We start from the raw sequence: 288,358 nt of genomic DNA on the forward strand, positions 1-288,358 counted from the left end.
AAACTCAGACACATAAAATAAGTATCTCCAAAATTCTTTAGAAGTGGTGTGCTTGAGGAACAAAAAACGAACTCGACATAACTGGGGAAAATACCACTGAGATACAAATTCTGGATGTACAGTGAAGTTATAGTTCCTGACTAATGGTGCCAAAAATACAGTGGGGGACATATATAAGTAACCAGAATACAAGTAGGGAAATAAAAAATGCCCAAAAGAAGAAAAAAATACATGTGGATGTGAGAAATCACAGCTCTACGGTGTTAGTTACCTTTAATTACCTTCTGTTATCATTAAGTTTGTTAATTATAATTAATAATTATTTACAGTAATGACATATTTGTTTAAAGTCATAATACATAAATTCTATAAATATTATAAATTAACTTACTTAATTTCAATTAATAATTTTGTCATGCATGCTCAGAATAATGAGTATCCTTGCTAAGCCTATCGTATAAAAGGAGAAATAAGAACAAATAGCTTTAATCTCATTGTAGATGGCACACAAATGCAGAATATTCCCACTTGCAAAAGGGCTGGGCACTCTTTCTTATAACTAACTGCCAGAAAAGCCTCGATGGCTTTGGCAAACAGGACCTGCGAAACTGCCAACCATTTAGAAGAAATCGGAATTCATAACCCCGGTAAAGCTGCCACGTCTTTAACACGGTACCAAATCAGGGCTCCACCAAGGTATGGTGCTGCCCGAGAAACTGTCATCACTTAGTACACTTCTGCGTAAACCTCTCCCGATGAAGGGACTGGATTTGCTCTTCTAGTCTTTATGCTGACATCTGTTTGTAGGGAGTATCGGAGTCCATTCAAATGGTCCCAAAGCTGGGGCTTTCTGTGAGGCCACCTGTCCGTGGCTTGCTCCTTGTTCTGCCAGCAGCTTCCAAGGCAGAAGCTATAAGCTAATCCAGGACATCTGCCACTCTCTAGCTCCGGAGAGGCTATCTGGTGACAGGGCGGGCAGGGACCCGACAGCACAGACTCCACGTCCAAATTCTGATTCTCCCGCTTATTTGAGCGAGTTGCTTAATTTCTCGAGGCCTCAATGTCTTCAACTGCAAATTGAGTGAACGGATCTTATTAGGAGATTTTGAAAATTAAGTGAAATAAAGCAAGAGGGTATTCGGTGAGGCCGGGCACATGATAAGTGAAACGTCAGTTATCATTAGCCACTATTAGCCTGTGTTAGAAGTACAGTGTTCTCTCCTCTGGGCATTCCAGAGCCCTTGGGAAACACGAGCCTTTTCATCGGACGCTCTTGTGTCGGTCCTTAGGGTAGCGCTTCAGGCCCGCTTCCCCCATGCAACTTTTGGCTGTTTCCTCAGCCCCTCCGAGTTCTCCCCCCCTCTCTCTCTCCCCCTGTACCTCCCCGGCCAGAAGAGCGACTCTGGAGGCCCTACCTCCCTCAGTGACTCAAATCCCTCTCCTTCTGCTACACCACCAAAGAGAAAGCCTGCATTAAAATTCAAACAGGGACTTTGGTTTCTCCAGAGAGGTGACTTTCACCATAACCTCCGCAGAATCTAGTCTGGAACATTCTTCTCATTTGCCACTCGCTTTAGTTGGCTAAGAGTTCACATCGAATACAGTGCTTGTGCTAATCTTTTTATAGCCACTGGACGGCAGCTCCCTGGAAACTTCTACCTTTTGCTTCTGACAAACAGTATGTCAGACATTTGCCCAAACAAAACACAAAGAAAGTGCCTGAACTCCGCCTGTGCTATCTTTGCATGCCTTTCACTTTATAGCCAAGTGCTCCGATAAAGACGTCGTGTACATTTAGTGAGATAGAGTGTGTAAGACCCTTAGACTCCTTCGCCTGTGTCTAGAACAAAATGTTTGCTTCTTCAGAATATCTATCTGGAGGAAGAATCATTCCCGAATGGTCTATTTCCAGGAGTGTTTGCCGAGTGGGCAGTGGGCCCCCGCTGCTGGGTTCTCAAGCCCTGCCAGGCTGGCTTAGCCGTTTGGCTTTCTGAGAGCCAACTGGAACGAAGACACCACAGAACTCTTACTCAGTCCTTGCTTTTACTCATCCTGAGGCTTGAGTGTTCACATCTCCTCGGATTCTCAACGTACCGGAGTACCCTTATTATAAATTACCTCTTTGGGCTTAGGCGAGCACAAGTGGATATCTGCCATGTATAATAAGAATTCAAATTTAAAACTGAAATTAAAAAAATTTTAAGGACATTAAGCTTCTCAGCAATCTATTGGGCTTTTATTTTTCTTTCACTGTAAAAGCTCATCGACTTGTTTCAACAGCCAACAGGTAGGGTTAACTGCCTCTAAAAATATCAGGAAAGAAAAACACTCTTATTCAGTGAATTTCTCAAAGTAATGAGGAATATAAAACACACACGTACATAGCATTTCAGATTTCATTTTACCCTCGCCAAAATTATCTTCTTGCTAAAATGACCTAAATCTTTTGAATTAAAACAAGAGGAGTTTCTTATGATACTCAATATTCAATATTCTTGTGATATTAGTAATATGTGCCAACTCTAGAATTTTAAGTAGTGATATGATATACTTTTGCAAATGCGTATCATTTATTGTAGCAACAGATTTTAAGCAATTTGTGGGACTGGGAAGTCACAGTAGCTGCTTTACTTCTTTTTGTAACGTATATGTTAGGAAATTTAGTCCCACCATCCTTCCTCAGGCTCTTCTTTGACTATTTACACATACCCTTCCAACATACTACGCACTTTCTTGTCTCTGCATCTCCCCCTTAACTAAGTTTGCAAGGAAAACTTCTAATCATCCTGCAGGGCGTGATTTAAACATCACCGTCGGGGCAAGTATTCTCTGCACTTTCTGTCTATAGCTCTCTGAGCAGAAGCAATTTTTTACTTCCCTTTTATTTTTCGTCATATCACTTTGTAAAAACATCTAGCATTTTTATATCTGCTCTATTAGTAATTTCAGGCCTGTCACCCCAAGTTATCTGTAAATCCCTTTATGGCAAAAACTAGATCACGTTCATAATCGTGTCTTTCTAGCACATTAGACAATTTCTCATTGATGACTGACATTTAGTACATGTTTGTTGTTGTCAACAAGGAATTTCAGTTCAGAAAAATGTGAGGAAAGTGTCAGGTGGTCCTCTAGTGATGGTTTTGAGAATTACTAAAATGTTATTAAATATAGTACTAGGGCCTTTTCTGGTTTAGACCTATTTTTTCGATTTATGATTTTATTAAAGCTTGCCAAAAGTTTTTCAAAGTAGTTTTATCAATTTCTATTCCAAGCAACAGTGTGTGAGAGTTCCAGTTGTTCCCTACCTTACCAACGCTTAGCATTTTCACATTATATTTATATACTTATATACATACACACCTATTACTCGATTTGGTTTGATGTCTTATTCAGCACTTTTGTTTCTAATGTTTATAAGTGGAGTTGGACTACATTAACTAAACTTTTCCTAATTTAATCATTTCCTTCATTCCACTTTGGGTACATGCTTCCTTTTTTCTAGTTTCTTAGAGTGAAAACTTAGGTTCACACAGATTCAATAGTCTTTCTGGATTTGTATATGTATGTGTGTATACACATATGCATGTATGTATACATATATTTATATATTAGATATCATTAGATATATATCTTAATATATTAATAGTATTTATAGTATATAATATCAATCTTATGTCTTACATATTCTTATTAATATCTACTTTTTTACTGTATTAATTAATATGTAATATTATTAGTATATTAATATTAGCTATAGTAATATCAGGAAAAATATATCTTAAGGTAGAACTATTTTCTGAAGAAGTTTAAGTTCTAATGATAAATATTTAATATATGCAATATATATGTAATATACGATACATATAATATATAATCTAATATATAATAAGATATATATTAATGACATAAGTTTATCATATATCTTTATTTATACATAATTAATATGCATATATTAAATATATATTACATATTTTATATTTGTATTTGTATGTATATTGTATATTTATATTGTATTTTAAATGTATATTATATATTTTATATATATTACATATAATATATAAATTATACATTAGACTATATAAGTAAATCATATATAAGAAGTTTAAGATCTAATGATATATATCTAATATATACATAAATATATATTAGATTTATGTATGTGAAAGATATATTCAATTATATATTAGACTATAATTTCATACTTATATGTAACTTAATATATAATGTACACATATAATGTGTGATTGATATATATTATGTCTATACATTATATATTATATAATTTATACCTTTTGTGCAATCTGCCAAGATAGGTGGGATTCTTTCTCACCAGATTAGCTTTCTGTGCTTATGCTACTGTGTTTTCTCCCAATTACTTAAAACAAATAAAACCCAGAAGTTCCTTACTTCTGAGACAGCTAGGATTGCTTACAGTTACCCTAATTTCTGCTTATGTTCATTTATAAATATTGTGCCGTCATTTCAATTACCAAGAAACCAAGCTACAACCATTCATTGTTCTCAGGTACTTATGCATCCATGTTAGAAATCAAGTGACCAACCTCCTCTGCTAATGCTTTTGACTCTTCTCAAAGCCAGCCACAGAATTCAGGAAAATCAAAGGTGAATGAATAAGCAAATTCAAGATGCCTTTTTAAACTATTTTGTTTTCTTTTTTTCTTACCCTACAAAGGAAACACTACTAGAAATAAACTTTATTTAATATTCCATCTTTCACAATTAGCTCAATAGTATCATAAAAGCTACAAGGGAAGAACTGTGAAATCAGACAAGTTTCACCCTCATTGGTTGTTACATTCTGGTAAAAGTGTTATTAATTTAATGTATGTCAGAGATTATATACTTTATAGAAAAGCACTCATATATCATACATAATATGTTACTATCCTAAAGGGAAACTGATGTAATCCTTATGTAACCTTTGCATATTCTACCCAAAAAGAGGATTTTACTTTCCTCCATTCTGATGTTGTTGGTTACTGATATAATCAACCACAGTCATTCATCCTTATCCTCCACAGGTAAAAATTTCCTTTCCTGCTTGCCCCAAAGCTCTGACATTAGGCAGAGAGGCCAAACACTGTCTTCTGTAAGGAAGGACAGTTTCAGAGCCTCGTGAAAAGGATTGTACCAGGCACTCTAATGACGCTTCAAGGAATGGACTCAAAATACAGCCCAGAAGCAGCAGTTTGAAAGACACCTGGAAGGAGACTGATTTCCTGATCTTGCAACTTGTGCTCGGGGTATAGGGATCTTTAGGAGATTTCTCCAAGAACAAAAGAGCTGGTGGGTGCAATTTCCCTCCCCCGCGCCCCGCCCCCCAGTCTAAATATCTAGACAACTGCAGGATCCAGCATGAATACTCTTCACTTAGCTTGCTAACACCGTATGCCTCACCCCTGCATTCTCCTGCGGACCTGCCCACTTCAACACACCCTCAGCCAGAGTCCATCCAAAGCCGCATCACAAGCCTGGCAGTGTGCAAGCAGCCCTAACAGGGGCCAGCACCACTCCACAGTGACTCCTGCCCTGGGGAGAGGGCAAGAAAACCACATACACCAGTTTGTCTGCAGCCCCAGCAGTGGGCTGGGGGCAGACATATGGTCTGACTGCAGGCCCCACCCCCCAACAAAAGCTCCTCGGGGGACAACACAGGGAAAGTACCCTACAGTTCAGTGAGACTGAAGCTCTGGCAAACTGCTGATCTGAGTAAACTCAAGCCCAGGAGGGCCTCAGACTGGCCTATTAACAGCACAGAGACCAAACCCTGCCCACAACAGACAAAGAGAGCCATTGCAGATGACTGGACTAAAGACAAACACAGGTCAGCCACAACAGTAAGGCACATACAACACACATAGGAGACGCCTCTGAAGCATCAGGTTCTGGGCAACAGGGGACATTGCACTGCAGGGCACAACAGGAACTCTTCTTCATAAGGCCACTACCTTCAAGAGCAGGATATGTAGCTGACTTTCCTAACTCAAAGAAACAGAGAATTAGACAAAATAAAGAGATAGAGGAGTATGTCCCAAATAAAAGAACAGCACAAAATCACAACAAGAGAGCTAAATGAAATGGAGGTAAGTAAAATGCCTGATAGAGAATTTAAAGTAGTAGTCATAGAGATACTCACTAAATTTGAGAAAAGAGTGGAGAACCTCAATGAGACTCTCAACAAAGAGATAGAGAACATAAAAAAGAACCAATCAGAGATGAAAAACTCAATAACTGAAATTAAAAATACACTGGATGGAAAAGAGGCAGCACGCTGGAGGAAGCAGAAGAATGGGTCAGTGACCTGGAGGGGAGAGTAACAGAAAGCGATCAAGCTGAACAAAGAGGGAGAAAGAAGAATAACAAAAAATGAAACTAGACTTAGGGAACTCAACACCACCATCAAGCATAATAACATTGCATAATAAGGATCCCAGAAGAAAGAGAAGAGGGGGCAGAAAATGTAGTTAAAGATATAATAGCTGAAAACTTCCCAAATCTGGGGAAGGAAACAGAGATCCAGATTTAAGAGGAACAGAGGGCCCCCAACAAAACCAACCCAAGGAGGTCCACACCAAGACACAGAGCAATTTAAATGGCACAAAGTAGTGGGAAAGAGAATTCTTGAAGCAGCAAGAGAAAAGAAACTAGTTGCGTACGAGGGAAACCCCATAAGGCTATCAGGTGATTTTCAGCAAAAACTTTGCAGGCCGGAAGGGAGTGACATGATATATTCAAAGTGCTGAAAGAAAAAAACCTGCAACTAAATACTCTATTCAGCAAGGCTCTCATTGAGAATAAATGGAAAGATAAATAGTTTCCCAGACAAAAAAAGTTAAAGAAATTCAGTACAGCCAAACCAGCCTTACAAGGAATGTTAAAGGAGATTCTTTGAGTGAAAAGAAAAGACCATAAGCAGGAATAAGAAGCACAAAAGCAGTAAAATCAAGTATATCTACAAAAACTAGTCAAAGGAGTCACAAAATAAAAAGATGTAAAGTATGTCACCATACACCTAAAATGTGGGGAGAGAGGAGTAAAAATTTAGTGCTTTTAGAATGAGTTCAAACTTAAGGGGAACCATCAACTTAATAAAGACTGCAATATGTGTATAGATGTTACATGTAAACCTAATGGTAACCACAAATCAAAATCTGGTAATATATATGCAAAAAATAAAGAGAAAGAAATCCAAGTAATCCACTAAAGAAATCCTCAAACTGTGAGAGAAGAGGGGTATGTTCCCTCTAGACCTACTTTGTTGAGGGTTTTTATCATGAACGGATGTTGTACTCTGTCACAACTTTGTCTGCATCAGTTGAAATTATTGCATGGGTTTTATCCTTCCTTTGTGGTTGTGATGTATGATGTTGATTGATTTGTGAATACTTTAGTATTTACCCTTGCATCCCAGGAATAAATCCTATTTGATCGTGGTGAATGATTTTTTTAATGTATTGTTAGATTCTGTTTGCTAATATTTTGTTGAGGATCTTTGCATCTATGTTCATCAGAGATACTGGCTTGTAGCTCTCTTTGCATTTTTGGTAGTGTCTTTATCTGGTTTTGGTATCAGGGTAATACTGGCTTCATCGAGTGAATTTGGAAGCTTTTCTTCCTCTATTTTTTGGAACAGTTTGAGAAGCATAGGTATTAACTCTTTAAATGTTTGGTAGGATTTGCCTGTGAAGCCATCTGGCCCTGAACGTTTGTTTGTTGGGAGTTTTTTTTGGTTACTGATTCAATTTCATTGCTGGTAATCAGTCTATTCAAATTTTCCATTTCTTCCTGATTCAGTTTGGGAGATTATATGTTTCTAGAAATTTATCCATTTCTTCTAGGTTGTCTAATATATTGGTATGTCATTTCTCATAATATTCTTATAATCCTTTGCATTTCTGTGGTGTTGGTTGTTATTTCTCCACTTTCATTCTGATCTTGTTTATTTGAGTCCTCTCTCTCTTTTGATGAATTTGGTTAAAAGTTTATCGACAAAATTGATAACTTTGTTGATCTTTAAAAAAAAACAAAAACAGCTTCTGGTTTCATTAAGAAAGACTTTTTGAGGTGGCAACCTTTGAATACAGACTTAAAGAATGAGAGATGACAATCTATGTGAAGACCTGGGCAAAGTATATTCCAAGCAGAAGGAATAGCAAATCTGAATCTCTGAAGCAGCAACAAGTTAAGGGAAGAGCAAGAAATCTGGTATGGCTGAAGCAGAGTAACAAAAAAGGAGGAAGTAGCAGGTAAGTTCATTAAGGAGGTAAGGACAAGATCATATAGGGCCTTGTTTACCATGGTAAGAAATTAGAATACAATTCCAACCAAGATTTAAGCAGAGTAGTAACATGAGGCAATGTAATTTTTAATAAGATCACCCTGGTTGATATGTGGAGGACAGACTGCAGAAAAACCAAGAGTAGAAACAGGGAGATAAGTTAGGTAGTCCAGATGAAAAATGATTATGAACTGAGCCAGAGTGGCAGCTGAATAGACGGTGAGAAATAATTATATTCAAAATATACTTTGAATATAGAATTAGAATGGTCCATTTTAGAGCCCAATCCTAATGAAGAAGAAGCTCAAACTCAGAGAATTGAGTTCTCTCCTGCTGGCTCACAGGACAACCTTAAGTTTTCATGATAGGTTAAGGACCTTGCCATAGCTTAATGGGAGCTGAATTTCTAAAATATCTGGGCTGGCCATAGTGTGTCCTCAAAGCTGGGACAAGAGTTCCCATAGCTGCATATTTGACTGAGTGACTGACAATACTGTTCTCTGTGAGTGCCAAAATAAGCAGTTCTTTTTCCTCTCATTTGCCCATGAGGATCCATTATTAATACTTCATCTTTTTCATATACCTTGTTAATTGGTGGAGTAAATGATTTTGTAAAAAAATAATTTTCCTTTCCTTGGTAATGGAAAAGTCTTCGTGTTATCCAAGCATAATAACCATCATTTATTAAGTGTTTATATAAGTCAGACCACACCAAATTTCTTACATATTTTATCTCATTTATTCATCTCAATATGCCTATGAAGTAGGTATTGTTATGACCCTATTTTTTTTTGCACATGAGGTAACTGAAGCCCAGAAAATATAACTGACCTGCCCAGAACCACATGGCCCATAAGAGTAAGAGCCAATGTTCAAACCCAGAACTTTTTCCAAAGTCGTTACTCTTAACCTGTATCATATGCATACACAAAAATAGGCTGTGGATAGCAAGAGGAAACCGATATAAATATTGTGAGACGGAAGATTATTCTAGCTTTCCCTTCTCATTCACATGTTCATCCAAGTCCATTATACTTAAACAAAAAATTCCCCATTTCAGATCTTTGGGGGTCTTCTAGGGATTCTTTTACCTATCAGGAAAATTTTCCTACAATGGTGGAGATTTTTTTTAATAAAAAGGAAGAGAACAAAAGTTAGAAGTTAAAAATGGAAATGGTAGAGAATAGTTTCCCCTCTACGTCTAGGTAAATTCATTTCACTTAAGAGCTCTCTTTAATCTTGGTGAAGATAGAGACCCTGAGCGAGTAAAACCAGTATTCTTCCCAACACCTGCTCTCACACAACGAGGACTAAGGATAATCAGGGAAGAAGAACCTACTCAATCTGCATCACATGCTTCACTAGACTGGCATTGTTCCAGACAAATAAATTACTTGACTACAGAAGGAGCAGTTATATTGGAATTTCAACTAAACAACTACAATAAGAGCAAAAAATAACAATATTAACAACTATGGATTTGTGCACTTATTAATTGTTCAGAAATGTGAGATCCACAACTCTGATGTGTCTGTTGTCCAATGCTTGGTCTGTGGTATACAACAAAAACTTTTCCCTGAAAATTCGTGTGAAATTTACATCCAGTGAGATTCACAGAACCCAATTTTTTATTGTCCATTTTGTCCGGGACTCACTGCCTTATTAAAATCACCCTCTGTCAGCTATTTTTTTCTAATGTGTATTGGTTTCTTATTTAGTCAAACTTACACATTTTATTTCCACTGAATATGGAATTCTAATTCCTTATTATTTAACCTTAACTCAAATCTTACCCTTTTTTTGATAAATTAGGACACACTGGTCTTATAAAATATTATTTGTAATTATCTGCTAGTACATTCCTCTCTCTTCTCTCATTTGACAAGTGAGACATACAATAACTCAATCTTTATGTAAAGATATTTGATGAAATAATATAGATTTTACAGAATACTGTGTATGTTATTTCTATTGAATAATTCATTTTAGTGTTTCCATCCATCAAAATATAGCATTCATATAGAGTTTCTCGAATAAATTTTTTGCCCCTTATGAACAGACATATATAAATGAAGTAACTGCCTTATAACATGAACTTGAGTTGACTTATTTATTTGTATGTGGGGGTTTATACACTGATTTGTCTCCAAAGATCAGTTGAATTAATTTTTAAAAATGGAAAACATAAAAATTTTAATGTGAAGACTACAGGGAAGGTTTTAATTAAGGAGAAGGCTGACAGATTTTCCTGGTGATGACAACACAGACCTTGTTAAATTTCTTTGTGAGGACAATGAGAGAAAAGATAGGAAGGGTGCTTTTATAAAGTTATTGTTATTATTACTCAAGTCAATGAGCTGGTAAGTACAAGCTTAATTATGACCTCTGTTCGTCATCTTGATACTTAATAATGCACCAGATGTGCTTTTCCTGCTTTGTCAATTGCCTGATCTATCAGTTGACTGAGTATTCCCTGCCAAATGTGTAACTATCTTCCATCTCCAGAGGAGATAGATGGTTTATCCACATCTAGCCTCCAGGCAAGTGCCAACTCATTTTCTTCTCAAAAGATCTTGCTCCCTGGGACAGGTTCCATCAGAAATTAAGCTGGACATTTGTTGCTTACTCACCACATCTTAGGTCAGAAGAAACATAGGAAACAGTATCTCAACTTGATAAGTGATTGAGCTATGTCAGATGGCAAAATAACTTTAAGTTAAACAGTTATTTTTGACATGGAGTCTTTCCAGAAGATTCACTAGCTCCAGAAGTTAATGAAATGAGTGTCCTACACAGATACAGCAAAGGAGCACTACTAATTCAAGTGCTGCTCTGCAGCTAACAATTCCGTGGAAGTCTTTCATTTATTTCTCAGAAAAGTTGAGCTCAAATTGAATAAAGAATTGTATTTTTTAAAAGATAGAGAATGAAAGATTATAAAAAGGAGTATTTTAGATTCTTATAAATGGAAAGATATAAATTATCATTTTTTCATTTTAAACTATCCTTTTACTAATGAAGAACATAATTCTCCAATTTTCAAAGAGTAAAAACTGATATTAAATTCCAAATTTACTTACCAATTGAATTACCCTTCAGCTATTTCAGGTGCTCACTATTTTTTATTTTTGGTCTTCATAGGAAAATTTAGATCATAGTTTAGGTCAAACAACAGCCTTACAATTTTTTGTTTTGTTTTGCTTTGGTTAGGTAAAGTATTCTTTACTCAAAACTCAAGAGTTAGTCGTCAGTATTGTACTGACAAATACAGCCTAGGTAACATACACAATTATTTTTGCCTTTCAGAGTAAAAGACCTTTGTTCTTTAGCAGATACACACTCATACACACACACACACCTACAACTTGAAAACCGAGCTTCCGTTAGGCCCTTTCGCCATCTGTCTGTAGAAGAAATCAGTCATTTGATAGGCTTTGTCATATAGACTGACCATCTGCAATCCTGGTAACAGTATTTAAGCTATGAGATCCCAGTAGGAAATCTGTTTAAATGTGCTTTCTCAGGTCATCCAATGTTTCATGTTTTCAACTATTTTAAAAGTAAATAAAAGGGGGGCGCCTGGGTGGCTCAGTTGGTTAAGCGACTGCCTTCGGCTCAGGTCATGATCCTGGAGTCCCGGGATCGAGTCCCGCATCGGGCTCCCTGCTCGGCAGGGAGTCTGCTTCTCCCTCTGACCCTCCTCCCTCTCATGCTCTCTGTCTCTCATTCTCTCTGTCTCAAATAAATAAATAAAATCTTAAAAAAAAAAAAGTAAATAAAAGGGAAAACTTGGTTATATTGGGAGAAGTTTCCTTTTCAAGCAGAATGATCTAAGTAAACACTTCTGAAGATGATATCTGGATGCATACAATTTGACATTGTGCATTTCTGCAAAAATACGAGATTAGTTGAAGGTATCAATTAATAAATAGGGATTATGAAAAGTCATTTTAACAAATATAGAAGATTTTGATATATTCACAGAAATAATATAATTTTGGATATAATATTAGATAATTTTAGTTCTTTAAAATTAACATAAATTAACACAGTTACTTTCAGGAAATTTAATCCCAGAGCTGAAATAAGGCTGTCTGTGCCATACTATCAAATATATAGCTAGCACAAGCCGAATGTACTAGAGAACAAAATTAGAAGATGACTTCACGAAGAGTTCCATGGCAAAAGTCATTTCTACAAATTATAGAAAGAACTATTAGTTTCCTCTCATAAATATACAGTAAGAATATTTAGTTTAAGTTGTGAAAGGCTATCCACTCATGAAGGCTATTCATTAGATACTTAATTAAATATAAGGCATATTTTACAAAGGTACATTTTATGTGTAGCATATAATTCAATATTATCAAGATGCCTTAGTGTCCCTCAATCTTATAAAACTTAATATTCAAGAATGGGTCTGATTTCACTGTTTGTTCTTCATAAAACCAGGAAAGAGATAGTTGCAAATAATCCAAATTGTTCCTTCTATTATTAGGCATTACAGAGTCACTGAAGCATCTGTGGCCCCAACAGTCCTGCTTTCTAACTATAGACAGTCACCATGGGCTAGTGGGTACCTATATCCTCTAGATAACATAGAATGGAGCAGAGAATAAACACCTGTTCTTCAGGATCAGCACTCACTACCAGCCCTGGAGTCCTTCCTAGCAATTCCCCTATCCCTTCTACTCTACAGCTGGCCTTTTTTACTCATCCCTAACCTCAGCCAAGTTCCCTGAAGGTTATTCTTTGTCTCCTTAAATCTTTTACATACAGGTCTCTCCTCTCAGCCAGACTTCCTATTGAACTCTCTTGGCCATCTTGCCCAAATGCCACTTAACAGCTCAGGATGATCATCTGTGTCTTGTCTCTCCTTCTAGATTTAAAGTTCCTTGAGGGTATATACCATATTTTATGCCTCACTGTGATCTCATGTAAACCTACAAAGTACACTCAGTAAGTTTACATTAAGTTGATCCTAGGGCCATACAATTTCAGCATAAAATTCATTGGACTGGATCAGAAAGAGTCAGACTTGACTTTACATGTTTTATTGGAGTTGGCTGCCTGAAGAGCTGTGTGGATAAAGACTGAGCAGTGGTTATCTGCTGTTTCTGTAGGACATGAGAAAGATGACACCCATGCAAATAGTTGTGATCTTAGCATGAATTCGAGGCAAAGAGTTGCAGCTTCTCATCTAAATGTTTTCGAAAGATTCTGTAGAAGTGGTCTTGCGTGAACTTTTATAGGATAATATGTACTCTTGGTCACGCTCTGCTTCTGTATTGGTCAAATGAATATTTATTTATTTCCTTTAGACCAATGGGACCAGTCTCTGGCCAGGAATCTGGGAAATGGGCTAGGTAGCGCCCAAAATGAATGCTGGCTTTTGGAGTGTAGGCTTTTAGGATTGCATAATACTATCCTTTATAATTACTGCACTCCTAATCTGTAATGATAGGCCATGTACAAGGATATTCAGCGTCCACAAAAGACTGACTCTTCATAGTTCCTGGCTTAGTAGTAACAACCACAATGAGAATTTCTTGATTCAGAAAAGCAGAATAAAATTCTCTAAATTTCAAAGAGTAAAAATTATTATTAAATTCCATATTTTCTTACCAAGTGAATCACCCTTCAGCTACTTCAGGTGCTCACCGTTGTTTTATTGATTCCTTGCTTCAAGTTTCGTTTTATCATATTTAATAGCAATTATTGACATTTTTTATGACTTCTCATAAAACTGGAGGCCAAAGCAAGTGGACTCACTTGCAAAAATTCTGAAAGTAAGATTAGTACTTCCATCTTCCAGAACTTCCTAATCCTACATACACTAAAGGAACCTGAGTGTCACTAAATGTGTGCCTTGGGTTCTCACCTCTCCATCTCACATCCTCCAGCTGCACCAACAGTTAAAGCCAATCTTGATAAAAGTTCTTTATTAGTGTGTTCTCATCAAAAAACACCATACTCTACACTAAAAAGCTAAGGAGTCAGCCAAGTTACCATTTGCCTTTCATCACTGTCTTAAATCTTGGAAGTTTAGATTTCAGAAGACCAAACAGTATTCCATTTAGAATTATAAAGCATTATGAAACCAACAAGGTGCTTTAATTTCACTCAATTTACATTTAGGACCTCTCAGCTGCTATTTCTCAAGAGTTGCTGAGAAACAGTTTTTACTAAATCTACAGAGCATTTTAAAAAGGGTGTAATTTTCCTCCTACAACATGGAATGTAGAGAAGCTAGCTAATCAAAAGCAGGCTCTTTACTAATGTAACAGTGATACAAACAATATTAAATATTAAAAGTTTTATTCTTGGAGAAATATTTATGAGTTATGGGAAAAAGTAACACATAAAAAGTATAAAAAGTAACCACAGAAACTTAAAATATTAACAGCACATACAAACAAATGGGTTAGCCTGTACTGTGAAATGGTAAATGGACTGAACAAAGTATTATGTTCCATTTTCTCTTATCTACACTCATCAGAGTTAATATTGTGCAAAATGCTGGGCTATGCTATCTGTTCCCATTTGTAAAGAAGACTTCTGCACACTTTTCAATGCTCTCTTTTTCTTTTTGATAGGCAGAAAGTTTCATATATACAATTTGCGTATTTTTCTGTCAACGGTTTCTGCAGGTCAGTGTAAAAATAGAATGATTTGATCTTTTTAAAAGTGTGCTGCTTTTTGAAAGAACTTTTAAAGAAAATTTTTAGAACTGGGTGTTATACGCAACTAATGAATCATTGAACATGACATCAAAAACTAATGATGTATTATATGTTGGCTAATTGAATTTAAATAAAGAAAAAAATTTTTTATTTCATTTGTTTTTGAGGGAGCAGGCACAAGAAGTTTAGAAAGATTAGGCATACTTTATTCAATGTATTGAAATGATTTTATTTCTCTTCTGGTACACTGAGGTATGAGCCACTTAAACACTCAAATGGGGTGATCCTGTGGATGGTACAATGACAAATACCTTTTTAAACAAACATCTCATTGGTACTTAGCTGTGAGGGCAGAGTACCAAACTGAAGGCAGAACCTAAATTCCTTTTTCAGCATATGCATTAAGAAGTAATTGTACATCTAAAACCTTTAGAGTCTTTTCAGTTTCGTTGCCCTGTCATTATAAATATGCACTGTATGGTTTCTCTTCTTTAAGAGCTTAAATATAAGGCAGGCATATACAATTCTGTCAGCACCATCCCAGTCACATCATCTCTCTCCCACATATAAATACTTACATAAGGTTAATTTATACCTGCATTTAAGAATGTTTGTATTTTGTATCCATGTGATTTTAATTTTGTAGAATATTAGGTTACTTTACATTCTCTATATCATAAATCCATCTGTATCGCATCCCTCTGTCAGGAAGGCGTGTCTAGTATCTGTCCAAAATCCCTCCTGTTTTCGTGGACGTCCGTTTCCTCTGTGTGTGACCTTCGCTGATACAAAAAACAGCTGTTCACCATTTTCTATGTAATGTCTTTTTACATGGATCAGACTTTGTATGTCAAACTGAATTCCGGGGTGCCACAAGAGACTTGGGTAGAAAACCCTACGTTTGATTTGGGAAAGAAAATTCTCTGTACTGATGGGAATAATTGCACCATTATACAGCTTTATTATTCATAAGCTGGCTTAGTCTTTGAAATGGAAAATTATGATCTAATTTAAATTCACACATTTAAGATATTAAGCGGATCCCTGCTGTGCAACAGCTTGAAGCGTGTATTCCAACACTGTCCTCAGAAAACTATTTCACGTGAGGCCAGGGCTGCTAAGAGTAAAAGGTGATTTTATTAAGTGTGATAAGACTTCCAAAGACCATGAAAAGAAATAACCCTTCCTCAAAGATCAATTGCTAACATATTTACATACAATACACAAAAGAACTGCCGAAGTAATTTAAGAAAACTTTTTTTTTCAAATTGCCCCCACAAATATCTACTGGACACATGCTACATCGCACTCACTATGCTTTATGACAGTGTTATTCTAGAAGGATTCCTGAGGTGGCCTCCACGGATCCTTCTCCTGGTGTTCACACCCTGTTGTGATTCCCCTCCCCTTGTGTGAAGGCAGAAGCTTGACTTGTTCCCAACAAACAGAATATGGCAAAGGTGATGGGATGTATGTAATTATGTGTATGTGATTGCATGGTTATGTACATAAGATTATAGTCCCGTCTCGCTGGGGTCTCTCTCCCTTGCTAGATCCAAGGAAGCAGGCAGTCATGGTGGGATAATGAAGGCGGCTTCTTGAGGCAAAGGGGGGCTCCCAGCCAACAGCCTGTTAGGGTCTCCAGCCAGAACTCAGCAAGAAAAAGAATCCCTCGGTTCTACCACCACAAAGAATTGGATTCTGCCAACAGCCTGAGTGCACTTGGAAGCAGGTCCTTCTCCCACTGACCCTCAGATGAGGCAGCTCTGGCTTCCCGCCCGGTTGCCTTGTGAGACCTCCCCTGAGCAGAAGACACTGTTTAGCGGAGCCTAGACCCCTTATTCACAAAAACTGGGAGATGACAAATGTGTGTTGCTTCAAGCCACTAACATTGTGGTAATATTGTTACAAAGTAGTAAATAACTAGGTCCTCACTCTTTCTTTGTCTTTCTTGACCTTGAAGTCTTGGAAGCATACAGGCCAGCTATTTTGTACAAAGTGCCTCAAACTGGGTGTGTTTGTTTGGAAATCCCGCAATCCGATCCTCAGGATTAGATTTAGATTCAGGAATAACATAGAAGTGATGTTGTGTCCCTCTCAGAATATCCTATTTAGAGGTTTATATGCTTGGTTTGTCCCACTATAAGTGATATTAAATTGATCACTTGGTTAGAAAGGTATCCATAAGTTCTCTCCATTGTAAAGATACTATTTCCCCATGATGACTAATAAAAAACTTATGAGGAGATACTCCATTCATCATCAAACTCTCACTGATTAGTTTTAGTAACCATTCATGATCCTCTTACTACATAATTCCTTTTGTATTCATTAGTTAGCATTCTACTGTAAGGAACATTCTCTTCTTTCCTATTTACTTACTTATCTAGTGATTGATTTATACCAGAGTGAAATTACAGTTTCTTATTTTAGTCAGCTGTTAAAATTTGTTACTATTACTGTATCCCAATTTTGATATTTAAGTTGCTCTAGATTTGTCCATTGGAAGCTCCCTGCAGATATATCCTCTGTCCTTCTGACATATTGCCATCTTTTCAAGCCTTTCTAATTTTCTAGCAAAACAAGATTTTCCAGGCTTATCTAATACTTTCTGTGTCCTAGACCTGGAATTTTTTCTCCACAGACTTCTGATTCCTTTTAAAGTGAAGAATGGTTTTTAGACACCAAAATCTGGGTACTAACTGTACTCATTGCTACTGGAATGTCATAGCTTCTAGTACTTCTCAGTGACAGGGCTGAAGTAGATACAGAGATATATCCAACAAAATATGTGTAAGACAAATATACTAAAAACTACATTACTGGGAGAAATTTTAAAAGACTAGAATAGATGGATAAATCCACTATGTTCATGGATTATAAGACTCATCATTATTAAGTTGTCAATTATGAAAATGTCTTAGCATCTTACAAAGCTGCAAGTCTATATATTGGCTGGGATTGTGGTCACATCTGGGGCTCGAATGGGGAAATATCGACTTCTGCACTCACACAGGTTGTTAGCAGAATTTGGTTCCTTGTATTTGTAAGACTGAGGGATCCATTCTCTTGCTGACAGGAACTCCTTGTAGGCTGTCAGCTGGAGGGTACCCACAGCACTTAGAAACTGCCTGCATTTCTTCATCATGTGGGATTTCTCCCCGTGATACAACTCACACCCACACACAAACCCACATATTTAATTTTTAACCTCCAATTCCATTTCAACACCACAATGTACCTTCTAGTCTTCCCCCTTCAATAGTGAGGAAACTGGATCCCATTATAAGTGCAAATATATTAATTTTCTCAAGCCTGGAATACACTGGAAGGTTGCAAAGGGGACAGAATATACTGTATGGGATTTGAATGAAAAAAAAAGCAGGCCAGTCACTGATATGAGGAATTCTTAATCGCAGGACACAAACTGAGGGTTGCTGGAGTGGGGGGTGGGGTGGGAGGGATGGGGTGACTGGGTAATAGACACTGGGGAGGGTATGTGCTCTGGTAAGCGCTGTGAATTGTGCAAGACTGTTGAATCTCAGATCTGTACCTCTGAAACAAATAATGCAATATATGTTAAGAAAAAAAAAAAAGGAAGAAGAAGAAGGTAGCAGGAGGGGAAGAATGAAGGGGGGGAAATCGGAGGGGTAGACGAACCATGAGAGACGATGGACTCTGAAAAACAAACTGAGGGTTCTAGAGGGGAGAGGGGTGGGAGGATGGGTTAGCCTGGTGATGGGTATTGAGGAGGGCACATTCTGCATGGAGCACTGGGTGTTATGCACAAACGATGAATCATGGAACACTACATCTAAAACTAATGATGTAATGTATGGGGATTAACATAAGAATAAAAAAATTAAAAAAAAAAAAGCAGGTCAGGAAAGATTTCATGACTCCTGTAACTCACATTCCTTTTTTTGAGAATTTGATCATCATTGATTTATTTTTTTCTAGTTGTATGATCAAAACCTCAACAGTAGAGGTAGGTAGAAGTCAAATCATGCAGAACTTTGTAAGCCACATTAGAGAGTTTGGGTTTTATTCTACTACGATGGGAATTGGAGGCCTTTCTGTTAGGCCTCCATTGTGCATTTGTTTGTTGTAAATAGCATTAACAGCATTTTTAAAGTTATTTCCTGATAATGTTTATTATTTACTCAATCTTCAACTCATTCTAAAACAGGATTGGGGATGCTTAGGGCAATCCATACCAGTAAGTTAAAACATTAAAAAATCTATCAGATAGGGATAAAAAATAAAATGGAGCTGGGAAACAAGAGGTCAGGGTGAGGTCACCTTTAAGAACTTTAAAGTTACAGAGATTTGTTACAAATTTTATCTGAGATCTCTGGAGACTAGAACAGTTTGAAATAACTCATCCCCCAAACCACTGTGATATGCTCACTTCAAGTAACCAGCCTTCACAAGAACCCCCAATCTGCCATGTATACCACACAGAATTCAGACTCGCTAATGGCAGAATCCACGGATTGTTTTTCTTGCAGTAACTTTTCAGAAAACTCTCTGGTTTCTGATAATTTAACCCTTTCAGGTTAAGAGAAAAATGGACAGTTAGATAGTGCTTGTTTATTTAATCAAGGCAGCCAGCTGAAGCAAACAATTCAAGCCAAAAATTCACTTCATTTTTTGTAGGAAAGTATAGTTTTAAATTATAACTGACCCTCTGTTAGGAGAAAGGCATGGATTTCCACAGGGAAAAACTGAGCACTGAGGACAAAGTCTCGAGTTCACGAGCACTGTAATCACACATCAGGATCACAGAACTCGCATTTTAAAATCTGATATAATTTATTGCACATTATTTCACATTCTACTGCTTTGCTTACTTTTTGTTGGTTTGTGGTTACTTGCATACATCAGTAAAGTTTCAGAAAAACTATAATTATAGAAGGACAATTATTTAATGCAGGAAGGATAAACCATTGCATTGGCGGATTGGAAGACATTTTTTAAAGTTCTTATATTATCAATTTAATTATGCATTTCTATGTAGTAATACTCATTCTATGAGTAATGTCTAACATTCTTGCCAAGAATAGTTTGAAAGGACTTTGTTAAAAGTATGTCAGCTAAATCACTATGGCTATATCACTGCTAATGGTGTCGTTCACACGTTGTGAAACATACAACTCCATATTTCATTCTGCCCCCAAATTAGGTCATTGCAAAATACCGTTATTAAAACTGCAAATTGCGGGACAAGGAGATGGAGATGAGAACAAAGCAAAAGGAAGACACCCATTCCTTTTTGGAAAGCATGATTGGGATAGGACAAAATAGAGTAGGAAAGCTGAGCCCTTTGAAACGGATACTTTTTTGTGGGGTGTGTGTTAATTCCATTTAAATATAAATGACTAATAAAACTTGGGCTAACCAGTCTGCTCTGTACTATCCCCGGGTAGCGTCTATGCTCTCTAACCTAATTGTACAGAGGTTCCCTTGTCTTCTGACTTCATACACAAACCATGATGATTATTTCAGTTTTACCTTTTCCTTTTCCCAGAAAATCTTGTTGCAGTCATAAAAAGGGAATGTTTGATGCAAAGACGCCTAATTTATAATTATTTGTGGTTATTAACAACATAGTAATTACGGAAATGCCTTTGTTGGAAGTTACCCACCAGGAGCCGCAAATCCGTGGCACACACCCCCGGGCTGCCTGGGCTCGGAGGAAGGTCGATCCCTGCACCTTCCAGACCCCAGCCCTGGGGAGGAAAGCGAGGCCGGTCGGTCACTGTTCACTCAGACCTGAGAAAAGTCGCCAGGGTAGCCGCACCTCTTACTTTTGGTGGAAGGTTCCCCTAACTCCAGCTTTCAGGACTTGGGATGGGCGCACACATCGCGACTCTCCCTTTCCTACTGCGGGGCACTCTGCGAACACACCCCCAGTCACCTCTGCGCGCTCCCCGGAACCCGCTCAGCCCACAGCGCACCCCAGCGGCCGAGCGGCCTCCTTCCAGCGGCGGCCACGTAGCTGCCGGCGAGCTCGCCAGTTGCCTCCGCCGCCGCCTTGGAATCTGGGGCCCCGACGGCCGGCGAGACCCCGCCTCCGCCCGACCCCGGGGAGGCCGCGCGGCTGCTGCGCCTGCCCCAGCCGCCGCACCTGGGAGCGGTGATCACCAGGAGAGGTGGGGCGTGGCAAGAGGCTGGCCGGGCGCCGGAGCAGCTTCGCCAAAAGCCAGCCGGACCGGCGCAAGGCGGAGGGGGAGGGTCTCGGGGCAGAGGCCGGCTCCTCCGAGGGAGAGACCCCAGCTGGGGTGGAAAAGGGCACAAAGCAGCTGCACAGACGCTGGGCGCGGATCATGGAGCGGGCCAGCCCCGGCTCCGGGGAGTCGAAGCTGCAGCGGGACCAGGATTCCGTGGAAGCGTGGCTGGATGATCACTGGGACTTTACCTTCTCTTACTTTGTTAGGAAAGCCACCAGGTAAGAAGAGGGCCCCTGGAAGACCCACCCGGGGCGCTGAGAGTGACCTGGGGGCTCATCTCTCTCCCTTACTGAATTTTCCTCTTCCTTTACCATTAAACGACCTCGGTTCCCAGGCCCTTTGCTTTTGAAGTAGGTCTTTGGTCCTGCTAGGGTGTAGACACCTCGACTTTATGGCTAGTACAGTCGAAAAGCCCAAGCGTGGGATTCGATCCAACTTGCTCAAAAAGTTCAATGCAAAAATGTACATGCGGACCCCCCCCCCCCCCCACACACACACAGCCCGGCTGCCCCGGTATTCCCTGAGAGCAAGATTATTTACATACATCCGCGCTCACGGGCCTTCCCCCAGCCCTTCTTTAGCCTCCTAGTCCCCCTAAATCTCCTCAGCGAAACCAAAACAGTTTTGAGCCCCTTCCCTGCGGCTCCGGAAGCACCATTTCCAACTCGGTCCCAGCAGCTCCGCTCCTCCCCCGTCCCCCCTCGCCCTGGCCCTTGGCGGGGCGGGGAAGTCGGGGTAGGGGCGAGACCACGAGGAGCCCAAAGGCAGCAACATGCCGGAATCTTCCCGGAGTAAGCGCTGTCGCCTTTTGCCCCTTTCCAGTCCCTTGCTTGGCCCGGCGCTTCCTTTCACTCTCTCTTGCTCCCAAGGCGGCGCCGCTGGAAGGGCTCCGCAGAGGGGTTCGCGGCGCGCACACAAAGGGCGCTGGGGAGGCGCGGCGGGAGCCGACAGCGGGGCGCTGACGGGTCCCGCGCAGCCCCAGCCGACCCCAGAGGCCAGCTCTTCCCGGTCCAGAGCCAAGCGCCGGGGCGGCCGCTGCCGAGGGCGGGGCGGAGGGTGCCTGTCCTTTGGGAGGTGGCTGCCCGGGGGGCAGTTGGGGCGCGCGTGGGAAACGCTCCCGGAGAGTTGGGGAGGAATTGAGGTGGAAGCCGAGGAAGGAGGGGCCGGAGCGGAGAGTGGAGGCGGGCGGATGCCCTGAAGCCTGAGGAGTTGGTGGGAAGCCGCTGGCGCGGGCAAAGGCTTCTGCACGCGGACTCCGACTGCCTCCAGGACGCGCCTCTTTGGAGAAGAGTCCCGAACCCGCCGCCGCCGCCGCCGCCGCCTCCAGGCAGCGGCCGTCGGGCAGCTGGCGCGGGCTGCCTTGGCCGCCAGGAAAGCGCTCTCAAGGCGGTGATGGTGGAGCGGCCGGCCGAGGCCCGGCGCTGGGCTCCCCCCCGCCGGCGTTCGGCCTCCGCTCTGCCGGGCGCTCCCCGCCAGGGGGCGGCGCAGCGCGGAGCGAGCGGGCTGCGGCGGGCGGCGGCCCGGTGGCGGGGTCGGTAAGGGAGCAGGCGTCGAGTCACCGCCTCCCCTGGGCACGTCGTCGCCCCCCGGCGCCTCCCGGAGTCCAGAGTCTGCGGAGGCCGCGTGGTCTGCACGTGGACCTTCCTATGTTTGCTGTGTTGCCCTTTGGAGACAAAACAAGGTAGTCCCTTCAGCCTCCCCCCACTTGCCACTTTACCTTGGGGGCGCCCAGCGGGGGGCGGGGGGGCAGAGGGATGCTTCATTGAAAATGGACTGTCTGATATTTTTGTCTTCCTTTATGCTCTTACGGTGTATTCCTTTGGGATTTTAGAAGGGGCTCTTTTTAAGGCAGTTTCTCCTAAACGAGTTTGTGTCGATTTCATCCCTTTCGGGGGTTTTGGACCGAGGCGATAGCTTAGGGCAAATCTTATCTCTTCTGTTTAATTACTCCGCCCTCCTTTTAAAGTCCTCTTTCCCCGCTTTGGCTGTCTTCCTTCAAAATCTGAATCTGGAGCAACCAGAGGATAAACCCTGAAAAGAAAAGTGGTTTCTTTTCAAAGGACAGTTTCCTGCGAGTTCGGGGTGAGGCACGAAGGCCATCTAGATCTGGAACTATTGATTGTTGTGGGCCCCCAGTTTTCAAAGGTCACCTGCTACTCCGAGGCCATCTGTCCCTAGTTTCCTTTCACCCTTGCACACTTGCACTTTTCTGCCCCCATTGAATGGGGAGCGGGCAGGAGAGCTGGGCTGATTTTTTTCAGTGTGTCAGGCTGTTCTTTGGAGATGTTCTGTAGGCAGATTATTAGTAGTTGAAAGAAAAAAGTGATTTGTCTTACAAGTCAACATCAGTGTCCTCTTCTTTTTTTCCTTCTCTCCCTTTAAAGACAGAAACTTAGGATAGTTTGGTGATCTTTTTAAGTAGTCATACATAAGAACACTTCACTCAGAGCCTGCCAAATCTTTGAAAGTAACATTTTATTGGAAGTTAAATGGAAGGGGTTACATTTAATTTTCTTTTCACATTACTTTTTCTCCCAAGTAGCACAGGATTACAGTCCTCATTTCTCAAAGTTACACTTTTCTGTGTAAAATTCAGATCATCTGAAACTCTGTATAAAGACTTTTTTAGTTACGGTTTTTATATTATAGTTGATGTTGACAATAGGCTGACCACTTTCTATGACATGTATGTGTATATATATTCTTATATATTTCTAAGAGTTTATGTTGAGTAAAACGTGGAAAACGAAAGTGTAAAATATTTAAGAGTAGTACAGGCCCTCCTTAAGTATAAAGTGCTGAAAGTTGTCAGTTTAAAGAATACGACCTAAGAGCTTGTGTGTAGTCAGAGGTTCCTGTTTGGGCTTATATTTGGTGGCATTAACTAGAGATTTAAGATTGAGAGATTAGACAGTAGTTGATTATAAAAATTCCAAACTTCTAAACCCAGTGTGATTCATATGGTTGTGGTAAAAACTTATTGCAGACATTTTAACTTTATAGCTAGGATTTTTTTTTTTCTTTTAACTAGAAGCTGTTACTCTGCTTTTATCCTTTTTGTTACACTCTGTAAGTGTAAAATGAGTACTGTGTGTGATTCAGGACCCCATGAGACAGTTCTGTAGAAACATTTAACATGTTTTTAAATTTAAAATAAATTTGGATTCACTTAGATTGGCCATCTGTGCCGGTAAACAGGCATGTTGATGGAACTACTTCCATGCATGACATTCATGCATGCTTTTTTATCCTATTCCCAAACTGAATGATCTGTACTCAGTAGTAGTCACTGAACAGAATGAAGGTTTCTGGCATCCCTAAATTCTCATTTAAATACCCGTGAATTTTGGTTGACCTTGAAAGCAGTTCGGCTGCTATATTACATTGTTTCCTATAACTATCTTCAAATACAGAGCTAAGCACCTAGTTCAAAGCTACAAGCTTGGAGCATAGATGCTTTTTAGTAATCACAGCCTGTTGATGTGAATTTGAGTGTCAGTTGAACAATTCATAACATAATCTATTGGCATAAAAATTAACTGGAGACTAGTAAACTACAACATACGGAAACTCCCACCCTCACCATTCTAGACAACTTTGCAGTTCTACCCGCCTGAGATACTACTGTGTTAATTAAGGGCTCCAATCTTCATGCTTTTGCAAATGAAGGCTTCCGGGTGCTAATGCCACTTTAACAGCTGTTGTTATTCTTGACAGCATATTAAAATAATGTTACCTTTCATTAGTTACTAATCATTTCTGCCATTGTGGGTTATGTTTCAGATCATTTAGTATTGTAGGGGTAACGTGATTGACTTCTTATTGCTTTGTTTTGTACTAGGCAAAAGCTTGAGAATATTTGACATATAATGGAAATAGGAGTTACTAACGAGGACCAGTTTTTATGACCGCTTGGATCAAAGTCCAGAAACCGAAGTTTTACACTTCCATGTAACTTTCTATGAGAGACTTTTTACTTGACACTGCAAAACTGTGCTGAATTAGTTGACATTCTGGGTCCTGTGTTTGAGACTTTTTTCTTTTCTCTTTTCTTTCTTTCATATTTTTTTCTTATCTCTAAAAGCTGTAACATTTTTATTGGCAAGATATTTGTATTAAAATCAGATGATGGATATAAAATAAATATTGCCATCCACTTTTTAAAAACACTGTTTCTGTAATTACATAGGAATATAGTTTTCAATTTTCAAACAAATGATTTGTTAAGCATATTTTATTAAGCTGTCAGTAGTGTTGAAGATAATAAAACCCTGTGGTTATTGACTCAGTGTGACTTTAATATTATTTATAATATTTTTTATGATGGTAATTCTGATGCAGGAATGACCTTTTCTTTTTGTATTGTTTATAAACAGGGTTCATATGGTCAGCTTTAAGCTGCTTTTTTAGTGCCCTGAAAGTACTCATGTGTATCAGATTCTTTCCTCCTAAAAGAAGCTGTAGGAGCCCTTATAATGATGTTTCCCATTGCCCTTCTATCGCTAGTGTTCTCAGGGTTTCAAATTCAGATCCATTTTAGAGTCTGCAATGCAAGGTCATGATTCCTAACAATGTGGTAGAATTAATGCAGTGGCAATTATTCATAGTTGCAGATCTCAAAATAAATCTATTTGCTTAGCTAACAAAAACTTAAGTAGGCATATAGTACAATTCAGTAGCTTTTTTCCAGATCTGTGAAAATGGCTGATATTTTCATAAGATCATGTTTTCAACACCTCAAGGTGTACAATTTTTAGCATTTTGAATATGGTGTGCAACAAAATTTTCTTTTAAAGTAATTCCACCTAAATATTTAAATATTTAAAATATCTGAAACTGACCCTCCCCCCTCTCATGTGCTCTCTCTCATTCTCTCTCTCTCAAATAAATAAATTCTTTTTTTTTTTTTTTTTAAGATTTTTATCCATTTATTTGACAGAGAGAGACAATGAGAGAGGAAACACAAGCAGGGGGAGTGGGACAGGGAGAAGCAGGCCCCCCGCGGAGCAGGGAGCCCGATGCGGGGCTCGATCCCAAGACCCTGGGACCACGACCTGAGCCGAAGGCAGACGCCCAACGACTGAGCCACCCAGGCGCCCCAATAAATAAAATCTTTAAAAAAACAAAAAAACACACCAGGTTTTGGCGTCTTCTTCCCTCAGGCCGGTCTAGTAGACCACAACTACACACGCCCAGCCGGGACCCTGCGGAGCTTGACCACCCAGAACTGGGCGACCACGCCTACCCCCTGCGCCTGCGGACAGGCCAGCTCCGAAAAGCGCCCAGAGGACCTGCAGGCCCCGCCCCACGGGGCGGGGCCTAGGGGCTCATCGCGCCTGCGCCGAGGCCCGAGGGCGTGCTGCGCCGTTACTTTTGAAACGAGTGGCGGGGAACTGCTGTGGGCGTCTCTGCTGTCGCTCTCTGCCGGGGGGAAGCGCACTCCTTCGTCTGTAGGACTGGCCATGGCGCTGCAGCTCTCCCGGGAGCAAGGCATCACCCTGCGCGGGAGCGCCGAAATCATGGCCGAGTTCTTCTGTAAGTCGTCCTCGCGCAGGCCGGAGGGCGGGGTGAACTGAGGCCAGGCCGCCCGGTAGGCCCGGGGCTCAGCCGCGGAGGCGGGGGAAGCGGGAGGGGGTGGAGGGGAGGCCGCGAGGCCGCGAGGCCGCGAATTAAGCTCTCTCTGCCCCAGCCTCCTGCCCGGCGGGAGAATCTAGGAAGAAGCGGATGCAGACGCCGCCTCCGGGCTCCTTGCTAATGGTGGAGCTTGAGGCCTAGGTGCTGCTGAGGCCTGCGGCGCGATGTAGCCCCTCCACCTGCAGCGTTGCTTTCAACTACAGAGCCAGGCACTTTCCGCCCGCCCCCAGCCTCCGCGACTTCAGACGGAGTAGGACCGGGGTGGGGGCCACGTATATTTTTAACAACCCCTCGGCCCCTCTTTGATTCTGGTATTGGCGGTGATGGACTAGAGTTAGGAAACGCCATTCCGGACCAGGACAGTTGGGCCTTCTGATAGGATCTGGCAGGACTTGTGAGGAGAAAAGGAGGAAAAAGAGGGAAAGGTTTGCTGAGAGCATTGCAGAGAACAGTTAATCAGTTGCTAACTGAGATGCAAAAGCCTATTTTGACAGCCTCTAACCACATAATCTGAATTGGGACTTGGATTACAGTGAGTTGTAGTACTACTTTGACAGTAGATTAATGCAGTTTGGCGTTTTTCTCTTTTTTTGCCACAGAAATGCAGGTATCGTGTTCTCTCTTAATTAGAAGCAAGGTTTTAAGAATGTTTAATGCCACTTTTTACCTACTCTGCTTTCAGCAAAACACCCACAAACACGTTAAGGCATTTATGGTTTTATGCCATTAATGAAACGTAGCCACATCTAAATATGTTTTATTTTCCAGAGTTACAAAGTGATAATGACTTTTCTTTAACATTCCTTTTGTTTCCAGCATTTGGCATCAACAGCATTTTATATCAGCGCGGCATATATCCATCTGAAACCTTTACTAGAGTGCAGAAATATGGACTCACCTTGCTTGTAACAACTGATCCTGAGCTCATAAAATACCTAAATGATGTGGTGGAACAGCTGAAAGGTATTTAATTGTTGCAAACCATTTTGAGTTTTGCAGGCCTTGTAGAACCCATATTTTCTGGCATCTTGGTGGTCATTTTTCAGCTCTGTACAAAAAGGTATAAAACACTACAACCTCAAATATAGTGATTCTTAATTGGAAGGAAGCAAATAATATATAAATTGAAAGAAAGTCCACCCTTCCCATACTGCAGTTTGAGTGGGTTGAATATTTTGATATTAGGAATCTGATATGGCTTCACAAAACTGTCTCCATCAACTTCCTTAGAAATGATTTTTGCAGTTCATGTAGCCAGATGGAACAAGTTGGAATTTTCTGTCCTTATGATGGTGTTCACTATTGGAGAAAAATCCACTGTATATTTTTAACATACATTTTCTGTAACTGCCTAGAGTTTAAAGCCATCATTACTTAAAGGAAAATAAAATTGGATCCAACCTGGAAACTAAACTTAAAGAAAAGAACTACTAAGTAGTAGAGCACCCAGTAGAGTTTTATTTTTTATATATTTCCATTTGTCTTTTTTAAAATCCTGCCTTTAATCAGTAAGCCTTTTCTATCTGAGCACTCACTGTTTTTCTTTAGCTCAAGAAATTACTATATTGAATCAATACTTGTTCTCCATCTATTCCTTTTTCCCCTCATATTTTTCTCTACTTAGGATTCCCACTTCTAATTTTTCTGTTGTAGGATGTTTCTCCCTAGCTCCCCATTTGATCTTCCAAAACTAGTTCCAAAAAACACTAGTCATCTTTTTTTCTTAATTCATGAGTCATATATATTTCTTTGTATCAAGTAGCTTTATTTTTAAAATTAGATTAATTGTTTTTTTTTTTTTTATTCAGGGCTAAAAAGTAAGATTATTAGTAAGCAACTAATAATCTATGTCATCTTAATTTGATGGAGAAGCAAGCCCCACCTAAGCTACTGGTTTTTGGGTTGTCTCCTTTAAGACTACACTGAGGATATTTCTTCACCTCGGATGTATGCAGACCTTCCTATTTAATTTCTCCCTTTTATTTTAGTTAAAATGGAGGAATTGCTCTTCTTAGAGGCAAATTGTTCAATCTGAATCCCCATTCCTCTAGCCTTAAGGATTTTATCCTAGTTCTTCTCTGGTATTTTTGATTTCTTTGTTTTGATCTCTCTTCAGTTTTAAAAGAAAAAAATTTCCACCCACCCCAAATCCTTAAGTTACTACCCAATTTCTTCCTTTTCAGAGCTAAATTGAGAAAAATCGATATATGTCAAGAAAAAGTTGATACATACGACAGCCCGTGTCTAGCAAGTGGCTATTTTTGTACTGCCTGCAAACTAAGAATGTTTTCAGATTTTTTTTTTTCTTTTAAGATTTTATTTATTTGAGAGAGAGAATGAGATAGAGCATGAGAGGGGGGAGGGTCAGAGGGAGAAGCAGACTCCCTGCTGAGCAGGGAGCCCGATGCGGGACTCGATCCCGGGACTCCAGGATCATGACCTGAGCCGAAGGCAGTCGCTTAACCAACTGAGCCACCCAGGTGCCCTGTTTTCAGATTTTTAAAGGGCTGTTTTTTAAAGACTATGCAACAGAGACCTAGGTGGCCCACAAGCCCTAAATATTACAAAATTGTTTTGTCTCTTAAAAAAAGAAAAAAAACCACTACAGATTCCTGAGTATACTATCCCAATTTCCAAGATTAATTCAGGGCTTGTCCTGAGGCCCTCTTCTCACTATAATCTCTCTCTAGGATGATCTCTGACATGTACATAGCTTCACTAACAACCTTGGTGTAGTTGACTCACAACTGTACATCCAACCCAATTCTCCTAATTGTGCTCATATATTTCGTGGCTCCGTTGATATCTTCATCTGGCTATCGCAGTGATACCTGAAAACTAAACTTAAGGCGCTCCTGGCTGGCTCAGTCAATGGAGCATGCAACTCTTGATCTCGAGATATGAAGTTGCAGCCCCATGTTGGGTGTGGAGATTACTTAAAAATAAAATCTTAAAACTTAAGCATCATCTCCCATTTGCATTCTTTTTCTCAGTGAATGGATCAGCCATCCAACTAGTGATATAAACTAGGAAGTTGGGAGCTATCTCAGTCTTTCTTCTTGCTTACTCATAAGTAGTCAATAAATCCTAACAGTTTGAACCATGAAATCTCTTGAATCTATCTACTGATCCATCTCTACCAGCTTATCCTTCTCTAAGCCTTCATTACCTCTTGCTTGAATTGCTAATTAATTGGTGTCTCTAGATCCCCTCTTTACCTCTACTCTACTTTCCACATCACAGCCAGAAGGATAGTTCTGAAATACAAATTTAATTACATCATACCATACTTCAAATACAGTAATGACTTCCCTGGTTCTTGAAGTGTAACTTCTTTAATTTGGCCCATATGGCCTTGCATGGTCTGACCCCTGTGTATCGTACACAAACTGACCTTGTTCATTCTCCCCTTTCTTTACTGCAGTTGTATTACCCTTCTTTCAATCCTCTGGTCAGATGCTCTTCCCTTTTCAATATTTAAGACCTGTACCCTTTTCTGTATCATTTTGCATATTTAATGATAATTTATTTGTAGAACTGAAGTCAAGTGAGAACTCCCTGAGTGAGTCCAGTTTTCCTCTATTATGCTCTCATTGCGTCACATACTGCACCTTCATAGCGTTTATCACAATTATAATCTTATATTTATCGGTGCAGTGATTAGATTAATGGCCATCTCCTGCATCTTACTTGGATTAGGGTGTACTTCATGTTTTCTACTCTGTCTTCAGCACTCAGTACTATATCTGGTACAAATACTGAGAATTTGAAAACAGGAGCTAGGTTATTGTGGGGCAGGTTTTCTGTACAGGTTGGCAGAGTTCCGAAATACTAGCGGTAGGAATTTGCTGAGGATAGAAAGTGAGACCTGGGAAGAGAGTTGTTTTGTAATGCAGTGAAACAAAAAAGATTCCTTGTTATGTATTGCAGATTGGTTATACAAGTGTTCAGTTCAGAAACTGGTGGTTGTCATCTCAAATATTGAAAGTGGTGAGGTCCTTGAAAGGTGGCAATTTGATATCGAGTGTGACAAGACTGCAAAAGATGACAGGTAAGTATGAAGTAAATTGCTTCCATTTTTACAGATCTTTTTCCAAAACTGTTTTCTTTTACTAGATGAGTTCTACTTATATTGAACTAGTTTCACATAAAGTAGTTTGTTTCTAAGTATGTTAGATGTGATCTTTAATCTCCTGTGGAGAAGGATTGGGCTCACAAATTGTGCTCACGAAAGAATTTTGCCTATCACGGACTTTTAACATAATTGCGCTTAGGCTAAATCCATAAATTTCAAACTTTAGTGTTTATGATGCTATATGTAAAGCTACCATGGTGTCCGTCCTAGGTGGGCCATTTCATGAATTGTAGAAAGGTACTTTTAACCATGAAGTATTATCCTAGACTTTCTCCCAGCTTACTGTGCAGCTCTACTGTATTTCATTTAATGCTACAGACTTCTTAGACATTCCCTTTTTTTTTTTTTTTTAGGATTTTATTTATTTATTTAATAGAGCATGCGAGAGAGGGAACATAAACGGGGAGTGGGAGAGGGAGAAGCAGGCTTCCCGCCAAGCAGGGAGCCCGATGTGGGGCTCAATCCCAGGACCCGGGAATCATGACCTGAGCCAAAGGCAGTCGCTTAACTAACTGAGCCACCCAGGCGCCCCTCCTTAGACATTAAACTGAAGTTTTTAGATTATCCGGATGGGAGATGCCCATCATTATATGCTAATTTCTAGCATTGTCCTAGGCATGCTTACCTGTAAACTCTGAACTATCTCTCATAATGAAATGATGGAGTTTGCTCCTGAAGCCTTTGGTCTGTTTTAGAAAATGTTTAATTATTAACGCCATACACGAGTAACATCTTATTTGAGGCAATAGGAAATTAGACATTTAGGCATTACTAAAAATGCCAAAATGATTATACCGATTCAATATTTTAGATACTGCTTGTTATCTTTATTTTAAGACATGCTGAAGCTTTCCTGACTTGAAGTACTTGGCAGGTTTTCTAGTCATCTGTTATTTAATGACCTGATACTAAGAACAACCCTAAAAAATGATTGGAAGGATAAATGAAATAATAGAGATACATATTGTGCCTACTAAGTTTCTTAAGGACATATATTTATTTTCATTTAAAAAAAAACTCCTTTTGAATGCATTACTTATTTGATTTTGGAAGCATTTAATCAGATAAATAATCTTACCTGTGTTTCAAATAACTTGTTAAAACTTAAAATGAATTAATTGGTTTCTTTGATAGTGCACCCAGAGAAAAGTCTCAGAAAGCTATCCAAGATGAAATCCGTTCAGTGATCAGACAGATCACAGCTACGGTGACATTTCTGCCACTATTGGAAGTTTCTTGTAAGTATTATACAACTTCACACTGGCTTAAATTTGTTGTGGAAAAGACTAAGCTACTACTTTAAGAATTAATGCGCTCATTAAGTTTTTTCTTAATTATAAATGTCATGTTATATGAATGAGAAAACTGTGATAAAGCTAAAGTAATGCTATTTGCATTTTATTTACAAGTGCTGAAAAGGAAAGGAATGAAAGTATTCTACAGTACTCACTCTTGAATATTTTGATGTAATTTCTGTCATTATTTTTATTTTCTACACATTTCTATGTATATAATTAAGATTTATAGCTATAATTGTGTCTTTGTTTTCTTAGTTACTCCTTCATTCATCAGATATATCCTAAATACCTACTACATGCCAGATGCTGTTCTGGGCACTGGGATACAGCTGTCACAGAACCAAGGTATTATCTTTTCTATGGCTTAGATTCATGCTGTCTCATGATTAATTGTATACTTTCTACAAATATTTTTAGTGGTTTTCTCTTTAAAAAAAAAACTTGAGTTTTTCATAAAGTAAAAGGAGTACAGTATTTTCTGTACTAAAATTTCCATTGAGGAAAAGCAATTAGTTAATATAATTGATTAGAGATCAAGGTAAACTAGCTTTTCTGACACTATAGATGGTTCAAATGTGAAAGACACAGGAAGGGTGGTTGTACTTTAGAAAAAAATAATTGTACTTTAATGATCTTATCCCCAATTTAGGTTCATTTGATCTACTGATACATACAGACAAAGATTTGGTTGTACCTGAAAAATGGGAAGAGTCGGGACCACAGTTTATTACCAATTCTAAGGAAGTCCGTCCCTTCGTTCATTTACTACTACAATCCACAAAGTAAATAGCATGGTGGCCTACAAAATTCCTGTCAATGACTGAGGATAAGATAAGGACAGTGATGTACTTATAACTCTCAGATGTGGTTTTCCTGAAACCAAGTCAACTATAGTTGATACATTTTGTTTCACTGGTTAATTTTTAGATGGGGAAAACTTAACATTATACTTCTATTGAACTGTGCATAATTGTTCCATTTTTTGGTACCCGTATGACTTTATACAGGGTTGGTATAAATTATTGCACATTGTTCAGAAGGGAACTAGCAGATTACATCAGCATTGTTAATGTCAATTCCTTTAAAGGTGGTAACTGTAGATGGAAAGCTTTTGCCATAAAGCTAAATGCCTTCTTAAACCTTTTGGTCAAGTACCTTGATTCGGAATATAGGTAGGGAGATATTTAAATATAAAATACAGCAAAAGAAGTCCGAAAATTCAGAGTCTTTGTTTAGATCCTGAAATTATCTAATGATAATCTGTAAGTAATGAAATACTGCTCCTGTTAGGTCCTTTTGCCATTTATTTTATTTGTATATTTTCCGTATTAAAAGCATTTCCAATTATTTGATTTTAATTTATATAACTTGAACTTACAAAGCTATGTATATTGCCACTGTTTAAATTCCTGTGATACAGAACACTTAAACATTTTTTTTATGTTTTATAAAATCAAGCTTTAAATGATGTAATAAAGTTAAGTATGTATATTTTAATTTGTCTTAACATATTTTTATATTGGTGTGGTATTAACACAGTTAAATAGCAGGATGGATTCAGTATAGCAAATAATATCTTGTACCTACCAGGGCCTAAGAATACAAACTTGAGTCAGTCTGGAGGTGCTTTCAATTTAATGGACAAGCTTTGATTATACCCCTTTAATCTTATAACTGTGGACTTAAAATAAGCATCATTCTTTGTATAAAATAATACATGTCATTTGGAATTAATTCATTTTAGCATATGTTGGGCTGTAGAACTTTTCTATACTCCTAGCCTTATTGCTAGCCTAGTCTTCCTTATTTTGCCAAGGTCAGTTGAAGGCAGACTTCTAAAAAGTCTCTTCTAATCTCTGTTCTAAATCTTATCTCATTTTGTAATAATTAAGTGCTTAGTATCAGACACTGTTCTAAGCTCTTTATATGTATTAACTCGTTAATCTTCACTATAAAGTAAAAACACATAGCCTGTATCCATTCCTTCAAAAATTACAAAGTGAACACCTGTTAACGTGCCAAGTATTGGGATGAATGAAACAGGGTCCTGGCCTTTCTGAAGTTTGAGATATGAAGGAGAGGAAAATACATGGCAAGCTTCCAAGAAGTAACTACACGGATTTATCACATATGTATTTGTCTTTGTTATTTCACCTGAATGATCTGTTTGATCCTGTTGCCTGCTTGTTAAGAATAAAGGGCAATTCTCTCACTACAAGACAAGTGTAGGTCCCCGTATTTGATGATGGGTGTAGTGAATGCTGTTGCGAAAGCCCATTCCCTTGAGAGTTGAAGCTATCTAATTTTAGAGGTCCACCCACAACTCTTGCCTGAATAAGAAAAGTAGTTATGCAGAAATGGAAATGATTTTGAATTAGGTATGGTCAAGAGTCTGGTTTTCCAACATGAGATATAGTACAAAGTGGTCACTAGTAAGATTAAAACATTTGAATTCTTGGCTGTACATAACCTTCATAACATGACACATTAGGTTGAGAAAGAAAGCAGAAATGGAAGCTCAGTAAAAATATGGAGAGAGTTGAAAATTCTGGAACTACTTTTGGGACAAAAGTTTGAAATTCTTTTCAGAAAGCAGTAACTGCTTTAGGAAACACAATGCCTCTGCTAAGTGGCCGGAAATAATGTGGTTCTTCCCCCACAAAAGCTCACTGGTAGCAACTTTCTTAATATATCATTGGTAATACTTAAATTTCTGTCATTTGTGTTTTTATTTACCAAATTAAATGACCCTAATATTATCACTTTTAATTTGTGATTTCTAACATTGCTAATTTCCCCCCCTTATAGATTATGTATCATTTAAGAAATACAAATACAAAGCTATGAGCTTTGTTGGTAAAGCTCAATTGGAAAAGCTTTGGCCTATGGCTCCAACTAAACTTGTCCTGCCTTCTTTCCTATACCCGAAGCTCACCTTAGGAGGGAGCTATTTAAACCAACAGGTTCAAGAATTGTGAATGACCGATGAGTACTGGGTGTTACGTGTAAGTGATGAATCACTAAATTCTCCTGAAACTAATATTACAGTACATGTTAATGAAGTAGAATTTAAATAAAGATTTGGAAGGAAAAAAAAAAACAAAAACAAAACGTGCGTGACTTCCATACCATGTTAAACAGAGAAGCCAAGATTCCAAGAGAGTCTGATAGGCCTCTGATAGGCCTGGCCTGGACTCTGACTCGGTTTTGCTTACCGTAGGTACAGGAATGAAAACAACATGTTCCGATTGGGCCTGTCGAGGTCTGAAACAGAGCCCCAGATGGGACTGAACCACACCCGGTCTTCAGGACTCTTCTCCCAGTGTCATCAATTGGACAGAGAAGTCAAGCCTTGATGGGAATTTTACACAGAGGTATAACGATCTCATGTTTTAGTTGGCTTTTGCTTCATAGCAAACAACCATAGAATAACCGTAAGCATTTTTTTTTTTTTCCTGTAAGTCTGTGGATTATCTGGGGTGCTTGTTTTATTCTCATGCAAATCTGCAGGTCACATGTTTCATTCTACCATTGAAGGGGCAATAGCTAGCCAGGACTTTTAAAGCTTAGTTTCCAACTTTGACACTGACATTTTTGCCCACATTCCACTGATTTTGGCCAAGTCTTGGGGCTGAGCCAAACTTCAGTGGGGCAGGGAAGTATACTCCTCCCATGGAGTTGGGGAAAGGGGTATGTGAAAATGTGATGAAAGTGATAATATTATTATTAGACAGGAAAGATCAGAATAGCTATAATGCCGCATTGTAACTCATTTTCCACCAGATGTCACTAATGCTGCAATATTCAAATTAAGGTGAACTTTTGACTTTAAAGGCTGTAATATTCAGCTTTTCTTATTGGAAATTAACAGTGGGATTTCTGGCTACAAAAATATAGACATCCAAGGAAGGAAATACAGCATCTGTAATTGGCTAAGCACTTCACATGAATTATTTAATTTAATTCTCATGCTTTAGTGCACAAGTAGAATTGCGGAATCAGCGGGCATGCAAACTGCACTACATTTTTTAGAGTTTAGATGGTCTCTTCTGTCCATGACCAAGGAAGCTCATCTGGCTCCTCAGCAAGCACATCAAAAGGAGTGTTTCTTCACCCGTTTCCTAATGGCTCTTACCTTTGACATCCTCTTAGCAATTGAGTGTCCAGAGCAAACTGGTTTTCATTTACTCCGCTTTACAAAACTCTACGTTTCTTTGGGTGCATTTGTATTTACACTTTCCTCAGATGACTTCCTGTAACTTATCCATATTGTGCAAAGAATAAATCAAGTGTGCATTTGTGAGCAGTTGTGAGACACTTGACCCACTAGTCAAAAGAATTGTTCGTTAAATAACCTCAGTTACTCTTTAGGGAATTAATTTTTGGCTAAAGTTGTAAATAATAATTTCTTATTCTTTTTTTAATTAAATATGTGAAATTAGATTTTAAGTTATTTTGTTCAGTGTAACCGTGATAAAAATTTGTGTTGGAATAACTATGGAATAGAAATGCTGCTAAATTCCAAATTTTATGAGCTACATTTTCTAAGAACAGATCTTTAAAGATCTTTCCATTCATCACGAACATGGCTTTGAAAGCCAGCAGTATTAACTGATGCTTATTAAAAAAAATCTAGTTGGGAAAGCTACTTAAGCTTCATTAGAGTGGACAATGCTGTTCCAATCTGGCAAAAACACTGTAGCCTTAGCAACAAAACTATTAGAAAAGGCCTAGGGAGAAAAATGTCAAGAGTTGACCCTCTGATTACACAAGTCAGTTTATGTTACCATTTCACCTATTTTTGTGCTCTTACCATTTGATCTATTTTTATACTAGAGAAACATAATTTCATTTATTTGTATAAAGTCCATTGTCATCTGCGTTTATCTGCACCATTTTGTTATGTAAGCTTGTTTGCACAAAGGTACACATCCTATCAAAATCTTAATTGTTTTGGCATTTTATCTGTGCTGAAAAAGGCCTCTGAATATAAGCACGACCGCTCAGGCTCCACTTCCATGCAGGGGAAAGATGTCAAACCTCTTTAAAAGCTATCTAGATATGGACATGCCCAGTGGATACCTAGACATGGATGTGAATTTCTTTCTGAATGGCAGTCTCACTGACTCACACTCATTTCCTTTAATCCTCACAACAACCCTAGGAGGGTTATTGTTGCCATTTTACACACGTAAAGCCTGAGATTCAGGGAGCCTAGGTAATTTGCCCAACTTCAAACATCCAGAATCTGTCCCCAGGCCCGACCCCAAGGCCAATATTCTTTCTAGTATATCTCATTGCTTCTCAGAGACTAGGGAACAAAGGAGGGTGCCCCTGCTCCAGTGTGCACAGACTCAGCCAAAAAGACTAGACTGCTACATGACTCTAACCCCAAGTTGGGGAAGGAGAACTCAACAGTATTTGAGTATCAAGTTTCATTAATTTTTTAAAAAACACTTTTTCATAACAAGCGATCATTAGATGTTTATATACACACAGTATTTTGCTGTACGATAGCTGCATGCATCTTCTTCCATCAACAGTTTCTTCTCTCATTCTTTCACTTGTTTTTGTAACTACATGCTGTGTTGGAATTTGAACGAGTGAGAAAGAGGAGACAGAAGGCGATTGAGATGTATGTTATCATCCAAATCATGGGGTTCCCTAGCAAAGCTGGGTAGAGTGAGGCTTAGATCTCAAGCAGAAACAGGGTTTGCTACTACACCTCCAGAAATGAGCCGGGAATGGCCAGGCAACTGCAGGCATCCTCGCGCAAGCCCACTCCAACGTGGGAGCAAGAAGCCCTGCGTCCTGAACGCCAAGGGCACAATAAGAAAGCACTTGACTCGAACTCCTATAAGTCTTAGAAAGGTCTTTTCTCTGTTGCTTGGGATGGTGTGAGAGAGAACGTGGAGAGAGGGGCCCCAAATCTCTGCCCAACACCACCTTCTGTCATCAGGATTGGAGTGGAGACCCGGAGAGTGGAGTAGCATGCATCCCTCTCGTTGAATATTTGCCAGCTTTTTAAGCTTTTTAGTGTATTACACTGTGCGTTCCACAGGCGTCCTGTGAGTTGCTTTAGGTAGCATGCTCACGGGCATTTTTTTTTTAATTTTAGTAGCTATGTATTTTAGTCTGTATTCAGAAAAACGTATAACATGTTCTAACACGTTACCATGAGCGAAGATTCTACAGTCCACTCTGAATATTTAAAGAAAAACCGATCAGTGTTTTGTATGGATGATGCAAATGTAGACAAGGGAAGAAGGCCGCGCACTCATGATGGAAGGCTGCGAAGCAGTGTCGTAGCCCATGGTGCTCCAGCCTCCGAAGGGAGCCAGGGCAGCAGTCCCCTTAGCGGAGCCGCGCCTGCTCCCGCTACTGCTGCGCTCACACACGCCTGAACTCGCCTCCTCCCCACAGAGTCCTTCGGGAACTGCTGAAGGGCATCTTGCTTTCTGCCCACAAAAGACTCCGGCCCCATGAGTCCGGTAGAACGCCATGCAGCGCCCTAAGCTGAAAGTTAACTCGCCGTTCCATTTCGTATCACTAATTAGGTCCAGTCATGTTGTCCAAAGGGGCTCACCAGCCTTTGATGAAATGAGCACAGAGACTGTATCCACATGAAAATGTCCCAGATTTGAACACTAGGACACTCTTTGTTTATGACTCCACTTCCCCCCAAACTAAATCCCCTCACAAAAGCCCATAGAAATTAAAGTCCAAGTGCCTTCATTCTCAATCGTATACAGTTGGCTCAGTGTCAGCCAGAGGCTTTTACGCAGAGCCTGGGTTCCGGTAGCTGTAGCGGTGTCCGGGGATTTCACAGGAATGGGCGTAGCTTCTTCAGCCTCTTCAAAGTTGGTTCGAACCTCGAATTAGTTCTAGTCTCCAAGGGGTCAGCAGTCACCAAAGAAACTGCATCTCCCCTATAGAAGTTGTCACAAACAAAACTGTGGTCCCCCAATTAAGTGAATAGGTAATGGCGTGGCAGGTAACTTAGTGCTCCCTCTATTGGAGACAGCGAGGACCTGGGAACTGTTGGGTTTCAGTCCCACGGCAAGCCAGCCAGAGGCACCCGCCTTGAGTCCACAGCCTGTGAGTCCGTATTCACTGAGCACACAGCGCCCAGCAACTGTTGTGCTTCCACAACGGTTTATGTTTAATATGTGTGTGTATTTCTTTGTGTTTGTTGTTGTTACTGTTTTGTTTTGGTGACTCGTGTGTAGTTATCTCCCATATATATTGCCTACTTTCAGGGAGTGACCTTTTCTTTTTTTTTTTTTCTTTCTATTAACATATAACGTATTGTTTGTTTCAGGGGTACAGGTCTGTGATTCATCAGTCTTCCACAATTCACAGCGCTCACCGTAGCACATACCCGCCCCAATGTCTATCACCCAGCCACGTCATCCCTCCCACCCCCCCACCACTCCAGCAACCCTCAGTTTATTTCCTGAGATTGAGAGTCTCTTATGGTTTGTCTCCCTCTGGTTTCATCTTGTTTCATTTTTCTCTCCCTTCCCCTATGATTCTCTGCCTTGTTTCTCAAATTTAGAGAGTGACCCTGAGACATTATTGCCTTCTTCGAAAATTTAGATATTCTGGTTTCATTTCCTTGTGTCTCGTGTCCCATGCTTTTGGCACTTTGGTGCAAGATTGTGGTCTAGAGAAAACGTCTACTCCCAAATTCCTCCGAGTGTGTTCTCTCCAGAACAGTGGAGTGAAACACATTCTCCTCTGTCAGTGCATGAGGAATGGGGTAATGAACGTCACCCTGCTCCCTTAGCACTATGTTTAACTTACTAATATGCCACGTCTTACTTGTTCTGATAGTAGTAATTGTCATCACTCTTCCATAGACTTTTCATTCCTACCTAGGCAGGCTGAGTTGGACCTGGCTAGGAAGTAGTTGACCAGAACCAAGATTCTAAGAAAATAAAATACCACGGTCGCAGTAAGAGCCAATGAGTCAGGATTACTCTTTGTCAAGAAGGAACAGAAGGATACCAAAGTTTAGCAAGACTTTAAGAAGATTCTAGACATCACAGATGAAAGTAGTCAAAAGTTAGTATTCCAAAGAGTGGCGCCATTTGAAAAGACAGAACACAAGCACAAACAAATAAAAAAGATTCCAAGACACTTAAATTAAGGGCAGAAACTTTTCTTTTCTCTCTTACTCCTTCCTGTCTCAGTAGGATCTGACCACTGGTGTAAGGAAAGAGACTGCAGCTGGGAAGGAAATGATGCCAAGAGCTGCAGCTGCAAAGAGGGTTTGTTTTTTTTTTTTTAACTTTTATAGTGTAAAATTAATACATACACACATTTTAAAAAACAAGCAGTACAGAGTGGTACCAAATGAAAAGTAAATTCCCTGCCTGAACCTGTTCCCCAACTCCTCATTTCCAGCTCCCTATTTTTAAATATTTTCTGTTCTGCTGGTGGTTATCACAATACCTCTGAAACCTATGTTAATACTTTCATTTCTTGTTTTATGAACTTGAAATAGCATCTATTGAAAGATGAGAAACTTATTTCTTTTATCCATCTGCTTCTACATTTTCCAGTTACATTGTTTTGGTTTTTCTGGTTATTACCATTTTAAAGAGTATGCTTACGTCTGTATTTTGTTACATCAATTTTAGACAGTGTATCTTGATTTTTTGCTATATAAATAAATAGGTGAAAAAGATCTGTGACATTATCTCTTCCACGTCTCTGCTGCCTTAATATTCAGACTTCCATTTTTTTTATATTATCAATGTTAGTATTAGTCAGATTCTTTTACAGTTGTTGTCTTCCAAGTTTTGTTTATACGTTGATTCTACAAATTAAAATAGCATTTCCATTATTCCAATGATTAAATTACTCCTTACCGAAGGACCAAATAGCTCTACTTACTGAGAAAGAAAGGGTAATCTTATGTCATTAAAACTGAAAGATGAATATTCCAAGTGTCAAAGTCAAGTGGGATTCCTTAAACTCAATCTTCAAGACTTTCTAGTACATTTAATTTGGTCGATGATATCTTTAATTTCCAAAAAATCTTTTTCTTTGTTCTTATTTTATAGCCACCCATTCTTTGGCTTCTTGACTCTGAAGATGTTAGTTGGTTTTGTTTTCTTAATCAGTTTTTTTTTTTTTCCCCCTGTTCTCTTACTTGTTTTCTTTAGGATTCGACTGTTAACAGTATCTGTTCCACTTAGACCTTCTCATTTTTGTTTTTCACTTACTCTAAATTTTCTGGGTTTTTTTCCCCCATATATGTGAGTGATGAAAAAGGTTGACCAGTATTGATAGCATGATTTGCCACTGCAGTATTAGACCTCTTTCTTGAATGAAAAGATGGATGGCAGGTTCTGTGTACATATAAGCTAGTAGTACTGTTTTAGGGTACATTTAGATATTTTGTTCACCATGTATTTTTTGCAAATTGACTTTTTAAAATACTATATTAAAATTAAAATATCATATCTTATTTACTTAGTTTTTTGGTGCACCTCAAATTTTGTGTGCCTGGTTTCACTCACTGTAGTATCTATTTGGGCCAAGGGCCTGAAAGGTTAAATGTACTTTCCAGGTATGGTCAGTAGAGGGCAGCAAAGGGTAGTGGAGTGAGCACTCGCAGCCAAGGCCTGGGCATCCCTTTTTTCCCCTCTATAGAGATAAAAATCCATCAGTGGTAGTAGAAAGTCCAGAGTGCCAGAATCAGGAGAGAAATTACTCATAGGGATACTGATCCAGAATGGGGATCAGCTGAGGAGGCACAATTCACAGCCTGGTATCTATCTTAGCGATGTGAACCACTAGACATCAGGAGGGGAATCATTCGACTTTCCCAGTCCTGACTCCTCCTACTCCCTGCCTGTCTAAAACCTCAGATCTGGCTCCGTAAAATAACAGGAGTCTCCTGTCCATCTTGGGAGCTGATGCAAACTTCCTGACTGAGAGTTAGGACATGGTACCAGCAGTGGCTAAGTGTTCCTCAACCAGCCATTTCAGGGAGGAGAGACTGAGTGGGATAGGGGCACCATAGGCAAACACTGACAGCTGATGAAAACACTCACATATGTGTCAGTTAAATAATTTGGGAGCCAACCTAAATGGGATGTGGCTTAAAATATATTTTCTTTCCTCCTCCAGAAGGAAAACATTGTTTAGGTGAGGAAAAAGTATATGACTTTGAAATTAGACAAACTTGACTCTGCAGATTATTTGGTATGTGGTTCTCAGTTACTTCACTTTATTGAGCTTCAGTTTCTCCATCTATAAAATGGAAATAATGATTCTTACCTCACAAATCTGCTGCAAGCAAATGAGATGATGTCCATAAACTGCCTGGCAAAGAACTTGGCAATTTGTAGTTACTCAATTGGCATTACTACCTGTTCTCTCTCCCTGTCTTTATTCATGGGGGGAATACCCATTATATTGTTGCTATTTTTGAATAAAAAGTCTCATTGTCTCCTGTAAGCATAACTAAATTATTTGAAGGATTAATCTTTTAGGTACCATACTAACATTTCTGCAGTATGATCTCATTTAATTCTCACAACAACCCTATGAAGCAGATGCTTTTATCATCATTTTGATTTTGCAGATAAGGACATTGAGGCTTTAGAAGTATAACTGGTTTACCCAGTGTCATGTAGGTAGTAAATCATAAGGAAGGATTAAAACTAGGTAATTGGATTCCAGAGCTCATGCTCTCGACACTACATAATGTTTTCCAATATACACATTTAATCAAAGATTTAAAATTGTAAGGGAATAAATCAGAGAAGAAATTAAAAAATACATGGAGACAAATGAAAATGAAAACACCATGGTCCAAAAACTTTGGAATCCAGCAAAAGCTGTTCTATGAGGCAAGTTTATAGCAATCAAGGCCTACCTCAAGAAGCAAGAAAAACATTGAAGAAACAACCTAAACTTACACCTACAGAAGCTAGAAAAAGAACAAACAAAACCCAAAACCTAAAGAAGGAAGAAAATAATAAAGATTAGAGCAGAAATAAATGAAATAGAAACTAAAAAAAACCCAATAGAGCAGATCAATGAAACCAGGAGCTGGTTCTTTGAAAAGATCAACCAAATTGATAAACCTTTAGCCAGACTCATAAAGGAGAGAGAGAGAGAGGGAGAGGACTCAAATAAACAAAATCAGAAGGGAAAGAAGAGAAAGGACAACCAACACCACAGAAATATGAAGGATTATAAGAATATTATGAAAAATTGTATGCAAACAAATTGAACAACCTAGAAGAAATGATAAATCCCTAGAAACATATAACCTCCCAAAACTGAATCAGGAAGAAATAGAAAACTTGAACAGACTGATTACCAGGAATGAAATTGAATCAGTAATCAGAAAACTCCCAACAAACAAAAGTCCAGGAGCAGATGGCTTCACAGGTGGATTTTACCGAACATTTAAAGAAGAGTTAGAAGGAAAGCTTCCAAAATCACAAATTCATTCTGTGAGGCCAGCATTACCCTGATACCAAAACCAGGTAAAGACACTTAAAAAAAAAAAAAAAAAAAGAGGACGGCTGGGTGGCTCAGTCAGTTAAGCGTCTGCCTTCAGCTCTGGTCATGATCCCAGAGTCCTGGGATCGAGTCCCCCATCGGGCTCCTGGCTCAGCGGGGAGCCTGCTTCTCCCTCTCCCACTCCCCCTGCTTGTGCGCTCTCGCTCTCTCACTCTTGCTCTATCGCAAATAAATAAAATCTTTTTTAAAAAAGAGAGAACTACAGGCCAATATCTCTGATGAACACAGATGCAAAAATCCTCAACAAAATAATAGCCAACCCAATCCAACAATACATTAAAAAATCATTCACCGTGATCAAGTGGGATTTATTCCTAGGATGCAAACGTGATTCAATATTCACAAATCAATTAACATCATACATCACGTCAACAAGAGAAAGGATAAAAAGCACATGATTATTTTAATAGATGCAGAAAAGCATTTGACAAAGTACAATATCCATTCATGATAAAAACTCTCAACGAAGTAGATTTAGAGGGAACATATTTCAATATAATAAAGACCATATAAAAACCTACAGCTAAAATCATACTCAATGGTGAAAAACTAAAAGCTTTTCCCCAAGATCAAGAGCAAGACAGGGGTGTTCATTCTCACTACTTGTATTCAGCATAGTACTGGAAGTCCTAGCCCCGGGAATAAGACAAGAAAAAGAAATAAGTGGCATCCAAATGGGTAAGGAAGAAGTAAAACTTTGACTATTTGCAAGTGACATGATACTATATATACAGAAAACCCTCCAGACTCCACCAAAAATAGACTAGAACTGGTAAATGCGTTCAGGAAAATCACAGGATACAAAATCAATATACAGAAATCTGCATTTTTATACACTAATAATGAAGAAGCAGAAAGAGAAATTAAGAAACAGTCCCATTCACAATTATACCAAAAATAATAAACTACCTAGGAATAAACTTAAACAAGGAAGTGAAAGACCTATATTCTGAAAACTATAAAACACTGATGAAAAAAAATTGAAGACAACATGAATGGAAAAATATTCTATGCTTATTGATGGAAGAACAAATATTTTAAAATGTCCCATACCCAAAATGATCTACAGATTTAATGCAATCCCTATCAAAACACCAATAGCATTTTTCACAGAACTAGAACAAATAATTCTAAAATATGTATGGTACCACAAAAGGCCCCAAATAGCCAAAGCAATCTTGAGAAAGAACAAAATTGGAGGTATCACAATCCCAGATTTCAGGGTATATCACAAAGCTGTAATAATCCAAACAGTATGGTACTGACGGAAAAGTAGACAATAGATCAACGGAACAGAATAGAGAATCCAGAAATAAACCCATGATTTTATGTACAAGCAGGGAGGCAAGAATATACAATGGGGAAAAGATAGTCTCTTCAAAAACTGGTGTTGGGAAAACTGGACAGGTACATCCAAAAGAATGAGACTGGACCACTCTCTTACACTATACACAAAAATAAAATTCAAAATGGATTAAAGACCTAAATGTAAGACTTGAAACCAAAAAAGTCCTAGCAGAGAGCACATATAGTAATTTCTCAGACACTGGTTGTAACAACATCTTCCTAGATATGTCCCCTGAGGCAAGGGAGACAAAAGCAAAAATAAATTATTGGGACTACATCAAAATAAAAGGCTTCTGCACAGCAAAGAAAACCACCAATAAAACGAGAGGACAAGTTACTGAATGGGAGAAGATATTTGCAAATGATATAAAAGGTTAGTATCCAAAATATATAAAGAGCTTATACAACTCAACACCAAAAAACCAAATGATCCAATTTAAAAATAGGCGGAAGACATCAACAGACATTTCTCCAAAGAAGACACAGATGGCCAACAGACACGAAAAGATGCTCAAATCACTCATCATCAGGGAAATGCAAATGAAAACCACAATGAGCTATCACCTCATACCTGTCCAAATGGCTAAAATCAACAACACAAGAAACAACAGGTTTTGGCAAGATTGTGGAGAAAAAGGAACTCTTGTGCACTGTTGGTGGGAATGCCAACTGGTGCAGCCCCCTGTGGAAAACAATATGGAGGTTCCTCAAAAAATTAAAGATAGAATTGCTATATGATCCATAACTGAGTATTTACCCCCCAAATAGAAAAACACTAATTTGTGGGGTGTCTGGGTGGCTCAGTCGGTTAAGCATCTAGCACATGGTTTCAGCTCAGGTCATAATCTCGGGATCATGGGATCGAACCCCACATTGGGTTCTGCGCTCAGCACAGAGTCTGCTTGAGATTCCCTCTCCCTCTTCCTCTGCCCCTGCCCCCACCTGTCTGCTCACCCTCTCTCATTCTCAAATAAATAAATAAATAAATAAATAAATAAATAAATAAATAAAATCTTTAAAAAGAGAAAAACACTAATTTAAAAAGATATATGCACCCCTATGTTTGTTGCAACATTATTTACAGTAGCCAAATTATGGAGCAAGCCCAAGTGTCCACTGATAGATGAATGGATGAAGAAGATGTGATATACACACACACACACACACACACACACACACAATGGAATATTATTCAGCAATAAAAAAGATGAAATCTTGCCATTTGCAACAACATGGATGGATTTAGAGGGTATAATGCTAAGTGAAATAAGTCAGAGAAAGACAAATACCATATGATTTCACTTATATGTGGAATTTAAGAAACAAAACAAATAAAAAAGAGATAAACCAAAAGACAGACTCTTAGCTATAGAAAACAAACTGATAGTTATCAGAAGGAAGGTGGGTGGGGGGATGGATGGTAGGTGATGGGGATTAAGAGTACACTTATCATGATGAGCACTGAGTAATGTATAGAATTATCGAATCACTATATTGTACACCTGAAACTAATAATAACACTTAATTATACTGGAATTGAAATAAAATAAATATAAAAAAATTAAAAGAAAGAAATTGAATTAAGAAAATAGTCTAGGGGCACCTGCATGGCTCATTCAGTTAAGCATCTGCCTTCGGCTCAGGTCGTGATCTCAGGGTCCTGGGATCAAGCCCCACATCGGGCTCCCTGCTCATAGGGGAGTCTGCTTCTCCCCCTCCCCCCGACCCCCCTCCCTGCTCATGCTCTCTCTCTCTCTCACTTCTCTCTCAAATAAATAAAATCTTCAAAAAAAATTTTTAAATAGTCTTGTCTTTGCAACATGCTTAAAAATATTGGTATTATGGGCATAGGATTACCTTATACTATCTCTTCTATTTGATATTTAGGGTGAAAAGTTAAGTGTTCAATGAAATAGATGAAAACAAACCCTATCACTGTGATTCTATTTAGAGCTCATTCATCAAATTAAAATAAGTAGCAATGGTATTTTAGAAGAAATTAAGCTTTAGCTATTACTGTAAATGTAACTATTACATGACTAAGGAAAGCTCCCTTTATCTTTCTAAGAAAACTTTTCTCTCCTTGGCTTTACTACAAGGGGAAGATAGAATCAGAACACTACATCTTTCTCAATTAATTCCTGAAGATTAGTAACTCACAATCCTGGTTACATACAAGAATCACTCAAAAAATTTTTCAAAATACAGGTTTTCTGGATCTGATGAATCAGAACCTCTGGGGGTTAGAGAGGGAGTGCCTGAAAACTCCCCCAAGTGAGACTGATGCATATCAGTATTGATAAGCAGATACTAGATTCTAGAAGGAGAGTTTTCCTGGTCTCTAAATCTCTAACCTCTCTGAAGGGAGAGGCAGAGAAATGGGACATAATCTGGGAATTGGGGAAGGTGCAGAGATAAGTTTGCCTACATTTTTACATTAAATAACTGTTGACAGATGCTTGAGGGGAGGCCAGAAAGTGTTGCCCCATGAGCCTCCATGGTTCTAATACAATCAAACATGTCCAGACTAGCACTTGTCCCTTTAAAAGTGGTGAGAAGGGGCATCTGGGTGGCTCAGTCGGTTAAGCTTCTGACTCTTGATCTCGGCTCAGGTCGTGATCTTGGTTCAGGTCATGATCTCAGGGCTGTGAGATCGAGCCCCAGGTCAGGCTCCACTCTCAGCACTGTTTGTGCTTGTCCCTCTCCCTCTGCTACCCCCCACCCAAATAAATAAATAAAATCTTAAAAAAAATAAAAGTGGTGAAAAGTCTGAAGGCCACTATCTACATGTCACTTCTGTGCTAGTTTGGTTTTAAGATGAGAGGCCTCAGTAAAGTCTAAAAGGTCTACCAGGACTTGTGCTCTTGCCTCTACCTACTTTTTCAGGCATATTTCATGCTCCTGTACCTTCTGCCTGTATCTCCAAACTAGCAAACTCTTCCATGTCTCTGAAACGTCACATATTCGCATTCTGTCCCTTCAGCTGAAAAATGTATCTTCCCTTCCAATACACTTCTCTTCTTGTCCCTTCCCTCTGCCTTCCTCTTTTCTCTCCTCTCTCTAATCAATCCCTAATTATTCTTTAAAGCTCATTTTAAAGGAGCTCTTCAAAGGAGACTTCTTCACAACTGAAATCAGGTGTCAGGTCCCTCTTTTAATTTCTCATCTCACTCTTTAATTTTTCTCTGCAGTACTTTCCAGAGTCTGGTGTTACACAGTTATTGATGACACTCTTTGTTTAATTTCTGCCCCCCACCCCCCCATTTAAATCCTGGTTTTGTGAGAGTTGGGCCTGGCTCTCTGTTGCCCAGACCTAGCAAGTGTCTTTCTCCTAGTACAGGTTCAAACACTATCTGTTGAATGAATGAAGTAAATGAGAGAGAGACTAGTTTAGGTCATGCCTTTTCCCCATCCATCCATGCCAGAAAACTATTTCATTCACCCATTCAAGAGAATTTTTGAATTCCTCCAATGTGCCAATGTTTGTGAGAATTAAAATGATAAATCAGACATAGACTCTTTCCTTGAGGCCCATAGAGTCGAGTGGGGAATAAAAGAGAGGGATTCACATACCTGTTCGAGGTGCCTATAAGGGAAACCATGAACTTTGTTAGTAGGATCAAATTTCAGTCCTCCACTGTTGTCAAAGGAAAGACACTGTCCGTGTGAGAAGAGTGGGGGGCCCTCACAGGAAGCTGAGTGACCTCCTGAGTCAGCTGGATTTGAATCCTTCATGTTATGTCGCAGCTGCTTGAATTGAAAGCGTCTAACCTGTCCGTGAAGCACCTCCTCATCTGTAAAATGGTCAGTTTTCTAGTGGACAGGGAACACCGTCTCCACGGAAAATGTTTTTAACAGACTACTGTAGGTTCCGTCACACTGAAGAAGATGTCCGCACGGCAAATAGATGTTTAGCATCACTAACCATTGGGGAAATGCACGTTAAATCCACAGTGAGATATCATGACACAGCTATCAGAACAGCTAAAATAAAAAATGACAACACTAGTTGCCAGTGTGGATGCTAGTGTGGATGTGGGGAAACTGAATCACTCCCACAGTACTGGTGAGAATGTGAAATGGCAGAGCCATTCTGGAAAACAGTTAGTGTCTTAAAAAACAAAACAGAGCAGCTACCCTAGGACCTGGCAATTGGACTCCTGGGCATTTAGCCCAGAGGAGAGAAGACCGACGCTGACACAAAAACCTGTACACAGATGTTTACAGCAGCTTTATTAGTGAACGCCCAAGCCTGCAGACAATCCAGAATTCCTTCAGCAGGTGGTGAAGCAAACTGTGATACAGCCATATCCTGGCATACTACTAAGAGACACAGAGAAATGAACTGTGAGCACCTGTGGCAATCCGGATGACTCTCCCGTTATGTTGAGTGGAAAAAAGCAAATCACAAAAATGTTACATACTATATGATCCCCTCTGTATACCATTCTTGAAATGTCAAAATTATACACATGGAGAACAGATTCGTGATTGCCAGGGATTAAAGAGGTGGGGGAGGTGGAAGGAAGTTTGTGTGGTTGTAAAAGGGTAATAGGAAGGATCCTTGTGGTGATGGAAGTGTCTGGAAGTCTCTATCTGTAGAAAATTGATGTAATCTCTCTGTATTATTTCTTACAGATACATATGAATCTATAGTTATCTCAAAATAAAAAAGATTACTTTTAAAAAATCAAAACGTGCAGGCCAAATCAGGGAAACAAGTATGTCAGTTTGGCAGTTACGGCATGAGCCTTAGATCCGTGACATCATAATGGTAGTGATCTCAGGTTACTATGGAATCCTCAGGCTTCAAGCATTTTACAGTACTCTGCCTAGTGCTGTAGACTCACTTGATTTTCAGTCCTGAGAACTGAAGACAAAAGGATGTTCACATCATTCAGAAAGTATGCAGAACTTATAGGTGGTCATTCAAGGCTTCACTGCAGAAGGTAGTCTTTTGATATACTATTTTTGAGCCTCAAAACAGACTGACAATAACAGGAAGTGTTGTTCTCTTTTGTTTCTTCTAATACGTGTACACTAATGAGTAACTTCAGCACCAGCTTCGTGAAAGGCTACTCAGGTTCGTAAGATTCAGTGCTGCTGAGCTGAAGAGAGCAGGGTTTACATTCTCGGAGGAGACACTTTCTTGGCTCCACGAGAGAGAATTTTCCCAGGTCTATGAAAATATCTGTCCTATTTATGAAAGAACTTTTGCATTCTGTTCAATTTAGCTGTTTTACCTATGATGACCAGAAAGTCCTATCAGAGCTCAGTCAGAGCTCAGCCAAGTAATAGCTAAACTCTTGTGTTTAGAAACTTTTTGATGTTTCCAGTATTTTTGCCGATCTTTGAGAATTTTTCCCCCAAGTTTGAATATTGATTTAGATAAGATTTAGATAGATTTAGATAAGTAAATTTCCAGAATCTTCAGTTGTCTTCATTTTTATCTTAACATGAAAGCAAATTGTAATTAATTCTTCACACACACACCGTATCATTTTGTTTTATATTAGGCCACCAATTGTCCTGTTTGTTGTTGTTGTTTGTTTGCCTTCTTGTAATACACTCTACCTCTTGATCCTCCCCTTCCTAAAAGCTCATGATTAGCTTTGCTGCTTTCTCCACCCCACGTCTAAGTGTTGGCATGCCCAAGGGCTTTGTCCTTGAAACTGTTCTCCATCTGCATCAATTCACCAAGTGACCTCATCTCTCTCTCCTTTTTTAAAATATTTTGTTTATTTATTTGAGAAAGAGAGCATGTGAGAGAGAGAGAGAGAGAGCTCAAACAGGGTGGAGGGGTAGAGGCAGAGGGAGAAGCAGGCTCCCCGCTGAGCAGGGAGCCCGACGTGGGACTCGATCCCAGGACCCTGGGATCATGACCTGAGCTGAAGGCAGACGCTTAACCGACTGAGCCACCCAGACGTCCGACCTCATCTCTTTCAATAGCTTTCTATAACTCAGCGATCCCTGAATGTGAGCTCTGGAGCTCTGCTTTCGGGGTTGAGACTAAATTTTAGTGTTATGCGAACCTTGACATTTAGCATAAAACTCTATTGTATATTTGACTAGTAACTAGCTGCTCCGTGGTGTTTGGTGGGTTGCAGGAAGAGCTCTTCTGTTGAGGTGGATGCCTGCAGCAAAAGCACTACATCATCTGAGGGTGCCGCCCATACCCTGCTTATCCACGGCCCCGTCGAGCTCAAGAGAGGCTGGAGGAGGCAGAAGCGGCACCTCTTCTTATTCAGCGATTTCTTGCTGGTGTCCGATACCAAGTATGTATACTAAGCAACGTGCTCTTGTGATGATCACGAAGTTACATTTCCATTAACCCTTACCATAAGAAGACATGACATTTTTTTTCTTTTGTTTTTGCCCATGTTTGGATCCTTCATTCATTCAACAAGTACTTATGGAGGTCTTGTTTTGTGCCATACCCCCCTCCCCCCCCCCCGCCTGCAGAGAATACAATAGAGAATGTGACAAGCAGTGTGTCTCTTGCCTGGAACTTACAAATGACAAAAATAAGAGGGGCAATTATAGATTGTGATTAGTGCTTCTGATAGAAAGTAGACAGGGGGCCGTGTGGAGATGATGGGAACGTATGAGAGAGGGGTAGTCCAGGAGGGTCTCTCCTAGGTGGCAGCACTGAAACTCGATCTATGGGATGAGAAGCAGCCACAGTCCTAGACAAGGTGCCTGAACCTTCTAGGCTGAGGGACCGGCAGGCTACGTGGGTGCAACCTGACCCCTGGGGGGAGGGGCTCAGGAAGGCTGATTTGATGGGAGCCGAAAGCATGGGGCATGCGATCAGATGTGAAACTGCGCTCGGGGTCCAGTCACACACGGTCTTCACAGGCCATGGTGAAAAGTGGAAATATTTTGCCAAAGCATTTTTAACTAGGACTGACTGAATCTGATTTATAGCTCTCGCAAATTTTTCTGACTGTTGGTAGGTAATGGATGGATGGTTGAGCAAGAGTGGGAGCAGGGAGACTGGTGAGGGGAGGCAGTAGTCCTGATGCCTGCTCTCAAGGGCTCCAGGATAGGAGTGCAGTAAAAAGGAAGGAGGCAGCAGACAGATTGGGAATATATGCTGGAGACAGAACTAACTGCGTGCACTTTCCTCTCAACCCTGAACACAAAGGTAACTGATAGCCAGCCTGGAACCTGATGATTGCTCAATAAATGTCCAAAAGCAGGTGGATGGGAGGTCAGCTGTTTACTTGCTCTGTCTCTGTTTTCATTATTCACAAAACATCATGAAAGACAAAGACTATTCCAACCAACCAAATATCAAGAAGCTTTTTAGTCACCAGAAAAAAACTACGCCCCCTTTATTTTGCTGCCCTCACCAGCTCCCAGTTATGCCATGCCATTAGTAAGCCATGCAAGTACTAATTTGGCAAAATGCTGTACTCAATCTGAGTGACATTAATGATAATTTATCAGGGGCTTACTACATGACAGGTGTTATGCTAAGAACTTCATGTATGCAATCTTCTCCAACCTTACAACTACCCTGTGAGATGGGATTATTTTTATTTTAGAGAAGACCTCTGAAAATCAGAGGTCTGAAGGTTTTGCCCAGGTCACCATATTAGTGATGAGTAGAGTCTACATTTGAAATTAGGTCCGTTTCTTTCAAAGTACAGGCTTTTACTCTACGTGTGGTGCTGCTGTTTCTATTATTTCTATTTTTCTGAATTTCATACAACATTCCATGAACACCTAGATTCTCTCTCATTATTGAAATCAACCTTTCCTTTATGTTGAGTAAACAACTCCAATCTGCTTGGTATCTGGTAAGAAATAGGTCAGAATGCTTAGTGAACTGAGAAATGAAGGTAGTGTAGCTGTCCAAAAAAAAAAAAAAAAAAAAAAATCAGAGGCAAAGACAGAAATAGTAAAATATATTTGAGATGAGTGATATTGCCTACAGATGTAGCCTTGGAGGTGGTGATGTCATGAGGAGGACAGAGAGAAAAAGACTGTCCAGGTCCTGGCATGAGGTCCGTATGACGCACTCTGCTCCTCCTGATAGAGGGCCACATCATTATTTTTAAAAAAGCAGACTAGTTACCATTCCCTTTATTTAACCAAGGTGAGTACAGGAGACTAAAATGTGTGGGATGCATGCTGGGGACCACACGAGGAGCATTACAGATTCCTCGTGTAATTTCCCCACAGCCCTCCAAGGCCAGTATTGTTACCATCCACCGACTGCAGAAATGAAAGTGGGGATGGAGGAAGTCTCAGGAATGGACCTGTCATCCACAGGGAAATGGTGGGAGAGACTCCAAGCCAGGCCTGCCTTCATCCCAAGGCCACACTCTTCCTGCCACACCATGCCACACCTACTCTTGCATGCTCAGCCCGAGACACGCTAACAAACAGCAAACTCCTTTCCTGCTCCTTGGGACCTTGCAGACCACTCACATTCGATTTATAAGGGGAACAGGTTGTCCTTCACTTTGTTTTCATCTTTGTAATTATTATAGCACTTAGGGAGAGGAGAAGACCTTTCTTTTCTTACTAGAGCCATTTATTGTCCTGGATACTGCTTACCTCTCAGCGGGTTTTACAGAACCTACGGTGTTCTGCTGAAAAGATTTTATATAAAGGCAGTGTTCTTTCCCCATGAGAGAACTGCATCCTTTTAAGAGCTGAATTTTTTATTTTGATTGGTTCACTATTACAAAAGAAGTGCAACATTTTTCCTCTTCACATATTGCTTTTGAGATAGGTCTTTGTGTCTACGCAAGGGTTTTTATGATGTGACAAAATCTACATCAATGTATTTAATAATGTTCTCTTTAAGAGACTCAGCTCCTGAAAGATTATCTTATATACTTTTTACATCCATTTGGAATATTAGAAAATGTAAGTGATCTCAGGCACTTGAATTTGGCTTCTAAAACCAAGGCCCTTGACAGAGAGAGAACACAGATTTTTGGAAGTCCAAGTTCGGGACACCATCAGGGTCAGGTTCCCGCGAGAGCTGTCTTTCTGCGTGCAGATGGCTGCCCTCTCGCCTATGCCCTGTGGGGTTTCCTCAGCGCCTGCATGTACACACACACACACAGAGCTCTCTCTCCCTCTTCTTACAAGGGCACCAATCCTACTGGATTAAGCCCTTACCCTGATGGCCCCATTTACACTTAGTTACCGCTTAAAAGCTCTCTCTTCAAACATGGTCATATTGGCAGAGAGGGCTTCACGGTAAGACTGTGGGGAGCAGTGGGGGAGGGGACACAATTCTGTCCCTAGCAGTCACGAGCAGCACTTCATGCTGTGGCCGCGTACAAGTTTTTGCCACAGTTTTTAGAAAACGACCATGAGAACATTCCCATAGTAAACATTTGGGTATATTTATGATCACTGTGAATATTGGACAAGTTTACATTTTTTTTTTCTAGAAGGAAACAACTAAAAAGAAATAGCTCCTGCATTAACAACCTTGTTTCATCCCTGTCATCCTTGTTCTTGGAGGATTGTGTTATGCCCTGAATCAATCTGTTCAAATTAATCATCTGAATTTAGGGCCTACGTTTTCCAATTAGCCATAAGAAGGGGTTGGGGTGACCCAGGTTCTGTTTTACCTCAGCTCACCTGCAGGCTTCAGCTGGAAACTCTCATCTTTAGGTTGACGCTATAGAAATTAACACAAATTGGGTAAGTAGTTGACTAATTGCTACCTCTGTATTCTGTCAAAATTAGTGAATTTTAGTTTGTGTGTAATAATAAAAGGAATTTAAATGTTTGTTTCTTCACAAAGAAATTATATTTCTCTAGTCGTACAAGATGTTAATAATAGTGAAAATTGTTTGGGGATTCTTTTCATACGCCTTCAGAAATTTCTCAAGAATTGAGGTCAGATGGAACCTTCCTTATTACTTTTGATATTCATTAGAATACTAAATAAGTTATTTTTCAAAGAAAATTATTACTTTATTTTTAAGAACAGTATCTGCTTGATAAATATTAAGATATTAATACTAGTAGAGGCCCATGAAGAATTTACAAAAAGGAAGGGACTGAACTTAGTTCTTTAGACATCACATCCCTCATATGTAGTTATTAAAGAATATAAAATGAAACAAAAAATGAATTTAAATTAGGTCAAAAGATGAAGATGACTATTAACTCATTATCCGTGAAATTACAAAGAATTACTTACAGAATATAACAGGACCCCCACTCCCAACATCTGTAAAAGGATACCCCTATCTTAGAACAGGGGAAATCCCCCTAGAATCCTGTAAATTTCCACAGTGCACTGGGGCTTCCCTTCTGGTATAAAGGTTGAGGTAGCAGAAAGCAAGAGTGATATCCATCATGTTAATACAAATATAATAAAGGACTATTTTTAGAAATAAAAACCACAGTTCTTTCTCCTCCTCTTTCTTCTCCTCAAGTCAGTTTACATTAGATTAATACTTTCTAATTTCTACTGAGATAATCCAGTTGGGTCAGTGATTGAGAGTGAAGAAATGCAGTAAGACCCTAGAAGAATCCACTGAAGTATGAAGCTTTGTTGTAATAAACTTTAAATATTTCCAAGCTAGTAACCAGCTTTGTTAATATAATGTCTTGAGATTTATCCTCTCACTCCCCAGATAATCCAATGAGAAAGCCTGATGGCTCTGGGGATCGAAGTGAGGCTGAGTGAGGGTAGGAAACATGAGAAGGGTAGTTCATGGAACGATAGGTCAGCAGCCACAGAGGCCAAGTGGTTACAAACATGGGCTCATGAGTTAGGCTGTCTGGGTTCAAACTCTCTTGCCTTTGGCAATTTAGTTGACCTTTCTGTGAGTTTCCTTATTTGTAAAATGGAGCTAATAAAGACCACCTAGTGTAGTTGTTTGAGGATTACATTTTTTATATTTGTATTTATAAAATATTTAGAACAGTGCTTGGCATATGATAAGTGCTCCAAATGTGATAGGACAGTCGAAACCATGCTCTGGGCTTTGGGATAACTCCTTGGTTTGGAGTAGATAATCTTGGTGCTTTCTTGAACTAAGGAGAGAATTACTGAAATGCCTTTTTCCAGGTCAATGTATTTGGAAGTCCCCACACAGTACCTTGGGTGTCTGTATACACACAGATACCTACATTAGAAAAAAAAAAAAAAAAATCTTAAAAACCAACAGATATATGTCTATCTTTCCCATTAGCCATCTATTTCTACCCTGACAATGCCTTTGGAGTTACTATCTAGAAAAATGATTTTATCTGATAATCAGACATCTGATATCTGATAATGATTTTATCCGATGACTTTATTCATTGTGTCATAAACTTTGAATCTAGATTATCCTTCAAGTGTGCGTCCAGCAAAATTATTTTTATTTCATAAAACCCATTGGAGAGTCTTAGCTTTAATTGTTCCATGAATCACTGGAGTCACAGGGATTTTTGCACATGAGGTGTCTTTGATCTCATTTTAGTTTAGTGTTTCCACATGTGTTTCTGAATAGTAAGGAGTTCCAGAGTGGTGTGTCCAAGTTCCCTAAGCATCCCTCAGAGGGCTTATAACTATTTAAATCCCAAGCCCACCTGAGAGTTAAAGTTGTGAATTAACCAAATCAATCAATATGGTGGTTTTCATGTTAGAGATCAAAGAAGATTAGGCAGAAATTGTCAAAAAGCAATTTCACCACTGACAAAGTTGATCACCTTCTGACTCCTCAGAGAAATGGGAAGTATCCATCACTCACATATAAGACCTCCTGACCGCTGATCTGGGATTGATTGATGGATGGATTGATGATTTTTAAATTGGGCTCAATCTGTAGGCTAACAGTTTTTCAGTTTTAGCCAGAATCTAAGGGAAAATGATATGGATAAAATTTTAAGAAGGGAAATTGAAAATAACCTATGCTTTAAAGGCTAGAAAGTATTTTTTTTTAAATTAAGGTTGAAAATAACTTTTAAATCTTTCTGATCCCCCCCCCCCCAAAAAAATCTTTCTGATCCAAGTTTATTTTTTGTTCTTGGTTTGTCTCTCTCTCTCTCTTTTTTTTGAAGATTTATTTATGTATTTATTTATTTTAGAGAGAATGAGCGTGAGCGGGGGGAGGGGCAAAGGGAGAGGGGAAGCAGACTCCCCACTGAGAGGGGAGCCTTACATGGGGACTCGATCTCAAGACCCTGAGATCACCACCTGAGCCGAAACCAAGAGTTGGATGCTTAACCGACTGAGCCACTCAGGCACGCCCCCTGGTTTGTGTCTCTTAAGCAAAAAATTGTATGACTATTTTTATAAATCGTGTATCAGGTAGCTTTGTTCAGCCCCTCAAATACTTTTTGAAGTAAGCAAGTCATAAATGAATAATTAACTATAATAATAACCATAAAACTATATATAATAAGAAACAAATTCTAACAATAATAAATGAATTGGTTTTCTTAAAAAGCTCTGGAATATATAGTCTTTACTCAACACTCAACATTCAGAAAAATGGCCACTTGCTGCCATTTGAGGAAGTGTTTTCAGGGCCTTCCTAGGGCCAGACTTCGCTCAACACACACTTTGTAAAGGTCATGTCACCATTTGCTGTGCTGGGCACAGAGGGTAATAGAGACAAGGGAGGCATGCTGTGCCCTGGAGCAGTGAGAACTGGTCTCTGATGAGCACAGCTGTTCCCATAACATTTATGAAACAAACTAACAGAGGTCTTGTTTGGGTATCTTTCTAGGTATAAGAAAAAACTTAAGATAAAAAAGAAAATACCACTGAACACCATGTGGACTGCCAACTGTATGGACAGAGTGGAGGATGCCAACATCTGTGCTGGGAGGTCCTTTATCCTGGGCTGGCCCACGGTGACCTTTGTGGCCACCTTCGGGTAAGACCGACCGTTTGGTCTTGTATTTACATGGGATAAAAAGAAAAACATTTTAATCTGATTATATGTCAAGCCAGTGACTCCCTTTTTGACTTCCCATAATGACACTCATTTGCCTTGTACTTTCCCCCAAAAGGTATGTACAAATGGGAGCAAGTAGATAACATAGAGTGGGAACTATTGGAGTAATTTCTTTTGGTTTTGATCAGTGGTTTTTCCCATGGGCTCTAGGAGCCACTTGAGGAATTGGGTGTTTTAGGCATATGGAAGGAGAATCAAGAGAGTGAGGTTCTAGAACCCCTCTCCAATATCCTGCCCCCTAATTCCCAGGGGGTATGTGTGTTTCTAAATCACTGGCATATTTTTCTTGAGCAAGTACTATTAAAGAGTCCAATTAAATTTGAAAAATTGCTCTTATACTCCCAAGGTCATTCCTTTAAAAATAGTATGGAATTATACAAATAAATTAATCATGTCATTGAATATGAGGTTGCCTGAATTGCTGTGTACTGATTATCTTAGTTGGTGTCTCTAGAGAGGTGACCATCTAAAACAAAAGTATGATTGCATTGAGTAGAGGTTAGTTGTGCAAGACACATTCTTAGGCTGACACGAGGATGGGGAATGTGACTCTCTACCCCGGACATCCTGAGCAGACACTCCTGAGTTTACAGGGGTGGTGCAACACTTACATCTGCTGTTTGAAACAACCACACCCCAAGTCTCATTCTTGTGTTGCACAATGAGTGTTCATCACATGCACTTAACACCCTTCTTTCTTCTCCTCACCCCACTCCACCAAAATGTCACACGTCATCACAAAGGGAAGACAACGAAAATGTTTACAAGTTGTTAATTTATTAAGCCCTATAATGCAGCGTTGACTTAAGGAGAAATTTTCAAAGCTTATTGGGAAGAAATATGTATTTATATGCTCTCCGCATGTCTTCTTTTCCACGACGTATTTCTGTAAAGATTCTCAGTTCCTCTTGCTTCCTGTCTTCTCCATGTTGCAAATGGAAGGAAACAGTTTCAATTGGGAATGTATAAAGTCTTTGACAGGGGAGTTTCCAAGAGACTTTTTTTCCCTAACAAGGAGGAAAATGTGGAAGCCAGGCTTATACATGTTATATTAGTTAAAAAGCTGTGTAAACATATAGAAGGCATTTATAACAATTCCTGGCACCTAGTGCTTTTGCTATTTGTGATTATTACTGTTCTGCAGATCAGCATGGCTAACTAGAAGCTGTGTCCATGCGCATAGGCAGGCTGGGACGCTAAGTGGGCGTTCCATTTTCCAGATGGGACAAATCCTGAAACAGCGATGGAGGGGTTGGGGAGCAGTGTTGCTGGGAGGAGTATAAAATGTGGCAGCCACTGTGGACAGTTTGATGGTTCCTCAGTAAGTCAAACAGAATTACTATACGACCCAGCAATGCCACCCCCAGATAGATACCCAAGAGAAACATAGGTCCACACAAAAATTGATACACAAACGTTCATAGCAGCATTGTCGACAATAGCCAAAAAACAAACAAACAAACAAACAAAAGTAGAAACAACCCAAGTGTTTATCAACAAATACACAAAATATGGTACAGGAGCTAGAAACAGGAAGGAAGGAAGAGTGACTGCTTCGTGGACACAGGTTTGCTTTTGGGTGAAAAAATGTTCCAGAACTAAACAGTCACGGTAGTTGCACAAAACTGTGAATGTACTAAAGGTCACTAATGGTCAATTTTATTTTGTGTAGTTTACCACGGTAAAAAAACGCTAGTAAGTGGTAAGGCCATGTATGCATGAGGCTTAAAACATTCGCAACTTTGGGTATTAAATGCTGTGAAAACTTTAGTTGAGAAAAGACTAACCTTTAGTAGTTTAGCACTAGCTGGATCGATCTTGCTCAGAGGATCACAGTAACGAAGAATGTTTTCTAGAAACTAATTTAACACATTCCAATCTGCTATGTGTATAAAGAAATAAAAATATTACAGGTGTTTCTTCCTAAAAAGCTATTCTTGTTTCTGGGCCAAGATAGTTCCATCCAAATGCCAAATTCCTTAAGTATGATTTAATTTGAATAATAATGTTCTTTATATCTGAATAGCACTTGCAGCTGCAGGAACACTCGGGGTATAATTAACCCTTTTCCAGTTCTGGAAACTGAAGATCAGCGCAGTGAAGCAAAGTGCCCATGATCACATAGCTTGCATCACATAGTTACAATTAAGTGTTCAGATTCAAAACCAACTTTTCTCCCGCTTTAGGATCTACTTCCCATTGCTTTAATACGCTCATAAAAGAGTGGGGTCCCTCCAAAGCGCAACTATGAGGACAGTATGATATTAACACATGCATCCACATCCTTAACAACTGGCTGCTGCTATTTTTTTCTGGAATGGTGATCTTATTTTGCTAGTATAAGTATTGTATGTATCTTAATTTTTTCTTCCCATTTTTTTTAAATTGCAGTTCTTCGGAACAAAAGGAAAAATGGCATTCTTTCCTTCAAAGGTATCTTGTCACTATACATATTATACATCTTTAACCCATGAGAAAAGAATAAATCTCTTCAAAGCAGTGCCCCCACACACTATGCTTCCCCTACTTAGTAGAAATTGTTAGACTATCCTCAAATAATTTCTTATTTAGATGTACCCTGGCTGCTACTGCAAATAATCTGCTCTTATTTACATGCACATATTGCTTGTTTTTGATGAAATTCTGGTTATCACTCTCATCTTCCCCTTCTCTCAGACCTAATGATTGGAGCTAACATTATTCTCAAAAGATACATATTAAATTTTCTTAAGTGCAATTTACTCTCCTGAGTGATGCTCAAAGCACCTTCTCATTCCTACCCTTGAAGGTGCTGGGCCCTCCAGTCTAGGCAGGAAAGCTTTGATGACTGGATCCGCTACTCACATCTTACATGACAAGAGCAACCTGTTGTTTTCTGAGTCATGTCTTATTTTCCTGAAATAGTTTTGCATGTTTTCTTCCAACCCATAATTTGATGTTGCTGAGTTTATTTACATGCATTTAAAAATAACAGAGTATGTTGAAAATTTTAGCCACATAGATCAATTTGAAAGTAAGCTAATAGCTAATTCATCCTACTCTATTTGGGGTTATTATTGAATTTGATTAGGTACATCAATCTGGCCAAAGAGAAGGACCAGCCCAAGAGCATTCCTCTCAGAATCTTCACTGAGGACATCAAGAACTGTGCCTGTGTAAGTGTTTTTAAGACCAAAAATTAAATTCCATGTTCCTGATTCAGATAGAATGAAAGAGATGGAGATGGAGATGGAGATGGAGATAGAGAGAGGGAGGGAGGGAGAGATGGGGAGGTAGGAAGGAGAGAGCAAGAGATAAGAAGAGAGAGAGTATTTGGAAAAGTACCATGTGGGAAAATGTATTTTCCTGTCTACACGTGTCTTTGTATACATAAAGAGTGAATCCTAGGTAATATGAAGCGAGAGGAATCCATGCCACAGTACTTAAGCATGGAAAGAATATTGCATGTTAAATATCCATAATATTTCCCTGGTTCTTTCTAATAGCAACAACACTGGCTTGTAATAAGGTGATTTTCACATGCAGGTATTTCCTACTAGAAGTAAACATTTTTTCCCAATGGTTACTACTTATGTACAGAATGGTTTGGATTGTTTCCACAGTTCTCCACCCTCCCCCCATTGACGCTTTATTTGGTATAACTGTAAACTCACAGAAAAGTTGTAGGTATAAAAATAAAACAAAAAACACCCCATGCACCCTTTACCTAGATTCAGCTATTAGTAACATTTTACTCCACTTGCTTTATCATTTATTTTCTTTCTCTGTCCCTATTATGTGTATGTTATACTTATTTTTGAGGGTCATACAAATGCCATGGCCCTTTATCCTTAAACCTAGGTATTTCCCAAGAATAAAGATATCCTCTTATATCACCATCACACAGTTATCACCTTTAGTAAATTTAACATCGGTGTAATACTTTACTCTGCCTTCCATGTTCCCATTTTGTCAGTTGACCTCAATAATGTCTCCTTTCCAGTACAGGATCTACTCAAGGGTCAGGTATTTCACTTAGTAGTTATATCAACTGCAGAGGGGTTTTGAAAGGTCTTTTGATCCAAGGAATATCAGGGTTGAATTGAGCTCAGAGGGATGACACTTTTAAGGGATCAGCATATTTCTATCTCATTTTCTTTTGGCTGTTGGGGGAAAAAAAATCAAACCAGTTGCCCATTCTTGGTATAAAATTTGATTTCTGAAATTGTAGTGCAGTAGCCAAGACATTTGCAATGATGAACAAGATACTTTGGGTATCTTTAAGTGACATTTTTTTTTTCCTGTTATACTTTACAGTAGCTCTAGGTCACACAAAATAGTATTTGAAGGTGGAAAAAGGGGTAGTTATTCCTGGCCAAAGCAAAAGCCATGCAAATATTTTGATTGGTTTCTAAGCACCAGGTAGATGCATTGCATGAAGGAGATAAGGCCAGAGGGTTCTCTAGCAGCAGAGCACACTCTTGTCTCTGCCTGCTTTGATTTCAGCTGTGGCAGTGGGTTACACTCAGAATTTTCCATGGAAAATTACCTTGAAATCTTTAAAAATCAACTTTATTTATGTATAATTTACACAAAATAAGCATTTCTAATGTTCTTCACTTGTTCCTGAACATCCAAGTTTCCCTCTAACACTGTTTTCATTTCATCCTAGAGAGATGATCCTTAGCATTTCTTGTGCAGACCTGGTGCAAACAGATTTTCTTAATTTCTCTTATCTGAATATGGCTTTATTTCACACTCACTCTTGAAGGATATTTTGAGGGATGTAGAATTTTGTTCGCAAACTTTTTCCTTTCAGCTCTTTAAAGATGTTCCACTGTCTTTTTGTCTTTGTGCTTTCTGATGAGTAGTCTGTGATCAATCAAACGTTAATCCCCTGTAGGTGATTTGTCATTTTTCTCTAGCTGCTTTCAAGAGTTTCTCTTTATTTTTGGTTTTTAGCAGTGTGGCTATGAAGTATCAAAGCATGGTTTTCTTTGAATCTGTCCTATTTGGCATATTCTGAACTTCTTGAATTTATAAATTTAATTTCACCAAATTTGGGAAATTTTGATCATGATTACCTCAAATATTTTCTTCCCCATTTTCTCTCTCCTCTCCTCCTGAGAGTCCAGTTATATGTATATTAGACCCTTTCATATTGTTCATAGATCCCTCAGACTCTTAATTTTTTCAATCTTTTTTTCCCCTTTTCTTCTTCAGACAGGATAATTTCTATTATCTATTTTCAAATCACTGACTTCTTTTTGTCATCTCCATTATGCAATGTAGCCTAGTCAGTAAATTTTTTCTTTAAGATATTTTTCAGATAAAAAATTTCTGTTTTTAAATATTTTTAGTTTCTATGCTAAGATGCCTCTTTCGTTTATTGTGAGCATATTTTCATTTGTATCATTGAGCATTATTGTAATAGCTGTTTTTGGCTAACAGTCTGAACATCTAGATCATCTCAGGGTTGGCTTCAGCTCTTGAGAATTGATCACATATTCCTTGTTCTTCATATATTAAGTAACACTTTGACTCATATAAAAAAAAGTAACATTTCTTTTTCTTTTAAATTATTTCAAAAAGCAGCTTATTTTTCTGAAGTCATTTGTTTACAGAGAGCTCTATCTACTGGAATTTATCTGTTTTGGAGAACCTACAACATGCAGGAAAATATACATACATCTCTGGAATTACTATTTTGAACATAGTATGTTCCTTATACCATGAAAACCATTATCTTGCAGACCAGATAAATTAAAAAGTGATTATTAGTATTTCAAAAGAGATTTTTTTTTCTTTAAAAAGATTTCATGGGAGGGATGCCTGGGTGGCTCAGTCAGTTATGCATCTGCCTTCGACTCAGGTTATGATCCCAGGGTCCTGGGATGGTGTCTTGCATCAGGCTCCCTGCTCAGAGGGGAGCCTGCTTCTCCCTCTGTCTTCTCTGCCTGTGGCTCCCCCTGCTTGTGCTCTCTCTCTGACAAATAAATAAACAAAAATCTTAAAAAAAAAAAAAATTTGTGGGAAACTTTTTAAGTTGTACTGAAAGGCTTTCAGACATCTTAAAAAAAATAGCAGAGCCATTACTTCTAACTAAATTTCAAGCTAAGACCCAGTCTTGAATCCTCTAGACAATTTAACATAGGAAGCCCCTCCTAGACAATTTAACATAGGATATCCTTGAGTTTGGGTGCTCTGAGTCCTACTGCTAGGTTCTGAACACTTTTTTTTATAATCCTTAAAGCTCAAGTAGTTTGAAATCAATGAACACTTTTGTTTATACAAGTTCGATTATCAAGCAACTTTTGGGCCATCTGTCATATCAAGCAATTGCATTTCAATTCATAAGAAGAAAAATACAATGAAAGAACAAGTTTCTTTTAACTTTGTTTTTAATATTTTTAAGGACTGTGAGTGTCCACTTCTGTTGCTTGTCTTCTTCATGCACTGTTTCTCAAAGAACACAGGCCTCATTGCCTAATAATGTTATAAAAAGTGTATGCGTGGTTGGTTACATATTGTCCTCTTTTAAAATGTCTTTTGGAATTCGGGTACTTTTATCGATATCATCTCAGATTCCTATCCATCCCTTTCAGATAATTTTCAATAACTGTTTTCCTTGTTGTATGGAGCAGTTTCTCAATATAAGGTGTGATAGAGAGATATTATAAGTAACTACTCACTGTCAGAGTTGCGAATGGAATATAAACTTCTAAAATTTTCAGTCTCATTTCCTAGACTCATTGGTTTTATTTGTCTCAACAGATTTCAACAATGGAAATCTTAGTAACCATGATGACACAAAGAAAGTATTGACTAAATAGTAGTTTGTTTTTTTTTTAAAAAAATGTCTGTCACAGACGGTTCTTATTCTGATTTTGCTGAAACTGAGTATGTAATTGCGAAGAGAGAAAAGTATCTAGCTCCTCCTTTTTAAACTATCTCCCCTCTCTATTTTGGGAATAGCCTTATGGAGCTGAGGGTCAATTCATGTCCCCTCGTGGAATTCTGTTTTTCTCTTTCTTGCTTAAGCTGCTATATTTTGTAAGCCACAAATCCTTGAAGGGAAATATATGTTTCACTGAAATGTTTCCTACTAGCCTCATGTTATGTAAAGAAATGAAAATATTGTAATCAAGGGTGTGTGCTCTACATATGCTTTACTTTGTCATTAACTGAAAACAAGCTTTGCCTTTAGAGTATGGATAATAATTTGACAATAATTATTTGGTCACCTGCTTTAAATTTTTAAAAATTTATAGCAATTTTTCTCATTTCTTTTTTACAGTCTGTAACTGTAACAGTAACAAATTCAGACACAGTGAATGACATTATCAACATGTCACTACCAATGCTAGGAATAACTGTAAGTTCCCTTGCAAACTATTTTTAATTTAAAAACCATCTTTGACTTTTGAGATTTGTGTGTGTGTGTGTGTGTGTGTGTTGTGTACCTCCCGTTATAAGACAGCTGATTATTATACATATCATAGTCATATTTTGTCCCCCAGATTTAGAAATTGAAGGCAGCAAAGCTATATTATTAGCCTATACATGGGTGCTCTTCTTGTCTTCCCATTTTAAATTTTCTGCGAATTCAAAATCATAGCATAAAATTGGGCTATAATTTTAGAGTGCTAATAACAACATGCAGTTTATTGTATATATTTTATACACAGACAATAAAATATTTCTAAGTTTCTAAATATTTCCTCCTCTATTGGACTCTTCTGTCTGTGTCTTCATTCCTGATTCCTCCCCATCCCTGTTTACCCTGGTCATCACCCAAGGACTCAATCCCAGTTAGATGAATCCTAAATTATATGTTTTGTTGTACATTTTGACATAAAGACCACATGGCTAGAAGCTACCTCCTCTTGATGCAGTTCCTTGGGATGAGGCGGCTCACACCCCTTATGAACTGGTAAAGAGGACAAGTTCTGAATAAGACCATGATCTGGGGGCAGTTGCGTACATATCACTTTCATCTTGTTTTGGTTTTAACGGCCTGTTCCTTTATGTTTTGATGGCGCTGGTGTGAGTTGCTGGATTTTTTTTTTTTTTTTTTTTTGATGAAAGACATGGACATATTTGAGGATGAGGTTTTCTAAGGGAAAAGAGAGGGAGAGTGATAGTCAGATGGACAGAACTGAAGGGAGCACTTGTAAAGCACAGCTTCTTATATAAAATCCTCTATAAATGCAAAAATGTCTTGCTATTATGACATGACATAATTACAAGGTTCTTACTTAAATTCTGTCTGACCCAATGGTATAATAAAGCCCCTTAAAAATTCAGGGCAACTGGAATTTAGCATAAGAAATCAATGATTTCTGTACAAACAAAATTTAATAATATATCTGAAATAAAATTGAATTTATATGTACTGAGTAAAGCACATATCTACATTGATTTCTAACCTGTATGATATATATACCCTAAATAGGAATTAAGTCTTAGAAAGAGAGTGAGTGGTTTTAGGGATGAAGTTGAGGAGATTGATTAATGATGAAGCTCATTTTATTTCATGTTTGTGATTTTCCTTTGCATAAAGTGATCAATCTCACCACACAAAGAATTTCTGTTTTAATGAAGAATTGGGGTTATTTGGCTTTATGTATGCCTGATTTAAGGGATTCCAGCATAGCATTTCCAAACCCTACCCTACCTTACTAGCTCTCACGAGTTATTTGCAATACAATTTTGAGCAGATTTAGCTATGTGTGTGTGTCTGTGTGTCTGCGTGTGTCTGTGTGTGTGTCTGTGTCCATACCTATGACCTTTCTTCATAAGGGCAAGACCATGATTTTTAATCAGGAGTCCAGGTCAAGCATAGTACCTATCACCAACAACTCCATGTCAAACATTTTTTGCTTTAGTCTCCTGGAAGACTCTCTAAAATAGTTCAGCGGTCTTTATAATTTAGATGTGTTTGTTTCAAGTAGGACTTCCAGGTTTACTGGGCGGTAATTCTGCTGGGAGTAATTGTTTTCTGCATCTGATATGTTGTCTAGGTTACAGTCCTTGTTCTTTCTCTCCCTGAAGTGGGGCTTGCCTGCACCAAAGCCAGTGGCTGACTTCAGTCCACTATCTCCTCAAGGCCTCTTGGGCGTTTGTCTCCTTTTGCCCAGGGCTGCGGAACTATTGATGCCTTTCAAGTTACTTTGCTCAGGAATAGTCATAGCAGGGTATATGGCTCTCTGGACAATATGCATGTCAGGGCAGGGACATTTGGCGGCAAAAGCCAGCATTATCCAAGGAATCTAGAGACAGCGGAAGGCAGGACTCTGAGATTAGAAGTTTCCTCCTAAGCGAAGGGGCACAACTGTGATTTCTTAGGCCATGGGCCACCCACACCGTGAGGGGCTGATTGTACTGTGGTTTCCTGGCCTTTATCAAAAATGACAAGAACCTGGGACGGTCCACTGGAGGCTATGAGGGAACAAGTTAACAAGTACTGTAGCTACCTCCATGGACCAAATGGCATTTATACTGGCCCCAATTCTTTCTTTCTGGAAACAGAGAAATGCAAAGGAAATGTGTTCTTCAAGTACTGTGAAAGATTTGTTATGATGCATAGTTCTTTTTGTTTCCAAGGGCTCTGAGAAAGACTACCAGCTGTGGGTGAGTGCTGGCAAGGAAGCGTCCCCACACCCACTCACTGGTAAGTGTCAGGGAAAATCTAAGATGGGATTGATTAGGTTCAAAATTGTAACTCTACATCTCAAAGTAATGGTTGTTCTGTCTTCAGCTTAAATACCCTTAAAAGTGAAAATCACATGCAATATTCACTCTCACGTTTATTAAAGAATTACCAGGTGCTTACTTGTTCCCAGGCACTGAGGACATCTCTTCATTCATCAGCTTAAGGTCTAGTTAGGGAGAGAAATGTAAATTTTTCGTTTCTACTTCATTTTACCTGACAAACGGAGCTGTCTTAAAAATTTTTTTGTTTATTGTTTACTTACTTATTTACTCACTTAGGTATGAAAGCATAGAATTGGAATTTCTTTTTCCCATACATTTATTTTTCATATTCCAGTCTTGAATTCCAGTTCCTAACAAATAAATAGCCTCTATTTTGTGAGAATCCGCTAAAATCCAATCATGTCTCTGAATCCAGGTATAGGTATGTATTTAACACCTGCTCTGTGCCCAGAAGTTTTCTCAGCATCATAAAGAGAATGAGATAATCACATTTAAACTCCTCAAGTCTTCACTGACTAAACTACCTGCACTTTGTTGTTTCTCAGGCTTTTTCCATCACTGTTCTTAAGGTTATTGATAAACAGATTACACCTCTCCTAAAATAGTTATTAGCACAAGTCCTCTAAAAAAAAATCTTTGGATTAGCAAAATTGTTCAGTGCTTACCAAAAATAGAAGGATTAAAAAACAAGAGAAAAAAGAGAGGATCTGTAGCAGACCTTGAAGTATAGTAATGTATGGTAATGGTGACAATGATTTCTGCTAGAAATCTTAGAGCATTCCTTCTTACATGCGTTTTTCAAAATCTTTTTAATAATCCTGTGAGGCGGGATGCCTGGGTGGCTCAGTTAAGTGTCTGCCTTTGGCTCAGGTCATGATCCCAGGGTCCTGGGCTCCTTGCTCAGTGGGGAGCTGCTTCTCCCTTGGCCTGCCGCTCCCCCTGCTTGTGCTCTCTCTCTCTCTCTGACAAATAAATAAATAAAATCTTAAAAAGAAAATAATCCCGTGAGGCTATTACTCTTTTTCAAGTTATCTAAAGAATATTTTCAAGTGATCTGGAAATCTAAATAACCAATTTCTTTCTACGAAATGTATATTCCCAGTCTTAGAATACAGAGAGTCACCAAGGGCATAGCTGAGGAAAAAAATCCCCCCCACCATTTCATGTTTCATATTAATATTGACATCTCTGTAAAAGTCGGCCAACCACAAAAAGGAAAAAAGTCAAATACTTAAATATATTTATTTTAATAAAGTGCATTAATTTAGGTAAAACAATATAGATGATAACTTTTTAGACTTTGAGCAGCTTCACACACCAAGGCAGCTCTAAGGAATCCGGAGAGCCTGTCATTCATGATGATCCATTGGCAGCATTCAAAATGCATTTTTTACCAATGCTCTCAATTCTCAATTGCGGATTATCTCCTGGTTATCTTTGTGATTTGGTTGTATTGCTGTCGTAGAAGCTTCTTTTTCCTTAAAAGAGGGAAGTCACTGTGATTCTTGTGAACACATCACTGACACTGCATCTATGACAGATGAGAAGGAACAGCAAAAGCTCCCCAAGTTACATTCAATAATAAATCAGAAATGACAGAAAGAGAACTTCCATTCTGTTCTTAAAAAATGAGATCCATATCCTATAGCACAGGGTCTTTGAGAATTCTATAGAGAGGAAACAATTTAAAGCATACAAGAACAAAACAAATCACTTGGCAGGCAACTCTCACTGACTCTGGGTGCAGTTTTCCACTCTGTAAACATCGTTTTGCACTTTGCTTCTGGGTTCCCAACACTGTTCAGCCTTCCCTCTGATCATCACCTGGCAGGACTCCCCTTGGAGGAAGGGCAGCAGTGGGAGGGAAGTATAAAGCATAAAGGCAACCCATCCCACTGCCCTTGAGTAGCTCTGCCTCTAGAAATTGACAAAAGGAAATGAAAAAAAAATCTGCTCAACTGACATTATGTGAGAGAGAATAGCAATTCTTAATATATATGTTCAATTATTTAAAAAATATTACCCACCAATGCATATTAATATATTTACTCTGATCCTTATAAGTTTGTGTGAGGGCAAGCATTTCAAAGGATGAATGTAAGGCTCAGAGGGGTCAAGTAATTTGCCTAAGATGTGCAGATCTCGTTAGTGTCAAGGCAGAAACTAGAAGGCCTTAAATATTCTCAGATGGAAACACAGCAAAAGTCAGCATTGTGCAATGCACTGATGAATCTTTGTATTCCAAGTAAAGTAACATGCTTTACATTTTTTTTCTCTTTTTAAAATCTTTTCCTTGGGCACCTGCTTTCTGCAGGGTGTCTCCAACAAGAGCGAATATGATGCTCACTCAGGAGGCACAGAGTGAGTGCCAGAAGCCCCAGGAGAATAGCAGCATATACCAGTGTGATGCATACACTCATGGGAAGGGGGATTTGATCAGAGCCATCACCATCAGCCTGAATCTATATTTTTTCCATATAGGACATAAACATCCCTATGGAATTAAAATGAGCCATCTTCCATCTACCACACTGCTGCCGCAGACACCAGAGGACTCCATCTCTCCTTCCACCCTCCAGGAGTCCCTCCTTCTGGAGCAGGGGTTCGCAGAGATGCAAGGCCGGTTCATCCTGAAGCCCAGGCACCCGGCGCAGAATGAGCAAGGGAGAGGTGAGCCCCTTCCCTTTCTTCAGGTGTCTTCTCTTGGCTCATGTCTCCACTCTTGCCCACAAATTGAGGACACAGAGCTCACTCTCTCTGTGGGGGGTGGGGAGGAACAGTAGAGGCAAGAACCCCAAAACTGCACAGAATCGAGCTTAGAGAAACCCAAAGGTCTTAGGACCCAACTCACTTCGAGGAAGGTTGTGTGCTTGTTTTAATTCTCCTAGGTAGACTGTTAGCTCCTTTCTCTGTATCCCCAGAACACTTTCTACATATAATTACGTGAGTACACATCTGTGTGTCTTCTTAGAGCACAAGCTGTTTGTGGCCTGGAAACAGGTCTTCCCTATTCCAGGGTTTTATCTAGTATCTCAGGCCATCACAGGATGGAATCAAATGACTGCATGGCTTAGACGCACCTGGAATGGAAGAACTCCAGTGGAGTAAAGAGTTATGGAACTGAATTGGATTTATTCTGGGCTTAGGCTGAAGTGGCCTTGGGCTTACAGTTAGAATTCAAGTCTCAATTCTGCCCCCACTTTCCATGTCTGCTTCAGACACAGGTCAAGGCTGGAGCGAGACTGAATGTTTATGGTCAGGGCTTTTTCATCTTCCTTCTTGCTATTTTTTTCCCTACCATTCCAGTATTCTCCCATTGATATTTTTTTCTCTGATGAAAATGTGTTATTCATCTGAGAAGTATTGGGCCAAAATAGAAAGTATTTTATTGTTATGATTGTGATTCTATAAGCACAAAGTTTCAAAAATTTTATTTTTTAATATTCATACCCTAATTCAAGCATTAGGAAACATTAACCCAAATCTTGCCAGGACTGTTTAAGAAAGAATAGGTTTCCATAAAGTTAGCTTGTTTAATCATTCCTATATTTTTCATGGCTATAGCATATATTTTTATTAGTAATAGAGGCAACATGACCTCTAACAGCAAATAATGTACATTATGAAACATCCAGCTAAGCCTGAAAATACCTTGGAGAAAGTATAGGACTCAATGTGTACTTATTTTCTGTATACTCATAGAGTAGCTAGATATATAGCTTTGTACCAAGGGATACAACATTCTTCTTAAGAGCATTCTTCTTATTAAAGCTGAAGAATGGAATATATTTGGGTAGTTTTAGAAATAATAAAACTAGGGGAAGAGTAGGGAACCCAGGTTGCATACAACAACTCAACTTACATATTAACACGTATCTTCAGCAAATGCATACATTTTGATGTACAGGAATCTCCTCCTGGATTTAAGAATGTGTTTGCTTTCTTTCTTCTCTCCTTTTAAAATGGTAGCGGTATCAATTTCAGAACAGGAAGAAAGAGCCTTAGTTAAGTAAAGTGGTAGCCATCCTTCATGATTGCCTACCTTCTAGAGGTTGCAAAATCAAATAGAGAATGGGAGTGATGTCTGCTTTGGAGGGGGAAGAGACTGATGTCTAGACTGCCTGAGGCCTTCTGAGCAAGGAAATTACTTTTATCAAGGCTGCCACGAGCCATGCCTTGTGCTGAGTAGTACATTACATTTAGTTCAACGAGTTGTAGGCAGCAGCATTTATGTTAAAGTTAAGCAAACCAAAGCTTAAGAATTTTTGAGTAATCTAACTAGGTGGCAGAACCAGGATGCTTCTGGTTCTTAGATCCTGGTCTCTCTGGTCAAGTGCCATGAGTGTTGCCACCCACGTGAGTGGATACGGTGAGGCACTCACTACATCCCAGAAAAGCCCAGTGGACAGGTGTTTATGGGTGTTTGGTGAAATGTTGCTCATTTGTTTATCCTTCTACAGCTTGGCTCCTCTGTGGACTTTTAAAGAATTCAGTTATTTAAGCAGATTTTATAAGCAAATGTTAAGGTATCTTATAAGGAAAACATTCATAGCTGAGCAGTAGAAACTTTCAACTCAGCTTTTCACTGCAGATCACCTTTTCTTTGTAAAGCTCTTCTTCTGCATTCCTTTGATAGGGAATGTTGGGTAATTCAAAATCATCTCTGGAAATTGGGGATAAATCAGGCATTCATAATCTCTCATTGTTTTTCTTTTTGTATGTTTTCTTTCAAGCCTTGTACTGGTATGGTGTATATACATGTATGTTTGAGTATGTGTGAGGAATTGGGTGCAATTCATTGTGGATTAGACTCTTTTCCGTAAATATCAAACATAATTTACAAAAAAAAAAAGTCATCTCTGGGTAGCTTGGTGGGGTATCACAAGAAAACACAGTCACCTGGAATCTTACCACATAGCCAGCATGTAATGACTATTTCCCAAGAACCCTGAATGCAGGGAGTCATCCTTGGGGATGGCCCAGAGCAGAGACACCAGAGGCCGCCTGAGAAGTGGGGTCAGGCGGATCATGTCATGAGAGGCAGATCCTTTTGATCATAGAAAGATGAGCACTCAGGGGCACCTGGGTGGCTCAGTCGTTAAGCGTCTGCCTTCAGCTCAGGTCATGATCCCAGGGTCCTGGGATCTAGCCCTGCATCGGGCTCCCTGCTCAGTGGGAGTCTGCTTCTCCCTCTCCCAATCCCCCCCTGCTTGTGTTCCCTCTCTCGTTGTCTCTCTCTGCCAAATAAATAAATAAAATTAAAAAAAAAAAAAAAGTTGAGCACTCAGAAAGCCAAAGAGGAAACTTAAGACTGGAAGGAGACTCACTGTGAAAGCAGATGATTAACAAACTCAGCTTGATTTGAATACCAGATCTTTTGAGCTTTTAAAATCAGATCTGACACTGGATGAATCCACTAATCATACTTACCAATAGGAAACAAACAACAAGTTAAGTGCCTCATGATAAAGCACAACGGGCAGTAGATGGGATTGAAAGCATTGACACTAAGTCTGATCAAGTCTCTAGGTTTAACCATCAGTTTGCAGGATCTGGGGAACAACTGTTAACACCATAAGAATGCTATTGGCCAATTTCAAAACATGGAAAATTCTACACAAAAAATGCCTCAGTTTCCCTCTTCTAGCCATTGCAGTGAATGTACCGTAGAATGGGAATGGTGAAAATAAGGTTAAGCGGGATGGCTGGGTGGCTCAGTTGTTAAGCGTCTCCCTTGGGCTCAGGTCATGATCCCTGTGTCCTGGGATTGAGCCCTGCATTAGGCTCCATGCTGGGTGGGAAGCCTACTTTTCCCTCTCCCGTTCCCCCTGCTTGTGTTCCATCTCTCACTGGCTCTCTATCAAAAAATAAATAAAATCTTTAGAAAAAAAAAGAAAAGAAGGTTAAGCGAATAAAACAACAACTACTACTACTAATCTCACTTCTTCCTTAGATTACAGGCAGAAGACAGTTAAAAGCGGTTTTTTCAGAGACTGGGCCTGTTGTCTGGGCTCCAGCACTAGCCAGGACAGCCAGTGCACAACCCCACCTTCTTCAAAGCCAGGACAGCTCTTTGGAGTTTCCCTCATGGATGTGTGTAATAAAGACAACTTGCCCTTCCCAATCCTGGTAGGTCATCTCCTTTTGGTCTTCTATAGCCCTTCTGAGGAGGGGACACTCTGAGAGGCCACGTGTCCTCATCCAAATCTATTCCCAAATGGAGAAGTCATTAGACAGCCCCTGGCTTTGGCTGAGAAGCTCTGTTACTGTTATTTCAAAGAATAGAATCTGATTTAGGTCCTGCAGAGTCATGAGGCAAATACAACAGGAAAAGACATTCTCCATTCCACTTGGGTCTTGTTTCCACAAAGACATGCGGAGGCTTGTTCAGATCAGTCAAAATGGACTCTGTGTATGTGAGTCTCTGAGAGTCCACCTCATCTTCACACTCTCCCCTCATTGCCTTCCTGAACTCACATGAGTCTCAAGTCTCCTTCAGCAGAGTCTACTCAGTCTAACAACTGTAAACATCTGACACGAGCATAGACTCATCCTCTGGCAAATAGGAAACTATTAATCCTAACAGAATATGTCAAATTAAAGCCACAGAGTTTGGTCTGTGTTATCTCAAACTGCTCTAGTGAATTGTCAGTGTGGACATTCACTGAGTATTCGGTGTCTCTGCAAGCACTGTACGGGATGTAGGGAACGTTCTGCTAGCTATGAAGAAATGAATCATCTTAGCTAGCATGTTACCTGCTAGCTACTACCCCAGGTCCTTGCATCACAGCAAATTTAGAGGGTAGCTAGGATTATCATCCTCCACACTTCTTAAACGAATCGGAAAAGCCTCAGTACAGTATGTATGTGCCCCAGCTCACACAATAGATAAGTAGCATAATAGACTTCAGATCCATTTTATTCCCTGAGTCCAGCCCTTATTAAGATTCTACACAGCAGGGAGAGGACATAAAGATACAGCAAAAGACAATGAAAGACTCATGAGAAGGGAGGGTAATCAGAGAAAGAGAAGAGAGTTTCTGAGCCTGACTTTAAAAGAGGGAAAGAAATAGAACAAGTAGGAATGGAGTATACACTCACTTAAAGAGAAATAAACAAATGGGAAATGTGTATTTCCTAAATAGACTTCCATACTTGGGGGAGAGCATCTATGTAAGGCAATAATGAGAAAAGAATGGTAAAGTAGGAAACAGACGGTGATTGTGCAAAGGCCTTGAAGCAGAGAATTTTGATTTAAGAGTGGAAACTCAATGGAAAGGAAAATCTGCTTAAAGGAAGTGTTTAAAATGTTTCAGTGTATGACTGTAAAATGGATATATGGGTAGAAAGTATATAGAGAGACACTGAAAAAAAAAACAATCTAAATTGACTTTAGTCCTTTCAGCTCAAAAACAGTGTACCATTGCATTCCCCTCCTCTTTCAAAACGGAGGCAAGCTTGAGCTCTGCGTTTGGGGTATGAGATGCGATATAATTTTCTTTTCTTCCTACAGGATATGCTTTCCTTTATTAATCAAAAAGGGTCACTCACCGAATGCATCTTCAGCAAATCACCCAATATAAAATCAACCAGGGTCCTAAAGGAGAAAGTAAATTCTGGGGTCAAAGTGGACCTGTACAGCGAATCTGTTCATGTGGTCGCATCCATCTTAAAGGTAGGGAAGGTTCTAGCATTATCCACACACGAGTAACTGAAGCTATGATTGGTGTCTTTCATCATGACTGCTCAAGAACCATAATGGGCATAATAGATTAAGAACCTGACAAGCTGAAAAACGCTTGACAAAATCAAAATATAAGGAAGCTACTTTAGGAGTTAAAAGCCCCATATGTTAGAAATTCTTTCTGTTTTCACCACACACCGCCTACCCTGCCTTCACTCCTGAAGTCACCATGCAAAATACTAATACTGAAATGACTACTAGTCATGATAATAAATTTCAAAATACGCACTGACACATACACACTGTTTACCCATGCAAACATTCTCACCACCCTCCTAGTGAAGGCAAAGTTTCCAAAAGAAATAGAACAGGGAAAGAATTTAATCCATCCACCTTGGCACTTATGAACAGCTCTGAACAACCCTATGTTAACGTAGTAATGACTACAGTCTTAGAATCTCAGTCACATTTGGTCTTCCCTTGTCCCCAGTTAATGTTCGAAGACGTGATCAATAGCAAAGTCCAGAAATGACTTAGGTAACCACTCCTACACTGCGGTCATAGTGATATCCAGTAGTAATATACATATAGGCATCAGGAGACAGGAGAAGAATGCTGATACATTACGTAGCAAGATGAGTGTTGCCCTCTGTAAGGTGAGCACATGGAATCGATTTTCTAGCAAGAGTTAGGAGGTTCCGGGTGTCTGGGTGGCTCAGTTGGTTAAGCGACTGCCTTCGGCTCAGGTCATGATCCCGGAGTCCTGGGATCGAGTCCCACATTGGGCTCCCGGCTCAGCAGGGAGCCTGATTCTCCCTCTGACCCTATCCCCTCTCATGCTGTTTCTCTCTCTCTCTCTTTTAAATAAATAAATAAATAAAATCTTTAAAAAAAAAATCATTAAAAAAAAAAAAAGAGTTAGGAGGTTCCTTCCTGATTCGGTGTTATAAGCACCGACTAGGAAGAGGGTATGCACACGTGGGCATAGTGCTTAGACATTTCTAAAGTTTTCTCTTCCTGAAGTTGATGGATCTTGGTGGAGAAACAGACTCTGCAACTTTGGCCTTGATAATATCATGTCAAAAAACTGGGAATGGACCTAATCTAGAAATGAATCTATCCTCAGGACCTCAGTGAGTCTACTATTAGACTCTCGACTTTTAGACAGTTAAGAAAAGGAAGAGTGAAGCAATTGTGCGAGTAGCTTTCTTCCAGGGAGCACACATACCCCGAGTGAGAACACCTAGTTCTTTCCTAATATGTGTGCAAGAGCCCACCTGTTTCTGTTTCGATTGTTTCAGGCCTTTTCTTGCTAGAGTTAAGAGCTAGCACCTTGTCTAAAACAAGCAACATGGGTAAGCGTATTTCTGTCCAAGAAGCTAATAGGATTTAGGATGGTCTATAGCCAGACTCTGTCAGTTTGTGGTACTTTGCAAAAAAAGCACACAAAGAAAATAAGTTCCAGATGATAGAAGGGAGCTTGATCTTCATTTCTACCACAGCCTAAGCTCTGCTTTAATGCCTCTAAGATTTAGGGGGAGAATACCCAAGCACCTGATGCTGCGTGTGCAAGTCAATGGAGAGTCAGAGCCAAGCTCCGTGTGGGTCCCAGTTTGGGTCTCTGTGAAGGAAGTGGGGGCTGAACTGAATTTTTTAACTACATATTTTCTCTGTAATATTTCCAATACATATTTTCTGTAATATATATACATATTTATTTTTATCTCCACAAGGATTTCCTAAGAAATATCCCAGGATGTATATTTTTGTCTGATCTCTATGACAAATGGCTCGGTGTTATTGATCAAGGGAATGAAGAGGAGAAGATGACTGCAGCGCGGAGGTAATGATGCAATAATTACTCTACTCTGGTCACATCTCCAAAATACACCCAACATACTATTAGGAAAACATTGGCTTACGTTTTGCAGCTTTGCCCACTATAATCATGACCAATGTCAAAGAGTTTCAATTCTTCAAAGCCATGGGGGTCAGCTTCAGAATAGAGGCACGCTTTAGGGCTATTATTGTTCTTCTCCTGATCTTATTAATGTGGACTCCTTGGCCGTTTGACACCTTCTGGATCCATGAAACTTGTAGACGAAATTCCCTGGTTCAAGACACATGCAAGAGCATCAACTGCCAGGGCTATGACCTTAAAAGTCTGTCAAACATTTAACTAACCAGAGAAGTGTTTATCTGGCTCAGGAACTAAATTCAGTGCAACAATTTTGTCTACATTCATGCCTGGAACTCTGCTAGAGAGGGGATGTGTGCTAGATATACAAGGATGTATCCTTTTCCCTGTCTCTGTTTTTCCAACCTCTTAAGTGGAATCATTTACCTAATTTAAAGTGTGTTTTTCTGACCTTAGGCTTTTAGCCCAGCTGCCAAGAGCAAATATTGTTCTCTTGCGATACCTTTTTGGAGTGCTATACAACATTGAGCAACATTCCTCATCCAATCAGATGACAGCTTATAATTTATCCGTTTGTATAGCCCCAAGCGTTCTTTACCCACCTGATTCCGGCACCTTGGAATTGGAAGACAACTTGATAAAAAAGGTAATGAGAGCTCTCATTTTTGTCCCCCAAGGGGTAGAATCCCTACTTTGAACCGGACATGTGCAGTAGTAACTCTGACGGATGGAACTTTGTGAAGTGCACATTTTCGTTAGGCCCCTGTGGAGTGGCAGAGTTCTTTATCCTACTCTGGCGGGGTCTGGGAAGGGGTGTCGTTAAACGGGAAACTCGGAGCAGTCGAGTCACTTCTTCACCCTCCAGGAGACTAAACACTAGACTGACTAAATGAGAGAGAGAAGAGTCGTGTGATACGATAGGAAAGAACCTGGGCTTTGGAGCTTCACCAGTCAAGGTTCAACTCTCAGCCTAATCCCTGAGGGACTCGTAACCTTGGGCAAAGCCATGGTTTCCTCACTACACAATGGCGACAACAGCCAGCTCCTCCGGTCATCACTGGCACATCCTGGGTGGCTTGGGCAATATGAGCCCCCATGGCTCCAAACACATTGGCCTTCCTCTGCCAATTGTGGCTCATCTAGAAAAGTACTCAGCTACTATTTCACCTCTGCTACGTCATATGGAAACTAGCAAGAGATTCCAGAATATCCTAATAAGATGACAGGTCTTCCCCAAGCTCACACAGAGAGAGCGAGCATGAGGCAAAGCAATGCGTGAGAAGGGACTGAAGTTAGACAGACAGATACATTTTCTCTCCAGCTCTGTGGGTTTTCCCTCACAACCCCACCAAAATCTCTGCTTCCCAACTTTAAGATACTTCTTCATTTAAGAAATGGTTTTCTTAAGTTTTTGTTCATACTTTATATAAAGTTTCATAAGATGTTATACATCAGTTACAGCTCAATAAAACTGGAAACAAAATTTAAAAACAAAAAATAAGTAAACTTTAATAAGGTAGGCTACTTTGAAAATTATCCTTGTTTTATTTATATTTTGATATGTATTTATTTGAGAGAGGGAAAGAGAGAGCGTGAGCGGGTCAGGGGCAGAAGAAGAGGGAGAGGGAGAGGGAGAAGCCCAAGCCGATTCCCCGCTGAGCACGGAGCCCAAAGTTGGCTCCATGTTGGGCTGGATCTCACCATCATGAGATAGTGATCTGAGCCAGAATCAAGAGTCAGATGCTCAACTGAGGGGCCCCCAAAATTATCCTAGGCTTAATGATGTAACCACTGATACCAAAATGTTGGCTATTAAACTAGGCCACATATTAAAACTTTAGCCTACTGATGAGCAGTATTTTAAAATGTGTACCCAAAGTACACGGAAAAGTATCACTCTTCCTAAGTTATTTCTTAGAGAATTCTGGTCTCTGTTTTTTATTTTATTATTTTTTTTAAGATTATATTTATTTTCTTGACAGAGGCAGACACAGCGAGAGAGGGAACACAAGCGGGGGGAGTGGGAGAGGGAGAATCAGGCTTCCCGCTGAGCAGGGAGCCCGATGTAGGGCTGATCGCATCACCCTGGGATCATGAGCTGAGCTGAAGGCAGACGCTTGACCGATTGAGCCACCCAGGCGCTCCTGGTCTCTATGTATTTTTATCAGTTCTGAATTTTTCTGGGAAATCTTTCACATTCTTTCTTAGATCCAAGGTCTATATACATAATGTGATTTATAACTATGCCCTATGGAAAGAGCACCCCATTCTTGTCTTTTTGTGTTACAGATTTCTCTTGTACAATTTCTCATTGAAAATTGCCTTAAAATATTTGGAGAAGACATCACTTCCCTCTTGGGAGAGAACTCAATGAGTCGTGGTAACAGCGAGCAGGCTGCAGGTACCGGGAATAATTTTATTGGCTTTAGTGAGAAGCAGACAGCAAGGCTGCCAGGGGTCATGGGAGATGCTTAGACAGAGCTGTTCTGGAGCCCAGAGCATCGCCAGGGCAAGGATTTCCATGGGCTCCTTCGTCCGAAGGCTGGCTCACAGGTCAAGGGAGGTTCCACACTGTTGTGAGACCAAAGAAAGGATAAGATGAGGTCTCTGACTTCAAGAAGTTTCTAGTGTAGATCATAACAGAATTAGGACTCATCATGGTATGCCACAGTGTTTGGGAACTTTTTCTCACAAAATTTAAATGGGTGCTATATATATATCTATGTAGTTATATATATTACATAATTATATACTGATACTATATAAATATATAAACATAATGTATATATTTATGTATATTACATGTGCGCTGGTTGAAGCCAGAGAAAGGGGCCTTTCTTCCCCTCCCTCCTCTTTTGGCTCAGGGGCTCTTGAGGCACCACAGGATTCCAGTGCCCTTTGAAATGGGTTGAAAAGAATTGGCATCTTTGAGAAAAAAGAACTTGACTTGATGTCAAACAACCTCTCCAGAGTGTAAATTCCTGTACCCCCATTTACCAGCTATATTATCTTTGGCCCATTATAGCAGCTAAGCATCAGTTTATTCATCTCTAAAATGTGGATAAAAATAATGTCTAAATCTTAGAATTGTTGTGTAGAATAAATAAGATGATGGATGTAATTCAAAAAAAGCCATTAATAGCACTAGGAGAAGTGCCCCTGACACTAGAGGTAGTATGATTTGAGCCTAGCTAATCAGACCTAACTGGCAGCAGTCCACCTTAGAAGGTAGACTTTCGATTCAGAACCTGGAGACACGTATCATCAATCCCTCCATATTTTTGACATTTCTTGTTTTCATGACACGTACCACATACTTTGAGGAAAGTTTTAGGAAAATACAAGTCATCAGGAATTAAGATGAGTCTGAGGCACCTGGGTGGCTCAGTCGTTAAACATCTGCCTTCAGCTCAGGTCATGATCCTGGGGTCCTGGTACCGAGCCCCGAGTCGGGCTCCCTGCTCCAAGGGAAGCCTGCTTCTCCCTCTCCCCCGCCCCCTACTTGTGTTCCCTCTCTTGCTGTCTCTCTCTCTCTGTCAAAAAATAAATAAAATCTGTAAAAAAAAAAAAAAAAAAAGGAAAAAGAAGGTTCAACATATTAAACAACAACTACTACTACGAGTACTCTCACTTCTTCCTTAGACTCCAGCCTGAAGACTGTGAAAACCCGTTCTTTCAGAGATAGGGCGTTTTGTCGGGGTTCCAGCACTTCCCAGCACAACCAGTGCACAGCCCCACCTTCTGCAAAGCCAGGACAGCTCTTTGGAGTTCCCCTCATGGATGTGTGTGATAAAGACAACTTCTCCTTCCCAATTCTGGTAGGTCATCTCATTTTGGTCTTCAATAGCCCTCCTGAGAAGGGGAAACTCTGAGAGGCCAAGCGTCCTCATCCAAATCTATCCCCAAATGAAGATGTCATTAGACAGCCCCTGGCTTTGGTTGAGAAGCTCTGTTACTGTTATTTCAAAGAATAGAATCTGATTTCGGTCCTGCAGAGTCATGAGGCAAATACAACAGGAAAAGTCATTCTTCTCCATTCCACTTGGGTCTTGTTTCCACAAAGACATGCGGAGGCTTGTTCAGATCAGTCAAAATGGACTCTGTGTATGTGAGTCTCTGAGAGTCCACCTCATCTTCACACTCTCCCTTCATTGCCTTCCTGAACTCACATGAGTCTCAAGTCTCCTTCAGCGGAGTCTACTCAGTCTAACAATTGTAAACATCTGACACAAGCATAGACTCATCCTCTGGCAAATAGGAATCTGTTAATCCTAACAGAATATGTCAAATGAAAGCCACAGAGTTTGGTCTGTGTTATCTCAAACTGCTGTAGTGAATTGTCAGTGTGGACCTTCACTGAGTATTCGGTGTCTCTGCAAGTACTGTACGGGATGTAGGGAACGTTCCGCTAGCTATGAAGAAATGTATCATCTTAGCTAGCATGTTACCTGCTAGCTACTACCCCAGGTCCTTGCTTCACAGCAAATTTAGGGGCTAGCTAGGATTATCATCCTCTGCACTGCCTAAACGAATCAGAAAAGCCTCAGTACAGGATGTGTGTGACCCAGCTCACACAATAGATAAGTAGCATAATAGACTTCAGATCCGTTGGATTCCCTGAGTCCAGCCCTTATTAAGTTTCTACACAGCAGGGAGAGGACATGAAGATAGAGCAAAAGACAATGAAAGACTCATGAGAAGGGAGGGTAATCAGAGAAGGGGAAGAGAGTTTCTGAGCCTGACTTTACAAGAGGGAAGGAAATAGAACAAGTAGGAATGGAGTATACAGTCACTTAAAGAGAAATAAACAAATTGGAAATGAGTATTTCCTAAATAGACTTCCATACTTGCGGAAAAGCATGTATGTAAGGGAAAAATGTGAAAAGAATGGGAAAGTAGGAAACAGACGGTGATTCCGCAAAGGCCTTGAGATAGAGAAGTTTGATTTAAAAGTGTAAACTTAGTGGAAAATCTGATTAAAAGAAGTGTTGAAAATGTTTCAGTGTATGACTGTAAAATGGATATATGGGTAGAAAGTATATAGAGAGACACTGAAAAAACAGCAATCTAAATTGACTTTAGTCCTTCCCGCTCTAAAACATTGTACCATTACATTCCCCTTTTCTTTCAAAACGGAGGCAGGCATGGTATATGAGATGCCATATACTTTTCTTTTCTTCCTACACGGTATGCTTTCCTTTATTAATCAAAAACGGCCACTCGCAGAAGGCATATTCAGAAACTCAGCCAATATAAAATCCCGCAGAGTCCTAACGGAGAAACTAAATTCTGGGATCAAAGTGAACCCGTACAGGGAATCTATTCATGTGTTCGCATCCGTCTTAAAGGTAGGGAAGGTTCTAGCATTATCCACATGTGAGTAACTGAAGCGATGATGGGTGTCCTTCATCATGACTGCTCAAGAACCATAACGGGCATAGTAGATTAAGAACCTGACAAGCTAAAAAACGCTTGACAAAATCAAAATTTAAGGAAGCTACTTTAGGAGTTAAAAGCCCCATGTGTTAGAAATACTTTCTGTTTTCACCACACACGGCCCTCCGCACCTTCACTCCTGAAGACTCCATGCAAAATACTAATACTGAAATGACTACAGTCATGATACTAAATTTCAAAATACGCACTGACACAAACACACTGTTTACCGAAGCAGACATCCTCACCACCCTCCTAATGAAGGCAAACTTTCCAAAAGAAATAGAACAGGGAGGGGCGCCTGGGTGGCTCAGATGGTTAAGCGTCTGCCTTCGGCTCAGGTCATGATCCCAGTGTCCTGGGATCGAGCCCCGTATCGGGCTTCCTGCTCAGCGGGGAGCCTGCTTCTCCCTCTCCCTCTGCCTCTCTCCCTCCTCATGCTCTCTCCCTCTCTATCTCTGTGTCTCAAATGAATAAGAAAAAAAACAAAAAAGAAGAAATAGAACAGGGAAAGAATTTAATCCATGCAGCTTGGCACTTATGAACAGCTCTGAACAACCCTATGTTAATGTAGTACTGACTACAGTCTTAGAATCTCAGTCACATTTGGTCTTCCCTTGTCCCCCATTAATGTTCGAAGATGTGATCCATAGCAAAGTCCAGAAATGACTTAGGTAACCACTCCTACACTGGGGCCATAGTGATATCCAGTAGTAATATACATATAGGCATCAGGAGACAGGAGAAGAATGATGATACACCAGGTAGCAAGATGAGTGTTGCCCTCTGTAAGGTGCACACATGGAATCCATTTTCTAGCAAGAGTTAGGAGGTTCTTTCCTGATTCCGTGTTATAAGCACCGACTAGGAAGAGGGTGAGCACTTGTGGGGAGAGTGCTTAGACATTTCTAAACTTTTCTCTTCTTGAAGTTGACGGATCTTGGTGGAGAATGAGATTCTGCAACCTTGGCCTTGATAATATCATGGCAAACTAACTGGACAATTGTCCTAAACTAGAAATGAATCTATCCTCAGGACCACAGTGAGTCTGCCATTAGACTCTCGACTTTTAGACAGTTAAGAAAAGGAAGAATGAAGCAATTGTGAGAGTAGCTTTCTTCCAGGGAGCACACATACCCCGAGTGAGAAGACCTAGTTCTTTCCTAATATGTGTGCAAGAGCCCACCTGTTTGTGTTTTGATTGTTTCAGGCCTTTTCTTGCTAGAGTTAAGAGCTGGCGCTGTGTCTAAAACAAGCAACATGAGTATGTGTATTTCTGTCCAGGAAGCTAATAGGATTTAGGATGGTCTATAGCCAGACCCTGTCAGTTTGTGGTACTTTGCAAAAAAAGTACACACACAAAATAAGTTCCAGATGATAGAAGGGAGCATTATCTTCATTTCCACCACAGACTAAGCTCTGCTTTATGCCTCTAAGTTTTAGTGGGAGAAAATCCAAGCACCTGCTCCTGCGTGTGCAAGTCAATGGAGAGTCAGAGCCGAGCACCGTGTGGGTCACAGTTTGGGTATCTGTGAAGGAAGTGGGGGCTGAACTGAATTTTTTAACTACATATTTTCTCTGGAATATTTCCATTACATATTTTCTATAACATATATACATAGTTTTTTTTTTTTTTATCTCCCTAAGGATTTTCTTAGAAATATACACGGAAGTATATTTTTATCTGATCACTATGACAAATGGCTCGGTGTTATTGATCAAGGCAACGAAGAGGAGAAGATAACTGCAGCCCAGAGGTAATGATGCAAGAATTACTCTGGTCACATCTCCAAAATACAGCCAACATACTATTAGGAAAACATTGGCTTACGTTTTGCAGCTTTGCTCACTATAATCATGACCAATGCCAAAGAGTTTCAATTCTTCACACCCATGGGGGCCAGGTTCATAATGGAGACACACTTTAGGGCCATTATCGTTCTTTTCCTGATCTTATTAATGTGGAATCCTTGGCCGTTTTACATCTTTTGAATACATGAAACTGTTAGGGGAAATCCCCTGGTCCAAGACAGATGCAAGAACATCAATTGCCAGGGCTATGACCTTAAAGGTCTGTCAAACATTTAACTAACCAGAGAAGATTTTATCTGGCGCAGGAACTGAAGTCAGGGCAACAATTTTGTATACATTCATGCCTGGAACTCTGCTACAGCGGGTTGTGTGCTAGATATACAAGGATGTATCCTGTTCCCTGTCTTTTTTTTCAACCACCTAAGTGGAATCACTTGCCTAATTTAAATGTGTATTTTTCTGACCTTAGGCTTTTACCCCAGCTGCCAAGAGGAAATGTTGTTCTCTTGCGATACCTTTTTGGAGTGCTGTACAACATTGAGCAACATTCCTCATCCAATCAGATGACAGCTTATAATTTATCCGTTTGTATAGCCCCAAGCGTTCTTTACCCACCTGATTCCGGCACCTTGGAATTGGAAGACAACTTGATAAAAAAGGTAATGAGAGCTCTCATTTTTGCCCCCATGGGGTAGAATCCCTACTTTGAACCGGACATGTGCAGTAGTAACTCTGACGGATGGAACTTTGTGAAGTGCACATTTTCATTAGGCCCCTGTGGAGTGGCAGAGTTCTTTAGGCTACTCTGGCGGGGTCTGGGAAGGGGTGTCGTTAAACGGGAAACTCGGAGCAGTCGAGTCACTTCTTCCCCCTCCAGGAGACTAAACACTAGACTGACTAAACGAGAGAGAGAAGAGTCATGTGATACGATAGGAAAGAACCTGGGCTTTGGAGCTTCACCAGTCAAGGTTCAACTCTCAGCCTAATCCCTGAGGGACTCGTAACCTTGGGCAAAGCCAAGGTTTCCTCACTACACAATGGCGACAACAGCCAGCTCCTCTGGTCATCACTGGCACATCCTGGGTGGCTTGGGCAATATGAGCCCCCATGGCTCCAACCACATTGGCCTTCCTCGGTGAATTGTGGCTCATCTAGAAAAGTACTCAACTACTATTTCACCTCTGCTACATCTTATGGAAACTAGCAAAAGATTCCAGACCATCCTAGCAAGATGACAGGTCTTCCCCAAGCTCACACAGAGAGAGCCAGCATGAGGCAAACCAATGCGTGAGAAGGTACTGAATTTAGACAGACAGATACATTTTCTCTCCAGCTGTGTGGGTTTTCCCTCACAACTCCACCAAAATCTCTGCTTCTCAACTTTAAGATTCTTCTTCATTTAAGAAATGGTTTTCTTATGTTTTCGTTCATACTTTATAAAGTTTCATAAGATGTTATACATCAGTTACAGCTCAATAAAACTGGAAACAAAATTTAAAAACAAAAAACAGGTAAACTTTAATAAGGTAGGCTACTTTGAAAATTATCCTAGTTTTATTTATTTTTTGATATTTATTTTTTGGAGAGAGGGAAAGAGAGCGTGAGCGGGGCAGGGGCAGAAGAAGAGGGAGAGGGAGAAGACCAAGCCAATTCCCTGCTGAGCCCAGAGCCGAAAGTTGGCTCCATGTGGGGCTGGATCTCACCACTATGAGATTGTGATCTGAGCCGAAATCAAGAGTCAGACGCTCAACTGAGGGGCCCCGAAATTTATCCTAGGCTTAAAGATGTAACCACTGATCCCAAAATGTTAGCTATGAAACTAGGCCACCCATTAAAACTTTAGCCCACTGATGAGCAGTATTTCAAAATGTGTACCCAAAGTACACGGGAAAGCATCAGTCATTCTAAGTTATTTCCTAGAGAACTCTGGTCTCTATTTTTTTTTTTGGTTTTTTTTTTTAAGATTTTATTTATTTACTTGACAGAGAGGGAACTCAAGCAGGGAGAGTGGGAGAGGAAGAAGCAGGCTTCCCGCTGAGCAGGGAGCCAGATATAGGGCTGATCCCAGCACCCTGGGATCATAAGCTGAGCCGAAGGGAGATGCGTAACTGACTGAGCTACCCAGGTGCCCCTGGTTTCTACGTATTTTTATCAACTCTGAATTTTTCTGATAAGTCCTTCACGTTTTTTCTTAGATCCAAGGTCTATATACAAAATGTGTTTCCTAACTATGGCCTATGGAAAAGAACACCCCATTTTTGTCTTTTTGTGTTACAGATTTCTCTTGTACAATTTCTCCTTGAAAATTGCCTCAGGATATTTGGAGAAGACATCACTTCCTTCTTGGGAGAGAAGTCAATGAGTCGTGGTAAGAGCGAGAAGACTGCAGCTACCGGGAATAATTTAATTGGCTTTAGTGAGAAGCAGACAGCAAGGCTGCCAAGGGTCATGGGAGATGCATAGACAGTGCTGTTCTGGAGCCCAGAGCATCACCAGGGCAATGATTTCCATGTGCTCCTTCTTCCAAAGGCTGGCTCACAGGTCAAGGGAGGTTCCACACTGTTGTGAGACCAAAGAAAGGATAAGATGAAGTCTCTGACTTCAAGAAGTTCCTAGGGTAGATCATAAAGACATTAGGACTCATCATGGTATGCCATAGTGTTTGGGAATTTTTTCTAACAAAATTCTAAAAGGGTGCTATACATATATATACATATATATTTGTATATATATGTATATATGTAATAACGAATCAGAAAAGCCTCAGTACAGGATGTATGTATATGTATGTATATATTTGTATATACATATATATATGTAAAACACATCATACATATGTATGTAGTTATATATAATATATAATTAGATACTTATACTATATAAATATATTATCATAATATATATATTTATGTATATTAGAAGTGCTCTGGTTGAAGCCAGAGAAGGGGCCTTTCTTCCCCTCTGTCCTCTTTTGGCTCAGGGGCTCTTGAGGCACCACAGGATTCCAGTGGCTTTAAAATGGGTTGAAAAGAACTGGCATCATTGAGAAAAAAGGACTTGACTTGATGTCAAACTACCTCTCCAGAGTGTAAATTCCTGTGCCCGCATTTACCAGCTATATTATCTTTGCCCAGTTATACCAGCTCAGCATCAGTTAATTCATCTCTAAATATGGATAAAAATAATGTCTAAATCTTAGAATTGTTGTGTAGAATAAATAAGATGATGGATGTAATCCAAAAAAAGCCATTAATAGGACTAGGAGAAGTGCCCCTGAGACTAAAGCTAGTATGTTTTGAGCCTAGCTAATAACAGCTGTCAGCAGTCCACCTTGGAAGGTAGACTTTCGATTCAGAACCTGTAGACACGTATCATCAATCCCTCCATATTTCTGACATTTCTTGGTTTTATGATGCTTACGACATTGATTTGAGGAAATCTTTAGGAAAATACAAGTCATCAGGAATTAAGATGAGTCTGGGGCACCTGGGTGGCTCAGTCGTTAAGTAACTGCCTTCAGCTCAGGTCATGATCTCGGGGTCCTGGGATCGAGCCCCGCATCGGGCTCCCTGCTCCGAGGGAAGCCTGCTTCTCCCTCTCCCCGTCCCCCTGCTTGTGTTCCCTCTCTCGCTGTCTCTCTCCCTCTATCAAAATATAAATAAAATCTGTAAAAAAAAAAAAAAAAAAAAGGAAGAAGAAGTTTCAGCGGATTAAAGAACAACTACTACTACTAGTACTCTCTCTTCTTCCTTAGACTCCGGCCAGAAAACTGTGAAAAGCTGTTCTTTCAGAGACAGGGCCTTTTGGTGGGGCTCCAGCACTTGCCAGCAAAACCAGTGCACAACCCCACATTCTGCAAAGCCAGGAGAGCTCTTTGGAGTTTGCCTCATGGTTGTGTGTTATAAAGACAACCTGGCATTCCCAATTCTGGTAGGTCATCTCATTTTGGTCTTCTATAGCTCTTCTGAGGTGGGGAAACACTGAGAGGCCACGTGTCCTCATCCAAATCTATCCCCAAATAGAGAAGTCCTTAGACAGCCCTGGTTTTGGCTCAGAAGCTCTGTTACTGTTATTTCAAGGAACAGAATCTGACTTAGGTCCAGCAGAGTCATGAGGCAAATACAACAGGAAAAGACATTCTTGTCCATTCTACTTGGGTCTTCTTTCCACAAAAACCCACCGAGGCCTGTTCAGATGAGTCAAAATGACTCTGTGTATGTGAGTCTCTGAGAGTCCACCTCATCTTCACACTCTCCCTTCATTGCCTTCCTGCACTCACATGAGTCTCAAGTCTCCTTCAGCGGAGTCTACTCAGTCTAACAACTGCAAACATCTGACACGAGCATAGACTCATCCTCTGGCAAATAGGAAACTATTAATCCTAACAGAATATGTCAAATTAAAGCCACAGAGTTTGGCCTGTGTTATCTCAAACTGCTCTAGTGAATTGTCAGTGTGGACATTCACTGAGTATTTGGTGTCTCTGCAAGCACTGTACGGGATGTAGGGAACGTTCTGCTAGCTATGAAGAAATGTATCGTATTAGCTAGCATGTTACCTGCTACCTACTACCCCAGGTCCTTGCATCACAGCAAATTTAGCGGCTAGCTAGGATTATCATCCTCCGCACTGCCTAAACAAATCAGAAAAGCCTCAGTACAGGATGTATGTGCCCCAGCTAACACAATAGATAAGTAGCATAATAGACTTCAGATCCGTTGGATTCCCTGAGTCCAGCCCTTATTAAGATTCTACACAGCAGAGAGAGGACATGAAGATAGAGCAAAAGACAATGAAAGACTCATGAGAAGGGAGGGTAATCAGAGAAGGGGAAGAGAGTTTCTGAGCCTGACTTTAAATGAAGGGAAGGAAATAGAACAAGTAGGAATGGAGTATACAGTCACTTAAAGAGAAATAAACAAATGGGAAATGAGTATTTCCTAAATAGAATTCCATATTTGGGGAAGAGCATCTACGTAAGGGAATAATGAGAAAAGCATGGTAAAGTAGGAAACACATGGTGATTGCACAAAGGCCTTGAAGCAGAGAAGTTTGACTTAAGAGTGGAAACTCAATGGAAAGGAAAATCTGATTAAAAGAAGTGTTTAAAATGTTTCAGTGTATGACTGTAAAATGGATATTTGGGTAGAAAGTATATAGAGAGACACTGAAAAAAAAAAAAAAAACTAAGTAAATTGCCTTTGGTCCTTCCCGCTCTAAAACAGTGTACCATTACATTCCCCTCCTCTTTTAAAACAGAGGCTAGCTTGTGCTCTGTGTTTGTGTATATGAGATGCCATATACTTTTCTTTTCTTCCTACAGGGTATGCTTTCCTTTATTCATAAAAAAGGGCCTCTCACAAAAGGCATCTTCAGAAAATCAGCCAATATAAAATCCTGCCATGTCCTAAAGGAGAAACTAAATTCTGGCTTCAAAGTGAACCCGTACAGTGAATCTGTTCATGTGGTCGCATCCGTCTTAAAGGTAGGGAAGGCTCTAGCATTATCCACACGTGAGTAACTGAAGCTATGATTGGTGTCCTTCATCATGACTGCTCAAGAACCATAACGGGCATAATAGATTAAGAACCTGACAAGCTGAAAAACGCTTGACAAAATCAAAATTTAAGGAAGCTACTTTTGGAGTTAAAAGCCCCATATGTTAAAAATACTCTGTTTTCACTACACACGGCCCTCCCCACCTTCACTCCTGAAGACTCCATGCAAAATACTAATACTGAAATGACTACTAGTCATGATAATAAATTTCAAAATACGCACCGATACATACACACTGTTTACCCATGCAAACATCCTCACCACCCTCCTAATGAAGGCAAACTTTCCAAAAGAAATAGAACAGGGAAAGAATTTAATCCATCCACCTTGGCACTTATGAACAGCTCTGAACAACCCTATGTTAACGTAGTAATGACTAGTCATAGAATCTCAGTCACATTTGGTCTTCCCTTGTCCCCCATTAATGTTCGAAGATGTGATTAATAGCAAGGTCCAAAAATGATTTAGGTAACCACTCCTACACTGGAGCCATAGTGATATCCAGTAGTAATATACATATAGGCATCAGGAGACAGGAGAAGAATGATGATACACTAGGTAGCAAGATGAGTGTTGCCCTCTGTAAGGTGCACACATGGAATCCATTTTCTAGCAAGAGTTAGGAGGTTCTTTCCTGATTCCGTGTTATAAGCACCGACTAGGGAGAGGGTGAGCACTTGCGGGGAGATTGCTTAGACATTTCTAAAGTTTTCTCTTCCTGAAGTTGATGGATCTTGGTGGAGAATCAGACTCTGCAACCTTGGCCTTGATAATATCATGGCAAACTAACTGGACAATTGGCCTAAACTAGAAATGAATCTATCCTCAGGACCACAGTGTGTCTGCCATTAGACTCTCGACTTTTAGACAGTTAAGAAAAGGAAGAATGAAGCAATTGTGAGAGTAGCTTTCTTCCAGGGAGCACACATACCCCGAGTGAGAAGACCTAGTTCTTTCCTAATATGTGTGCCAGAGCCCACCTGTTTGTGTTTTGATTGTTTCAGGCCTTTTCTTGCTAGAATTAAGAGCTAGCACTTTGTCTAAAACAAGCAACATGGGTATGTGTATTTCTGTCCAGGAAGCTAATAGGATTTAAGATGGTCTATACCCAGACCCAGTCAGTGTGTGGTTCTTTGAAAAAAAAACCACACACAAAATAATTTCCCGATGATAGAAGGGAGCTTTATCTTCATTTCCACCACAGGCTAAGCTCTGCTTTTATGCCTCTAACTTTTAGCGGGAGAAAATCCAAGCACCTGCTCCTGCGTGAGCAAGTCAATGGAAAGTCGGAGCCGAACTCCGTGTGGGTCCCAGTTTGGGTATCTGTGAAGGAAGTGGGAGCTGAACTGAATTTTTTAACTACATGTTTTCTCTGAAATATTTCCAATACATAGTTTCTATAGTATAAATATATATATTTTTTTATCTCCCTAAGGATTTTCTTAGAAACATCCAAGGAAGTATATTTTTATCTGACCTCTATGACAAATGGCTCGGTGTTATTGATCAAGGCAACAAAGAGGAGATGATAACTGCAGCTCGGAGGTAACGATGCAATAATTACTCTACTCTGGTCACATCTCCAAAATACACCCAACATACTATTAGGAAAACATTGGCTTACGTTTTCCAGCTTTGCCCACTATAATCATGACCAACGCCAAGGAGTTTCGAGTCTTCACACCCATGGGGCCCAGCTTCAGAATAGAGGCACACTTTAGGGCTATTATTGTTCTTCTCCTGATCTTATTAATCTGGACTCCTTGGCCGTTTTACACCTTCTGGATCCTTGAAACTGGTAGACAAAATTCCCTGGTCCAAGACAGATCAAGAGCAACAACTGCCAGGGCTATGACCTTAAATGTCTGTCAGACATTTAACTAACCAGAGAAGTGTTTATCTGGCTCAGTAACTGAATTCAGTGCAACAATTTTGTCTACATTCATGCATGGAACTCTGCTACAGCGGTTGGTGTGCTAGATATACAAGGATGTATCCTGTTCCCTGTCTCTGTTTTTCCAACCTCCTAAGTGGAATCACTTGCCTAATTTAAAAGTGTGTTTTTTTGACTTTAGGCTTTTAGCCCAGCTGCCAAGAGCAAATGTTGTTCTCTTGCGATACCTTTTTGGAGTGCTATACAACATTGAGAAACATTCCTCATCCAATCAGATGAAACCTTATAATTTATCCGTTTGTATAGCCCCAAGCGTTCTTTACCCACCTGATTCCGGCAGCTTGGAATTGGAAGACAACTTGATAAGAAAGGTAATGAGAGCTCTCATTTTTGTCCCCCAGGGGGTAGAATCCCTACTTTGAACCGGACATGTGCAGTAGTAACTCTGACAGAAGGAACTTTGTGAAGTGCACATTTTCATTAGGCCCCTGTGGAGTGGCAGAGTTCTTTATGCTACTCTGGCGGGGTCTGAGAAGGGCTGTCGTTAAACGGGAAACTCGGAGCAGTCGAGTCACTTCTTCCCCCTCCAGGAGACTAAACACTAGACTGACTAAACGAGAGAGAGAAGAGTCGTGTGATACGATAGGAAAGAACCTGGGTTTTGGAGCTTCACCGGTCAAGGTTCAACTCTCAGCCTAATCCCTAAGGGACTCGTAACCTTGGGCAAAGCCATGGTTTCCTCACTACACAATGGCGACAACAGCCAGCTCCTCCGGTCATCACTGGCACATCCTGGGTGGCTTGGGCAATATGAGCCCCCATGCCTCCAAACACATTGGCCTTCCTCTGCCAATTGTGGCTCATCTAGAAAAGTACTCGGCTACTATTTCACCTCTGCTACATCATATGGAAACTAGCAAAAGATTCCAGAATATCCTAATAAGATGACAGGTCTTCCCCAAGCTCTCCCAGAGAGAGCCAGCATGAGGCAAAGCAATGCGTGAGAAGGGACTGAAGTTAGACAGATACGTTTTCTCTCCAGCTGTGTGGGTTTTCCCTCACAACCACACCAAAATCCCTGCTTCCCAACTTTATGATACTTCTTCATTTAAGAAATGGTTTTCTTAAGTTGTTGTTCATACTTTATAAAGTTTCATAAGATGGTATACATCAGTTACAGCTCAGTAAAACTGGAAACAAAATTTAAAAGCAAAAAATAAGTATACGTTAATAAGGTAGGCTACTTTGAAAATTATCCTTGTTTTATTTAGATTTTGATATGTATTTATTTGAGAGAGGGAAAGAGAGAGCGTGAGCGGGGCAGGGGCAGAAGAAGAGGGAGAGGGAGAGGGAGAAGCCCAAGCCCATTCCCCGCTGAGCACGGAGCCCAAAGTTGGCTCCATGTGGGGCTGGATCTCACCACCATGAGATCGTGATCTGCGCCGAAATCAAGAGTCAGACGCCCAGCAGAGGGGCCCCGAAATTTATCCTAGGCTTAAAGACGTAACCACTGATCCCAAAATGTTAGCTCTTTAACTAGGCCACGCATTATAACTTTAGCCCACCGATGGGCAGTATTTTAAAATGTGTACCCAAAGTACACGGGAAAGTATCACTCTTTCTAAGTTATTTCTGAGAGAACTCTGGTTTCTATTTGTTTCTGTTTTTTTGTGTTTTTTTTTAAACTTTTATTTATTTACTTGACTGAAAGAGACACAGCGAGAGAGGGAACACAAGCAGGGGGAGTGGGAGAGGGAGAAGCAGGCTTCCCGCTGAGCAGGGAGCCCGATGTAGGGCTGATCCCAGCACCCTGGGATTATGACCTGAGCCGAACGCAGACGCTTAACCGACTGAGCCACCCAGGCGCCCCTGGTTTCTACATATTTTTATCAACTCTGAATTTTTCTGAGAAGTCCTTCCCATTTTTTCTTAGATCCAAGGTCTGTATACAAAATGTGATTTATAACTATGCCCTATGGAAAAGAGCACCTCATTCTTGTCTTTTTGTGTTACAGATTTGTCTTGTACAATTTCTCATTGAAAATTGCCTCAGGATATTTGGAGAAGACATCACTTCCCTCTTGGGCGAGAACTCAATGAGTCGTGGTAACAGCGAGAAGGCTGCAGGTACCGGGAGTAATTTAATTGGCTTTAGTGAGAAGCAGACAGCAAGGTTGCCAGGGGTCATGGGAGATGCTTAGACAGAGCTGTTCTGGAGCCCAGAGCATCGCCAGGGCAAGGATTTCCATGGGCTCCTTCTTCCGAAGTCTGGCTCACAGGTCAAGGGAGGTCCCACACTGTTGTGAGACCAAAGAAAGGATAAGATGAGGTGTCTGACTTCAAGAAGTTTCTAGTGTAGATCATAAGGGCATTAGGACTCATCATGGTATGCTACAGTGTTTGGGAATTTTTTCTAACAAAATTCTAAGTGGGTGCTATATATCTATATATATATACAACATCATACATATATATGTAGTTATATAGATATATAATATATAATTAGATTCTTATACCATATAAATATAACCATAGTATATATATTTATGTATATTAGATGTGCTCTGGTTGAAGCCAGAGCAAGGGGCCTTTCTTCCACTCCCTCCTCTTTTGGCTCAGGGGCTCTTGAGGCACCACAGGATTCCAGTGTCCTTTGAAACAGGTTGAAAAGAACTGGCATCATTGAGAAAAAAGGACTTGACTTGATATCAAAAAACTTCTCCAGAGTGTAAAGTCCTGTGCCCCCATTTACCAGCTATATTACCTTTGATCAGTTTTTCTAGCTCAGCATCAGTTTATTCATCTATAAATGTGGATAAAAATAATGTCTAAATCTTAGAATTGTGGTAAACACTAAATAAGATGATGGATGGAATCCACAAAAAGCCATTAATAGGACTAGGAGAAGTGCCCCTGAGACTAGAGCTAGTACGATTTGAGCCTAGCTAATCACAGCTACCTGGCAGCAGTCCACCTTAGAAGGTAGACTTTTGATTCAGAACCTGGAGACACGTATCATCAATCCCACCATATTTCTGACATTTCTTGGTTTTATGATGCTTACCACATTGCTTTGAGGAAATCTTTAGGAAAATACAAGTCATCAGGAATTAAGATGTGTCTGGGATGCCTGGGTGGCTCAGTCATTAAGCGTCTGCCTTCAGCTCAGGTCATGATGCCGGGGTCCTGGGATCGAGCCCCGCATCGGGCTCCCTGCTCCGAGGGAAGCCTGCTTCTCCCTCTAACCCTCCCCCTGCTTGTGTTCCCTCTTTCGCTGTCTCTCTCCCTCTTTAAAAATATAAATAAAATCTGTAAAAAAAAAAAAAAAAAAAAGGAAAATGAAGGTTCCGCGTATTAAACAACAACTACTACTACTAGTACTCTCTCTTTTACCTTAGACTCCGGCCGTAAGACTGTGACAAGCCGTTCTCTCAGTGACAGGGCCTTTTGTCAGGGTTCCAGCACTTGTCAGCACAACCAGTGCACAGCCCCACCTTCCGCAGAGCAAGGACAGCTCTTTGGAGTTCCCCTCATGGATGTGTGTGATAAAGACAACTTGCCCTTCCCAATTCTGGTAGGTCATCTCCTCTTGGTCCTCTACAGCCCTCCTGAGGAGGGGAAACTCTGAGAGGCCACGTGTCCTCATCCAAATCTATCCCCAAATGGAGAAGTCATTAGACGGCCCCTGGCTTTGGCTGAGAAGCTCTGTTACTGTTATTTCAAGGAACAGAATCTGACTTAGGTCCAGCAGAGTCATGAGGCAAATACAACAGGAAAAGACATTCTTGTCCATTCCACTTGGGTTTTGATTCCGCAAAGACTCACCGAGGCCTGTTCAGATCAGTCAAAATGACTGTGTGTATGTGAGTCTCTGAGAGTCCACCTCATCTTCACATTCTCCCTTCATTGCCTTCCTGCACTCACATGAGTCTCAAGTCTCCTTCAACGGAGTCTACTCAGTCTAACAACTGCAAACATCTGACACGAGCATAGACTCATCCTCTGGCAAATAGGAATCTGTTAATCCTAACAGAATATGTCAAATGAAAGCCACAGAGTTTGGCCTGTGTTATCTCAAACTGCTGTAGTGAATTGTCAGTGTGGACCTTCACTGAGTATTCGGTGTCTCTGCAAGCACTGTACGGGATGTAGGGAACGTTCTCCTAGCTATGAAGAAATGTATCATATTAGCTACTTTGTTACCTGCTAGCTACTACCCCAGGTCCTTGCATCAAAGCTAGCTAGGATTATCATCCTCCACACTTCCTAACCGAATCAGAGAAGCCTCAGTACAGGATGTAAGTGACCCAGCTCACACAATAGATAAGTAGCATAATAGACTTCAGATCCGTTGGATTCCCTGAGTCCAGCCCTTATAAAGATTCTACACAGCAGAGAGAGGACATGAAGATAGAGCAAAAGACAATTTAAGACTCATGAGAAGGGAGGGTAATCAGAGAAGGAGAAGAGAGTTTCTGAGCCTGACTTTAAAAGAGGGAAGGAAATAGAACAAGTAGGAAAGGAGTATACAGTCACTTAAAGAGAAATAAACAAATGGGAAATGAGTATTCCCTAAATAGACTTCCATACTTGGGGAAGACCATCTACGTAGGGGAATAATGAGAAAAAAATGGTAAAGTAGGAAACAGACGGTGATTCCGCAAAGGCCTTGAAGCAGAGAAGTTTGATTTAAGACTGGAAACTCAATGGAAAGGAAAATCTGATTAAAAGAAGTGTTTAAAATGTTTCAGTGTATGACTGTAAAATGGATATTTCGGTAGAAAGTATATAGAGAGACACTGAAAAAAAAAAAAATTCTAAATTGACTTTGGTCCTTCCCGCTCTAAAACAGTGTACCATTACATTCCCCTCCTCTTTCAAAACGGAGGCAAGCTTATGCTCTGCGTTTGTGGATATGAGATGCCATATACTTTTCTTTTCTTCCTACAGGCTATGCTTTCCTTTATTAATCAAAAAGGGCCCCTCACAGAAGGCATATTCAGAAACTCAGCCAATATAAAATCCTGCCATGTCCTAAAGGAGAAACTAAATTCTGGGGTCAAAGTGAACCCGTACAGCGAATCTGTTCATGTGGTCGCATCCGTCTTAAAGGTAGGGAAGGTTCTAGCATTATCCACACACGAGTAACTGAAGCTATGATTGGTGTCCTTCATCATGACTGCTCAAGAACCATAACAGGCATAATAGATTAAGAACCTGACAAGCTGAAAAACGCTTGACAAAATCAAAATGTAAGGAAGCTACTTTAGGAGTTAAAAGCCCCATGTGTTAGAAATACTTTCCGTTTTCACTACACACCGCCCTCCCCACCTTCACTCCTGAAGACTCCATGCAAAATACTAATACTGAAATGACTACTAGTCATGATAATAAATTTCAAAATACGCACCGATACATACACACTGTTTACCCATGCAAACATCCTCACCACCCTCCTAATGAAGGCAAACTTTCGAAAAGAAATAGAACAGGGAAAGGATTTAATCCATCCACCTTGGCACTTATGAACAGCTCTGAACAACCCTATGTTAACGTGGTAAATGACTACAGTCATAGAATCTCAGTCACATTTGGTCTTCCCTTGTCCCCCGTTAATGTTCGAAGATGGGATCAATAGCAAGGTCCAGAAATGACTTAGGTAACCACTCCTACACTGGGGCCGTAGTGATATCCAGTAGTAATATACATACAGGCATCAGGAGACAGGAGAAGAATGATGATACACTAGGTAGCAAGATGAGTGTTGCCCTCTGTAAGGTGCACACATGGAATCGATTTTCTAGCAAGAGTTAGGAAGTTCTTTCCCGATTCCGTGTTATAAGCACCGAGTACGAAGAGGGTGAGCACTTGTGGGGAGAGTGCTTAGACATTTCTAAAGTTTTCTCTTCCTGAAGTTGACGGATCTTGGTGGAGAATCAGACTCTGCAACCTTGGCCTTATTAATATCATGGCAAACTAACTGGACAATTGTCCTAAACTAGAAATAAATCTATCCTCAGGACCACAGTGAGTCTGCCATTAGACTCTCGACTTTTAGACAGTTAAGAAAAGGAAGAATGAAGCAATTGTGAGAGTAGCTTTCTTCCAGGGAGCACGCATACCCCGAGTGAGAAGACCTACTTCTTTCCTAATATGTGTGGAAGAGCCCACCTGTTTGTGTTTTGATTGTTTCAGGCCTTTTCTTGCTAGAGTTAAGAGCTAGCACCTTGTCTAAAACAAGCAACATGGGTATGTGTATTTCTGTCCAGGAAGCTAATAGGATTTAGGATGGTCTATAGCCAGACCCTGTCAGTTTGTGGTACTTTGCAAAAAAAAAGCACACGCACAAAATAAGTTCCAGATGATAGAAGGGAGCTTTATCTTCATTTCCACTACAGGCTAAGCTCTGCTTTTTGCCTCTAAGTTTTAGCGGGAGAAAATCCAAGCACCTGCTCCTGCGTGTGCAAGTCAATGGAGAGTCAGAGCCGAGCTCCGTGTGGGTCCCAGTTTGGGTATCTGTGAAGGAAGTGGGGGCTGAACTGAATTTTTTAACTACATATTTTCTCTGGAATATTTGCAATACATAGTTTCTATAGTATATACAGATATATATATATATTTTTTTATCTCCCTAAGGACTTTCTAAGAAATATCCAAGGAAGTATATTTTTATCTGACCTCTATGACAAATGGCTCGGTGTTATTGATCAAGGCAACAAAGAGGAAAAGATAACTGCAGCCCAGAGGTAATGGTGCCATAATTACTCTACTCTGGTTACATCTCCAAAATACAGCCAACATACTATTAGGAAAACATTGGCTTACGTTTTGCAGCTTTGCCCACTATAATCATGACCAACGCCAAAGAGTTTCAATTCTTCACACCCATGGGGCCCAACTTCAGAATAGAGGCACGCTTTAGGGCTATTATTGTTCTTCTCCTGATCTTATTAATGTGGACTCCTTGGCCGTTTGACACCTTCTGGATCCATGAAACTTGTAGACGAAATTCCCTGGTTCAAGACACATGCAAGAGCATCAACTGCCAGGGGTATGACCTTAAAAGTCTGTCAAACATTTAACTAACCAGAGAAGTGTTTATCTGGCTCAGGAACTGAATTCAGTGCAACAATTTTGTCTACATTCATGCATGGAACTCTGCTACAGCGGGTTGTGTGCTAGATATACAAGGATGTATCCTGTTCCCTGTCTCTGTTTTTCCAACCTCCTAAGTGGAATCACTTGCCTAATTTAAAAGTGTGTTTTTCTGACCTTAGGCTTTTAGCCCAGCTGCCAAGAGCAAATGTTGTTCTCTTGCGATACCTTTTTGGAGTGCTATACAACATTGAGCAACATTCCTCATCCAATCAGATGACAGCTTATAATTTATCCGTTTGTATGGCCCCAAACGTTCTTTACCCACCTGATTCCGGCAGCTTGGAATTGGAAGACAACTTGATAAGAAAGGTAATGAGAGCTCTCATTTTTGTCCCCCAGGGGGTAGAATCCCTACTTTGAACCGGACATGTGCAGTAGTAACTCTGACGGATGGAACTTTGTGAAGTGCACATTTTCATTAGGCCCCTGTGGAGTGGCAGAGTTCTTTATCCTACTCTGGCGGGGTCTGGGAAGGGGTGTCGTTAAACGGGAAACTCGGAGCAGTCGAGTCACTTCTTCCCCCTCCAGGAGACTAAACACTAGACTGACTAAACGAGAGAGAGAAGAGTCATGTGATACGATAGGAAAGAACCTGGGCTTTGGAGCTTCACCAGTCAAGGTTCAACTCTCAGCCTAATCCCTGAGGGACTCGTAACCTTGGGCAAAGCCATGGTTTCCTCACTACACAATGGCGACAACAGCCAGCTCCTCCGGTCATCACTGGCACATCCTGGGTGGCTTGGGCAATATGAGCCCCCATGCCTCCAAACACATTGGCCTTCCTCTGCCAATTGTGGCTCATCTAGAAAAGTACTCGGCTACTATTTCACCTCTGCTACGTCATATAGAAACTAGCAAGAGATTCCAGAATATCCTAATAAGATGACAGGTCTTCCCCAAGCTCACCCAGAGAGAGCCAGCATGAGGCAAAGCAATGCGTGAGAAGGGACTGAAGTTAGACAGACAGATACGTTTTCTCTCCAGCTGTGTGGGTTTTCCCTCACAACCCCACCAAAATCCCTGCTTCCCAACTTTACGATACTTCTTCATTTAAGAAATGGTTTTCTTAAGTTTTTGTTCATACTTTATAAAGTTTCATAAGATGGTATACATCAGTTACAGCTCAGTAAAACTGGAAACAAAATTTAAAAGCAAAAAATAAGTAAACTTTAATAAGTAGGCTACTTTGAAAATTATCCTTGTTTTATTTATATTTTGATATGTATTTATTTGAAAGAGGGAAAGAGAGAGCGTGAGCGGGGCAGGGGCAGAAGAAGAGGGAGAGGGAGAGGGAGAAGCCCAAGCCCATTCCCCGCTGATCACGGAGCCCAAAGTTGGCTCCATGTAGGGCTGGATCTCACCACCATGAGATCGTGATCTCCGCCGACATCAAGAGTCAGAGGCCCAACAGAGGGGCCCCGAAATTTATCCTAGGCTTAAAGACGTAACCACTGATCCCAAAATGTTAGCTCTTAAACTAGGCCACGTATTATAACTTTAGCCCACGGATGGGCAGTAGTTTAAAATGTGTACCCAAAGTACACGGGAAAGTATCACTCTTTCTAAGTTATTTCTGAGAGAACTCTGGTTTCTATGTGTTTCTGTTTTTTTGTGTTTTTTTTAAACTTTTATTTATTTACTTGACTGAGAGAGACACAGCGAGAGAGGGAACACAAGCAGGGGGAGTGGGAGAGGGAGAAGCAGGCTTCCCGCTGAGCAGGGAGCCCGATATAGGGCTGATCCCAGCACCCTGGGATTATGACCTGAGCCGAACGCAGACGCTTAACCGACTGAGCCACCCAGGCGCCCCTGGTTTCTACATATTTTTATCAACTCTGAATTTTTCTGAGAAGTCCTTCCCATTTTTTCTTAGATCCAATGTCTGTATACAAAATGTGATTTATAATTATGCCCTATGGAAAAGAGCACCCCATTCTTGTCTTTTTGTGTTACAGATTTGTCTTGTACAATTTCTCATTGAAAATTGCCTCAGGATATTTGGAGAAGACATCACTTCCCTCTTGGGCGAGAACTCAATGAGTCGTGGTAACAGCGAGAAGGCTGCAGGTACCGGGAGAAATTTAATTGGCTTTAGTGAGAAGCAGACAGCAAGGTTACCAGGGGTCATGGGAGATGCTTACACAGAGCTGTTCTGGAGCCCAGAGCATCGCCAGGGCAAGGATTTCCATGGGCTCCTTCTTCCGAAGGCTGGCTCACAGGTCAAGGGAGGTTCCACACTGTTGTGAGACCAAAGAAAGGATAAGATGAGGTGTCTGACTTCAAGAAGTTTCTAGTGTAGATCATAAGGGCATTAGGACTCATCATGGTATGCTACAGTGTTTGGGAATTTTTTCTAACAAAATTCTAAATGCGTATAACATCATACATATATATATAGTTATATATATATAATTAGATACTTATACTATATAAATATGTAATCAATATATATATATATTTATGTATATAAGATGTGCTCTGGTTGAAGCCAGAGCAAGGGGCCTTTCTTCCACTCCTTCCTCCTTTGGCTCAGGGGCTCTTGAGGCACCACAGGATTCCAGTGCCCTTTGAAGCGGGTTGAAAAGAACTGGCATCATTGAGAAAAAAGGACTTGACTTGATGTCAAAAAACCTCTCCAGAGTGTAAAGTCCTGTGCCCCATTTACCAGCTATATTATCTTTTGCCAGTTATTCCAGCTCAGCATCAGTTTATACATCTGTAAAATGTGGATAAAAATAATGTCTAAATCTTAGAATTGTGGTAAACACTAAATAAGATGATGGATGGAATCCACAAAAAGCCATTAATAGGACTAGGAGAAGTGCCCCTGAGAGTAGAGCTAGTACGATTTGAGCCCAGCTAATCACAGCTACCTGGCAGCAGTCCACCTTAGAAGGTAGACTTTCGATTCAGAACCTGGAGACACGTATCATCAATCCCTCCATATTTCTGACATTTCTTGGTTTTATGATGCTTACCACATTGCTTTGAGGAAATCTTTAGGACAATACAAGTCATCAGGAATTAAGATGAGTCTGGGGCGCCTGGGTGGCTCAGTCATTAAGCGTCTGCCTTCAGCTCAGGTCATGATCCCGGGGTCCTGGGATCGAGCCCCGCAACGGGCTCCCAGCTCCGAGGGAAGCCTGCTTCTCCCTCTGCCCCTCCCCCTGCTTGTGTTCCCTCTCTCGCTGTCTCTCTCCCTCTGTCAAAATATAAATAAAATCTGTAAAAAAAAAAAAAAAAGGGAAATGAAGGCTCAGCGTATTAAACAACAACTACTACTAATACTCTCTCTTCTTCCTTAGACTCCGGCCCTATGACTGTGACAAGCCGTTCTTTCAGAGCCAGGGCCTTTTGTCGGGGTTGCAGCACTTGTAGGCACACCCAGTGCACAGCCCCACCTTCCGCAAAGCCAGTACAGCTCTTTGGAGTTTCGCTCATGGATATGTGTTATAAAGACAACCTTCCCTACCCAATTCTGGTAGGTCATCTCCTTTGGTCTTCTGTAGCCCTCCTGAGGAGGGGACACTCTGAGAGGCCACGTGTCCTCATCCAAATCTATCCTCAAATGGAGTAGTCATTAGACAGCCCCTGGTTTTGGCTGAGAAGCTCTGTTACTGTTATTTCAAGGAACAGAATCTGACTTAGTTCCAGCAGAGTCATGAGGCAAATACAACAGGAAAAGACATTCTTGTCCATTCCACCTGGGTCTTGTTTTTACAAAGACCCACCGAGGCTTATTCAGATCAGTCAAAATGGACTCTGTGTATGTGAGTCTCTGAGAGTCCACCTCATCTTCACACTCTCCCTTCATTGCCTTCCTGCACTCACATGAGTCTCAAGTCTCCTTCAGCGGAGTCTACTCAGTCTAACAACTGCAAACATCTGACACAAGCATAGACTCATCCTCTGGCAAATAGGAATCTGTTAATCCTAACAGAGTATGTCAAATGGAAGCCACAGAGTTTGGCCTGTGTTATCTCAAACTGCTGTAGTGAATTGTCAGTGTGGACATTCACTGAGTATTCGGTGTCTCTGCAAGCACTGTGCGGGATGTAGGGAACGTTCTGCTAGCTATGAAGAAATGTATCATTTTAGCTAGCATGTTACCTGCTACCTACTACCCCAGGTCCTTGCATCACAGGAAATTTAGGGGCTAGCTAGGATTATCATCCTCCGCACTGCCTAAAGGAATCAGAAAAGCCTCAGTACAGGATGCATGTGCCCCAGCTCACACAATAGATAAGTAGCATAATAGACTTCAGATCCATTGGATTCCCTGAGTCCAGCCCTTATTAAGTTTCTACACAGCAGGGAAAGGATATGAAGTTACAGCAAAAGACAATGAAAGACTCATGAGAAGGGAGGGTAATCAGAGAAGGAGAAGAGAGTTTCTGAGCCTGACTTTAAAACAGGGAAGGAAATAGAACAAGTAGGAATGGAGTATACAGTCACTTAAAGAGAAATAAACAAATGGGAAATGAGTATTCCCTAAATAGACTTCCATACTTGGGGAAGAGCATCTATGTAGGGAATAATGAGAAAGAAATGCTAAATTAGGAAACAGACGGTGATTCCCCAAAGGCCTTGAAGCGGAGAAGTTTGATTTAAAAGTGGAAACTCAGTGGACAGGAAAATCTGATTAAAAGAAGTTTTTAAACTGTTTCACTGTATGATTGTAAAATGGATATTTGGGTCAAAACTATATAGAAAGACACTGAAAAAAAGAAACCAATCTAAATTGACTTTACTCCTTCCCACTCTAAAACAGTGTACCATTATATTCCCGTGCTCTTTCAAAATGCAGGCAAGCTTGTGCTCTGCGTTTGTGGATATGAGATGCCATATACTTTTCTTTTCTTCCTACAGGATATGCTTTCCTTTATTAATCAAAAAGGGCCCCTCACAGAAGGCATATTCAGCAAATCAGCCAATATAAAATCCTGCATGGTCCTAAAGGAGAAACTAAATTCTGGGGTCAAAGTGAACCCGTACAGCGAATCTGTTCATGTGGTCGCATCCGTCTTAAAGGTAGGGAAGGTTCTACCATTATCCACACACGAGTAACTGAAGCTATGAGGCACACTTTAGTCCTTCAACAAGACTCCTCAAGAACTATAAAGGGCATAATAGATTAAGAACCTGACAAGCTAAAAAACCCTTGAGAAAATCAAAATTTAAGGAAGCTACTTTAGGAGTTAAAAGCCCCATGTATTAGAAATCCTTTGTTTTCACTACACACCGCCCTCCCCACTTTCACTCCTAAAGACTCCATGCAAAATACTAATACTGAAATGACTACTAGTCATGATAATAAATTTCAAAATACGCACCGATACATACACAAAGTTTACCCATGCAAACATCCTCACCGCCCTCCTAATGAAGGCAAACTTTCCAAAAGAAATAGAACAGGGAAAGAATTTAATCCATCCACCTTGGCACTTATGTACAGCTCTGAACAACCCTATGTTAACGTAGTAATGACTACAGTCGTAGAATCTCAGTCACATTTGGTCTTCCCTTGTCCCCCGTTAATGTTCGAAGATGGGATCAATAGCAAAGTCCAGAAATGACTTAGGTAACCACTCCTACACTGCGGTCATAGTGATATCCAGTAGTAATATACATATAGGCATCAGGAGACAGGAGAGGAATGATGATACACTAGGTAGCAAGATGAGTGTTGCCCTCTGTGAGGTGTACACATGGAATCCATTTTCTAGCAAGAGTTAGGAGGTTCTTTCCTGATTCCGTGTTATAAGCACCGACTAGGAAGAGGGTGAGCACTTGTGGGGAGACTGCTTAGACATTTCTAAACTTTTCTCTTCTTGAAGTTGACGGATCTTGGTGGAGAATCAGACTCTGCAACCTTGGCCTTGATACTATCATGGCAAACTAACTGGACAATTGTCCTAAACTAGAAATGAATCTATCCTCAGGACCACAGTGAGTCTGCCATTGGACTCTCGACTTTTAGACAGTTAAGAAAAGGAAGAATGAAGCAATTGTGAGAATAGCTCTCTTCCAGGGAGCACGTATACCCCGAGTGAGAAGACCTAGTTCTTTCCTAATATGTGTGCCAGAGCCCACCTGTTTGTGTTTTGATTGTTTCAGGCCTTTTCTTGCTAGAATTAAGAGCTAGCACTGTGCCTAAAACAAGCAACATGGGTATGTGTATTTCTGTCCAAGAAGCTAATAGGATTTAGGATGGTCTATAGCCAGACGCTGTCAGTTTGTGGTACTTTGCAAAAAAAGCACACATACAAAATAAGTTCCAGATGATACAAGGGAGCTTTATCTTCATTTCCACCACAGGCTAAGCTCTGCTTTTATGCCTCTAAGTTTTAGCGGGAGAAAATCCAAGCACCTGCTCCTGCGTGTGCAAGTCAATGGAGAGTCAGAGCCGAGCTCCGTGTGGGTCCCACTTTGGGTATCTGTGAAGGAGGTGGGGGCTGGACTGAATTTTTTAACTACATATTTTCTCTAGAATATTTCCAATACATATTTTCTATAATATATACACATATTTTTTTTTATCTCCCTAAGGACTTTCTGAGAAATATCCAAGGAAGTATATTTTTATCTGATCTCTATGACAAATGGCTCGGTGTTATTGATCAAGGCAACAAAGAGGAGATGATAACGGCAGCCCGGAGGTAACGATGCATAATTACTCTACTCTGTTCACATCTCCAAATAATACCCAACATACTATGAGGAAAACATTGGCTTACATTTTGCAGCTTTGCCCTCTATAATCATGACCAACGCCAAAGAGTTTCAATTCTTCACGCCCATGGGGGCCAGCTCAGAATAGAGGCACACTTTAGGGCTATTATTGTTCTTCTCCTGATCTTATTAATGTGGACTCCTTGGCCGTTTTACACCTTCTGGATCCATGAAACTGGTAGACAAAATTCCCTGGTCCAAGACAGATCAAGAGCAACAACTGCCAGGGCTATGACCTTAAAAGTCTGTCAGACATTTAACCAACCAGGCAAGTGTGTATCTGGCTCAGGAACTGAATTCAGTGCAACAATTTTGTATACATCCATGCCTGGAACGCTGCTAGAGCGGGTTGTGTGCTAGATATACAAGGATGTATCCTGTTCCCTGTCTCTGTTTTTCCAACCTCCTAAGTGGAATCACTTGCCTAATTTAAAAGTGTGTTTTTCTGACCTTAGGCTTTTAGCCCAGCTGCCAAGAGCAAATGTTGTTCTCTTGCGATACCTTTTTGGAGTGCTATACAACATTGAGCAACATTCGTCATCCAATCAGATGAAAGCTTATAATTTATCCGTTTGTATAGCCCCATGCGTTCTTTACCCACCTGATTCCGAAAGCTTGGAATTGGAAGACAACATGATAAAAAAGGTAATGAGAGGTCTCATTCTTGTCCCCCAGGGGGTAGAATCCCTTCTTTGAACCGGACATGTGCAGTAGTAACTCTGACGGATGGAACTTTGTGAACTGCACATTTTCATTAGGCCCCTGTGGAATGGCAGAGTTCTTTATGCTACTCTGGCGGGGTCTGGAAAGGGGTGTCGTTAAACGGGAAACTCAGAGTGGTCGAGTCACTTCTTCCCTCTCCAGGAGACTAAACCTAGACTGACTAAAAAAGAGATAGAAGAGTCGTGTGATACGATAGAAAAGAACCTGGGCTTTGGAGCTTCACCAGTCAAGGTTCAACTCTCAGCCTAATCCCTGAGGGACTCGTAACCTTGGGCAAAGCCATGGTTTCCTCACTGCACAATGGCGACAACAGCCAGCTCCTCCGGTCATCACTGGCACATCCTGGGTGGTTTGGGCAATATGAGCCCCCATGCCTCCAAACACATTGGCCTTCCTCTGCCAATTGTGGCTCATCTAGAAAAGTACTCGGCTACTATTTCACCTCTGCTACATCATACGTAAACTAGGAAGAGATTCCAGAATATCCTAATAAGATGACAGGTCTTCCCCAAGCTCACCAAGAGAGACAGTATGAGGCAAAGCAATGCGTGAGAATGGACTGAAGTTAGACAGACAGATACATTTTCTCTCCAGCTGTGTGGGTTTTCCCTCACAACCGCACCAAAATCCCTGCTTCCCAACTTTAAGATACTTCTTCATTTAAGAAATGGTTTTAAGTTTTTGTTCATACTTCATTAAGTTTCATAAGATGTTATACATCAGTTACAGCTCAATAAAACTGGAAACAAAATTTAAAAACAAAAAATAAGTAAACTTTAATAAGGTAGGCTACTTTGAAAATTATCCTAGTTTTATTTATTTTTTGATATGTATTTATTTAAGAGATGGAAAGAGAGACCATGAGTGGGGCAGGGGCAGAGGAAGAGGGAGTGGGAGAAGCCCAAGCCGATTCCCCGCTGAACACGGAGCCCAAAGTTAGCTCCATGTGCGGCTGGATCTCACCACCATGACATCGTGATCTGCGCCGAAATCAAGAGTCAGACGCCCAACTGAGGGGCCCAGAAATTTATCCTAGGCTTAAAGATGTAACCACTGATCCCAAAATGTTAGCTCTTAAACTAGGCCACGCATTATAACTTTAGCCCACTGATGAGCAGTATTTTAAAATGTGTATCCAAAGTACACGGGAAAGTATCACTCTTTCTAAGTTATTTCAGAAAGAACTCTGGTTTCTATGTGTTTTTGGGTTTTTTTGTTTTTTCTTTAAACTTTTATTTATTTACTTGACTGAGAGAGACACAGTGAGAGACGGAACACAAGCAGGGGGAGTGGGAGACGGAGAAGCAGGCTTCACGCTGAGCAGGGAGCCTGATGTAGGGCTGATCCCAGCACCCTGGGATTATGACCTGAGCCGAACGCAGACGCTTAACCAACTGAGCCACCCAGGCGCCCCTGGTTTCTACATATTTTTATCAACTCTGAATTTTTCTGAGAAGTCCTTCCCATTTTTTCTTAGATCCAAGGTCTGTATAGAAAATGTGATTTATAACTATGCCCTATGGAAAAGAGCACCCCATTCTTGTCTTTTTGTGTTACAGATATGTCTTGTACAATTTCTCATTGAAAATTGCCTCAGGATATTTGGAGAAGACATCACTTCCCTCTTGGGCGAGAACTCAATGAGTCGTGGTAACAGCGAGAAGGCTGCAGGTACCGGGAGTAATTTAATTGGCTTTAGTGAGAAGCAGATAGCAAGGTTACCAGGGGTCATGGGAGATGCTTAGACAGAGCTGTTCTGGAGCCCAGAGCATCGCCAGGGCAAGGATTTCCATGGGCTCCTTCTTCCGAAGGCTGACTTGATGTCAAAAAACCTCTCCAGAGTGTAAAGTCCTGTGCCCCCATTTACCAGCTATGTTACCTTTGATCAGTTTTTCTAGCTCAGCATCAGTTTATTGATCTCTAAAATGTAGATAAAATAATGTCTAAATCTTAGAATTGTGGTAAACACTAAATAAGATGATGGATGGAATCCACAAAAAGCCATTAATAGGACTAGGAGAAGTGCCCCTGAGAGTAGAGCTAGTACGATTTGAGCCTAGCTAATCACAGCTACCTGGCAGCAGTCCACCTTAGAAGGTAGACTTTCGATTCAGAACCTGGAGACACGTATCATCAATCCCTCCATATTTCTGACATTTCTTGGTTTTATGATGCTTACCACATTGCTTTGAGGAAATCTTTAGGAAAATACAAGTCATCAGGAATTAAGATGAGTCTGGGGCGCCTGGGTGGCTCAGTCATTAAGCGTCTGCCTTCAGCTCAGGTCATGATCCCGGGGTCCTGGGATCGAGCCCCGCATCGGCCTCCCTGCTCCGAGGGAAGCCTGCTTCTCCCTCTGCCCCTCCCCCTGTTTGTGTTCCCTCTCTCGTTGTCTCTCTCCCTCTGTCAAAATATAAATAAAATGTGTAAAAAAAAAAAAAAAGGAAAAAGAAGGTTCAGCGTATTAAACAACAACTACTACTACTAGTACTCTCTCTTCTTCCTTAGACTCCGGTCGGAAGACTGTGAAAAGCCATTTTTTCAGAGACAGGGCCTTTTGGTGGGGCTCCGGCACTTCCCAGCACACCCAGTGCACAGCCCCACCTTCCGCAAAGCCAGGACAGCTCTTTGGAGTTTCCCTCATGGATGTGTGTGATAAAGACAACTTGCCCTTCCCAATTCTGGTAGGTCATCTCCTTTTGGTCTTCTACAGCCCTCCTGAGGAGGGGAAACTCTGAGAGGCCACGTGTCCTCATCCAAATCTATCCCCAAATGGAGAAGTCATTAGACAGCCCTTGGCTTTGGCTGAGAAGCTCTGTTACTGTTATTTCAAGGAACAGAATCTGACTTAGGTCCAGCAGAGTCGTGAGGCTAATACAACAGGAAAAGACTTTCTTATCCATTCCACATGGGTCTTGTTTCCACAAAGACCCACCGAAGCCTGTTCAGATCAGTCAAAAAGGACTCTGTGTATGTGAGTCTCTGAGAGTCCACCTCATCTTCACACTCTCCCTTCATTGCCTTCCTGCACTCACATGAGTCTCAAGTCTCCTTCAGTGGAGTCTACTCAGTCTAACAACTGCAAACATCTGACATGAGCATGGACTCATCCTCTGGCAAATAGGAATCTGTTAATCCTAACAGAATATATCAAATGAAAGCCACAGAGTTTGGCCTGTTTTATCTCAAACTGCTGTAGTGAATTGTCAGTGTGGACCTTCACTGAGTATTCGGTGTCTCTGCAAGCACTGTACGGGATGTAGGGAACGTTCTCCTAGCTATGAAGAAATGTATCATATTAGGTACTTTGTTACCTGCTAGCTACTACCCCAGGTCCATGCATCACAGCAAATTTAGGAGCTAGCTAGGATTATCATCCTCCACACTTCCTAACCGATTCAGAAAAGCCTCAGTACAGGATGTATGTGCCCGAGCTCACACAATAGATAAGTAGCATAATAGACTTCAGATCCATTTTATTCCCTGAGTCCAGCCCTTATTAAGATTCTACACAGCAGAGAGAGGACGTGAAGATAGAGCAAAAGAGAATTTAAGACTCATGAGAAGGGAGGGTAATCAGAGAAAGAGAAGAGACTTTCTGGGCCTGACTTTAAAAGAGGGAAGGAAATAGAACAAGTAGGAAAGGAGTATAGAGTCACTTAAAGAAAAATAAACAAATGGGAAATGAGTATTCGCTAAATAGACTTCCATATTTGGGGAAGAGCATCTACATAAGGGAATAATGAGAAAAGAATGGTAAAGTAGGAAACAGATGGTGATTCCGCAAAGGCCTTGAAGCATAGAAGTTTGATTTAAGAGTGGAAACTCAATGGAAAGGAAAATCTGATTAAAAGAACTGTTTAAATTGTTTCAGTGTATGACTGTAAAATGGATATTTGGGTAGAAAGTATATAGAGAGACACTGAAAAAAAAACAATCTAAATCGACTTTGGTCCTTCCCGCTCTAAAACAGTGTACCAGTACATTCCCCTCCTCTTTCAAAACGGAGGCAAGCTTGTGCTCTGCGTTTGTGGATATGAGATGCCATATACTTTGCTTTTCTTCCTACAGGGTATGCTTTCCTTTATTAATGAAAAAGGGCCCCTCACAGAAGGCATATTCAGAAACTCAGCCAATATAAAATCCTGCCATGTCCTAAAGGAAAAACTGAATTCTGGGGTCAAAGTGAACCCATACAGCGAATCTGTTCATGTGGTCGCATCCGTCTTAAAGGTAGGGAAGGTTCTAGCAGTATCTACACACGAGTAACTGAAGCTATGACTGGTGTCCTTCATCAAGACTGCTCAAGAACAATAATGGGCATAATAGATTAAGAACCTGACAAGCTGAAAAACGCTTAACAAAAGCAAAATTTAAGGAAGCGACTTTAGGAGTTAAAAGCCCCATGTGTTAGAAATACTTTCTCTTTTCACTACACACCGCCCTCCCCACCTTCACTCCTAAAGACTCCATGCAAAATACTAATACTGAAATGACTACTAGTCATGATAATAAATTTCGAAATACGCACCGATACATACACACAGTTTACCCATGAAAACATCCTCACCCCCCTCCTAATGAAGGCAAACTTTCCCAAAGAAATAGAACAGGGAAAGAATTTAATCCATCCACCTTGGCACTTATGAACAGCTCTGAACAACCCTATGTTAACGTAGTAATGACTACAGTCGTAGAATCTCAGTCACATTTGGTCTTCCCTTGTCCCCCGTTAATGTTCGAAGATGGGATCAATAGCAAGGTCCAGAAATGTCTTAGGTAACCACTCCTACACTGGGGTCATAGTGATATCCAGTAGTAATATACATACAGGCATCAGGAGACAGGAGAAGAATGATGATACACTAGGTAGCAAGATGAGTGTTGCCCTCTGTAAGGTGCACACATGGAATCGATTTTCTAGCAAGAGTTAGGAGGTTCTTTCCTGATTCCGTGTTATAAGCACCGACTAGGAAGAGGGTGAGCACTTGTGGGGAGAGTGCTTAGACATTTCTAAAGTTTTCTCTTCCTGAAGTTGACGGATCTTGGTGGAGAATCAGACTCTGCGACCTTGGCCTTGATAATATCATGGCAAACTAACTGGACAATTGGCCTAAACTAGAAATGAATCTATCCTCAGGACCACAGTGAGTCTGCCATTAGACTCTCGACTTTTAGACAGTTAAGAAAAGGAAGAATGAAGCAATTGTGCGAGTAGCTTTCTTCCAGGGAGCACACATACCCCGAGTGAGAAGACCTAGTTCTTTCCTAATATGTGTGCAAGAGCCCACCTGTTTGTGTTTTGATTGTTTCAGGCCTTTTCTTGCTAGAGTTAAGAGCTAGCACCTTGTCTAAAACAAGCAACATGGGTATGTGTATTTCTGTCCAGGAAGCTAATAGGATTTAGGATGGTCTATAGCCAGACCCTGTCAGTTTGTGGTACTTTACAAAAAAAAAACCACTCACACAAAATAAGTTCCAGATGATAGAAGGGAGCTTTATCTTCATTTCCACCACAGGCTAAGCTCTGCTTTTATGCCTCTAAGTTTTAGCGGGAGAAAATCCAAGCACCTGCTCCTGCGTGTGCAAGTCAATGGAAAGTCAGAGCCGAGCTCCGTGTGGGTCCCAGTTTGGGTATCTGTGAAGGAAGTGGGGGCTGAACTGAATTTTTTAACTACATATTTTCTCTGGAATATTTCCAATACATAGTTTCTATAGTTTATATTTATGTATATATATATATATATATATTTTTTTTTTATCTCCCTAAGGATTTTCTTAGAAATATCCACGGAAGTATATTTTTATCTGACCTCTATGACAAATGGCTCGGTGTTATTGATCAAGGCAACAAAGAGGAGAAGATAACTGCAGCCCAGAGGTAATGATGCCATAATTACTCTACTCTGGTCACATCTCCAAAATACAGCCAACATACTATTAGGAAAACATTGGCTTACGTTTTGCAGCTTTGCCCACTATAATCATGACCAACGCCAAAGAGTTTCAATTCTTCACACCCATGGGGCCCAACTTCAGAATAGAGGCACACTTTAGGGCTATTATTGTTCTTCTCCTGATCTTATTAATCTGGACTCCTTGGCCATTTGACACCTTCTGGATCCTTGAAACTGATAGACAAAATTCCCTGGTTCAAGACACATGCAAGAGCATCAACTGCCAGGGCTATGACCTTAAAAGTCTGTCAAACATTTAACTAACCAGAGAAGTGTTTATCTGGCTCAGGGACTGAATTCAGTGCAACAATTTTGTCTACATTCATGCCTGGAACTCTGCTAGAGCGGGTTGTGTGCTAGATATACAAGGATGTATTCTGTTCCCTGTCTCTGTTTTTCCAACCTCCTAAGTGGAATCACTTGCCTAATTTAAAAGTGTGTTTTTCTGACCTTAGGCTTTTAGCCCAGCTGCCAAGAGCAAATGTTGTTCTCTTGCGATACCTTTTTGGAGTGCTATACAACATTGAGCAACATTCGTCATCCAATCAGATGACAGCTTATAATTTATCCGTTTGTATAGCCCCAAGCGTTCTTTACCCACCTGATTTCGGCACCTTGGAACTGGAAGACAACTTGATAAAAAAGGTAATGAGAGCTCTCATTTTTGTCCCCCAGGGGGTAGAATCCCTACTTTGAACCGGACATGTGCAGTAGTAACTCTGACGGATGGAACTTTGTCAAGTGCACATTTTCATTAGGCCCCTGTGGAGTGGCAGAGTTCTTTAAGCTACTCTGGCGGGGTCTGGGAAGGGGTGTCGTTAAATGGGAAACTCGGAGCAGTCGAGTCACTTCTTCCCCCTCCAGGAGACTAAACACTAGACTGACTAAAGGAGAGAGAGAAGAGTCATGTGATACGATAGAAAAGAACCTGGGCTTTGGAGCTTCACCAGTCAAGGTTCAACTCTCAGCCTAATCCCTGAGGGACTCGTAACCTTGGGCAAAGCCATGGTTTCCTCACTACACAATGGCGACAACAGCCAGCTCCTCTAGTCATCACTGGCACATCCTGGGTGGCTTGGGCAATATGAGCCCCCATGCCTCCAAACACATTGGCCTTCCTCTGCCAATTGTGGCTCATCTAGAAAAGTACTCGGCTACTATTTCACCTCTGCTACGTCATATGGAAACTAGCAAGAGATTCCAGAATATCCTAATAAGATGACAGGTCTTCCCCAAGCTCACCCAGAGAGAGCGAGCATGAGGCAAAGCAATGCGTGAGAAGGGACTGAAGTTAGACAGACAGATACGTTTTCTCTCCTGCTGTGTGGGTTTTCCCTCACAACCCCACCAAAATCCCTGCTTCCCAACTTTATGATACTTCTTCATTTAAGAAATGGTTTTCTTAAGTTGTCATTCATACTTTATAAAGTTTCATAAGATGGTATACATCAGTTACAGCTCAGTAAAACTGAAAACAAAATTTAAAAGCAAAAAATAAGTAAACTTTAATAAGGTAGGCTACTTTGAAAATTATCCTTGTTTTATTTATTTTTTGATATGTATTTATTTGAGAGAGGGAAAGAGAGAGCGTGAGCGGGGCAGGGGCAGAAGAAGAGGGAGAGGGAGAGGGAGAAGCCCAAGCCCATTCCCCGCTGAGCACGGAGCCCAAAGTTGGCTCCATGTGGGGCTGCATCGCACCACCGTGAGATCGTGATCTGCGCCACAATCAAGAGTCAGACGCCCAACTGAGGGGCCCCGAAATTTATCCTAGGCTTAAAGACATAACCACTGATCCCAAAATGTTAGCTCTTAAACTAGGTCACGCATTATAACTTTAGCCCACCGATGGGCAGTATTTTAAAATGTGTACCCAAAGTACACGGGAAAGTATCACTCTAAGTTATTTCTGAGAGAACTCTGGTTTCTATGTGTTTCTGTTTTTTTGTGTTTTTTTTTAAACTTTTATTTATTTACTTGACTGAAAGAGACACAGCGAGAGAGGGAACACAAGCAGGGGGAGTGGGAGAGGGAGAAGCAGGCTTCCCGCTGAGCAGGGAGCCCGATGTAGGGCTGATCCCAGCACCCTGGGATTATGACCTGAGCCGAACGCAGACGCTTAACCGACTGAGCCACCCAGGCGCCCCTGGTTTCTACGTATTTTTATCAACTCTGAATTTTTCTGAGAAGTCCTTCCCATTTTTTCTTAGATCCAAGGTCTGTATACAAAATGTGATTTATAACTATGCCCTATGGAAAAGAGCACCCCATTCTTGTCTTTTTGTGTTACAGATTTGTCTTGTACAATTTCTCATTGAAAATTGCCTCAGGATATTTGGAGAAGACATCACTTCCCTCTTGGGCGAGAACTCAATGAGTCGTGGTAACAGCGAGAAGGCTGCAGGTACCGGGAGTATTTTAATTGGCTTTAGTGAGAAGCAGACAGCAAGGTTGCCAGGGGTCATGGGAGATGCTTAGACAGAGCTGTTCTGGAGCCCAGAGCATCGCCAGGGCAAGGATTTCCATGGGCTCCTTCTTCCGAAGGCTGGCTCACTGGTCGGGGGAGGTTCCACACTGTTGTGAGACCAAAGAAAGGACAAGATGAGATGTCTGACTTAAAGAAGTTTCTAGTGTAGATCATAAGGGCATTAGGACACTTCATGGTATGCTACAGTGTTTGGGAATTTTTTCTAACAAAATTCTAAATGGGTTCTCTCTCTCTCTCTCTATATATACACATATATATATAACATCATACATATATATGTAGTTATATATATATAATATATAATTAGATACTTATTCTATATAAATATATAATCATAACATATATATTTATGTATATTAGATGTGCTCTGGTTGAATCCAGAGCAAGGGCCTTTCTTCCCCTCCCTCCTCTTTTGGCTCAGGGGCTCTTGAGGCACCACAGGAATCCAGTGCCCTTTGAATCGGGTTGAAAAGAACTGGGCATCATTGAGAAAAAAGGACTTGACTTGATGTCAAACAACCTCTCCAGAGTGTAAATTCCTATGCCCCCATTTCCCAGCTATATTATATTTGGCCAGTTATTCCAGCTCAGCATCAGTTTATTCATCTCTAAAATGTAGGTAAAAATAATGTCTAAATCTTAGAATTGTGGTAAACACTCTATAAGATGATGGATGTAATCCAAGAAAAACCCATTAATAGGAGTAGCAGAAGTGCTCCTGACACCAGAGGTAGTATGATTTGAGCCTAGCTAATCACAGCTACCTGGCAGCAGTCCACCTTAGAAGGTAGACTTTCGATTCAGAACCTGGAGACACGTATCATCAATCCCTCCATATTTCTGACATTTCTTGGTTTTATGATGCTTACCACATTGCTTTGAGGAAATCTATAGGAAAATACAAGTCATTAGGAATTAAGATGAGCCTGGAGCACATGGGTGGCTCAGTTGTTAAGTGTCTGCCTTCAGCTCAGGTCATGATCCGGGGGTCCTGGAATCGACCCCCGCGTTGGGCTCCCTGCTCTGAGGGAAGCCTGCTTCTCCCTCTCCCCCTCCCCCTGCTTGTGTTCCCTCTCTCGTTGTCTCTCTCCCTCTGTCAAAATATGAATAAAATCTGTAAAAAAAAAAAAAAAAAAGGAAAAAGAAGGTTCAGCGTATTAAACAACAACTACTACTACTAGTACTCTCTCTTCTTCTTAGACTCCGGCCGGAAGACTGTGAAAAGCCATTTTTTCAGAGACAGGGCCTTTTGGTGGGGCTCCCGCACTTGCCAGCTCACCCAGTGCACAGCCCCACCTTCCGCAAAGCCAGGACAGCTCTTTGGAGTTTCCCTCATGGATATCTGTGATAAAGACAACCTGCCCTTTCCAATTCTGGTAGGTCATCTCCTTTTGGTCTTCTATAGCCCTCCTGAGGAGCGGAAACTGAAAGGCCAAGCGTCCTCATCCAAATCTATCCCCAAATGGAGAAGTCATTACATAGTCCCTGGCTTTGGCAGAGAAGCTCTGTTACTGTTATTTCAAAGAACAGAATCTGATTTAGGTCCAGCAGACTCATGAGGCAAATACAAAAGGAAAAGACATTCTTGTCCATTCCACTTCTGTCTTGTTTCCACAAAGACCCATGGAGGCCTGTTCAGATCAGTCAAAATGGACTCTGTGTATGTGAGTCTCTGAGAGTCCACCTCATCTTCACACTCTCCCTTCATTGCCTTCCTGCTCACATGAGTCTCAAGTCTCCTTCAGCAGAGTCTACTCAGTCTAACAACTGTAAACATCTGACACGAGCATAGACTCATCCTCTGGCAAATAGGAATCTGTTAATCCTAACAGAGTATGTCAAATGAAAGCCACAGAGTTTGGCCCGTGTTATCTCAAACTGCTGTAGTGAATTGTCAGTGTGTACATTCACTGAGTATTCGGTATCTCTGCAAGCACTGTACGGTATGTAGGGAACGTTCTGCTAGCTATGAAGAAATATATCACCTTAGCTAGCATGTTACCTGCTAGCTACTACCCCAGGTCCATGCATCACAGCATATTTAGGGGCTAGCTAGGATTATCATCCTCCGCACTGCCTAAACGAATCAGAAAAGCCTCAGTACAGGATGTGTGTGCCCCAGCTCACACAATAGATAAGTAGCATAATAGACTTCAGATCCGTTGGATTCCCTGAGTCCAGCCCTTATTAAGTTTCTACACAGCAGGGAGAGGACATGAAGATAGAGCAAAAGACAATGAAAGACTCATGAGAAGGGAGGGTAATCAGAGAAGGAGAAGAGAGTTTCTGAGCCTGACTTTAAAAGAGGGAAGGAAATAGAACAAGTAGGAAAGGAGTATAGAGTCACTTAAAGAGAAATAAACAAATGGGAAATGAGTATTTCCTAAATAGACTTCCATACTTGGGGAAGAGCATCTATGTAGGGAATAATTAGAAAAAAATGCTAAAGTAGGAAACAGATGGTGATTCCCCAAAGGCTTTGAAGCAGAAAAGTTTGATTTAAAAGTGGAAACTCAGTGGAAAGGAAAATCTGATTAAAAGAAGTGTTTAAAATGTTTGAGTGTATGACTGTAAAATAGATATTTCGGTAGAAAGTATATAGAGAGACACTTAAAAAAAAAAAATCTAAATTGACTTTAGTCCTTCCAGCTCAAAAACAGTGTACCATTACATTCCCCTCCTCTTTCAAAACGGAGGCAAGCTTGTGCTCTGCGTTTGTGGATATGAGATGCCATATACTTTTCTTTTCTTCCTACAGGATATGCTTTCCTTTATTAATCAAAAAGGGCCACTCACAGAAGGCGTCTTCCGCAAATCAGCCAATATAAAATCCTGCAGAGTCCTAAAGAAAAAACTAAATTCTGGGGTCAAAGTGAACCCGTACAGTGAATCTGTTCATGTGGTCGCATCCGTCTTAAAGGTAGGGAAGGTTCTAGCATTATCCACACGTGAGTAACTGAAGCTATGATTGGTTTCCTTCATCATGACTGCTCAAGAACTGTAATGGGCATAATAGATTAAGAACCTGACAAGCTGAAAATGCTTGACAAAATCAAAATTTAAGGAAGCTACTTTAGGAGTTAAAAGCCCCATGTGTTAGAAATACTTTCTGTTTTCACTACACACCGCCCTCCCCACCTCCACTCCTGAAGTCTCCATGCAAAATACTAATACTGAAATGACTACTAGTCATGATAATAAATTTCAAAATACGCACTGACACAAACACACTGTTTACCGAAGCAGACATCCTCACCACCCTGCTAATGATGGCAAAGTTTCCAAAAGAAATGGAGCAGGGAAAAAATTTAATCCATCCACCTTGGCACTAATTAACAGCTCTGAACAACCCTATGTTAATGTAGTAATGAGTACAGTCTTTGAATCTCAGTCACATTTGGTCTTCCCTTGTCCCCCGTTAATGTTCGAAGATGGGATAAATAGCAAATGACTTAGGTAACCACTCCTACTCTGGGGCCATAGTGATATCCAGTAGTAATATACATGTAGGCATTGGGAGACAGGAGAAGAATGATGATACACTAGGTAGCAAGGTGAGCGTTGCCCTCTGTAAGGTGCACACATGGAATCGATTTTTTAGCAAGAGTTAGGAGGTTCCTTCCTGATTCTGTGTTATCAGCACCGACTAGGAAGAGGGTGTGCACTTGTGGGTATGGTGCTTAGACATTTCTAAAGTTTCCTCTTCCTGAAGTTGACGGATCTTGGTGGAGAATCAGACTCTGCAACCTTGGCCTTGATAATATCATGGCAAACTAACTGGACAATTGTCCTAAACTAGAAATGAATCTATCCTCAGGACCACAGTGAGTCTGCCATTAGACTCTCGACTTTTAGACAGTTAAGAAAAGGAAGAATGAAGCAATTGTGAGAGTAGCTTTCTTCCAGGGAGCACGCATACCCCGAGTGAGAAGACCTAGTTCTTTCCTAATATGTGTGCAAGAGCCCACCTGTTTGTGTTTTGATTGTTTCAGGCCTTTTCTTGCTAGAGTTAAGAGTTAGCACCTTGTCTAAAACAAGCAACATGGGTATGTGTATTTCTGTCCAGGAAGCTAATAGGATTTAGGATAGTCTATAGCCAGACCCTGTCAGTTTGTGGTACTTTGCAAAAAAAAAAGCACTCACACAAAATAAGTTCCAGATGATAGAAGGGAGCTTTATCTTCATTTCCACCACAGGCTAAGCTCTGCTTTTATGCCTCTAAGTTTTAGCGGGAGAAAATCCAAGCACCTGCTCCCGCGTGAGCAAGTCAATGGAAAGTCGGAGCCGAGCTCCGTGTGGGTCCCAGTTTGGGTATCTGTGAAGGAAGTGGGGACTGAACTGAATTTTTTAACTACATATTTTCTCTGGAATATTTCCAATAAATATTTTCTACAATATATATACATATTTTTTTATCTCCATAAGGACTTTCTTAGAAATATCCAAGGAAGTATATTTTTATCCGATCTCTATGACAAATGGCTCAGTGTTATTGATCAAGGCAACAAAGAGGAGAAGATAACTGCAGCCCAGAGGTAATGATGCCATAATTACTCTACTCTGGTCACATCTCCAAAATACACCCAACATACTATCAGGAAAACATTGGCTTACGTTTTGCAGCTTTGCCTACTAAAATCATGACCAACGCCAAAGAGTTTCAATTCTTCACACCCATGGGGTCCAGCTTCAGAATAGAGGCATGCTTTAGGGCTATTATTGTTCTTCTCCTGATCTTATTAATGTGGACTCCTTGGCCATTTTACCCCTTCTGGATCCATGAAAGTGGTAGACGAAATTCCCTGGTCCAAGACAGATGCTAGAGCATTGACTTCCAGGGCTATGACCTTAAAAGTCTGTGAAACATTTAACTAAGCAGAGAAGTTGTTATCTGGCTCAGGAACTGAATTCAGTGCAACAATTTTGTATACCTTCACCTGGAACTCTGCTAGAGCGGGTTGTGTGCTAGATATACAAGGATGTACCCTGTACCCTGTCTCTTTTTCCAACCTCTTAAGTGGGATCACTTACCTAATTTAAAAGTGTGTTTTTCTGACTTTAGGCTTTTAGCCCAGCTGCCAAGAGCAAATGTTGTTCTCTTGCGATACCTTTTTGGAGTGCTATACAACATTGAGCAACATTCCTCATCCAATCAGATGACAGCTTATAATTTATCCGTTTGTATAGCCCCAAGTGTTCTTTACCCACGTGATTCCAGCAGCTTGGAATTGGAAGACAACTTGATAAGAAAGGTAATGAGAGCTCTCATTTTTGTCCCCCAGGGGGTAGAATCCCTACTTTGAACCAGACAAGTGCAGTAGTAACTCTGACGGATGGAACTTTGTGAAGTGCACATTTTCATTAGGCCCCTGTGGAGTGGGAGAGTTCTTTATCCTACTCTGGCGGGGTCTGGGAAGGGGTGTCGTTAAACGGGAAACTCGGAGCAGTCGAGTCACTTCTTCCCCCTCCAGGAGACTAAACACTAGACTGACTAAATGAGAGAGAGAAGAGTCGTGTGATACGATAGGAAAGAACCTGGGCTTTGGAACTTCACCAGTCAAGGTTCAACTCTCAGCCTAATCCCTGAGGGACTCGTAACCTTGGGCAAAGCCATGGTTTCCTCACTACACAATGGCGACAACAGCCAGCTCCTCCGGTCATCACTGGCACATCCTGGGTGGCCTGGGCAATATGAGCCCCCATGCCTCCAAACACATTGGCCTTCCTCTGCCAATTGTGGCTCATCTAGAAAAGTACTCAGCTACTATTTCACCTCTGCTACGTCATATGGAAACTAGCAAGAGATTCCAGAATATCCTAATAAGATGACAGGTCTTCCCCAAGCTCACACAGAGAGAGCCAGCATGAGGCAAAGCAATGCGTGAGAAGGAACTGAAGTTAGACAGACAGATACGTTTTCTCTCCAGCTGTGTGGGTTTTCCCTCACAACCCCACCAAAATCCCTGCTTCCCAACTTTATGATACTTCTTCATTTAAGAAATGGTTTTCTTAAGTTGTCGTTCATACTTTATAAAGTTTCATAAGATGGTATACATCAGTTACAGCTCAGTAAAACTGGAAACAAAATTTAAAAGCAAAAAAATAAGTAAACTTTAATAAGGTAGGCTACTTTGAAAATTATCCTAGTTTTATTTATTTTTTTGATATGTATTTATTTGAGAGAGGGAAAGAGAGAGTGTGAGAGGGGCAGGGGCAGAAGAAGAGGGAGAGGGAGAGGGAGAAGTCCAAGCCGATTCCCTGCTGAGCACGGAGCCCAAAGTTGGCTCCATGTGGAGCTGGATCTCACCACCATGAGATTGTGATCTGCGCCGAAATCAAGAGTCAGACTCCCAACAGAGGGGCCCCGAAATTTATCCTAGGCTTAAAGACGTAACCACTGATCCCAAAATGTTAGCTCTTAACCTAGGCCACGCATTATAACTTTAGCCCACGGATGAGCAGTATTTTAAAATGTGTACCCAAAGTACACGGGAAAGTATCACTCTTTCTAAGTTATTTCTGAGAGAACTCTGGTTTCTATGTGTTTTTGTTTTTTGGTTTTTTCTTAAGCTTTTATTTATTTACTTGACTGAGAGAGACACAGCGAGAGAGGGAACACAAGCAGGGGGAGTGTGAGAGGGAGAAGCATGGTTCCCGCTGAGCAGGGAGTGTGATGTAGGGCTGATCCCAGCACCCTGCTTTCATGACCTGAGCCGAAGGCAGACGCTTTACCGAGTGAGCCACCCAGGTGCCCCTGGTTTCTACGTATTTTTATCAAGTCTGAATTTTACTGGGAAGTCCTTCCCATTTTTTCTTAGATCCAAGGTCTGTATACAAAATGTGATTTATAACTATGCCCTATGGAAAAGAGCACCCCATTCTTGTCTTTTTGTGTTACAGATTTCTCTTGTACAATTTCTCATTGAAAATTGCCTCAGGATATTTGGAGAAGACATCACTTCCCTCTTGGGCGAGAACTCAATGAGTCGTGGTAACAGCGAGAAGGCTGCAGGTACCGGGAGTAATTTAATTGGCTTTAGTGAGAAGCAGACAGCAAGGTTGCCAGGGGTCATGGGAGATGCTTAGACAGAGCTGTTCTGGAGCCCAGAGCATCGCCAGGGCAAGGATTTCCATGGGCTCCTTCTTCCGAAGGCAGGCGCACAGGTCAAGGGAGGTTCCACACTGTTGTGAGACCAAAGAAAGGATAAGATGAGGTCTCTGACTTCAAGAAGTTTCTAGTGTAGATCATAAGGGCATTAGGACTCATCATGGTATGCTACAGTGTTTGGGAATTTCTCTAACAAAATTTGAATGGGTGCCATATATATATGTCATATCATACATATATGTTTAGTTATATATATAATATATAATTAGAAATTTAGAATATCTAATTTTTAAACACAATGTATATACTTATGTATATTAGATGTGCTCTGGTTGAAGCCAGAGCAAGTGGCCTTTCTTCCCCTCCCTCCTCTTTTGGCTCAGGGGCTCTTGAGGTACCACAGGATTCCAGTGTCCTTTGAACTGGGTTGAAAAGAACTGGCATCAGTTCTTTCTCTCTAAAATTGTGGATAAAAATATTGTCTAAATCTTAGAATTGTTGTAAAGATTAAATAAGGTGATGGATGTAAAATAAATTTCAAAAAAAAGCCATTAATAGGACTAGGAGAAGTGCCCCTGAGACTAGAGCTAGTATATTTGAGCCTAGCTAATCACAGCTAACTCGTAGCAGTCCACCTTATAATAGACTTTCGATTCAGAACTTGGAGACACATCTCATCAATCCCTCTATATTTTTGACATTTCTTGGTTTTATGACGTTTTTGTCATTGCTTTGAGGAAATCTTTAGGAAAATACATGTCATCAGGAATTAAGATAAATCTAGTGTAGTGTCTGAGAATATGCTTATATAAGACAACTGTTTATTCTTCATTTCAGTAGTGTCAGGAAATCAACCTCTTGAATCCAAGCCAGTGAGAGTGAGAGTGATTTACAAAAAGGCACAACTGCAGAATGATACGAAGACCCCATCTGGCATGGTTCCACCCAGCTACCTGTCTACAGTTTTCTAAGTCACTGAAGACTACCATCTACATAATGACACTTGACTCATTCCGTATAGAAAATAAAATGAACTGTTTTTCCAATGAATGAAAAATGAGCCCCTTCCAAGGAACTTGCTCATCCCATTAGAATTTTTCTTTTGCCTCATCTCATATTATCCATATTGAGGAAATCTTCCCACAAAGTATCTCCTCTGTCTTCAATACCTACCATCTCATATTATGTACTTTGTTGCATTGTAGTGTATTGCATATTTTTATACTGATGCAATAAAAGTAATTCCATCACTCAGTGGGTTAGACATCCATTTTACTTGTTTATGATTCATATCAACACTTCAGTGGAGGCTCATCTGAGCAGTTCTGGTCTCAGCTGAGGTCACTTGAGCACCTGCAGTCAGCTGGCAGCTCATCTCGAGCTAACCTAGGAGTCTGTTTATTGGTGTTGGCTCTCAGCTGGTCCCCATGTCTTCAACGATCTAGCCTGTCCTGCATATGGTGGAGGAAGAGTTGCCAGAAGCAAGAAAGGCTTTTCAAGAGTTAATGTGGGAGAGGACTGTGCAAAGCACCATGCCAAAGACAGTGATTTACAAGACAAGGAGGTATTCATTATTTATTAAGACCACACATGATAATCAAAGCTCAAGGCAGCACCACTACTACACACATCCTTTTATTCATCGGCTTTTAATCCTCAGTGGATTATAATCAGCATTTCCTAAAAGGCATTCAAAGTGTGGTAGGAAGTATCTTTGAAATAGTAACTGATTTTTTACCTCAGGTATTCTTTGCCTCTATCCTTGTCCCGGTCTTAAGCTGTCTTACGGACAACTAGATCACTTCCTCAGGGAATAGAAGCTATAGGAGAATATGAGGAAAAGGGAGCCCTTTGTTGCTTATGAGTTTTAAAAATTTAGCTTTCTAGGAAACAAAACTTACTCATGGCATAGAGTAGAAGATTTAGGTGGAAATCTCATGGGAAAAGCCCAAAATCATTAGGTACATGGGACATCTGCCCCTTTTCCTGGATAGAAGCCAAAAGAAAGCAGGAAGGCCTCACAGAATAGCTAATTGACTTGTCTAAGAAAGACGGGGCCCCTGTGGGTCCACATAGAGTTTCTTATACCTCAGCATGGAACAGATCAGTAAGAAAAGTATTCCCATCAATTCCAGAATAGTATGGAAGAACTACAGAGAGCCACCAGGTTTGAAAGACATGTCTCAACAACAGTAGTACTGACCAATTCCCCAGGACCAGAGAACAGTTAGGACATCTCAGCAGATGCTAGTATACATCAATGACCCAAAGCAGCAGATAAGTGCCACCTCGCCATTTCATAGCCTTCTAACTCCCTGGCACTAGAAGACTCCAGAACATAGACACACTCCTGGGGGAAATTAAGAGATCCTGAATTTCTACCAATCTGGGAACAGAGAATCAAACTAGACACCAAGCGAGCTATTTAAAAACACAGAATTGGACATTTATTACATATGTCAATGTATACATTGAGGTTGGTATCAATATATATAGAATATATGATCCAAGCACAGTTTTCCTAGAAAGGGTTCCCTGGTCAAATAGGTTAGGGAAATTCTGTATTTTCCTTTTGAAGTCAAATGCTCCAGTTTTTTCCACACTTATTTGACATTGCTTGGCCCTTTTGGAGTAACCCCATTAATTAATGATCCTGGGAACATACATTAATAAACATCGCTCTGAATTTATTTCTTCTTAACTCACAGATTTTACCATTTCACTCACCTGCTAAGAAGCCATCAATAGATCTTTGAATTTTTGTTTTTTTTTTCAGAAAAAAATGTCCTTTTTTAGATCCTCCACAATGCAACCTGCTCTAGTAATCAATTTTGTCTTCACTCTTTCCCATTGTAGATCCTTTGCTTTAGCTAGGTCAGAAACGTTACTGGTCCCTGAATAAGTCACACTCACTTTTCTAACTATAATCCTCACCTCTCCTTGGTCTCTACGTTTCCACCCACTAACTAGGTAGCCATCTGGGTTCTCCACTCCCAGAATTTCACAAAGCCTTCCTGATCTCAAATTAATTGTTCTTTACATGAGCGCTTGCCCCTACTAGACATTGGCTCGTATGCTGCTTTGCACCGTCAGGAATTATGCCAGTGTGTTCATACATTATTCAGCAAATCCAAATTCCTGTGGTAAACAACTGTATCTTGTGTTAGTTTTATATTACTTTTAATGCCTGGCTAAATTTCTACTCAAAAAAATATGAATGAATATGTTCAATTTTCGAAGGGTGTAGAGATTTTATACACATTGGTAGCAACTGCAAGTTTTAAAACTGAAGAGGTAGAATACAGCACATATGGAATTTCAATGGGTGGCAATAAGACATCATCAGTTTGACCAATTTTTTTAGATATGACTTCACAGCCTTATTCACAAGTTCTGGGATATATTATTTTTATTCATTATGTAAAAAATCTGATATCGGTGTGATGCATTTGGGAATAATTGCATTTTTGTATTAAATTTCTTCTAAATATCAACAATCCAGAATAAAAGGGGCAAAAAAACATGGCTGGGCAATGCATCTGTGAGTTTTTAAGCCAAGGAAGATATTAAAAAAAAAAAAAAATTGAAAAGAAGAGGAGCTAGAAATACCAGAAGGTAAAGAAAAGCTGAAATTGAACTTATTTGTCAATGGCAACTCAAGAGATTCCTGACCTAGGAAAATGGTTAATAAATGTTAGTATTTCCTTCAGGAGACTCAAGCATAATGTCTCCTTGAGAATAACAATTTATTTCTTAAATTTGAGGAAAAGATCCTAGGAACTCTGATAAACTGTAAAAGAACTTAATTGCCTAATCTAGAATGAATAAAAGGCAATTAGACATTCTGATATTGGCCTTTACCGTACCTGGGAGTAAGATGTGTGTAGTCATCAGTCAATCTGCACTTAGTGATGTAGTTAAGGTTAAACATCTCCAGAAGTAAAATAAAGGTACTTAGAATGACTCTCCTATTTTATTCCAGAAAGAAAGCGACTCACAGGCTACCAATATCAGCAAATTAATATCATGGATGGTTGGGATTAATTACCATGATAAATTAAGTGGGATATATATATAATCACTCAATGTTTATTCCACAAAAGCAACATGTAAGAATTTGGTGAGTGGAATATATATTAGTACAAGAAGCCACTTCTTTTCAGAGAGCACTGAACGATGCCTTTTATATTTTTCTGTAATTCTTTCTATGCTTAAGCCGAATGGGCCAGTAATACTCTGAAGATTTATAGTGGATGGTGACTCTATTTTCCAGTTTTGTTTTGTTTTACTTACCCACAACATAATTGGTGCTAAGAAAAAATTGGCTTCCTTATGGTCCTGGGCCTAAATGTCAGTATTAATTTAGTTGGCTTAATCTTTTAAAAATGGTATCATTCCTTTGTCAAATAAAAGAAACAACTAGAAAACCAAACTGTCAAAGGAAAGTTATAATTTCCTAAAATGGAAAAAGAGAAACTGCTTTGTAAGAATGGGAGTTTTTCCAAAATGTAAAAATATAAAACTAGTTGGGAAAGAAAAAACAAAACAACACCGTCTTCAGGATAGTGATTACCTCTGTGGAAGGAAAGAATGGGATTGAGTAAAGGGGGAAAAAAGAAACTTCAAGCACACATATATTAATTTAATTTCTTGAAAGATTTAAAAATGCTAACATTTCACCACGTGCTTCACACTTCTTAAGAAAATGTTAGAGGTGACTTTATTACATAAATATCCACAACATACCCATGCATACACACACACACACACACAATTTGTATATATAAACATACAAAACATTGTTAAATGAATAAGTAAACTACAGAAATTCTTATCATTCAGCAATTTTATCTTTTTACCATAGGTTTTGTGATTCCTCTGTATGGATGACCTGGTTCACTCCGTCTAGTATTCCATTATATGATAATGCATTTATGTGTGTACACATCTACCTTGATCAAACTTTCTAGAGGCTTGCCTAGTTTATTAGCTTTCAAAGAAATAGATTTTAAAAATCATCTCCATTAATGTTTTTTCCTAGGTTATTAATTTGTGTTTTGCTTTTACCATTCTGTTGCTTCAACTTTCTTACTGTTTTCACTTCTTCATCTAGCTTCTTGGATTAAATGCTAGCTCATTTAAATTTAGTAAATATATTTAATAAGACTATTCATAACTTCTAAGTACTGCTTTATCTATATCTCACAAATTTTTCATATTTTAGTTTGTTGATAAAACCATTACAGTTTATGATTCTCTTTGTGAAGTATTTTTTCACTTACTCATTGTTTAAGCTTTTGTTTTTTTCAGATTTTCTAACCTATAGGATTTTAATTACTAGTGGTAGTAGTTAATTTCTAAATAAATTACATAGTAATTAGATAATATGGTTTGAATAACTATGACTTTTTGTGACTGAGAGTATACAGTTAATTTGATACATATCTAATGTGTTGCATGCATGCTTTAGGAGAATGTGTATCCTCTGTTGTGTTGTCTTTTGGGTGCAGGCATATGTAAATTCACAATTATGTCCTATGCGTTCCTCAGATTCTCTGTATGTTCTCCAAATATGTGGTTTCTGAAAGAGGTGTTAAATTTTGCCATTATGCTTACATGAGCTTTTCAATTTTATTTTGTAATTCTGAATTTTTGTAGTTGTTGGCTTTTGGTGTTTTATAGTTTAACTCTATATTGTTAGGCAAATACAAATTTATAACTTCTATAGCCTTTTCATGAAGTATAGCTTATTTGCTTTATTCACATTAATGTGTTGACTTCATATTCTATTTTGACAGATATTGTTGCACCAGCTCTTTTTTGGTTCATATATGCTTAGTATATTTCTTTTTTTTCCTTTTTATATTTTCTGTTTCAGAGTGTGTTTGTGTGCATGTGTGTATAGCAGTGTGCCTTATAAGCAGCATATAACTGATTTTTTTATATCCATGCTGATAATTTCTGATTTTTAATAGAGTGATTTAATCTATTTACATTTATTGTCGTTACAATGTACTTTGAGTTACACTGACCACCTTATTTTGTATTTTTCTTTCATCAGAGATTTCTCCTGGTTTCTTTTTTCTTCCTTTCCTAATTTTTATGTGTGTACACATCTACCTTGATCAAACTTTCTAGAGGCTTGCCTAGTTTATTCATGCAGGCTAATTTTTGTTGGATTGATAATTAAAGTTTAGTATTTTCTCTATCAATTTTTATTTATATATATTAAAATTTCTCAGCTATTATATCTTTGACTAATTTGCTGCAATATCCCTCTATTATCTTTTACTAGAATCCACTAAAATTTTATGAAACGGTGATTCTCAAAGGACACTCCATATAAACAACTCTTTTAATTTTTCTCTTTATACTGCATCCTGAGTAAACTTCTCAGTTCTTTCTTCCAGTTTATTAATTCTTTAACTTTGGACATTCTAGAGTTAATTCTTTTAGTTTCATGTCTTTTTTTCACGCCTATATGTTTTCTGGGATTACTAATCAGATCTTTTTCCTATTCATGTAATTTAAATTTTTTCAATAAAGATCATTTCAGGGGCGCCTGGGTGGCTCACCGGGCTGAGGATACGATTCTTGATTTTGGCTCAGGTCATGATCTCAGGATCCTGAGATGTATCCCCGACTGAGGCTCCCCGCTCAGCAGGTAGTCTGCTTGAGATTCTCTCTCTCTCCCTCTGCTCCTCCCTGCTCTCTCTCTCTCAAATAAATAAATAAATAATCTTTAAAAAAAAATAAACATCATTTCATTCGTTTTCCTCTCTGATTTTGGTACCAAGAAGGAGGATGCTGCTGTGACAAATACCTAAAAATGTCAAAGCAGCTTTAGAATTGGGGAAGGGGTAGAGGTTGGAGGAGTTTTGAGGGGCATGCTGGGAAAAGTCCACATTGCTGTGAAGGGAGTGTTGGTAGAAATAATAGATGTTGAAGGTGATTCTGGTAAGTGTTCAGAAATAAAAGCGAGAGCTTCAGGGATAGACTCTATCTTCTTAGAGAGTATGTAACTAATCAGAAACAGAATGTTAGAAATATGGATGTTGAACATCTTTCTGGTGAGATCTCAGATGGAAATGAAGAACATGCTGTTGGAAACTGTAAGAAAGGAGATCCTTGTTATGAAATAGCAAAGAACTTGGCTTACCTAGTGTTCTAGTGTTTTCTGGAAGGTCGAACTTGCAAGCTATAAGATTGGGTATTTACCTGAGGAGATTTCTCAGGGAAGTTTTAAAGGAGTTTGTTTCTTCCTGATTGCTCATAGTAAAATGCAAGAAGAGAGAAATGAGTTGAGGCAGGTATTAAGCAAAAGGAAATCAGGACTTGAAGATGTGGAAAATTCTCAAGTTTTCCAAAATCAGTTTGTCATTTCTACTCTAACACAGGTGCTCATGCTGTTGCTGCCCCTAGATGGTTCCTCCTGTTCTCTTCCTGTCCAAATCCAACCTATAGAGTGTCAGCTTCCCAACAAAGTCTGTCTTGATTTGTTCAGTCATGTTGGCATTTTCTCTTGTGAATTTCTATAGCCTTGTAATCATTTTCGTGTAATGTTTGTGACAGGTAGTCTTTAAGGCACATCTTTTTTTTTTTTTTTTAATTTTACATTTTCTGAAACTGAAGTACCCCCCCTGTCTGTGTATATATGTTTTGGGTTTTTTTTTTCAGCAATTCTCTGTCCGCCCTCAAATGCTTTTAAATGGATAACACATGCATAATCCATGGGTTCTAGAAAATGAGGAAGTAGGAAACTTGACTTCGCAATTGTTCTCAGGTGGTCCTCCATGGCACCTTCCAGAGCCACCAAGAGCAGGGCTAACGCAGTGGGAAAGTTAAGTAAACCAGTGGAGCCCTGCTCTGGTCACTCTTACAACCTTGAACAAGCAGCTCACCTCTTTCTTTCTTTCTTTCTTTTTTTTGTACTTTTTGGCTTTATTATTTTATTTATGGGTCTGAGGCAAAAGGTTTTGTGAACCTGAAAATATTGGTATAAATATGTAGTATGTTTTAGATTTGTCTCTCTCATTAGAACACAGGCTTCTGCACCCAAAGGGACTAGCGCAGTTATAGCTAGATAATTGGGTCAGCTTGTTCTTGATCGGTTTGTGTGCAAACATCAGACTACATCCACAGTGAGCATTCCTCTTAATCTTTTCAAACAACTGTGTGCCAATCTCCTAAATGTTAGTTTCTTTCTGTGTCTTAATTTTCTTTAAAAAGTGGTGTCTTAGGCCTCCCAGAATGAACATGAATTATTGCTCTAGTATTTATACACAGCAAGTTTTAGATTTCTTTCCAAAACACATGCATGGGTTTTAAGGAAATCTGTAAATGGCTATAATTTAAGATCAGAAAGTATTACCCTTAAGATAATATTAGAATTTGGAAGGAAAAAAACACAACTTTTATTTAGGAACTTGTTATCTCGAACATAGAATTCTGTTCCTGCAGAATTTCAAGTTATATACTTAGTTTGGATGCAAGAAGCAAATGTTGGAAAACTAGAAGTAGGTGAAGTTTGAAAAGACTACACAGGGAATGAATTTACATTATCTACTTTCCTCCTTTTATTTGGGGGGGGTGAGAGAGAAAACAAGCATACACTTTATTGTAAGAAACTGGCTCACTTGGGGTGCCTGGATGGCTCAGTCAGTTTAGCATCCAACTCTTGATTTCGGTGCAGGTCATGAGATTGAGCCCCACATCAGGCTCCATGCTCAGTGTTGAGTCTGCTTGAGATTCTCTCCCTTCCCCCTGCTTGCATGTTCTATTAATTAATTAATTAATTAATTAATTAATTAATTAATTAAAATCTTAAAAAAGTAATGGGCTCACACAATTGTGGAGGCTGGCAAGTCTGAAATCTGTAGGGCACGCTGGCAGGCTTGAAATTCAGGTAAGAGTTGATGTTACAATCTTGAGCCCAAATTCCAGGCTGGTCAGATAAATGAGAAATTTAGGCAAGGTTTCTATTTTGCAGTCTTGAGGCTGTATTTCTTCTCCTATGGAAAACTGGTCTTTGCTCTTAAAGCCTTCAACTGATTCGATGGGGCCCCCACACACTAAGGAATGTAATCTGCTTTACTCAAAGCCTACTAATTTAAATGTTAATCACACCTAAAAAATACATTCACAGCAACATCTAGACTAGTGTTTGGCCAAACTATTGGGCACCATAGCATAGCCAAGTTAACATAAAAAATTAACCATCACAGTGTCTCATTACCTATTAGGCTCTGTTTTCTGACATCTTTTCTTCACTCAGCTCTACTTAGTTTCACCTTAATCCACCAAATAAAATGCAACATGATTTCAGCCTTGTAAGGGTCTCCAATTTGCTAAAGACCTGAAATCCCCGAACTAATCAAGATTTCAGAGAGCTGTCTAGATGACACAGCCACAAAGACCAAATCTCCAGGAGCTTTGTGTGTCAGAGGTTTTCCCGCATGGTAGGTTTGGTGGAAGAGACAATGAGTGAAAGAAGTGGATTATGTGAGGCAGGTTGAGCTCAAAATGTTAACACAGATTTGTCCCTGAATTGACCTTATGGATGGTGTATCACTTGTGTCATTATTTCTAGAAGTAAATTTTCATGAAGTCTTTAAAGGAGTACCTTGGTACATATGTCAAGACTGATGAAGTGTGGGTAAGTAAAGGTGGATCTGAACTGCTCTTTCCTGCTGCATTTGGAATCTCAGTGGTCATCTCCTGGATTTGTTTAGAGCAGAACTGATACAGCACATTTCGAGCTCTCAAAATGACATTTGAATGCATTCAAATGAATGCAAGTAGCTGTATAAAGTAAGCACTAAAAAATGAGATTAACCACTGCTAGGCTTTATGAGCCCTAGCATGTTTTTCTTCTAGCACCGTGGTAATAATAAAACTTACTTGTAGAGGTCTTGGCAGTTTAAAAGCAGCACATTTGTATTTCCACATTTGAGTCTCCCTCCAAATAGCATGATGGTGGGAGGGGGGAACGCCTGGATGGCTCAGTCGTTAAGCATCTGCCTTCGGCTCAGGTCATAATCTCGGGGTCCTGGGATCGAGTCCTGCATTGGGCTCCCTGCTCGGCGGGGAGCCTGCTTCTCCCTCTCCCTCTGCTGCTCCCCCTGCTTGTGCTCTCTCTCTCTCTCTCTCTGTGTCAAATAAATAAATAAAATCTTAAAAAAAAAAAAACAAATAGAATGATGGATAAAATATTGTTCTACAGATATGGAATTTGGGATTCAGAATTCCGATTTCACTTGCTGAAGGACAAATAGTAAATACTGGGGTCAGAAGTAGATAGACCACAGCTTTTTCCACTACATCATCTACTCTGTTAAACATTCTTAATTGCTGTTCTGGGAGATAAAAGTCATTATGTTTCTAAAGGAGATTATGAACAGCACTGAACGACTTGTTTTAGTGGTAGGGGTTCTTACACAGGAAAATAAAAAGCAACTACTTGTGGCATTACTGTGAAAGCCCCTTACTATGAATTATCAGAGAAAAAAGTTAAGTTTACATGAATTTCATTGATTTAAAATGTAACATGAAAATGCTGGAAGAAAAAAGAAATGGTGTTTTTCAGTTATGATAATAAAGGAAGTAATTTTCTTTTGTGACTGGTAATTGCATTGGAAAACATTAAAAAAAAATACGTGCCACTCAAATTTAAGTAGATCTTTGAAGAAGTGGAGGAAGGAGGAGATTCATTCTGAGGATCAGCTTGATCTTTGCTTCTTTCACAGAGATCAAAAGATTTATTGTTACTTGAGAAGGAAAAGCAGAATTCAGTTAGGACTGAAATGAAGGACGCTAGGAGCAGAGTAGCTGCCTTCTGTACTTCCTAATTGGGTATCCTGTCTCCAACTAGATACTCTTAACTGATTCTTCAAATTCTTAATTTCAGTAATTAAGTCATGTAGACATCGGAAGGATGTTAACAGAGTCCAGTAAGAGCAACAGGATTCAAAGTCATTGCAAATGACTAGAGGAGCAAAGAGATGAAGGAATTGGAAAAGAGGAAAACTTTCTTCCTGGCCCTCCAAAGTCAATCTGCAATGCCTCAAATGAGTTCATTTATCATTCACAAGCTAGATAATAGGTCTCAGAAATCTCAGAACGGATTCTCTCCATATAAATCCATCCTTTGTTTTAGGTTCAAAACCTAATTATTCCCATTCTGTCATCATCAGCTCGCGGACTTCCGAGCCGTGCCCAAATCAGAATTTGCTGGCTGAAAGTATATTTAGGGGCCTGAACTTTGTGGCAGAATGTTCTTAACTTCCCTAAAATCAAACTCATCACACACAATACATTAAGTTCTGAAGTTGTGTTGTTTTTTTTTTTAATGCTTTATTTATTTATTCATGAGAGTCAGAGAGAGAGAGAGAGAGGCAGAGGCAGAGGGAGAAGCAGGCTCCCCGCCTAGCAGGGAGCCCGATGCGGGACCCGATCCCAGGACCCGATCCCAGGACCCCGGGATCACGACCTGAGCCGAAGGCAGACGCCCAACCATCTGAGCCACCCAGGCGCCCCTGAAGTTGTGTTTTTTTTAAAAGCACAACCATGACAAAAGTAAGTGATAAAGCCCCAACTGCATTTCATTTCCATGACAATGAAATGTCATGGAACAATGAAATGTTCTCTGTTTCTAAGAGGATCATACGTTCTATAGCACATAATTTAAGAAGGCAAGTTTTAGAGCAGTACAGACATTCAAAATTTGGGCCATGTATTTAATTAGGTTTTAAACTGCAATTGTTATTCATTCTCCGTCTTTTGCCCTTTGCTTATCTCAGTTGACAAGCATATTCTCAATAGCCTTCCTCTTTTTCCACATATATGGAATTCCAACCATATAGAGTTGAGAATTAGGAAGGAAATTAGTATTCCCTAAACACCAGTCACTGTCCTTCATAGTGCTTCATTTTATTTACTTCAGAGCTTTCCTCAATATTGCCTCGAATGACCTTGCTCTTTTGTTCAGTTGTTCATGGTTAATTTGTCCCTCACCAGAATGTAAGTTCCATGAAAGCAGAGTCCTTCTCTGTCATGTGCTCTTCTAGATCCTGAGCCCCCAGAGGTGTGCTTGGCACACAGTAGGTATTTATGCTTTGGTTTGTGTTTGTTTTTGTTTTTGTTTAGAGAGAGAAAGCACATGTGCGTGGGGGGAAGGGGCAGAGAGAGGGAGAGAGAAAATCTTAAGTAGGCTCCACGTTCAGCATGGAGCCCGACACAGGGCTTGATCTCATGACCCTGAGATCATGACCTGAGCCAAAATCAAGAGTTGGACGCTTAACTGATTGAGCCACCCAGGCACCCTAAGGTATTAATGTTTTTTAATAAACTCCAGGCACAGGATTAGACACATTGTGAACATTACCTCATATAATTCTCAAAGTGATCTTGAATATAAATGTATTATCCCTTTTTCACACGGAGGAATCAAGCTTAAAGGAATTAACTAACTTGTCAAAAATCAAACAATTAGGAATTTAGGTCTGATGGTGTGTTCTGTTTGGGGTCCATGTTATAAGGAATGTTCCCAAAGTGGTCCATGGCTGTAAGTGAGAGGATTATGGGTAGTAAACAAAGTGGCATTAAGTAATGACAGCATTAGACCATAAGAAAAGTATTCCCTCTAAAACTTCTTTGTAATTAATTTTATTACATCAAGGATAAAGTCTCCGATTGGTGCCAGTGCCATTAATCTGGTGCTCAGATTAATGCTTCCCCAGTAATTGCTACTCTCTCCCTCTCTCTCTCCTTATTTCACTTAAGGGCGGCAGGTAAGTCTATAAAGCCAGAGTTTGTTGGCAGTGTATAAATTTTCTACAACTTAAAGCAAGTGGTTCTGGTTTCCCATTTGCAATAGTTACATAGTTCCTTCAGAAATGAAATTTTAGATAAAAGTCCTGAATTTAGGGGCGCCTGGGTGGCTCAGTCGTTAAGCGTCCGCCTTCGGCTCTGGTCATGATCCCAGGGTCCCGGGATCGAGCCCTGCATCGGGCTCCCTGCTCCTCCCTCTCCCGCTCCCCCTGCTTGTGTTCCCTCTCTCGCTGTGTCTCTCTGTGTCAAATAAATAAATAAAATATTAACAAAATAAAGTCCTGAATTTACTTAAGGAAAATATTAATGGTACAGGGGATCTATTTGGCAAAAATTGTGGAGGTGGCACAGTGTCTGGTTTAGGAAACCCTGCTCTAAAGCAAATTTACAAGGCCCTGAAATAGAAACAAGCAACAGAAGGCATTGCTATGATCGGGAAACTCAGACACATAAAATAAGTATCTCCAAAATTCTTTAGAAGTGGTGTGCTTGAGGAACAAAAAACGAACTCGACATAACTGGGGAAAATACCACTGAGATACAAATTCTGGATGTACAGTGAAGTTATAGTTCCTGACTAATGGTGCCAAAAATACAGTGGGGGACATATATAAGTAACCAGAATACAAGTAGGGAAATAAAAAATGCCCAAAAGAAGAAAAAAATACATGTGGATGTGAGAAATCACAGCTCTACGGTGTTAGTTACCTTTAATTACCTTCTGTTATCATTAAGTTTGTTAATTATAATTAATAATTATTTACAGTAATGACATATTTGTTTAAAGTCATAATACATAAATCCTATAAATATTATAAATTAACTTACTTAATTTCAATTAATAATTTTGTCATGCATGCTCAGAATAATGAGTATCCTTGCTAAGCCTATCGTATAAAAGGAGAAATAAGAACAAATAGCTTTAATCTCATTGTAGATGGCACACAAATGCAGAATATTCCCACTTGCAAAAGGGCTGGGCACTCTTTCTTATAACTAACTGCAAGAAAAGCCTCGATGGCTTTGGCAAACAGGACCTGCGAAACTGCCAACCATTTAGAAGAAATCGGAATTCATAACCCCGGTAAAGCTGCCACGTCTTTAACACGGTACCAAATCAGGGCTCCACCAAGGTATGGTGCTGCCCGAGAAACTGTCATCACTTAGTACACTTCTGCGTAAACCTCTCCCGATGAAGGGACTGGATTTGCTCTTCTAGTCTTTATGCTGACATCTGTTTGTAGGGAGTATCGGAGTCCATTCAAATGGTCCCAAAGCTGGGGCTTTCTGTGAGGCCACCTGTCCGTGGCTTGCTCCTTGTTCTGCCAGCAGCTTCCAAGGCAGAAGCTATAAGCTAATCCAGGACATCTGCCACTCTCTAGCTCCGGAGAGGCTATCTGGTGACAGGGCGGGCAGGGACCCGACAGCACAGACTCCACGTCCAAATTCTGATTCTCCCGCTTATTTGAGCGAGTTGCTTAATTTCTCGAGGCCTCAATGTCTTCAACTGCAAATTGAGTGAACGGATCTTATTAGGAGATTTTGAAAATTAAGTGAAATAAAGCAAGAGGGTATTCGGTGAGGCCGGGCACATGATAAGTGAAACGTCAGTTATCATTAGCTACTATTAGCCTGTGTTAGAAGTACAGTGTTCTCTCCTCTGGGCATTCCAGAGCCCTTGGGAAACACGAGCCTTTTCATCGGACGCTCTTGTGTCGGTCCTTAGGGTAGCGCTTCAGGCCCGCTTCCCCCATGCAACTTTTGGCTGTTTCCTCAGCCCCTCCGAGTTCTCCCCCCCTCTCTCTCTCCCCCTGTACCTCCCCGGCCAGAAGAGCGACTCTGGAGGCCCTACCTCCCTCAGTGACTCAAATCCCTCTCCTTCTGCTACACCACCAAAGAGAAAGCCTGCATTAAAATTCAAACAGGGACTTTGGTTTCTCCAGAGAGGTGACTTTCACCATAACCTCCGCAGAATCTAGTCTGGAACATTCTTCTCATTTGCCACTCGCTTTAGTTGGCTAAGAGTTCACATCGAATACAGTGCTTGTGCTAATCTTTTTATAGCCACTGGACGGCAGCTCCCTGGAAACTTCTACCTTTTGCTTCTGACAAACAGTATGTCAGACATTTGCCCAAACAAAACACAAAGAAAGTGCCTGAACTCCGCCTGTGCTATCTTTGCATGCCTTTCACTTTATAGCCAAGTGCTCCGATAAAGACATCGTGTACATTTAGTGAGATAGAGTGTGTAAGACCCTTAGACTCCTTCGCCTGTGTCTAGAACAAAATGTTTGCTTCTTCAGAATATCTATCTGGAGGAAGAATCATTCCCGAATGGTCTATTTCCAGGAGTGTTTGCCGAGTGGGCAGTGGGCCCCCGCTGCTGGGTTCTCAAGCCCTGCCAGGCTGGCTTAGCCGTTTGGCTTTCTGAGAGCCAACTGGAACGAAGACACCACAGAACTCTTACTCAGTCCTTGCTTTTACTCATCCTGAGGCTTGAGTGTTCACATCTCCTCGGATTCTCAATGTACCGGAGTACCCTTATTATAAATTACCTCTTTGGGCTTAGGCGAGCACAAGTGGATATCTGCCATGTATAATAAGAATTCAAATTTAAAACTGAAATTAAAAAAATTTTAAGGACATTAAGCTTCTCAGCAATCTATTGGGCTTTTATTTTTCTTTCACTGTAAAAGCTCATCGACTTGTTTCAACAGCCAACAGGTAGGGTTAACTGCCTCTAAAAATATCAGGAAAGAAAAACACTCTTATTCAGTGAATTTCTCAAAGTAATGAGGAATATAAAACACACACGTACATAGCATTTCAGATTTCATTTTACCCTCGCCAAAATTATCTTCTTGCTAAAATGACCTAAATCTTTTGAATTAAAACAAGAGGAGTTTCTTATGATACTCAATATTCAATATTCTTGTGATATTAGTAATATGTGCCAACTCTAGAATTTTAAGTAGTGATATGATATACTTTTGCAAATGCGTATCATTTATTGTAGCAACAGATTTTAAGCAATTTGTGGGACTGGGAAGTCACAGTAGCTGCTTTACTTCTTTTTGTAACGTATATGTTAGGAAATTTAGTCCCACCATCCTTCCTCAGGCTCTTCTTTGACTATGTACACATACCCTTCCAACATACTACGCACTTTCTTGTCTCTGCATCTCCCCCTTAACTAAGTTTGCAAGGAAAACTTCTAATCATCCTGCAGGGCGTGATTTAAACATCACCATCGGGGCAAGTATTCTCTGCACTTTCTGTCTATAGCTCTCTGAGCAGAAGCAATTTTTTACTTCCCTTTTATTTTTCGTCATATCACTTTGTAAAAACATCTAGCATTTTTATATCTGCTCTATTAGTAATTTCAGGCCTGTCACCCCAAGTTATCTGTAAATCCCTTTATGGCAAAAACTAGGTCACGTTCATAATCGTGTCTTTCTAGCACATTAGACAACTTCTCATTGATGACTGACATTTAGTACATGTTTGTTGTTGTCAACAAGGAATTTCAGTTCAGAAAAATGTGAGGAAAGTGTCAGGTGGTCCTGGAGTGATGGTTTTGAGAATTACTAAAATGTTATTAAATATAGTACTAGGGCCTTTTCTGGTTTAGACCTATTTTTTCGATTTATGATTTTATTAAAGCTTGCCAAAAGTTTTTCAAAGTAGTTTTATCAATTTCTATTCCAAGCAACAGTGTGTGAGAGTTCCAGTTGTTCCCTACCTTACCAACGCTTAGCATTTTCACATTATATTTTTATACTTATATACATACACACATATTACTCGATTTGGTTTGACATCTTATTCAGCACTTTTGTTTCTAATGTTTATAAGTGAAGTTGGACTAGATTAACTAAACTTTTCCTAATTTAATCATTTCCTTCATTCCACTTTGGGTACATGCTTCCTTTTTTCTAGTTTCTTAGAGTGAAAACTTAGGTTCACACAGATTCAATAGTCTTTCTGGATTTGTATATGTATGTGTGTATACACATATGCATGTATGTATACATATATTTATATATTAGATATCATTAGATATATATCTTAATATATTAATAGTATTTATAGTATATAATATCAATCTTATGTCTTACATATTCTTATTAATATCTACTTTTTTACTGTATTAATTAATATGTAATATAATTAGTATATTAATATTAGCTATAGTAATATCAGGAAAAATATATCTTAAGGTAGAATTATTTTCTGAAGAAGTTTAGGTTCTAATGATAAATATTTAATATATGCAATATATATGTAATATACGATACATATAATATATAATCTAATATATAATAAGATATATATTAATGACATAAGTTTATCATATATCTTTATTTATACATAATTAATATGCATATATTAAATATATATTACATATTTTATATTTGTATTTGTATGTATATTGTATATTTATATTGTATTTTAAATGTATATTATATATTTTATATATATTACATATAATATATAAATTATACATTAGACTATATAAGTAAATAATATATAAGAAGTTTAAGATCTAATGATATATATCTAATATATACATAAATATATATTAGATTTATGTATGTGAAAGATATATTCAATTATATATTAGACTATAATTTCATACTTATATGTCACTTAATATATAATGTACACATATAATGTGTGATTGATATATATTATATGCCTATACATTATATATTATATAATTTATACCTTTTGTGCAATCTGCCAAGATAGGTGGGATTCTTTCTCACCAGATTAGCTTTCTGTGCTTATGCTACTGTGTTTTCTCCCAATTACTTAAAACAAATAAAACCCAGAAGTTCCTTACTTCTGAGACAGCTAGGATTGCTTACAGTTACCCTAATTTCTGCTTATGTTCATTTATAAATATTGTGCCGTCATTTCAATTACCAAGAAACCAAGCTACAACCATTCATTGTTCTCAGGTACTTATGCATCCATGTTAGAAATCAAGTGACCAACCTCCTCTGCTAATGCTTTTGACTCTTCTCAAAGCCAGCCACAGAATTCAGGAAAATCAAAGGTGAATGAATAAGCAAATTCAAGATGCCTTTTTAAACTATTTTGTTTTCTTTTTTTCTTACCCTACAAAGGAAACACTACTAGAAATAAACTTTATTTAATATTCCATCTTTCACAATTAGCTCAATAGTATCATAAAAGCTACAAGGGAAGAACTGTGAAATCAGACAAGTTTCACCCTCATTGGTTGTTACATTCTGGTAAAAGTGTTATTAATTTAATGTATGTCAGAGATTATATACTTTATAGAAAAGCACTCATATATCATACATAATATGTTACTATCCTAAAGGGAAACTGATGTAATCCTTATGTAACCTTTGCATATTCTACCCAAAAAGAGGATTTTACTTTCCTCCATTCTGATGTTGTTGGTTACTGATATAATCAACCACAGTCATTCATCCTTATCCTCCACAGGTAAAAATTTCCTTTCCTGCTTGCCCCAAAGCTCTGACATTAGGCAGAGAGGCCAAACACTGTCTTCTGTAAGGAAGGACAGTTTCAGAGCCTCGTGAAAAGGATTGTACCAGGCACTCTAATGACGCTTCAAGGAATGGACTCAAAATACAGCCCAGAAGCAGCAGTTTGAAAGACACCTGGAAGGAGACTGATTTCCTGATCTTGCAACTTGTGCTCGGGGTATAGGGATCTTTAGGAGATTTCTCCAAGAACAAAAGAGCTGGTGGGTGCAATTTCCCTCCCCCGCGCCCCGCCCCCCAGTCTAAATATCTAGACAACTGCAGGATCCAGCATGAATACTCTTCACTTAGCTTGCTAACACCGTATGCCTCACCCCTGCATTCTCCTGCGGACCTGCCCACTTCAACACACCCTCAGCCAGAGTCCATCCAAAGCCGCATCACAAGCCTGGCAGTGTGCAAGCAGCCCTAACAGGGGCCAGCACCACTCCACAGTGACTCCTGCCCTGGGGAGAGGGCAAGAAAACCACATACACCAGTTTGTCTGCAGCCCCAGCAGTGGGCTGGGGGCAGACATATGGTCTGACTGCAGGCCCCACCCCCCAACAAAAGCTCCTCGGGGGACAACACAGGGAAAGTACCCTACAGTTCAGTGAGACTGAAGCTCTGGCAAACTGCTGATCTGAGTAAACTCAAGCCCAGGAGGGCCTCAGACTGGCCTATTAACAGCACAGAGACCAAACCCTGCCCACAACAGACAAAGAGAGCCATTGCAGATGACTGGACTAAAGACAAACACAGGTCAGCCACAACAGTAAGGCACATACAACACACATAGGAGACGCCTCTGAAGCATCAGGTTCTGGGCAACAGGGGACATTGCACTGCAGGGCACAACAGGAACTCTTCTTCATAAGGCCACTACCTTCAAGAGCAGGATATGTAGCTGACTTTCCTAACTCAAAGAAACAGAGAATTAGACAAAATAAAGAGATAGAGGAGTATGTCCCAAATAAAAGAACAGCACAAAATCACAGCAAGAGAGCTAAATGAAATGGAGGTAAGTAAAATGCCTGATAGAGAATTTAAAGTAGTAGTCATAGAGATACTCACTAAATTTGAGAAAAGAGTGGAGAACCTCAATGAGACTCTCAACAAAGAGATAGAGAACATAAAAAAGAACCAATCAGAGATGAAAAACTCAATAACTGAAATTAAAAATACACTGGATGGAAAAGAGGCAGCACGCTGGAGGAAGCAGAAGAATGGGTCAGTGACCTGGAGGGGAGAGTAACAGAAAGCGATCAAGCTGAACAAAGAGGGAGAAAGAAGAATAACAAAAAATGAAACTAGACTTAGGGAACTCAACACCACCATCAAGCATAATAACATTGCATAATAAGGATCCCAGAAGAAAGAGAAGAGGGGGCAGAAAATGTAGTTAAAGATATAATAGCTGAAAACTTCCCAAATCTGGGGAAGGAAACAGAGATCCAGATTTAAGAGGAACAGAGGGCCCCCAACAAAACCAACCCAAGGAGGTCCACACCAAGACACAGAGCAATTTAAATGGCACAAAGTAGTGGGAAAGAGAATTCTTGAAGCAGCAAGAGAAAAGAAACTAGTTGCGTACGAGGGAAACCCCATAAGGCTATCAGGTGATTTTCAGCAAAAACTTTGCAGGCCGGAAGGGAGTGACATGATATATTCAAAGTGCTGAAAGAAAAAAACCTGCAACTAAATACTCTATTCAGCAAGGCTCTCATTGAGAATAAATGGAAAGATAAATAGTTTCCCAGACAAAAAAAGTTAAAGAAATTCAGTACAGCCAAACCAGCCTTACAAGGAATGTTAAAGGAGATTCTTTGAGTGAAAAGAAAAGACCATAAGCAGGAATAAGAAGCACAAAAGCAGTAAAATCAAGTATATCTACAAAAACTAGTCAAAGGAGTCACAAAATAAAAAGATGTAAAGTATGTCACCATACACCTAAAATGTGGGGAGAGAGGAGTAAAAATTTAGTGCTTTTAGAATGAGTTCAAACTTAAGGGGAACCATCAACTTAATAAAGACTGCAATATGTGTATAGATGTTACATGTAAACCTAATGGTAACCACAAATCAAAATCTGGTAATATATATGCAAAAAATAAAGAGAAAGAAATCCAAGTAATCCACTAAAGAAATCCTCAAACTGTGAGAGAAGAGGGGTATGTTCCCTCTAGACCTACTTTGTTGAGGGTTTTTATCATGAACGGATGTTGTACTCTGTCACAACTTTGTCTGCATCAGTTGAAATTATTGCATGGGTTTTATCCTTCCTTTGTGGTTGTGATGTATGATGTTGATTGATTTGTGAATACTTTAGTATTTACCCTTGCATCCCAGGAATAAATCCTATTTGATCGTGGTGAATGATTTTTTTAATGTATTGTTAGATTCTGTTTGCTAATATTTTGTTGAGGATCTTTGCACCTATGTTCATCAGAGATACTGGCTTGTAGCTCTCTTTGCATTTTTGGTAGTGTCTTTATCTGGTTTTGGTATCAGGGTAATACTGGCTTCATCGAGTGAATTTGGAAGCTTTTCTTCCTCTATTTTTTGGAACAGTTTGAGAAGCATAGGTATTAACTCTTTAAATGTTTGGTAGGATTTGCCTGTGAAGCCATCTGGCCCTGAACGTTTGTTTGTTGGGAGTTTTTTTTGGTTACTGATTCAATTTCATTGCTGGTAATCAGTCTATTCAAATTTTCCATTTCTTCCTGATTCAGTTTGGGAGATTATATGTTTCTAGAAATTTATCCATTTCTTCTAGGTTGTCTAATATATTGGTATGTCATTTCTCATAATATTCTTATAATCCTTTGCATTTCTGTGGTGTTGGTTGTTATTTCTCCACTTTCATTCTGATCTTGTTTATTTGAGTCCTCTCTCTCTTTTGATGAATTTGGTTAAAAGTTTATCGACAAAATTGATAACTTTGTTGATCTTTAAAAAAAAACAAAAACAGCTTCTGGTTTCATTAAGAAAGACTTTTTGAGGTGGCAACCTTTGAATACAGACTTAAAGAATGAGAGATGACAATCTATGTGAAGACCTGGGCAAAGTATATTCCAAGCAGAAGGAATAGCAAATCTGAATCTCTGAAGCAGCAACAAGTTAAGGGAAGAGCAAGAAATCTGGTATGGCTGAAGCAGAGTAACAAAAAAGGAGGAAGTAGCAGGTAAGTTCATTAAGGAGGTAAGGACAAGATCATATAGGGCCTTGTTTACCATGGTAAGAAATTAGAATACAATTCCAACCAAGATTTAAGCAGAGTAGTAACATGAGGCAATATAATTTTTAATAAGATCACCCTGGTTGATATGTGGAGGACAGACTGCAGAAAAACCAAGAGTAGAAACAGGGAGATAAGTTAGGTAGTCCAGATGAAAAATGATTATGAACTGAGCCAGAGTGGCGGCTGAATAGACGGTGAGAAATAATTATATTCAAAATATACTTTGAATATAGAATTAGAATGGTCCATTTTAGAGCCCAATCCTAATGAAGAAGAAGCTCAAACTCAGAGAATTGAGTTCTCTCCTGCTGGCTCACAGGACAACCTTAAGTTTTCATGATAGGTTAAGGACCTTGCCATAGCTTAATGGGAGCTGAATTTCTAAAATATCTGGGCTGGCCATAGTGTGTCCTCAAAGCTGGGACAAGAGTTCCCATAGCTGCATATTTGACTGAGTGACTGACAATACTGTTCTCTGTGAGTGCCAAAATAAGCAGTTCTTTTTCCTCTCATTTGCCCATGAGGATCCATTATTAATACTTCATCTTTTTCATATACCTTGTTAATTGGTGGAGTAAATGATTTTGTAAAAAAATAATTTTCCTTTCCTTGGTAATGGAAAAGTCTTCGTGTTATCCAAGCATAATAACCATCATTTATTAAGTGTTTATATAAGTCAGACCACACCAAATTTCTTACATATTTTATCTCATTTATTCATCTCAATATGCCTATGAAGTAGGTATTGTTATGACCCTATTTTTTTTTGCACATGAGGTAACTGAAGCCCAGAAAATATAACTGACCTGCCCAGAACCACATGGCCCATAAGAGTAAGAGCCAATGTTCAAACCCAGAACTTTTTCCAAAGTCGTTACTCTTAACCTGTATCATATGCATACACAAAAATAGGCTGTGGATAGCAAGAGGAAACCGATATAAATATTGTGAGACGGAAGATTATTCTAGCTTTCCCTTCTCATTCACATGTTCATCCAAGTCCATTATACTTAAACAAAAAATTCCCCATTTCAGATCTTTGGGGGTCTTCTAGGGATTCTTTTACCTATCAGGAAAATTTTCCTACAATGGTGGAGATTTTTTTTAATAAAAAGGAAGAGAACAAAAGTTAGAAGTTAAAAATGGAAATGGTAGAGAATAGTTTCCCCTCTACGTCTAGGTAAATTCATTTCACTTAAGAGCTCTCTTTAATCTTGGTGAAGATAGAGACCCTGAGCGAGTAAAACCAGTATTCTTCCCAACACCTGCTCTCACACAACGAGGACTAAGGATAATCAGGGAAGAAGAACCTACTCAATCTGCATCACATGCTTCACTAGACTGGCATTGTTCCAGACAAATAAATTACTTGACTACAGAAGGAGCAGTTATATTGGAATTTCAACTAAACAACTACAATAAGAGCAAAAAATAACAATATTAACAACTATGGATTTGTGCACTTATTAATTGTTCAGAAATGTGAGATCCACAACTCTGATGTGTCTGTTGTCCAATGCTTGGTCTGTGGTATACAACAAAAACTTTTCCCTGAAAATTCGTGTGAAATTTACATCCAGTGAGATTCACAGAACCCAATTTTTTATTGTCCATTTTGTCCGGGACTCACTGCCTTATTAAAATCACCCTCTGTCAGCTATTTTTTTCTAATGTGTATTGGTTTCTTATTTAGTCAAACTTACACATTTTATTTCCACTGAATATGGAATTCTAATTCCTTATTATTTAACCTTAACTCAAATCTTACCCTTTTTTTGATAAATTAGGACACACTGGTCTTATAAAATATTATTTGTAATTATCTGCTAGTACATTCCTCTCTCTTCTCTCATTTGACAAGTGAGACATACAATAACTCAATCTTTATGTAAAGATATTTGATGAAATAATATAGATTTTACAGAATACTGTGTATGTTATTTCTATTGAATAATTCATTTTAGTGTTTCCATCCATCAAAATATAGCATTCATATAGAGTTTCTCGAATAAATTTTTTGCCCCTTATGAACAGACATATATAAATGAAGTAACTGCCTTATAACATGAACTTGAGTTGACTTATTTATTTGTATGTGGGGGTTTATACACTGATTTGTCTCCAAAGATCAGTTGAATTAATTTTTAAAAATGGAAAACATAAAAATTTTAATGTGAAGACTACAGGGAAGGTTTTAATTAAGGAGAAGGCTGACAGATTTTCCTGGTGATGACAACACAGACCTTGTTAAATTTCTTTGTGAGGACAATGAGAGAAAAGATAGGAAGGGTGCTTTTATAAAGTTATTGTTATTATTACTCAAGTCAATGAGCTGGTAAGTACAAGCTTAATTATGACCTCTGTTCGTCATCTTGATACTTAATAATGCACCAGATGTGCTTTTCCTGCTTTGTCAATTGCCTGATCTATCAGTTGACTGAGTATTCCCTGCCAAATGTGTAACTATCTTCCATCTCCAGAGGAGATAGATGGTTTATCCACATCTAGCCTCCAGGCAAGTGCCAACTCATTTTCTTCTCAAAAGATCTTGCTCCCTGGGACAGGTTCCATCAGAAATTAAGCTGGACATTTGTTGCTTACTCACCACATCTTAGGTCAGAAGAAACATAGGAAACAGTATCTCAACTTGATAAGTGATTGAGCTATGTCAGATGGCAAAATAACTTTAAGTTAAACAGTTATTTTTGACATGGAGTCTTTCCAGAAGATTCACTAGCTCCAGAAGTTAATGAAATGAGTGTCCTACACAGATACAGCAAAGGAGCACTACTAATTCAAGTGCTGCTCTGCAGCTAACAATTCCGTGGAAGTCTTTCATTTATTTCTCAGAAAAGTTGAGCTCAAATTGAATAAAGAATTGTATTTTTTAAAAGATAGAGAATGAAAGATTATAAAAAGGAGTATTTTAGATTCTTATAAATGGAAAGATATAAATTATCATTTTTTCATTTTAAACTATCCTTTTACTAATGAAGAACATAATTCTCCAATTTTCAAAGAGTAAAAACTGATATTAAATTCCAAATTTACTTACCAATTGAATTACCCTTCAGCTATTTCAGGTGCTCACTATTTTTTATTTTTGGTCTTCATAGGAAAATTTAGATCATAGTTTAGGTCAAACAACAGCCTTACAATTTTTTGTTTTGTTTTGCTTTGGTTAGGTAAAGTATTCTTTACTCAAAACTCAAGAGTTAGTCGTCAGTATTGTACTGACAAATACAGCCTAGGTAACATACACAATTATTTTTGCCTTTCAGAGTAAAAGACCTTTGTTCTTTAGCAGATACACACTCATACACACACACACACCTACAACTTGAAAACCGAGCTTCCGTTAGGCCCTTTCGCCATCTGTCTGTAGAAGAAATCAGTCATTTGATAGGCTTTGTCATATAGACTGACCATCTGCAATCCTGGTAACAGTATTTAAGCTATGAGATCCCAGTAGGAAATCTGTTTAAATGTGCTTTCTCAGGTCATCCAATGTTTCATGTTTTCAACTATTTTAAAAGTAAATAAAAGGGGGGCGCCTGGGTGGCTCAGTTGGTTAAGCGACTGCCTTCGGCTCAGGTCATGATCCTGGAGTCCCGGGATCGAGTCCCGCATCGGGCTCCCTGCTCGGCAGGGAGTCTGCTTCTCCCTCTGACCCTCCTCCCTCTCATGCTCTCTGTCTCTCATTCTCTCTGTCTCAAATAAATAAATAAAATCTTAAAAAAAAAAAAGTAAATAAAAGGGAAAACTTGGTTATATTGGGAGAAGTTTCCTTTTCAAGCAGAATGATCTAAGTAAACACTTCTGAAGATGATATCTGGATGCATACAATTTGACATTGTGCATTTCTGCAAAAATACGAGATTAGTTGAAGGTATCAATTAATAAATAGGGATTATGAAAAGTCATTTTAACAAATATAGAAGATTTTGATATATTCACAGAAATAATATAATTTTGGATATAATATTAGATAATTTTAGTTCTTTAAAATTAACATAAATTAACACAGTTACTTTCAGGAAATTTAATCCCAGAGCTGAAATAAGGCTGTCTGTGCCATACTATCAAATATATAGCTAGCACAAGCCGAATGTACTAGAGAACAAAATTAGAAGATGACTTCACGAAGAGTTCCATGGCAAAAGTCATTTCTACAAATTATAGAAAGAACTATTAGTTTCCTCTCATAAATATACAGTAAGAATATTTAGTTTAAGTTGTGAAAGGCTATCCACTCATGAAGGCTATTCATTAGATACTTAATTAAATATAAGGCATATTTTACAAAGGTACATTTTATGTGTAGCATATAATTCAATATTATCAAGATGCCTTAGTGTCCCTCAATCTTATAAAACTTAATATTCAAGAATGGGTCTGATTTCACTGTTTGTTCTTCATAAAACCAGGAAAGAGATAGTTGCAAATAATCCAAATTGTTCCTTCTATTATTAGGCATTACAGAGTCACTGAAGCATCTGTGGCCCCAACAGTCCTGCTTTCTAACTATAGACAGTCACCATGGGCTAGTGGGTACCTATATCCTCTAGATAACATAGAATGGAGCAGAGAATAAACACCTGTTCTTCAGGATCAGCACTCACTACCAGCCCTGGAGTCCTTCCTAGCAATTCCCCTATCCCTTCTACTCTACAGCTGGCCTTTTTTACTCATCCCTAACCTCAGCCAAGTTCCCTGAAGGTTATTCTTTGTCTCCTTAAATCTTTTACATACAGGTCTCTCCTCTCAGCCAGACTTCCTATTGAACTCTCTTGGCCATCTTGCCCAAATGCCACTTAACAGCTCAGGATGATCATCTGTGTCTTGTCTCTCCTTCTAGATTTAAAGTTCCTTGAGGGTATATACCATATTTTATGCCTCACTGTGATCTCATGTAAACCTACAAAGTACACTCAGTAAGTTTACATTAAGTTGATCCTAGGGCCATACAATTTCAGCATAAAATTCATTGGACTGGATCAGAAAGAGTCAGACTTGACTTTACATGTTTTATTGGAGTTGGCTGCCTGAAGAGCTGTGTGGATAAAGACTGAGCAGTGGTTATCTGCTGTTTCTGTAGGACATGAGAAAGATGACACCCATGCAAATAGTTGTGATCTTAGCATGAATTCGAGGCAAAGAGTTGCAGCTTCTCATCTAAATGTTTTCGAAAGATTCTGTAGAAGTGGTCTTGCGTGAACTTTTATAGGATAATATGTACTCTTGGTCACGCTCTGCTTCTGTATTGGTCAAATGAATATTTATTTATTTCCTTTAGACCAATGGGACCAGTCTCTGGCCAGGAATCTGGGAAATGGGCTAGGTAGCGCCCAAAATGAATGCTGGCTTTTGGAGTGTAGGCTTTTAGGATTGCATAATACTATCCTTTATAATTACTGCACTCCTAATCTGTAATGATAGGCCATGTACAAGGATATTCAGCGTCCACAAAAGACTGACTCTTCATAGTTCCTGGCTTAGTAGTAACAACCACAATGAGAATTTCTTGATTCAGAAAAGCAGAATAAAATTCTCTAAATTTCAAAGAGTAAAAATTATTATTAAATTCCATATTTTCTTACCAAGTGAATCACCCTTCAGCTACTTCAGGTGCTCACCGTTGTTTTATTGATTCCTTGCTTCAAGTTTCGTTTTATCATATTTAATAGCAATTATTGACATTTTTTATGACTTCTCATAAAACTGGAGGCCAAAGCAAGTGGACTCACTTGCAAAAATTCTGAAAGTAAGATTAGTACTTCCATCTTCCAGAACTTCCTAATCCTACATACACTAAAGGAACCTGAGTGTCACTAAATGTGTGCCTTGGGTTCTCACCTCTCCATCTCACATCCTCCAGCTGCACCAACAGTTAAAGCCAATCTTGATAAAAGTTCTTTATTAGTGTGTTCTCATCAAAAAACACCATACTCTACACTAAAAAGCTAAGGAGTCAGCCAAGTTACCATTTGCCTTTCATCACTGTCTTAAATCTTGGAAGTTTAGATTTCAGAAGACCAAACAGTATTCCATTTAGAATTATAAAGCATTATGAAACCAACAAGGTGCTTTAATTTCACTCAATTTACATTTAGGACCTCTCAGCTGCTATTTCTCAAGAGTTGCTGAGAAACAGTTTTTACTAAATCTACAGAGCATTTTAAAAAGGGTGTAATTTTCCTCCTACAACATGGAATGTAGAGAAGCTAGCTAATCAAAAGCAGGCTCTTTACTAATGTAACAGTGATACAAACAATATTAAATATTAAAAGTTTTATTCTTGGAGAAATATTTATGAGTTATGGGAAAAAGTAACACATAAAAAGTATAAAAAGTAACCACAGAAACTTAAAATATTAACAGCACATACAAACAAATGGGTTAGCCTGTACTGTGAAATGGTAAATGGACTGAACAAAGTATTATGTTCCATTTTCTCTTATCTACACTCATCAGAGTTAATATTGTGCAAAATGCTGGGCTATGCTATCTGTTCCCATTTGTAAAGAAGACTTCTGCACACTTTTCAATGCTCTCTTTTTCTTTTTGATAGGCAGAAAGTTTCATATATACAATTTGCGTATTTTTCTGTCAACGGTTTCTGCAGGTCAGTGTAAAAATAGAATGATTTGATCTTTTTAAAAGTGTGCTGCTTTTTGAAAGAACTTTTAAAGAAAATTTTTAGAACTGGGTGTTATACGCAACTAATGAATCATTGAACATGACATCAAAAACTAATGATGTATTATATGTTGGCTAATTGAATTTAAATAAAGAAAAAAATTTTTTATTTCATTTGTTTTTGAGGGAGCAGGCACAAGAAGTTTAGAAAGATTAGGCATACTTTATTCAATGTATTGAAATGATTTTATTTCTCTTCTGGTACACTGAGGTATGAGCCACTTAAACACTCAAATGGGGTGATCCTGTGGATGGTACAATGACAAATACCTTTTTAAACAAACATCTCATTGGTACTTAGCTGTGAGGGCAGAGTACCAAACTGAAGGCAGAACCTAAATTCCTTTTTCAGCATATGCATTAAGAAGTAATTGTACATCTAAAACCTTTAGAGTCTTTTCAGTTTCGTTGCCCTGTCATTATAAATATGCACTGTATGGTTTCTCTTCTTTAAGAGCTTAAATATAAGGCAGGCATATACAATTCTGTCAGCACCATCCCAGTCACATCATCTCTCTCCCACATATAAATACTTACATAAGGTTAATTTATACCTGCATTTAAGAATGTTTGTATTTTGTATCCATGTGATTTTAATTTTGTAGAATATTAGGTTACTTTACATTCTCTATATCATAAATCCATCTGTATCGCATCCCTCTGTCAGGAAGGCGTGTCTAGTATCTGTCCAAAATCCCTCCTGTTTTCGTGGACGTCCGTTTCCTCTGTGTGTGACCTTCGCTGATACAAAAAACAGCTGTTCACCATTTTCTATGTAATGTCTTTTTACATGGATCAGACTTTGTATGTCAAACTGAATTCCGGGGTGCCACAAGAGACTTGGGTAGAAAACCCTACGTTTGATTTGGGAAAGAAAATTCTCTGTACTGATGGGAATAATTGCACCATTATACAGCTTTATTATTCATAAGCTGGCTTAGTCTTTGAAATGGAAAATTATGATCTAATTTAAATTCACACATTTAAGATATTAAGCGGATCCCTGCTGTGCAACAGCTTGAAGCGTGTATTCCAACACTGTCCTCAGAAAACTATTTCACGTGAGGCCAGGGCTGCTAAGAGTAAAAGGTGATTTTATTAAGTGTGATAAGACTTCCAAAGACCATGAAAAGAAATAACCCTTCCTCAAAGATCAATTGCTAACATATTTACATACAATACACAAAAGAACTGCCGAAGTAATTTAAGAAAACTTTTTTTTTCAAATTGCCCCCACAAATATCTACTGGACACATGCTACATCGCACTCACTATGCTTTATGACAGTGTTATTCTAGAAGGATTCCTGAGGTGGCCTCCACGGATCCTTCTCCTGGTGTTCACACCCTGTTGTGATTCCCCTCCCCTTGTGTGAAGGCAGAAGCTTGACTTGTTCCCAACAAACAGAATATGGCAAAGGTGATGGGATGTATGTAATTATGTGTATGTGATTGCATGGTTATGTACATAAGATTATAGTCCCGTCTCGCTGGGGTCTCTCTCCCTTGCTAGATCCAAGGAAGCAGGCAGTCATGGTGGGATAATGAAGGCGGCTTCTTGAGGCAAAGGGGGGCTCCCAGCCAACAGCCTGTTAGGGTCTCCAGCCAGAACTCAGCAAGAAAAAGAATCCCTCGGTTCTACCACCACAAAGAATTGGATTCTGCCAACAGCCTGAGTGCACTTGGAAGCAGGTCCTTCTCCCACTGACCCTCAGATGAGGCAGCTCTGGCTTCCCGCCCGGTTGCCTTGTGAGACCTCCCCTGAGCAGAAGACACTGTTTAGCGGAGCCTAGACCCCTTATTCACAAAAACTGGGAGATGACAAATGTGTGTTGCTTCAAGCCACTAACATTGTGGTAATATTGTTACAAAGTAGTAAATAACTAGGTCCTCACTCTTTCTTTGTCTTTCTTGACCTTGAAGTCTTGGAAGCATACAGGCCAGCTATTTTGTACAAAGTGCCTCAAACTGGGTGTGTTTGTTTGGAAATCCCGCAATCCGATCCTCAGGATTAGATTTAGATTCAGGAATAACATAGAAGTGATGTTGTGTCCCTCTCAGAATATCCTATTTAGAGGTTTATATGCTTGGTTTGTCCCACTATAAGTGATATTAAATTGATCACTTGGTTAGAAAGGTATCCATAAGTTCTCTCCATTGTAAAGATACTATTTCCCCATGATGACTAATAAAAAACTTATGAGGAGATACTCCATTCATCATCAAACTCTCACTGATTAGTTTTAGTAACCATTCATGATCCTCTTACTACATAATTCCTTTTGTATTCATTAGTTAGCATTCTACTGTAAGGAACATTCTCTTCTTTCCTATTTACTTACTTATCTAGTGATTGATTTATACCAGAGTGAAATTACAGTTTCTTATTTTAGTCAGCTGTTAAAATTTGTTACTATTACTGTATCCCAATTTTGATATTTAAGTTGCTCTAGATTTGTCCATTGGAAGCTCCCTGCAGATATATCCTCTGTCCTTCTGACATATTGCCATCTTTTCAAGCCTTTCTAATTTTCTAGCAAAACAAGATTTTCCAGGCTTATCTAATACTTTCTGTGTCCTAGACCTGGAATTTTTTCTCCACAGACTTCTGATTCCTTTTAAAGTGAAGAATGGTTTTTAGACACCAAAATCTGGGTACTAACTGTACTCATTGCTACTGGAATGTCATAGCTTCTAGTACTTCTCAGTGACAGGGCTGAAGTAGATACAGAGATATATCCAACAAAATATGTGTAAGACAAATATACTAAAAACTACATTACTGGGAGAAATTTTAAAAGACTAGAATAGATGGATAAATCCACTATGTTCATGGATTATAAGACTCATCATTATTAAGTTGTCAATTATGAAAATGTCTTAGCATCTTACAAAGCTGCAAGTCTATATATTGGCTGGGATTGTGGTCACATCTGGGGCTCGAATGGGGAAATATCGACTTCTGCACTCACACAGGTTGTTAGCAGAATTTGGTTCCTTGTATTTGTAAGACTGAGGGATCCATTCTCTTGCTGACAGGAACTCCTTGTAGGCTGTCAGCTGGAGGGTACCCACAGCACTTAGAAACTGCCTGCATTTCTTCATCATGTGGGATTTCTCCCCGTGATACAACTCACACCCACACACAAACCCACATATTTAATTTTTAACCTCCAATTCCATTTCAACACCACAATGTACCTTCTAGTCTTCCCCCTTCAATAGTGAGGAAACTGGATCCCATTATAAGTGCAAATATATTAATTTTCTCAAGCCTGGAATACACTGGAAGGTTGCAAAGGGGACAGAATATACTGTATGGGATTTGAATGAAAAAAAAAGCAGGCCAGTCACTGATATGAGGAATTCTTAATCGCAGGACACAAACTGAGGGTTGCTGGAGTGGGGGGTGGGGTGGGAGGGATGGGGTGACTGGGTAATAGACACTGGGGAGGGTATGTGCTCTGGTAAGCGCTGTGAATTGTGCAAGACTGTTGAATCTCAGATCTGTACCTCTGAAACAAATAATGCAATATATGTTAAGAAAAAAAAAAAAAGGAAGAAGAAGAAGGTAGCAGGAGGGGAAGAATGAAGGGGGGGAAATCGGAGGGGTAGACGAACCATGAGAGACGATGGACTCTGAAAAACAAACTGAGGGTTCTAGAGGGGAGAGGGGTGGGAGGATGGGTTAGCCTGGTGATGGGTATTGAGGAGGGCACATTCTGCATGGAGCACTGGGTGTTATGCACAAACGATGAATCATGGAACACTACATCTAAAACTAATGATGTAATGTATGGGGATTAACATAAGAATAAAAAAATTAAAAAAAAAAAAGCAGGTCAGGAAAGATTTCATGACTCCTGTAACTCACATTCCTTTTTTTGAGAATTTGATCATCATTGATTTATTTTTTTCTAGTTGTATGATCAAAACCTCAACAGTAGAGGTAGGTAGAAGTCAAATCATGCAGAACTTTGTAAGCCACATTAGAGAGTTTGGGTTTTATTCTACTACGATGGGAATTGGAGGCCTTTCTGTTAGGCCTCCATTGTGCATTTGTTTGTTGTAAATAGCATTAACAGCATTTTTAAAGTTATTTCCTGATAATGTTTATTATTTACTCAATCTTCAACTCATTCTAAAACAAGATTGGGGATGCTTAGGGCAATCCATACCAGTAAGTTAAAACATTAAAAAATCTATCAGATAGGGATAAAAAATAAAATGGAGCTGGGAAACAAGAGGTCAGGGTGAGGTCACCTTTAAGAACTTTAAAGTTACAGAGATTTGTTACAAATTTTATCTGAGATCTCTGGAGACTAGAACAGTTTGAAATAACTCATCCCCCAAACCACTGTGATATGCTCACTTCAAGTAACCAGCCTTCACAAGAACCCCCAATCTGCCATGTATACCACACAGAATTCAGACTCGCTAATGGCAGAATCCACGGATTGTTTTTCTTGCAGTAACTTTTCAGAAAACTCTCTGGTTTCTGATAATTTAACCCTTTCAGGTTAAGAGAAAAATGGACAGTTAGATAGTGCTTGTTTATTTAATCAAGGCAGCCAGCTGAAGCAAACAATTCAAGCCAAAAATTCACTTCATTTTTTGTAGGAAAGTATAGTTTTAAATTATAACTGACCCTCTGTTAGGAGAAAGGCATGGATTTCCACAGGGAAAAACTGAGCACTGAGGACAAAGTCTCGAGTTCACGAGCACTGTAATCACACATCAGGATCACAGAACTCGCATTTTAAAATCTGATATAATTTATTGCACATTATTTCACATTCTACTGCTTTGCTTACTTTTTGTTGGTTTGTGGTTACTTGCATACATCAGTAAAGTTTCAGAAAAACTATAATTATAGAAGGACAATTATTTAATGCAGGAAGGATAAACCATTGCATTGGCGGATTGGAAGACATTTTTTAAAGTTCTTATATTATCAATTTAATTATGCATTTCTATGTAGTAATACTCATTCTATGAGTAATGTCTAACATTCTTGCCAAGAATAGTTTGAAAGGACTTTGTTAAAAGTATGTCAGCTAAATCACTATGGCTATATCACTGCTAATGGTGTCGTTCACACGTTGTGAAACATACAACTCCATATTTCATTCTGCCCCCAAATTAGGTCATTGCAAAATACCGTTATTAAAACTGCAAATTGCGGGACAAGGAGATGGAGATGAGAACAAAGCAAAAGGAAGACACCCATTCCTTTTTGGAAAGCATGATTGGGATAGGACAAAATAGAGTAGGAAAGCTGAGCCCTTTGAAACGGATACTTTTTTGTGGGGTGTGTGTTAATTCCATTTAAATATAAATGACTAATAAAACTTGGGCTAACCAGTCTGCTCTGTACTATCCCCGGGTAGCGTCTATGCTCTCTAACCTAATTGTACAGAGGTTCCCTTGTCTTCTGACTTCATACACAAACCATGATGATTATTTCAGTTTTACCTTTTCCTTTTCCCAGAAAATCTTGTTGCAGTCATAAAAAGGGAATGTTTGATGCAAAGACGCCTAATTTATAATTATTTGTGGTTATTAACAACATAGTAATTACGGAAATGCCTTTGTTGGAAGTTACCCACCAGGAGCCGCAAATCCGTGGCACACACCCCCGGGCTGCCTGGGCTCGGAGGAAGGTCGATCCCTGCACCTTCCAGACCCCAGCCCTGGGGAGGAAAGCGAGGCCGGTCGGTCACTGTTCACTCAGACCTGAGAAAAGTCGCCAGGGTAGCCGCACCTCTTACTTTTGGTGGAAGGTTCCCCTAACTCCAGCTTTCAGGACTTGGGATGGGCGCACACATCGCGACTCTCCCTTTCCTACTGCGGGGCACTCTGCGAACACACCCCCAGTCACCTCTGCGCGCTCCCCGGAACCCGCTCAGCCCACAGCGCACCCCAGCGGCCGAGCGGCCTCCTTCCAGCGGCGGCCACGTAGCTGCCGGCGAGCTCGCCAGTTGCCTCCGCCGCCGCCTTGGAATCTGGGGCCCCGACGGCCGGCGAGACCCCGCCTCCGCCCGACCCCGGGGAGGCCGCGCGGCTGCTGCGCCTGCCCCAGCCGCCGCACCTGGGAGCGGTGATCACCAGGAGAGGTGGGGCGTGGCAAGAGGCTGGCCGGGCGCCGGAGCAGCTTCGCCAAAAGCCAGCCGGACCGGCGCAAGGCGGAGGGGGAGGGTCTCGGGGCAGAGGCCGGCTCCTCCGAGGGAGAGACCCCAGCTGGGGTGGAAAAGGGCACAAAGCAGCTGCACAGACGCTGGGCGCGGATCATGGAGCGGGCCAGCCCCGGCTCCGGGGAGTCGAAGCTGCAGCGGGACCAGGATTCCGTGGAAGCGTGGCTGGATGATCACTGGGACTTTACCTTCTCTTACTTTGTTAGGAAAGCCACCAGGTAAGAAGAGGGCCCCTGGAAGACCCACCCGGGGCGCTGAGAGTGACCTGGGGTCTCATCTCTCTCCCTTACTGAACTTTCCTCTTCCTTTACCATTAAACGACCTCGGTTCCCAGGCCCTTTGCTTTTGAAGTAGGTCTTTGGTCCTGCTAGGGTGTAGACACCTCGACTTTATGGCTAGTACAGTCGAAAAGCCCAAGCGTGGGATTCGATCCAACTTGCTCAAAAAGTTCAATGCAAAAATGTACATGCGCACCCCCCCCCCCCCCACACACACACAGCCCGGCTGCCCCGGTATTCCCTGAGAGCAAGATTATTTACATACATCCGCGCTCACGGGCCTTCCCCCAGCCCTTCTTTAGCCTCCCAGTCCCCCTAAATCTCCTCAGCGAAACCAAAACAGTTTTGAGCCCCTTCCCTGCGGCTCCGGAAGCACCATTTCCAACTCGGTCCCAGCAGCTCCGCTCCTCCCCCGTCCCCCCTCGCCCTGGCCCTTGGCGGGGCGGGGAAGTCGGGGTAGGGGCGAGACCACGAGGAGCCCAAAGGCAGCAACATGCCGGAATCTTCCCAGAGTAAGCGCTGTCGCCTTTTGCCCCTTTCCAGTCCCTTGCTTGGCCCGGCGCTTCCTTTCACTCTCTCTTGCTCCCAAGGCGGCGCCGCTGGAAGGGCTCCGCAGAGGGGTTCGCGGCGCGCACACAAAGGGCGCTGGGGAGGCGCGGCGGGAGCCGACAGCGGGGCGCTGACGGGTCCCGCGCAGCCCCAGCCGACCCCAGAGGCCAGCTCTTCCCGGTCGAGAGCCAAGCGCCGGGGCGGCCGCTGCCGAGGGCGGGGCGGAGGGTGCCTGTCCTTTGGGAGGTGGCTGCCCGGGGGGCAGTTGGGGCGCGCGTGGGAAACGCTCCCGGAGAGTTGGGGAGGAATTGAGGTGGAAGCCGAGGAAGGAGGGGCCGGAGCGGAGAGTGGAGGCGGGCGGATGCCCTGAAGCCTGAGGAGTTGGTGGGAAGCCGCTGGCGCGGGCAAAGGCTTCTGCACGCGGACTCCGACTGCCTCCAGGACGCGCCTCTTTGGAGAAGAGTCCCGAACCCGCCGCCGCCGCCGCCGCCGCCGCCGCCGCCTCCAGGCAGCGGCCGTCGGGCAGCTGGCGCGGGCTGCCTTGGCCGCCAGGAAAGCGCTCTCAAGGCGGTGATGGTGGAGCGGCCGGCCGAGGCCCGGCGCTGGGCTCCCCCCCGCCGGCGGTCGGCCTCCGCTCTGCCGGGCGCTCCCCGCCAGGGGGCGGCGCAGCGCGGAGCGAGCGGGCTGCGGCGGGCGGCGGCCCGGTGGCGGGGTCGGTAAGGGAGCAGGCGTCGAGTCACCGCCTCCCCTGGGCACGTCGTCGCCCCCCGGCGCCTCCCGGAGTCCAGAGTCTGCGGAGGCCGCGTGGTCTGCACGTGGACCTTCCTATGTTTGCTGTGTTGCCCTTTGGAGACAAAACAAGGTAGTCCCTTCAGCCTCCCCCCACTTGCCACTTTACCTTGGGGGCGCCCAGCGGGGGGCGGGGGGGCAGAGGGATGCTTCATTGAAAATGGACTGTCTGATATTTTTGTCTTCCTTTATTCTCTTACGGTGTATTCCTTTGGGATTTTAGAAGGGGCTCTTTTTAAGGCAGTTTCTCCTAAACGAGTTTGTGTCGATTTCATCCCTTTCGGGGGTTTTGGACCGAGGCGATAGCTTAGGGCAAATCTTATCTCTTCTGTTTAATTACTCCGCCCTCCTTTTAAAGTCCTCTTTCCCCGCTTTGGCTGTCTTCCTTCAAAATCTGAAGCTGGAGCAACCAGAGGATAAACCCTGAAAAGAAAAGTGGTTTCTTTTCAAAGGACAGTTTCCTGCGAGTTCGGGGTGAGGCACGAAGGCCATCTAGATCTGGAACTATTGATTGTTGTGGGCCCCCAGTTTTCAAAGGTCACCTGCTACTCCGAGGCCATCTGTCCCTAGTTTCCTTTCACCCTTGCGCACTTCCACTTTTCTGCCCCCATTGAATGGGGAGCGGGCAGGAGAGCTGGGCTGATTTTTTTCAGTGTGTCAGGCTGTTCTTTGGAGATGTTCTGTAGGCAGATTATTAGTAGTTGAAAGAAAAAAGTGATTTGTCTTACAAATCAACATCAGTGTCCTCTTCTTTTTTTCCTTCTCTCCCTTTAAAGACAGAAACTTAGGATAGTTTGGTGATCTTTTTAAGTAGTCATACATAAGAACACTTCACTCAGAGCCTGCCAAATCTTTGAAAGTAACATTTTATTGGAAGTTAAATGGAAGGGGTTACATTTAATTTTCTTTTCACATTACTTTTTCTCCCAAGTAGCACAGGATTACAGTCCTCATTTCTCAAAGTTACACTTTTCTGTGTAAAATTCAGATCATCTGAAACTCTGTATAAAGACTTTTTTAGTTACGGTTTTTATATTATAGTTGATGTTGACAATAGGCTGACCACTTTCTATGACATGTATGTGTATATATATTCTTATATATTTCTAAGAGTTTATGTTGAGTAAAACGTGGAAAACGAAAGTGTAAAATATTTAAGAGTAGTACAGGCCCTCCTTAAGTATAAAGTGCTGAAAGTTGTCAGTTTAAAGAATACGACCTAAGAGCTTGTGTGTAGTCAGAGGTTCCTGTTTGGGCTTATATTTGGTGGCATTAACTAGAGATTTAAGATTGAGAGATTAGACAGTAGTTGATTATAAAAATTCCAAACTTCTAAACCCAGTGTGATTCATATGGTTGTGGTAAAAACTTATTGCAGACATTTTAACTTTATAGCTAGGATTTTTTTTTTTTTCTCTTTTAACTAGAAGCTGTTACTCTGCTTTTATCCTTTTTGTTACACTCTGTAAGTGTAAAATGAGTACTGTGTGTGATTCAGGACCCCATGAGACAGTTCTGTAGAAACATTTAACATGTTTTTAAATTTAAAATAAATTTGGATTCACTTAGATTGGCCATCTGTGCCGGTAAACAGGCATGTTGATGGAACTACTTCCATGCATGACATTCATGCATGCTTTTTTATCCTATTCCCAAACTGAATGATCTGTACTCAGTAGTAGTCACTGGACAGAATGAAGGTTTCTGGCATCCCTAAATTCTCATTTAAATACCCGTGAATTTTGGTTGACCTTGAAAGCAGTTCGGCTGCTATATTACATTGTTTCCTATAACTATCTTCAAATACAGAGCTAAGCACCTAGTTCAAAGCTACAAGCTTGGAGCATAGATGCTTTTTAGTAATCACAGCCTGTTGATGTGAATTTGAGTGTCAGTTGAACAATTCATAACATAATCTATTGGCATACAAATTAACTGGAGACTAGTAAACTACAACATACGGAAACTCCCACCCTCACCATTCTAGACAACTTTGCAGTTCTACCCGCCTGAGATACTACTGTGTTAATTAAGGGCTCTAATCTTCATGCTTTTGCAAATGAAGGCTTCCGGGTGCTAATGCCACTTTAACAGCTGTTGTTATTCTTGACAGCATATTAAAATAATGTTACCTTTCATTAGTTACTAATCATTTCTGCCATTGTGGGTTATGTTTTAGATAATTTAGTATTGTAGGGGTAACGTGATTGACTTCTTATTGCTTTGTTTTGTACTAGGCAAAAGCTTGAGAATATTTGACATATAATGGAAATAGGAGTTACTAACGAGGACCAGTTTTTATGACCGCTTGGATCAAAGTCCAGAAACCGAAGTTTTACACTTCCATGTAACTTTCTATGAGAGACTTTTTACTTGACACTGCAAAACTGTGCTGAATTAGTTGACATTCTGGGTCCTGTGTTTGAGACTTTTTTCTTTTCTCTTTTCTTTCATATTTTTTTCTTATCTCTAAAAGCTGTAACATTTTTATTGGCAAGATATATTAAAATCAGATGATGGATATAAAATAAATATTGCCATCCACTTTTTAAAAACACTGTTTCTGTAATTACATAGGAATATAGTTTTCAATTTTCAAACAAATGATTTGTTAAGCATATTTTATTAAGCTGTCAGTAGTGTTGAAGATAATAAAACCCTGTGGTTATTGACTCAGTGTGACTTTAATATTATTTATAATATTTTTTATGATGGTAATTCTGATGCAGGAATGACCTTTTCTTTTTGTATTGTTTAGAAACAGGGTTCATATGGTCAGCTTTAAGCTGCTTTTTTAGTGCCCTGAAAGTACTCATGTGTATCAGATTCTTTCCTCCTAAAAGAAGCTGTAGGAGCCCTTATAATGATGTTTCCCATTGCCCTTCTATCGCTAGTGTTCTCAGGGTTTCAAATTCAGATCCATTTTAGAGTCTGCAATGCAAGGTCATGATTCCTAACAATGTGGTAGAATTAATGCAGTGGCAATTATTCATAGTTGCATATCTCAAAATAAATCTATTTGCTTAGCTAACAAAAACTTAAGTAGGCATATAGTACAATTCAGTAGCTTTTTTTCAGATCTGTGAAAATGGCTGATATTTTCATAAGATCATGTTTTCAACACCTCAAGGTGTACAATTTTTAGCATTTTGAATATGGTGTGCAACAAAATTTTCTTTTAAAGTAATTCCACCTAAATATTTAAGTATTTAAAATATCTGAAACTGACCCTCCCCCCTCTCATGTGCTCTCTCTCATTCTCTCTCTCTCAAATAAATAAATTCTTTTTTTTTTTTTTTTTAAGATTTTTATCCATTTATTTGACAGAGAGAGACAATGAGAGAGGAAACACAAGCAGGGGGAGTGGGACAGGGAGAAGCAGGCCCCCCGCGGAGCAGGGAGCCCGATGCGGGGCTCGATCCCAAGACCCTGGGACCACGACCTGAGCTGAAGGCAGACGCCCAACGACTGAGCCACCCAGGCGCCCCAATAAATAAAATCTTTAAAAAAACAAAAAAACACACCAGGTTTTGGCGTCTTCTTCCCTCAGGCCGGTCTAGTAGACCACAACTACACACGCCCAGCCGGGACCCTGCGGAGCTTGACCACCCAGAACTGGGCGACCACGCCTACCCCCTGCGCCTGCGGACAGGCCAGCTCCGAAAAGCGCCCAGAGGACCTGCAGGCCCCGCCCCACGGGGCGGGGCCTAGAGGCTCATCGCGCCTGCGCGGAGGCCCGAGGGCGTGCTGCGCCGTTACTTTTGAAACGAGTGGCGGGGAACTGCTGTGGGCGTCTCTGCTGTCGCTCTCTGCCGGGGGGAAGCGCACTCCTTCGTCTGTAGGACTGGCCATGGCGCTGCAGCTCTCCCGGGAGCAAGGCATCACCCTGCGCGGGAGCGCCGAAATCGTGGCCGAGTTCTTCTGTAAGTCGTCCTCGCGCAGGCCGGAGGGCGGGGTGAACTGAGGCCAGGCCGCCCGGTAGGCCCGGGGCTCAGCCGCGGAGGCGGGGGAAGCGGGAGGGGGTGGAGGGGAGGCCGCGAGGCCGCGAATTAAGCTCTCTCTGCCCCAGCCTCCTGCCCGGCGGGAGAATCTAGGAAGAAGCGGATGCAGACGCCGCCTCCGGGCTCCTTGCTAATGGTGGAGCTTGAGGCCTAGGTGCTGCTGAGGCCTGCGGCGCGATGTAGCCCCTCCACCTGCAGCGTTGCTTTCAACTACAGAGCCAGGCACTTTCCGCCCGCCCCCAGCCTCCGCGACTTCAGACGGAGTAGGACCGGGGTGGGGGCCACGTATATTTTTAACAACCCCTCGGCCCCTCTTTGATTCTGGTATTGGCGGTGATGGACTAGAGTTAGGAAACGCCATTCCGGACCAGGACAGTTGTGCCTTCTGATAGGATCTGGCAGGACTTGTGAGGAGAAAAGGAGGAAAAAGAGGGAAAGGTTTGCTGAGAGCATTGCAGAGAACAGTTAATCAGTTGCTAACTGAGATGCAAAAGCCTATTTTGACACCCTCTAACCACATAATCTGAATTGGGACTTGGATTACAGTGAGTTGTAGTACTACTTTGACAGTAGATTAATGCAGTTTGGCGTTTTTCTCTTTTTTTGCCACAGAAATGCAGGTATCGTGTTCTCTCTTAATTAGAAGCAAGGTTTTAAGAATGTTTAATGCCACTTTTTACCTACTCTGCTTTCAGCAAAACACCCACAAACACGTTAAGGCATTTATGGTTTTATGCCATTAATGAAACGTAGCCACATCTAAATATGTTTTATTTTCCAGAGTTACAAAGTGATAATGACTTTTCTTTAACATTCCTTTTGTTTCCAGCATTTGGCATCAACAGCATTTTATATCAGCGCGGCATATATCCATCTGAAACCTTTACTAGAGTGCAGAAATATGGACTCACCTTGCTTGTAACAACTGATCCTGAGCTCATAAAATACCTAAATGATGTGGTGGAACAGCTGAAAGGTATTTAATTGTTGCAAACCATTTTGAGTTTTGCAGGCCTTGTAGAACCCATATTTTCTGGCATCTTGGTGGTCATTTTTCAGCTCTGTACAAAAAGGTATAAAACACTACAACCTCAAATATAGTGATTCTTAATTGGAAGGAAGCAAATAATATATAAATTGAAAGAAAGTCCACCCTTCCCATACTGCAGTTTGAGTGGGTTGAATATTTTGATATTAGGAATCTGATATGGCTTCACAAAACTGTCTCCATCAACTTCCTTAGAAATGATTTTTGCAGTTCATGTAGCCAGATGGAACAAGTTGGAATTTTCTGTCCTTATGATGGTGTTCACTATTGGAGAAAAATCCACTGTATATTTTTAACATATATTTTCTGTAACTGCCTAGAGTTTAAAGCCATCATTACTTAAAGGAAAATAAAATTGGATCCAACCTGGAAACTAAACTTAAAGAAAAGAACTACTAAGTAATAGAGCACCCAGTAGAGTTTTATTTTTTATATATTTCCATTTGTCTTTTTTAAAATCCTGCCTTTAATCAGTAAGCCTTTTCTATCTGAGCACTCACTGTTTTTCTTTAGCTCAAGAAATTACTATATTGAATCAATACTTGTTCTCCATCTATTCCTTTTTCCCCTCATATTTTTCTCTACTTAGGATTCCCACTTCTAATTTTTCTGTTGTAGGATGTTTCTCCCTAGCTCCCCATTTGATCTTCCAAAACTAGTTCCAAAAAACACTAGTCATCTTTTTTTCTTAATTCATGAGTCATATATATTTCTTTGTATCAAGTAGCTTTATTTTTAAAATTAGATTAATTGTTTTTTTTTTTTTTTATTCAGGGCTAAAAAGTAAGATTATTAGTAAGCAACTAATAATCTATGTCCTCTTAATTTGATGGAGAAGCAAGCCCCACCTAAGCTACTGGTTTTTGGGTTGTCTCCTTTAAGACTACACTGAGGATATTTCTTCACCTCGGATGTATGCAGACCTTCCTATTTAATTTCTCCCTTTTATTTTAGTTAAAATGGAGGAATTGCTCTTCTTAGAGGCAAATTGTTCAATCTGAATCCCCATTCCTCTAGCCTTAAGGATTTTATCCTAGTTCTTCTCTGGTATTTTTGATTTCTTTGTTTTGATCTCTCTTCAGTTTTAAAAGAAAAAAATTTCCACCCACCCCAAATCCTTAAGTTACTATCTAATTTCTTCCTTTTCAGAGCTAAATTGAGAAAAATCGATATATGTCAAGAAAAAGTTGATACATACGACAGCCCGTGTCTAGCAAGTGGCTATTTTTGTACTGCCTGCAAACTAAGAATGTTTTCAGATTTTTTTTTTTTTTTAAGATTTTATTTATTTGAGAGAGAGAATGAGATAGAGCATGAGAGGGGGGAGGGTCAGAGGGAGAAGCAGACTCCCTGCTGAGCAGGGAGCCCGATGCGGGACTCGATCCCGGGACTCCAGGATCATGACCTGAGCCGAAGGCAGTCGCTTAACCAACTGAGCCACCCAGGTGCCCTGTTTTCAGATTTTTAAAGGGCTGTTTTTTAAAGACTATGCAACAGAGACCTAGGTGGCCCACAAGCCCTAAATATTACAAAATTGTTTTGTCTCTTAAAAAAAGAAAAAAAACCACTACAGATTCCTGAGTATACTATCCCAATTTCCAAGATTAATTCAGGGCTTGTCCTGAGGCCCTCTTCTCACTATAATCTCTCTCTAGGATGATCTCTGACATGTACATAGCTTCACTAACAACCTTGGTGTAGTTGACTCACAACTGTACATCCAACCCAATTCTCCTAATTGTGCTCATATATTTCGTGGCTCCGTTGATATCTTCATCTGGCTATCGCAGTGATACCTGAAAACTAAACTTAAGGCGCTCCTGGCTGGCTCAGTCAATGGAGCATGCAACTCTTGATCTCGAGATATGAAGTTGCAGCCCCATGTTGGGTGTGGAGATTACTTAAAAATAAAATCTTAAAACTTAAGCATCATCTCCCATTTGCATTCTTTTTCTCAGTGAATGGATCAGCCATCCAACTAGTGATATAAACTAGGAAGTTGGGAGCTATCTCAGTCTTTCTTCTTGCTTACTCATAAGTAGTCAATAAATCCTAACAGTTTGAACCATGAAATCTCTTGAATCTATCTACTGATCCATCTCTACCAGCTTATCCTTCTCTAAGCCTTCATTACCTCTTGCTTGAATTGCTAATTAATTGGTGTCTCTAGATCCCCTCTTTACCTCTACTCTACTTTCCACATCACAGCCAGAAGGATAGTTCTGAAATACAAATTTAATTACATCATACCATACTTCAAATACAGTAATGACTTCCCTGGTTCTTGAAGTGTAACTTCTTTAATTTGGCCCATATGGCCTTGCATGGTCTGACCCCTGTGTATCGTACACAAACTGACCTTGTTCATTCTCCCCTTTCTTTACTGCAGTTGTATTACCCTTCTTTCAATCCTCTGGTCAGATGCTCTTCCCTTTTCAATATTTAAGACCTGTACCCTTTTCTGTATCATTTTGCATATTTAATGATAATTTATTTGTAGAACTGAAGTCAAGTGAGAACTCCCTGAGTGAGTCCAGTTTTCCTCTATTATGCTCTCATTGCGTCACATACTGCACCTTCATAGCGTTTATCACAATTATAATCTTATATTTATCGGTGCAGTGATTAGATTAATGGCCATCTCCTGCATCTTACTTGGATTAGGGTGTACTTCATGTTTTCTACTCTGTCTTCAGCACTCAGTACTATATCTGGTACAAATACTGAGAATTTGAAAACAGGAGCTAGGTTATTGTGGGGCAGGTTTTCTGTACAGGTTGGCAGAGTTCCGAAATACTAGCGGTAGGAATTTGCTGAGGATAGAAAGTGAGACCTGGGAAGAGAGTTGTTTTGTAATGCAGTGAAACAAAAAAGATTCCTTGTTATGTATTGCAGATTGGTTATACACGTGTTCAGTTCAGAAACTGGTGGTTGTCATCTCAAATATTGAAAGTGGTGAGGTCCTTGAAAGGTGGCAATTTGGTATTGAGTGTGACAAGACTGCAAAAGATGACAGGTAAGTATGAAGTAAATTGCTTCCATTTTTACAGATCTTTTTCCAAAACTGTTTTCTTTTACTAGATGAGTTCTACTTATATTGAACTAGTTTCACATAAAGTAGTTTGTTTCTAAGTATGTTAGATGTGATCTTTAATCTCCTGTGGAGAAGGATTGGGCTCACAAATTGTGCTCACGAAAGAATTTTGCCTATCACGGACTTTTAACATAATTGCGCTTAGGCTAAATCCATAAATTTCAAACTTTAGTGTTTATGATGCTATATGTAAAGCTACCATGGTGTCCGTCCTAGGTGGGCCATTTCATGAATTGTAGAAAGGTACTTTTAACCATGAAGTATTATCCTAGACTTTCTCCCAGCTTACTGTGCAGCTCTACTGTATTTCATTTAATGCTACAAACTTCTTAGACATTCCCTTTTTTTTTTTTTTTAGGATTTTATTTATTTATTTAATAGAGCATGCGAGAGAGGGAACATAAACGGGGAGTGGGAGAGGGAGAAGCAGGCTTCCCGCCAAGCAGGGAGCCCGATGTGGGGCTCAATCCCAGGACCCGGGAATCATGACCTGAGCCAAAGGCAGTCGCTTAACTAACTGAGCCACCCAGGCACCCCTCCTTAGACATTAAACTGAAGTTTTTAGATTATCCGGATGGGAGATGCCCATCATTATATGCTAATTTCTAGCATTGTCCTAGGCATGCTTACCTGTAAACTCTGAACTATCTCTCATAATGAAATGATGGAGTTTGCTCCTGAAGCCTTTGGTCTGTTTTAGAAAATGTTTAATTATTAACGCCATACACGAGTAACATCTTATTTGAGGCAATAGGAAATTAGACATTTAGGCATTACTAAAAATGCCAAAATGATTATACCGATTCAATATTTTAGATACTGCTTGTTATCTTTATTTTAAGACATGCTGAAGCTTTCCTGACTTGAAGTACTTGGCAGGTTTTCTAGTCATCTGTTATTTAATGACCTGATACTAAGAACAACCCTAAAAAATGATTGGAAGGATAAATGAAATAATAGAGATACATATTGTGCCTACTAAGTTTCTTAAGGACATATATTTATTTTCATTTAAAAAAAAACTCCTTTTGAATGCATTACTTATTTGATTTTGGAAGCATTTAATCAGATAAATAATCTTACCTGTGTTTCAAATAACTTGCTAAAACTTAAAATGAATTAATTGGTTTCTTTGATAGTGCACCCAGAGAAAAGTCTCAGAAAGCTATCCAAGATGAAATCCGTTCAGTGATCAGACAGATCACAGCTACGGTGACATTTCTGCCACTATTGGAAGTTTCTTGTAAGTATTATACAACTTCACACTGGCTTAAATTTGTTGTGGAAAAGACTAAGCTACTACTTTAAGAATTAATGCGCTCATTAAGTTTTTTCTTAATTATAAATGTCATGTTATATGAATGAGAAAACTGTGATAAAGCTAAAGTAATGCTATTTGCATTTTATTTACAAGTGCTGAAAAGGAAAGGAATGAAAGTATTCTACAGTACTCACTCTTGAATCTTTTGATGTAATTTCTGTCATTATTTTTATTTTCTACACATTTCTATGTATATAATTAAGATTTATAGCTATAATTGTGTCTTTGTTTTCTTAGTTACTCCTTCATTCATCAGATATATCCTAAATACCTACTACATGCCAGATGCTGTTCTGGGCACTGGGATACAGCTGTCACAGAACCAAGGTATTATCTCTTCTATGGCTTAGATTCATGCTGTCTCATGATTAATTGTATACTTTCTGCAAATATTTTTAGTGGTTTTCTCTTTAAAAAAAAAAACTTGAGTTTTTCATAAAGTAAAAGGAGTACAGTATTTTCTGTACTAAAATTTCCATTGAGGAAAAGCAATTAGTTAATATAATTGATTAGAGATCAAGGTAAACTAGCTTTTCTGACACTATAGATGGTTCAAATGTGAAAGACACAGGAAGGGTGGTTGTACTTTAGAAAAAAATAATTGTACTTTAATGATCTTATCCCCAATTTAGGTTCATTTGATCTACTGATACATACAGACAAAGATTTGGTTGTACCTGAAAAATGGGAAGAGTCGGGACCACAGTTTATTACCAATTCTAAGGAAGTCCGTCCCTTCGTTCATTTACTACTACAATCCACAAAGTCAATAGCATGGTGGCCTACAAAATTCCTGTCAATGACTGAGGATAAGATAAGGACAGTGATGTACTTATAACTCTCAGATGTGGTTTTCCTGAAACCAAGTCAACTATAGTTGATACATTTTGTTTCACTGGTTAATTTTTAGATGGGGAAAACTTAACATTATACTTCTATTGAACTGTGCATAATTGTTCCATTTTTTGGTACCCGTATGACTTTATACAGGGTTGGTATAAATTATTGCACATTGTTCAGAAGGGAACTAGCAGATTACATCAGCATTGTTAATGTCAATTCCTTTAAAGGTGGTAACTGTAGATGGAAAGCTTTTGCCATAAAGCTAAATGCCTTCTTAAACCTTCTGGTCAAGTACCTTGATTCGGAATATAGGTAGGGAGATATTTAAATATAAAATACAGCAAAAGAAGTCCGAAAATTCAGAGTCTTTGTTTAGATCCTGAAATTATCTAATGATAATCTGTAAGTAATGAAATACTGCTCCTGTTAGGTCCTTTTGCCATTTATTTTATTTGTATATTTTCCGTATTAAAAGCATTTCCAATTATTTGATTTTAATTTATATAACTTGAACTTACAAAGCTATGTATATTGCCACTGTTTAAATTCCTGTGATACAGAACACTTAAACATTTTTTTAATGTTTTATAAAATCAAGCTTTAAATGATGTAATAAAGTTAAGTATGTATATTTTAATTTGTCTTAACATATTTTTATATTGGTGTGGTATTAACACAGTTAAATAGCAGGATGGATTCAGTATAGCAAATAATATCTTGTACCTACCAGGGCCTAAGAATACAAACTTGAGTCAGTCTGGAGGTGCTTTCAATTTAATGGACAAGCTTTGATTATACCCCTTTAATCTTATAACTGTGGACTTAAAATAAGCATCATTCTTTGTATAAAATAATACATGTCATTTGGAATTAATTCATTTTAGCATATGTTGGGCTGTAGAACTTTTCTATACTCCTAGCCTTATTGCTAGCCTAGTCTTCCTTATTTTGCCAAGGTCAGTTGAAGGCAGACTTCTAAAAAGTCTCTTCTAATCTCTGTTCTAAATCTTATCTCATTTTGTAATAATTAAGTGCTTAGTATCAGACACTGTTCTAAGCTCTTTATATGTATTAACTCGTTAATCTTCACTATAAAGTAAAAACACATAGCCTGTATCCATTCCTTCAAAAATTACAAAGTGAACACCTGTTAACGTGCCAAGTATTGGGATGAATGAAACAGGGTCCTGGCCTTTCTGAAGTTTGAGATATGAAGGAGAGGAAAATACATGGCAAGCTTCCAAGAAGTAACTACACGGATTTATCACATATGTATTTGTCTTTGTTATTTCACCTGAATGATCTGTTTGATCCTGTTGCCTGCTTGTTAAGAATAAAGGGCAATTCTCTCACTACAAGACAAGTGTAGGTCCCCGTATTTGATGATGGGTGTCGTGAATGCTGTTGCGAAAGCCCATTCCCTTGAGAGTTGAAGCTATCTAATTTTAGAGGTCCACCCACAACTCTTGCCTGAATAAGAAAAGTAGTTATGCAGAAATGGAAATGATTTTGAATTAGGTATGGTCAAGAGTCTGGTTTTCCAACATGAGATATAGTACAAAGTGGTCACTAGTAAGATTAAAACATTTGCATTCTTGGCTGTACATAACCTTCATAACATGACACATTAGGTTGAGAAAGAAAGCAGAAATGGAAGCTCAGTAAAAATATGGAGAGAGTTGAAAATTCTGGAACTACTTTTGGGACAAAAGTTTGAAATTCTTTTCAGAAAGCAGTAACTGCTTTAGGAAACACAATGCCTCTGCTAAATGGCCGGAAATAATGTGGTTCTTCCCCCACAAAAGCTCACTGGTAGCAACTTTCTTAATATATCATTGGTAATACTTAAATTTCTGTCATTTGTGTTTTTATTTACCAAATTAAATGACCCTAATATTATCACTTTTAATTTGTGATTTCTAACATTGCTAATTTCCCCCCCTTATAGATTATGTATCATTTAAGAAATACAAATACAAAGCTATGAGCTTTGTTGGTAAAGCTCAATTGGAAAAGCTTTGGCCTATGGCTCCAACTAAACTTGTCCTGCCTTCTTTCCTATACCTGAAGCTCACCTTAGGAGGGAGCTATTTAAACCAACAGGTTCAAGAATTGTGAATGACCGATGAGTACTGGGTGTTACGTGTAAGTGATGAATCACTAAATTCTCCTGAAACTAATATTACAGTACATGTTAATGAAGTAGAATTTAAATAAAGATTTGGAAGGAAAACAAAAAACAAAAACAAAACGTGCGTGACTTCCATACCATGTTAAACAGAGAAGCCAAGATTCCAAGAGAGTCTGATAGGCCTCTGATAGGCCTGGCCTGGACTCTGACTCGGTTTTGCTTACCGTAGGTACAGGAATGAAAACAACATGTTCCGATTGGGCCTGTCGAGGTCTGAAACAGAGCCCCAGATGGGACTGAACCACACCCGGTCTTCAGGACTCTTCTCCCAGTGTCATCAATTGGACAGAGCAGTCAAGCCTTGATGGGAATTTTACAAAGAGGTATAACGATCTCATGTTTTAGTTGGCTTTTGCTTCATAGCAAACAACCATAGAATAACCGTAAGCACTTTTTTTTTTTTCCTGTAAGTCTGTGGATTATCTGGGGTGCTTGTTTTATTCTCATGCAAATCTGCAGGTCACATGTTTCATTCTACCATTGAAGGGGCAATAGCTAGCCAGGACTTTTAAAGCTTAGTTTCCAAACTTTGACACTGACATTTTTGCCCACATTCCACTGATTTTGGCCAAGTCTTGTGGCTGAGCCAAACTTCAGTGGGGCAGGGAAGTATACTCCTCCCATGGAGTTGGGGAAAGGGGTATGTGAAAATGTGATGAAAGTGATAATATTATTATTAGACAGGAAAGATCAGAATAGCTATAATGCCGCATTGTAACTCATTTTCCACCAGATGTCACTAATGCTGCAATATTCAAATTAAGGTGAACTTTTGACTTTAAAGGCTGTAATATTCAGCTTTTCTTATTGGAAATCAACAGTGGGATTTCTGGCTACAAAAATATAGACATCCAAGGAAGGAAATACAGCATCTGTAATTGGCTAAGCACTTCACATGAATTATTTAATTTAATTCTCATGCTTTAGTGCACAAGTAGAATTGCGGAATCAGCGGGCATGCAAACTGCACTACATTTTTTAGAGTTTAGATGGTCTCTTCTGTCCATGACCAAGGAAGCTCATCTGGCTCCTCAGCAAGCACATCAAAAGGAGTGTTTCTTCACCCGTTTCCTAATGGCTCTTACCTTTGACATCCTCTTAGCAATTGAGTGTCCAGAGCAAACTGGTTTTCATTTACTCCGCTTTACAAAACTCTACGTTTCTTTGGGTGCATTTGTATTTACACTTTCCTCAGATGACTTCCTGTAACTTATCCATATTGTGCAAAGAATAAATCAAGTGTGCATTTGTGAGCAGTTGTGAGACACTTGACCCACTAGTCAAAAGAATTGTTCGTTAAGTAACCTCAGTTACTCTTTAGGGAATTAATTTTTGGCTAAAGTTGTAAATAATAATTTCTTATTCTTTTTTTAATTAAATATGTGAAATTAGATTTTAAGTTATTTTGTTCAGTGTAACCGTGATAAAAATTTGTGTTGGAATAACTATGGAATAGAAATGCTGCTAAATTCCAAATTTTATGAGCTACATTTTCTAAGAACAGATCTTTAAAGATCTTTCCATTCATCACGAACATGGCTTTGAAAGCCAGCAGTATTAACTGATGCTTATTAAAAAAAATCTAGTTGGGAAAGCTACTTAAGCTTCATTAGAGTGGACAATGCTGTTCCAATCTGGCAAAAACACTGTAGCCTTAGCAACAAAACTATTAGAAAAGGCCTAGAGAGAAAAATGTCAAGAGTTGACCCTCTGATTACACAAGTCAGTTTATGTTACCATTTCACCTATTTTTGTGCTCTTACCATTTGATCTATTTTTATACTAGAGAAACATAATTTCATTTATTTGTATAAAGTCCATTGTCATCTGCGTTTATCTGCACCATTTTGTTAGGTAAGCTTGTTTGCACAAAGGTACACATCCTATCAAAATCTTTATTGTTTTGGCATTTTATCTGTGCTGAAAAAGGCCTCTGAATATAAGCACGACCGCTCAGGCTCCACTTCCATGCAGGGGAAAGATGTCAAACCTCTTTAAAAGCTATCTAGATATGGACATGCCCAGTGGATACCTAGACATGGATGTGAATTTCTTTCTGAATGGCAGTCTCACTGACTCACACTCATTTCCTTTAATCCTCACAACAACCCTAGGAGGGTTATTGTTGCCATTTTACACACGTAAAGCCTGAGATTCAGGGAGCCTAGGTAATTTGCCCAACTTCAAACATCCAGAATCTGTCCCCAGGCCCGCCCCCAAGGCCAATATTCTTTCTAGTATATCTCATTGCTTCTCAGAGACTAGGGAACAAAGGAGGGTGCCCCTGCTCCAGTGTGCACAGACTCAGCCAAAAAGACTAGACTGCTACATGACTCTAACCCCAAGTTGGGGAAGGAGAACTCAACAGTATTTGAGTATCAAGTTTCATTAATTTTTTAAAAAACACTTTTTCATAACAAGCGATCATTAGATGTTTATATACACACAGTATTTTGCTGTACGATAGCTGCATGCATCTTCTTCCATCAACAGTTTCTTCTCTCATTCTTTCACTTGTTTTTGTAACTACATGCTGTGTTGGAATTTGAACGAGTGAGAAAGAGGAGACAGAAGGCGATTGAGATGTATGTTATCATCCAAATCATGGGGTTCCCTAGCAAAGCTGGGTAGAGTGAGGCTTAGATCTCAAGCAGAAACAGGGTTTGCTACTACACCTCCAGAAATGAGCCGGGAATGGCCAGGCAACTGCAGGCATCCTCGCGCAAGCCCACTCCAACGTGGGAGCAAGAAGCCCTGCGTCCTGAACGCCAAGGGCACAATAAGAAAGCACTTGACTCGAACTCCTATAAGTCTTAGAAAGGTCTTTTCTCTGTTGCTTGGGATGGTGTGAGAGAGAAAGTGGAGAGAGGGGCCCCAAATCTCTGCCCAACACCACCTTCTGTCATCAGGATTGGAGTGGAGACCCGGAGAGTGGAGTAGCATGCATCCCTCTCGTTGAATATTTGCCAGCTTTTTAAGCTTTTTAGTGTATTACACTGTGCGTTCCACAGGCGTCCTGTGAGTTGCTTTAGGTAGCATGCTCACGGGCATTTTTTTTTTAATTTTAGTAGCTATGTATTTTAATCTGTATTCAGAAAAACGTATAACATGTTCTAACACGTTACCATGAGCGAAGATTCTACAGTCCACTCTGAATATTTAAAGAAAAACCGATCAGTGTTTTGTATGGATGATGCAAATGTAGACAAGGGAAGAAGGCCGCGCACTCATGATGGAAGGCTGCGAAGCAGTGTCGTAGCCCATGGTGCTCCAGCCTCCGAAGGGAGCCAGGGCAGCAGTCCCCTTAGCGGAGCCGCGCCTGCTCCCGCTACTGCTGCGCTCACACACGCCTGAACTCGCCTCCTCCCCACAGAGTCCTTCGGGAACTGCTGAAGGGCATCTTGCTTTCTGCCCACAAAAGACTCCGGCCCCATGAGTCCGGTAGAACGCCATGCAGCGCCCTAGGCTGAAAGTTAACTCGCCGTTCCATTTCGTATCACTAATTACGTCCAGTCATGTTGTCCAAAGGGGCTCACCAGCCTTTGATGAAATGAGCACAGAGACTGTATCCACATGAAAATGTCCCAGATTTGAACACTAGGACACTCTTTGTTTATGACTCCACTTCCCCCCAAACTAAATCCCCTCACAAAAGCCCATAGAAATTAAAGTCCAAGTGCCTTCATTCTCAATCGTATACAGTTGGCTCAGTGTCAGCCAGAGGCTTTTACGCAGAGCCTGGGTTCCGGTAGCTGTAGCGGTGTCCGGGGATTTCACAGGAATGGGCGTAGCTTCTTCAGCCTCTTCAAAGTTGGTTCGAACCTCGAATTAGTTCTAGTCTCCAAGGGGTCAGCAGTCACCAAAGAAACTGCATCTCCCCTATAGAAGTTGTCACAAACAGGGGCGCCTGGGTGGCTCAGTTGGTTAAGCGACTGCCTTCGGCTCAGGTCATGATCCTGGAGTCCCGGGATCGAGTCCCGCATTGGGCTCCCTGCTCGGCAGGGAGTCTGCTTCTCCCTCTGACCCTCCCCCCTCTCATGTTCTCTCTCTCTTTCATTCTCTCTCTCAAATAAATAAATGAAATCTTTAAAAAAAAAAAAAGTTGTCACAAACAAAACTGTGGTCCCCCAATTAAGTGACTAGGTAATGGCGTGGCAGGTAACTTAGTGCTCCCTCTATTGGAGACAGCGAGGACCTGGGAACTGTTGGGTTTCAGTCCCACGGCAAGCCAGCCAGAGGCACCCGCCTTGAGTCCACAGCCTGTGAATCCGTATTCACTGAGCACACAGCGCCCAGCAACTGTTGTGCTTCCACAACGGCTTATGTTTAATATGTGTGTGTATTTCTTTGTGTTTGTTGTTGTTACTGTTTTGTTTTGGTGACTCGTGTGTAGTTATCTCCCATATATATTGCCTACTTTCAGGGAGTGACCTTTTCTTTTTTTTTTTTTTTCTTTCTATTAACATATAACGTATTGTTTGTTTCAGGGGTACAGGTCTGTGATTCATCAGTCTTCCACAATTCACAGCGCTCACCATAGCACATACCCGCCCCAATGTCTATCACCCAGCCACGTCATCCCTCCCACCCCCCCACCACTCCAGCAACCCTCAGTTTATTTCCTGAGATTGAGAGTCTCTTATGGTTTGTCTCCCTCTGGTTTCATCTTGTTTCATTTTTCTCTCCCTTCCCCTATGATCCTCTGCCTTGTTTCTCAAATTTAGAGAGTGACCCTGAGACATTATTGCCTTCTTCGAAAATTTAGATATTCTGGTTTCATTTCCTTGTGTCTCGTGTCCCATGCTTTTGGCACTTTGGTGCAAGATTGTGGTCTAGAGAAAACGTCTACTCCCAAATTCCTCCGAGTGTGTTCTCTCCAGAACAGTGGAGTGAAACACATTCTCCTCTGTCAGTGCATGAGGAATGGGGTAATGAACGTCACCCTGCTCCCTTAGCACTATGTTTAACTTACCTAATATGCCACGTCTTACTTGTTCTGATAGTAGTAATTGTCATCACTCTTCCATAGACTTTTCATTCCTACCTAGGCAGGCTGAGTTGGACCTGGCTAGGAAGTAGTTGACCAGAACCAAGATTCTAAGAAAATAAAATACCACGGTCACAGTAAGAGCCAATGAGTCAGGATTACTCTTTGTCAAGAAGGAACAGAAGGATACCAAAGTTTAGCAAGACTTTAAGAAGATTCTAGATATCACAGATGAAAGTAGTCAAAAGTTAGTATTCCAAAAAGTGGCACCATTTGAAAAGACAGAACACAAGCACAAACAAATAAAAAAGATTCCAAGACACTCAAATTAAGGGCAGAAACTTTTCTTTTCTCTCTTACTCCTTCCTGTCTCAGTAGGATCTGACCACTGGTGTAAGGAAAGAGACTGCAGCTGGGAAGGAAATGATGCCAAGAGCTGCAGCTGCAAAGAGGGTTTTTTTTTTTTTTTTAACTTTTATAGTGTAAAATTAATACATACACACATTTTAAAAAACAAGCAGTACAGAGTGGTACCAAATGAAAAGTAAATTCCCTGCCTGAACCTGTTCCCCAACTCCTCATTTCCAGCTCCCTATTTTTAAATATTTTCTGTTCTGCTGGTGGTTATCACAATACCTCTGAAACCTATGTTAATACTTTCATTTCTTGTTTTATGAACTTGAAATAGCATCTATTGAAAGATGAGAAACTTATTTCTTTTATCCATCTGCTTCTACATTTTCCAGTTACATTGTTTTGGTTTTTCTGGTTATTACCATTTTAAAGAGTATGCTTACGTCTGTATTTTGTTACATCAATTTTAGACAGTGTATCTTGATTTTTTGCTATATAAATAAATAGGTGAAAAAGATCTGTGACATTATCTCTTCCACGTCTCTGCTGCCTTAATATTCAGACTTCCATTTTTTTTATATTATCAATGTTAGTATTAGTCAGATTCTTTTACAGTTGTTGTCTTCCAAGTTTTGTTTATACGTTGATTCTACAAATTCAAATAGCATTTCCATTATTCCAATGATTAAATTACTCCTTACCGAAGGACCAAATAGCTCTACTTACTGAGAAAGAAAGGGTAATCTTATGTCATTAAAACTGAAAGATGAATGTTCCAAGTGTCAAAGTCAAGTGGGATTCCTTAAACTCAATCTTCAAGACTTTCTAGTACATTTAATTTGGTCGATGATATCTTTAATTTCCAAAAAATTTTTTTCTTTGTTCTTATTTTATAGCCACCCATTCTTTGGCTTCTTGACTCTGAAGATGTTAGTTGGTTTTGTTTTCTTAATCAGTTTTTTTTTTTTTTTCCCTGTTCTCTTACTTGTTTTCTTTAGGATTCGACTGTTACAATATCTGTTCCACTTAGACCTTCTCATTTTTGTTTTTCACTTACTCTAAATTTTCTGGGTTTTTTCCCCCCATATATGTGAGTGATGAAAAAGGTTGACCAGTATTGATAGCATGATTTGCCACTGCAGTATTAGACCTCTTTCTTGAATGAAAAGATGGATGGCAGGTTCTGTGTACATATAAGCTAGTAGTACTGTTTTAGGGTACATTTAGATATTTTGTTCACCATGTATTTTTTGCAAATTGACTTTTTAAAATACTATATTAAAATTAAAATATCATATCTTATTTACTTAGTTTTTTGGTGCACCTCAAATTTTGTGTGCCTGGTTTCACTCACTGTAGTATCTATTTGGGCCAAGGGCCTGAAAGGTTAAATGTACTTTCCAGGTATGGTCAGTAGAGGGCAGCAAAGGGTAGTGGAGTGAGCACTCGCAGCCAAGGCCTGGGCATCCCTTTTTTCCCCTCTATAGAGATAAAAACCCATCAGTGGTAGTAGAAAGTCCAGAGTGCCAGAATCAGGAGAGAAATTACTCATAGGGATACTGATCCAGAATGGGGATCAGCTGAGGAGGCACAATTCACAGCCTGGTATCTATCTTAGCGATGTGAACCACTAGACATCAGGAGGGGAATCATTCGACTTTCCCAGTCCTGACTCCTCCTACTCCCTGCCTGTCTAAAACCTCAGATCTGGCTCCGTAAAATAACAGGAGTCTCCTGTCCATCTTGGGAGCTGATGCAAACTTCCTGACTGAGAGTTAGGACATGGTACCAGCAGTGGCTAAGTGTTCCTCAACCAGCCATTTCAGGGAGGAGAGACTGAGTGGGATAGGGGCACCATAGGCAAACACTGACAGCTGATGAAAACACTCACATATGTGTCAGTTAAATAATTTGGGAGCCGACCTAAATGGGATGTGGCTTAAAATATATTTTCTTTCCTCCTCCAGAAGGAAAACATTGTTTAGGTGAGGAAAAACTATATGACTTTGAAATTAGACAAACTTGACTCTGCAGATTATTTGGTATGTGGTTCTCAGTTACTTCACTTTATTGAGCTTCAGTTTCTCCATCTATAAAATGGAAATAATGATTCTTACCTCACAAATCTGCTGCAAGCAAATGAGATGATGTCCATAAACTGCCTGGCAAAGAACTTGGCAATTTGTAGTTACTCAATTGGCATTACTACCTGTTCTCTCTCCCTGTCTTTATTCATGGGGGGAATACCCATTATATTGTTGCTATTTTTGAATAAAAAGTCTCATTGTCTCCTGTAAGCATAACTAAATTATTTGAAGGATTAATCTGTTAGGTACCATACTAACATTTCTGCAGTATGATCTCATTTAATTCTCACAACAACCCTATGAAGCAGATGCTTTTATCATCATTTTGATTTTGCAGATAAGGACATTGAGGCTTTAGAAGTATAACTGGTTTACCCAGTGTCATGTAGGTAGTAAATCATAAGGAAGGATTAAAACTAGGTAATTGGATTCCAGAGCTCATGCTCTCGACACTACATAATGTTTTCCAATATACACATTTAATCAAAGATTTAAAATTGTAAGGGAATAAATCAGAGAAGAAACTAAAAAATACATGGAGACAAATGAAAATGAAAACACCATGGTCCAAAAACTTTGGAATCCAGCAAAAGCTGTTCTATGAGGCAAGTTTATAGCAATCAAGGCCTACCTCAAGAAGCAAGAAAAACATTGAAGAAACAACCTAAACTTACACCTACAGAAGCTAGAAAAAGAACAAACAAAACCCAAAACCTAAAGAAGGAAGAAAATAATAAAGATTAGAGCAGAAATAAATGAAATAGAAACTAAAAAAAAAACCCAATAGAGCAGATCAATGAAACCAGGAGCTGGTTCTTTGAAAAGATCAACCAAATTGATAAACCTTTAGCCAGACTCATAAAGGAGAGAGAGAGAGAGAGAGGACTCAAATAAACAAAACCAGAAGGGAAAGAGGAGAAAGGACAACCAACACCACAGAAATATGAAGGATTATAAGAATATTATGAAAAATTGTATGCAAACAAATTGAACAACCTAGAAGAAATGATAAATCCCTAGAAACATATAACCTCCCAAAACTGAATCAGGAAGAAATAGAAAACTTGAACAGACTGATTACCAGGAATGAAATTGAATCAGTAATCAGAAAACTCCCAACAAACAAAAGTCCAGGAGCAGATGGCTTCACAGGTGGATTTTACCGAACATTTAAAGAAGAGTTAGAAGGAAAGCTTCCAAAATCACAAATTCATTCTGTGAGGCCAGCATTACCCTGATACCAAAACCAGGTAAAGACACTTAAAAAAAAAAAAAAAAGAGGACGGCTGGGTGGCTCAGTCAGTTAAGCGTCTGCCTTCAGCTCTGGTCATGATCCCAGAGTCCTGGGATCGAGTCCCCCATCGGGCTCCTGGCTCAGCGGGGAGCCTGCTTCTCCCTCTCCCACTCCCCCTGCTTGTGCGCTCTCGCTCTCTCACTCTTGCTCTATCGCAAATAAATAAAATCTTTTTTAAAAAAGAGAGAACTACAGGCCAATATCTCTGATGAACACAGATGCAAAAATCCTCAACAAAATAATAGCCAACCCAATCCAACAATACATTAAAAAATCATTCACCGTGATCAAGTGGGATTTATTCCTAGGATGCAAACGTGATTCAGTATTCACAAATCAATTAACATCATACATCACGTCAACAAGAGAAAGGATAAAAAGCACATGATTATTTTAATAGATGCAGAAAAGCATTTGACAAAGTACAATATCCATTCATGATAAAAACTCTCAACGAAGTAGATTTAGAGGGAACATATTTCAATATAATAAAGACCATATAAAAACCTACAGCTAAAATCATACTCAATGGTGAAAAACTAAAAGCTTTTCCCCAAGATCAAGAGCAAGACAGGGGTGTCCATTCTCACTACTTGTATTCAACATAGTACTGGAAGTCCTAGCCCCGGGAATAAGACAAGAAAAAGAAATAAGTGGCATCCAAATGGGTAAGGAAGAAGTAAAACTTTCACTATTTGCAAGTGACATGATACTATATATACAGAAAACCCTCCAGACTCCACCAAAAATAGACTAGAACTGATAAATGCGTTCAGGAAAATCACAGGATACAAAATCAATATACAGAAATCTGCATTTTTATACACTAATGAAGAAGCAGAAAGAGAAATTAAGAAACAGTCCCATTCACAATTATACCAAAAATAATAAACTATCTAGGAATAAACTTAAACAAGGAAGTGAAAGACCTATATTCTGAAAACTATAAAACACTGATGAAAAAAAATTGAAGACAACATGAATGGAAAAATATTCTATTCTTATTGATGGAAGAACAAATATTTTTAAATGTCCCATACCCAAAATGATCTACAGATTTAATGCAATCCCTATCAAAACACCAATAGCATTTTTCACAGAACTAGAACAAATAATTCTAAAATATGTATGGTACCACAAAAGGCCCCAAATAGCCAAAGCAATCTTGAGAAAGAACAAAATTGGAGGTATCACAATCCCAGATTTCAGGGTATATCACAAAGCTGTAATAATCCAAACAGTATGGTACTGACGGAAAAGTAGACAATAGATCAACGGAACAGAATAGAGAATCCAGAAATAAACCCATGATTTTATGTACAAGCAGGGAGGCAAGAATATACAATGGGGAAAAGATAGTCTCTTCAAAAACTGGTGTTGGGAAAACTGGACAGGTACATCCAAAAGAATGAAACTGGACCACTCTCTTACACTATACACAAAAATAAAATTCAAAATGGATTAAAGACCTAAATGTAAGACTTGAAACCAAAAAAGTCCGAGCAGAGAGCACAGATAGTAATTTCTCAGACACTGGTTGTAACAACATCTTCCTAGATATGTCCCCTGAGGCAAGGGAGACAAAAGCAAAAATAAATTATTGGGACTACATCAAAATAAAAGGCTTCTGCACAGCAAAGAAAACCACCAATAAAACGAGAGGACAAGTTACTGAATGGGAGAAGATATTTGCAAATGATATAAAAGGTTAGTATCCAAAATATATAAAGAGCTTATACAACTCAACACCAAAAAACCAAATGATCCAATTTAAAAATAGGCGGAAGACATCAACAGACATTTCTCCAAAGAAGACACAGATGGCCAACAGACACGAAAAGATGCTCAAATCACTCATCATCAGGGAAATGCAAATGAAAACCACAATGAGCTATCACCTCATACCTGTCCAAATGGCTAAAATCAACAACACAAGAAACAACAGGTTTTGGCAAGATTGTGGAGAAAAAGGAACTCTTGTGCACTGTTGGTGGGAACGCCAACTGGTGCAGCCCCCTGTGGAAAACAATATGGAGGTTCCTCAAAAAATTAAAGATAGAGTTGCTATATGATCCATAACTGAGTATTTACCCCCCAAATAGAAAAACACTAATTTGTGGGGTGTCTGGGTGGCTCAGTCGGTTAAGCATCTAGCACATGGTTTCAGCTCAGGTCATAATCTCGGGATCATGGGGTCGAACCCCACATTGGGTTCTGCGCTCAGCACAGAGTCTGCTTGAGATTCCCTCTCCCTCTTCCTCTGCCCCTGCCCCCACCTGTCTGCTCACCCTCTCTCATTCTCAAATAAATAAATAAATAAATAAATAAATAAATAAATAAATAAATAAATAAATAAAATCTTTAAAAAGAGAAAAACACTAATTTAAAAACATATATGCACCCCTATGTTTGTTGCAACATTATTTACAGTAGCCAAATTATGGAGCAAGCCCAAGTGTCCACTGATAGATGAATGGATGAAGAAGATGTGATATACACACACACACACACACACACACAATGGAATATTATTCAGCAATAAAAATGATGAAATCTTGCCATTTGCAACAACATGGATGGATTTAGAGGGTATAATGCTAAGTGAAATAAGTCAGAGAAAGACAAATACCATATGATTTCACTTATATGTGGAATTTAAGAAACAAAACAAATAAAAAAGAGATAAACCAAAAGACAGACTCTTAGCTATAGAAAACAAACTGATAGTTATCAGAAGGAAGGTGGGTGGGGGGATGGATGGTAGGTGATGGGGATTAAGAGTACACTTATCATGATGAGCACTGAGTAATGTATAGAATTATCGAATCACTATATTGTACACCTGAAACTAATAATAACACTTAATTATACTGGAATTGAAATAAAATAAATATAAAAAAATTAAAAGAAAGAAATTGAATTAAGAAAATAGTCTAGGGGCACCTGCATGGCTCATTCAGTTAAGCATCTGCCTTCGGCTCAGGTCGTGATCTCAGGGTCCTGGGATCAAGCCCCACATCGGGCTCCCTGCTCATAGGGGAGTCTGCTTCTCCCCCTCCCCCCGACCCCCCTCCCTGTTCATGCTCTCTCTCTCTCTCACTTCTCTCTCAAATAAATAAAATCTTCAAAAAAAATTTTTAAATAGTCTTGTCTTTGCAACATGCTTAAAAATATTGGTATTATGGGCATAGGATTACCTTATACTATCTCTTCTATTTGATATTTAGGGTGAAAAGTTAAGTGTTCAATGAAATAGATGAAAACAAACCCTATCACTGTGATTCTATTTAGAGCTCATTCATCAAATTAAAATAAGTAGCAATGGTATTTTAGAAGAAATTAAGCTTTAGCTATTACTGTAAATGTAACTATTACATGACTAAGGAAAGCTCCCTTTATCTTTCTAAGAAAACTTTTCTCTCCTTGGCTTTACTACAAGGGGAAGATAGAATCAGAACACTACATCTTTCTCAATTAATTCCTGAAGATTAGTAACTCACAATCCTGGTTACATACAAGAATCACTCAAAAAATTTTTCAAAATACAGGTTTTCTGGATCTGATGAATCAGAACCTCTGGGGGTTAGAGAGGGAGTGCCTGAAAACTCCCCCAAGTGAGACTGATGCATATCAGTATTGATAAGCAGATACTAGATTCTAGAAGGAGAGTTTTCCTGGTCTCTAAATCTCTAACCTCTCTGAAGGGAGAGGCAGAGAAATGGGACATAATCTGGGAATTGGGGAAGGTGCAGAGATAAGTTTGCCTACATTTTTACATTAAATAACTGTTGACAGATGCTTGAGGGGAGGCCAGAAAGTGTTGCCCCATGAGCCTCCATGGTTCTAATACAATCAAACATGTCCAGACTAGCACTTGTCCCTTTAAAAGTGGTGAGAAGGGGCATCTGGGTGGCTCAGTCGGTTAAGCTTCTGACTCTTGATCTCGGCTCAGGTTGTGATCTTGGTTCAGGTCATGATCTCAGGGCTGTGAGATCGAGCCCCAGGTCAGGCTCCACTCTCAGCACTGTTTGTGCTTGTCCCTCTCCCTCTGCTACCCCCCACCCAAATAAATAAATAAAATCTTAAAAAAAATAAAAGTGGTGAAAAGTCTGAAGGCCACTATCTACATGTCACTTCTGTGCTAGTTTGGTTTTAAGATGAGAGGCCTCAGTAAAGTCTCAAAGGTCTACCAGGACTTGTGCTCTTGCCTCTACCTACTTTTTCAGGCATATTTCATGCTCCTGTACCTTCTGCCTGTATCTCCAAACTAGCAAACTCTTCCATGTCTCTGAAACGTCACATATTCGCATTCTGTCCCTTCAGCTGAAAAATGTATCTTCCCTTCCAATACACTTCTCTTCTTGTCCCTTCCCTCTGCCTTCCTCTTTTCTCTCCTCTCTCTAATCAATCCCTAATTATTCTTTAAAGCTCATTTTAAAGGAGCTCTTCAAAGGAGACTTCTTCACAACTGAAATCAGGTGTCAGGTCCCTCTTTTAATTTCTCATCTCACTCTTTAATTTTTCTCTGCAGTACTTTCCAGAGTCTGGTGTTACACAGTTATTGATGACACTCTTTGTTTAATTTCTGCCCCCCACCCCCCCATTTAAATCCTGGTTTTGTGAGAGTTGGGCCTGGCTCTCTGTTGCCCAGACCTAGCAAGTGTCTTTCTCCTAGTACAGGTTCAAACACTATCTGTTGAATGAATGAAGTAAATGAGAGAGAGACTAGTTTAGGTCATGCCTTTTCCCCATCCATCCATGCCAGAAAACTATTTCATTCACCCATTCAAGAGAATTTTTGAATTCCTCCAATGTGCCAATGTTTGTGAGAATTAAAATGATAAATCAGACATAGACTCTTTCCTTGAGGCCCATAGAGTCGAGTGGGGAATAAAAGAGAGGGATTCACATACCTGTTCGAGGTGCCTATAAGGGAAACCATGAACTTTGTTAGTAGGATCAAATTTCAGTCCTCCACTGTTGTCAAAGGAAAGACACTGTCCGTGTGAGAAGAGTGGGGGGCCCTCACAGGAAGCTGAGTGACCTCCTGAGTCAGCTGGATTTGAATCCTTCATGTTATGTCGCAGCTGCTTGAATTGAAAGCGTCTAACCTGTCCGTGAAGCACCTCCTCATCTGTAAAATGGTCAGTTTTCTAGTGGACAGGGAACACCGTCTCCACGGAAAATGTTTTTAACAGACTACTGTAGGTTCCGTCACACTGAAGAAGATGTCCGCACGGCAAATAGATGTTTAGCATCACTAACCATTGGGGAAATGCACGTTAAATCCACAGTGAGATATCATGACACAGCTATCAGAACAGCTAAAATAAAAAATGACAACACTAGTTGCCAGTGTGGATGCTAGTGTGGATGTGGGGAAACTGAATCACTCCCACAGTACTGGTGAGAATGTGAAATGGCAGAGCCATTCTGGAAAACAGTTAGTGTCTTAAAAAACAAAACAGAGCAGCTACCCTAGGACCTGGCAATTGGACTCCTGGGCATTTAGCCCAGAGGAGAGAAGACCGACGCTGACACAAAAACCTGTACACAGATGTTTACAGCAGCTTTATTAGTGAACGCCCAAGCCTGCAGACAATCCAGAATTCCTTCAGCAGGTGCTGAAGCAAACTGTGATACAGCCATATCCTGGCATACTACTAAGAGACACAGAGAAATGAACTGTGAGCACCTGTGGCAATCCGGATGACTCTCCCGTTATGTTGAGTGGAAAAAAGCAAATCACAAAAATGTTACATACTATATGATCCCCTCTGTATACCATTCTTGAAATGTCAAAATTATACACATGGAGAACAGATTCGTGATTGCCAGGGATTAAAGAGGTGGGGGAGGTGGAAGGAAGTTTGTGTGGTTGTAAAAGGGTAATAGGAAGGATCCTTGTGGTGATGGAAGTGTCTGGAAGTCTCTATCTGTAGAAAATTGATGTAATCTCTCTGTATTATTTCTTACAGATACATATGAATCTATAGTTATCTCAAAATAAAAAAGATTACTTTTAAAAAATCAAAACGTGCAGGCCAAATCAGGGAAACAAGTATGTCAGTTTGGCAGTTACGACATGAGCCTTAGATCCGTGACATCATAATGGTAGTGATCTCAGGTTACTATGGAATCCTCAGGCTTCAAGCATTTTACAGTACTCTGCCTAGTGCTGTAGACTCACTTGATTTTCAGTCCTGAGAACTGAAGACAAAAGGATGTTCACATCATTCAGAAAGTATGCAGAACTTATAGGTGGTCATTCAAGGCTTCACTGCAGAAGGTAGTCTTTTGATATACTATTTTTGAGCCTCAAAACAGACTGACAATAACAGGAAGTGTTGTTCTCTTTTGTTTCTTCTAATACGTGTACACTAATGAGTAACTTCAGCACCAGCTTCGTGAAAGGCTACTCAGGTTCGTAAGATTCAGTGCTGCTGAGCTGAAGAGAGCAGGGTTTACATTCTCGGAGGAGACACTTTCTTGGCTCCACGAGAGAGAATTTTCCCAGGTCTATGAAAATATCTGTCCTATTTATGAAAGAACTTTTGCATTCTGTTCAATTTAGCTGTTTTACCTATGATGACCAGAAAGTCCTATCAGCGCTCAGTCAGAGCTCAGCCAAGTAATAGCTAAACTCTTGTGTTTAGAAACTTTTTGATGTTTCCAGTATTTTTGCCGATCTTTGAGAATTTTTCCCCCAAGTTTGAATATTGATTTAGATAAGATTTAGGTAGATTTAGATAAGTAAATTTCCAGAATCTTCAGTTGTCTTCATTTTTATCTTAACATGAAAGCAAATTGTAATTAATTCTTCACACACACACCGTATCATTTTGTTTTATATTAGGCCACCAATTGTCCTGTTTGTTGTTGTTGTTTGTTTGCCTTCTTGTAATACACTCTACCTCTTGATCCTCCCCTTCCTAAAAGCTCATGATTAGCTTTGCTGCTTTCTCCACCCCACGTCTAAGTGTTGGCATGCCCAAGGGCTTTGTCCTTGAAACTGTTCTCCATCTGCATCAATTCACCAAGTGACCTCATCTCTCTCTCCTTTTTTAAAATATTTTGTTTATTTATTTGAGAAAGAGAGCATGTGAGAGAGAGAGAGAGAGAGCTCAAACAGGGTGGAGGGGTAGAGGCAGAGGGAGAAGCAGGCTCCCCGCTGAGCAGGGAGCCCGACGTGGGACTCGATCCCAGGACCCTGGGATCATGACCTGAGCTGAAGGCAGATGCTTAACCGACTGAGCCACCCAGACGTCCGACCTCATGTCTTTCAATAGCTTTCTATAACTCAGCGATCCCTGAATGTGAGCTCTGGAGCTCTGCTTTCGGGGTTGAGACTAAATTTTAGTGTTATGCGAACCTTGACATTTAGCATAAAACTCTATTGTATATTTGACTAGTAACTAGCTGCTCCGTGGTGTTTGGTGGGTTGCAGGAAGAGCTCTTCTGTTGAGGTGGATGCCTGCAGCAAAAGCACTACATCATCTGGGGGTGCCGCCCATACCCTGCTTATCCACGGCCCCGTCGAGCTCAAGAGAGGCTGGAGGAGGCAGAAGCGGCACCTCTTCTTATTCAGCGATTTCTTGCTGGTGTCCGATACCAAGTATGTATACTAAGCAACGTGCCCTTGTGATGATCACGAAGTTACATTTCCATTAACCCTTACCATAAGAAGACATGACATTTTTTTTCTTTTGTTTTTGCCCATGTTTGGATCCTTCATTCATTCAACAAGTACTTATGGAGGTCTTGTTTTGTGCCATACCCCCCTCCCCCCCACCCCCCCGCCTGCAGAGAATACAATAGAGAATGTGACAAGCAGTGTGTCTCTTGCCTGGAACTTACAAATGACAAAAATAAGAGGGGTAATTATAGATTGTGATTAGTGCTTCTGATAGAAAGTAGGCAGGGGGCCGTGTGGAGATGATGGGAATGTATGAGAGAGGGGTAGTCCAGGAGGGCCTCTCCTAGGTGGCAGCACTGAAACTCGATCTATGGGATGAGAAGCAGCCACAGTCCTAGACAAGGTGCCTGAACCTTCTAGGCTGAGGGACCGGCAGGCTACGTGGGTGCAACCTGACCCCTGGGGGGAGGGGCTCAGGAAGGCTGATTTGATGGGAGCCGAAAGCATGGGGCATGCGATCAGATGTGAAACTGCGCTCGGGGTCCAGTCACACACGGTCTTCACAGGCCATGGTGAAAAGTGGAAATATTTTGCCAAAGCATTTTTAACTAGGACTGACTGAATCTGATTTATAGCTCTCGCAAATTTTTCTGACTGTTGGTAGGTAATGGATGGATGGTTGAGCAAGAGTGGGAGCAGGGAGACTGGTTAGGGGAGGCAGTAGTCCTGATGCCTGCTCTCAAGGGCTCCAGGATAGGAGTGCAGTAAAAAGGAAGGAGGCAGCAGACAGATTGGGAATATATGCTGGAGACAGAACTAACTGCGTGCACTTTCCTCTCAACCCTGAACACAAAGGTAACTGATAGCCAGCCTGGAACCTGATGATTGCTCAATAAATGTCCAAAAGCAGGTGGATGGGAGGTCAGCTGTTTACTTGCTCTGTCTCTGTTTTCATTATTCACAAAACATCATGAAAGACAAAGACTATTCCAACCAACCAAATATCAAGAAGCTTTTTAGTCACCAGAAAAAAACTACGCCCCCTTTATTTTGCTGCCCTCACCAGCTCCCAGTTATGCCATGCCATTAGTAAGCCATGCAAGTACTAATTTGGCAAAATGCTGTACTCAATCTGAGTGACATTAATGATAATTTATCAGGGGCTTACTACATGACAGGTGTTATGCTAAGAACTTCATGTATGCAATCTTCTCCAACCTTACAACTACCCTGTGAGATGGGATTATTTTTATTTTAGAGAAGACCTCTGAAAATCAGAGGTCTGAAGGTTTTGCCCAGGTCACCATATTAGTGATGAGTAGAGTCTACATTTGAAATTAGGTCCGTTTCTTTCAAAGTACAGGCTTTTACTCTACGTGTGGTGCTGCTGTTTCTATTATTTCTATTTTTCTGAATTTCATACAACATTCCATGAACACCTAGATTCTCTCTCATTATTGAAATCAACCTTTCCTTTATGTTGAGTAAACAACTCCAATCTGCTTGGTATCTGGTAAGAAATAGGTCAGAATGCTTAGTGAACTGAGAAATGAAGGTAGTGTAGCTGTCCAAAAAAAAAAAAAAAAAAAAAATCAGAGGCAAAGACAGAAATAGTAAAATATATTTGAGATGAGTGATATTGCCTACAGATGTAGCCTTGGAGGTGGTGATGTCATGAGGAGGACAGAGAGAAAAAGACTGTCCAGGTCCTGGCATGAGGTCCGTATGACGCACTCTGCTCCTCCTGATAGAGGGCCACATCATTATTTTTAAAAAAGCAGACTAGTTACCATTCCCTTTATTTAACCAAGGTGAGTACAGGAGACTAAAATGTGTGGGATGCATGCTGGGGACCACACGAGGAGCATTACAGATTCCTCGTGTAATTTCCCCACAGCCCTCCAAGGCCAGTATTGTTACCATCCACCGACTGCAGAAATGAAAGTGGGGATGGAGGAAGTCTCAGGAATGGACCTGTCATCCACAGGGAAATGGTGGGAGAGACTCCAAGCCAGGCCTGCCTTCATCCCAAGGCCACACTCTTCCTGCCACACCATGCCACACCTACTCTTGCATGCTCAGCCCGAGACACGCTAACAAACAGCAAACTCCTTTCCTGCTCCTTGGGACCTTGCAGACCACTCCCATTCGATTTATAAGGGGAACAGGTTGTCCTTCACTTTGTTTTCATCTTTGTAATTATTATAGCACTTAGGGAGAGGAGAAGACCTTTCTTTTCTTACTAGAGCCATTTATTGTCCTGGATACTGCTTACCTCTCAGCGGGTTTTACAGAACCTACGGTGTTCTGCTGAAAAGATTTTATATAAAGGCAGTGTTCTTTCCCCATGAGAGAACTGCATCCTTTTAAGAGCTGAATTTTTTATTTTGATTGGTTCACTATTACAAAAGAAGTGCAACATTTTTCCTCTTCACATATTGCTTTTGAGATAGGTCTTTGTGTCTACGCAAGGGTTTTTATGATGTGACAAAATCTACATCAATGTATTTAATAATGTTCTCTTTAAGAGACTCAGCTCCTGAAAGATTATCTTATATACTTTTTACATCCATTTGGAATATTAGAAAATGTAAGTGATCTCAGGCACTTGAATTTGGCTTCTAAAACCAAGGCCCTTGACAGAGAGAGAACACAGATTTTTGGAAGTCCAAGTTCGGGACACCATCAGGGTCAGGTTCCCGCGAGAGCTGTCTTTCTGCGTGCAGATGGCTGCCCTCTCGCCTATGCCCTGTGGGGTTTCCTCAGCGCCTGCATGTACACACACACACACAGAGCTCTCTCTCCCTCTTCTTACAAGGGCACCAATCCTACTGGATTAAGCCCTTACCCTGATGGCCCCATTTACACTTAGTTACCGCTTAAAAGCTCTCTCTTCAAACATGGTCATATTGGCAGAGAGGGCTTCACGGTAAGACTGTGGGGAGCAGTGGGGGAGGGGACACAATTCTGTCCCTAGCAGTCACGAGCAGCACTTCATGCTGTGGCCGCGTACAAGTTTTTGCCAGTTTTTAGAAAACGACCATGAGAACATTCCCATAGTAAACATTTGGGTATATTTATGATCACTGTGAATATTGGACAAGTTTACATTTTTTTTTTCTAGAAGGAAACAACTAAAAAGAAATAGCTCCTGCATTAACAACCTTGTTTCATCCCTGTCATCCTTGTTCTTGGAGGATTGTGTTATGTCCTGAATCAATCTGTTCAAATTAATCATCTGAATTTAGGGCCTACGTTTTCCAATTAGCCATAAGAAGGGGTTGGGGTGACCCAGGTTCTGTTTTACCTCAGCTCACCTGCAGGCTTCAGCTGGAAACTCTCATCTTTAGGTTGACGCTATAGAAATTAACACAAATTGGGTAAGTAGTTGACTAATTGCTACCTCTGTATTCTGTCAAAATTAGTGAATTTTAGTTTGTGTGTAATAATAAAAGGAATTTAAATGTTTGTTTCTTCACAAAGAAATTATATTTCTCTAGTCGTACAAGATGTTAATAATAGTGAAAATTGTTTGGGGATTCTTTTCATACGCCTTCAGAAATTTCTCAAGAATTGAGGTCAGATGGAACCTTCCTTATTACTTTTGATATTCATTAGAATACTAAATAAGTTATTTTTCAAAGAAAATTATTACTTTATTTTTAAGAACAGTATCTGCTTGATAAATATTAAGATATTAATACTAGTAGAGGCCCATGAAGAATTTACAAAAAGGAAGGGACTGAACTTAGTTCTTTAGACATCACATCCCTCATATGTAGTTATTAAAGAATATAAAATGAAACAAAAAATGAATTTAAATTAGGTCAAAAGATGAAGATGACTATTAACTCATTATCCGTGAAATTACAAAGAATTACTTACAGAATATAACAGGACCCCCACTCCCAACATCTGTAAAAGGATACCCCTATCTTAGAACAGGGGAAATCCCCCTAGAATCCTGTAAATTTCCACAGTGCACTGGGGCTTCCCTTCTGGTATAAAGGTTGAGGTAGCAGAAAGCAAGAGTGATATCCATCATGTTAATACAAATATAATAAAGGACTATTTTTAGAAATAAAAACCACAGTTCTTTCTCCTCCTCTTTCTTCTCCTCAAGTCAGTTTACATTAGATTAATACTTTCTAATTTCTACTGAGATAATCCAGTTGGGTCAGTGATTGAGAGTGAAGAAATGCAGTAAGACCCTAGAAGAATCCACTGAAGTATGAAGCTTTGTTGTAATAAACTTTAAATATTTCCAAGCTAGTAACCAGCTTTGTTAATATAATGTCTTGAGATTTATCCTCTCACTCCCCAGATAATCCAATGAGAAAGCCTGATGGCTCTGGGGACCGAAGTGAGGCTGAGTGAGGGTAGGAAACATGAGAAGGGTAGTTCATGGAACGATAGGTCAGCACCCACAGAGGCCAAGTGGTTACAAACATGGGCTCATGAGTTAGGCTGTCTGGGTTCAAACTCTCTTGCCTTTGGCAATTTAGTTGACCTTTCTGTGAGTTTCCTTATTTGTAAAATGGAGCTAATAAAGACCACCTAGTGTAGTTGTTTGAGGATTACATTTTTTATATTTGTATTTATAAAATATTTAGAACAGTGCTTGGCATATGATAAGTGCTCCAAATGTGATAGGACAGTCGAAACCATGCTCTGGGCTTTGGGATAACTCCTTGGTTTGGAGTAGATAATCTTGGTGCTTTCTTGAACTAAGGAGAGAATTACTGAAATGCCTTTTTCCAGGTCAATGTATTTGGAAGTTCCCACACAGTACCTTGGGTGTCTGTATACACACAGATACCTACATTAGAAAAAAAAAAAAAATCTTAAAAACCAACAGATATATGTCTATCTTTCCCATTAGCCATATATTTTTACCCTGACAATGCCTTTGGAGTTACTATCTAGAAAAATGATTTTATCTGATAATCAGACATCTGATATCTGATAATGATTTTATCCGATGACTTTATTCATTGTGTCATAAACTTTGAATCTAGATTATCCTTCAAGTGTGCGTCCAGCAAAATTATTTTTATTTCATAAAACCCATTGGAGAGTCTTAGCTTTAATTGTTCCATGAATCACTGGAGTCACAGGGATTTTTGCACATGAGGTGTCTTTGATCTCATTTTAGTTTAGTGTTTCCACATGTGTTTCTGAATAGTAAGGAGTTCCAGAGTGGTGTGTCCAAGTTCCCTAAGCATCCCTCAGAGGGCTTATAACTATTTAAATCCCAAGCCCACCTGAGAGTTAAAGTTGTGAATTAACCAAATCAATCAATATGGTGGTTTTCATGTTAGAGATCAAAGAAGATTAGGCAGAAATTGTCAAAAAGCAATTTCACCACTGACAAAGTTGATCACCTTCTGACTCCTCAGAGAAATGGGAAGTATCCATCACTCACATATAAGACCTCCTGACCGCTGATCTGGGATTGATTGATGGATGGATTGATGATTTTTAAATTGGGCTCAATCTGTAGGCTAACAGTTTTTCAGTTTTAGCCATAATCTAAGGGAAAATGATATGGATAAAATTTTAAGAAGGGAAATTGAAAATAACCTATGCTTTAAAGGCTAGAAAGTATTTTTTTTTAAAATTAAGGTTGAAAATAACTTTTAAATCTTTCTGATCCCCCCCCCCCAAAAAAATCTTTCTGATCCAAGTTTATTTTTTGTTCTTGGTTTGTCTCTCTCTCTCTCTTTTTTTTGAAGATTTATTTATGTATTTATTTATTTTAGAGAGAATGAGCGTGAGCGGGGGGAGGGGCAAAGGGAGAGGGGAAGCAGACTCCCCACTGAGAGGGGAGCCTTACATGGGGACTCGATCTCAAGACCCTGAGATCACCACCTGAGCCGAAACCAAGAGTTGGATGCTTAACCGCCTGAGCCACTCAGGCACGCCCCCTGGTTTGTGTCTCTTAAGCAAAAAATTGTATGACTATTTTTATAAATCGTGTATCAGGTAGCTTTGTTCAGCCCCTCAAATACTTTTTGAAGTAAGCAAGTCATAAATGAATAATTAACTATAATAATAACCATAAAACTATATATAATAAGAAACAAATTCTAACAATAATAAATGAATTAATGGTTTTCTTAAAAAGCTCTGGAATATATAGTCTTTACTCAACACTCAACATTCAGAAAAATGGCCACTTGCTGCCATTTGAGGAAGTGTTTTCAGGGCCTTCCTAGGGCCAGACTTCGCTCAACACACACTTTGTAAAGGTCATGTCACCATTTGCTGTGCTGGGCACAGAGGGTAATAGAGACAAGGGAGGCATGCTGTGCCCTGGAGCAGTGAGAACTGGTCTCTGATGAGCACAGCTGTTCCCATAAGATTTATGAAACAAACTAACAGAGGTCTTGTTTGGGTATCTTTCTAGGTATAAGAAAAAACTTAAGATAAAAAAGAAAATACCACTGAACACCATGTGGACTGCCAACTGTATGGACAGAGTGGAGGATGCCAACATCTGTGCTGGGAGGTCCTTTATCCTGGGCTGGCCCACGGTGACCTTTGTGGCCACCTTCGGGTAAGACCGACCGTTTGGTCTTGTATTTACATGGGATAAAAAGAAAAACATTTTAATCTGATTATATGTCAAGCCAGTGACTCCCTTTTTGACTTCCCATAATGACACTCATTTGCCTTGTACTTCCCCCCAAAAGGTATGTACAAATGGGAGCAAGTAGATAACATAGAGTGGGAACTATTGGAGTAATTTCTTTTGGTTTTGATCAGTGGTTTTTCCCATGGGCTCTAGGAGCCACTTGAGGAATTGGGTGTTTTAGGCATATGGAAGGAGAATCAAGAGAGTGAGGTTCTAGAACCCCTCTCCAATATCCTGCCCCCTAATTCCCAGGGGGTATGTGTGTTTCTAAATCACTGGCATATTTTTCTTGAGCAAGTACTATTAAAGAGTCCAATTAAATTTGAAAAATTGCTCTTATACTCCCAAGGTCATTCCTTTAAAAATAGTATGGAATTATACAAATAAATTAATCATGTCATTGAATATGAGGTTGCCTGAATTGCTGTGTACTGATTATCTTAGTTGGTGTCTCTAGAGAGGTGACCATCTAAAACAAAAGTATGATTGCATTGAGTAGAGGTTAGTTGTGCAAGACACATTCTTAGGCTGACACGAGGATGGGGAATGTGACTCTCTACCCCGGACATCCTGAGCAGACACTCCTGAGTTTACAGGGGTGGTGCAACACTTACATCTGCTGTTTGAAACAACCACACCCCAAGTCTCATTCTTGTTTTGCACAATGAGTGTTCATCACATGCACTTAACACCCTTCTTTCTTCTCCTCACCCCACTCCACCAAAATGTCCCACGTCATCACAAAGGGAAGACAACGAAAATGTTTACAAGTTGTTAATTTATTAAGCCCTATAATGCAGCGTTGACTTAAGGAGAAATTTTCAAAGCTTATTGGGAAGAAATATGTATTTATATGCTCTCCGCATGTCTTCTTTTCCACGACGCATTTCTGTAAAGATTCTCAGTTCCTCTTGCTTCCTGTCTTCTCCATGTTGCAAATGGAAGGAAACAGTTTCAATTGGGAATGTATAAAGTCTTTGACAGGGGAGTTTCCAAGAGACTTTTTTTCCCTAACAAGCAGGAAAATGTGGAAGCCAGGCTTATACATGTTATATTAGTTAAAAAGCTGTGTAAACATATAGAAGGCATTTATAACAATTCCTGGCACCTAGTGCTTTTGCTATTTGTGGTTATTACTGTTCTGCAGATCAGCATGGCTAACTAGAAGCTGTGTCCATGCGCATAGGCAGGCTGGGACGCTAAGTGGGCGTTCCATTTTCCAGATGGGACAAATCCTGAAACAGCGATGGAGGGGTTGGGGAGCAGTGTTGCTGGGAGGAGTATAAAATGTGGCAGCCACTGTGGACAGTTTGATGGTTCCTCAGTAAGTCAAACAGAATTACTATACGACCCAGCAATGCCACCCCCAGATAGATACCCAAGAGAAACGTAGGTCCACACAAAAATTGATACACAAACGTTCATAGCAGCATTGTCGACAATAGCCAAAAAACAAACAAACAAACAAAAGTAGAAACAACCCAAGTGTTTATCAACAAATACACAAAATATGGTACAGGAGCTAGAAACAGGAAGGAAGGAAGAGTGACTGCTTCGTGGACACAGGTTTGCTTTTGGGTGAAAAAATGTTCCAGAACTAAACAGTCACGGTAGTTGCACAAAACTGTGAATGTACTAAAGGTCACTAATGGTCAATTTTATTTTGTGTAGTTTACCACGGTAAAAAAACGCTAGTAAGTGGTAAGGCCATGTATGCATGAGGCTTAAAACATTCGCAACTTTGGGTACTAAATGCTGTGAAAACTTTAGTTGAGAAAAGACTAACCTTTAGTAGTTTAGCACTAGCTGGATCGATCTTGCTCAGAGGATCACAGTAACGAAGAATGTTTTCTAGAAACTAATTTAACACATTCCAATCTGCTATGTGTATAAAGAAATAAAAATATTACAGGTGTTTCTTCCTAAAAAGCTATTCTTGTTTCTGGGCCAAGATAGTTCCATCCAAATGCCAAATTCCTTAAGTATGATTTAATTTGAATAATAATGTTCTTTATATCTGAATAGCACTTGCAGCTGCAGGAACACTCGGGGTATAATTAACCCTTTTCCAGTTCTGGAAACTGAAGATCAGCGCAGTGAAGCAAAGTGCCCATGATCACATAGCTTGCATCACATAGTTACAATTAAGTGTTCAGATTCAAAACCAACTTTTCTCCCACTTTAGGATCTACTTCCCATTGCTTTAATACGCTCATAAAAGAGTGGGGTCCCTCCAAAGCGCAACTATGAGGACAGTATGATATTAACACATGCATCCACATCCTTAACAACTGGCTGCTGCTATTTTTTTTCTGGAATGGTGATCTTATTTTGCTAGTATAAGTATTGTATGTATCTTAATTTTTTCTTCCCATTTTTTTTAAATTGCAGTTCTTCGGAACAAAAGGAAAAATGGCATTCTTTCCTTCAAAGGTATCTTGTCACTATACATATTATACATCTTTAACCCATGAGAAAAGAATAAATCTCTTCAAAGCAGTGCCCCCACACACTATGCTTCCCCTACTTAGTAGAAATTGTTAGACTATCCTCAAATAATTTCTTATTTAGATGTACCCTGGCTGCTACTGCAAATAATCTGCTCTTATTTACATGCACATATTGCTTATTTTTGATGAAATTCTGGTTATCACTCTCATCTTCCCCTTCTCTCAGACCTAATGATTGGAGCTAACATTATTCTCAAAAGATACATATTAAATTTTCTTAAGTGCAATTTACTCTCCTGAGTGATGCTCAAAGCACCTTCTCATTCCTACCCTTGAAGGTGCTGGGCCCTCCAGTCTAGGCAGGAAAGCTTTGATGACTGGATCCGCTACTCACATCTTACATGACAAGAGCAACCTGTTGTTTTCTGAGTCATGTCTTACTTTCCTGAAATAGTTTTGCATGTTTTCTTCCAACCCATAATTTGATGTTGCTGAGTTTATTTACATGCATTTAAAAATAACAGAGTATGTTGAAAATTTTAGCCACATAGATCAATTTGAAAGTAAGCTAATAGCTAATTCATCCTACTCTATTTGGGGTTATTATTGAATTTGATTAGGTACATCAATCTGGCCAAAGAGAAGGACCAGCCCAAAAGCATTCCTCTCAGAATCTTCACTGAGGACATCAAGAACTGTGCCTGTGTAAGTGTTTTTAAGACCAAAAATTAAATTCCATGTTCCTGATTCAGATAGAATGAAAGAGATGGAGATGGAGATAGAGAGAGGGAGGGAGGGAGAGATGGGGAGGTAGGAAGGAGAGAGCAAGAGATAAGAAGAGAGAGAGTATTTAGAAAAGTACCATGTGGGAAAATGTATTTTCCTGTCTACACGTGTCTTTGTATACATAAAGAGTGAATCCTAGGTAATATGAAGTGAGAGGAATCCATGCCACAGTACTTAAGCATGGAAAGAATATTGCATGTTAAATATCCATAATATTTCCCTGGTTCTTTCTAATAGCAACAACACTGGCTTGTAATAAGGTGATTTTCACATGCAGGTATTTCCTACTAGAAGTAAACATTTTTTCCCAATGGTTACTACTTATGTACAGAATGGTTTGGATTGTTTCCACAGTTCTCCACCCTCCCCCCATTGACGCTTTATTTGGTATAACTGTAAACTCACAGAAAAGTTGTAGGTATAAAAATAAAACAAAAAACACCCCATGCACCCTTTACCTAGATTCAGCTATTAGTAACATTTTACTCCACTTGCTTTATCATTTATTTTCTTTCTCTGTCCCTATTATGTGTATGTTATACTTATTTTTGAGGGTCATACAAATGCCATGGCCCTTTATCCTTAAACCTAGGTATTTCCCAAGAATAAAGATATCCTCTTATATCACCATCACACAGTTATCACCTTTAGTAAATTTAACATCGGTGTAATACTTTACTCTGCCTTCCATGTTCCCATTTTGTCAGTTGACCTCAATAATGTCTCCTTTCCAGTACAGGATCTACTCAAGGGTCAGGTATTTCACTTAGTAGTTATATCAACTGCAGAGGGGTTTTGAAAGGTCTTTTGATCCAAGGAATATCAGGGTTGAATTGAGCTCAGAGGGATGACACTTTTAAGGGATCAGCATATTTCTATCTCATTTTCTTTTGGCTGTTGGGGGAAAAAAAATCAAACCAGTTGCCCATTCTTGGTATAAAATTTGATTTCTGAAATTGTAGTGCAGTAGCCAAGACATTTGCAATGATGAACAAGATACTTTGGGTATCTTTAAGTGACATTTTTTTTTTCCTGTTATACTTTACAGTAGCTCTAGGTCACACAAAATAGTATTTGAAGGTGGAAAAAGGGGTAGTTATTCCTGGCCAAAGCAAAAGCCATGCAAATATTTTGATTGGTTTCTAAGCACCAGGTAGATGCATTGCATGAAGGAGATAAGGCCAGAGGGTTCTCTAGCAGCAGAGCACACTCTTGTCTCTGCCTGCTTTGATTTCAGCTGTGGCAGTGGGTTACACTCAGAATTTTCCATGGAAAATTACCTTGAAATCTTTAAAAATCAACTTTATTTATGTATAATTTACACAAAATAAGCATTTCTAATGTTCTTCACTTGTTCCTGAACATCCAAGTTTCCCTCTAACACTGTTTTCATTTCATCCTAGAGAGATGATCCTTAGCATTTCTTGTGCAGACCTGGTGCAAACAGATTTTCTTAATTTCTCTTATCTGAATATGGCTTTATTTCACACTCACTCTTGAAGGATATTTTGAGGGATGTAGAATTTTGTTCGCAAACTTTTTCCTTTCAGCTCTTTAAAGATGTTCCACTGTCTTTTTGTCTTTGTGCTTTCTGATGAGTAGTCTGTGATCAATCAAACGTTAATCCCCTGTAGGTGATTTGTCATTTTTCTCTAGCTGCTTTCAAGAGTTTCTCTTTATTTTTGGTTTTTAGCAGTGTGGCTATGAAGTATCAAAGCATGGTTTTCTTTGAATCTGTCCTATTTGGCATATTCTGAACTTCTTGAATTTATAAATTTAATTTCACCAAATTTGGGAAATTTTGATCATGATTACCTCAAATATTTTCTTCCCCATTTTCTCTCTCCTCTCCTCCTGAGAGTCCAGTTATATGTATATTAGACCCTTTCATATTGTTCATAGATCCCTCAGACTCTTAATTTTTTCAATCTTTTTTTCCCCTTTTCTTCTTCAGACAGGATAATTTCTATTATCTATTTTCAAATCACTGACTTCTTTTTGTCATCTCCATTATGCAATGTAGCCTAGTCAGTAAATTTTTTCTTTAAGATATTTTTCAGATAAAAAATTTCTGTTTTTAAATATTTTTAGTTTCTATGCTAAGATGCCTCTTTCGTTTATTGTGAGCATATTTTCATTTGTATCATTGAGCATTATTGTAATAGCTGTTTTTGGCTAACAGTCTGAACATCTAGATCATCTCAGGGTTGGCTTCAGCTCTTGAGAATTGATCACATATTCCTTGTTCTTCATATATTAAGTAACACTTTGACTCATATAAAAAAAAGTAACATTTCTTTTTCTTTTAAATTATTTCAAAAAGCAGCTTATTTTTCTGAAGTCATTTGTTTACAGAGAGCTCTATCTACTGGAATTTATCTGTTTTGGAGAACCTACAACATGCAGGAAAATATACATACATCTCTGGAATTACTATTTTGAACATAGTATGTTCCTTATACCATGAAAACCATTATCTTGCAGACCAGATAAATTAAAAAGTGATTATTAGTATTTCAAAAGAGATTTTTTTTTCTTTAAAAAGATTTCATGGGAGGGATGCCTGGGTGGCTCAGTCAGTTATGCATCTGCCTTCGACTCAGGTTATGATCCCAGGGTCCTGGGATGGAGTCTTGCATCAGGCTCCCTGCTCAGAGGGGAGCCTGCTTCTCCCTCTGTCTTCTCTGCCTGTGGCTCCCCCTGCTTGTGCTCTCTCTCTGACAAATAAATAAACAAAAATCTTAAAAAAAAAAAAAATTTGTGGGAAACTTTTTAAGTTGTACTGAAAGGCTTTCAGACATCTTAAAAAAAATAGCAGAGCCATTACTTCTAACTAAATTTCAAGCTAAGACCCAGTCTTGAATCCTCTAGACAATTTAACATAGGAAGCCCCTCCTAGACAATTTAACATAGGATATCCTTGAGTTTGGGTGCTCTGAGTCCTACTGCTAGGTTCTGAACACTTTTTTTTATAATCCTTAAAGCTCAAGTAGTTTGAAATCAATGAACACTTTTGTTTATACAAGTTCGATTATCAAGCAACTTTTGGGCCATCTGTCATATCAAGCAATTGCATTTCAATTCATAAGAAGAAAAATACAATGAAAGAACAAGTTTCTTTTAACTTTGTTTTTAATATTTTTAAGGACTGTGAGTGTCCACTTCTGTTGCTTGTCTTCTTCATGCACTGTTTCTCAAAGAACACAGGCCTCATTGCCTAATAATGTTATAAAAAGTGTATGCGTGGTTGGTTACATATTGTCCTCTTTTAAAATGTCTTTTGGAATTCGGGTACTTTTATCGATATCATCTCAGATTCCTATCCATCCCTTTCAGATAATTTTCAATAACTGTTTTCCTTGTTGTATGGAGCAGTTTCTCAATATAAGGTGTGATAGAGAGATATTATAAGTAACTACTCACTGTCAGAGTTGCGAATGGAATATAAACTTCTAAAATTTTCAGTCTCATTTCCTAGACTCATTGGTTTTATTTGTCTCAACAGATTTCAACAATGGAAATCTTAGTAACCATGATGACACAAAGAAAGTATTGACTAAATAGTAGTTTGTTTTTTTTTTAAAAAAATGTCTGTCACAGACGGTTCTTATTCTGATTTTGCTGAAACTGAGTATGTAATTGCGAAGAGAGAAAAGTATCTAGCTCCTCCTTTTTAAACTATCTCCCCTCTCTATTTTGGGAATAGCCTTATGGAGCTGAGGGTCAATTCATGTCCCCTCGTGGAATTCTGTTTTTCTCTTTCTTGCTTAAGCTGCTATATTTTGTAAGCCACAAATCCTTGAAGGGAAATATATGTTTCACTGAAATGTTTCCTACTAGCCTCATGTTATGTAAAGAAATGAAAATATTGTAATCAAGGGTGTGTGCTCTACATATGCTTTACTTTGTCATTAACTGAAAACAAGCTTTGCCTTTAGAGTATGGATAATAATTTGACAATAATTATTTGGTCACCTGCTTTAAATTTTTAAAAATTTATAGCAATTTTTCTCATTTCTTTTTTACAGTCTGTAACTGTAACAGTAACAAATTCAGACACAGTGAATGACATTATCAACATGTCACTACCAATGCTAGGAATAACTGTAAGTTCCCTTGCAAACTATTTTTAATTTAAAAACCATCTTTGACTTTTGAGATTTGTGTGTGTGTGTGTGTGTGTGTGTTGTGTACCTCCCGTTATAAGACAGCTGATTATTATACATATCATAGTCATATTTTGTCCCCCAGATTTAGAAATTGAAGGCAGCAAAGCTATATTATTAGCCTATACATGGGTGCTCTTCTTGTCTTCCCATTTTAAATTTTCTGCGAATTCAAAATCATAGCATAAAATTGGGCTATAATTTTAGAGTGCTAATAACAACATGCAGTTTATTGTATATATTTTATACACAGACAATAAAATATTTCTAAGTTTCTAAATATTTCCTCCTCTATTGGACTCTTCTTTCTGTGTCTTCATTCCTGATTCCTCCCCATCCCTGTTTACCCTGGTCATCACCCAAGGACTCAATCCCAGTTAGATGAATCCTAAATTATATGTTTTGTTGTACATTTTGACATAAAGACCACATGGCTAGAAGCTACCTCCTCTTGATGCAGTTCCTTGGGATGAGGCGGCTCACACCCCTTATGAACTGGTAAAGAGGACAAGTTCTGAATAAGACCATGATCTGGGGGCAGTTGCGTACATATCACTTTCATCTTGTTTTGGTTTTAACGGCCTGTTCCTTTATGTTTTGATGGCGCTGGTGTGAGTTGCTGGATTTTTTTTTTTTTTTTGATGAAAGACATGGACATATTTGAGGATGAGGTTTTCTAAGGGAAAAGAGAGGGAGAGTGATAGTCAGATGGACAGAACTGAAGGGAGCACTTGTAAAGCACAGCTTCTTATATAAAATCCTCTATAAATGCAAAAATGTCTTGCTATTATGACATGACATAATTACAAGATTCTTACTTAAATTCTGTCTGACCCAATGGTATAATAAAGCCCCTTAAAAATTCAGGGCAACTGGAATTTAGCATAAGAAATCAATGATTTCTGTACAAACAAAATTTAATAATATATCTGAAATAAAATTGAATTTATATGTACTGAGTAAAGCACATATCTACATTGATTTCTAACCTGTATGATATATATACCCTAAATAGGAATTAAGTCTTAGACAGAGAGTGAGTGGTTTTAGGGATGAAGTTGAGGAGATTGATTAATGATGAAGCTCATTTTATTTCATGTTTGTGATTTTCCTTTGCATAAAGTGATCAATCTCACCACACAAAGAATTTCTGTTTTAATGAAGAATTGGGGTTATTTGGCTTTATGTATGCCTGATTTAAGGGATTCCAGCATAGCATTTCCAAACCCTACCCTACCTTACTAGCTCTCACGAGTTATTTGCAATACAATTTTGAGCAGATTTAGCTATGTGTGTGTGTCTGTGTGTCTGCGTGTGTCTGTGTGTGTGTCTGTGTCCATACCTATGACCTTTCTTCATAAGGGCAAGACCATGATTTTTAATCAGGAGTCCAGGTCAAGCATAGTACCTATCACCAACAACTCCATGTCAAACATTTTTTGCTTTAGTCTCCTGGAAGACTCTCTAAAATAGTTCAGCGATCTTTATAATTTAGATGTGTTTGTTTCAAGTAGGACTTCCAGGTTTACTGGGCGGTAATTCTGCTGGGAGTAATTGTTTTCTGCATCTGATATGTTGTCTAGGTTAGAGTCCTTGTTCTTTCTCTCCCTGAAGTGGGGCTTGCCTGCACCAAAGCCAGTGGCTGACTTCAGTCCACTAACTCCTCAAGGCCTCTTGGGCGTTTGTCTCCTTTTGCCCAGGGCTGCGGAACTATTGATGCCTTTCAAGTTACTTTGCTCAGGAATAGTCATAGCAGGGTATATGGCTCTCTGGACAATATGCATGTCAGGGCAGGGACATTTGGCGGCAAAAGCCAGCATTATCCAAGGAATCTAGAGACAGCGGAAGGCAGGACTCTGAGATTAGAAGTTTCCTCCTTAGCGAAGGGGCACAACTGTGATTTCTTAGGCCATGGGCCACCCACACCGTGAGGGGCTGATTGTACTGTGGTTTCCTGGCCTTTATCAAAAATGACAAGAACCTGGGACGGTCCACTGGAGGCTATGAGGGAACAAGTTAACAAGTACTGTAGCTACCTCCATGGACCAAATGGCATTTATACTGGCCCCAATTCTTTCTTTCTGGAAACAGAGAAATGCAAAGGAAATGTGTTCTTCAAGTACTGTGAAAGATTTGTTATGATGCATAGTTCTTTTTGTTTCCAAGGGCTCTGAGAAAGACTACCAGCTGTGGGTGAGTGCTGGCAAGGAAGCGTCCCCACACCCACTCACTGGTAAGTGTCAGGGAAAATCTAAGATGGGATTGATTAGGTTCAAAATTGTAACTCTACATCTCAAAGTAATGGTTGTTCTGTCTTCAGCTTAAATACCCTTAAAAGTGAAAATCACATGCAATATTCACTCTCACGTTTATTAAAGAATTACCAGGTGCTTACTTGTTCCCAGGCACTGAGGACATCTCTTCATTCATCAGCTTAAGGTCTAGTTAGGGAGAGAAATGTAAATTTTTCGTTTCTACTTCATTTTACCTGACAAACGGAGCTGTCTTAAAAATTTTTTTGTTTATTGTTTACTTACTTATTTACTCACTTAGGTATGAAAGCATAGAATTGGAATTTTTTTTTCCCATACATTTATTTTTCATATTCCAGTCTTGAATTCCAGTTCCTAACAACTAAATAGCCTCTATTTTGTGAGAATCCGCTAAAATCCAATCATGTCTCTGAATCCAGGTATAGGTATGTATTTAACACCTGCTCTGTGCCCAGAAGTTTTCTCAGCATCATAAAGAGAATGAGATAATCACATTTAAACTCCTCAAGTCTTCACTGACTAAACTACCTGCACTTTGTTGTTTCTCAGGCTTTTTCCATCACTGTTCTTAAGGTTATTGATAAACAGATTACACCTCTCCTAAAATAGTTATTAGCACAAGTCCTCTAAAAAAAAATCTTTGGATTAGCAAAATTGTTCAGTGCTTACCAAAAATAGAAGGATTAAAAAACAAGAGAAAAAAGAGAGGATCTGTAGCAGACCTTGAAGTATAGTAATGTATGGTAATGGTGACAATGATTTCTGCTAGAAATCTTAGAGCATTCCTTCTTACATGCGTTTTTCAAAATCTTTTTAATAATCCTGTGAGGCGGGATGCCTGGGTGGCTCAGTTAAGTGTCTGCCTTTGGCTCAGGTCATGATCCCAGGGTCCTGGGCTCCTTGCTCAGTGGGGAGCTGCTTCTCCCTTGGCCTGCCGCTCCCCCTGCTTGTGCTCTCTCTCTCTCTCTGACAAATAAATAAATAAAATCTTAAAAAGAAAATAATCCCGTGAGGCTATTACTCTTTTTCAAGTTATCTAAAGAATATTTTCAAGTGATCTAGAAATCTAAATAACCAATTTCTTTCTACGAAATGTATATTCCCAGTCTTAGAATACAGAGAGTCACCAAGGGCATAGCTGAGGAAAAAAATCCCCCCCACCATTTCATGTTTCATATTAATATTGACATCTCTGTAAAAGTCGGCCAACCACAAAAAGGAAAAAAGTCAAATACTTAAATATATTTATTTTAATAAAGTGCATTAATTTAGGTAAAACAATATAGATGATAACTTTTTAGACTTTGAGCAGCTTCACACACCAAGGCAGCTCTAAGGAATCCGGAGAGCCTGTCATTCATGATGATCCATTGGCAGCATTCAAAATGCATTTTTTACCAATGCTCTCAATTCTCAATTGCGGATTATCTCCTGGTTATCTTTGTGATTTGGTTGTATTGCTGTCGTAGAAGCTTCTTTTTCCTTAAAAGAGGGAAGTCACTGTGATTCTTGTGAACACATCAATGACACTGCATCTATGACAGATGAGAAGGAACAGCAAAAGCTCCCCAAGTTACATTCAATAATAAATCAGAAATGACAGAAAGAGAACTTCCATTCTGTTCTTAAAAAATGAGATCCATATCCTATAGCACAGGGTCTTTGAGAATTCTATAGAGAGGAAACAATTTAAAGCATACAAGAACAAAACAAATCACTTGGCAGGCAACTCTCACTGACTCTGGGTGCAGTTTTCCACTCTGTAAACATCGTTTTGCACTTTGCTTCTGGGTTCCCAACACTGTTCAGCCTTCCCTCTGATCATCACCTGGCAGGACTCCCCTTGGAGGAAGGGCAGCAGTGGGAGGGAAGTATAAAGCATAAAGGCAACCCATCCCACTGCCCTTGAGTAGCTCTGCCTCTAGAAATTGACAAAAGGAAATGAAAAAAAAATCTGCTCAACTGACATTATGTGAGAGAGAATAGCAATTCTTAATATATATGTTCAATTATTTAAAAAATATTACCCACCAATGCATATTAATATATTTACTCTGATCCTTATAAGTTTGTGTGAGGGCAAGCATTTCAAAGGATGAATGTAAGGCTCAGAGGGGTCAAGTAATTTGCCTAAGATGTGCAGATCTCGTTAGTGTCAAGGCAGAAACTAGAAGGCCTTAAATATTCTCAGATGGAAACACAGCGAAAGTCAGCATTGTGCAATGCACTGATGAATCTTTGTATTCCAAGTAAAGTAACATGCTTTACATTTTTTTTCTCTTTTTAAAATCTTTTCCTTGGGCACCTGCTTTCTGCAGGGTGTCTCCAACAAGAGCGAATATGATGCTCACTCAGGAGGCACAGAGTGAGTGCCAGAAGCCCCAGGAGAATAGCAGCATATACCAGTGTGATGCATACACTCATGGGAAGGGGGATTTGATCAGAGCCATCACCATCAGCCTGAATCTATATTTTTTCCATATAGGACATAAACATCCCTATGGAATTAAAATGAGCCATCTTCCATCTACCACACTGCTGCCGCAGACACCAGAGGACTCCATCTCTCCTTCCACCCTCCAGGAGTCCCTCCTTCTGGAGCAGGGGTTCGCAGAGATGCAAGGCCGGTTCATCCTGAAGCCCAGGCACCCGGCGCAGAATGAGCAAGGGAGAGGTGAGCCCCTTCCCTTTCTTCAGGTGTCTTCTCTTGGCTCATGTCTCCACTCTTGCCCACAAATTGAGGACACAGAGCTCACTCTCTCTGTGGGGGGTGGGGAGGAACAGTAGAGGCAAGAACCCCAAAACTGCACAGAATCGAGCTTAGAGAAACCCAAAGGTCTTAGGACCCAACTCACTTCGAGGAAGGTTGTGTGCTTGTTTTAATTCTCCTAGGTAGACTGTTAGCTCCTTTCTCTGTATCCCCAGAACACTTTCTACATATAATTATGTGAGTACACATCTGTGTGTCTTCTTAGAGCACAAGCTGTTTGTGGCCTGGAAACAGGTCTTCCCTATTCCAGGGTTTTATCTAGTATCTCAGGCCATCACAGGATGGAATCAAATGACTGCATGGCTTAGACGCACCTGGAATGGAAGAACTCCAGTGGAGTAAAGAGTTATGGAACTGAATTGGATTTATTCTGGGCTTAGGCTGAAGTGGCCTTGGGCTTACAGTTAGAATTCAAGTCTCAATTCTGCCCCCACTTTCCATGTCTGCTTCAGACACAGGTCAAGGCTGGAGCTAGACTGAATGTTTATGGTCAGGGCTTTTTCATCTTCCTTCTTGCTATTTTTTTCCCTACCATTCCAGTATTCTCCCATTGATATTTTTTTCTCTGATGAAAATGTGTTATTCATCTGAGAAGTATTGGGCCAAAATAGAAAGTATTTTATTGTTATGATTGTGATTCTATAAGCACAAAGTTTCAAAAATTTTATTTTTTAATATTCATACCCTAATTCAAGCATTAGGAAACATTAACCCAAATCTTGCCAGGACTGTTTAAGAAAGAATAGGTTTCCATAAAGTTAGCTTGTTTAATCATTCCTATATTTTTCATGGCTATAGCATATATTTTTATTAGTAATAGAGGCAACATGACCTCTAACAGCAAATAATGTACATTATGAAACATCCAGCTAAGCCTGAAAATACCTTGGAGAAAGTATAGGACTCAATGTGTACTTATTTTCTGTATACTCATAGAGTAGCTAGATATATAGCTTTGTACCAAGGGATACAACATTCTTCTTAAGAGCATTCTTCTTATTAAAGCTGAAGAATGGAATATATTTGGGTAGTTTTAGAAATAATAAAACTAGGGGAAGAGTAGGGAACCCAGGTTGCATACAACAACTCAACTTACATATTAACACGTATCTTCAGCAAATGCATACATTTTGATGTACAGGAATCTCCTCCTGGATTTAAGAATGTGTTTGCTTTCTTTCTTCTCTCCTTTTAAAATGGTAGCGGTATCAATTTCAGAGCAGGAAGAAAGAGCCTTAGTTAAGTAAAGTGGTAGCCATCCTTCATGATTGCCTACCTTCTAGAGGTTGCAAAATCAAATAGAGAATGGGAGTGATGTCTGCTTTGGAGGGGGAAGAGACTGATGTCTAGACTGCCTGAGGCCTTCTGAGCAAGGAAATTACTTTTATCAAGGCTGCCACGAGCCATGCCTTGTGCTGAGTAGTACATTACATTTAGTTCAACGAGTTGTAGGCAGCAGCATTTATGTTAAAGTTAAGCAAACCAAAGCTTAAGAATTTTTGAGTAATCTAACTAGGTGGCAGAACCAGGATGCTTCTGGTTCTTAGATCCTGGTCTCTCTGGTCAAGTGCCATGAGTGTTGCCACCCACGTGAGTGGATACGGTGATGCACTCACTACATCCCAGAAAAGCCCAGTGGACAGGTGTTTATGGGTGTTTGGTGAAATGTTGCTCATTTGTTTATCCTTCTACAGCTTGGCTCCTCTGTGGACTTTTAAAGAATTCAGTTATTTAAGCAGATTTTATAAGCAAATGTTAAGGTATCTTATAAGGAAAACATTCATAGCTGAGCAGTAGAAACTTTCAACTCAGCTTTTCACTGCAGATCACCTTTTCTTTGTAAAGCTCTTCTTCTGCATTCCTTTGATAGGGAATGTTGGGTAATTCAAAATCATCTCTGGAAATTGGGGATAAATCAGGCATTCATAATCTCTCATTGTTTTTCTTTTTGTATGTTTTCTTTCAAGCCTTGTACTGGTATGGTGTATATACATGTATGTTTGAGTATGTGTGAGGAATTGGGTGCAATTCATTGTGGATTAGACTCTTTTCCGTAAATATCAAACATAATTTACAAAAAAAAAAGTCATCTCTGGGTAGCTTGGTGGGGTATCACAAGAAAACACAGTCACCTGGAATCTTACCACATAGCCAGCATGTAATGACTATTTCCCAAGAACCCTGAATGCAGGGAGTCATCCTTGGGGATGGCCCAGAGCAGAGACACCAGAGGCCACCTGAGAAGTGGGGTCAGGCGGATCATGTCATGAGAGGCAGATCCTTTTGATCATAGAAAGATGAGCACTCAGGGGCACCTGGGTGGCTCAGTCGTTAAGCGTCTGCCTTCAGCTCAGGTCATGATCCCAGGGTCCTGGGATCTAGCCCTGCATCAGGCTCCCTGCTCAGTGGGAGTCTGCTTCTCCCTCTCCCAATCCCCCCCTGCTTGTGTTCCCTCTCTCGTTGTCTCTCTCTGCCAAATAAATAAATAAAATTAAAAAAAAAAAAAAAAGTTGAGCACTCAGAAAGCCAAAGAGGAAACTTAAGACTGGAAGGAGACTCACTGTGAAAGCAGATGATTAACAAACTCAGCTTGATTTGAATACCAGATCTTTTGAGCTTTTAAAATCAGATCTGACACTGGATGAATCCACTAATCATACTTACCAATAGGAAACAAACAACAAGTGAAGTGCCTCGTGATAAAGCACAACGGGCAGTAGATGGGATTGAAAGCATTGACACTAAGTCTGATCAAGTCTCTAGGTTTAACCATCAGTTTGCAGGATCTGGGGAACAACTGTTAACACCATAAGAATGCTATTGGCCAATTTCAAAACATGGAAAATTCTACACAAAAAATGCCTCAGTTTCCCTCTTCTAGCCATTGCAGTGAATGTACCGTAGAATGGGAATGGTGAAAATAAGGTTAAGCGGGATGGCTGGGTGGCTCAGTTGTTAAGCGTCTCCCTTGGGCTCAGGTCATGATCCCCGTGTCCTGGGATTGAGCCCTGCATTAGGCTCCATGCTGGGTGGGAAGCCTACTTTTCCCTCTCCCGCTCCCCCTGCTTGTGTTCCATCTCTCACTGGCTCTCTATCAAAAAATAAATAAAATCTTTAGAAAAAAAAAAAAAGAAGGTTAAGCAAATAAAACAACAACTACTACTACTAATCTCACTTCTTCCTTAGATTACAGGCAGAAGACAGTTAAAAGCGGTTTTTTCAGAGACTGGGCCTGTTGTCTGGGCTCCAGCACTAGCCAGGACAGCCAGTGCACAACCCCACCTTCTTCAAAGCCAGGACAGCTCTTTGGAGTTTCCCTCATGGATGTGTGTAATAAAGACAACTTGCCCTTCCCAATCCTGGTAGGTCATCTCCTTTTGGTCTTCTATAGCCCTTCTGAGGAGGGGACACTCTGAGAGGCCACGTGTCCTCATCCAAATCTATTCCCAAATGGAGAAGTCATTAGACAGCCCCTGGCTTTGGCTGAGAAGCTCTGTTACTGTTATTTCAAAGAATAGAATCTGATTTCGGTCCTGCAGAGTCATGAGGCAAATACAACAGGAAAAGACATTCTCCATTCCACTTGGGTCTTGTTTCCACAAAGACATGCGGAGGCTTGTTCAGATCAGTCAAAATGGACTCTGTGTATGTGAGTCTCTGAGAGTCCACCTCATCTTCACACTCTCCCCTCATTGCCTTCCTGAACTCACATGAGTCTCAAGTCTCCTTCAGCAGAGTCTACTCAGTCTAACAACTGTAAACATCTGACACGAGCATAGACTCATCCTCTGGCAAATAGGAATCTGTTAATCCTAACAGAATATGTCAAATGAAAGCCACAGAGTTTGGCCTGTGTTATCTCAAACTGCTGTAGTGAATTGTCAGTGTGGACATTGACTGAGTATTCGGTGTCTCTGCAAGCACTGTACGGGATGTAGGGAACGTTCTGCTAGCTATGAAGAAATGTATCATCTTAGCTAGCATGTTACCTGCTAGCTACTACCCCAGGTCCTTGCATCACAGCAAATTTAGAGGGTAGCTAGGATTATCATCCTCCACACTTCTTAAACGAATCGGAAAAGCCTCAGTACAGGATGTATGTGCCCCAGCTCACACAATAGATAAGTAGCATAATAGACTTCAGATCCATTTTATTCCCTGAGTCCAGCCCTTATTAAGATTCTACACAGCAGGGAGAGGACATGAAGATACAGCAAAAGACAATGAAAGACTCATGAGAAGGGAGGGTAATCAGAGAAGGGGAAGAGAGTTTCTGAGCCTGACTTTAAAAGAGGGAAAGAAATAGAACAAGTAGGAATGGAGTATACACTCACTTAAAGAGAAATAAACAAATGGGAAATGTGTATTTCCTAAATAGACTTCCATACTTGGCGGAGAGCATCTATGTAAGGCAATAATGAGAAAAGAATGGTAAAGTAGGAAACGGACGGTGATTGTGCAAAGGCCTTGAAGCAGAGAATTTTGATTTAAGAGTGGAAACTCAATGGAAAGGAAAATCTGCTTAAAAGAAGTGTTTAAAATGTTTCAGTGTATGACTGTAAAATGGATATATGGGTAGAAAGTATATAGAGAGACACTGAAAAAAAAAACAATCTAAATTGACTTTAGTCCTTTCAGCTCAAAAACAGTGTACCATTGCATTCCCCTCCTCTTTCAAAACGGAGGCAAGCTTGAGCTCTGCGTTTGGGGTATGAGATGCGATATAATTTTCTTTTCTTCCTACAGGATATGCTTTCCCTTATTAATCAAAAAGGGTCCCTCACAGAATGCATCTTCAGCAAATCACCCAATATAAAATCAACCAGGGTCCTAAAGGAGAAACTAAATTCTGGGGTCAAAGTGGACCTGTACAGCGAATCTGTTCATGTGGTCGCATCCGTCTTAAAGGTAGGGAAGGTTCTAGCATTATCCACACACGAGTAACTGAAGCTATGATTGGTGTCTTTCATCATGACTGCTCAAGAACCATAATGGGCATAATAGATTAAGAACCTGACAAGCTGAAAAACGCTTGACAAAATCAAAATTTAAGGAAGCTACTTTAGGAGTTAAAAGCCCCATATGTTAGAAATTCTTTCTGTTTTCACCACACACCGCCTACCCTGCCTTCACTCCTGAAGTCGCCATGCAAAATACTAATACTGAAATGACTACTAGTCATGATAATAAATTTCAAAATACGCACTGACACATACACACTGTTTACCCATGCAAACATTCTCACCACCCTCCTAGTGAAGGCAAAGTTTCCAAAAGAAATAGAACAGGGAAAGAATTTAATCCATCCACCTTGGCACTTATGAACAGCTCTGAACAACCCTATGTTAACGTAGTAATGACTACAGTCTTAGAATCTCAGTCACATTTGGTCTTCCCTTGTCCCCCGTTAATGTTCGAAGATGTGATCAATAGCAAAGTCCAGAAATGACTTAGGTAACCACTCCTACACTGCGGTCATAGTGATATCCAGTAGTAATATACATATAGGCATCAGGAGACAGGAGAAGAATGCTGATACATTACGTAGCAAGATGAGTGTTGCCCTCTGTAAGGTGAGCACATGGAATCGATTTTCTAGCAAGAGTTAGGAGGTTCCGGGTGCCTGGGTGGCTCAGTTGGTTAAGCGACTGCCTTCGGCTCAGGTCATGATCCCGGAGTCCTGGGATCGAGTCCCACATCGGGCTCCCGGCTCAGCAGGGAGCCTGATTCTCCCTCTGACCCTATCCCCTCTCATGCTGTTTCTCTCTCTCTCTCTTTTAAATAAATAAATAAATAAAATCTTTAAAAAAAAAATCATTAAAAAAAAAAAGAGTTAGGAGGTTCCTTCCTGATTCGGTGTTATAAGCACCGACTAGGAAGAGGGTATGCACATGTGGGCATAGTGCTTAGACATTTTTAAAGTTTTCTCTTCCTGAAGTTGATGGATCTTGGTGGAGAAACAGACTCTGCAACTTTGGCCTTGATAATATCATGTCAAAAAACTGGGAATGGACCTAATCTAGAAATGAATCTATCCTCAGGACCTCAGTGAGTCTACTATTAGACTCTCGACTTTTAGACAGTTAAGAAAAGGAAGAATGAAGCAATTGTGCGAGTAGCTTTCTTCCAGGGAGCACACATACCCCGAGTGAGAAGACCTAGTTCTTTCCTAATATGTGTGCAAGAGCCCACCTGTTTCTGTTTCGATTGTTTCAGGCCTTTTCTTGCTAGAGTTAAGAGCTAGCACTGTGTCTAAAACAAGCAACATGGGTAAGCGTATTTCTGTCCAAGAAGCTAATAGGATTTAGGATGGTCTATAGCCAGACCCTGTCAGTTTGTGGTACTTTGCAAAAAAAGCACACAAAGAAAATAAGTTCTAGATGATAGAAGGGAGCTTTATCTTCATTTCTACCACAGCCTAAGCTCTGCTTTAATGCCTCTAAGATTTAGGGGGAGAATATCCAAGCACTTGATGCTGCGTGTGCAAGTCAATGGAGAGTCAGAGCCAAGCTCCGTGTGGGTCCCAGTTTGGGTATCTGTGAAGGAAGTGGGGGCTGAACTGAATTTTTTAACTACATATTTTCTCTGTAATATTTCCAATACATATTTTCTGTAATATATATACATATTTATTTTTATCTCCACAAGTATTTCCTAAGAAATATCCCAGGATGTATATTTTTGTCTGATCTCTATGACAAATGGCTCGGTGTTATTGATCAAGGGAACGAAGAGGAGAAGATGACTGCAGCGCGGAGGTAACGATGCAATAATTACTCTACTCTGGTCACATCTCCAAAATACACCCAACATACTATTAGGAAAACATTGGCTTACGTTTTGCAGCTTTGGCCACTATAATCATGACGAATGTCAAAGAGTTTCAATTCTTCAAAGCCATGGGGGTCAGCTTCAGAATAGAGGCACGCTTTAGGGCTATTATTGTTCTTCTCCTGATCTTATTAATGTGGACTCCTTGGCCGTTTGACACCTTCTGGATCCATGAACCTTGTAGACGAAATTCCCTGGTTCAAGACACATGCAAGAGCATCAACTGCCAGGGCTATGACCTTAAAAGTCTGTCAAACATTTAACTAACCAGAGAAGTGTTTATCTGGCTCAGGAACTAAATTCAGTGCAACAATTTTGTCTACATTCATGCCTGGAACTCTGCTAGAGAGGGGTTGTGTGCTAGATATACAAGGATGTATCCTTTTCCCTGTCTCTGTTTTTCCAACCTCTTAAGTGGAATCATTTACCTAATTTAAAGTGTGTTTTTCTGACCTTAGGCTTTTAGCCCAGCTGCCAAGAGCAAATATTGTTCTCTTGCGATACCTTTTTGGAGTGCTATACAACATTGAGCAACATTCCTCATCCAATCAGATGACAGCTTATAATTTATCCGTTTGTATAGCCCCAAGCGTTCTTTACCCACCTGATTCCGGCACCTTGGAATTGGAAGACAACTTGATAAAAAAGGTAATGAGAGCTCTCATTTTTGTCCCCCAAGGGGTAGAAACCCTACTTTGAACCGGACATGTGCAGTAGTAACTCTGACGGATGGAACCTTGTGAAGTGCACATTTTCGTTAGGCCCCTGTGGAGTGGCAGAGTTCTTTAGGCTACTCTGGCGGGGTCTGGGAAGGGGTGTCGTTAAACGGGAAACTCGGAGCAGTCGAGTCACTTCTTCACCCTCCAGGAGACTAAACACTAGACTGACTAAACGAGAGAGAGAAGAGTCGTGTGATACGATAGGAAAGAACCTGGGCTTTGGAGCTTCACCAGTCAAGGTTCAACTCTCAGCCTAATCCCTGAGGGACTCGTAACCTTGGGCAAAGCCATGGTTTCCTCACTACACAATGGCGACAACAGCCAGCTCCTCCGGTCATCACTGGCACATCCTGGGTGGCTTGGGCAATATGAGCCCCCATGGCTCCAAACACATTGGCCTTCCTCTGCCAATTGTGGCTCATCTAGAAAAGTACTCAGCTACTATTTCACCTCTGCTACGTCATATGGAAACTAGCAAGAGATTCCAGAATATCCTAATAAGATGACAGGTCTTCCCCAAGCTCACACAGAGAGAGCCAGCATGAGGCAAAGCAATGCGTGAGAAGGGACTGAAGTTAGACAGACAGATACATTTTCTCTCCAGCTGTGTGGGTTTTCCCTCACAACCCCACCAAAATCTCTGCTTCCCAACTTTAAGATACTTCTTCATTTAAGAAATGGTTTTCTTAAGTTTTTGTTCATACTTTATATAAAGTTTCATAAGATGTTATACATCAGTTACAGCTCAGTAAAACTGGAAACAAAATTTAAAAACATAAAATAAGTAAACTTTAATAAGGTAGGCTACTTTGAAAATTATCCTTGTTTTATTTATATTTTGATATGTATTTATTTGAGAGAGGGAAAGAGAGAGAGTGAGCGGGTCAGGGGAAGAAGAAGAGGGAGAGGGAGAGGGAGAAGCCCAAGCCCATTCCCCGCTGAGCACGGAGCCCAAAGTTGGCTCCATGTTGGGCAGGATCTCACCATCATGAGATAGTGATCTGAGCCAGAATCAAGAGTCAGATTCTCAACTGAGGGGCCCCAAAAATTATCCTAGGCTTAATGATGTAACCACTGATACCAAAATGTTGGCTATTAAACTAGGCCACATATTAAAACTTTAGCCTACTGATTAGCAGTATTTTAAAATGTGTACCCAAAGTACACGGAAAAGTATCACTCTTCCTAAGTTATTTCTTAGAGAATTCTGGTCTCTGTTTTTTATTTTATTATTTTTTTTAAGATTATATTTATTTTCTTGACAGAGGCAGACACAGCGAGAGAGGGAACACAAGCAGGGGGAGTGGGAGAGGGAGAATCAGGCTTCCCGCTGAGCAGGGAGCCCAATGTAGGGCTGATCGCATCACCCTGGGATCATGAGCTGAGCTGAAGGCAGACGCTTGACCGATTGAGCCACCCAGGCGCTCCTGGTCTCTATGTATTTTTATCAGTTCTGAATTTTTCTGGGAAATCTTTCACATTCTTTCTTAGATCCAAGGTCTATATACATAATGTGATTTATAACTATGCCCTATGGAAAAGAGCACCCCATTCTTGTCTTTTTGTGTTACAGATTTCTCTTGTACAATTTCTCATTGAAAATTGCCTTAAAATATTTGGAGAAGACATCACTTCCCTCTTGGGAGAGAACTCAATGAGTCGTGATAACAGCGAGCAGGCTGCAGGTACCAGGAATAATTTTATTGGCTTTAGTGAGAAGCAGACAGCAAGGCTGCCAGGGGTCATGGGAGATGCTTAGACAGAGCTGTTCTGGAGCCCAGAGCATCGCCAGGGCAAGGATTTCCATGGGCTCCTTCGTCCGAAGGCTGGCTCACAGGTCAAGGGAGGTTCCACACTGTTGTGAGACCAAAGAAAGGATAAGATGAGGTCTCTGACTTCAAGAAGTTTCTAGTGTAGATCATAACAGAATTAGGACTCATCATGGTATGCCACAGTGTTTGGGAACTTTTTCTCACAAAATTTAAATGGGTGCTATATATATATCTATGTAGTTATATATATTACATAATTATATACTGATACTATATAAATATATAAACATAATGTATATATTTATGTATATTACATGTGCGCTGGTTGAAGCCAGAGAAAGGGGCCTTTCTTCCCCTCCCTCCTCTTTTGGCTCAGGGGCTCTTGAGGCACCACAGGATTCCAGTGCCCTTTGAAATGGGTTGAAAAGAATTGGCATCTTTGAGAAAAAAGAACTTGACTTGATGTCAAACAACCTCTCCAGAGTGTAAATTCCTGTACCCCCATTTACCAGCTATATTATCTTTGGCCCGTTATAGCAGCTAAGCATCAGTTTATTCATCTCTAAAATGTGGATAAAAATAATGTCTAAATCTTAGAATTGTGGTGTAGAATAAATAAGATGATGGATGTAATTCAAAAAAAGCCATTAATAGCACTAGGAGAAGTGCCCCTGACACTAGAGGTAGTATGATTTGAGCCTAGCTAATCAGACCTAACTGGCAGCAGTCCACCTTAGAAGGTAGACTTTCGATTCAGAACCTGGAGACACGTATCATCAATCCCTCCATATTTTTGACATTTCTTGTTTTCATGACACGTACCACATACTTTGAGGAAAGTTTTAGGAAAATACAAGTCATCAGGAATTAAGATGAGTCTGAGGCACCTGGGTGGCTCAGTCGTTAAACATCTGCCTTCAGCTCAGGTCATGATACTGGGGTCCTGGTACCGAGCCCCGAGTCGGGCTCCCTGCTCCAAGGGAAGCCTGCTTCTCCCTCTCCCCCGCCCCCTACTTGTGTTCCCTCTCTTGCTGTCTCTCTCTCTCTGTCAAAAAATAAATAAAATCTGTAAAAAAAAAAAAAAAAAGGAAAAAGAAGGTTCAACATATTAAACAACAACTACTACTACGAGTACTCTCACTTCTTCCTTAGACTCCAGCCTGAAGACTGTGAAAACCCGTTCTTTCAGAGATAGGGCGTTTTGTCGGGGTTCCAGCACTTCCCAGCACAACCAGTGCACAGCCCCATCTTCCGCAAAGCCAGGACAGCTCTTTGGAGTTCCCCTCATGGATGTGTGTGATAAAGACAACTTCTCCTTCCCAATTCTGGTAGGTCATCTCATTTTGGTCTTCAATAGCCCTCCTGAGAAGGGGAAACTCTGAGAGGCCAAGCGTCCTCATCCAAATCTATCCCCAAATGAAGATGTCATTAGACAGCTCCTGGCTTTGGTTGAGAAGCTCTGTTACTGTTATTTCAAAGAATAGAATCTGATTTCGGTCCTGCAGAGTCATGAGGCAAATACAACAGGAAAAGTCATTCTTCTCCATTCCACTTGGGTCTTGTTTCCACAAAGACATGCGGAGGCTTGTTCAGATCAGTCAAAATGGACTCTGTGTATGTGAGTCTCTGAGAGTCCACCTCATCTTCACACTCTCCCTTCATTGCCTTCCTGAATTCACATGAGTCTCAAGTCTCCTTCAGCGGAGTCTACTCAGTCTAACAATTGTAAACATCTGACACAAGCATAGACTCATCCTCTGGCAAATAGGAATCTGTTAATCCTAACAGAATATGTCAAATGAAAGCCACAGAGTTTGGTCTGTGTTATCTCAAACTGCTGTAGTGAATTGTCAGTGTGGACATTCACTGAGTATTCGGTGTCTCTGCAAGTACTGTACGGGATGTAGGGAACGTTCCGCTAGCTATGAAGAAATGTATCATCTTAGCTAGCATGTTACCTGCTAGCTACTACCCCAGTTCCTTGCATCACAGAAATTTAGGGGCTAGCTAGGATTATCATCCTCCGCACTGCCTAAACGAATCAGAAAAGCCTCAGTACAGGATGTGTGTGACCCAGCTCACACAATAGATAAGTAGCATAATAGACTTCAGATCCGTTGGATTCCCTGAGTCCAGCCCTTATTAAATTTCTACACAGCAGGGAGAGGACATGAAGATACAGCAAAAGACAATGAAAGACTCATGAGAAGGGAGGGTAATCAGAGAAGGGGAAGAGAGTTTCTGAGCCTGACTTTAAAAGAGGGAAGGAAATAGAACAAGTAGGAATGGAATATACAGTCACTTAAAGAGAAATAAACAAATTGGAAATGAGTATTTCCTAAATAGACTTCCATACTTGCGGAAAAGCATGTATGTAAGGGAAAAATGTGAAAAGAATGGGAAACTAGGAAACAGACGGTGATTCCGCAAAGGCCTTGAGACAGAGAAGTTTGATTTAAAAGTGTAAACTTAGTGGAAAATCTGATTAAAAGAAGTGTTGAAAATGTTTCAGTGTATGACTGTAAAATGGATATATGGGTAGAAAGTATATAGAGAGACACTGAAAAAACAGCAATCTAAATTGACTTTAGTCCTTCCCGCTCTAAAACATTGTACCATTACATTCCCCTTTTCTTTCAAAACGGAGGCAGGCATGGTATATGAGATGCCATATACTTTTCTTTTCTTCCTACACGGTATGCTTTCCTTTATTAATCAAAAACGGCCACTCGCAGAAGGCATATTCAGAAACTCAGCCAATATAAAATCCCGCAGAGTCCTAACGGAGAAACTAAATTCTGGGATCAAAGTGAACCCGTACAGGGAATCTATTCATGTGTTCGCATCCGTCTTAAAGGTAGGGAAGGTTCTAGCATTATCCACATGTGAGTAACTGAAGGGATGATGGGTGTCCTTCATCATGACTGCTCAAGAACCATAACGGGCATAGTAGATTAAGAACCTGACAAGCTAAAAAACGCTTGACAAAATCAAAATGTAAGGAAGCTACTTTAGGAGTTAAAAGCCCCATGTGTTAGAAATACTTTCTGTTTTCACCACACACGGCCCTCCGCACCTTCACTCCTGAAGACTCCATGCAAAATACTAATACTGAAATGACTACAGTCATGATACTAAATTTCAAAATACGCACTGACACAAACACACTGTTTACCGAAGCAGACATCCTCACCACCCTCCTAATGAAGGCAAACTTTCCAAAAGAAATAGAACAGGGAGGGGCGCCTGGGTGGCTCAGATGGTTAAGCGTCTGCCTTCGGCTCAGGTCATGATCCCAGTGTCCTGGGATCGAGCCCCGCATCGGGCTTCCTGCTCAGCGGGGAGCCTGCTTCTCCCTCTCCCTCTGCCTCTCTCCCTCCTCATGCTCTCTCCCTCTCTATCTCTGTGTCTCAAATGAATAAGAAAAAAAAAAAAAAGAAGAAATAGAACAGGGAAAGAATTTAATCCATGCAGCTTGGCACTTATGAACAGCTCTGACAAACCCTATGTTAATGTAGTACTGACTACAGTCTTAGAATCTCAGTCACATTTGGTCTTCCCTTGTCCCCCATTAATGTTCGAAGATGTGATCCATAGCAAAGTCCATAAATGACTTAGGTAACCACTCCTACACTGGGGCCATAGTGATATCCAGTAGTAATATACATATAGGCATCAGGAGACAGGAGAAGAATGATGATACACTAGGTAGCAAGATGAGTGTTGCCCTCTGTAAGGTGCACACATGGAATCGATTTTCTAGCAAGAGTTGGCAGGTTCTTTCCTGATTCTGTGTTATAAGCACTGACAAGGAGGAGCGTGAGCACTTCTGGGTATAGTGCTTAGACATTTCTAAAGTTTTCTCTTCCTGAAGTTGACGGATCTTGGTGGAGAATCAGACTCTGCAACCTTGGCCTTGATAATATCATGGCAAACTAACTGGACAATTGTCCTAAACTAGAAATGAATCTATCCTCAGGACCACAGTGAGTCTGCCTTTAGACTCTCGACTTTTAGACAGTTAAGAAAAGGAAGAATGAAGCAATTGTGAGAGTAGCTTTCTTCCAGGGAGCACACATACCCCGAATGAGAAGACCTATTTCTTGCCTAATGTGTGTGCAAGAGCCCACCTGTTTGTGTTTTGATTGTTTCAGGCCTTTTCTTGCTAGAATTAAGAGCTGGCGCTGTGTCTAAAACAAGCAACATGAGTATGTGTATTTCTGTCCAGGAAGCTAATAGGATTTAGGATGGTCTATAGCCAGACCCTGTCAGTTTGTGGTACTTTGCAAAAAAAGCACACACACAAAATAAGTTCCAGATGATAGAAGGGAGCTTTATCTTCATTTCCACCACAGACTAAGCTCTGCTTTATGCCTCTAAGTTTTAGTGGGAGAAAATCCAAGCACCTGCTCCTGCGTGTGCAAGTCAATGGAGAGTCAGAGCCGAGCACCGTGTGGGTCACAGTTTGGGTATCTGTGAAGGAAGTGGGGGCTGAACTGAATTTTTTAACTACATATTTTCTCTGGAATATTTCCATTACATATTTTCTATAACATATATACATAGTTTTTTTTTTTTTTATCTCCCTAAGGATTTTCTTAGAAATATACACGGAAGTATATTTTTATCTGATCACTATGACAAATGGCTCGGTGTTATTGATCAAGGCAACGAAGAGGAGAAGATAACTGCAGCCCAGAGGTAATGATGCAATAATTACTCTGGTCACATCTCCAAAATACAGCCAACATACTATTAGGAAAACATTGGCTTACGTTTTGCAGCTTTGCTCACTATAATCATGACCAATGCCAAAGAGTTTCCATTCTTCACACCCATGGGGGCCAGGTTCATAATGGAGACACACTTTAGGGCCATTATCGTTCTTTTCCTTATCTTATTAATGTGGAATCCTTGGCCGTTTTACATCTTTTGGATACATGAAACTGTTAGGGGAAATCCCCTGGTCCAAGACAGATGCAAGAACATCAATTGCCAGGGCTATGAGCTTAAAGGTCTGTCAAACATTTAACTAACCAGAGAAGATTTTATCTGGCGCAGGAACTGAAGTCAGGGCAACAATTTTGTATACATTCATGCCTGGAACTCTGCTACAGCGGGTTGTGTGCTAGATATACAAGGATGTATCCTGTTCCCTGTCTTTTTTTTCAACCTCCTAAGTGGAATCACTTGCCTAATTTAAATGTGTATTTTTCTGACCTTAGGCTTTTACCCCAGCTGCCAAGAGGAAATGTTGTTCTCCTGCGATACCTTTTTGGAGTGCTATACAACATTGAGCAACATTCCTCATCCAATCAGATGACAGCTTATAATTTATCCGTTTGTATAGCCCCAAGCGTTCTTTACCCACCTGATTCCGGCACCTTGGAATTGGAAGACAACTTGATAAAAAAGGTAATGAGAGCTCTCATTTTTGCCCCCATGGGGTAGAATCCCTACTTTGAACCGGACATGTGCAGTAGTAACTCTGACGGATGGAACTTTGTGAAGTGCACATTTTCATTAGGCCCCTGTGGAGTGGCAGAGTTCTTTAGGCTACTCTGGCGGGGTCTGGGAAGGGGTGTCGTTAAACGGGAAACTCGGAGCAGTCGAGTCACTTCTTCCCCCTCCAGGAGACTAAACACTAGACTGACTAAACGAGAGAGAGAAGAGTCATGTGATACGATAGGAAAGAACCTGGGCTTTGGAGCTTCACCAGTCAAGGTTCAACTCTCAGCCTAATCCCTGAGGGACTCGTAACCTTGGGCAAAGCCAAGGTTTCCTCACTACACAATGGCGACAACAGCCAGCTCCTCTGGTCATCACTGGCACATCCTGCGTGGCTTGGGCAATATGAGCCCCCATGGCTCCAACCACATTGGCCTTCCTCTGCGAATTGTGGCTCATCTAGAAAAGTACTCAACTACTATTTCACCTCTGCTACATCTTATGGAAACTAGCAAAAGATTCCAGACCATCCTAGCAAGATGACAGGTCTTCCCCAAGCTCACACAGAGAGAGCCAGCATGAGGCAAACCAATGTGTGAGAAGGTACTGAATTTAGACAGACAGATACGTTTTCTGTCCAGCTGTGTGGGTTTTCCCTCACAACCCCACCAAAATCTCTGCTTCTCAACTTTAAGATTCTTCTTCATTTAAGAAATGGTTTTCTTAAGTTTTCGTTCATACTTTATAAAGTTTCATAAGATGTTATACATCAGTTACAGCTCAATAAAACTGGAAACAAAATTTAAAAACAAAAAACAGGTAAACTTTAATAAGGTAGGCTACTTTGAAAATTATCCTAGTTTTATTTATTTTTTGATATTTATTTTTTTGAGAGAGGGAAAGAGAGCGTGAGCGGGGCAGGGGCAGAAGAAGAGGGAGAGGGAGAAGCCCAAGCCCATTCCCCGCTGAGCACGGAGCCCAAAGTTGGCTCCATGTGGGGCTGTATCTCACCACCATGAGATCGTGATCTGCACCGAAATCAAGAGTCAGACGACCAACAGAGGGGCCCCGAAATTTATCCTAGGCTTAAAGACGTAACCACTGATCCCAAAATGTTAGCTCTTAAACTAGGCCACGCATTATAACTTTAGCCCACCGATGGGCAGTATTTTAAAATGTGTACCCAAAGTACACGGGAAAGTATCACTCTTTCTAAGTTATTTCTGAGAGAACTCTGGTTTCTATTTGTTTCTGTTTTTTTGTGTTTTTTTTTTAACTTTTATTTATTTACTTGACTGAAAGAGACACAGCGAGAGAGGGAACACAAGCAGGGGGAGTGGGAGAGGGAGAAGCAGGCTTCCCGCTGAGCAGGGAGCGCGATGTAGGGCTGATCCCAGCACCCTGGGATTATGACCTGAGCCGAACGCAGACGCTTAACCGACTGAACCACCCAGGCGCCCCTGGTTCCTACATATTTTTATCAACTCTGAATTTTTCTGAGAAGTCCTTCCCATTTTTTCTTAGATCCAAGGTCTGTATACAAAATGTGATTTATAACTATGCCCTATGGAAAAGAGCACCTCATTCTTGTCTTTTTGTGTTACAGATTTGTCTTGTACAATTTCTCATTGAAAATTGCCTCAGGATATTTGGAGAAGACATCACTTCCCTCTTGGGCGAGAACTCAATGAGTCGTGGTAACAGCGAGAAGGCTGCAGGTACCGGGAGTAATTTAATTGGCTTTAGTGAGAAGCAGACAGCAAGGTTGCCAGGGGTCATGGGAGATGCTTAGACAGAGCTGTTCTGGAGCCCAGAGCATCGCCAGGGCAAGGATTTCCATGGGCTCCTTCTTCCGAAGGCTGGCTCACAGGTCAAGGGAGGTCCCACACTGTTGTGAGACCAAAGAAAGGATAAGATGAGGTGTCTGACTTCAAGAAGTTTCTAGTGTAGATCATAAGGGCATTAGGACTCATCATGGTATGCTACAGTGTTTGGGAATTTTTTCTAACAAAATTCTAAGTGGGTGCTATATATCTCTATATATATACAACATCATACATATATATGTAGTTATATAGATATATAATATATAATTAGATACTTATACTATATAAATATAACCATAGTATATATATTTATGTATATTAGATGTGCTCTGGTTGAAGCCAGAGCAAGGGGCCTTTCTTCCCCTCCCTCCTCTTTTGGCTCAGGGGCTCTTGAGGCACCACAGGATTCCAGTGCCCTTTGAAACAGGTTGAAAAGAACTGGCATCATTGAGAAAAAAGGACTTGACTTGATGTCAAAAAACCTCTCCAGAGTGTAAAGTCCTGTGCCCCCATTTACCAGCTATATTACCTTTGATCAGTTTTTCTAGCTCAGCATCAGTTTATTCATCTATAAATGTGGATAAAAATAATGTCTAAATCTTAGAATTGTGGTAAACACTAAATAAGATGATGGATGGAATCCCCAAAAAGCCATTAATAGGACTAGGAGAAGTGCCCCTGAGACTAGAGCTAGTACGATTTGAGCCTAGCTAATCACAGCTACCTGGCAGCAGTCCACCTTAGAAGGTAGACTTTTGATTCAGAACCTGGAGACACGTATCATCAATCCCTCCATATTTCTGACATTTCTTGGTTTTATGATGCTTACCACATTGCTTTGAGGAAATCTTTAGGAAAATACAAGTCATCAGGAATTAAGATGTGTCTGGGACGCCTGGGTGGCTCAGTCATTAAGCGTCTGCCTTCAGCTCAGGTCATGATGCCGGGGTCCTGGGATCGAGCCCCGCATCGGGCTCCCTGCTCCGAGGGAAGCCTGCTTCTCCCTCTCCCCCTCCCCCTGCTTGTGTTCCCTCTCTCGCTGTCTCTCTCCCTCTTTCAAAATATAAATAAAATCTGTAAAAAAAAAAAAAAAAAAAAAAGGAAAATGAAGGTTCCGCGTATTAAACAAGAACTACTACTACTAGTACTCTCTCTTCCTCCTTAGACTCCGGCCGTAAGACTGTGACAAGCCGTTCTCTCAGTGACAGGGTCTTTTGTCAGGGTTCGAGCACTTGTCAGCACAACCAGTGCACAGCCCCACCTTCCGCAGAGCCAGGACAGCTCTTTGGAGTTCCCCTCATGGATGTGTGTGATAAAGACAACCTGCCCTTCCCAATTCTGGTAGGTCATCTCCTTTTGGTCTTCTAGAGCCCTCCTGAGGAGGGGAAACTCTGAGAGGCCACGTGTCCTCATCCAAATCTATCCCCAAATGGAGAAGTCATTAGACGGCCCCTGGCTTTGGCTGAGAAGCTCTGTTACTGTTATTTCAAGGAACAGAATCTGACTTAGGTCCAGCAGAGTCATGAGGCAAATACAACAGGAAAAGACATTCTTGTCCATTCCACTTGGGTTTTGTTTCCGCAAAGACCCACCGAGGCCTGTTCAGATCAGTCAAAATGACTGTGTGTATGTGAGTCTCTGAGAGTCCACCTCATCTTCACACTCTCCCTTCATTGCCTTCCTGCACTCACATGAGTCTCAAGTCTCCTTCAACGGAGTCTACTCAGTCTAACAACTGCAAACATCTGACACGAGCATAGACTCATCCTCTGGCAAATAGGAATCTGTTAATCCTAACAGAATATGTCAAATGAAAGCCACAGAGTTTGGCCTGTGTTGTCTCAAACTGCTGTAGTGAATTGTCAGTGTGGACCTTCACTGAGTATTCGGTGTCTCTGCAAGCACTGTACGGGATGTAGGGAACGTTCTCCTAGCTATGAAGAAATGTATCATATTAGCTACTTTGTTACCTGCTAGCTACTACCCCAGGTCCTTGCATCACAGCAAATTTAGGGGCTAGCTAGGATTATCATCCTCCACACTTCCTAACCGAATCAGAGAAGCCTCAGTACAGGATGTAAGTGACCCAGCTCACACAATAGATAAGTAGCGTAATAGACTTCAGATCCGTTGGATTCCCTGAGTCCAGCCCTTATTAAGATTCTACACAGCAGAGAGAGGACATGAAGATAGAGCAAAAGACATTTTAAGACTCATGAGAAGGGAGGGTAATCAGAGAAGGAGAAGAGAGTTTCTGAGCCTGACTTTAAAAGAGGGAAGGAAATAGAACAAGTAGGAAAGGAGTATACAGTCACTTAAAGAGAAATAAACAAATGGGAAATGAGTATTCCCTAAATAGACTTCCATACTTGGGGAAGAGCATCTACGTAGGGGAATAATGAGAAAAGAATGGTAAAGTAGGAAACAGACGGTGATTCCGCAAAGGCCTTGAAGCAGAGAAGTTTGATTTAAGAGTGGAAACTCAATGGAAAGGAAAATCTGATTAAAAGAAGTGTTTAAAATGTTTCAGTGTATGACTGTAAAATGGATATTTCGGTAGAAAGTATATAGAGAGACACTGAAAAAAAAAAAAAAAACAACATTCTAAATTGACTTTGGTCCTTCCCGCTCTAAAACAGTGTACCATTACATTCCCCTCCTCTTTCAAAACGGAGGCAAGCTTATGCTCTGCGTTTGTGGATATGAGATGCCATATACTTTTCTTTTCTTCCTACAGGCTATGCTTTCCTTTATTAATCAAAAAGGGCCCCTCACAGAAGGCATATTTAGAAACTCAGCCAATATAAAATCCTGCCATGTCCTAAAGGAGAAACTAAATTCTGGGGTCAAAGTGAACCCGTACAGCGAATCTGTTCATGTGGTCGCATCCGTCTTAAAGGTAGGGAAGGTTCTAGCATTATCCACACACGAGTAACTGAAGCTATGATTGGTGTCCTTCATCATGACTGCTCAAGAACCATAACGGGCATAATAGATTAAGAACCTGACAAGCTGAAAAACGCTTGACAAAATCAAAATGTAAGGAAGCTACTTTAGGAGTTAAAAGCCCCATGTGTTAGAAATACTTTCCGTTTTCACTACACACCGCCCTCCCCACCTTCACTCCTGAAGACTCCATGCAAAATACTAATACTGAAATGACTACTAGTCATGATAATAAATTTCAAAATACGCACCGATACATACACACAGTTTACCCATGAAAACATCCTCACCACCCTCCTAATGAAGGCAAACTTTCCAAAAGAAATAGAACAGGGAAAGGATTTAATCCATCCACCTTGGCACTTATGAACAGCTCTGAACAACCCTATGTTAACGTGGTAAATGACTACAGTCATAGAATCTCAGTCACATTTGGTCTTCCCTTGTCCCCCGTTAATGTTCGAAGATGGGATCAATAGCAAGGTCCAGAAATGACTTAGGTAACCACTCCTACACTGGGGCCGTAGTGATATCCAGTAGTAATATACATACAGGCATCAGGAGACAGGAGAACAATGATGATACACTAGGTAGCAAGATGAGTGTTGCCCTCTGTAAGGTGCACACATGGAATCGATTTTCTAGCAAGAGTTAGGAGGTTCTTTCCTGATTCCGTGTTATAAGCACCGACTACGAAGAGGGTGAGCACTTGTGGGGAGAGTGCTTAGACATTTTTAAAGTTTTCTCTTCCTGAAGTTGACGGATCTTGGTGGAGAATCAGACTCTGCAACCTTGGCCTTATTAATATCATGGCAAACTAACTGGACAATTGTCCTAAACTAGAAATGAATCTATCCTCAGGACCACAGTGAGTCTGCCATTAGACTCTCGACTTTTAGACAGTTAAGAAAAGGAAGAATGAAGCAATTGTGAGAGTAGCTTTCTTCCAGGGAGCACGCATACCCTGAGTGAGAAGACCTACTTCTTTCCTAATATGTGTGGAAGAGCCCACCTGTTTGTGTTTTGATTGTTTCAGGCCTTTTCTTGCTAGAGTTAAGAGCTAGCACCTTGTCTAAAACAAGCAACATGGGTATGTGTATTTCTGTCCAGGAAGCTAATAGGATTTAGGATGGTCTATAGCCAGACCCTGTCAGTTTGTGGTACTTTGCAAAAAAAAAGCACACGCACAAAATAAGTTCCAGATGATAGAAGGGAGCTTTATCTTCATTTCCACTACAGGCTAAGCTCTGCTTTTTGCCTCTAAGTTTTAGCGGGAGAAAATCCAAGCACCTGCTCCTGCGTGTGCAAGTCAATGGAGAGTCAGAGCCGAGCTCCGTGTGGGTCCCAGTTTGGGTATCTGTGAAGGAAGTGGGGGCTGAACTAAATTTTTTAACTACATATTTTCTCTGGAATATTTCCAATACATAGTTTCTATAGTATATACAGATATATATATATATTTTTTATCTCCCTAAGGACTTTCTGAGAAATATCCAAGGAAGTATATTTTTATCTGACCTCTATGACAAATGGCTCGGTGTTATTGATCAAGGCAACAAAGAGGAAAAGATAACTGCAGCCAAGAGGTAATGGTGCCATAATTACTCTACTCTGGTCACATCTCCAAAATACAGCCAACATACTATTAGGAAAACATTGGCTTACGTTTTGCAGCTTTGCCCACTATAATCATGACCAACGCCAAAGAGTTTCAATTCTTCACACCCATGGGGCCCAACTTCAGAATAGAGGCACGCTTTAGGGCTATTATTGTTCTTCTCCTGATCTTATTAATCTGGACTCCTTGGCCGTTTGACACCTTCTGGATCCATGAAACTTGTAGACGAAATTCCCTGGTTCAAGACACATGCAAGAGCATCAACTGCCAGGGGTATGACCTTAAAAGTCTGTCAAACATTTAACTAACCAGAGAAGTGTTTATCTGGCTCAGGAACTGAATTCAGTGCAACAATTTTGTCTACATTCATGCCTGGAACTCTGCTAGAGCGGGTTGTGTGCTAGATATACAAGGATGTATCCTGTTCCCTGTCTCTGTTTTTCCAACCTCCTAAGTGGAATCACTTGCCTAATTTAAAAGTGTGTTTTTCTGACCTTAGGCTTTTAGCCCAGCTGACAAGAGCAAATGTTGTTCTCTTGCGATACCTTTTTGGAGTGCTATACAACATTGAGCAACATTCCTCATCCAATCAGATGACAGCTTATAATTTATCCGTTTGTATGGCCCCAAACGTTCTTTACCCACCTGATTCCGGCACCTTGGAATTGGAATACAACTTGATAAGAAAGGTAATGAGAGCTCTCATTTTTGTCCCCCAGGGGGTAGAATCCCTACTTTGAACCGGACATGTGCAGTAGTAACTCTGACGGATGGAACTTTGTGAAGTGCACATTTTCATTAGGCCCCTGTGGAGTGGCAGAGTTCTTTATGCTACTCTGGCGGGGTCTGGGAAGGGGTGTCGTTAAACGGGAAACTCGGAGCAGTCGAGTCACTTCTTCCCCCTCCAGGAGACTAAACACTACACTGACTAAAGGAGAGAGAGAAGAGTCATGTGATACGATAGAAAAGAACCTGGGCTTTGGAGCTTCACCAGTCAAGGTTCAACTCTCAGCCTAATCCCTGAGGGAGTCGTAACCTTGGGCAAAGCCATGGTTTCCTCACTACACAATGGCGACAACAGCCAGCTCCTCCGGTCATCACTGGCACATCCTGGGTGGCTTGGGCAATATGAGCCCCCATGGCTCCAAACACATTTGCCTTCCTCTGCCAATTGTGGCTCATCTAGAAAAGTACTCGGCTACTATTTCACCTCTGCTACGTCATATAGAAACTAGCAAGAGATTCCAGAATATCCTAATAAGATGACAGGTCTTCCCCAAGCTCACCCAGAGAGAGCCAGCATGAGGCAAAGCAATGCGTGAGAAGGGACTGAAGTTAGACAGACAGATACGTTTTCTCTCCAGCTGTGTGGGTTTTCCCTCACAACCCCACCAAAATCCCTGCTTCCCAACTTTATGATACTTCTTAATTTAAGAAATGGTTTTCTTAAGTTGTCGTTCATACTTTATAAAATTTCATAAGATGGTATATATCAGTTACAGCTCAGTAAAACTGGAAACAAAATTTAAAAGCAAAAAATAAGTAAACTTTAATAAGGTAGGCTACTTTGAAAATTATCCTTGTTTATTTATATTTTGATATGTATTTATTTGAGAGAGGGAAAGAGAGAGCGTGAGCGGGGCAGGGGCAGAAGAAGAGGGAGAGGGAGAGGGAGAAGCCCAAGCCCATTCCCCGCTGATCACGGAGCCCAAAGTTGGCTCCATGTAGGGCTGGATCTCACCACCATGAGATAGTGATCTCCGCCGAAATCAAGAGTCAGACGCCCAACAGAGGGGCCCCGAAATTTATCCTAGGCTTAAAGACGTAACCACTGATCCCAAAATGTTAGCTCTTAAACTAGGCCACGTATTATAACCTTAGCCCACGGATGGGCAGTATTTTAAAATGTGTACCCAAAGTACACGGGAAAGTATCACTCTTTCTAAGTTATTTCTGAGAGAACTCTGGTTTCTATGTGTTTCTGTTTTTTTGTGTTTTTTTTAAACTTTTATTTATTTACTTGACTGAGAGAGACACAGCGAGAGAGGGAACACAAGCAGGGGGAGTGGGAGAGGGAGATGCAGGCTTCGCGCTTAGCAGGGAGCGCGATGTAGGGCTGATCCCAGCACCCTGGGATTATGACCTGAGCCGAACGCAGATGCTTAACCGACTGAGCCACCCAGGCGCCCCTGGTTTCTACATATTTTTATCAACTCTGAATTTTTCTGAGAAGTCCTTCCCATTTTTTCTTAGATCCAAGGTCTGTATACAAAATGTGATTTATAACTATGCCCTATGGAAAAGAGCACCCCATTCTTGTCTTTTTGTGTTACAGATTTGTTTTGTACAATTTCTCATTGAAAATTGCCTCAGGATATTTGGAGAAGACATCACTTCCCTCTTGGGCGAGAACTCAATGAGTCGTGCTAACAGCGAGAAGGCTGCAGGTACCGGGAGAAATTTAATTGGCTTTAGTGAGAAGCAGAGAGCAAGGTTACCAGGGGTCATGGGAGATGCTTAGACAGAGCTGTTCTGGAGCACAGAGCATCGCCAGGGCAAGGATTTCCATGTGCTCCTTCTTCCGAAGGCTGGCTCACAGGTCAAGGGAGGTTCCACACTGTTGTGAGACCAAAGAAAGGATAAGATGAGGTGTCTGACTTCAAGAAGTTTCTAGTGTAGATCATAAGGGCATTAGGACTCATCATGGTATGCTACAGTGTTTAGGAATTTTTTCTAACAAAACTCTAAATGGGTATAACATCATACATATATATATAGTTATATATATATAATGAGATACTTATACTATATAAATATGTAATCAATATATATATATATTTATGTATATAAGATGTGCTCTGGTTGAAGCCAGAGCAAGGGGCCTTTCTTCCACTTCCTCCTCTTTTGGCTCAGGGGCTCTTGAGGCACCACAGGATTCCAGTGCCCTTTGAAGCGGGTTGAAAAGAACTGGCATCATTGAGAAAAAAGGACTTGACTTGATGTCAAAAAACCTCTCCAGAGTGTAAAGTCCTGTGCCCCATTTACCAGCTATATTATCTTTCGCCAGTTATTCCAGCTCAGCATCAGTTTATACATCTCTAAAATGTGGATAAAAATAATGTCTAAATCTTAGAATTGTGGTAAACACTAAATAAGATGATGGATGGAATCCACAAAAAGCCATTAATAGGACTAGGAGAAGTGCCCCTGAGACTAGAGCTAGTACGATTTGAGCCTAGCTAATCACAGCTACCTGGCAGCAGTCCACCTTAGAAGGTAGACTTATGATTCAGAACCTGGAGACACGTATCATCAATCCCTCCATATTTCTGACATTTCTTGGTTTTATGATGCTTACCACATTGCTTTGAGGAAATCTTTAGGACAATACAAGTCATCAGGAATTAAGATGAGTCTGGGGCGCCTGGGTGGCTCAGTCATTAAGCGTCTGCCTTCAGCTCAGGTCATGATCCCGGGGTCCTGGGATCGAGCCCCGCAACGGGCTCCCAGCTCTGAGGGAAGCCTGCTTCTCCCTCTGCCCCTCCCCCTGCTTGTGTTCCCTCTCTCGCTGTCTCTCTCCCTCTGTCAAAATATAAATAAAATCTGTAAAAAAAAAAAAAAAAAGGAAAAAGAAGGTTCAGCGTATTAAACAACAACTACTACTAGTACTCTCTCTTCTTCCTTAGACTCCGGCCCTATGACTGTGACAAGCCGTTCTTTCAGAGCCAGGGCCTTTTGTCGGGGTTGCAGCACTTGCAGGCACACCCAGTGCACAGCCCCACCTTCCGCAAAGCCAGTACAGCTCTTTGGAGTTTCGCTCATGGATATGTGTTATAAAGACAACCTTCCCTTCCCAATTCTGGTAGGTCATCTCCTTTGGTCTTCTATAGCCCTCCTGAGGAGGGGACACTCTGAGAGGCCACGTGTCCTCATCCAAATCTATCCTCAAATGGAGTAGTCATTAGACAGCCCCTGGTTTTGGCTGAGAAGCTCTGTTACTGTTATTTCAAGGAACAGAATCTGACTTAGTTCCAGCAGAGTCATGAGGCAAATACAACAGGAAAAGACATTCTTGTCCATTCCACCTGGGTCTTGTTTTCACAAAGACCCACCGAGGCTTATTCAGATCAGTCAAAATGGACTCTGTGTATGTGAGTCTCTGAGAGTCCACCTCATCTTCACACTCTCCCTTCATTGCCTTCCTGCACTCACATGAGTCTCAAGTCTCCTTCAGCGGAGTCTACTCAGTCTAACAACTGCAAACATCTGACACAAGCATAGACTCATCCTCTGGCAAATAGGAATCTGTTAATCCTAACAGAGTATGTCAAATGGAAGCCACAGAGTTTGGCCTGTGTTATCTCAAACTGCTGTAGTGAATTGTCAGTGTGGACATTCACTGAGTATTCGGTGTCTCTGCAAGCACTGTGCGAGATGTAGGGAACGTTCTGCTAGCTATGAAGAAATGTATCATTTTAGCTAGCATGTTACCTGCTAGCTACTACCCCAGGTCCTTGCATCACAGGAAATTTAGGGGCTTGCTAGGATTATCATCCTCCGCACTGCCTAAAGGAATCAGAAAAGCCTCAGTACAGGATGCATGTGCCCCAGCTCACACAATATATAATTAGCATAATAGACTTCAGATCCATTGGATTCCCTGAGTCCAGCCCTTATTAAGTTTCTACACAGCAAGGAAAGGATATGAAGTTACAGCAAAAGACAATGAAAGACTCATGAGAAGGGAGGGTAATCAGAGAAGGAGAAGAGAGTTTCTGAGCCTGACTTTAAAACAGGGAAGGAAATAGAACAAGTAGGAATGGAGTATACAGTCACTTAAAGAGAAATAAACAAATGGGAAATGAGTATTCCCTAAATAGACTTCCATACTTGGGGAAGAGCATCTATGTAGGGAATAATGAGAAAGAAATGCTAAATTAGGAAACAGACGGTGATTCCCCAAAGGCCTTGAAGCGGAGAAGTTTGATTTAAAAGTGGAAACTCAGTGGACAGGAAAATCTGATTAAAAGAAGTTTTTAAACTGTTTCACTGTATGATTGTAAAATGGATATTTGGGTCAAAACTATATAGAAAGACACTGAAAAAAAGAAACCAATCTAAATTGACTTTACTCCTTCCCACTCTAAAACAGTGTACCATTATATTCCCGTGCTCTTTCAAAATGCAGGCAAGCTTGTGCTCTGCGTTTGTGGATATGAGATGCCATATACTTTTCTTTTCTTCCTACAGGATATGCTTTCCTTTATTAATCAAAAAGGGCCCCTCACAGAAGGCATATTCAGCAAATCAGCCAATATAAAATCCTGCATGGTCCTAAAGGAGAAACTAAATTCTGGGGTCAAAGTGAACCCGTACAGCGAATCTGTTCATGTGGTCGCATCCGTCTTAAAGGTAGGGAAGGTTCTAGCATTATCCACACACGAGTAACTGAAGCTATGAGGCACACTTTAGTCCTTCAACAAGACTCCTCAAGAACCATAAAGGGCATAATAGATTAAGAACCTGACAAGCTAAAAAACCCTTGAGAAAATCAAAATTTAAGGAAGCTACTTTAGGATTTAAAAGCCCCATGTATTAGAAATACTTTGTTTTCACTACACACCGCCCTCCCCACTTTCACTCCTAAAGACTCCATGCAAAATACTAATACTGAAATGACTACTAGTCATGATAATAAATTTCAAAATACGCACCGATACATACACACTGTTTACCCATGCAAACATCCTCACCCCCCTCCTAATGAAGGCAAACTTTCCAAAAGAAATAGAACAGGGAAAGAATTTAATCCATCCACCTTGGCACTTATGTACAGCTCTGAACAACCCTATGTTAACGTAGTAATGACTACAGTCGTAGAATCTCAGTCACATTTCGTCTTCCCTTGTCCCCCGTTAATGTTCGAAGATGTGATCAATAGCAAAGTCCAGAAATGACTTAGGTAACCACTCCTACACTGCGGTCATAGTGATATCCAGTAGTAATATACATATAGGCATCAGGAGACAGGAGAGGAATGATGATACACTAGGTAGCAAGATGAGTGTTGCCCTCTGTAAGGTGTACACATGGAATCCATTTTCTAGCAAGAGTTAGGAGGTTCTTTCCTGATTCCGTGTTATAAGCACCGACTAGGAAGAGGGTGAGCACTTGTGGGGAGAGTGCTTAGACATTTCTAAACTTTTCTCTTCTTGAAGTTGACGGATCTTGGTGGAGAATGAGACTCTGCAACCTTGGCCTTGATACTATCATGGCAAACTAACTGGATATTGTCCTAAACTAGAAATGAATCTATCCTCAGGACCACAGTGAGTCTGCCATTGGACTCTCGACTTTTAGACAGTTAAGAAAAGGAAGAATGAAGCAATTGTGAGAGTAGCTTTCTTCCAGGGAGCACGCATACCCCGAGTGAGAAGACCTACTTCTTTCCTAATATGTGTGCCAGAGCCCACCTGTTTGTGTTTTGATTGTTTCAGGCCTTTTCTTGCTAGAATTAAGAGCTAGCAGTGTGCCTAAAACAAGCAACATGGGTATGTGTATTTCTGTCCAAGAAGCTAATAGGTTTTAGGATGGTCTATAGCCAGACGCTGTCAGTTTGTGGTACTTTGCAAAAAAAGCACACATACAAAATAAGTTCCAGATGATACAAGGGAGCTTTATCTTCATTTCCACCACAGGCTAAGCTCTGCTTTTATGCCTCTAAGTTTTAGCGGGAGAAAATCCAAGCACCTGCTCCTGCGTGTGCAAGTCAATGGAGAGTCAGAGCCGAGCTCCGTGTGGGTCCCAGTTTGGGTATCTGTGAAGGAAGTGGGGGCTGAACTGAATTTTTTAACTACATATTTTCTCTAGAATATTTCCAATGCATATTTTTCTATAATATATACACATATTTTTTTTTTATCTCCCTAAGGACTTTCTGAGAAATATCCAAGGAAGTATATTTTTATCTGATCTCTATGACAAATGGCTCGGTGTTATTGATCAAGGCAACAAAGAGGAGATGATAACGGCAGCCCGGAGGTAACGATGCATAATTACTCTACTCTGGTCACATCTCCAAATAATACCCAACATACTATGAGGAAAACATTGGCTTACATTTTGCAGCTTTGCCCACTATAATCATGACCAACGCCAAAGAGTTTCAATTCTTCACGCCCATGGGGGCCAGCTCAGAATAGAGGCACACTTTAGGGCTATTATTGTTCTTCTCCTGATCTTATTAATGTGGACACCTTGGCCGTTTTACACCTTCTGGATCCATGAAACTGGTAGACAAAATTCCCTGGTCCAGGACAGATCAAGAGCAACAACTGCCAGGGCTATGACCTTAAAAGTCTGTCAGACATTTAACCAACCAGGCAAGTGTGTATCTGGCTCAGGAACTGAATTCAGTGCAACAATTTTGTATACATCCATGCCTGGAACGCTGCTAGAGCGGGTTGTGTGCTAGATATACAAGGATGTATCCTGTTCCCTGTCTCTGTTTTTCCAACCTCCTAAGTGGAATCACTTGCCTAATTTAAAAGTGTGTTTTTCTGACCTTAGGCTTTTAGCCCAGCTGCCAAGAGCAAATGTTGTTCTCTTGCGATACCTTTTTGGAGTGCTATACAACATTGAGCAACATTCGTCATCCAATCAGATGAAAGCTTATAATTTATCCGTTTGTATAGCCCCATGCGTTCTTTACCCACCTGATTCCGAAAGCTTGGAATTGGAAGACAACATGATAAAAAAGGTAATGAGAGGTCTCATTCTTGTCCCCCAGGGGGTAGAATCCCTTCTTTGAACCGGACATGTGCAGTAGTAACTCTGACGGATGGAACTTTGTGAACTGCACATTTTCATTAGGCCCCTGTGGAATGGCAGAGTTCTTTATGCTACTCTGGCGGGGTCTGGAAAGGGGTGTCGTTAAACGGGAAACTCAGAGTGGTCGAGTCACTTCTTCTCTCTCCAGGAGACTAAACCTAGACTGACTAAAAAAGAGATAGAAGAGTCGTGTGATACGATAGAAAAAACCTGGGCTTTGGAGCTTCACCAGTCAAGGTTCAACTCTCAGCCTAATCCCTGAGGGACTCGTAACCTTGGGCAAAGCCATGGTTTCCTCACTGCACAATGGCGACAACAGCCAGCTCCTCTGGTCATCACTGGCACATCCTGGGTGGCTTGGGCAATATGAGCCCCCATGCCTCCAAACACATTGGCCTTCCTCTGCCAATTGTGGCTCATCTAGAAAAGTACTCGGCTACTATTTCACCTCTGCTACATCATACGGAAACTAGGAAGAGATTCCAGAATATCCTAATAAGATGACAGGTCTTCCCCAAGCTCACCAAGAGAGCCAGCATGAGGCAAAGCAATGCGTGAGAATGGACTGAAGTTAGACAGACAGATACATTTTCTCTGCAGCTGTGTGGGTTTTCCCTCACAACCGCACCAAAATCCCTGCTTCCCAACTTTAAGATACTTCTTCATTTAAGAAATGGTTTTAAGTTTTTGTTCATACTTCATTAAGTTTCATAAGATGTTATACATCAGTTACAGCTCAATAAAACTGGAAACAAAATTTAAAAGCAAAAAATAAGTAAACTTTAATAAGGTAGGCTACTTTGAAAATTATCCTAGTTTTATTTATTTTTTGATATGTATTTATTTAAGAGATGGAAAGAGAGAGGATGAGTGGGGCAGGGGCAGAGGAAGAGGGAGAGGGAGAAGCCTAAGCCGATTCCCCGCTGAACACGGAGCCCAAAGTTAGCTCCATGTGCGGCTGGATCTCACCACCATGACATCGTGATCTGCGCCGAAATCAAGAGTCAGACGCCCAACTGAGGGGCCCAGAAATTTATCCTAGGCTTAAAGATGTAACCACTGATCCCAAAATGTTAGCTCTTAAACTAGGCCACGCATTATAACTTTAGCCCACTGATGAGCAGTATTTTAAAATGTGTATCCAAAGTACACGGGAAAGTATCACTCTTTCTAAGTTATTTCAGAGAGAACTCTGGTTTCTATGTGTTTTTGGGTTTTTTTGTTTTTTCCTTAAACTTTTATTTATTTACTTGACTGAGAGAGACACAGCGAGAGACGGAACACAAGCAGGGGGAGTGGGAGATGGAGAAGCAGGCTTCACGCTGAGCAGGGAGCCTGATGTAGGGCTGATCCCAGCACCCTGGGATTATGACCTGAGCCGAACGCAGACGCTTAACCAACTGAGCCACCCAGGCGCCCCTGGTTTCTACATATTTTTATCAACTCTGAATTTTTCTGAGAAGTCCTTCCCATTTTTTCTTAGATCCAAGGTCTGTATAGAAAATGTGATTTATAACTATGCCCTATGGAAAAGAGCACCCCATTCTTGTCTTTTTGTGTTACAGATTTGTCTTGTACAATTTCTCATTGAAAATTGCCTCAGGATATTTGGAGAAGACATCACTTCCCTCTTGGGCGAGAACTCAATGAGTCGTGGTAACAGCGAGAAGGCTGCAGGTACCGGGAGTAATTTAATTGGGTTTAGTGAGAAGCAGACAGCAAGGTTACCAGGGGTCATGGGAGATGCTTAGACAGAACTGTTCTGGAGCCCAGAGCATCGCCAGGGCAAGGATTTCCATGGGCTCCTTCTTCCGAAGGCTGGCTCACAGGTCAAGGGAGGTTCCACACTGTTGTGAGACCAAAGAAAGGATAAGATGAGGTGTCTGACTTCAAGAAGTTTCTAGTGTAGATCATAAGGGCATTAGGACTCATCATGGTATGCTATAGTGTTTGGGAATTTTTTCTAACAAAATTTTAAATGGGTGCTATATATCTATATATATATATACAACACCATACATATATATGTAGTTATATATATATATATAATATATAATTAGATACTTATACTATATAAATATAACAATAATATATATATTTATGTATATTAGATGTGCTCTGGTTGAAGCCAGAGCAAGGGGCCTTTCTTCCCCTCCCTCCTCTTTTGGCTCAGGGGCTCTTGAGGCACCACAGGATTCCAGTGCCCTTTGAAACAGGTTGAAAAGAACTGGCATCATTGAGAAAAAAGGACTTGACTTGATGTCAAAAAACCTCTCCAGAGTGTAAATTCCTGTGCCCCCATTTACCAGCTATATTACCTTTGATCAGTTTTTCTAGCTCAGCATCAGTTTATTGATCTCTAAAATGTAGACAAAATAATGTCTAAATCTTAGAATTGTGGTAAAGACTAAATAAGATGATGGATGGAATCCACAAAAAGCCATTAATAGGACTAGGAGAAGTGCCCCTGAGACTAGAGCTAGTACGATTTGAGCCTAGCTAATCACAGCTACCTGGCAGCAGTCCACCTTAGAAGGTAGACTTTCGATTCAGAACCTGGAGACACGTATCATCAATCCCTCCATATTTCTGACATTTCTTGGTTTTATGATGCTTACCACATTGCTTTGAGGAAATCTTTAGGAAAATACAAGTCATCAGGAATTAAGATGAGTCTGGGGCGCCTGGGTGGCTCAGTCATTAAGCGTCTGCCTTCAGCTCAGGTCATGATCCCGGGGTCCTGGGATCGAGCCCCGCATCGGGCTCCCTGCTCCGAGGGAAGCCTGCTTCTCCCTCTGCCCCTCCCCCTGTTTGTGTTCCCTCTCTCGCTGTCTCTCTCCCTCTGTCAAAATATAAATAAAATGTGTAAGAAAAAAAAAAAAGGAAAAAGAAGGTTCAGCGTATTAAACAACAACAACTACTACTACTAGTACTCTCTCTTCTTCCTTAGACTCCGGTCGGAAGACTGTGAAAAGCCATTTTTTCAGAGACAGGGCCTTTTGGTGGGGCTCCGGCACTTCCCAGCACACCCAGTGCACAGCCCCACCTTCCGCAAAGCCAGGACAGCTCTTTGGAGTTTCCCTCATGGATGTGTGTGATAAAGACAACTTGCCCTTCCCAATTCTGGTAGGTCATCTCCTTTTGGTCTTCTACAGCCCTCCTGAGGAGGGGAAACTCTGAGAGGCCACGTGTCCTCATCCAAATCTATCCCCAAATGGAGAAGTCATTAGACAGCCCTTGGCTTTGGCTGAGAAGCTCTGTTACCGTTATTTCAAGGAACAGAATCTGACTTACGTCCAGCAGAGTCGTGAGGCTAATACAACAGGAAAAGACTTTATTATCCATTCCACATGGGTCTTGTTTCCACAAAGACCCACCGAAGCCTGTTCAGATCAGTCAAAAAGGACTCTGTGTATGTGAGTCTCTGAGAGTCCACCTCATCTTCACACTCTCCCTTCATTGCCTTCCTGCACTCACATGAGTCTCAAGTCTCCTTCAGTGGAGTCTACTCAGTCTAACAACTGCAAACATCTGACATGAGCATGGACTCATCCTCTGGCAAATAGGAATCTGTTAATCCTAACAGAATATGTCAAATGAAAGCCACAGAGTTTGGCCTGTGTTATCTCAAACTGCTCTAGTGAATTGTCAGTGTGGACCTTCACTGAGTATTCGGTGTCTCTGCAAGCACTGTACGGGATGTAGGGAACGTTCTCCTAGCTATGAAGAAATGTATCATATTAGCTACTTTGTTACCTGCTAGCTACTACCCCAGGTCCATGCATCACAGCAAATTTAGGAGCTAGCTAGGATTATCATCCTCCACACTTCCTAACCGATTCAGAAAAGCCTCAGTACAGGATGTATGTGCCCCAGCTCACACAATAGATAAGTAGCATAATAGACTTCAGATCCATTTTATTCCCTGAGTCCAGCCCTTATTAAGACTCTACACAGCAGAGAGAGGACATGAAGATAGAGCAAAAGAGAATTTAAGACTCATGAGAAGGGAGGGTAATCAGAGAAAGAGAAGAGAGTTTCTGGGCCTGACTTTAAAAGAGGGAAGGAAATAGAACAAGTAGGAAAGGAGTATAGAGTCACTTAAAGAAAAATAAACAAATGGGAAATGAGTATTCGCTAAATAGACTTCCATATTTGGGGAAGAGCCTCTACATAAGGGAATAATGAGAAAAGAATGGTAAAGTAGGAAACAGATGGTGATTCCGCAAAGGCCTTGAAGCATAGAAGTTTGATTTAAGAGTGGAAACTCAATGGAAAGGAAAATCTGATTAAAAGAACTGTTTAAATTGTTTCAGTGTATGACTGTCAAATGGATATTTGGGTAGAAAGTATATAGAGAGACACTGAAAAAAAAACAATCTAAATCGACTTTGGTCCTTCCTGCTCTAAAACAGTGTACCAGTACATTCCCCTCCTCTTTCAAAACGGAGGCAAGCTTGTGCTCTGCGTTTGTGGATATGAGATGCCATATACTTTTCTTTTCTTCCTACAGGGTATGCTTTCCTTTATTAATGAAAAAGGGCCCCTCACAGAAGGCATATTCAGAAACTCAGCCAATATAAAATCCTGCCATGTCCTAAAGGAAAAACTGAATTCTGGGGTCAAAGTGAACCCATACAGCGAATCTGTTCATGTGGTCGCATCCGTCTTAAAGGTAGGGAAGGTTCTAGCAGTATCTACACACGAGTAACTGAAGCTATGACTGGTGTCCTTCATCAAGACTGCTCAAGAACAATAATGGGCATAATAGATTAAGAACCTGACAAGCTGAAAAACGCTTAACAAAATCAAAATTTAAGGAAGCGACTTTAGGAGTTAAAAGCCACATGTGTTAGAAATACTTTCTCTTTTCACTACACACCGCCCTCCCCACCTTCACTCCTAAAGACTCCATGCAAAATACTAATACTGAAATGACTATTAGTCATGATAATAAATTTCAAAATACGCACCGATACATACACAGTTTACCCATGAAAACATCCTCACCACCCTCCTAATGAAGGCAAACTTTCCAAAAGAAATACAACAGGGAAAGAATTTAATCCATCCACCTTGGCACTTATGAACAGCTCTGAACAACCCTATGTTAACATAGTAATTACTACAGTCATAGAATGTCAGTCGCATATGGTCTTCCCTTGTCCCCCGTTAATGTTCGAAGATGTGATCAATAGCAAGGTCCAGAAATGACTTAGGTAACCACTCCTACACTGGGGCCATAGTGATATCCAGTAGTAATATACATACAGGCATCAGGAGACAGGAGAAGAATCATGCTACACTAGGTAGCAAGATGAGTGTTGCCCTCTGTAAGGTGCACACATGGAATCCATTTTCTAGCAAGAGTTAGGAGGTTCTTTCCTGATTCCGTGTTATAAGCACTGACTAGGGAGAGGGTGAGCACTTGTGGGGAGAGTGCTTAGACATTTCTAAAGTTTTCTCTTCCTGAAGTTGATCGATCTTGGTGGAGAATCAGACTCTGCAACCTTGGCCTTGATAATATCATGGCAAACTAACTGGGCAATTGGCCTAAACTAGAAATGAATCTATCCTCAGGACCACAGTGAGTCTGCCATTAGACTCTCGACTTTTAGACAGTTAAGAAAAGGAAGAATGAAGCAATTGTGCGAGTAGCTTTCTTCCAGGGAGCACACATACCCAGAGTGAGAAGACCTAGTTCTTTCCTAATATGTGTGCAAGAGCCCACCTGTTTGTGTTTTGATTGTTTCAGGCCTTTTCTTGCCAGAGTTAAGAGCTAGCACCTTGTCTAAAACAAGCAACATGGGTATGTGTATTTCTGTCCAGGAAGCTAATAGGATTTAGGATGGTCTATAGCCAGACCCTGTCAGTTTGTGGTACTTTACAAAAAAAAAAGCACTCACACAAAATAAGTTCCAGATGATAGAAGGGAGCTTTATCTTCATTTCCACCACAGGCTAAGCTCTGCTTTTATGCCTCTAAGTTTTAGCGGGAGAAAATCCAAGCACCTGCTCCTGCGTGTGCAAGTCAATGGAGAGTCAGAGCCGAGCTCCGTGTGGGTCCCAGTTTGGGTATCTGTGAAGGAAGTGGGGGCTGAACTGAATTTTTTAACTACATATTTTCTCTGGAATATTTCCAATACATAGTTTCTATAGTTTATATTTATGTATAGATATATATATATATTTTTTTTTTTTTATCTCCCTAAGGATTTTCTTAGAAATATCCACGGAAGTATATTTTTATCTGACCTCTATGACAAATGGCTCGGTGTTATTGATCAAGGCAACAAAGAGGAGAAGATAACTGCAGCCCAGAGGTAATGATGCCATAATTACTCTACTCTGGTCACATCTCCAAAATACACCCAACATACTATTAGGAAAACATTGGCTTACATTTTGCAGCTTTGCCCACTATAATCATGACCAACGCCAAAGAGTTTCAATTCTTCACACCCATGGGGCCCAACTTCAGAATAGAGGCACGCTTTAGGACTATTATTGTTCTTCTCCTGATCTTATTAATCTGGACTCCTTGGCCATTTGACACCTTCTGGATCCTTGAAACTGGTAGACAAAATTCCCTGGTTCAAGACACATGCAAGAGCATCAACTGCCAGGGCTATGACCTTAAAAGTCTGTCAAACATTTAACTAACCAGAGAAGTGTTTATCTGGCTCAGGGACTGAATTCAGTGCAACAATTTTGTCTACATTCATGCCTGGAACTCTGCTAGAGCGGGTTGTGTGCTAGATATACAAGGATGTATTCTGTTCCCTGTCTCTGTTTTTCCAACCTCCTAAGTGGAATCACTTGCCTAATTTAAAAGTGTGTTTTTCTGACCTTAGGCTTTTAGCCCAGCTGCCAAGAGCAAATGTTGTTCTCTTGCGATACCTTTTTGGAGTGCTATACAACATTGAGCAACATTCGTCATCCAATCAGATGACAGCTTATAATTTATCCGTTTGTATAGCCCCAAGCGTTCTTTACCCACCTGATTTCGACACCTTGGAATTGGAAGACAACTTGATAAAAAAGGTAATGAAAGCTCTCATTTTTGTCCCCCGGGGGTAGAATCCCTACTTTGAACCGGACATGTGCAGTAGTAACTCTGACGGATGGAACTTTGTGAAGTGCACATTTTCATTAGGCCCCTGTGGAGTGGCAGAGTTCTTTATGCTACTCTGGCGGGGTCTGGGAAGGGGTGTCGTTAAACGGGAAACTCGGAGCAGTCGAGTCACTTCTTCCCCCTTCGGGAGACTAAACACTAGACTGACTAAAGGAGAGAGAGAAGAGTCATGTGATACGATAGAAAAGAACCTGGGCTTTGGAGCTTCACCAGTCAAGGTTCAACTCTCAGCCTAATCCCTGAGGGAGTCGTAACCTTGGGCAAAGCCATGGTTTCCTCACTACACAATGGCGACAACAGCCAGCTCCTCTGGTCATCACTGGCACATCCTGGGTGGCTTGGGCAATATGAGCCCCCATGCCTCCAAACACATTGGCCTTCCTCTGCCAATTGTGGCTCATCTAGAAAAGTACTCGGCTACTATTTCACCTCTGCTACGTCATATGGAAACTAGCAAGAGATTCCAGAATATCCTAATAAGATGACAGGTCTTCCCCAAGCTCACCCAGAGAGAGCGAGCATGAGGCAAAGCAATGCGTGAGAAGGGACTGAAGTTAGACAGACAGATACGTTTTCTCTCCTGCTGTGTGGGTTTTCCCTCACAACCCCACCAAAATCCCTGCTTCCCAACTTTATGATACTTCTTCATTTAAGAAATGGTTTTCTTAAGTTGTCATTCATACTTTATAAAGTTTCATAAGATGGTATACATCAGTTACAGCTCAGTAAAACTGAAAACAAAATTTAAAAGCAAAAAATAAGTAAACTTTAATAAGGTAGGCTACTTTGAAAATTATCCTTGTTTTATTTATTTTTTGATATGTATTTATTTGAGAGAGGGAAAGAGAGAGCGTGAGCGGGGCAGGGGCAGAAGAAGAGGGAGAGGGAGAGGGAGAAGCCCAAGCCCATTCCCCGCTGAGCACGGAGCCCAAAGTTGGCTCCATGTGGGGCTGCATCGCACCACCGTGAGATCGTGATCTGCGCCACAATCAAGAGTCAGACGCCCAACTGAGGGGCCCCGAAATTTATCCTAGGCTTAAAGACATAACCACTGATCCCAAAATGTTAGCTCTTAAACTAGGCCACGCATTATAACTTTAGCCCACGGATGGGCAGTATTTTAAAATGTGTACCCAAAGTACACAGGAAAGTATCACTCTTTCTAAGTTATTTCTGAGAGAACTCTGGTTTCTATGTGTTTCTGTTTCTTTGTGTTTTTTTTAAACTTTTATTTATTTACTTGACTGAGAGAGTCACAGCGAGAGAGGGAACACAAGCAGGGGGAGTGGGAGAGGGAGAAGCAGGCTTCCCGCTGAGCAGGGAGCCCGATGTAGGGCTGATCCCAGCACCCTGGGATTATGACCTGAGCCGAACGCAGACGCTTAACCGACTGAGCCACCCAGGCGCCCCTGGTTTCTACGTATTTTTATCAACTCTGAATTTTTCTGAGAAGTCCTTCCCATTTTTTCTTAGATCCAAGGTCTGTATACAAAATGTGATTTATAACTATGCCCTATGGAAAAGAGCACCCCATTCTTGTCTTTTTGTGTTACAGATTTGTCTTGTACAATTTCTCATTGAAAATTGCCTCAGGATATTTGGAGAAGACATCACTTCCCTCTTGGGCGAGAACTCAATGAGTCGTGGTAACAGCGAGAAGGCTGCAGGTACCGGGAGTAATTTAATTGGCTTTAGTGAGAAGCAGACAGCAATGTTTCCAGGGGTCATGGGAGATGTTCTGGAGCCCAGAGCATCGCCAGGGCAAGGATTTCCATGTGCTCCTTCTTCCGAAGGCTGGCTCACTGATCGGGGGAGGTTCCACACTGTTGTGAGACCAAAGAAAGGACAAGATGAGATGTCTGACTTAAAGAAGTTTCTAGTGTAGATCATAAGGGCATTAGGACACTTCATGGTATGCTACAGTGTTTGGGAATTTTTTCTAACAAAATTCTAAATGGGTTCTCTCTCTCTCTCTATATATATACACATATATATATATAACATCATATATATGTAGTTATATATATATAATATATAATTAGATACTTATTCTATATAAATATATAATCATAATATATATATTTATGTATATTAGATGTGCTCTGGTTGAAGCCAGAGCAAGGGGCCTTTCTTCCCCTCCCTCCTCTTTTGGCTCAGGGGCTCTTGAGGCACCACAGGAATCCAGTGCCCTTTGAAACGGGTTGAAAAGAACTGGCATCATTGAGAAAAAAGGACTTGACTTGATGTCAAACAACCTCTCCAGAGTGTAAATTCCTATGCCCCCATTTACCAGCTATATTATATTTGGCCAGTTATTCCAGCTCAGCATCAGTTTATTCATCTCTAAAATGTAGATAAAAATAATGTCTAAATCTTAGAATTGTGGTAAACACTCTATAAGATGATGGATGTAATCCAAGAAAAACCCATTAATAGGAGTAGCAGAAGTGCTCCTGACACCAGAGGTAGTATGATTTGAGCCTAGCTAATCACAGCTACCTGGCAGCAGTCCACCTTAGAAGGTAGACTTTCGATTCAGAACCTGGAGACACGTATCATCAATCCCTCCATATTTCTGACATTTCTTGGTTTTATGATGCTTACCACATTGCTTTGAGGAAATCTATAGGAAAATACAAGTCATTAGGAATTAAGATGAGCCTGGAGCACATGGGTGGCTCAGTTGTTAAGTGTCTGCCTTCAGCTCAGGTCATGATCCGGGGGTCCTGGAATCGACCCCCGCGTTGGGCTCCCTGCTCTGAGGGAAGCCTGCTTCTCCCTCTCCCCCTCCCCCTGCTTGTGTTCCCTCTCTCGTTGTCTCTCTCCCTCTGTCAAAATATGAATAAAATCTGTAAAAAAAAAAAAAAAAAGGAAAAAGAAGGTTCAGCATATTAAACAACAACTACTACTACTAGTACTCTCTCTTCTTCTTAGACTCCGGCCGGAAGACTGTGAAAAGCCATTTTTTCAGAGACAGGGCCTTTTGGTGGGGCTCCCGCACTTGCCAGCTCACCCAGTGCACAGCCCCACCTTCCGCAAAGCCAGGACAGCTCTTTGGAGTTTCCCTCATGGATATCTGTGATAAAGACAACCTGCCCTTTCCAATTCTGGTAGGTCATCTCCTTTTGGTCTTCTATAGCCCTCCTGAGGAGCGGAAACTGAAAGGCCAAGCGTCCTCATCCAAATCTATCCCCAAATGGAGAAGTCATTACATAGTCCCTGGCTTTGGCAGAGAAGCTCTGTTACTGTTATTTCAAAGAACAGAATCTGATTTAGGTCCAGCAGACTCATGAGGCAAATACAAAAGGAAAAGACATTCTTGTCCATTCCACTTCTGTCTTCTTTCCACAAAGACCCATGGAGGCCTGTTCAGATCAGTCAAAATGGACTCTGTGTATGTGAGTCTCTGAGAGTCCACCTCATCTTCACACTCTCCCTTCATTGCCTTCCTGCTCACATGAGTCTCAAGTCTCCTTCAGCAGAGTCTACTCAGTCTAACAACTGCAAACATCTGACACGAGCATAGACTCATCCTCTGGCAAATAGGAATCTGTTAATCCTAACAGAGTATGGCAAATGAAAGCCACAGAGTTTGGCCCGTGTTATCTCAAACTGCTGTAGTGAATTGTCAGTGTGTACATTCACTGAGTATTCGGTATCTCTGCAAGCACTGTACGGTATGTAGGGAACGTTCTGCTAGCTATGAAGAAATATATCACCTTAGCTAGCATGTTACCTGCTAGCTACTACCCCAGGTCCATGCATCACGGCAAATTTAGGGGCTACCTAGGATTATCATCCTCCGCACTGCCTAAACGAATCAGAAAAGCCTCAGTACAGGATGTATGTGCCCCAGCTCACACAATAGATAAGTAGCATAATAGACTTCAGATCTGTTGGATTCCCTGAGTCCAGCCCTTATTATGTTTCTACACAGCAGGGAGTGGACATGAAGATAGAGCAAAAGACAATTTAAGACTCATGAGAAGGGAGGGTAATCAGAGAAGGACAAGAGAGTTTCTGAGCCTGACTTTAAAAGAGGGAAGGAAATAGAACAAGTAGGAAAGGAGTATAGAGTCACTTAAAGAGAAATAAACAAATGGGAAATGAGTATTTCCTAAATAGACTTCCATACTTGGGGAAGAGCTTCTATGTAGGGAATAATTAGAAAAAAATGCTAAAGTAGGAAACAGATGGTGATTCCCCAAAGGCTTTGAAGCAGAGAAGTTTGATTTAAAAGTGGAAACTCAGTGGATAGGAAAATCTGATTAAAAGAAGTGTTTAAAATGTTTCAGTGTATGACTGTAAAATGGATATTTGGGTAGAAAGTATATAGAGAGACACTGAAAAAAAAAAAAATCTAAATTGACTTTAGTCCTTCCAGCTCAAAAACAGTGTACCATTACATTCCCCTCCTCTTTCAAAACGGAGGCAAGCTTGTGCTCTGCGTTTTTGGATATGAGATGCCATATACTTTTCTTTTCTTCCTACAGGATATGCTTTCCTTTATTAATCAAAAAGGGCCACTCACAGAAGGCGTCTTCCGCAAATCAGCCAATATAAAATCCTGCAGAGTCCTAAAGAAAAAACTAAATTCTGGGGTCAAAGTGAACCCGTACAGCGAATCTGTTCATGTGGTCGCATCCGTCTTAAAGGTAGGGAAGGTTCTAGCATTATCCACACGTGAGTAACTGAAGCTATGATTGGTGTCCTTCATCATGACTGCTCAAGAACTGTAATGGGCATAATAGATTAAGAACCTGACAAGCTGAAAATGCTTGAGAAAATCAAAATTTAAGGAAGCTACTTTAGGAGTTAAAAGCCCCATGTGTTAGAAATACTTTCTGTTTTCACTACACACCGCCCTCCCCACCTCCACTCCTGAAGACTCCATGCAAAATACTAATACTGAAATGACTACTAGTCATGATAATAAATTTCAAAATACGCACTGACACAAACACACTGTTTACCGAAGCAGACATCCTCACCACCCTGCTAATGATGGCAAAGTTTCCAAAAGAAATAGAGCAGGGAAAAAATTTAATCCATCCACCTTGGCACTAATTAACAGCTCTGAACAACCCTATGTTAATGTAGTAATGAGTACAGTCTTTGAATCTCAGTCACATTTGGTCTTTCCTTGTCCCCCGTTAATGTTCGAAGATGTGATAAATAGCAAATGACTTAGGTAACCACTCCTACTCTGGGACCATAGTGATATCCAGTAGTATACATGTAGGCATTGGGAGACAGGAGAAGAATGATGATACACTAGGTAGCAAGATGAGCGTTGCCCTCTGTAAGGTGCACACATGGAATCGATTTTTTAGCAAGAGTTAGGAGGTTCCTTCCTGATTCTGTGTTATCAGCACCGACTAGGAAGAGGGTGTGCACTTGTGGGTATGGTGCTTAGACATTTCTAAAGTTTTCTCTTCCTGAAGTTGACGGATCTTGGTGGAGAATCAGACTCTGCAACCTTGGCCTTGATAATATCATGGCAAACTAACCGGACAATTGTCCTAAACTAGAAATGAATCTATCCTCAGGACCACAGTGAGTCTGCCATTAGACTCTCGACTTTTAGACAGTTAAGAAAAGGAAGAATGAAGCAATTGTGAGAGTAGCTTTCTTCCAGGGAGCACACATACCCCGAGCGAGAAGACCTAGTTCTTTCCTAATATGTGTGCAAGAGCCCACCTGTTTGTGTTTTGATTGTTTCAGGCCTTTTCTTGCTAGAATTAAGAGCTAGCACTTTGTCTAAAACAAGCAACATGGGTATGTGTATTTCTGTCCAGGAAGCTAATAGGATTTAGGATGGTCTATAGCCAGACCCTGTCAGTTTGTGGTACTTTGCAAAAAAAGCACACACAAAAAATAAGTTCCAGAGGATAGAAGGGAGCTTTATCTTCATTTCCACCACAGGCTAAGCTCTGCTTTTATGCCTCTAAGTTTTAGCGGGAGAAAATCCAAGCACCTGCTCCTGCGTGTGCAAGTCAATGGAGACTCAGAGCCGAGCTCCGTGGGGGTCCCAGTTTGGGTATCTGTGAAGGAAGTGGGGGCTGAACTGAATTTTTTAACTACATATTTTCTCTGGAATATTTCCAATAAATATTTTCTACAATATATATACATATTTTTTTATCTCCATAAGGACTTTCTTAGAAATATCGAAGGAAGTATATTTTTATCCGATCTCTATGACAAATGGCTCAGTGTTATTGATCAAGGCAACAAAGAGGAGAAGATAACTGCAGCCCAGAGGTAATGATGCCATAATTACTCTACTCTGGTCACATCTCCAAAATACACCCAACATACTATCAGGAAAACATTGGCTTACGTTTTGCAGCTTTGCCTACTAAAATCATGACCAACGCCAAAGAGTTTCAATTCTTCACACCCATGGGGTCCAGCTTCAGAATAGAGGCATGCTTTAGGGCTATTATTGTTCTTCTCCTGATCTTATTAATGTGGACTCCTTGGCCATTTTACCCCTTCTGGATCCATGAAAGTGGTAGACGAAATTCCCTGGTCCAAGACAGATGCTAGAGCATTGACTTCCAGGGCTATGACCTTAAAAGTCTGTGAAACATTTAACTAAGCAGAGAAGTTGTTATCTGGCTCAGGAACTGAATTCAGTGCAACAATTTTGTATACCTTCATGCCTGGAACTCTGCTAGAGCGGGTTGTGTGCTAGATATACAAGGATGTATCCTGTTCCCTGTCTCTGTTTTTCCAACCTCTTAAGTGGGATCACTTGCCTAATTTAAAAGTGTGTTTTTCTGACTTTAGGCTTTTAGCCCAGCTGCCAAGAGCAAATGTTGTTCTCTTTCGATACCTTTTTGGAGTGCTATACAACATTGAGCAACATTCGTCATCCAATCAGATGACAGCTTATAATTTATCCGTTTGTATAGCCCCAAGTGTTCTTTACCCACCTGATTCCGGCAGCTTGGAATTGGAAGACAACTTGATAAGAAAGGTAATGAGAGGTCTCATTCTTGTCCCCCAGGGGGTAGAATCCCTACTTTGAACCAGACAAGTGCAGTAGTAACTCTGACGGATGGAACTTTGTGAAGTGCACATTTTCATTAGGCCCCTGTGGAGTGGCAGAGTTCTTTATCCTACTCTGGCGGGGTCTGGGAAGGGGTGTCGTTAAACGGGAAACTCGGAGCAGTCGAGTCACTTCTTCCCCCTCCAGGAGACTAAACACTAGACTGATTAACGAGAGAGAGAAGAGTCGTGTGATACGATAGGAAAGAACCTGGGCTTTGGAGCTTCACCAGTCAAGGTTCAACTCTCAGCCTAATCCCTGAGGGACTCGTAACCTTGGGCAAAGCCATGGTTTCCTCACTACACAATGGCGACAACAGCCAGCTCCTCCGGTCATCACTGGCACATCCTGGGTAGCTTGGGCAATATGAGCCCCCATGCCTCCAAACACATTGGCCTTCCTCTGCCAATTGTGGCTCATCTAGAAAAGTACTCAGCTACTATTTCACCTCTGCTACGTCATATGGAAACTAGCAAGAGATTCCAGAATATCCTAATAAGATGACAGGTCTTCCCCAAGCTCACCCAGAGAGAGCCAGCATGAGGCAAAGCAATGCGTGAGAAGCGACTGAAGTTAGACAGACAGATACGTTTTCTCTCCTGCTGTGTGGGTTTTCCCTCACAACCCCACCAAAATCCCTGCTTCCCAACTTTATGATACTTCTTCATTTAAGAAATGGTTTTCTTAAGTTGTCGTTCATACTTTATAAAGTTTCATAAGATGGTATACATCAGTTACAGCTCAGTAAAACTGGAAACAAAATTTAAAAGCAAAAAAATAAGTAAACTTTAATAAGGTAGGCTACTTTGAAAATTATCCTAGTTTTATTTATTTTTTTGATATGTATTTATTTGAGAGAGGGAAAGAGAGAGTGTGAGAGGGGCAGGGGCAGAAGAAGAGGGAGAGGGAGAGGGAGAAGCCCAAGCCGATTCCCTGCTGAGCACGGAGCCCAAAGTTGGCTCCATGTGGAGCTGGATCTCACCACCATGAGATTGTGATCTGAGCCGAAATCAAGAGTCAGACGCTCAACTGAGGGGCCCCCAAATTTATCCTAGGCTTAAAGATGTAACCACTGATCCCAAAATGTTAGCTCTTAACCTAGGCCACGCATTATAACTTTAGCCCACGGATGAGCAGTATTTTAAAATGTGTACCCAAAGTACACGGGAAAGTATCACTCTTTCTAAGTTATTTCTGAGAGAACTCTGGTTTCTATGTGTTTTTGTTTTTAGGTTTTTTCTTAAGCTTTTATTTATTTACTTGACTGAGAGAGACACAGCGAGAGAGGGAACACAAGCAGGGGGAGTGGGAGAGGGAGAAGCAGGGTTCCCGCTGAGCAGGGAGTGTGATATAGGGCTGATCCCAGCACCCTGCTTTCATGACCTGAGCCGAAGGCAGACGCTTTACCGACTGAGCCACCCAGGTGCCCCTGGTTTCTACGTATTTTTATCAAGTCTGAATTTTACTGGGAAGTCCTTCCCATTTTTTCTTAGATCCAAGGTCTGTATACAAAATGTGATTTATAACTATGCCCTATGGAAAAGAGCACCCCATTCTTGTCTTTTGTGTTACAGATTTCTCTTGTACAATTTCTCATTGAAAATTGCCTCAGGATATTTGGAGAAGACATCACTTCCCTCTTGGGTGAGAACTCAATGAGTCGTGGTAACAGCGAGAAGGCTGCAGGTATCGGGAGTAATTTAATTGGCTTTAGTGAGAAGCAGACAGCAAGGTTGCCAGGGGTCATGGGAGATGCTTAGACAGAGCTGTTCTGGAACCCAGAGCATCGCCAGGGCAAGGATTTCCATGGGCTCCTTCTTCCGAAGGCTGGCGCACAGGTCAAGGGAGGTTCCACACTGTTGTGAGACCAAAGAAAGGATAAGATGAGGTCTCTGACTTCAAGAAGTTTCTAGTGTAGATCATAAGGGCATTAGGACTCATCATGGTATGCTACAGTGTTTGGGAATTTCTCTAACAAAATTTGAATGGGTGCCATATATATATGTCATATCATACATATATGTTTAGTTATATATAATATATAATTAGAAATTTAGAATATCTAATTTTTAAACACAATGTATATACTTATGTATATTAGATGTGCTCTGGTTGAAGCCAGAGCAAGTGGCCTTTCTTCCCCTCCCTCCTCTTTTGGCTCAGGGGCTCTTGAGGTACCACAGGATTCCAGTGCCCTTTGAACTGGGTTGAAAAGAACTGGCATCAGTTCTTTCTCTCTAAAATTGTGGATAAAAATATTGTCTAAATCTTAGAATTGTTGTAAAGATTAAATAAGGTGATGGATGTAAAATAAATTTCAAAAAAAAGCCATTAATAGGACTAGGAGAAGTGCCCCTGAGACTAGAGCTAGTATATTTGAGCCTAGCTAATCACAGCTAACTCGTAGCAGTCCACCTTATAATAGACTTTCGATTCAGAACTTGGAGACACATCTCATCAATCCCTCTATATTTTTGACATTTCTTGGTTTTATGACGTTTTTGTCATTGCTTTGAGGAAATCTTTAGGAAAATACATGTCATCAGGAATTAAGATAAATCTAGTGTAGTGTCTGAGAATATGCTTATATAAGACAACTGTTTATTCTTCATTTCAGTAGTGTCAGGAAATCAACCTCTTGAATCCAAGCCAGTGAGAGTGAGAGTGATTTACAAAAAGGCACAACTGCAGAATGATACGAAGACCCCATCTGGCATGGTTCCACCCAGCTACCTGTCTACAGTTTTCTAAGTCACTGAAGACTACCATCTACATAATGACACTTGACTCTTCCGTTTTCTTTAGTTCCTATAAAATAGAAAATAAAATGAACTGTTTTTCCAATGAATGAAAAATGAGCCCCTTCCAAGGAACTTGCTCATCCCATTAGAATTTTTCTTTTGCCTCATCTCATATTATCCATATTGAGGAAATCTTCCCACAAAGTATCTCCTCTGTCTTCAATACCTACCATCTCATATTATGTACTTTGTTGCATTGTAGTGTATTGCATATTTTTATACTGATGCAATAAAAGTAATTCCATCACTCAGTGGGTTAGACATCCATTTTACTTGTTTATGATTCATATCAACACTTCAGTGGAGGCTCATCTGAGCAGTTCTGGTCTCAGCTGAGGTCACTTGAGCACCTGCAGTCAGCTGGCAGCTCATCTCGAGCTAACCTAGGAGTCTGTTTATTGGTGTTGGCTCTCAGCTGGTCCCCATGTCTTCAACGAGCTAGCCTGTCCTGCATATGGTGGAGGAAGAGTTGCCAGAAGCAAGAAAGGCTTTTCAAGAGTTAATGTGGGAGAGGACTGTGCAAAGCACCATGCCAAAGACAGTGATTTACAAGACAAGGAGGCATTCATTATTTATTAAGACCACACATGATAATCAAAGCTCAAGGCAGCACCACTACTACACACATCCTTTTATTCATCGGCTTTTAATCCTCAGTGGATTATAATCAGCAATTCCTAAAAGGCATTCAAAGTGTGGTAGGAAGTATCTTTGAAATAATAACTGATTTTTTACCTCAGGTCTTCTTTGCCTCTATCCTTGTCCCGGTCTTAAGCTGTCTTACGGACAACTAAATCACTTCCTCAGGGAATAGAAGCTATAGGAGAATATGAGGAAAAGGGAGCCCTTTGTTGCTTATGAGTTTTAAAAATTTAGCTTTCTAGGAAACAAAACTTACTCATGGCATAGAGTAGAAGATTTAGGTGGAAATCTCATGGGAAAAGCCCAAAATCATTAGGTACATGGGACATCTGCCCCTTTTCCTGGATAGAAGCCAAAAGAAAGCAGGAAGGCCTCACAGAATAGCTAATTGACTTGTCTAAGAAAGACGGGGCCCCTGTGGGTCCACATAGAGTTTCTTATACCTCAGCATGGAACAGATCAGTAAGAAAAGTATTCCCATCAATTCCAGAATAGTATGGAAGAACTACAGAGAGCCACCAGGTTTGAAAGACATGTCTCAACAACAGTAGTACTGACCAATTCCCCAGGACCAGAGAACAGTTAGGACATCTCAGCAGATGCTAGTATACATCAATGACCCAAAGCAGCAGATAAGTGCCACCTCGCCATTTCATAGCCTTCTAACTCCCTGGCACTAGAAGACTCCAGAACATAGACACACTCCTGGGGGAAATTAAGAGATCCTGAATTTCTACCAATCTGGGAACAGAGAATCAAACTAGACACCAAGCGAGCTATTTAAAAACACAGAATTGGACATTTATTACATATGTCGATGTATACATTGAGGTTGGTATCAATATATATAGAATATATGATCCAAGCACAGTTTTCCTAGAAAGGGTTCCCTGGTCAAATAGGTTAGGGAAATTCTGTATTTTCCTTTTGAAGTCAAATGCTCCAGTTTTTTCCACACTTATTTGACATTGCTTGGCCCTTTTGAAGTAACCCCATTAATTAATGATCCTGGGAACATACATTAATAAACATCGCTCTGAATTTATTTCTTCTTAACTCACAGATTTTACCATTTCACTCACCTGCTAAGAAGCCATCAATAGATCTTTGAATTTTTTTTTTTTCAGAAAAAAATGTCCTTTTTTAGATCCTCCACAATGCAACCTGCTCTAGTAATCAATTTTGTCTTCACTCTTTCCCATTGTAGATCCTTTGCTTTAGCTAGGTCAGAAACGTTACTGGTCCCTGAATAAGTCACACTCACTTTTCTAACTATAATCCTCACCTCTCCTTGGTCTCTACGTTTCCACCCACTAACTAGGTAGCCATCTGGGTTCTCCACTCCCAGAATTTCACAAAGCCTTCCTGATCTCAAATTAATTGTTCTTTACATGAGCGCTTGCCCCTACTAGACATTGGCTCGTATGCTGCTTTGCACCGTCAGGAATTATGCCAGTGTGTTCATACATTATTCAGCAAATCCAAATTCCTGTGGTAAACAACTGTATCTTGTGTTAGTTTTATATTACTTTTAATGCCTGGCTAAATTTCTACTCAAAAAAATATGAATGAATATGTTCAATTTTCGAAGGGTGTAGAGATTTTATACACATTCGTAGCAACTGCAAGTTTTAAAACTGAAGAGGTAGAATACAGCACATATGGAATTTCAATGGGTGGCAATAAGACATCATCAGTTTGACCAATTTTTTTAGATATGACTTCACAGCCTTATTCACAAGTTCTGGGATATATTATTTTTATTCATTATGTAAAAAATCTGATATCGGTGTGATGCATTTGGGAATAATTGCATTTTTGTATTAAATTTCTTCTAAATATCAACAATCCAGAATAAAAGGGGCAAAAAAACATGGCTGGGCAATGCATCTGTGAGTTTTTAAGCCAAGGAAGATATTAAAAAAAAAAAAATTGAAAAGAAGAGGAGCTAGAAATACCAGAAGGTAAAGAAAAGCTGAAATTGAACTTATTTGTCAATGGCAACTCAAGAGATTCCTGACCTAGGAAAATGGTTAATAAATGTTAGTATTTCCTTCAGGAGACTCAAGCATAATGTTTCCTTGAGAATAACAATTTATTTCTTAAATTTGAGGAAAAGATCCTAGGAACTCTGATAAACTGTAAAAGAACTTAATTGCCTAATCTAGAATGAATAAAAGGCAATTAGACATTCTGATATTGGCCTTTACCGTACCTGGGAGTAAGATGTGTGTAGTCATCAGTCAATTTGCACTTAGTGATGTAGTTAAGGTTAAACATCTCCAGAAGTAAAATAAAGGTACTTAGAATGACTCTCCTATTTTATTCCAGAAAGAAAGCGACTCACAGGCTACCAATATCAACAAATTAATATCATGGATGGTTGGGATTAATTACCATGATAAATTAAGTGGGATATATATATAATCACTCAATGTTTATTCCACAAAAGCAACATGTAAGAATTTGGTGAATGGAATATATATTAGTACAAGAAGCCACTTCTTTTCAGAGAGCACTGAACGATGCCTTTTATATTTTTCTGTAATTCTTTCTATGCTTAAGCCGAATGGGCCAGTAATACTCTGAAGATTTATAGTGGATGGTGACTCTATTTTCCAGTTTTGTTTTGTTTTACTTACCCACAACATAATTGGTGCTAAGAAAAAATTGGCTTCCTTATGGTCCTGGGCCTAAATGTCAGTATTAATTTAGTTGGCTTAATCTTTAAAAAATGGTATCATTCCTTTGTCAAATAAAAGAAACAACTAGAAAACCAAACTGTCAAAGGAAAGTTATAATTTCCTAAAATGGAAAAAGAGAAACTGCTTTGTAAGAATGGGAGTTTTTCCAAAATGTAAAAATATAAAACTAGTTGGGAAAGAAAAAACAAAACAACACCGTCTTCAGGATAGTGATTACCTCTGTGGAAGGAAAGAATGGGATTGAGTAAAGGGGGAAAAAAGAAACTCCAAGCACACATATATTAATTTAATTTCTTGAAAGATTTAAAAATGCTAACATTTCACCACGTGCTTCACACTTCTTAAGAAAATGTTAGAGGTGACTTTATTACATAAATATCCACAACATACCCATGCATACACACACACACACACAATTTGTATATATAAACATACAAAACATTGTTAAATGAATAAGTAAACTACAGAAATTCTTATCATTCAGCAATTTTATCTTTTTACCATAGGTTTTGTGATTCCTCTGTATGGATGACCTGGTTCACTCCGTCTAGTATTCCATTATATGATAATGCATTTATGTGTGTACACATCTACCTTGATCAAACTTTCTAGAGGCTTGCCTAGTTTATTAGCTTTCAAAGAAATAGATTTTAAAAATCATCTCCATTAATGTTTTTTCCTAGGTTATTAATTTGTGTTTTGCTTTTACCATTCTGTTGCTTCAACTTTCTTACTGTTTTCACTTCTTCATCTAGCTTCTTGGATTAAATGCTAGCTCATTTAAACTTAGTAAATATATTTAATAAGACTATTCATAACTTCTAAGTACTGCTTTATCTATATCTCACAAATTTTTCATATTTTAGTTTGTTGATAAAACCATTACAGTTTATGATTCTCTTTGTGAAGTATTTTTTCACTTACTCATTGTTTAAGCTTTTGTTTTTTTCAGATTTTCTAACCTATAGGATTTTAATTACTAGTGGTAGTAGTTAATTTCTAAATAAATTACATAGTAATTAGATAATATGGTTTGAATAACTATGACTTTTTGTGACTGAGAGTATACAGTTAATTTTATACATATCTAATGTGTTGCATGCATGCTTTAGGAGAATGTGTATCCTCTGTTGTGTTGTCTTTTGGGTGCAGGCCTATGTAAATTCACAATTATGTCCTATGCGTTCCTCAGATTCTCTGTATATTCTCCAAATATGTGGTTTCTGAAAGAGGTGTTAAATTTTGCCATTATGCTTACATGAGCTTTTCAATTTTATTTTGTAATTCTGAATTTTTGTAGTTGTTGGCTTTTGGTGTTTTAGAGTTTAACTCTATATTGTTAGGCAAATACAAATTTATAACTTCTATAGCCTTTTCATGAAGTATAGCTTATTTGCTTTATTCACATTAATGTGTTGACTTCATATTCTATTTTGACAGATATTGTTGCACCAGCTCTTTTTTGGTTCATATATGCTTAGTATATTTCTTTTTTTTCCTTTTTATATTTTCTGTTTCAGAGTGTGTTTGTGTGCATGTGTGTATAGCAGTGTGCCTTATAAGCAGCATATAACTGATTTTTTTATATCCATGCTGATAATTTCTGATTTTTAATAGAGTGATTTAATCTATTTACATTTATTGTCGTTACAATGTACTTTGAGTTACACTGACCACCTTATTTTGTATTTTTCTTTCATCAGAGATTTCTCCTGGTTTCTTTTTTCTTCCTTTCCTAATTTTTATGTGTGTACACATCTACCTTGATCAAACTTTCTAGAGGCTTGCCTAGTTTATTCATGCAGGCTAATTTTTGTTGGATTGATAATTAAAGTTTAGTATTTTCTCTATCAATTTTTATTTATATATATTAAAATTTCTCAGCTATTATATCTTTGACTAATTTGCTGCAATATCCCTCTATTATCTTTTACTAGAATCCACTAAAATTTTATGAAACGGTGATTCTCAAAGGACACTCCATATAAACAACTCTTTTAATTTTTCTCTTTATACTGCATCCTGAGTAAACTTCTCAGTTCTTTCTTCCAGTTTATTAATTCTTTAACTTTGGACATTCTAGAGTTAATTCTTTTAGTTTCATGTCTTTTTTTCACGCCTATATGTTTTCTGGGATTACTAATCAGATCTTTTTCCTATTCATGTAATTTTATATTTTTTCAATAAAGATCATTTCAGGGGCGCCTGGGTGGCTCACCGGGCTGAGGATACGATTCTTGATTTTGGCTCAGGTCATGATCTCAGGATCCTGAGATGTATCCCCGACTGAGGCTCCCCGCTCAGCAGGTAGTCTGCTTGAGATTCTCTCTCTCTCCCTCTGCTCCTCCCTGCTCTCTCTCACTCGTGGGCTCTCTCTCTCAAATAAATAAATAAATAATCTTTAAAAAAAAATAAACATCATTTCATTCGTTTTCCTCTCTGATTTTGGTACCAAGAAGGAGGATGCTGCTGTGACAAATACCTAAAAATGTCAAAGCAGCTTTAGAATTGGGGAAGGGGTAGAGGTTGGAGGAGTTTTGAGGGGCATGCTGGGAAAAGTCCACATTGCTGTGAAGGGACTGTTGGTAGAAATAATAGATGTTGAAGGTGATTCTGGTAAGTGTTCAGAAATAAAAGCGAGAGCTTCAGGGATAGACTCTATCTTCTTAGAGAGTATGTAACTAATCAGAAACAGAATGTTAGAAATATGGATGTTGAACATCTTTCTGGTGAGATCTCAGATGGAAATGAAGAACATGCTGTTGGAAACTGTAAGAAAGGAGATCCTTGTTATGAAATAGCAAAGAACTTGGCTTAACTAGTGTTCTAGTGTTTTCTGGAAGGTCGAACTTGCAAGCTATAAGATTGGGTATTTACCTGAGGAGATTTCTCAGGGAAGTTTTAAAGGAGTTTGTTTCTTCCTGATTGCTCATAGTAAAATGCAAGAAGAGAGAAATGAGTTGAGGCAGGTATTAAGCAAAAGGAAATCAGGACTTGAAGATGTGGAAAATTCTCAAGTTTTCCAAAATCAGTTTGTCATTTCTACTCTAACACAGGTGCTCATGCTGTTGCTGCCCCTAGATGGTTCCTCCTGTTCTCTTCCTGTCCAAATCCAACCTATAGAGTGTCAGCTTCCCAACAAAGTCTGTCTTGATTTGTTCAGTCATGTTGGCATTTTCTCTTGTGAATTTCTATAGCCTTGTAATCATTTTCGTGTAATGTTTGTGACAGGTAGTCTTTAAGGCACATTTTTTTTTTTTTAATTTTACATTTTCTGAAACTGAAGTACCCCCCCTGTCTGTGTATATATGTTTTGGTTTTTTTTTTTTTCAGCAATTCTCTGTCCGCCCTCAAATGCTTTTAAATGGATAACACATGCATAATCCATGGGTTCTAGAAAATGAGGAAGTAGGAAACTTGACTTCGCAATTGTTCTCAGGTGGTCCTCCATGGCACCTTCCAGAGCCACCAAGAGCAGGGCTAACGCAGTGGGAAAGTTAAGTAAACCAGTGGAGCCCTGCTCTGGTCACTCTTACAACCTTGAACAAGCAGCTCACCTCTTTCTTTCTTTCTTTCTTTTTTTTGTACTTTTTGGCTTTATTATTTTATTTATGGGTCTGAGGCAAAAGGTTTTGTGAACCTGAAAATATTGGTATAAATATGTAGTATGTTTTAGATTTGTCTCTCTCATTAGAACACAGGCTTCTGCACCCAAAGGGACTAGCGCAGTTATAGCTAGATAATTGGGTCAGCTTGTTCTTGATCGGTTTGTGTGCAAACATCAGACTACATCCACAGTGAGCATTCCTCTTAATCTTTTCAAACAACTGTGTGCCAATCTCCTAAATGTTAGTTTCTTTCTGTGTCTTAATTTTCTTAAAAAAGTGGTGTCTTAGGCCTCCCAGAATGAACATGAATTATTGCTCTAGTATTTATACACAGCAAGTTTTAGATTTCTTTCCAAAACACATGCATGGGTTTTAAGGAAATCTGTAAATGGCTATAATTTAAGATCAGAAAGTATTACCCTTAAGATAATATTAGAATTTGGAAGGAAAAAAACACAACTTTTATTTAGGAACTTGTTATCTCGAACATAGAATTCTGTTCCTGCAGAATTTCAAGTTATATACTTAGTTTGAATGCAAGAAGCAAATGTTGGAAAACTAGAAGTAGGTGAATTTTGAAAAGACTACACAGGGAATGAATTTACTTTATCTACTTTCCCCCTTTTATTTGGGGGGGGTGAGAGAGAAAACAAGCATACACTTTATTGTAAGAAACTGGCTCACTTGGGGTGCCTGGATGGCTCAGTCAGTTTAGCATCCAACTCTTGATTTCGGTGCAGGTCATGAGATTGAGCCCCACATCAGGCTCCATGCTCAGTGTTGAGTCTGCTTGAGATTCTCTCCCTTCCCCCTGCTTGCATGTTCTATTAATTAATTAATTAATTAATTAATTAAAATCTTAAAAAAGTAATGGGCTCACACAATTGTGGAGGCTGGCAAGTCTGAAATCTGTAGGGCACGCTGGCAGGCTTGAAATTCAGGTAAGAGTTGATGTTACAATCTTGAGCCCAAATTCCAGGCTGGTCAGATAAATGAGAAATTTAGGCAAGGTTTCTATTTTGCAGTCTTGAGGCTGTATTTCTTCTCCTATGGAAAACTGGTCTTTGCTCTTAAAGCCTTCAACTGATTAGATGGGGCCCCCACACACTAAGGAATGTAATCTGCTTTACTCAAAGCCTACTAATTTAAATGTTAATCACACCTAAAAAATACATTCACAGCAACATCTAGACTAGTGTTTGGCCAAACTATTGGGCACCATAGCATAGCCAAGTTAACATAAAAAATTAACCATCACAGTGTCTCATTACCTATTAGGCTCTGTTTTCTGACATCTTTTCTTCACTCAGCTCTACTTAGTTTCACCTTAATCCACCAAATAAAATGCAACATGATTTCAGCCTTGTAAGGGTCTCCAATTTGCTAAAGACCTGAAATCCCCGAACTAATCAAGATTTCAGAGAGCTGTCTAGATGACACAGCCACAAAGACCAAATCTCCAGGAGCTTTGTGTGTCAGAGGTTTTCCTGCATGGTAGGTTTGGTGGAAGAGACAATGAGTGAAAGAAGTGGATTATGTGAGGCAGGTTGAGCTCAAAATGTTAACACAGATTTGTCCCTGAATTGACCTTATGGATGGTGTATCACTTGTGTCATTATTTCTAGAAGTAAATTTTCATGAAGTCTTTAAAGGAGTACCTTGATACATATGTCAAGACTGATGAAGTGTGGGTAAGTAAAGGTGGATCTGAACTGCTCTTTCCTGCTGCATTTGGAATCTCAGTGGTCATCTCCTGGGTTTGTTTAGAGCAGAACTGATACAGCACATTTCGAGCTCTCAAAATGACATTTGAATGCATTCAAATGAATGCAAGTAGCTGTATAAAGTAAGCACTAAAAAATGAGATTAACCACTGCTAGGCTTCATGAGCCCTAGCGTGTTTTTCTTCTAGCACCGTGGTAATAATAAAACTTACTTGTAGAGGTCTTGGCAGTTTAAAAGCAGCACATTTGTATTTCCACATTTGAGTCTCCCTCCAAATAGCATAATGGTGGGAGGGGGGAACGCCTGGATGGCTCAGTCGTTAAGCATCAGCCTTCGGCTCAGGTCATAATCTCGGGGTCCTGGGATCGAGTCCTGCATTGGGCTCCCTGCTCGGCGGGGAGCCTGCTTCTCCCTCTCCCTCTGCTGCTCCCCCTGCTTGTGCTCTCTCTCTCTCTCTCTCTGTGTCAAATAAATAAATAAAATCTTAAAAAAAAAAAAACAAATAGAATGATGGATAAAATATTGTTCTACAGATATGGAATTTGGGATTCAGAATTCCGATTTCACTTGCTGAAGGACAAATAGTAAATACTGGGGTCAGAAGTAGATAGACCACAGCTTTTTCCACTACATCATCTACTCTGTTAAACATTCTTAATTGCTGTTCTGGGAGATAAAAGTCATTATGTTTCTAAAGGAGATTATGAACAGCACTGAACGACTTGTTTTAGTGGTAGGGGTTCTTCCACAGGAAAATAAAAAGCAACTACTTGTGGCATTACTGTGAAAGCCCCTTACTATGAATTATCAGAGAAAAAAGTTAAGTTTACATGAATTTCATTGATTTAAAATGTAACATGAAAATGCTGGAAGAAAAAAGAAATGGTGTTTTTCAGTTATGATAATAAAGGAAGTAATTTTCTTTTGTGACTGGTAATTGCATTGGAAAACATTAAAAAAAAATACGTGCCACTCAAATTTAAGTGGATCTTTGAAGAAGTGGAGGAAGGAGGAGATTCATTCTGAGGATCAGCTTGATCTTTGCTTCTTTCACAGAGATCAAAAGATTTATTGTTACTTGAGAAGGAAAAGCAGAATTCAGTTAGGACTGAAATGAAGGACGCTAGGAGCAGAGTAGCTGCCTTCTGTACTTCCTAATTGGGTATCCTGTCTCCAACTAGATACTCTTAACTGATTCTTCAAATTCTTAATTTCAGTAATTAAGTCATGTAGACATCGGAAGGATGTTAACAGAGTCCAGTAAGAGCAACAGGATTCAAAGTCATTGCAAATGACTAGAGGAGCAAAGAGATGAAGGAATTGGAAAAGAGGAAAACTTTTTTCCTGGCCCTCCAAAGTCAATCTGCAATGCCTCAAATGAGTTCATTTATCATTCACAAGCTAGATAATAGGTCTCAGAAATCTCAGAACGGATTCTCTCCATATAAATCCATCCTTTGTTTTAGGTTCAAAACCTAATTATTCCCATTCTGTCATCATCAGCTCGCGGACTTCCGAGCCGTGCCCAAATCAGAATTTGCTGGCTGAAAGTATATTTAGGGGCCTGAACTTTGTGGCAGAATGTTCTTAACTTCCCTAAAATCAAACTCATCACACACAATACATTAAGTTCTGAAGTTGTGTTGTTTTTTTTTTCAATGCTTTATTTATTTATTCATGAGAGTCAGAGAGAGAGAGAGAGAGGCAGAGGCAGAGGGAGAAGCAGGCTCCCCGCCTAGCAGGGAGCCCGATGCGGGACCCGATCCCAGGACCCGATCCCAGGACCCCGGGATCACGACCTGAGCCGAAGGCAGACACCCAACCATCTGAGCCACCCAGGCGCCCCTGCAGTTGTGTTTTTTTTAAAAGCACAACCATGACAAAAGTAAGTGATAAAGCCCCAACTGCATTTCATTTCCATGACAATGAAATGTCATGGAACAATGAAATGTTCTCTGTTTCTAAGAGGATCATACGTTCTATAGCACATAATTTAAGAAGGCAAGTTTTAGAGCAGTACAGACATTCAAAATTTGGGCCATGTATTTAATTATGTTTTAAACTGCAATTGTTCTTCATTCTCCGTCTTTTGCCCTTTGCTTATCTCAGTTGACAAGCATATTCTCAATAGCCTTCCTCTTTTTCCACATATATGGAATTCCAACCATATAGAGTTGAGAATTAGGAAGGAAATTAGTATTCCCTAAACACCAGTCACTGTCCTTCATAGTGCTTCATTTTATTTACTTCAGAGCTTTCCTCAATATTGCCTCGAATGACCTTGCTCTTTTGTTCAGTTGTTCATGGTTAATTTGTCCCTCACCAGAATGTAAGTTCCATGAAAGCAGAGTCCTTCTCTGTCATGTGCTCTTCTAGATCCTGAGCCCCCAGAGGTGTGCTTGGCACACAGTAGGTATTTATGCTTTGGTTTGTGTTTGTTTTTGTTTTTGTTTTTGTTTAGAGAGAGAAAGCACATGTGCGTGGGGGGAAGGGGCAGAGAGAGGGAGAGAGAAAATCTTAAGTAGGCTCCACGTTCAGCATGGAGCCCGACACAGGGCTTGATCTCATGACCCTGAGATCATGACCTGAGCCAAAATCAAGAGTTGGACGCTTAACTGATTGAGCCACCCAGGCACCCTAAGGTATTAATGTTTTTTAATAAACTCCAGGCACAGGATTAGACACATTGTGAACATTACCTCATATAATTCTCAAAGTGATCTTGAATATAAATGTATTATCCCTTTTTCACACGGAGGAATCAAGCTTAAGGGAATTAACTAACTTGTCAAAAATCAAACAATTAGGAATTTAGGTCTGATGGTGTGTTCTGTTTGGGGTCCATGTTATAAGGAATGTTCCCAAAGTGGTCCATGGCTGTAAGTGAGAGGATTATGGGTAGTAAACAAAGTGGCATTAAGTAATGACAGCATTAGACCATAAGAAAAGTATTCCCTCTAAAACTTCTTTGTAATTAATTTTATTACATCAAGGATAAAGTCTCCGATTGGTGCCAGTGCCATTAATCTGGTGCTCAGATTAATGCTTCCCCAGTAATTGCTACTCTCTCCCTCTCTCTCTCCTTATTTCACTTAAGGGCGGCAGGTAAGTCTATAAAGCCAGAGTTTGTTGGCAGTGTATAAATTTTCTACAACTTAAAGCAAGTGGTTCTGGTTTCCCATTTGCAATAGTTACATAGTTCCTTCAGAAATGAAATTTTAGATAAAAGTCCTGAATTTAGGGGCACCTGGGTGGCTCAGTCGTTAAGCGTCCGCCTTCGGCTCTGGTCATGATCCCAGGGTCCCGGGATCGAGCCCTGCATCGGGCTCCCTGCTCCTCCCTCTCCCGCTCCCCCTGCTTGTGTTCCCTCTCTCGCTGTGTCTCTCTGTGTCAAATAAATAAATAAAATATTAACAAAATAAAGTCCTGAATTTACTTAAGGGAAATATTAATGGTACAGGGGATCTATTTGGCAAAAATTGTGGAGGTGGCACAGTGTCTGGTTTAGGAAACCCTGCTCTAAAGCAAATTTACAAGGCCCTGAAATAGAAACAAGCAACAGAAGGCATTGCTATGATCGGGAAACTCAGACACATAAAATAAGTATCTCCAAAATTCTTTAGAAGTGGTGTGCTTGAGGAACAAAAAACGAACTCGACATAACTGGGGAAAATACCACTGAGATACAAATTCTGGATGTACAGTGAAGTTATAGTTCCTGACTAATGGTGCCAAAAATACAGTGGGGGACATATATAAGTAACCAGAATACAAGTAGGGAAATAAAAAATGCCCAAAAGAAGAAAAAAATACATGTGGATGTGAGAAATCACAGCTCTACGGTGTTAGTTACCTTTAATTACCTTCTGTTATCATTAAGTTTGTTAATTATAATTAATAATTATTTACAGTAATGACATATTTGTTTAAAGTCATAATACATAAATTCTATAAATATTATAAATTAACTTACTTAATTTCAATTAATAATTTTGTCATGCATGCTCAGAATAATGAGTATCCTTGCTAAGCCTATCGTATAAAAGGAGAAATAAGAACAAATAGCTTTAATCTCATTGTAGATGGCACACAAATGCAGAATATTCCCACTTGCAAAAGGGCTGGGCACTCTTTCTTATAACTAACTGCAAGAAAAGCCTCGATGGCTTTGGCAAACAGGACCTGCGAAACTGCCAACCATTTAGAAGAAATCGGAATTCATAACCCCGGTAAAGCTGCCACGTCTTTAACACGGTACCAAATCAGGGCTCCACCAAGGTATGGTGCTGCCCGAGAAACTGTCATCACTTAGTACACTTCTGCGTAAACCTCTCCCGATGAAGGGACTGGATTTGCTCTTCTAGTCTTTATGCTGACATCTGTTTGTAGGGAGTATCGGAGTCCATTCAAATGGTCCCAAAGCTGGGGCTTTCTGTGAGGCCACCTGTCCGTGGCTTGCTCCTTGTTCTGCCAGCAGCTTCCAAGGCAGAAGCTATAAGCTAATCCAGGACATCTGCCACTCTCTAGCTCCGGAGAGGCTATCTGGTGACAGGGCGGGCAGGGACCCGACAGCACAGACTCCACGTCCAAATTCTGATTCTCCCGCTTATTTGAGCGAGTTGCTTAATTTCTCGAGGCCTCAATGTCTTCAACTGCAAATTGAGTGAACGGATCTTATTAGGAGATTTTGAAAATTAAGTGAAATAAAGCAAGAGGGTATTCGGTGAGGCCGGGCACATGATAAGTGAAACGTCAGTTATCATTAGCCACTATTAGCCTGTGTTAGAAGTACAGTGTTCTCTCCTCTGGGCATTCCAGAGCCCTTGGGAAACACGAGCCTTTTCATCGGACGCTCTTGTGTCGGTCCTTAGGGTAGCGCTTCAGGCCCGCTTCCCCCATGCAACTTTTGGCTGTTTCCTCAGCCCCTCCGAGTTCTCCCCCCCTCTCTCTCTCCCCCTGTACCTCCCCGGCCAGAAGAGCGACTCTGGAGGCCCTACCTCCCTCAGTGACTCAAATCCCTCTCCTTCTGCTACACCACCAAAGAGAAAGCCTGCATTAAAATTCAAACAGGGACTTTGGTTTCTCCAGAGAGGTGACTTTCACCATAACCTCCGCAGAATCTAGTCTGGAACATTCTTCTCATTTGCCACTCGCTTTAGTTGGCTAAGAGTTCACATCGAATACAGTGCTTGTGCTAATCTTTTTATAGCCACTGGACGGCAGCTCCCTGGAAACTTCTACCTTTTGCTTCTGACAAACAGTATGTCAGACATTTGCCCAAACAAAACACAAAGAAAGTGCCTGAACTCCGCCTGTGCTATCTTTGCATGCCTTTCACTTTATAGCCAAGTGCTCCGATAAAGACGTCGTGTACATTTAGTGAGATAGAGTGTGTAAGACCCTTAGACTCCTTCGCCTGTGTCTAGAACAAAATGTTTGCTTCTTCAGAATATCTATCTGGAGGAAGAATCATTCCCGAATGGTCTATTTCCAGGAGTGTTTGCCGAGTGGGCAGTGGGCCCCCGCTGCTGGGTTCTCAAGCCCTGCCAGGCTGGCTTAGCCGTTTGGCTTTCTGAGAGCCAACTGGAACGAAGACACCACAGAACTCTTACTCAGTCCTTGCTTTTACTCATCCTGAGGCTTGAGTGTTCACATCTCCTCGGATTCTCAACGTACCGGAGTACCCTTATTATAAATTACCTCTTTGGGCTTAGGCGAGCACAAGTGGATATCTGCCATGTATAATAAGAATTCAAATTTAAAACTGAAATTAAAAAAATTTTAAGGACATTAAGCTTCTCAGCAATCTATTGGGCTTTTATTTTTCTTTCACTGTAAAAGCTCATCGACTTGTTTCAACAGCCAACAGGTAGGGTTAACTGCCTCTAAAAATATCAGGAAAGAAAAACACTCTTATTCAGTGAATTTCTCAAAGTAATGAGGAATATAAAACACACACGTACATAGCATTTCAGATTTCATTTTACCCTCGCCAAAATTATCTTCTTGCTAAAATGACCTAAATCTTTTGAATTAAAACAAGAGGAGTTTCTTATGATACTCAATATTCAATATTCTTGTGATATTAGTAATATGTGCCAACTCTAGAATTTTAAGTAGTGATATGATATACTTTTGCAAATGCGTATCATTTATTGTAGCAACAGATTTTAAGCAATTTGTGGGACTGGGAAGTCACAGTAGCTGCTTTACTTCTTTTTGTAACGTATATGTTAGGAAATTTAGTCCCACCATCCTTCCTCAGGCTCTTCTTTGACTATGTACACATACCCTTCCAACATACTACGCACTTTCTTGTCTCTGCATCTCCCCCTTAACTAAGTTTGCAAGGAAAACTTCTAATCATCCTGCAGGGCGTGATTTAAACATCACCGTCGGGGCAAGTATTCTCTGCACTTTCTGTCTATAGCTCTCTGAGCAGAAGCAATTTTTTACTTCCCTTTTATTTTTCGTCATATCACTTTGTAAAAACATCTAGCATTTTTATATCTGCTCTATTAGTAATTTCAGGCCTGTCACCCCAAGTTATCTGTAAATCCCTTTATGGCAAAAACTAGGTCACGTTCATAATCGTGTCTTTCTAGCACATTAGACAATTTCTCATTGATGACTGACATTTAGTACATGTTTGTTGTTGTCAACAAGGAATTTCAGTTCAGAAAAATGTGAGGAAAGTGTCAGGTGGTCCTGGAGTGATGGTTTTGAGAATTACTAAAATGTTATTAAATATAGTACTAGGGCCTTTTCTGGTTTAGACCTATTTTTTCGATTTATGATTTTATTAAAGCTTGCCAAAAGTTTTTCAAAGTAGTTTTATCAATTTCTATTCCAAGCAACAGTGTGTGAGAGTTCCAGTTGTTCCCTACCTTACCAACGCTTAGCATTTTCACATTATATTTATATACTTATATACATACACACATATTACTCGATTTGGTTTGACGTCTTATTCAGCACTTTTGTTTCTAATGTTTATAAGTGGAGTTGGACTATATTAACTAAACTTTTCCTAATTTAATCATTTCCTTCATTCCACTTTGGGTACATGCTTCCTTTTTTCTAGTTTCTTAGAGTGAAAACTTAGGTTCACACAGATTCAATAGTCTTTCTGGATTTGTATATGTATATGTGTATACACATATGCATGTATGTATACATAGATTTATATATTAGATATCATTAGATATATATCTTAATATATTAATAGTATTTATAGTATATAATATCAATCTTATGTCTTACATATTCTTATTAATATCTACTTTTTTACTGTATTAATTAATATGTAATATTATTAGTATATTAATATTAGCTATAGTAATATCAGGAAAAATATATCTTAAGGTAGAACTATTTTCTGAAGAAGTTTAAGTTCTAATGATAAATATTTAATATATGCAATATATATGTAATATACGATACATATAATATATAATCTAATATATAATAAGATATATATTAATGACATAAGTTTATCATATATCTTTATTTATACATAATTAATATGCATATATTAAATATATATTACATATTTTATATTTGTATTTGTATGTATATTGTATATTTATATTGTATTTTAAATGTATATTACATATTTTATATATATTACATATAATATATAAATTATACATTAGACTATATAAGTAAATAATATATAAGAAGTTTAAGATCTAATGATATATATCTAATATATACATAAATATATATTAGATTTATGTATGTGAAAGATATATTCAATTATATATTAGACTATAATTTCATACTTATATGAAGTTAATATATAATGTACACATATAATGTGTGATTGATATATATTATGTCTATACATTATATATTATATAATTTATACCTTTTGTGCAATCTGCCAAGATAGGTGGGATTCTTTCTCACCAGATTAGCTTTCTGTGCTTATGCTACTGTGTTTTCTCCCAATTACTTAAAACAAATAAAACCCAGAAGTTCCTTACTTCTGAGACAGCTAGGATTGCTTACAGTTACCCTAATTTCTGCTTATGTTCATTTATAAATATTGTGCCGTCATTTCAATTACCAAGAAACCAAGCTACAACCATTCATTGTTCTCAGGTACTTATGCATCCATGTTAGAAATCAAGTGACCAACCTCCTCTGCTAATGCTTTTGACTCTTCTCAAAGCCAGCCACAGAATTCAGGAAAATCAAAGGTGAATGAATAAGCAAATTCAAGATGCCTTTTTAAACTATTTTGTTTTCTTTTTTTCTTACCCTACAAAGGAAACACTACTAGAAATAAACTTTATTTAATATTCCATCTTTCACAATTAGCTCAATAGTATCATAAAAGCTACAAGGGAAGAACTGTGAAATCAGACAAGTTTCACCCTCATTGGTTGTTACATTCTGGTAAAAGTGTTATCAATTTAATGTATGTCAGAGATTATATACTTTATAGAAAAGCACTCATATATCATACATAATATGTTACTATCCTAAAGGGAAACTGATGTAATCCTTATGTAACCTTTGCATATTCTACCCAAAAAGAGGATTTTACTTTCCTCCATTCTGATGTTGTTGGTTACTGATATAATCAACCACAGTCATTCATCCTTATCCTCCACAGGTAAAAATTTCCTTTCCTGCTTGCCCCAAAGCTCTGACATTAGGCAGGGAGGCCAAACACTGTCTTCTGTAAGGAAGGACAGTTTCAGAGCCTCGTGAAAAGGATTGTACCAGGCACTCTAATGACGCTTCAAGGAATGGACTCAAAATACAGCCCAGAAGCAGCAGTTTGAAAGACACCTGGAAGGAGACTGATTTCCTGATCTTGCAACTTGTGCTGGGGGTATAGGGATCTTTAGGAGATTTCTCCAAGAACAAAAGAGCTGGTGGGTGCAATTTCCCTCCCCCGCGCCCCGCCCCCCAGTCTAAATATCTAGACAACTGCAGGATCCAGCATGAATACTCTTCACTTAGCTTGCTAACACCGTATGCCTCACCCCTGCATTCTCCTGCGGACCTGCCCACTTCAACACACCCTCAGCCAGAGTCCATCCAAAGCCGCATCACAAGCCTGGCAGTGTGCAAGCAGCCCTAACAGGGGCCAGCACCACTCCACAGTGACTCCTGCCCTGGGGAGAGGGCAAGAAAACCACATACACCAGTTTGTCTGCAGCCCCAGCAGTGGGCTGGGGGCAGACATATGGTCTGACTGCAGGCCCCACCCCCCAACAAAAGCTCCTCGGGGGACAACACAGGGAAAGTACCCTACAGTTCAGTGAGACTGAAGCTCTGGCAAACTGCTGATCTGAGTAAACTCAAGCCCAGGAGGGCCTCAGACTGGCCTATTAACAGCACAGAGACCAAACCCTGCCCACAACAGACAAAGAGAGCCATTGCAGATGACTGGACTAAAGACAAACACAGGTCAGCCACAACAGTAAGGCACATACAACACACATAGGAGACGCCTCTGAAGCATCAGGTTCTGGGCAACAGGGGACATTGCACTGCAGGGCACAACAGGAACTCTTCTTCATAAGGCCACTACCTTCAAGAGCAGGATATGTAGCTGACTTTCCTAACTCAAAGAAACAGAGAATTAGACAAAATAAAGAGATAGAGGAGTATGTCCCAAATAAAAGAACAGCACAAAATCACAGCAAGAGAGCTAAATGAAATGGAGGTAAGTAAAATGCCTGATAGAGAATTTAAAGTAGTAGTCATAGAGATACTCACTAAATTTGAGAAAAGAGTGGAGAACCTCAATGAGACTCTCAACAAAGAGATAGAGAACATAAAAAAGAACCAATCAGAGATGAAAAACTCAATAACTGAAATTAAAAATACACTGGATGGAAAAGAGGCAGCACGCTGGAGGAAGCAGAAGAATGGGTCAGTGACCTGGAGGGGAGAGTAACAGAAAGCGATCAAGCTGAACAAAGAGGGAGAAAGAAGAATAACAAAAAATGAAACTAGACTTAGGGAACTCAACACCACCATCAAGCATAATAACATTGCATAATAAGGATCCCAGAAGAAAGAGAAGAGGGGGCAGAAAATGTAGTTAAAGATATAATAGCTGAAAACTTCCCAAATCTGGGGAAGGAAACAGAGATCCAGATTTAAGAGGAACAGAGGGCCCCCAACAAAACCAACCCAAGGAGGTCCACACCAAGACACAGAGCAATTTAAATGGCACAAAGTAGTGGGAAAGAGAATTCTTGAAGCAGCAAGAGAAAAGAAACTAGTTGCGTACGAGGGAAACCCCATAAGGCTATCAGGTGATTTTCAGCAAAAACTTTGCAGGCCGGAAGGGAGTGACATGATATATTCAAAGTGCTGAAAGAAAAAAACCTGCAACTAAATACTCTATTCAGCAAGGCTCTCACTGAGAATAAATGGAAAGATAAATAGTTTCCCAGACAAAAAAAGTTAAAGAAATTCAGTACAGCCAAACCAGCCTTACAAGGAATGTTAAAGGAGATTCTTTGAGTGAAAAGAAAAGACCATAAGCAGGAATAAGAAGCACAAAAGCAGTAAAATCAAGTATATCTACAAAAACTAGTCAAAGGAGTCACAAAATAAAAAGATGTAAAGTATGTCACCATACACCTAAAATGTGGGGAGAGAGGAGTAAAAATTTAGTGCTTTTAGAATGAGTTCAAACTTAAGGGGAACCATCAACTTAATAAAGACTGCAATATGTGTATAGATGTTACATGTAAACCTAATGGTAACCACAAATCAAAATCTGGTAATATATATGCAAAAAATAAAGAGAAAGAAATCCAAGTAATCCACTAAAGAAATCCTCAAACTGTGAGAGAAGAGGGGTATGTTCCCTCTAGACCTACTTTGTTGAGGGTTTTTATCATGAACGGATGTTGTACTCTGTCACAACTTTGTCTGCATCAGTTGAAATTATTGCATGGGTTTTATCCTTCCTTTGTGGTTGTGATGTATGATGTTGATTGATTTGTGAATACTTTAGTATTTACCCTTGCATCCCAGGAATAAATCCTATTTGATCGTGGTGAATGATTTTTTTAATGTATTGTTAGATTCTGTTTGCTAATATTTTGTTGAGGATCTTTGCATCTATGTTCATCAGAGATACTGGCTTGTAGCTCTCTTTGCATTTTTGGTAGTGTCTTTATCTGGTTTTGGTATCAGGGTAATACTGGCTTCATCGAGTGAATTTGGAAGCTTTTCTTCCTCTATTTTTTGGAACAGTTTGAGAAGCATAGGTATTAACTCTTTAAATGTTTGGTAGGATTTGCCTGTGAAGCCATCTGGCCCTGAACGTTTGTTTGTTGGGAGTTTTTTTTGGTTACTGATTCAATTTCATTGCTGGTAATCAGTCTATTCAAATTTTCCATTTCTTCCTGATTCAGTTTGGGAGATTATATGTTTCTAGAAATTTATCCATTTCTTCTAGGTTGTCTAATATATTGGTATGTCATTTCTCATAATATTCTTATAATCCTTTGCATTTCTGTGGTGTTGGTTGTTATTTCTCCACTTTCATTCTGATCTTGTTTATTTGAGTCCTCTCTCTCTTTTGATGAATTTGGTTAAAAGTTTATCGACAAAATTGATAACTTTGTTGATCTTTAAAAAAAACCAAAAACAGCTTCTGGTTTCATTAAGAAAGACTTTTTGAGGTGGCAACCTTTGAATACAGACTTAAAGAATGAGAGATGACAATCTATGTGAAGACCTGGGCAAAGTATATTCCAAGCAGAAGGAATAGCAAATCTGAATCTCTGAAGCAGCAACAAGTTAAGGGAAGAGCAAGAAATCTGGTATGGCTGAAGCAGAGTAACAAAAAAGGAGGAAGTAGCAGGTAAGTTCATTAAGGAGGTAAGGACAAGATCATATAGGGCCTTGTTTACCATGGTAAGAAATTAGAATACAATTCCAACCAAGATTTAAGCAGAGTAGTAACATGAGGCAATATAATTTTTAATAAGATCACCCTGGTTGATATGTGGAGGACAGACTGCAGAAAAACCAAGAGTAGAAACAGGGAGATAAGTTAGGTAGTCCAGATGAAAAATGATTATGAACTGAGCCAGAGTGGCGGCTGAATAGGCGGTGAGAAATAATTATATTCAAAATATACTTTGAATATAGAGTTAGAATGGTCCATTTTAGAGCCCAATCCTAATGAAGAAGAAGCTCAAACTCAGAGAATTGAGTTCTCTCCTGCTGGCTCACAGGACAACCTTAAGTTTTCATGATAGGTTAAGGACCTTGCCATAGCTTAATGGGAGCTGAATTTCTAAAATATCTGGGCTGGCCATAGTGTGTCCTCAAAGCTGGGACAAGAGTTCCCATAGCTGCATATTTGACTGAGTGACTGACAATACTGTTCTCTGTGAGTGCCAAAATAAGCAGTTCTTTTTCCTCTCATTTGCCCATGAGGATCCATTATTAATACTTCATCTTTTTCATATACCTTGTTAATTGGTGGAGTAAATGATTTTGTAAAAAAATAATTTTCCTTTCCTTGGTAATGGAAAAGTCTTCATGTTATCCAAGCATAATAACCATCATTTATTAAGTGTTTATATAAGTCAGACCACACCAAATTTCTTACATATTTTATCTCATTTATTCATCTCCATATGCCTATGAAGTAGGTATTGTTATGACCCTATTTTTTTTTGCACATGAGGTAACTGAAGCCCAGAAAATATAACTGACCTGCCCAGAACCACATGGCCCATAAGAGTAAGAGCCAATGTTCAAACCCAGAACTTTTTCCAAAGTCGTTACTCTTAACCTGTATCATATGCATACACAAAAATAGGCTGTGGATAGCAAGAGGAAACCGATATAAATATTGTGAGACGGAAGATTATTCTAGCTTTCCCTTCTCATTCACATGTTCATCCAAGTCCATTATACTTAAACAAAAAATTCCCCATTTCAGATCTTTGGGGGTCTTCTAGGGATTCTTTTACCTACCAGGAAAATTTTCCTACAATGGTGGAGATTTTTTTTAATAAAAAGGAAGAGAACAAAAGTTAGAAGTTAAAAATGGAAATGGTAGAGAATAGTTTCCCCTCTACGTCTAGGTAAATTCATTTCACTTAAGAGCTCTCTTTAATCTTGGTGAAGATAGAGACCCTGAGCGAGTAAAACCAGTATTCTTCCCAACACCTGCTCTCACACAACGAGGACTAAGGATAATCAGGGAAGAAGAACCTACTCAATCTGCATCACATGCTTCACTAGACTGGCATTGTTCCAGACAAATAAATTACTTGACTACAGAAGGAGCAGTTATATTGGAATTTCAACTAAACAACTACAATAAGAGCAAAAAATAACAATATTAACAACTATGGATTTGTGCACTTATTAATTGTTCAGAAATGTGAGATCCACAACTCTGATGTGTCTGTTGTCCAATGCTTGGTCTGTGGTATACAACAAAAACTTTTCCCTGAAAATTCGTGTGAAATTTACATCCAGTGAGATTCACAGAACCCAATTTTTTATTGTCCATTTTGTCCGGGACTCACTGCCTTATTAAAATCACCCTCTGTCAGCTATTTTTTTCTAATGTGTATTGGTTTCTTATTTAGTCAAACTTACACATTTTATTTCCACTGAATATGGAATTCTAATTCCTTATTATTTAACCTTAACTCAAATCTTACCCTTTTTTTTGATAAATTAGGACACACTGGTCTTATAAAATATTATTTGTAATTATCTGCTAGTACATTCCTCTCTCTTCTCTCATTTGACAAGTGAGACATACAATAACTCAATCTTTATGTAAAGATATTTGATGAAATAATATAGATTTTACAGAATACTGTGTATGTTATTTCTATTGAATAATTCATTTTAGTGTTTCCATCCATCAAAATATAGCATTCATATAGAGTTTCTCGAATAAATTTTTTGCCCCTTATGAACAGACATATATAAATGAAGTAACTGCCTTATAACATGAACTTGAGTTGACTTATTTATTTGTATGTGGGGGTTTATACACTGATTTGTCTCCAAAGATCAGTTGAATTAATTTTTAAAAATGGGAAACATAAAAATTTTAATGTGAAGACTACAGGGAAGGTTTTAATTAAGGAGAAGGCTGACAGATTTTCCTGGTGATGACAACACAGACCTTGTTAAATTTCTTTGTGAGGACAATGAGAGAAAAGATAGGAAGGGTGCTTTTATAAAGTTATTGTTATTATTACTCAAGTCAATGAGCTGGTAAGTACAAGCTTAATTATGACCTCTGTTCGTCATCTTGATACTTAATAATGCACCAGATGTGCTTTTCCTGCTTTGTCAATTGCCTGATCTATCAGTTGACTGAGTATTCCCTGCCAAATGTGTAACTATCTTCCATCTCCAGAGGAGATAGATGGTTTATCCACATCTAGCCTCCAGGCAAGTGCCAACTCATTTTCTTCTCAAAAGATCTTGCTCCCTGGGACAGGTTCCATCAGAAATTAAGCTGGACATTTGTTGCTTACTCACCACATCTTAGGTCAGAAGAAACATAGGAAACAGTATCTCAACTTGATAAGTGATTGAGCTATGTCAGATGGCAAAATAACTTTAAGTTAAACAGTTATTTTTGACATGGAGTCTTTCCAGAAGATTCACTAGCTCCAGAAGTTAATGAAATGAGTGTCCTACACAGATACAGCAAAGGAGCACTACTAATTCAAGTGCTGCTCTGCAGCTAACAATTCCGTGGAAGTCTTTCATTTATTTCTCAGAAAAGTTGAGCTCAAATTGAATAAAGAATTGTATTTTTTAAAAGATAGAGAATGAAAGATTATAAAAAGGAGTATTTTAGATTCTTATAAATGGAAAGATATAAATTATCATTTTTTCATTTTAAACTATCCTTTTACTAATGAAGAACATAATTCTCCAATTTTCAAAGAGTAAAAACTGATATTAAATTCCAAATTTACTTACCAATTGAATTACCCTTCAGCTATTTCAGGTGCTCACTATTTTTTATTTTTGGTCTTCATAGGAAAATTTAGATCATAGTTTAGGTCAAACAACAGCCTTACAATTTTTTGTTTTGTTTTGCTTTGGTTAGGTAAAGTATTCTTTACTCAAAACTCAAGAGTTAGTCGTCAGTATTGTACTGACAAATACAGCCTAGGTAACATACACAATTATTTTTGCCTTTCAGAGTAAAAGACCTTTGTTCTTTAGCAGATACACACTCATACACACACACACACCTACAACTTGAAAACCGAGCTTCCGTTAGGCCCTTTCGCCATCTGTCTGTAGAAGAAATCAGTCATTTGATAGGCTTTGTCATATAGACTGACCATCTGCAATCCTGGTAACAGTATTTAAGCTATGAGATCCCAGTAGGAAATCTGTTTAAATGTGCTTTCTCAGGTCATCCAATGCTTCATGTTTTCAACTATTTTAAAAGTAAATAAAAGGGGGGCGCCTGGGTGGCTCAGTTGGTTAAGCGACTGCCTTCGGCTCAGGTCATGATCCTGGAGTCCCGGGATCGAGTCCCGCATCGGGCTCCCTGCTCGGCAGGGAGTCTGCTTCTCCCTCTGACCCTCCTCCCTCTCATGCTCTCTGTCTCTCATTCTCTCTGTCTCAAATAAATAAATAAAATCTTAAAAAAAAAAAAAAAAAGTAAATAAAAGGGAAACCTTGGTTATATTGGGAGAAGTTTCCTTTTCAAGCAGAATGATCTAAGTAAACACTTCTGAAGATGATATCTGGATGCATACAATTTGACATTGTGCATTTCTGCAAAAATACGAGATTAGTTGAAGGTATCAATTAATAAATAGGGATTATGAAAAGTCATTTTAACAAATATAGAAGATTTTGATATATTCACAGAAATAATATAATTTTGGATATAATATTAGATAATTTTAGTTCTTTAAAATTAACATAAATTAACACAGTTACTTTCAGGAAATTTAATCCCAGAGCTGAAATAAGGCTGTCTGTGCCATACTATCAAATATATAGCTAGCACAAGCCGAATGTACTAGAGAACAAAATTAGAAGATGACTTCACGAAGAGTTCCATGGCAAAAGCCATTTCTACAAATTATAGAAAGAACTATTAGTTTCCTCTCATAAATATACAGTAAGAATATTTAGTTTAAGTTGTGAAAGGCTATCCACTCATGAAGGCTATTCATTAGATACTTAATTAAATATAAGGCATATTTTACAAAGGTACATTTTATGTGTAGCATATAATTCAATATTATCAAGATGCCTTAGTGTCCCTCAATCTTATAAAACTTAATATTCAAGAATGGGTCTGATTTCACTGTTTGTTCTTCATAAAACCAGGAAAGAGATAGTTGCAAATAATCCAAATTGTTCCTTCTATTATTAGGCATTACAGAGTCACTGAAGCATCTGTGGCCCCAACAGTCCTGCTTTCTAACTATAGACAGTCACCATGGGCTAGTGGGTACCTATATCCTCTAGATAACATAGAATGGAGCAGAGAATAAACACCTGTTCTTCAGGATCAGCACTCACTACCAGCCCTGGAGTCCTTCCTAGCAATTCCCCTATCCCTTCTACTCTACAGCTGGCCTTTTTTACTCATCCCTAACCTCAGCCAAGTTCCCTGAAGGTTATTCTTTGTCTCCTTAAATCTTTTACATACAGGTCTCTCCTCTCAGCCAGACTTCCTATTGAACTCTCTTGGCCATCTTGCCCAAATGCCACTTAACAGCTCAGGATGATCATCTGTGTCTTGTCTCTCCTTCTAGATTTAAAGTTCCTTGAGGGTATATACCATATTTTATGCCTCACTGTGATCTCATGTAAACCTACAAAGTACACTCAGTAAGTTTACATTAAGTTGATCCTAGGGCCATACAATTTCAGCATAAAATTCATTGGACTGGATCAGAAAGAGTCAGACTTGACTTTACATGTTTTATTGGAGTTGGCTGCCTGAAGAGCTGTGTGGATAAAGACTGAGCAGTGGTTATCTGCTGTTTCTGTAGGACATGAGAAAGATGACACCCATGCAAATAGTTGTGATCTTAGCATGAATTCGAGGCAAAGAGTTGCAGCTTCTCATCTAAATGTTTTCGAAAGATTCTGTAGAAGTGGTCTTGCGTGAACTTTTATAGGATAATATGTACTCTTGGTCACGCTCTGCTTCTGTATTGGTCAAATGAATATTTATTTATTTCCTTTAGGCCAATGGGACCAGTCTCTGGCCAGGAATCTGGGAAATGGGCTAGGTAGCGCCCAAAATGAATGCTGGCTTTTGGAGTGTAGGCTTTTAGGATTGCATAATACTATCCTTTATAATTACTGCACTCCTAATCTGTAATGATAGGCCATGTAAAAGGATATTCAGCGTCCACAAAAGACTGACTCTTCATAGTTCCTGGCTTAGTAGTAACAACCACAATGAGAATTTCTTGATTCAGAAAAGCAGAATAAAATTCTCTAAATTTCAAAGAGTAAAAATTATTATTAAATTCCATATTTTCTTACCAAGTGAATCACCCTTCAGCTACTTCAGGTGCTCACCGTTGTTTTATTGATTCCTTGCTTCAAGTTTCGTTTTATCATATTTAATAGCAATTATTGACATTTTTTATGACTTCTCATAAAACTGGAGGCCAAAGCAAGTGGACTCACTTGCAAAAATTCTGAAAGTAAGATTAGTACTTCCATCTTCCAGAACTTCCTAATCCTACATACACTAAAGGAACCTGAGTGTCACTAAATGTGTGCCTTGGGTTCTCACCTCTCCATCTCACATCCTCCAGCTGCACCAACAGTTAAAGCCAATCTTGATAAAAGTTCTTTATTAGTGTGTTCTCATCAAAAAACACCATACTCTACACTAAAAAGCTAAGGAGTCAGCCAAGTTACCATTTGCCTTTCATCACTGTCTTAAATCTTGGAAGTTTAGATTTCAGAAGACCAAACAGTATTCCATTTAGAATTATAAAGCATTATGAAACCAACAAGGTGCTTTAATTTCACTCAATTTACATTTAGGACCTCTCAGCTGCTATTTCTCAAGAGTTGCTGAGAAACAGTTTTTACTAAATCTACAGAGCATTTTAAAAAGGGTGTAATTTTCCTCCTACAACATGGAATGTAGAGAAGCTAGCTAATCAAAAGCAGGCTCTTTACTAATGTAACAGTGATACAAACAATATTAAATATTAAAAGTTTTATTCTTGGAGAAATATTTATGAGTTATGGGAAAAAGTAACACATAAAAAGTATAAAAAGTAACCACAGAAACTTAAAATATTAACAGCACATACAAACAAATGGGTTAGCCTGTACTGTGAAATGGTAAATGGACTGAACAAAGTATTATGTTCCATTTTCTCTTATCTACACTCATCAGAGTTAATATTGTGCAAAATGCTGGGCTATGCTATCTGTTCCCATTTGTAAAGAAGACTTCTGCACACTTTTCAATGCTCTCTTTTTCTTTTTGATAGGCAGAAAGTTTCATATATACAATTTGCGTATTTTTCTGTCAACGGTTTCTGCAGGTCAGTGTAAAAATAGAATGATTTGATCTTTTTAAAAGTGTGCTGCTTTTTGAAAGAACTTTTAAAGAAAATTTTTAGAACTGGGTGTTATACGCAACTAATGAATCATTGAACATGACATCAAAAACTAATGATGTATTATATGTTGGCTAATTGAATTTAAATAAAGAAAAAAATTTTTTTTATTTCATTTGTTTTTGAGGGAGCAGGCACAAGAAGTTTAGAAAGATTAGGCATACTTTATTCAATGTATTGAAATGATTTTATTTCTCTTCTGGTACACTGAGGTATGAGCCACTTAAACACTCAAATGGGGTGATCCTGTGGATGGTACAATGACAAATACCTTTTTAAACAAACATCTCATTGGTACTTAGCTGTGAGGGCAGAGTACCAAACTGAAGGCAGAACCTAAATTCCTTTTTCAGCATATGCATTAAGAAGTAATTGTACATCTAAAACCTTTAGAGTCTTTTCAGTTTCGTTGCCCTGTCATTATAAATATGCACTGTATGGTTTCTCTTCTTTAAGAGCTTAAATATAAGGCAGGCATATACATTTCTGTCAGCACCATCCCAGTCACATCATCTCTCTCCCACATATAAATACTTACATAAGGTTAATTTATACCTGCATTTAAGAATGTTTGTATTTTGTATCCATGTGATTTTAATTTTGTAGAATATTAGGTTACTTTACATTCTCTATATCATAAATCCATCTGTATCGCATCCCTCTGTCAGGAAGGCGTGTCTAGTATCTGTCCAAAATCCCTCCTGTTTTCGTGGACGTCCGTTTCCTCTGTGTGTGACCTTCGCTGATACAAAAAACAGCTGTTCACCATTTTCTATGTAATGTCTTTTTACATGGATCAGACTTTGTATGTCAAACTGAATTCCGGGGTGCCACAAGAGACTTGGGTAGAAAACCCTACGTTTGATTTGGGAAAGAAAATTCTCTGTACTGATGGGAATAATTGCACCATTATACAGCTTTATTATTCATAAGCTGGCTTAGTCTTTGAAATGGAAAATTATGATCTAATTTAAATTCACACATTTAAGATATTAAGCGGATCCCTGCTGTGCAACAGCTTGAAGCGTGTATTCCAACACTGTCCTCAGAAAACTATTTCACGTGAGGCCAGGGCTGCTAAGAGTAAAAGGTGATTTTATTAAGTGTGATAAGACTTCCAAAGACCATGAAAAGAAATAACCCTTCCTCAAAGATCAATTGCTAACATATTTACATACAATACACAAAAGAACTGCCGAAGTAATTTAAGAAAACTTTTTTTTTCAAATTGCCCCCACAAATATCTACTGGACACATGCTACATCGCACTCACTATGCTTTATGACAGTGTTATTCTAGAAGGATTCCTGAGGTGGCCTCCACGGATCCTTCTCCTGGTGTTCACACCCTGTTGTGATTCCCCTCCCCTTGTGTGAAGGCAGAAGCTTGACTTGTTCCCAACAAACAGAATATGGCAAAGGTGATGGGATGTATGTAATTATGTGTATGTGATTGCATGGTTATGTACATAAGATTATAGTCCCGTCTCGCTGGGGTCTCTCTCCCTTGCTAGCTCCAAGGAAGCAGGCAGTCATGGTGGGATAATGAAGGCGGCTTCTTGAGGCAAAGGGGGGCTCCCAGCCAACAGCCTGTTAGGGTCTCCAGCCAGAACTCAGCAAGAAAAAGAATCCCTCGGTTCTACCACCACAAAGAATTGGATTCTGCCAACAGCCTGAGTGCACTTGGAAGCAGATCCTTCTCCCACTGACCCTCAGATGAGGCAGCTCTGGCTTCCCGCCCGGTTGCCTTGTGAGACCTCCCCTGAGCAGAAGACACTGTTTAGCGGAGCCTAGACCCCTTATTCACAAAAACTGGGAGATGACAAATGTGTGTTGCTTCAAGCCACTAACATTGTGGTAATATTGTTACAAAGTAGTAAATAACTAGGTCCTCAGTCTTTCTTTGTCTTTCTTGACCTTGAAGTCTTGGAAGCATACAGGCCAGCTATTTTGTACAAAGTGCCTCAAACTGGGTGTGTTTGTTTGGAAATCCCTCAATCCGATCCTCAGGATTAGATTTAGATTCAGGAATAACATAGAAGTGATGTTGTGTCCTTCTCAGAATATCCTATTTAGAGGTTTATATGCTTGGTTTGTCCCACTATAAGTGATATTAAATTGATCACTTGGTTAGAAAGGTATCCATAAGTTCTCTCCATTGTAAAGATACTATTTCCCCATGATGACTAATAAAAAACTTATGAGGAGATACTCCATTCATCATCAAACTCTCACTGATTAGTTTTAGTAACCATTCATGATCCTCTTACTACATAATTCCTTTTGTATTCATTAGTTAGCATTCTACTGTAAGGAACATTCTCTTCTTTCCTATTTACTTACTTATCTAGTGATTGATTTATACCAGAGTGAAATTACAGTTTCTTATTTTAGTCAGCTGTTAAAATCTGTTACTATTACTGTATCCCAATTTTGATATTTAAGTTGCTCTAGATTTGTCCATTGGAAGCTCCCTGCAGATATATCCTCTGTCCTTCTGATATATTGCCATCTTTTCAAGCCTTTCTAATTTTCTAGCAAAACAAGATTTTCCAGGCTTATCTAATACTTTCTGTGTCCTAGACCTGGAATTTTTTCTCCACAGACTTCTGATTCCTTTTAAAGTGAAGAATGGTTTTTAGACACCAAAATCTGGGTACTAACTGTACTCATTGCTACTGGAATGTCATAGCTTCTAGTACTTCTCAGTGACAGGGCTGAAGTAGATACAGAGATATATCCAACAAAATATGTGTAAGACAAATATACTAAAAACTACATTACTGGGAGAAATTTTAAAAGACTAGAATAGATGGATAAATCCACTATGTTCATGGATTATAAGACTCATCATTATTAAGTTGTCAATTATGAAAATGTCTTAGCATCTTACAAAGCTGCAAGTCTATATATTGGCTGGGATTGTGGTCACATCTGGGGCTCGAATGGGGAAATATCGACTTCTGCACTCACACAGGTTGTTAGCAGAATTTGGTTCCTTGTATTTGTAAGACTGAGGGATCCATTCTCTTGCTGACAGGAACTCCTTGTAGGCTGTCAGCTGGAGGGTACCCACAGCACTTAGAAACTGCCTGCATTTCTTCATCATGTGGGATTTCTCCCCGTGATACAACTCACACCCACACACAAACCCACATATTTAATTTTTAACCTCCAATTCCATTTCAACACCACAATGTACCTTCTAGTCTTCCCCCTTCAATAGTGAGGAAACTGGATCCCATTATAAGTGCAAATATATTAATTTTCTCAAGCCTGGAATACACTGGAAGGTTGCAAAGGGGACAGAATATACTGTATGGGATTTGAATGAAAAAAAAAGCAGGTCAGTCACTGATATGAGGAATTCTTAATCGCAGGACACAAACTGAGGGTTGCTGGAGTGGGGGGTGGGGTGGGAGGGATGGGGTGACTGGGTAATAGACACTGGGGAGGGTATGTGCTCTGGTAAGCGCTGTGAATTGTGCAAGACTGTTGAATCTCAGATCTGTACCTCTGAAACAAATAATGCAATATATGTTAAGAAAAAAAAAAAAAAGGAAGAAGAAGAAGGTAGCAGGAGGGGAAGAATGAAGGGGGGGAAATCGGAGGGGTAGACGAACCAGACGATGGACTCTGAAAAACAAACTGAGGGTTCTAGAGGGGAGAGGGGTGGGAGGATGGGTTAGCCTGGTGATGGGTATTGAGGAGGGCACATTCTGCATGGAGCACTGGGTGTTATGCAACAAACGATGAATCATGGAACACTACGTCTAAAACTAATGATGTAATGTATGGGGATTAACATAAGAATAAAAAAATTAAAAAAAAAAAAAAGCAGGTCAGGAAAGATTTCATGACTCCTGTAATTTACATTCCTTTTTTTGAGAATTTGATCATCATTGATTTATTTTTTTCTAGTTGTATGATCAAAACCTCAACAGTAGAGGTAGGTAGAAGTCAAATCATGCGGAACTTTGTAAGCCACATTAGAGAGTTTGGGTTTTATTCTACTACGATGGGAATTGGAGGCCTTTCTGTTAGGCCTCCATTGTGCATTTGTTTGTTGTAAATAGCATTAACAGCATTTTTAAAGTTATTTCCTGATAATGTTTATTATTTACTCAATCTTCAACTCATTCTAAAACAAGATTGGGGATGCTTAGGGCAATCCATACCAGTAAGTTAAAACATTAAAAAATCTATCAGATAGGGATAAAAAATAAAATGGAGCTGGGAAACAAGAGGTCAGGGTGAGGTCACCTTTAAGAACTTTAAAGTTACAGAGATTTGTTACAAATTTTATCTGAGATCTCTGGAGACTAGAACAGTTTGAAATAACTCATCCCCCAAACCACTGTGATATGCTCACTTCAAGTAACCAGCCTTCACAAGAACCCCCAATCTGCCATGTATACCACACAGAATTCAGACTCGCTAATGGCAGAATCCACGGATTGTTTTTCTTGCAGTAACTTTTCAGAAAACTCTCTGGTTTCTGATAATTTAACCCTTTCAGGTTAAGAGAAAAATGGACAGTTAGATAGTGCTTGTTTATTTAATCAAGGCAGCCAGCTGAAGCAAACAATTCAAGCCAAAAATTCACTTCATTTTTTGTAGGAAAGTATAGTTTTAAATTATAACTGACCCTCTGTTAGGAGAAAGGCATGGATTTCCACAGGGAAAAACTGAGCACTGAGGACAAAGTCTCGAGTTCACGAGCACTGTAATCACACATCAGGATCACAGAACTCGCATTTTAAAATCTGATATAATTTATTGCACATTATTTCACATTCTACTGCTTTGCTTACTTTTTGTTGGTTTGTGGTTACTTGCATACATCAGTGAAGTTTCAGAAAAACTATAATTATAGAAGGACAATTATTTAATGCAGGAAGGATAAACCATTGCATTGGCGGGTTGGAAGACATTTTTTAAAGTTCTTATATTATCAATTTAATTATGCATTTCTATGTAGTAATACTCATTCTATGAGTAATGTCTAACATTCTTGCCAAGAATAGTTTGAAAGGACTTTGTTAAAAGTATGTCAGCTAAATCACTATGGGTATATCACTGCTAATGGTGTCGTTCACACGTTGTGAAACATACAACTCCGTATTTCATTCTGCCCCCAAATTAGGTCATTGCAAAATACCGTTATTAAAACTGCAAATTGCGGGACAAGGAGATGGAGATGAGAACAAAGCAAAAGGAAGACACCCATTCCTTTTTGGAAAGCATGATTGGGATAGGACAAAATAGAGTAGGAAAGCTGAGCCCTTTGAAACGGATACTTTTTTGTGGGGTGTGTGTTAATTCCATTTAAATATAAATGACTAATAAAACTTGGGCTAACCAGTCTGCTCTGTACTATCCGCGGGTAGCGTCTATGCTCTCTAACCTAATTGTACAGAGGTTCCCTTGTCTTCTGACTTCATACACAAACCATGATGATTATTTCAGTTTTACCTTTTCCTTTTCCCAGAAAATCTTGTTGCAGTCATAAAAAGGGAATGTTTGATGCAAAGACGCCTAATTTATAATTATTTGTGGTTATTAACAACATAGTAATTACGGAAATGCCTTTGTTGGAAGTTACCCACCAGGAGCCGCAAATCCGTGGCACACACCCCCGGGCTGCCTGGGCTCGGAGGAAGGTCGATCCCTGCGCCTTCCAGACCCCAGCCCTGGGGAGGAAAGCGAGGCCGGTCGGTCACTGTTCACTCAGACCTGAGAAAAGTCGCCAGGGTAGCCGCACCTCTTACTTTTGGTGGAAGGTTCCCCTGACTCCAGCTTTCAGGACTTGGGATGGGCGCACACATCGCGACTCTCCCTTTCCTACTGCGGGGCACTCTGCGAACACACCCCCAGTCACCTCTGCGCGCTCCCCGGAACCCGCTCAGCCCACAGCGCACCCCAGCGGCCGAGCGGCCTCCTTCCAGCGGCGGCCACGTAGCTGCCGGCGAGCTCGCCAGTTGCCTCCGCCGCCGCCTTGGAATCTGGGGCCCCGACGGCCGGCGAGACCCCGCCTCCGCCCGACCCCGGGGAGGCCGCGCGGCTGCTGCGCCTGCCCCAGCCGCCGCACCTGGGAGCGGTGATCACCAGGAGAGGTGGGGCGTGGCAAGAGGCTGGCCGGGCGCCGGAGCAGCTTCGCCAAAAGCCAGCCGGACCGGCGCAAGGCGGAGGGGGAGGGTCTCGGGGCAGAGGCCGGCTCCTCCGAGGGAGAGACCCCAGCTGGGGTGGAAAAGGGCACAAAGCAGCTGCACAGACGCTGGGCGCGGATCATGGAGCGGGCCAGCCCCGGCTCCGGGGAGTCGAAGCTGCAGCGGGACCAGGATTCCGTGGAAGCGTGGCTGGATGATCACTGGGACTTTACCTTCTCTTACTTTGTTAGGAAAGCCACCAGGTAAGAAGAGGGCCCCTGGAAGACCCACCCGGGGCGCTGAGAGTGACCTGGGGGCTCATCTCTCTCCCTTACTGAACTTTCCTCTTCCTTTACCATTAAACGACCTCGGTTCCCAGGCCCTTTGCTTTTGAAGTAGGTCTTTGGTCCTGCTAGGGTGTAGACACCTCGACTTTATGGCTAGTACAGTCGAAAAGCCCAAGCGTGGGATTCGATCCAACTTGCTCAAAAAGTTCAATGCAAAAATGTACATGCGGACCCCCCCCCCCCCCCACACACACACAGCCCGGCTGCCCCGGTATTCCCTGAGAGCAAGATTATTTACATACATCCGCGCTCACGGGCCTTCCCCCAGCCCTTCTTTAGCCTCCCAGTCCCCCTAAATCTCCTCAGCGAAACCAAAACAGTTTTGAGCCCCTTCCCTGCGGCTCCGGAAGCACCATTTCCAACTCGGTCCCAGCAGCTCCGCTCCTCCCCCGTCCCCCCTCGCCCTGGCCCTTGGCGGGGCGGGGAAGTCGGGGTAGGGGCGAGACCACGAGGAGCCCAAAGGCAGCAACATGCCGGAATCTTCCCAGAGTAAGCGCTGTCGCCTTTTGCCCCTTTCCAGTCCCTTGCTTGGCCCGGCGCTTCCTTTCACTCTCTCTTGCTCCCAAGGCGGCGCCGCTGGAAGGGCTCCGCAGAGGGGTTCGCGGCGCGCACACAAAGGGCGCTGGGGAGGCGCGGCGGGAGCCGACAGCGGGGCGCTGACGGGTCCCGCGCAGCCCCAGCCGACCCCAGAGGCCAGCTCTTCCCGGTCGAGAGCCAAGCGCCGGGGCGGCCGCTGCCGAGGGCGGGGCGGAGGGTGCCTGTCCTTTGGGAGGTGGCTGCCCGGGGGGCAGTTGGGGCGCGCGTGGGAAACGCTCCCGGAGAGTTGGGGAGGAATTGAGGTGGAAGCCGAGGAAGGAGGGGCCGGAGCGGAGAGTGGAGGCGGGCGGATGCCCTGAAGCCTGAGGAGTTGGTGGGAAGCCGCTGGCGCGGGCAAAGGCTTCTGCACGCGGACTCCGACTGCCTCCAGGACGCGCCTCTTTGGAGAAGAGTCCCGAACCCGCCGCCGCCGCCGCCGCCGCCTCCAGGCAGCGGCCGTCGGGCAGCTGGCGCGGGCTGCCTTGGCCGCCAGGAAAGCGCTCTCAAGGCGGTGATGGTGGAGCGGCCGGCCGAGGCCCGGCGCTGGGCTCCCCCCCGCCGGCGGTCGGCCTCCGCTCTGCCGGGCGCTCCCCGCCAGGGGGCGGCGCAGCGCGGAGCGAGCGGGCTGCGGCGGGCGGCGGCCCGGTGGCGGGGTCGGTAAGGGAGCAGGCGTCGAGTCACCGCCTCCCCTGGGCACGTCGTCGCCCCCCGGCGCCTCCCGGAGTCCAGAGTCTGCGGAGGCCGCGTGGTCTGCACGTGGACCTTCCTATGTTTGCTGTGTTGCCCTTTGGAGACAAAACAAGGTAGTCCCTTCAGCCTCCCCCCACTTGCCACTTTACCTTGGGGGCGCCCAGCGGGGGGCGGGGGGGCAGAGGGATGCTTCATTGAAAATGGACTGTCTGATATTTTTGTCTTCCTTTATGCTCTTACGGTGTATTCCTTTGGGATTTTAGAAGGGGCTCTTTTTAAGGCAGTTTCTCCTAAACGAGTTTGTGTCGATTTCATCCCTTTCGGGGGTTTTGGACCGAGGCGATAGCTTAGGGCAAATCTTATCTCTTCTGTTTAATTACTCCGCCCTCCTTTTAAAGTCCTCTTTCCCCGCTTTGGCTGTCTTCCTTCAAAATCTGAATCTGGAGCAACCAGAGGATAAACCCTGAAAAGAAAAGTGGTTTCTTTTCAAAGGACAGTTTCCTGCGAGTTCGGGGTGAGGCACGAAGGCCATCTAGATCTGGAACTATTGATTGTTGTGGGCCCCCAGTTTTCAAAGGTCACCTGCTACTCCGAGGCCATCTGTCCCTAGTTTCCTTTCACCCTTGCGCACTTCCACTTTTCTGCCCCCATTGAATGGGGAGCGGGCAGGAGAGCTGGGCTGATTTTTTTCAGTGTGTCAGGCTGTTCTTTGGAGATGTTCTGTAGGCAGATTATTAGTAGTTGAAAGAAAAAAGTGATTTGTCTTACAAGTCAACATCAGTGTCCTCTTCTTTTTTTCCTTCTCTCCCTTTAAAGACAGAAACTTAGGATAGTTTGGTGATCTTTTTAAGTAGTCATACATAAGAACACTTCACTCAGAGCCTGCCAAATCTTTGAAAGTAACATTTTATTGGAAGTTAAATGGAAGGGGTTACATTTAATTTTCTTTTCACATTACTTTTTCTCCCAAGTAGCACAGGATTACAGTCCTCATTTCTCAAAGTTACACTT

The 288,358-nt window shown here is 40.2% G+C and overlaps 8 protein-coding genes, 4 long non-coding RNA genes and 1 pseudogene across 19 annotated transcripts in view; all 13 read left to right on the top strand.

Moving 5' to 3' along the window:
* Positions 1-20,968: 20,968 nt before the first annotated feature.
* LOC135363165 (mitotic spindle assembly checkpoint protein MAD2A-like) lies at positions 20,969-51,458 on the top strand. Of its 7 annotated transcripts, none has more exons than XR_010408838.1 (8): positions 20,969-21,433; positions 26,378-26,750; positions 27,666-27,812; positions 30,780-30,900; positions 32,119-32,222; positions 32,538-32,627; positions 35,503-35,656; positions 51,287-51,458. XR_010408838.1 is itself a non-coding variant. In XM_064583851.1 (7 exons), the coding sequence occupies exons 2-7, from the start codon at positions 26,678-26,680 to the stop codon at positions 33,066-33,068; spliced, it is 672 nt and encodes a 223-aa protein (XP_064439921.1). In that variant the 5' UTR covers positions 20,969-21,433; positions 26,378-26,677; the 3' UTR covers positions 33,069-38,707. The 7 variants fall into 7 exon arrangements, 4 of the variants coding, with proteins under 4 accessions (XP_064439921.1, XP_064439924.1, XP_064439923.1 ...); XR_010408837.1 differs by lacking the exon at positions 51,287-51,458 and adding an exon at positions 39,604-41,548; XR_010408839.1 differs by lacking the exon at positions 51,287-51,458 and adding an exon at positions 40,478-41,548.
* On the top strand, positions 50,223-74,277 carry LOC135363155 (rho GTPase-activating protein 20-like). The gene is made up of 9 exons (XM_064583844.1): positions 50,223-50,266; positions 51,287-51,454; positions 57,884-58,033; positions 60,506-60,547; positions 61,185-61,269; positions 65,391-65,468; positions 67,700-67,766; positions 70,292-70,480; positions 73,764-74,277. Exons 1-9 carry the CDS (start codon positions 50,223-50,225, stop codon positions 73,991-73,993), a joined length of 1,053 nt encoding a protein of 350 aa, XP_064439914.1. The 3' UTR covers positions 73,994-74,277.
* Positions 74,278-79,513: 5,236 nt separating this feature from the next.
* LOC135363167 (uncharacterized) lies at positions 79,514-81,231 on the top strand. The gene is made up of 2 exons (XR_010408841.1): positions 79,514-79,813; positions 81,055-81,231. It is a non-coding gene; the product is annotated as an uncharacterized LOC135363167 (long non-coding RNA).
* A 3,582-nt stretch (positions 81,232-84,813) lies between these two features.
* Positions 84,814-90,185, top strand: LOC135363163 (rho GTPase-activating protein 20-like). Its single transcript, XM_064583850.1, has 4 exons — positions 84,814-85,319; positions 86,938-87,028; positions 88,415-88,590; positions 89,984-90,185. Exons 1-4 carry the CDS (start codon positions 85,047-85,049, stop codon positions 90,179-90,181), a joined length of 738 nt encoding a protein of 245 aa, XP_064439920.1. The 5' UTR covers positions 84,814-85,046; the 3' UTR covers positions 90,182-90,185.
* An 11,052-nt stretch (positions 90,186-101,237) lies between these two features.
* Positions 101,238-106,349, top strand: LOC135363161 (rho GTPase-activating protein 20-like). Its single transcript, XM_064583849.1, has 4 exons — positions 101,238-101,338; positions 102,577-102,752; positions 104,141-104,302; positions 105,821-106,349. Exons 1-4 carry the CDS (start codon positions 101,308-101,310, stop codon positions 105,932-105,934), a joined length of 483 nt encoding a protein of 160 aa, XP_064439919.1. The 5' UTR covers positions 101,238-101,307; the 3' UTR covers positions 105,935-106,349.
* A 77-nt stretch (positions 106,350-106,426) lies between these two features.
* LOC135363162 (uncharacterized) lies at positions 106,427-112,620 on the top strand. 2 transcript variants are annotated; one of them, XR_010408836.1, is made up of 4 exons: positions 106,427-106,648; positions 109,235-109,410; positions 110,798-110,959; positions 112,498-112,620. It is a non-coding gene; the product is annotated as an uncharacterized LOC135363162 (long non-coding RNA). The 2 variants fall into 2 exon arrangements; XR_010408835.1 differs by lacking the exon at positions 112,498-112,620 and having other exon boundaries at positions 110,798-111,308.
* A 2,271-nt stretch (positions 112,621-114,891) lies between these two features.
* Positions 114,892-120,510, top strand: LOC135363160 (rho GTPase-activating protein 20-like). Its single transcript, XM_064583848.1, has 3 exons — positions 114,892-116,544; positions 117,927-118,088; positions 119,594-120,510. Exons 1-3 carry the CDS (start codon positions 116,503-116,505, stop codon positions 119,705-119,707), a joined length of 318 nt encoding a protein of 105 aa, XP_064439918.1. The 5' UTR covers positions 114,892-116,502; the 3' UTR covers positions 119,708-120,510.
* Positions 120,511-156,519: 36,009 nt separating this feature from the next.
* Positions 156,520-170,379, top strand: LOC135363164 (mitotic spindle assembly checkpoint protein MAD2A-like; annotated as a pseudogene).
* Positions 170,380-185,978: 15,599 nt separating this feature from the next.
* LOC135363156 (rho GTPase-activating protein 20-like) lies at positions 185,979-213,129 on the top strand. Its single transcript, XM_064583845.1, has 11 exons — positions 185,979-186,018; positions 187,015-187,210; positions 193,641-193,790; positions 196,260-196,301; positions 196,939-197,023; positions 201,133-201,210; positions 203,437-203,503; positions 206,029-206,217; positions 209,500-209,675; positions 211,060-211,221; positions 212,962-213,129. The coding sequence occupies exons 1-11, from the start codon at positions 185,979-185,981 to the stop codon at positions 213,073-213,075; spliced, it is 1,299 nt and encodes a 432-aa protein (XP_064439915.1). The 3' UTR covers positions 213,076-213,129.
* A 2,305-nt stretch (positions 213,130-215,434) lies between these two features.
* Positions 215,435-221,039, top strand: LOC135363166 (uncharacterized). Its single transcript, XR_010408840.1, has 3 exons — positions 215,435-215,548; positions 216,788-216,963; positions 220,227-221,039. It is a non-coding gene; the product is annotated as an uncharacterized LOC135363166 (long non-coding RNA).
* Positions 221,040-227,998: 6,959 nt separating this feature from the next.
* On the top strand, positions 227,999-233,960 carry LOC135363158 (rho GTPase-activating protein 20-like). The gene is made up of 4 exons (XM_064583846.1): positions 227,999-228,162; positions 229,809-229,920; positions 231,160-231,335; positions 232,724-233,960. Exons 1-4 carry the CDS (start codon positions 228,067-228,069, stop codon positions 232,919-232,921), a joined length of 582 nt encoding a protein of 193 aa, XP_064439916.1. The 5' UTR covers positions 227,999-228,066; the 3' UTR covers positions 232,922-233,960.
* A 10,043-nt stretch (positions 233,961-244,003) lies between these two features.
* On the top strand, positions 244,004-249,416 carry LOC135363159 (rho GTPase-activating protein 20-like). Its single transcript, XM_064583847.1, has 3 exons — positions 244,004-245,547; positions 246,931-247,092; positions 248,592-249,416. Exons 1-3 carry the CDS (start codon positions 245,506-245,508, stop codon positions 248,703-248,705), a joined length of 318 nt encoding a protein of 105 aa, XP_064439917.1. The 5' UTR covers positions 244,004-245,505; the 3' UTR covers positions 248,706-249,416.
* Positions 249,417-285,532: 36,116 nt separating this feature from the next.
* LOC135363170 (uncharacterized) overlaps positions 285,533-288,358 on the top strand; it is a 14,539-nt gene continuing 11,713 nt past the window's right edge. Inside the window, exon 1 of the long non-coding RNA XR_010408843.1 lies at positions 285,533-285,997. This is a non-coding gene — a long non-coding RNA (uncharacterized LOC135363170). The remainder of the gene's footprint in view (positions 285,998-288,358) is intronic.

Source organism: Mirounga angustirostris, unplaced genomic scaffold (genome assembly GCF_029215605.1).
Source record: "Mirounga angustirostris isolate CCGP_5_RB_7025 unplaced genomic scaffold, mMirAng1.0.hap1 SCAF_36, whole genome shotgun sequence".
NCBI lineage: Eukaryota > Metazoa > Chordata > Mammalia > Carnivora > Phocidae > Mirounga > Mirounga angustirostris.

What these genes read in the sequence shown, in the direction of transcription:
- LOC135363165 (XM_064583851.1), top strand. Translation starts at nt 26,678, where the DNA reads ATGGCGCTGCAGCTCTCCCGGGAGCAAGGCATCACCCTGCGCGGGAGC. An exon ending in GCCACTATTGGAAGTTTCTT is followed by an intron (nt 32,223 to 32,537) that starts GTAAGTATTATA and finishes TTGTTTTCTTAG; the next exon opens with TTACTCCTTCATTCATCAGA. An exon ending in ACAGCTGTCACAGAACCAAG is followed by an intron (nt 32,628 to 32,931) that starts GTATTATCTTTT and finishes TCCCCAATTTAG; the next exon opens with GTTCATTTGATCTACTGATA.
- LOC135363155 (XM_064583844.1), top strand. Translation starts at nt 50,223, where the DNA reads ATGAGTAACTTCAGCACCAGCTTCGTGAAAGGCTACTCAGGTTC. An exon ending in TTGCTGGTGTCCGATACCAA is followed by an intron (nt 51,455 to 57,883) that starts GTATGTATACTA and finishes GTATCTTTCTAG; the next exon opens with GTATAAGAAAAAACTTAAGA. An exon ending in GTCCCCACACCCACTCACTG is followed by an intron (nt 67,767 to 70,291) that starts GTAAGTGTCAGG and finishes TTTTCCATATAG; the next exon opens with GACATAAACATCCCTATGGA.
- LOC135363163 (XM_064583850.1), top strand. Translation starts at nt 85,047, where the DNA reads ATGTATCCTGTTCCCTGTCTTTTTTTTCAACCACCTAAGTGGAATCAC. An exon ending in AAGACAACTTGATAAAAAAG is followed by an intron (nt 85,320 to 86,937) that starts GTAATGAGAGCT and finishes TTTGTGTTACAG; the next exon opens with ATTTCTCTTGTACAATTTCT. An exon ending in ACCTGGCATTCCCAATTCTG is followed by an intron (nt 88,591 to 89,983) that starts GTAGGTCATCTC and finishes TTCTTCCTACAG; the next exon opens with GGTATGCTTTCCTTTATTCA.
- LOC135363161 (XM_064583849.1), top strand. Translation starts at nt 101,308, where the DNA reads ATGAGTCGTGGTAACAGCGAGAAGGCTGCAG. An exon ending in TAACAGCGAGAAGGCTGCAG is followed by an intron (nt 101,339 to 102,576) that starts GTACCGGGAGAA and finishes CTTCTTCCTTAG; the next exon opens with ACTCCGGCCCTATGACTGTG. An exon ending in TGGTCGCATCCGTCTTAAAG is followed by an intron (nt 104,303 to 105,820) that starts GTAGGGAAGGTT and finishes TATCTCCCTAAG; the next exon opens with GACTTTCTGAGAAATATCCA.
- LOC135363160 (XM_064583848.1), top strand. Translation starts at nt 116,503, where the DNA reads ATGGATATCTGTGATAAAGACAACCTGCCCTTTCCAATTCTG. An exon ending in ACCTGCCCTTTCCAATTCTG is followed by an intron (nt 116,545 to 117,926) that starts GTAGGTCATCTC and finishes TTCTTCCTACAG; the next exon opens with GATATGCTTTCCTTTATTAA. An exon ending in TGGTCGCATCCGTCTTAAAG is followed by an intron (nt 118,089 to 119,593) that starts GTAGGGAAGGTT and finishes TATCTCCATAAG; the next exon opens with GACTTTCTTAGAAATATCCA.
- LOC135363156 (XM_064583845.1), top strand. Translation starts at nt 185,979, where the DNA reads ATGAGTAACTTCAGCACCAGCTTCGTGAAAGGCTACTCAG. An exon ending in TTGCTGGTGTCCGATACCAA is followed by an intron (nt 187,211 to 193,640) that starts GTATGTATACTA and finishes GTATCTTTCTAG; the next exon opens with GTATAAGAAAAAACTTAAGA. An exon ending in GTCCCCACACCCACTCACTG is followed by an intron (nt 203,504 to 206,028) that starts GTAAGTGTCAGG and finishes TTTTCCATATAG; the next exon opens with GACATAAACATCCCTATGGA.
- LOC135363158 (XM_064583846.1), top strand. Translation starts at nt 228,067, where the DNA reads ATGACAGCTTATAATTTATCCGTTTGTATGGCCCCAAACGTTCTTTAC. An exon ending in TAACAGCGAGAAGGCTGCAG is followed by an intron (nt 229,921 to 231,159) that starts GTACCGGGAGAA and finishes CTTCTTCCTTAG; the next exon opens with ACTCCGGCCCTATGACTGTG. An exon ending in ACCTTCCCTTCCCAATTCTG is followed by an intron (nt 231,336 to 232,723) that starts GTAGGTCATCTC and finishes TTCTTCCTACAG; the next exon opens with GATATGCTTTCCTTTATTAA.
- LOC135363159 (XM_064583847.1), top strand. Translation starts at nt 245,506, where the DNA reads ATGGATATCTGTGATAAAGACAACCTGCCCTTTCCAATTCTG. An exon ending in ACCTGCCCTTTCCAATTCTG is followed by an intron (nt 245,548 to 246,930) that starts GTAGGTCATCTC and finishes TTCTTCCTACAG; the next exon opens with GATATGCTTTCCTTTATTAA. An exon ending in TGGTCGCATCCGTCTTAAAG is followed by an intron (nt 247,093 to 248,591) that starts GTAGGGAAGGTT and finishes TATCTCCATAAG; the next exon opens with GACTTTCTTAGAAATATCGA.